This window comes from Diorhabda carinulata, chromosome 1 (assembly GCF_026250575.1).
Source record: "Diorhabda carinulata isolate Delta chromosome 1, icDioCari1.1, whole genome shotgun sequence".
NCBI classification, from domain to species: Eukaryota; Metazoa; Arthropoda; class Insecta; order Coleoptera; family Chrysomelidae; genus Diorhabda; species Diorhabda carinulata.
The window spans coordinates 18,274,768-18,563,125 of NC_079460.1; the positions used below are offsets into that span (position 1 = coordinate 18,274,768).

The 288,358-nt window shown below is 32.0% G+C and overlaps 10 protein-coding genes and 1 long non-coding RNA gene across 16 annotated transcripts in view; 6 read left to right on the plus strand and 5 right to left on the minus strand.

The window, feature by feature from the left end:
• Nucleotides 1-1,437: 1,437 nt before the first annotated feature.
• Nucleotides 1,438-22,718, minus strand: LOC130893489 (glutaminase kidney isoform, mitochondrial). 2 transcript variants are annotated; one of them, XM_057799680.1, is made up of 13 exons: nucleotides 22,495-22,718; nucleotides 22,394-22,434; nucleotides 19,138-19,179; nucleotides 18,990-19,077; nucleotides 18,801-18,937; nucleotides 10,034-10,163; nucleotides 6,365-6,608; nucleotides 6,185-6,306; nucleotides 5,774-5,932; nucleotides 5,537-5,713; nucleotides 3,309-3,440; nucleotides 3,095-3,249; nucleotides 1,438-2,065 (listed from the first exon to the last, which is right to left on the minus strand). In XM_057799680.1, exons 1-13 carry the CDS (start codon nucleotides 22,609-22,611, stop codon nucleotides 1,762-1,764), a joined length of 1,848 nt encoding a protein of 615 aa, XP_057655663.1. In that variant the 5' UTR covers nucleotides 22,612-22,718; the 3' UTR covers nucleotides 1,438-1,761. The 2 variants fall into 2 exon arrangements, with proteins under 2 accessions (XP_057655663.1, XP_057655674.1); XM_057799691.1 differs by lacking the exons at nucleotides 19,138-19,179; nucleotides 22,394-22,434; nucleotides 22,495-22,718 and having other exon boundaries at nucleotides 1,444-2,065; nucleotides 18,994-19,065.
• Nucleotides 22,719-30,954: 8,236 nt separating this feature from the next.
• Nucleotides 30,955-136,586, minus strand: LOC130891586 (lysine-specific demethylase 6A). 2 transcript variants are annotated; one of them, XM_057796449.1, is made up of 15 exons: nucleotides 136,445-136,586; nucleotides 136,202-136,392; nucleotides 135,508-135,574; nucleotides 134,078-134,234; nucleotides 130,362-130,473; nucleotides 47,879-48,054; nucleotides 45,788-46,466; nucleotides 41,476-42,158; nucleotides 40,275-40,506; nucleotides 39,662-40,097; nucleotides 39,383-39,525; nucleotides 39,153-39,315; nucleotides 38,423-38,889; nucleotides 38,129-38,255; nucleotides 30,955-36,748 (listed from the first exon to the last, which is right to left on the minus strand). In XM_057796449.1, exons 2-15 carry the CDS (start codon nucleotides 136,285-136,287, stop codon nucleotides 36,542-36,544), a joined length of 3,735 nt encoding a protein of 1,244 aa, XP_057652432.1. In that variant the 5' UTR covers nucleotides 136,288-136,392; nucleotides 136,445-136,586; the 3' UTR covers nucleotides 30,955-36,541. The 2 variants fall into 2 exon arrangements, with proteins under 2 accessions (XP_057652432.1, XP_057652511.1); XM_057796528.1 differs by lacking the exons at nucleotides 130,362-130,473; nucleotides 134,078-134,234; nucleotides 135,508-135,574; nucleotides 136,202-136,392; nucleotides 136,445-136,586 and adding an exon at nucleotides 111,795-112,039.
• Nucleotides 116,270-118,688, plus strand: LOC130891713 (uncharacterized). Its single transcript, XM_057796652.1, has 5 exons — nucleotides 116,270-116,798; nucleotides 117,151-117,354; nucleotides 117,443-117,751; nucleotides 117,841-118,134; nucleotides 118,354-118,688. The coding sequence occupies exons 1-5, from the start codon at nucleotides 116,516-116,518 to the stop codon at nucleotides 118,521-118,523; spliced, it is 1,260 nt and encodes a 419-aa protein (XP_057652635.1). The 5' UTR covers nucleotides 116,270-116,515; the 3' UTR covers nucleotides 118,524-118,688.
• A 2,020-nt stretch (nucleotides 136,587-138,606) lies between the features above and the next one.
• On the minus strand, nucleotides 138,607-165,234 carry LOC130902057 (ceramide kinase). The gene is made up of 6 exons (XM_057813866.1): nucleotides 164,930-165,234; nucleotides 164,652-164,870; nucleotides 151,781-152,116; nucleotides 142,392-142,622; nucleotides 141,820-142,285; nucleotides 138,607-139,313 (listed from the first exon to the last, which is right to left on the minus strand). Exons 1-6 carry the CDS (start codon nucleotides 165,045-165,047, stop codon nucleotides 139,232-139,234), a joined length of 1,452 nt encoding a protein of 483 aa, XP_057669849.1. The 5' UTR covers nucleotides 165,048-165,234; the 3' UTR covers nucleotides 138,607-139,231.
• LOC130902075 (mitochondrial import inner membrane translocase subunit Tim10 B) lies at nucleotides 157,242-166,307 on the plus strand. Of its 2 annotated transcripts, XM_057813888.1 has the most exons (3): nucleotides 157,242-157,416; nucleotides 165,666-165,803; nucleotides 165,859-166,307. In XM_057813888.1, exons 2-3 carry the CDS (start codon nucleotides 165,720-165,722, stop codon nucleotides 166,096-166,098), a joined length of 324 nt encoding a protein of 107 aa, XP_057669871.1. In that variant the 5' UTR covers nucleotides 157,242-157,416; nucleotides 165,666-165,719; the 3' UTR covers nucleotides 166,099-166,307. The 2 variants fall into 2 exon arrangements, 1 of the variants encoding a protein (XP_057669871.1); XR_009060358.1 differs by lacking the exon at nucleotides 157,242-157,416 and having other exon boundaries at nucleotides 165,688-165,808; nucleotides 165,859-166,141.
• Nucleotides 166,308-169,118: 2,811 nt separating this feature from the next.
• LOC130902067 (protein phosphatase methylesterase 1) lies at nucleotides 169,119-181,542 on the minus strand. The gene is made up of 7 exons (XM_057813877.1): nucleotides 181,156-181,542; nucleotides 180,921-181,101; nucleotides 180,020-180,129; nucleotides 179,569-179,808; nucleotides 177,343-177,408; nucleotides 175,571-175,986; nucleotides 169,119-171,628 (listed from the first exon to the last, which is right to left on the minus strand). The coding sequence occupies exons 1-7, from the start codon at nucleotides 181,203-181,205 to the stop codon at nucleotides 171,474-171,476; spliced, it is 1,218 nt and encodes a 405-aa protein (XP_057669860.1). The 5' UTR covers nucleotides 181,206-181,542; the 3' UTR covers nucleotides 169,119-171,473.
• Nucleotides 181,411-192,076, plus strand: LOC130902049 (protein DENND6A). The gene is made up of 8 exons (XM_057813853.1): nucleotides 181,411-182,261; nucleotides 183,194-183,466; nucleotides 183,937-184,122; nucleotides 184,263-184,489; nucleotides 184,600-184,784; nucleotides 184,835-185,106; nucleotides 186,601-186,822; nucleotides 188,389-192,076. The coding sequence occupies exons 1-8, from the start codon at nucleotides 182,142-182,144 to the stop codon at nucleotides 188,584-188,586; spliced, it is 1,683 nt and encodes a 560-aa protein (XP_057669836.1). The 5' UTR covers nucleotides 181,411-182,141; the 3' UTR covers nucleotides 188,587-192,076.
• Nucleotides 192,077-200,255: 8,179 nt separating this feature from the next.
• LOC130901615 (hrp65 protein-like) lies at nucleotides 200,256-262,057 on the minus strand. 2 transcript variants are annotated; one of them, XM_057813113.1, is made up of 5 exons: nucleotides 261,741-262,052; nucleotides 259,910-260,524; nucleotides 259,113-259,803; nucleotides 256,848-256,870; nucleotides 200,256-200,716 (listed from the first exon to the last, which is right to left on the minus strand). In XM_057813113.1, the coding sequence occupies exons 1-5, from the start codon at nucleotides 261,936-261,938 to the stop codon at nucleotides 200,609-200,611; spliced, it is 1,635 nt and encodes a 544-aa protein (XP_057669096.1). In that variant the 5' UTR covers nucleotides 261,939-262,052; the 3' UTR covers nucleotides 200,256-200,608. The 2 variants fall into 2 exon arrangements, with proteins under 2 accessions (XP_057669096.1, XP_057669087.1); XM_057813104.1 differs by lacking the exon at nucleotides 200,256-200,716 and adding an exon at nucleotides 239,920-240,423 and having other exon boundaries at nucleotides 261,741-262,057.
• LOC130901625 (uncharacterized) lies at nucleotides 228,910-246,489 on the plus strand. The gene is made up of 2 exons (XR_009060300.1): nucleotides 228,910-228,970; nucleotides 243,696-246,489. It is a non-coding gene; the product is annotated as an uncharacterized LOC130901625 (long non-coding RNA).
• Nucleotides 262,058-262,197: 140 nt separating the features above from the next.
• On the plus strand, nucleotides 262,198-272,819 carry LOC130903743 (calcium uptake protein 3, mitochondrial). Of its 2 annotated transcripts, XM_057815996.1 has the most exons (9): nucleotides 262,316-262,701; nucleotides 262,750-262,885; nucleotides 262,990-263,100; nucleotides 263,339-263,386; nucleotides 265,026-265,108; nucleotides 265,202-265,246; nucleotides 268,567-269,050; nucleotides 271,741-271,898; nucleotides 272,671-272,819. In XM_057815996.1, the coding sequence occupies exons 1-9, from the start codon at nucleotides 262,504-262,506 to the stop codon at nucleotides 272,740-272,742; spliced, it is 1,335 nt and encodes a 444-aa protein (XP_057671979.1). In that variant the 5' UTR covers nucleotides 262,316-262,503; the 3' UTR covers nucleotides 272,743-272,819. The 2 variants fall into 2 exon arrangements, with proteins under 2 accessions (XP_057671988.1, XP_057671979.1); XM_057816005.1 differs by lacking the exon at nucleotides 265,202-265,246 and having other exon boundaries at nucleotides 262,198-262,701.
• Nucleotides 272,820-279,627: 6,808 nt separating this feature from the next.
• The window catches only part of LOC130896997 (PRL-1 phosphatase), a 64,150-nt gene continuing 55,419 nt past the window's right edge, over nucleotides 279,628-288,358 (plus strand). The window contains exon 1 of the mRNA XM_057805469.1: nucleotides 279,628-279,994. The gene's annotated coding sequence lies outside the window, so the exon portion shown is untranslated. The remainder of the gene's footprint in view (nucleotides 279,995-288,358) is intronic.

A 288,358-nucleotide genomic window follows, 5' to 3' on the forward strand; every position in this document is an offset into this window, starting at 1 on the left:
AAATTTCTACTCGAGTGAAAACAGTCTTCATTTCTACAAGGAGATCATATGGGGTGCAATCCACGACAATGATGTTCACTACCACGATCTTTACCGTTCCACTTAGTCCAGACCGTTATAATCGTAAACACAAATTGAATCGATTGCAAGGCGTTTTGAGTGTTGAGATAAATATTAACGAATGGCAAAACAGAAAAAATAAAGCAAAACCTTTAAGAAGTTATGTTACAATTTGTAAGTCATTGAATTTTTTAGTAGAGTGGTTAACTAATTTACATTAAAGTAAAATCAAAATATCTTCTGCGGCGATAGTAAAATATTTGGTAGTGCGTCACAACATTATATCAAAGCTCACTTCGACCCACCTCATGACAAGGGTCGTCGTAAACGTTAGTTTGTTAGATGTGGTCCATTGATGTAATTCTTTTTTTCTACAAAATGAGAATAATCACAACAAATTTAGTTCTATACAACCTAAAATCGGCGAGTGCGTTATACAATGTCACATGTGCTCCAATTTATTTATTTTGTGTTTTTCATATGTATTATAATTCAATGAAGTTGATTATTTAATTTTTCAATTCCGAAGATCACAACGCCGAGCTGGCGGCCTCATAGTGAGATAACTGAGCGCCTGTGAAATGTACCATCCCCAACTACCATTGTAAGATCTGTATATAAGATCGTGATCCAAACACATTAAATCCTATTCAATTGGAAAAATCCTTACTTACCTCTGATCTAAAACCTAAAAGAAATATCTGAATTCTAATTATGATTCAGCACACGCCAACTAGAATGAGATAAGCCCGCGCATTTATAATTGTATTGAACCAGTCTTTCAAGCGAATGATTAAATAAAGATCTTAAATTGAATTATGAATAATTTTTCATATAATTAATATTTGTTAATGGGAGATAACGATATAATTAAATAATTAGAGAAAAGACTCAAACTCACTGTCGTCCAAATCGTTTTCTAAATTCATAATACTTGGTTGAATTTCTTAATAAGGATCTGTTTGTACTTTTCGTTGTAAATTTTCATCCTCTATTTCAATAATATGATCATGATGCTTAGAAATAATAGGAACTCAAATTTGGCTAATTTTGTAGCATCCTCCAATTTTTAAGTAACATTTAATTGCCTTCTTCGTAGTTGGCCTGTGGTGTGTACAGTACAATCTTGATAAAAGAGAAGCAGAACGATTATCTAATAAATGAGAAACCATCGAGAGACATAGCACTCAAATTAGTTCCCAGACTATCACTGGATAATGAATCGTTCATTAACAATTTAATTGAATAAAACGGATAGGAATGAGGATTGAGAAAATTATGAGGATAATCTGTTTACACAATAATAGAATTTTATACTCCATCAGGTGTGACAACTAATAACCAGTTGCTTTCATAATTTGAATAAAAAAACAAAAATTACATGAAACAGTCATTTTATTACATTTCAAACATCTATTTTAAACTTCTGAGTTGACATCTAAATTACTTGTAGTTAAAATATTTCTTTTCTCTAATAATTTTTTCTCGGCAAAAATGTTTTTTGCATAATTTTCAGTACCATATTTTCATCAACAAACACGTGGAACTTTATGAAATAAATCTGAAAATTACATTACAACATTTAGAGAAAAATACTAGTGTCAATTATTGAACTCGAAATTATTTTATTGACATTTAAATCCACTGCCTTAGTCTTCGGAGTTTATTGCCTTTGCACAACCAGGATTATTAATAAACCTTCTAGACCTTCCCATCTTTGCTCAAAAATTCAGGTAAAGGTTCTTCCTCATCATTATTTTGGCTAGATTTTTTGTTATATCCTTCTTTATCCCACGTCTGCAGCATATCTATAACGGTCGTATGACCAAATGCAAGTGCTTCTTCTAATGGTGTTCTACCCCATCTGTCTTTAATATCATAAGGAACGTTACAGTACTTAATAAGAAATTCAACACAGTGTAAATGGCCTTCAGCTGCAGCCAAGTGAAGAGCCGTTCTACCATCATAATCTGATAATGTCATGTCCATACCGGATAACTTGTGCCTAAAAATAAACAATTGCTATTATATACGGTGTTTCAACGAGAAGTACTCACTCTAAATCATAGCGAAGGTGATAACTTTCTAAAAACGATAGGCTTGATTTCGAGAGGGAAAAATTTTACCAATACTTATAAATGTTACTTCGCCCTTCTACCGTACACAGTCACGCCCTTAAAAAATTTCAAATGCAGGAGAGGCAACTGATATCTTTGAATTCTCTCCAATTTTTTCAAAATTTATCAATGAGTTTATCGGATTTACTGATTTATTAACATACAATGGTATAATCTATTTGCAATAACTTAGCGGACTTTTCTGAGCACATCTGAAGCCCGTAAAAAACGTAAGGTATGTTGTATAACTTCAAGTTCAAAATGAAGAAATCTAAATCTAATATCAGGTAATCTAATTTGCCATTTCAAAGGTCCTCTTCTACTAATCCATCGACAAGAAAACCGATTATTCAGAAACTGACGGACTGAAGAGTCATTTGAAAAACACGTATTGTGTAGCAGCTGGCATTATCTTGGAGCAGCTCTGTAAAAATAATATCAAACGTCGGTTGTGACAATCTTCGTAATAATCACATCTTATATGGATGTAATTTTTAGGACTTTAAAATTCGTACACTACTTCACAGTACACCTTAGCGCCTTTCCTCATGGTCTGGGTGTTATAAGAAACTAACACGTTGACTATTTCATTTCTGATTGGTAGCTGAGGTTCCTGTTATCTGTATTCCATGCAATCCATTCCCATAAATTCATTCCTTGACCAATAGTATTATTGAATATGCGCGAAGTGTAGCTTCAGCCAGACATATATTATTTTTAAATACGACTATTTCTATTTTCAGAACAGTATATACACCATTCTACCCAAGCAATGTGTATGTTCCACGTGCACGGAATTCTATTTAGTATTTTCATTTAAAAATTATTGAGGATGAGCTCTTTTTGTTGGGACACAGTGTGCTTTACAAAATTGAGATTTCGGCATTCACATGATATAAATGTCACTAACTAATTACCTTCGTAAACTTGGTAAATCTCCCGAAGCAGCAGAAAAAAGTAAATTGACTATATTCAGACCTTTAGTTTCAAATTTGTGCTTTCTTGGATCAGATTTGTCGGAAGCGTGCCTTAAATTGTCGTATCTATGAAAATTAAATTTCTTAACTAGTTCCTAAAATTGTTAAAATTAGACAAAACGACTTCAGAGAAATAAAGAAATATTCCAAATACCTCACAAAACTGAACACCTCTACAACTATTTCCTAAAGCGTCCAATGGTGGTGAATATAAACACATCCCCATAACATTAGGTACTACCACCAACATAGCTCCACTTACTCCAGATTTAGCTGGCAACCCAACCTAAAACATTCGTTGCATAACAAAACAAAAGTATTTATTACACTAGTTCACAGTACATCTGTTTCCGAAGAAATTTTAGTCGCTGACATATGATATGCTATTTTCAAAAATATAATTAGAAGATTTTTATCATCTCTAGTTTCTGAGTCTACACTATGTAGATATAAAGCAGAAAAAAACATGATTTCTTAAAAACTCTGTTTGAATGCTCTTCTCTGATGTGTAAACTTTGGAAAATTACGTATCAGAGACCAACAGTAGTCAAATTTTATATTCGTATTCCAGAGAACGTGGTAGCAGTCTGCCATGACGTGTAACTCCTATTGTATAAACTCTTCCTGCTCTTTACTCATATTTCCTAACTTTTCCAGAAACTTGTCCAGGTAACTATAGCGGGAGTGGAGATTTATGTTCATATTGCACCACATATTTTTTAATTGTAGCAGAAGACCTTCCAGAAGTTTTATATAATTTTCAAAATTCTGTATCACAGCAACGTAAGCCTCTAGTTTTAACTCAGTCATAGAATTTCTATATTGAGTATCTTTCATAAGTTGTCTAATTTGGGAGCCATAAACAATACTGGCTCTAATCTTTTCCCCACAGTGAGTTGATTAAAAAAAAAAACATTTCGTCACAAGCTACTATTGAATTCTGGACTATATGTGACTGTCCAGGCTCCATATTTTCTCTCAAAGGCCAGTGAATTTTTCAATTGAGAAACTTAAATGATAGGTTTTAGAAAGAAATCACTAAAAAATTAAAGTAAGTAAATTTTCAAAACGTATTATGAAAAACTAAAATTCAAGTTCGAAATGATTTGAATAAAGATTTTAATTATTAATTTACAGCATAATTTTTCTTCGCCTCGGTGAAAAATGATGACATTAATTTAGAAAAAAATCCTAAATTGATGGAAAATTTTTTAACTAAATACACAAGTGACTCTAATGAAAAGAAATACTTCTCAGACTCAGTTGGCGTCGGTCATTTGACCGTGTTGTTTGAAACTGATCTTGGCTACAGAGCTATTTGTTTGAATCAACTTCTTCAGAGTCGGGTGGTGTCCACTACGAGTCGGCTCGATTTACCTTCTTCATAAATTGAAGTACTTTGATTCAGGTACGAACAATTGCGTTGTTTAGCGAGATTTTAAAGCGTCCGGGGGTCTACGCGGAGTATGCCGTCTGCCGCAAGACGATTAACTGGACTCTTATATTTATAGCCCGCAATTATTTAAGAATTTGCTTTTTTTCCTATTGGACACAGATTACCATAGCATTTGAATGGTACAGAACAAAAGGGTTAAACTCGTGTCGAGTTCATCTTCGAATTGCCCCTCTTTACAATCAAATTGATCCCCTTTGGGAAACAAGGGTTCAAACCGTTTACGTTCACGCTACAAAAATAACAGTCATCGAGATGATTTTGTGGTTTTCGTAGTTCGTGTTTCAAATTTAAAGGCACTTACCACTTATCCATAATCTTAAATATTCCACACACGCTTCACTAACTCAATTGGGAACCCAAGACTTCTCATTTTTATCCCAAAGTATTTCAAAATACTCAATAAGTATTTTTCACCAACGCTAATAAAAGTTTTCTACAATCTTTAAAATATATTCTTCGCGTATAAAGCAAAAATTATCTGATTTGTTCAAACGTCTATGACGCAAAAATTTAGATACTAATCTTGACACAGTATAATAAGTTACATTTTGTAAACAAGTGTAATTATAAAAGATAATATATAATAGGCCAATCCAGAATCACTTAATACTTTTTCAATAAAAATTAAATATAAAATATTGATAACGGCAATTTTTTGGTTTGGTTTTTTTTATTTTCATCAATACTAAATATGAGTAATCAATCACTGTAAATATGATAGAATTCAAAACTTCGGATTCCAGTAGTGTTAGTGTGAGTTACTATGAGCAGTCGATAAACATCAAAGTTAGAAAAATCTTAGTTTAGGCGTAATATTTTTCTCACAATTATAAAAATATGTAATAAGTGATGGATCTTTCGATGAACTTAAAACTTCGATATTTCTTCTGTAGACTCATTGTCTAACTTTTACACTACACACATACCTTGAACGCAAATTGTCCTGAATAGTCATACATTCCACAACTATGCATCAAGGATAAAACATCTCTCACACTTTCTGGTTTTAAAACTTTCTCTTCGGATAGAGGACAAATACCACCATTAGCCAATGTTGCTGCCATTACCGCTACTAGATCACAATTAACTTCTAAGGAACAACACTAAAATTAATTATAATCTTTTTATAATCAAATAAATTTTTTCATTTTCATAATGCTAACCTGAAAATAGAAATCCATGCATTCCCTAAACTTGCTACTTTCTGGGAAACATTTATGTTCTCTCATATAAAAACCTAAAGCGTAGTTTCGATCAGCACACTCACGTTCAGAAAGGAAAACTGCGTTGTTGAATCCAAGATCCTCTCTTCCAGCCAATTTCTACAATAATTCAAATTCAAACAAATATTCAAACGTATTCACCAAAATAAACCGGTCCAAAAATTAACCTGATTATAATGTTCTAATAACCAGTGACTTAGTTCACTGGTCCCATCCATAATATTAACACCTTGTTTATTTATATTTCAATTACAAAACCTTATAGAATTCAATTATCTAAAGTAAACAATAAATTCTATTTGCGGTACTATTATTTTGGCGAAAATCATATTTTTGTGGCTACACAATTACCTCAAAAAAGTTCATAGTAAAATCAAACTTCTCCGCAGAACTCATTTCGGGACAGTACATTGTCTTTAATAAGGAACAAATAATAATAGCTCCGGCATTAATCATTGGATTATGTGGTTTTTCTATAATAAATAAATGAATAAATAAATATTATTGAAGCCTCCTAAAATAAAAACTCACTATTATGATCGAGGATGAGTTCATTGAAATTTCTACCACTAGGTTCTTGACCAACATATTGATGAACAACATCTGCTCCAAGTAAATCTAAAGCTATACCATACGACAAAGGTTTGCTGCATGATTGAATTGTAAAGGGTATGTTGACATCCCCTATTGAGTATCTTTGTCCATCTATAGTCACAATACTGACGCCCCAATAATTCGGATTCATTCTTTTTAACTGTGGAATGTATGATGCTACCTAAAACCAAACCTTTCCTTCAAAATATATCAAGTAAATATTTTCGCATTTTCATCTCATTTAACAACAAAATAGAGAATTTACTACGATTATTCCTAATATTGCAACATCTGATATATGAATTAATATAATCTGTATTAACATCGATTCAACGATTTCTGATTTTTTAAAATTAAATAAATGTTTCGTGGTCTAAAATGCAGTTCTACTTTTATATTTTTATATTATTAATTACTTCTTTATTTTTCAATATTGAGATGTCTGTCATGTAACAATAGCACTACAATTATAAGAAATCTCTTTTCAGTTATATTATTTTCTGATGTTTCAGATTTTTTTTTTTTTGATATATGATAACTAATTATAGTATATTTACTAAAATAATTTGATAGCTGATATTTGTTTATCTCTCTTTTAACTATGTAATTAATTTTTTCTTGATAATTTTTTCTCTTAATCCAGTGTTTGCTATTTCAATACATTTTTTGATAGTTAGAGGTCTATCAGTGAAGCTAATAACTATTCATCTTTTTTGCGAGATGAAAGTCATCCCTAAGTTTCAAGATCTTAAGTACCAGCTTGGTTTTGTATATCATTTTGTTTTTATGTTATTTTTGGTTTTATAAAGAGACAAGAACCAAAACATAATTCATTTATATCAGAATGTAGACCTTTCCTCACCCTATGTACAAGAATTTTCTCAGCAGGGACATAATACATTATTAAAATAATTAGTAATTAAAAATCTGAAACATAAAAAATTACAGTAGTAATCTTATATATGAAGTTTCTAGTATTAATTGTGAAGCTGTTTATATAGGACAGACATATCAATATTTGGAAACTAGATTAAAAACTCATGAATATAAAAATGGGAATCTTAAAAATTGTTCTGTGAAATAAAATTTTTGTTACAAATAATTTTTTTATAATTGAAAAATGATTGAAAATAATTGATAAATATTATATAAATTTGACAAAATATGAAAAAAAATATTTGTAACAAAAGTTTTATTTCATATTCTATCAAATTTATATATATATATCAATTATTTTTAATCATTTTTCAATCTTTCGATAATGCTTCTATTCATAAGAAATGAAAAACGATTTTCTGCAATACAAAAAATAATTTTTCAATCTTGGGGGAAGCAGTCATGGGAGAATTTTTTAATTTAGTGAATTTTTTTATACTATACCAAGCTTTCCTAGCATTTTCAAGGCAGTAATAAATACCAAAACAAACTGGTTCATGAAATAATTTTTGTTAAAAACTTACTTGTATATTACGATTTTAAGATGAAATAAATATCACGAATTTTCACAGGAACATACATAATTTAAATTTCCTTGTGAACTACATTATCTGAAATTTGGAATTTTTTTCCTTTTGAGGAATTTAATAAAAACTGATCTTACTAGTTCCCGTCCTTTCTATTTTTTATAAATTATTGAACATTTCAATTGAAACAATATTAGAAATATCAATTCAATCTATTTTTCTACGTCCTTAGACTTAAAAAATCCGACGAAATATTTATCAGTTTTTATTCTGTAATAGTCATATTAAAAGTACAACTGTGAGCATTATTAATTTGAAGTGAAGAAGAAGTTACATTACTATTGGTACTTGAATTGGCAACATTTAACGAGTTCAAAGAAATAACATCGTCTATAGTTGTATTAGTACTTGGATTGGAGTGTTGGTAGGATGTTGAACATTTACAATGTGACTTGAAGTCGAACTAGTTGTTCCCGTTAAAATTTTCACTGCGGAATCCATTTTGTTTTTTTATTGAATCGTCTACGTATCCCTCCGCAACTATGTTGGATTTCCACCAACCTTGCTTTTTTATGATTAGGTAAATTCAAATATGTTGCGATAAGCAAGGGAATTTTTGAAAATTGGGTTTTGCATTTTCCATTTCTATACTGCAAAAAGAAATGATCTGTTTTGACATTTTTGGGTTGTTGGTTTTTAAATTTTTTAGAAATGTTTATCAAGTTTAATCTGTTGTCAGATATTTCACCAATAACATTAAATCGACGTTGAACATGAGTTTTTGTATCAAGTACGGTGATAATTAAAACATTTCCTGTATTATTGATATCGTTACACTTCATTTTATATAATTCTTCCCTCCACAAAACTCCTGCGATTCCCAATATTAAAGCAACCTGAAAGATGTTACAAATAATATCTATATAAGTACATCTATAGCCAACTGATTTATTTTTCCAATATGCAATAAGTTTCGAGTATTTACTAATGTCTACGTCGTTATTTACCATTAGGGTGCCTTTCAGTTTTGAATAAGTCGATCAAAGTGTTGAAGACTTCCACATTTTGGATTTAGTTTCCAAGTAAGCTAGTAACACTTTTTCTTTAAAGCCGTTTGTGCCTTTTTTTGTTCGCCACTCCATTAAAGAATTATATTCCTTTAAATACTGTTCCCTGGATTTCTCAGGGAGAAGATTCATAGTCGCAGCAGTTGCCGATTCAACAACATCTTCTGGTGTGCAGTCTAAGCTTTCTTCACTATCACTCTCCATCACTAATATTAATACTACACTCCTTTTAATTAGACACAAAATGATTTTTCTTGAACGAAAAAATAAATAAAAGTGTGACAGTTTATCGGAGAAACGATTCGTCATCAGAAAAAAAAACATTCACAACCCACTATTTTGATAAAACAATTTTATAATTGCGTTAAAAAATGACGTGTTAAGGTACTTTTTTGCACGCTTTTTGACCGATTCAGAAATAACATTCTTTATGAATGCAAATGAATGAAAGAAAACGTGAATATTATAACGGACGTAGAAAAAATATTTTATGATCCTCAAATATTTCAATACACGAATAATAGTTGTAGGTTTCTGTACTTATTATGAAAATATTTAAACACTTGGCAACATCGAATACTTGTGACCTATCAAGGAATATCTTACATAAAACTAAAGTAAATACAAATTCGAAATATTTTAGTTTTTTCAAAAAAAACGTGAATTAAAAAAACTAATGAGCTATTAGTTATTGAAATTAATAACTAAATTAACTGATAGCGACTTAGTTGGGCCAACAAAGGCATTAACAACTGAATAAAAGTTTTATTTACTTTAGATAAGAGTTTGTGTGAGTAGAAACGATGTTAATGAATATACCTACATAAGGTTAAAGTAAAAATAGAGCTGCTATTCTAAAATAATACCAATGTCATAGATCAGTGAACACGTAGTGTTTTTAACAATGAATTAGTGAAAACTAAACAGTTTAGTTAAGATTTTTATGAGATCATGAGCTTTTTGATTAGCAAAATGTATAAAGAATATTATGAATATAGTTTTTTGACTACATGAAAATTCATAATCAACGATTTATTGTTTAAATAACAAAAAAGCTGTTTTGAAAATATACTTACTGTTCCATTTGTATTTTCCTTACATTTCCAATAAATTAACTCAATATCTTTGCTAAATTCTTGAAATTCTGGTATTATAAATTGATGTCTAAACGCATATGACAAAAGTCCTATACTTGGTTGCACTATACTAAAATAAGAAACAACATTCAGTTCCAAAAAAATATTCCAATGAAGTATGTATGAATGATAGACAAAGATAATATAAATAACAATTTTACCAATGCCATTAATTAAGCTTCATTCTCAAATTTGATATGTAGATATTAGATGTGCCAAAAGAAAGTTTTCATTGTTTTGCAATAAATCACAACGTTAATCCTCACGTTAATTTTGGTTGAGTAAACCGTCGTTATTATGCATGAACTCATTGAGGAAGGTTTTCTGTTTTCTGTTCTCAGTCATAATTTGTCATCAAGAATAAAGCAAGTCATATACAAATAGTTTAACGCGACAATAATATTGTCGACAATGTTATTGTTACCAAAATTAATATACGTCATACATAAAATTGACTTTCACAGAATAGCGTTAAATCCATTTGGAAACAATAACAAATGCCGGCGATATCTCCAAAGATTTTAGAATTAACTATTTATTTATCAATTAATTTCGTTAACTAATAAATTATTGTATGAACGTTAAATATATAATGATATTCTAAGCGACATTAGAAGTGTTACACCCAGAAGAAAGAATTTTTCGATCTTGATTTTTTACTGACGTGGAAGACTTACATCAAAAATGGAATGATAACATTTGCAAAAAATTGTATTAATATTCATATGTTTAGGGACACTTGAGCTGAATACACTTCTGTACACTTTTAGGCATCGATAAATGGAGATGTCGTTAAAACCAATTTTATTGTGGATGAACTGCACCGAAAAAGCAAATCACTTTTTTGACAAAAAAGTTCAAAGATATGAGGGAAAACTCGAAAAAAAATTGTAGGGACTAAAATTGTCAGTAAAATCGTTCCGAATCACTTTAAACGCATTTCTAATAGAAACCGACAAATTTGCAATACACAATCAACATTTCTTGCAGCGCTGAATATTGAAGAATTTTTAAAAATGGAAAAACTCAATCTTTCTAATTTATTTCAAATCATTTCTACATAGTTTAGTGAATAATCTCTAAGATGTAACTAAGTTAATAAAGGACAAGTAAATATAAGGTCATGGTTCTTTTCTAAACATTTTTAAAAAAATTTAGATAAGAAAATTAATTCCGGTTAAAAAACATGTTGAAAAACTACAAATGTTTGTTAGACTCTGTAGATTTGATTTGAAAAAATTTCAAAAACTTACATTTTTCGATTTTTTGTAAATTTCTTATAGTGCCGGACAGCTAAGCAATATAGTTATACAGTTTATTGCAAATATCTCTGTTGTTATTACCAATATGTCAATATGTCTCTAATATACATAATTATACGGGGGCTGTTTTCTTTTCAATCTCCGTTCGCTCCGAGCAGACGCTACGCGGGTAGAAAAAGAGCGCATTAAGGCATCAGTTCATTGATGCTCCCGCCAAAATGAAATTGCGGAGTGTGATTAGTTTTCTACAGGCTGAAGGCCATAGCACTGCAGATATCCATCGGAGAATGAGTCGTGTATATGGTGAAAACTTCATGAGTAATGTTGTTGTGCGTGAATGGTGTCGAAAGTTTAAAGATGGACGTAATGATGAAGGGGTCAAGAACGAAAATCTGTCGTTTCACATGACCTGGTTCAACGAGTTGACAAAATGGTTAAAGAAAACCGCAGATTCACCATTACTGCTTTGTTTACAGAAGTTGCAAGGTCTGTTTTGTACTCTACTAGAATTCATTGGCGGAAACTTTCTTTGAAGAGGGTATCAAAAAGCTTGTCCACAGATATGACAACTGTCTCAATCTCTTCGGTGATTATGTCGAAAAGTAACCGTAAGTGTACCAATCTTTTGGTAATAATATTATTGTTTTATATAAACTTGTCTTTTATTTATAGCCTATCGGAGCTTGAAAAAAAACGGCCCTCGTATATTGTGAACTCTCTCTTCTTATTATTTTTCTTTTAATAAGACCCTGTTCTGTTGATTTCCAAATATTTACCCTCTTCCTAAGCTTTCATATCATTTTTTAGTGGTTTGCCTAGTAGTCTACATGTTATTGGTTTTTGCCTTTGCCCATTTGTTTTCTTGGCATTTTTTCGACATAATCTCTCCAACCTCTTGTGAACTCCATTGTTAAGTAATAAAATCATCCGGAACAACAAACTCCATTCAGAAACACACAAAATTACAAAATACCAAATCAAGGAGAAATACCATGGGCAATTTTCTTTTTAACAAATTACTTTAAAACCAATGCCACAATAAACGTTTTTTATTGAAGAATTATCTACAAGTTAACGACCAGGTATCATTGTTTTGTTAAATCACTGTCATTAAAAAAAAATTCATTAGATATATCGAAATCAAAATATATTAATGCATGGTTGATTAAACGCGGTTATATTGTATGGAAAGTTTATAATATTTTATTGGGGTGATGAATTATGTGTGATGTAATCGATTATGTAATATACAGTATACATACAAAAGATTGGAACAAAAAATATATAAATATATACAGCATGTACAAGCCTAATGGAATAAAATGATTTCGGTTACTGTACTAATTCATTAAAAAAATCCGTCATAATTAATTATGAATTGACATTCTTGAACGTGAAAATATGATTCCTAGCTAGAGAGATAATAAAATAAAAAAATATCATTACAAAAATTCTCTATATACTCAGATGTTTAATTGATATTTATAAAAAATACTTCGGAGTTTAAAAACGTTAGTTTAAATTCTGAAAAATGTTAACATTAACGTAAATGCATTAAATAACAGTTTTACAAATGATTTATATAGATATATATAGATAGATATTTATTTGAGATAAAGCCGAACATAACAAGATGTAACTCGCCAATTTCATGAAAAAATTGCTGATTCACCGCCTTTATCCCAAAGAATGTTTAGTGAAATAGACAAGCAGTTTTGCGAGTTTGGTCATAAGAGGTGGATAAAAAAGCAGCTACCAATGCGTTGAGTAAAGAAATTAAATTAGATGTGACGTGGAGTTTGTGGAAAGTTAGCCATACATCGATAGCAAACATATTAAAAGAAAACAAAGTGCATTCCTAGTGGCAGTTTTCCACTTTAAGCTCATGCTAATTGAATAATAAACCAGTCAAATTGCACCAATTGTTTTTCTTTTTGGTTCCGATATAAAAACCTGGCGACCAATTTACCTCTAGGGCACAGAGATCACCTATATTTAGATGGATCACGACAATGTTATTTGTTCTAACCAAATTAAAATCGATTAGAGGTCTGAGCTTGAACTAGTACTACGACATCCTTCATAAAATACTGGCAAAATTAAATTTTATTCATGGCGCGTAATTTGAATTATGTACCAGTATGAAGTAGTTCATACTGGTACCTGAGAACTAATTGAGAATTTTCAAGTTCATGTTTTTGCTTATAATATTTCTCAATATGGCAAGTTATTAGTTGTAATCTTGTAAGGAGAAAAAGATTTCAATTATTGCACTTATTTCGTTACCCAAGTAAAATGTAGACAAAAAGCTTTTGGATGTAATCTGATAATCCTTGAATTATAATAATAATCTAAATATAACACGTGTGTGTATTAATTAATAAGGAAAAAAAACTAGATATATATGTTTTTAAACAAAATATTGCATACAAAAATAGCTAATTAAAGTATTACATCTTAAGTAATTATACAAAATTTTAATGAAATTCATCACTTGAACTTCATAATACATCCCTAGTTAATTTGGTATTGTTTGTAGCCAGCAGCTATCTATTAAATCATTATCCTTATGAGGATTTGGGAACAAATGCATCACATTAATAGATTCTCAATGTTATACATAAAATATATTGAAAGTCATTCGGGAAAATTAACCACAGCTAAAGCTTGGTTTATGTAGCCATAATTAAAAATTACCATTAAACTAACAAATTTTTTGTTCATGTAGTGAATTAAGGATAATTATAAATTACTGGTAAACTAATAGAAATTTTAAAAATTAGAACACCACGGCGGAAATCAGCGCAATAACACGAATAATACTTCCTTAACCAAAGAACAACGATGTTGTAAACAGTACCACCAATACAGACTGACTTGACCTATTCTGTGCTCACAACCTCAAAAAATTAAGAAGTTAAAAGTTGGTGAATTCTTAGTTCTGCATTACTCACAGCGTCTTTCAACAAGTAATTTAATTTGTTATTTAATGGTACTTTTTAATTTTGGCTGCATAAACCAAGCTTTTAATTCCTTTATTATGTGAGTTATGTTATGAGCACAGAATACGTCAGGTCAGTATGTATTGCTGGTATTATTATGTTTACAATATCCTTGTTCTTTGGCTATCAAAATAAAATTCGCCGAAAAGCAATGTTTGAAAATCAGCATTGTCCTTTAGAGGATGGAATACTGATAAACAGTGCCAGGAGTTTTCTAAATTTGTATGATAGAAAGGACCCATTATTGATTAGCAAATTCAAGACTGAGATCGTCTTAATCTTGGTCTTGCAGCCTCATATGTGGTCTTGGTCTTGCATTTGCTCATCAATAATGGGTCCTTTCTATCATACAAAAGTGGAGAACTCCTGGCACTGCGGATCCATCTATGGTTCTGAACTTGAAGTAAAAAAATGGTTCAACCTTGGGCGATCTCTGTGAAACGTCTATAAAATATGTGGTTTGTGCTCTAGGGATCAAATGAGCCCTTAAATTCCTGCGACAAATTCACATGTTGGATTACTTTTTATATTGTATTTTTTATATTATATATCTTAGCGACAAGTTTACCACCTTCGTTTGAAACACCAAATTTTGTGTTCCTTTCATGTGTAAACTGTAACTGATATACTTCTACAATTTCTAAAGATGGATTTGATGTTATTAGGCAATAATCATTACTAAAATACATAAATAAATATGAATGAGATGTTTCAAAGATATTCAAAAAGTGGAAAATAATTTACTAGCATCTGACGATGATACTATTTATATTATTATATCAAACTGATTTAAATTGGAATTTTAAGATAGGAGAGGAATCTTAGAACACGTAGAGTTTACGATAAAAAAAAGTAATAAATTTCAAAAAATATTTATTGGTTGAGAGATAAACTTGCTCTAATACCGGTTCAATGCTAACAATTGCGAAACAACTGCAAATTTCATTTTATATAATTATGAAACTAATGACGAAATGATAAATTCTAGATAGGTAAACAATGGATATTTTACGTGAAAGAAAGGAAATAAAAACGAAAAGAGGTCTTGGGTATGACTATTTCAACCAAAATTCTAAATAAAGTAAAACGTATATTACATTAAAATGCACATACAATAAAGTGAAGTATAAAATCATACTCTACTTGTTATAAAAATAGGCAATTGTGGTCCTGAATCAAATAGCACTGACAGAATAAAAATAATATGAGATATAAGAAGTGATGTGAGCTCGCAAACATAATCTGACATCTATGTATAGGTACTTTCCAGATTTATTCAGTACTTTACATCAAAGGTATTTAAAAATTTAATATGTTAATATTTACATTTTTATGTTAGACATTATCGATACCCTTCACAAATCAGAGGTTGAACCAATATATTTCTATTGAACTAACTCTCTTATATCTTTCGCCATAATTTGCCATATTTACAAATTCATGGGGAAGTAACATTGGAGTGAACGTTTGTAGTTATCACGCGATCATTGGCGCCAGACATAGAAGTTATAATAATTCAGGGGAAAACAAGGAAACTTCATCACGCACAAAGGGTCGTTTAAACGTCTGCTAATACATTTTTATCATGGAAAACTAAACATAAATTGTGTGGTATATCAACAAATTCCATTTCCATATATTTTTGCTTCAAAATTTTATACGAATAACATTCAATTATTATAATTTACATACTAATTTTATGAATTATTAAGCGATGGCAGTTACAAATATAAAAAACTTGTGATGACAATGACATTCACCAAGAGTTAATCCGGTATTGGTTAATATCGACTATGAAGAATTTTTGCATCAATAAATGTTGTTTATACATTTTTATACAAGCAGACCAATACCTATGAAAAATCCAATCCACCTCCAGATCCATAACTGCGAGCGAATCTAGAAGATTGTTCTCCTCAGGCATAAATGTATATTCAATGCGGTCCATATGTATGCAATAAATCCAATTTTATCGTTATTATGTACTATATGAAAAAACCTGAAGAGGTCGATCTTTATTCTTGAATTAACAATTTACAGTATGAAAATATTGTCCCCTCTGAATTATAAGCACACCTTCGAAAATTTTAAATAGGATAAGGAGACGTTTGACACCTTGTTTGAAAGGAATTTTAGTTCTATATTCAGCAATATAAAGTTTCTTAAATTTGGTGCAATCATAACTGAGATAATTAATTTTTAAGATGTAAAATTTTCATAATGTCTCTATCACAAATCTTTACGTAGATTGATGATAATAATATCGCATAATATTTAGAATCTATTTTCCAATGTACATGTACATGTATATTTAATTGAAAATTAAAGGAAGGAAGATAATGTTTTCATACTGTAAATTGTCAATTTGAGAATAAAAATCGACCTCTTTCAGATTTTTTTCACGTAGTACATAATAACTCTAAAATTGAGTTTATTCCATACATATGGATTGTATAATAACATTAGTAATCTGGAAATAACTAAATGCCCGTTACCAATAGCTCTAAATAATTTGTATAGTTTTAAAATAATCCATTTTTTATATCAGATTACTCAAACATAATTCCAATTTGACGCCAGCTAGTTGGTATGGATCTGAACGACATGTGTTTTCAGCAAGATGGCACCAACTACCACACTGTGTACGAATCAATCGATTTATCGGAGCAATTATTCTCAGACCAAGTTTTTTGGAGTTTTTTATATCTCATGTGAATAAACCAACGCGACATAGGTGAGACAATGACAAAGATTTATCAAAATTTCTCAAATTTCAAGGAAGGAGCAAATTTCCTCAAAGTTCAGAGCTAATATTTCATCACATCAATAATCGCATAATATGTACTTTGGAGTGTAATAAAAATATCGTCACTTGTTCAGAAAAAGTATATCCATTATTTTGAATAATATCGAAAATTCTATCCATTCAAATAGTTAACATCTCCCAATAAAAGATCGAGTGAAAAAAGGTTGTTGGGAGGTTGTTAGACCCTTTAAATTGGTGGGGCTCTATAAATACTGTCATAAAATTGTTGTATAAACAACATATATAAACAAAAAAATATAAATCATATTCACGCATGAATTTATTGCACATTTTTATTACATAATACACCGTAAATCAAATTTTTTAACACTAAATTTTCTTACTGCAGTGAAAATGCATTAAAAAATTATTAACATAATAATTCATTTTATATTGGTTGAATATAACTCAAAAGAGTTAACGTATTTTAATACACAAGATTCCAATTGCCCGGGCAATCCTACATTAAAATGATAAAATAAACAACTAAATAATGAGTTTTAAATATCCAAACAATAAGAAATTTATATCCAAGACTTCATATTAACTCAACGTCGTAATAGAATTATTTATAGATAACTTTAAAAAATTTGATCAGCAATAATAAATATCAATTGCCTACAATCAAACTGTAGATGGCCGTTTTATAATCAGACTCGTAAAGGTCACTGAATATTGAAAAAATCTATTATTTTACTCAATAATAAATTATCTGAATTCTAAGGCTTATTACTAATGAATAGTGCACTACTTATTAGAAAAACTTCTATTTTTATTACGTGAAAACTATTGACAAACAGACGTGACACTCTAACCCATCAGCTATTTATTTTTTAATTCATTCTATGTAATTAAATTTTTCCAATATTATAATAATAAAATTTAACTGCGATTTTGTTAATTTAGACTGATAGTTTTTACTTCTTGTTCATTTATTTTTATTCCACATTTTTGCGAGGCTATTTTTGTCCTTAAAACCAAATCTTTATTTCACAAATATATCTTGTGTATCATCAGCGAATGTTATTACAAACATATTTTACGATTGATTTGACATCTATATAGTTTGAGAAACATAACCGCGCACCTCTCTTGTTTAATCTTCCGATTCATCTTTGTTCTTTCATATTTCATGATTATTTAACTGGTTTACTTCTTTTTATATGTAAAAAATCGATTCGCTATTTTCTACTGTGAAATTAAAAAAACTGTTTCAAACGTTTTCTCATTATATATCACTTCGCAGGTTCAAGGTCTCGCTTCTGAATTCCCATTAATTTTTTGTATCACAAGAAATTATGCACAGCTTTGTATCAAATTGTGCGATTTAAGCGAAAAAACCGTGAATTACAAATTAAAAATCGATTGTACGCAATGTGGAATTCTGATAAATCATACACTGCCATTTTCCACAGAAAAAGTTGATATTATTTATGATAAGCAGCATCCGCTAATAGATTTTTAAACAATTTCTTGTCAAGCATAATATTAATTATTTTTGAATTATATATATATATATATATATATATATATATACATATATATATATATATATATATATATATATATATATATATATATATATATATATGACACGCATGTATCGCCATTATAAATATTAAAATAAAAACACTCACTTCTTAAATTGTTCTAAAGTTAGTTTTTGAGTATCGACATCATTTCCATCAGACTTCGATTTAGATAACTTTTTTAAATTCTCCATCATATCTTGTAGTCTAGGATCTGTTTTTCTAAGACCAGTTGCTTTGACTGCCTAAAAAGTCAAGATTGAAATTTTTGTGAAATATTAAAGACATTCAATATACCGACAAGAATTTCCCTATATGCAGCAGGCCCGTATCTTGGTTTTTAAACATTTCGAATAAAGCTACATCCGTTTCATAATCTTGTCCGCTGTAAAATGTTTATTAGGTAAAATGAAAGAAAAATTGGTATTAAACCATATTTACTTACTAGCACAAGTAACTCGTGTCATGGATAAACGAGAATTGCCTTCTGCAAAATAATTAAATACATTAACTAATTAAACGATTAACATAGAAGAAAACCAAAGATTCATTGAGTATATATTTTTCTTCAATTTTTTACTTTTACTTCTCAAATAAAAATGAAATATTTTACTGCCTGTAAGATCACACTATTAGCAATTAAAAATGTCTCGAATTAGCGTTTGTTGGTGACTTATATTTTAACAAATCAAATATCAGCTTTGACTGTTAGCATATTCAGTTCCGAACTACAGATCAGATTCGTCCTCAAAAGGACCATCTTTTTCTGCATTATTCTGTACACACCTACAGCCTGAGGATATGCTGCCAAATGTAAACGCACGTAGCAGAACATTAGCCTGATGAACAGTTAACAGAGGTACATAAAGACCCAATAGTTCTGTCAAAACATCACCAAAAGAAGATTTCCAGTGACTGACTGACTGACCCCAATATCCAATCAGATGGACTAGGTCAGTGAGGAATACGCCAGGCACCCAAGGCTGAAGAAACAGCTGGATCACGACCATCAGTGAATACAAAAAGAAAAGAGAAATAAAAGGGACCATCTATTAGAGATTCCGCTAATAGAGATATAACAAGTGAATCCACTCTTTAAGGTCGTTTTTAGTTGTAATAAGTCAGCTAAGAATTCTAGAGACTGCATAAATACCCTAACAAAAAGAAGAGAATAGACTGACACACTTATTAAATTCATTAATAATTAATAGAACGAACAGCAAAGAAGACTGACGACCACGTCAGATTGCAGGTAGCTCTTCCCGGAGTGCATATTTCTTTGAGAGGTGCATTATGGAAGGAACTTGGTTGGTGATTGCAAGTTGTTGTACTGATGACTTTTCTCATTTCAATTATGAGCCATTGGAGAGTTTAACAAAGAATAATCGATAGACGTCATGTTCTTCAAAAAATTAATTCAATATTGGTCACGGTAATAACTAAGAAAATAGTTATTTTTTCCTTCGGAGAACAGTCAGATCTTTATTATGTTTTGATATTATTAGAAGGCATTTAGAACAGATGGTTTTCAAAACTTTCATATAATAAGACGTTCTACATGACATTGATCGATATTAATACAATGGATTACTTCAATTAATTAGCAGGACACACCTTCTAAGTTGAGAACTAATATAGTTTGAAGAGGGTATAATTTTATTTAAACGTGGATATTTTTACCTTGCGAAAAAACGTATTAGAGTATACGATTTACTAATTATAATTAACGTACTTTATTAAAATAAATGGTAAATTCTGAGAATATTTTAAATAAAAAAGATCAAGAATCGAAAAGAAGAAGTGCAGGTAACGTTTCAGCAGGATCGCGTTTCCCAGAAAAACCATTAAAATGGATAAGTATTAAATGTTTATTATATTAATATTTTGAAATAAACTTTGTTTTTATAGTAATAAGCTAACACATTATTAACCATGTTCTGTAAAGTAAGAAGAACGTAATTTCAATTGAAGCATTCACATACGTGTTTGTTCATTTGTTTATTGTCTCTTTTTTCGTTTTTCTTGCAATTTGTGATCAAATTGAATCAACGAATTTGCGAAAATTTCTGCTTCAATCTTAGAAAAACTATCGAGATTATTACTGGTGATACATCATGGATTTACGGCTTTGATCTGAAAAAACAGCGAGTCAAAATCCGTTACGACAATGTTTACTGTTTTCTTTAATTATGAAGGTGTTGTGTTGAAATTAAAATTTAAAATTTCACCTCCGGAAACAAATGATCGAATGTTACATATGGTCAGTTCTCTTATATGGTGTCGAAGCATGGACTTTGAAAATATCTACCATTAATCGCTTATAGGCTTTTGAAATGTGGTTATATAGATGCATGCTCTAGATACCGTGGACAGCTATGCAAACAAACGATGCAGTCCTTAACAGTTGGTGTTAATGGAATTGGTGGATAACATTAAATGCAGGAAAATAGCTTATTTGTGCGTGGTAGCCGGTTTAGTATCCTCCAATTCATTATGATGGGTAAAGTTGAAGGTCGTAGAGGAATTGGAAGGAAACAAGCTTCTTGGTTGAAGAATATTAGAGAAAGGACTGAGATAAGAGACGTAGGACAGTTATTTAGACTAGCTCAAGATAGAGAGTTTTGCCATGCTGATCACCAATGTCAAGGGGACTTGATACGGCACGCTAAGAAGAATATGCACCATGAATTACGTAACGCAGTCAAAACAGAACGGTGATTAACTGCTTCACTAAAAAAATGTGTTAGCACATTCATCGAACATAGGACAGCAATATTTAACAATGTAGAAGACCGACCCTACAGCATCGGCAGTCTCTATACAATCCCTGCGAAATTTCGCTTTTTAATTGATTAAAAATTGCGATCCGATGACGTCAATTCGTTGAAAAAAATATTTTACAAGTTCCAAAAATAACCTCCAGGACTACTTCAGGAAGATGCAACGCAGCTGAGAACATATTATTTAATCAAATAGGGACTCCTTTGAAGGTTGTCACTCAAGGGATAATAAATAACACCAATGCGGAGATATGAAAGTAGGCTCGATGATTTTGGAACAAACCTCCTGTATGCCCTTATTATTCAAATGACATAACAATCGATGCACTTCTATTTCTTTATATCTCAATTCATGTACGCGATCAATTTTGTTTTAAAAATGAATTTGCGAAAAATATCAAAAATTATCGACATAACAAAAAATGGGGTCAATTATATTATAAAGCGCTAGAGCCTACAGAATACATTAATTTAAGTAATAGTCATAATACTATTGGGACCCTATTTTTCAAAATAATATATTAATGGTCGTATTAGTAAGCCATTAAAGATCGTGGAACTAAGAAGACTAAAACATTTCAAACTTAAACTGAAATTCAAAATTTTAATGTGTGACACGAAGAATTATTTAATGTTCTTTACATACTGAAATGAAAAGAATTGTACCAAATTAATAGCTGCGAGAACAAAACAATAATATACGCCAAGCAGATTTTTTGTTTCAAAATATATCGAGAGAAATAATAAAATAGTAATCAGCAACGGAACTTAAAAACTAAAAATAATACAGTTTTACATCATAAGATTGAATTTAGAAGAAGTAAAATATTAGGTATACACTTGTATTTAAACAACGTTAACTGGTTAATTAAAAAATTCGGTGTTCTATATTAATATACTAAATATTAACTAGAAAAATACCTTTGTCTCCCTATTATACACTTGGTTTGATCAATATCATTCTGAAAAAAAGAACCGGAAGATGAATATACCATCGGAAAATAAAAAAAACTTATACTCACTTTTTTTCTGTGTGTATAAAATCCTGATATTTTCATTGTATGAATTGATACCCATTGTTCGAATTGAGTTCTCATCTGACACCTATTTAAACGATTCAAAAGCCGATTGGAAAGCATGATTTTTTTCAGTTATTCGTATGAGTAATTTGGCGGTCGATATTACGGAACAGCGTTTCGCAACGCGACGTCGCAACCTTTACAGTGATCTGGAGTTCCTACCGTCTAAATCAGATTTAGAATTGGAATAACCATGCGTGCGCTCAGCGTCAACGTTGCCGTAGTTTCTTATTTTATTCTATATTCTACAAACCCAAATTGTTTACAATAATTAATTTTTAAGTTTAAATCGGTGAGAAATATTTTCATTAAAACCCAATGATAGTTCTAATACTTAATATGTACAAACAAGGCGATTATAATGAATTAATAAATATGTTTTTATTCTTGTAAGTTAAACTTTTTAGAATTTCATTCAGATACCGATATCTCTATAAACTAACAAATCGTCTTATGTTTACTTTAGAAATTTTCGGAACCTATTATTGGGTTAGCCCAGTGGTCGGCAAAGTGCAGCTCTAAAGACGCATGTGGCTCTATGACCCTTAAGGGCGACTCTGACACAATTATCTACATAAGAAGCAATGATTTTTCTATTCAAAAAATCTTGGTGAGCACAAAATTGCATCTAATTTTGATAAATTCAAATTCTTCTATAAATCGAGAATATGTGTAATTTTTTCTTAAAGTTAAAAGATAAGTAGGAAAAGGAAATTTAATTTTTTCGATGTAGTAAGATGAAGTAATAACATTCGAGAAGAAATAATCCATTTTTCTCAGAATTTTTAGAGGAAAAAAATTTTCACTTTCCAATCCTGCTGCAGCATCCCCAAAAAAATCATTCCCCTATTGATAAACATCATTTTAAACAATAATAATTTTGAATATGAGGTAAGCATTTCTCAGCAGGTTTCAGGAATTTGAAAACAGCAGAGCAACTGTAGTATTTGTCAAAAATCCTCTAAATGCTACAGTAACCAAGTTGAAATTTTCTCCTTTTGAAATTAACCTTGGTAGTTTTGAAATACAATTAGTGGATTTTAAAATAAGACATAGCACTTTAAATACGAACGACTTTTTTTGAATTGGAAATATTGTAAGAGGAAAAAATGTAATCTTAGTTCAAAACACAAGTGGTTTGCTTTAAATAACCTGGAGAAGGAAGACATGATCATTCTCAACGCTTGGAATAGTATTCCTGACTCTGACGATCAGCTGAAAAAGCTCGCGTTTGCCGTTCTTTTCCTTTTAGGTTCGATATACTCGTATATATGCGAAAAATATTTTTTAAACATGAAAATTATCAAGAGTAAACTCAGAAGTCGTCTTATTGATGAGAACTTCGAATCATGCCATTAAAAATAACAACAATCAAACCTGACTTACTCAAACTTTCTACGGAGATACAAGCACATTGTTCTCATTAATATATATTTATTAAGTATGAAATTCAGTCTTATTCAGTGTGATAAAGTTAACTTAATAAGTAGATTTGGCTCCGTTTTTTTTTAAGTTGTTGTAATGCTCATATTTTGCTTTTTGGCTAATAAATTTTCCGACCACTGGCTGAGCCTATTGGGAAGCTAACCCGAATCATGTTCACACACAACCAAATTTAAGTATTTTAAGATCATTTTCCGAAATGTTTAGAACAATTTAGAATATTCTAGGCCCTTTGGAATCTGTCGGGATTAATGTAAACTCAGTTTATCGTTTTTTAGATCGTTCTAGAACATTTTAGAACAGTCTAATATCATTAATAACTGTTTTAAACTATTTAAATCAAGTTTGTAGCTCTCAAGATCTTTTTTCGAAATTTTCATGGCCTTTTAGAATAGTCTAAACCCCTTTGAATCTTTTTTGACCAATTTGAGGTCGATTTAGTGTTTCTTAGATCGTTCTAGAACATTTCAGAACAGTCTAACATCATTTATAACTGTTTTAAACTATTTAAATCAAGTTTGTAACTCTCAAGATCTTCTTTCGAAATTTTCATGGCCTTTGAATGTTTTTTGACCAATTTAAGGTCGATTTAGTGTTTCTTAGATCGTTCTAGAACATTTTAGAACAGTCTATACCATTAGGAATGGAAACCGTTTGGAATCTTCCGGGGTTATTTTAAACTTAGTTTTTTGTTTCCTAGATTATTCTAGAACATTTTAGAACAATTTAAAAGCGAGAATTATTTCAAGTGTATAAATTATAAGATGTTTAGATCGTTCCGGAAGAAGAATCCAGAACATCTTTGACCATTTTTCGTATCTAGACTCTCATATGTTTTACACCCTTGTAGCAATTATATAAAATCGACTATTTACGAGGGTAATACGTAAAATAATACGATATAATGTTTTTTTGAAGTTTAAAAATTATTAGTTTCCCTTATATGGTTCTCTATGATTAGTTTTTCTAAGCAGCATAATTGATAGATACTGATGCTTGTGGTTTTTATTTCAACTGAAAAATAGCTTATTGCTATTAATCTTAGGATTAGAATGCGAGTGATTTATTCAAAAACTATTATTAAGCTTCTGAAATCTATTACAAAACTGAATAAATATTATGGAAAAATTAACGCACGAAAAAAGTAATAGAAATCAAAAGTTTCTGTAGTTTGAAAGCGACGTTCGGAAGCTGTGATCAAAATCTCGTTCTGAGTTAGGATCCGCAGTCAGTTGATAGGTGATCTTTCTAATCCGAGGTCATGATTTTCAAAAAGCCCTTTGATGAATTGTTTTCCGATAGAAATACTACTCATAATCATTCTAACTATCGAAACACAGCTTGGATTTTGCTAAAATTGACATCTCATCTATTGTATCTTATATAATGTAAAGTTTGAGACAGTGGATTTGGATTTGGATTTATTATTTTTCCGAAAACCAAAGTCAAAATGATTAGGCACGTCTATGACTACATTAAAACTTTTTTAGGAAAAACGGGACGTTGATCCAAAAAGATCCGCCACCCTTACACATACGATGTGGTAATTCGGCTTCGGTTACCCTCGTTCGGATTCGTGCCCCAAAGAACACGCGCCTTTTCACTGCAGATCATGTTGATTATAACAGCAGATATAGCACTAGCTAAACGGTTATTATTAGTATATTGCATACCACGCTGATCACGTACCTACGATTTCACACGATTTACATCTTTATTTTCTCTAGTATCTCTTAAAACCAATGCCCAAAGAACTCTCCATTAAAATGAAAGCATGACATTAATTAATTTTAGCAGGAAAAAGTTGCAGAAACAAAAAAATTATTAAAGTTATTTACAGAATGAATGAAACAAATATTTTAGGTCTTAATACGTCAATTCAAGCTGACAAAGTTGACAAAACTGGGCGTTGTCACCATACTTCTCCGCATGCAAAATATTTATATATATTATTTAGAGGCCAATGTTCCAAACAATGAACGCCATCCATCAATCATCGTGAGAAAAATAGCATTCATAGCTTGATAAAAACTAACTTTCTTACACTCGCGTATTATTTCACTAGGCTAGCGCTTCATTCACCAATTCTTGTCTCCTTGTATAAAGTAATGTTCTTATTTATTTAAACAGTTTTCAAACAGTAGGGTGAATTTATGCACACGGTGAATCATACCTACATAATTTTATTATAAACTTACACTAAATACACTAAACTATTCACTAGCACTTATTACGAAATAATTTACTAATATTTAACACACTAATTCATTTTAAGACACTATCCCGATTTGTTCACTATGACATCAATTTATTTACTGACTCTCCGGCTATTAGAGACTCGTTTATACACACTCACTTTCCAGAATTTGCGATTTCCTGGAAATCTCTAGTTTCCCGTAGGCAACATAATTTAAACAGCTTAGAAAAGCAATACAAAGAAATTGCCGTCGTATAATCGATCCAATGATCATAGCATCGATTAATATAATAGAAAAAGATCGGCTTCATGGTCTATCCCAGAGGGCGAGTTCCTAACAATACTATAAACAGATATGTATTAAAAACTAACACAGATATACCGAAATTGTGAATATTCAATGATAACTTATATAGGAATTGATGATGAACGCGTTCGTATGAAATATTCAGTACTTCGGATATCCGTTTTAGCCCAATTCGACGGTCTGATAAAATCATGTCATGAACTGCATCGATATTTTCGGGGACTGACACAGAAACTGGCCTTCCCGATCGGTAATCATCTTCAATGTAAAATTTACCTTTTTTGAAGCTTGCAGTCCAATTTTTCACGGTCGCATACGAAGGACATTGATCACCAAGGGTATTAAGCATATCTTCCTAAATTTGCTTACCCCTAATCCTTTTAAATACAGGTACTTGATGATGGCTCGATACTCCAATTTTTCGATTTTCACAATTTCGGAAGACATCTTTTTGCTTTTAATTTATGGCGTAACTCTGGTTTACTTTTTTGATGTTAAACTTTACACTGACACTTCTAATAAGTTATTGATCGTTGCTATGGTAACGCAATATTTTGTTTATGCATGGAACTGGTCTAGGCTAACTAGATATCAATACATCCTCGTGAGTTTTCAAATTGAATGTCACATTTCCAGCCGCTTCTTCAATGTTCTGTGATTTCACATTTCGTCCATGTCGGTAGCAGTCAAATCATCAGCAATTGAAGACACTCCAGAATGTCACATGACTCTATCTTTTCGAACCCATCTTAATCTATTTTCTTCGTAATGTTAAAAAGGTTGAATTTGCAGATTTTTCGTCACATGCAGTCGTTTTTTCTATTTTATGTTTACGATGCATTTTGCTATGTCAAATCTCTTCCAGCAATCCATAACATTCAATCAGAATTTCTTTCTATACTATTCAATGTGATTTTGTTTTGTTTTATTCTATTTTAATTTATTTCTGATTTTTTTAAAGTTATTATAAATTTATAAATTATAAAATAATTTTTATATACCACGCCTGAGGTAAACGGATATTGCTGACCACCATATGTAACATATAGATTGTATCAGATAACTATCAAAACTATTAAGCAAAACGATTACAACAATCGCATCGCGAGAGCTAAGAATTCCTGGAAAGAAACTTGATCTGTTATCAGTGATTTGAGAAAAAAACGCGTTCAACAAACACTTTTGACCTCGACCCAGACGAACTTAACTTATTTCTTGAACGTAAGTAAGAATATTAGCTCTAAAATATCCCCATGTCGTGACGCTCTTTCTTTTCTCATTCCTTCTAAAAGAATAACACCTGTAAATAGATCTGAGCTAGAGCAAACTCAGCATTCAAAACAAGACTTCCCATCAATGGGTTATTTTTTAAATTTTCCAGAAGTGATGGTTACGTTTTATGTTATCTAATCAACGAATCCTTTGAAAAGAAGCTTTTCCCTAGCTGTCTAAAGACAGCTTTAATTTTTCCCCGGCACAAAGGTGCCGAGAAAAATAACACTATTAACTATCGTCCTATTGCATTATTACAATCCTATCGAAGATAATTGAATGACTAATTTTCCTTTTCCTTTTAAAACATAAAATCTTAATAGTTCAACAGTTGAGTTTCATACCTAATAAATGCACTAATGACGCTGTTTTCTATTCTCCTGAAATATATACTTATATAACAAACTAGAGTATTATAGCATTCGAGGTGTTCCCTTTAAACGGTTTGTATCTTACCTTGAATGTCGAAAACAATTGGTACAAGCTAATGGTAAAGTTTCAAGTAAATTGCCAGTTGGCAGTGGTGTACCTCAGGGTTCAGTTTTGAGCCCAGTTCTGTTATTGGTATTCATTAATGATGTCACAGACTTATTGATTAATGGTAGATTCACTTTATTGGCGGATGGAACCAGTGTAACCTGGAGTGGTCCAGATATAGAAGCTTAATATCCTACCATGGGCAAAGATCTCATTACTGCTAAGTCCTGGTCTGATGGGAACGGTCTCTGTTGAAACACTGAGAAAACTTTAGTTTCATCCTATAAAGGAACTTTACCAGCTCTAAAACTCAACAGTGACTTAATACGATCCTCAAATTCGATCAAGTTTCTTGGTCTACAAATAGACGGTGAACTCAATGGTTTGTACATGTAAAAAACTTAGAAAAAAAATTATCCATTGCTTGTTTTCTCATTAAATCTGTGTCTTCGATGGTTTGGCTTTCTGGGGGTCTTGTGGTTTGCAACTCTTCGATTCTATTTTCAATTTACAAAAAAGAACTATTCGTTATATTTATGGTTTGAGTAATAGAACGCATTGCGTATTCTATTTTAAAAAACACAAAATTTTAATTCTCCCCGCTCTCATTTTGGAATCCGGCAAACACTTTCATAATTCAATGAGAGACCTACCCATACCTACTCTATTAGAAGAAAAAATTTGGATATTTACTTAAATATACCCACTTCTGATCTGGTAAAAAATTACATCATCTTCAGTGCCAAAAAATTATTCAATTAGCTACGTTCGGAATTAAAAATGGCAAATACATTTAATAAGTTCCGAAGATTGACAAAGGTATTTCTGAAAGACACTATTATTCTATGCAGAATTCTACAATTTACCGTCGACTCAAAATACTGGCATAATACAATTTAGTGTTAAGTAAGATATTATACGTATTATAATTACTATTATTAAGCCAAATTGTTATTTTATATTATCTAATATAAAATTGTAAAATTTTCTAATGACAATAAAGCTTATATCTCTCTCTAACAAGCATTCTGGTCCGTAAAAATTTTATTTATCGCTTCTTCCTACTTCCATTACTTTAATTTTTATTATTAGAACATTGCGGCAGTGTATCTTTTGCTGCCGTAAATCTAGGGGCAGACTTTTCGCATTTAGAAATAAATCTCTTGTTTGGAATTCTCTTCCAAAACAGTGAAGTTTCGCCTGTATTAAATACTTGCTGAAATTTGTATTCTCTATCAGCTAGTAGTAGACATATTTTTATTACACTAGCGCCACGATTGGTAAGTGGCAGAACAAAATTTGTATTGTCGAAATTTACATGCAAGTTGACCTTCTTATTCGGCATATTTTTTGGTCTTGAACGTGTTTGTCGTGAGTGCTTAGTGGAATACACCAAATATAACATAACCCAATAAAACGACAGATAACGGGATCCTAATCACTTTACGATCTTCATCTGATCAGCCCAAATATAGTTTCGGAAAAATCCTATTAGGATTAATAATTTTATTATAGTTGGTTTATGACCGTTGCTTTAAACAATTAAACGAGTTCTATATTACCTACTTTAATTTTTTGCCCCAAATTTTCTTGCGTGGAATTTAATCTAAACAATAATAAAAGTTATTTCAGCTGTCAAGTGTCAATTTTTCCAACGTTAAAAATTTTTCAAAACTGCTTTTTTAATTAAAAACATGATTATACAATTCACTAAGACATGTCTTTTTTAAATGAATCAACTTGCAACCCTTATTGTATATGATTACATTCTTATCCAAGACACACTATATACAGGAAATTCAAACGAAATTATTATAAATTGAAGCATTCTATTTTTATAGGAAAATTTGTCTTCACATACATTAAATTTAATCAGTTGGAAAGAAAGTTGCGTTATTCAATACTTTGTTTTCAACACATTATATTTTTATATATGAATAATTAGGTCACTTACCTGTTCTTAGCAATTTAAAGTCTGCATAATTCGTCAAGACGTGGTCAACTAATATGGTAGCCAATTACACTAGCACACTAATTAATATCCGAATATTAGTTTTTCTAGTCGTACTTCACTTGTATGTTATATTTAAGCAATATTTTTGGAAGAGATTGGAGGATCATCTCATAATTAAGTGCCATTTTTATGTAGTATTGAGAACTAAAATTGCCGTTATACAATATGTTACCAGATCTGTTTAGACTTTATAGCATCAGTGTGAATATGGCATTAATTTGATGATTAATAAGCATACTTTTTAATTTTTACTAATCATTTTTTTTTATTCTAAGACCTCTCCATTTATGTCGTAGTAGTTATAAGTAGGTATAAGTTTTTTTAAATTTAGATATAATTCATTTGAATTATTTATTTTTACAGAAATATTTATTTAATATTTCCGCAACATTTGTAGAAAAACTTAAATATTAAGAATGGGAAAGAGATATCTAAAATCTTCTAAGTAACTGCTTAGAAATAAAATGCATTGAACTCGAGTATGTTGACAGTATAATGAAACGAACTTTTAGATGGTAAATACTAGGCAACAAAGAATCAAGGAGAAGAGAGAATAGACAAAAATTACTAAAAAATAATTCTTACCTTATGCATTCCTTATCCGTTCCAAAAGTAGAATATCACCAATACTAAACAAAATATTTCCAAAGTGTTTCAGGTAAGGTTTGTTTTTGATCAAAAACTTTCTGCATATACATTCAGAAACACTCTGTATTTCGTCATAAATGAGATCTACTACAAAAATTCATTTAAAAATATCACAAAGTAACAAAAAACAAATCAACACCAAACATCTAGGTATTATTTTTTTAAAAATGTATTAAAAGAGAAAAGACAAAATATTTTTGTATTTTATTTTATACAAATTTTAAGGAGCAGTTTTATTGCTTTTAAACTTAGAATACAACATTCTTTTATAGACAAATCGGCGAATCACTTTTAATAGAAAAAATATTTTAAAAATTTGGGTTGTCAGATCATTAACTAAGTTGTTAATATACTTTGAGCTGAGTAAATATACTTTTCAGTCCAAATAGAATATATTTCAACAAATAAAGCAGGAATTCTAAAAAGCTTTCAAATTTGTAATTAAACAAATTTTGGAGTATGATTACTTGAGATTAAAAATAAATTGAAAGTGAAGAATCAAAAAATAACAGGAAAACAGCAAAACAAGCACTGATTTGACTCATAACGTGTGACAAATTGAATCTATTATTAACAGTCTAGTAAACATATAGATTCAAAAAAGTCTCTTATTAGCCGAAAAAATCACTTTTAGATGACAGTAGTGTTATAGTATTGAAGTACATCCAAAACACAACAATACAGTAATTTGTGTGGTATATAGTCAAATACAGGTTAACAGAAACTATATTCAATATAAACAAATAAATAAAGGCATGTGTTCTTCATTAAATAGGCATTTTCTCCAGTAATCATTTCAAAAAAAAACTCAATCTTGCCGTTTTATCTGAGAATTCTAATTAAAAAAATCACACAATCTGACAACTTGAATTTTTATAAAATAAAACAAATTTCAACATACATAATCATTATCGTCGATTTGTTTAACAACCTAACTCCAAATGATCTTTTTCGAAAATTGTTATTGAATAGTTGCTCAGGTGCAAAGTAATGAAGAAGTATTTGATGTGAAAAACAATATTCGAATAGAGAATGAAATAACAGGGATTATAATAAAAAGTTCTGAGCAAAATTTTTCTTGGGTACTTGAATTGCATGTTTATAACCCACTTCAATAACTGAGTAACAACTAAAGGTTATACTTATTTTCGATGGCTCTGGTTGAGTACCAACAATTAATAGTTTATCTGGGTAGATTGGTATTAGTACAAATGTAGTGTTGGAAACAATTAGCTATATTTTTGGAGTATTTCTTTAAAGAGAGTTTCATAGAAGTTTTAACCCTCTCTCTTATTTTGTTTCCTTAATTTGTAATCCATTACATTTCTGTTTTTGAAAATCTCGACTTGCTTCATCATATCATTCTTCTAATTCTAATCAATTTGGAAATTTCGTTTTTCTTCAGATATGTTCAATTTTATTAATTTCCTCATCAAGGAAATATATCAATTCATTTCACAATTTCAGTGTCAGTGTCTCCTTTGCCAATGCTTTATCAGTTGTTGATCTCTCTGTTTTCTTATTATCCACTCACATTGTATTTTTATATATAGCGTTAAAAATTTATGTAAATGAGATAACATTTAGACCAAATATAGGATATTTGGTAATAAATATTAAAATTAGATAGTTATCGAAATGATTGGTGAACCCAGTTTTGTTTAGAAACAGATCATTGTCTTTTAAATGTAGCAAAATATTTAATTTCCAATCAAAAACACCAAGGTTTGGAATACATAGATTAATGTTTGCTTAGTTCAATAATAAAATTTCGTTTCAGGACGGATCTTACATTGGGAATATTAAATTTTTTGTTATTACCGAGGCAGCATATTTTTCGAATTAGTACTTACTTTCCATATTCACATTTTTTACATTGTTATGATAGTAGTTTTACTTATGAACACCAAATATAGTTAAACGAAATAAAAAAATACTTTGCACCTGAAGCAACACTTAATTTTAGTCCGTGTTAACGACTATAGGAGATGAAAAGACAATTTATGCAATCTGTTAAAACAAAATTATAAATGAGATATCAATCTTTCTAATGCAATGAATGTTTTAAAAAGTAAAAGTAAAAAGATATATATTACTTGATATTAGATATAAATGTATGAAGTTTGTCATAGTAATAAGAAAATTCATAAAATAGGATGTATACATATACAACATACCCGTGCACTTAATAAATATTGTTCAGATATTTATGAAGGTAAATCTTTTTTTGCATTTGGATAATAGTCCGTCACATTAAGTGGTTGAATATTTTATGGATAAAATATTATTTTTAAATTCACGTTTGAGGTAATCTTACAAGGTTATTGTCAATTTTATGTTCATAGTTTGATATTAAATGACAATGAATATAAAAATGTAAAGGACATGTAGATATCTTGATTTTTTGCTACCCGATGCAATTAATTTGATTGTAGAGAGAAATTACAAGCTGTGGTGATTCAACCAAAATAGGTTCCCACAAGAAAATGCAGACAGCATAACATCCCCCAACTAGCTAGGACATCAGACCTTTTTCTAACAAGCGAATAATGAGGGCTATATGGGTTATTCTATTTCCCCTTTAACTTGATCTTTGTACTTATGATTACAATTATCGAATATTATGCAGTGTTTAAAGAACTTATAAGAATACCTTAAACTATAAAAGCAGTGCTAAAAAGAAGAAAAAAGAAGTTTATAGAAGAAATTTATAAAACGTCAAAATTTAGTGTTAACAAGTTATATAACTAGACTTCTGTTAAAATCCTTGATTTATGGAATAAATAATGGAAACCCCAGTGTGTTACAATATGAAGTATAAATCTACATTTAATAAAAATTATCCCATTACTAATAATACTATATACAGCTAATTTGTTTTATTTTTTGTTTTATATATAAATAGTTAATCAGAAGATAAAAATCAAATAGGAATCAAACCGTCTATTTTTTGCAAAAATGAATAGTTTGTTCACATATTTAATCTGAATAATAAAAACTAAACTATGATAATTTTCAATCAGAAATATTTTTCAATTTATCACATTCATATGTGATCCTAAGTCAAAATATTGGGATGTATCTTAGCGCTCTTGGAAATCTGTTGCAGATTTGCATAAATATATCTTTTTATCCTCAATATACAAAGATAAACGAAAGTATCGCCAAAACATATTACATCAAAAAGACAGTCTTACATAATGACCTCAATTCAGTCACAATCGGTATTTTCCTACTTATAAATATGAACGGTTCGTTAAATTATCATGCAATAAATAATATTTTCCATTACGGAAAGTGAATCGTATCACACAACTGATAGAACATGATCATTTATTTCAATTTAAATACTAGAAAATGAAAAAAATAAATAACATGAAAACTTATCTTGTATAGTGTTTTTAGGTAATGTCAATTTATCTTGTACATTTTCAATTTCATCTTAATTAATTTGTTGAAATTTTGATGAATTTTATATTCCTTTTCTATTGAACTTCAATACCTCCACTATATATTGAAGCATGATGAACTGGGTATTTTTTTTTCGTTGATAAAAAGTCTTCCCTCTAGTATGACTTGTATTCCAAAGATTCGACATGTTTCTCTTTACTTGTCCTGCACTCTCCACACATAATTTAATTTAGATTAATTCAAAACTAATTTAAAATATGATGGAGTTAGTAAGTGTTAACTTTTGAAATGATCGATTCAATTTCCTTTTGTGGATATATATAATCTCGAAGATAAGCAAAGAAGGTAAGGAATAAAGATTGCTAAAATTTCTTAGACAAATTACAAAACATTTTCAACTAGCAATGAATCAGATATCATCACTAAAACTTCGTATACAAAGTGAGTCAACAATAGAAAAGATACCTTTTAATTATGAAATAGTTAAGGCTACACAAAAATACTGTTATATGTACAGGGTCACACATGTTTCAGGAAACTACATATTATTAAATTGATTTTCGCGATACTGCGTATGTTTTACCTTATTTAGATAAGTAGTTAGTTCCTCATTAAAATCGTTTAAAAATTTTAAGTTATAGAATTAGATTTTTCACTAGTATTGAAATTACTGAACTATTTGTACTTTAATTTTACCCGATTACTTATAGTAGACTTACCCAAATCCTAATAGTAAAAATACGGCATAGATTTTCTCGACTTTTATAACTATTTTACTTTTAATTTTTTGATATATAAAACTCTGCTACAGACAACTCTAATGAACGATGATTCAGGATGTTGTACAGGATTCAGATAGAATTAAATCAAATATTTCTATCAAAATATTTTAAACTGATATATTTTCTGAGAATATTCATTACTGATGAGCATGTGCAAAAATTAAGAGATTCAACTAAAAACAAGAAAAGGAATCAATTGGAGAAATTAAAGCAGTTCAAGTTAATGGCGAGAGAAATTCAAGATACTTTTTTATGCAGAGCTAAAATTGGCACAGGTCGTACTGGTTTCCAGTAATGTAAACACAACAAATGAGTGTGTAAAAATTATAATCATTAAAATATTGTTTGACAAATCTGCTGTTATTCGCTTTGTTTTTGAACACAAATGGAATACAATCACTGTACCATAAGATTTATTTTAATTAATAAAAAATTCTCCAGGTGGTCAGAATGGGTCGTCTTGATTGATTGTAAAATGCTATTTTGCTGTATGTTTTCAATACTTCCACATTGGTTTTGTTTCATATATAATTTTCATTTTAGTGTGGTTGTAGAGAGAAAGTTTAATGATTACAATAATCAAAGAATTTGTAAAATTTTCCCTAAGATCAGTCTACCTAAATCCTGTATATTCACTGTGTGACTACTATTCATAAAATTACGAAGGGCTAAAGTACACTATAAGGCACCTTTTGTGGTTGAGCCGCTTTAGCAAATCGTCTTGTAGAGCTGTTTTAGACTTTAAAATTCTAATGCAAGAACTAAAAATAAAGGGAGACACGTGAAGCGAAACCTGGTTTCAATTGAAAAATATTCGTAATATGGATATAAAATCTGATTATGCCTAAAATAACCATATATCTAGCAAGTAGCAAAAATAATTCATAAAGACCTTATATGGAACTGTAACTTTAATAGTTAATTTTAAAGTAATCAACACATTCTCAAAATTGGAAATCATATGGATCAATCGTGATGTGAAAAAAAAACACAAAATTTAAAATTAATTTTATCTAATTAAAATAATACCATTATATGGGTTTTCTAGATCGGTTAAATGCTTTTAAACTGGATTTCGCTTCGAAGATATTTTTATCAAGATTATAAAGCGATAAAATTTGTTTAAGTTTATAAGGTATTTGTTTGACCCACTTTGTATCTCAATAAAACACTTCCACTTTTTCCTAACATTTCCAACACGGACTATTATAGCATCTTATTCCAACTACATTGTCAACATCTGTGCTAATCCATAGACTATCAATCTTACATGACAAACTTATGTACATTAAAAATATGCAAAATAGTTTATTATAAATTATCACGCTTGGTTTCTTTACAAGTCATACGCTATATAACAAGCAAATATTAATATTAGAGTTGTACATCAGTTACATGTGGCAGTGATAGCTGACCTCAGCGGTCATCTAAAAAATTTACTAAGTTATTCTATACTGATCGTGAGCAGTATTCGTATTTGAATGTATAACGAAACTATTATAAACATCACACAGTTCTTGTAACTTATATTCTTCCAGGCAAACGAATCCTTCTAAATTTGGAGATTGCTTGCGCGCACAATCCATACAGTGGACTACATGCCTTTTCTCCTGCTCTCGTATGAAAAGAACATTAAATACCTCCACCTGAAATTTTTAAATATATTTATGTGAATAAGTTGTGTATATCAACAAAATGAAAATTTCTTGGACCTTTTGATATGTTTATGTTCCTAAATGTTCTTGATTTTAGGTCTCTTCTATTTCAAAATAAGTTTTTTTAATAATTTTTGAAAGAGATATTTTGATATTTGATATTTTGAAAAAAAGTTGAAACGTCAATTTTTATCTGTCTTTAAAAAATTATTTTAAACAGAAGAAACAAGAACATTTAGAAACATGAAATGAAAATTTATTCTACCAAATATTAATGATCTCAATAACTTCACTAAAATCTACTAGTGTAAGTTTTAATTCAACTTTACCATAGTGTAATGTGAAAGTTTCATTGAGGAGTTCTGCTTTTCCTGATCATATTTAAAGTTAAAGTACCATAAGATGAGATAACTTATTTTTAAAATGATTTGTCTGTTCAATTCAATTAATTATAATAATAATATTAATAATAATAATAATAATAATAATAATAATAATAATAATAATAAATCGTCTTTATTGGTCTAATACGTATACACAATACAATTTACAAAGTATAGAATATACAGACATCAAGCAACAGGAGTGACGAGATTTAATATATATGTTATTCTTTTACTTAACCACTTCCAGCTGCTTGTCTATGCAGAAGAACTTTATACATTCTCAACTATAAACTATTAAATAATTACAAAAACCCTAAAAAAGATAAACTTACTTACATATTTGCTTATTAAACAAAATTGCTCTGTACTTAGATATAAAAGAATTTATGCCACATAATTTAAGGTCCTTGTGGAGAGTATTATAACCTTTAACAGCTAAACACGTGAAACTTCTTTAAAAAACCGCATATTTATGCTAAGGCATAGTCAACAGATTTTTATGCCTCACATGTACATTATCTATTTTTGCTCGGAAAACTAGTTTTTCTCTCAAATAAACAGGTGTCGAATGTTTAACACTTAGGAAAACATATAAAATGAAGGTTCACAACATTTGACATTTTTAACCAATTTAATTCATTAATTTTGACCGAAATATGGTTATAATTTCTTCACTTAAAAATAAATCTACAACACAGGTTTTGTACATATTGCACACGATTTTGTTAAAAGTTTTGATTCTCCCCTCCTCGCTCTTTTTTTGAAAAAGATAATAAAGTTGACCGCAAATACAGTTAAACATATAATTTTTCATTTAACTTATCACAATATTCTAATGAAATTCATACTGGTAGATTTGAATTCAGTTGGTTGGATATTTTACACTAATATTCATTTGTTCTGTAAAATATTTTTCCATGCAACAATTCTATAGATTGAAGGTGGTTTTGAATAGAGTATTGAAAAATAATGAAATAAAATTTACCTCACATTGACCACAATAATGAGATGCTTCATTTTTTCCTCTCCCATGAAATTTGATTTCCACGCCTTTATGTTTTACAAATTCTAATATCCTACAACACTTGACGAGCGTCCTTAGAATACAATTTCTAAAAAAAAAATAAAATTGCAACATTAAGGGAGCTGAATAAATATCAATAGTAGATGACCAATTCATTTTGACTAAACCTAGATAGTTTCAATTTATATTTTACTAGAAAAAAATCTTACTATTATACTACATACATTATTATTGTTGAAAGGAAAAAACACTTACTTTATAAGTTCGAACAGCTTTCTGTCAGAAACCTTTATATTTCTGGCTAGGTTCCAAGAAAGATGCAACATAGGCACAATGGATTTGAAACTCTGTAGTTTGTTCCATTCGTACCTCTCTATTGCAAGTTGGTACTGTCTTGCAGTCAATGGTCCCACATTCCAGGCTATATTATTACACCAGCCTACAGCTTGCACCCAATGAACACAACCAGCATTTACCCAAACCAAATCTCCTGGTCGCTGAAGAAATCGATACACTGGTATATTTGCATGGTATAAATCTTCTAGTATAGGCCACCATGAACCATGTAGGTAATTTATTTGGTTTTTCTCACAAAGAGCAAATACCGAGCCCCAATACGCATCAGGAACTGCAAACCATTCACAATCACCTGGTCCTATATTAATGTTTATTGAACAGAAGTTATTATTTTCTTGATGGCCAGGAGTTCGACTACCAGGTACCTAGTTGGTTCAAATTATCATTATTTTTGAAGACAAGTGAATAAATGTCAGATACAAAATTATCTATTTATCATTAAGAATTGTCTATGACAAACATTTTTGAAATTATTAATTATTGGAATGTTGTCAACATATTTCTTATCAATTATCCCATTATGAAATACAAAAAAAACAATATATGAAGCACTGATTAGTACTAAGGATGCATGAAAATCATTCTTGACATTTCACTTTACAGGAACAACTTATTAATCATCAATTACCTTCATGTATAGTTGCACTGTATTCATCCCTAGAATAACATGTCCAACGTGTGAGAGCATGTTTGCAGCTGACACAACTCTCGCAAAAGCTGGTAGTTTCATAAGTTCTTGTAACTGTGGTCTCCATTTTCGCTCATCTGATAAATCTACATTTGTACCAAACCTGAAATCAGACAAAATTAGCATACAATTGTTAACAATGTAAATTGATTTGAAGATGAAACACTTACTTCAGCGTTTTCTGTTCTTTGCAGTTCTTCAAAGCTGGACACGGAGGTGTATTAGGAAGCACTTTTCTTCTTTTTGTTCCACAAGGGGTTGAATCCTTCGAATCGGAGTCGGACAAACCACTCGCTGCTTTTTCACGCTCTTCCTGAAAATAAAATGTAAATGAACATGTGAATTAAAAGGGAAGAAAAAAATTTATTGTTGCAGAAGTACAGAATAAAAGCAATCAATAATTTTACAATTGCATCGATAAAAGATTTTATATTGAAATAATTATTTACCCTTAAACTTTCTTTGAAGCTAGAAGCCTGGTACTGTGCGTATCTTGCAATAGTTGTATGTGATCTATGAGATATACATGCCCAAACTTTTCGTCCGGTTTGTGGATCCCAATTTTCATCAGACGGTTGCTGTATTTGTGTTCTTACTTCCACACTGTGATCAGGATTGGCTTCAACTAAAGTTTTTGTAGAAAATAAACCTAAATCCAACTTTAAAGCAGACGCCAAGCCTCTTATCACAGCTATCGGATGTTTCAGACAAAACTCTTGTAATTGAGGACTGAAAGCATGCTTTTTATTTTCAAGATATACTGATGGAGTAGGCGGTAGTAGCTGTTGATGGTTTAGTTTGATAGAAGGTGGATCCGGCGGAGAAGGTGGCGGAGCTGTATCTGAGATTATTGAGTGATTAATATTACCATTAATTACTTCGCCCCTGAAATAGAAAGAATAAATTTGTATTATTTTCATAAAAGTATTTAATTACAAAACAAAAAAAACATAGCAAGTGATGATACTTTTAATTTTTGTTTTATAATATCCTATTTTTAATAAGATGTATAAAAATTAAGAGTATTGAATTATAAATTGAAAAATTTACTGTTTCACTTACTTGCATAGCTTTACTATCGTTTGGGCGTCCATATCAATGTGATAATCAATGTCAGACTTTTTCTCTAAGGAATGAAGTGAATCAAACTCCCAAGGTGGTTCTGACTTTACATTTGATGTACTGTCACGAATAGGTGATTTAATTTTTCTTTTCACTTCGTGAAGTGTTTCCTGTTTCGGTACAATATTTGAAGGTGAGAAGGGTCCTGATGATAACATGTTTGAAACATTACCTAAAAATATAAATTATATTCATATTAAAAACACAATAAAATGAAATATATTTGTATGTTATAATTATAGCTCTATTAACGAGCAATGATCTGAGACATCTGTATAATATTAATTATTGGAAAATTACATTAGAAATACGAGGTGCCTCCAATTCTCTGTATTAATTTCTAGGGCTAATAGTGCCTCCAAAAATAAGGGTACTTCTTTATATACATTTTTTATAAAATCATGGAAAGATACCTTTTAGAGAAATTAATTGAAAATTTCATTCTTACAAATATCAACCCATCGATGTTGATTATGGAGTTCATATTTTGGGGGTGGCTTACAAACATAAGGATGATTAATTCCATGTCACTAACTACCCCATCCCATATGAATACAGAGTAGTACAGAGCAGTAATATGGACGGTAAGTAGAGATTGTTACTTGAAGTTTTGCTAAAATTATTTCAAAAATTGTTTAATTAAGACTTTTTCACAGAAACCATGATCTTGTAATAATTTAATAGATATCACAGTCTATAATTTATTTAAACTCAAAAGCATACATGTATTTTCGAAGCTCTTATTTACCCTACAAAAGTACCCTATGTTTATATAAAATGAAGTAATAAGTGGCATGAAATTACTCTTACATATTTTAAAAACTTCGGTATTCTGTAATCAAAATTGTTCGGCAGTTATTTAAAAAATTAAAGTACCCAATTCACCCAGTGTTAATATATAATTTTAGAATAAAGTGTATAAAGCAATACCCTCACTTTTTAACGTTTTATCTACTCTAGAAATTAATGTACTTAATTGAGGACTACCTTATATACCTGATCTATTTGGAATTTTCATTTGGAAACCTTCATTTTACTATAAACCGCAGATTTATCTTACTGTAATTAAAGAATACTGAATGTGTAACAAAACTTTTGTATTTTACTGAGTATATTTTCTCTAATAAAAATTAGAACTTACCACTAATATTAGATCCACTAGATGAATCTTTAACATCTATATCGTCTGATCCAAACTGCTTTAGTAGATTCTCAGCCAAAGTTGTGGCCAGATCCTTTTGCGCAAGCAAATCCTTTAGATCGTCTTCTAAATTTTGATCAATATCAGTAGAATGAGGTTCAGTAGATGACAAATAGTCTCTTGGTTCGACTATAGGACTAGGTTGAACTATTTTATCATTCTTGGCAGTGTTCGTTGGTGACCCCTCTTGATCGAAATTCTGGTTATTATTATAACTAGGAGGTGTGGTTCTAACAAGGTTGCGGTGACTATGATCCTGGTTTTGCTGCATTAATCTATATTGGTGTTGTAGCTGTTGCATTAAAGCCTGTTGGCTGGGATTCAGATTGTTTACATTTTGTTGGAAGTGATTTAACAATTGCATTTGTTGGGGAGTCAAACTATATGCAGGTTGAGTCATCGCTGGTTTTTGATCTGGTTCTGTTTTAAACCTTTTATTGTTTGAGCCATTTGGGGAAGGATATGGTGGAGGGGGTCCTTGAGGTGTTGTAGCTGGATAATTTTTCTGAAAACTTTGAGATGTGGTGTTGCGAGTAGGTTGAGACGAATTTTGCTGTCTAGAAGACATTTCCGCCGATATCGGAAGATTCCAAGCCTCTTCAATCGAAAGCAATTGCCTCCTTCTGTAAAAAACAATAAAATATATAAAGCCGTTAACCTAGTCTCTTTAGATTGTCTTAAAACACATTGCATACTGTTGAATTGTTATCAAATAGTCAAGTAATCATTCATTAATGTCCAAACTGATTTTTCTAAGTTAATGATAATTAATAAATAAATTCAGAGCTGTGTAAAGTAACAGTATATTGATGTACAAGATCCAGGTTAAACTGTTCACGGATGTGATATACCAAACACTTAAATGAATCTATTATTTTGATTAGTAACTGAAATAAATTATACCTAGATGTTACTGAAATATCCAGTATTTTTATTATATATATATATATATAATTATTTTTATCTAAAACCTATAACTTAACATCGATTTAATAAGTAAAATATTTTTATAAGGATCGACACTTACATTGAAATATAATTTGTAACACAAATAAAATACACAAAATCTGTTACAATACAAAATACTCATTGTATGTTATCATGGTTCAAAAGTACTCACAATTAGTGATCCAAGCGTAAAAACTTATCAGTTATTGATAGTTATTAGTAAAGGTGTTTAAGCCATCTTATACTGTAAATAAAAACATGCACATTCTTTCAACAGAAACAGTGGCGTAGCGTTTATTAACTACCTGTATATAGCGGCCTTAACATGACAATCTTAAAACAACATCATGATCTGAATGATCAGGAAGTAATCCGGACATGTTCACTGTCATTCATACTATCCGGTTAATGCGATTAGCTGACAAGTTACTTTTGGTGTTTTTTTGAAAATTATTCATTCCCCTTATATGGTTATCTATACTCAATCTTCATGAGCAGTATAACTGACACAAGCTTGCAGTTTTTGTACTTTTGAGCTTTTCACCATAAAAATATTAATTGGCATTCAAATTTACTGCAAAATCGAAGTGTGTAAATCGCTAATAACTACCTAAAATTTATTTTAAAACTGAATAAAATTCAATAAACACAGAAAAATGAAATATACATGAACATAAAATATCATAGAAAAATCAACGGAGAAATTGAAGTAATGGAATCAAAAGTTTTGGTAGGTTGAGGAGTTGGGATCCACAATCAGCTGATACGTGGTCTATCTGACCTAGGATCATTGATTTCGAAAATCTTTAATATGTTAAAACCATTATATAATCAAGGATCTATTTTAAGCTTTTCTCTATGCTGATCTTAATAAATACGAATTCGATAAAAAGAAATCTATTATCTTTGGCTAATTTAAATGACAGTATGTTTCACCAATAAATCGTGGGTCAATCCGAATTCTATTTAGTTTTAAATTCATGAACTATCCCGGATTTTAGTTTTCTGTTGGAACGTATTTTCGATTGATTTAAAATTTGTCTATTTAAAAGCCTCACAAAACACAAATCATAGAGACAGTGGAAATCATGAATGTGATAATAAATACTAAAAATCATAAAAGCAGAAGTTTAAATCACAGAACATTAACAAATATCGTTCTAATTCTACTGAATTTGGCAACTTCAACAATAAGGACAATTCTTAAGAATAAATAAAAAATACTATCATCGGCAACTGCAACTACGTCAAACTCTGCAACTAGAATGACCCGTTCTAGAAATAATATTATAGAGTAAATAGAAAAACGACTGTCCATATGGTTTGACGACGAAATTGAACGCAATATACAATTAAGCCAATCTATCATAATGAAAAATGCTCGAAGAATTTTTAATGACATTTAGGCTGAGGCAAGTTAAATAAGTGAAAGTTTCGTTGCTAGTCGAGGATGGTTTAATAGACTTCGAAGAAATAATCTTTACAACATAAAGATTACAGAAGAAGCAGCAAGTGGTGATACCAAAGCGGCGGCTGAATTCCTAGCAACATTAAAAATATTAATTGAACAAGGAACCTATACTCAAGAATTGGTTTCTAATGTTGATGAAACAGGCCTGTTTTAGAAAAGAATGCCAAAACGAACATTTCTATTCCGTGAAGAGAAACGAGAATTAGGGACCTAACTATTTAGGAAATATGCCAGGACAAACTATCTATAATCATTATCTATTGTGTACCAAATTAATTATAGTTGTTATTAGTTTAAGATAAATTGTTTAGTAAATTAAGATATCAACTTTTCTTCTGTAACAGAAGCCAATACTTTGATTATTATATTTAATACAGTTGTAACGATTAGACCTAAGTAATATATTCATCTCTCATTTGAAGTATTTGGGATTTTAATAAAAAGGTTTTCACATCTTCGCGTGTTTAAAATTCGAGCATCAGGATTTAAAGCTGCGAAAGATCGCTTAACACTTCATGAATGCTGTAATAAACTGTTCTTGAAATGATATAATAGAAAGATCTTTGGGAGGAGTATGGAAGAACATTTAGACAGTTTAACTAAGAGCGAAGACATTGGAACAATCTGTCGATATGGATAAAATAGTGGAATTAGCTAGTCAAACCGGTTTAGATGAGGTAAGTGTGGAAGACGTCGAAAAAATAGTTCAAGAAACGGCAACTTCTAACAGAATGCAAAAGAAAAACGCAAACTACATTAGATGCCTTCTTGACAAAAAGGCAGAAAATTGGAAACACAGATTAGACTGAATAACCTGACTGACTGATAGAATTTCTTTTGTTTTTTATAAGTATATTCGTTTATATTGTTTTTTTTGTGAGAAATAAATGTTTGGTATCATTTTTATTAAAAATGGTAAGTCTTAAATTTGATACATAACCAATTTTCTATCAATCTTCCCCTAACCCCATTATTTACATGTTTTGCTCTGTATCACATTACCCTCTACTTTGATGGAACATATCTTCCGTATTAAGTGGGGTTTTACTGTATTTATAGAGACTTTTAAAGACTGTATTGCATCTTAGTGATTTATTCAAAATTACCGGTTTTTTATAATTAAAAAGTCAAGGTAACTTCGTCTTCTAAATAATTTTATATTCTAAGAAGATCCTAGTACTAGTCTATCTTTCATAAAATCAATTTGGCTATAAAAGCAGAGTATAAAAGTTGATAGTAATGAGAAAAACATCAAAATTTCAAGTGAAAAGCTTTATGACACTAGATTTTTTTCATTAAACCAGTAAAACCTCTCACGTGTCCGCGAAGATCGTTATGACTGAGGCAGTTCAATTTATATACTTGGGATTGGCCTGGAAAACTTTTATCAAGGCTTAAAAATGAGCAGCCGTTGATAAAATTAGTAGATAAAAGCTCATGCCTCCCGCAAATAAAAAAGAATAATGTTGAACTGCTTTGATACCAAATACTAAAACTCTAGAGTGCTATTATCTATCATCATTGTCGCATAGCTCATAATGGAGCAAAGAGCACCATTCGGTGTTTCAGCAGTTGTGGATAAAATGATGAAGTCGCCATCCTCAAACGTCGTAAGTGCCAAGTCAAGACAAATATAAAGTATATGAAGAAACTAAAGAAAAACTGACCACATAGATTTATCTATGGTTTTTCTAATTCATACTTATTCATTTATTTGTTACTTTTGGTGAATCTGTATGTTTGATTATATATCATTAAAAATGAGTCAAAATATTCAGTTTAAATTTGACACTTAACACAGCTCTGACTTAATAGTAGATTGATTATACTTACTGTGATGTGACGCTTGGCATTGGGGCATTTGAAAGGTGGGTCTGGAGGAAATTGATACGTTGTGTCAAATGTGGGTTCATCCCCAGATTTGGAAAGTTAATTTTAGGCAGTTTAGCCGTACTAACCGACCCTTCGTTTGTTTGTTTATTTGACAATCCTCTACTAGAATTCAAATAGCAAGCATAAGCATCCCTAGCTTGCAGAGAATTTTCATATAAAATTCCTAAATTAGCCCAAGCTGCAGAATGGCACTTATCTAGTTGTACAGCACATATGTAAGCCTGTAACGCATCCATGGGCTGATTTTGCTGTTGATATAAGACACCTATGCTACACCAGGTGTCCGCATTTCCTTCGGATTTTTCTACAGAGTTTCTGTAAGCAATGAAGGCATCGTGAACTTTACCAATACTGGCATAACATCGCCCGAGTAAGTAAAGAGTCTGACCAGAAAACTGATCAGCTTCATTGGCTCTTTGTAAGTAGTGTATTGCTAGAGGTATTCGGTGGCTTTTATCTCCTAATGATTCCTGGCAGTGATATAACCAACCCAACTGACGAAATATGTCGGCTCTTAAAGACTGTGATAAATTCTTCTCTTTAAGTAAACCGTCGTATCTGTCTTTCGCTATTTTCACCTTTCCTTGAACTTCGAACAAATGAGCAATGTGAAATTTTACTGAAACAAAAAATTCACAATTAATATTTGAATAAATAATTTTTTCAAATTATGATTTTTAGTAGGATATGTTGTGTTTTTAATTGTACATCAAAATAATCTTTTAGGATTTCTGCGGTTTTGTTTAGATCACTCTCCACATGTTTTTGTTTCCCATATTTGTTTTCACTTTCCCGTATGTTGAGATAGATTTAGAAATGGTTTTATAGACTGTCACTTTGACCCTTCTACCACTTATGTTGTAGGGTATTAATGGTTACGTTTAAGCAAATTCCCTCAATAATTTCTATGCTGATCTAAATTCTTTGCTTCTTTCCAGTGTATTCCTGGTTCATTCAATATTCAAACTTATACTTTGATTTTCTGGATCTGTCTCTCTTTTTGTTTTTTTTTTTATCAATTTTCGCTTTCCAAATTTTACAGGTCGTTCTGACTCGTTATATGTGTCCCTATCATTGTAATTGTCTTTCCCCTATATAATCAAATGTAGGTTGTACGTTTAGGTCTATTATTATTAATCATGTGACTAACTTATCCATCAATGTAATCTCCTTCAAGAGCAATAAATCATTCCAACGTTTTTCTAACTTCTAGATGCCGTGCCTGTTGAGGGATTTATCTTTTGCCTCAAAATAGGCTTCAGTTTAAGCAATTAGCAATAAGCAAGAAGCAATTCGAAGTGTAATTCGTTCAATTTAACATCATTGCCATCTACTTGTGAATCGGTAGATTGTCTTAGTGAAACAGTGATTTTTTCTTCGACATATGAGGCCGTTTTTCTTTGATTTTTGCATTAAAACGTTAAAACGACGATGTAGTAATCGCTATCCATGCGTATCCAAAAAAACTTAAGTAATAACCTAATATTGTGCCTTTGGACGCTTCGGACGTGGTTCACCGAATGAAGTCCTTTCAGTTGATGATCGTTTTGATTCTGGAGTGAAGTGATGGATCCATGTTTCATCCATTGTCACATATCGATGCAAAAAGTCTGATGCATTACTTATGAACATGGTCAAACACTGCGGCACCCACTTTCTAATGGTCAAATGTTCTGCCTTCTGATATCTTTACAGCCTCAACTATCTCAAGCAATTTCAATTTACGATTAGGTATAACCAATTTGCGGACTTTTTTTATGTTTTCTGGAGTAACCACCTCAAGTGGACGACCAGAACGTTCATCATCATCAGACAAAGTTTAAAGCTTCCTTTTTATAAAATCTTGACAACTATAAAAGTTTTTCTTCATTTTCATACACTGAAATAAATGCAAATTTTTTCGATGTGTCGATAAATAATCAGACGCCGGACCTGACCAAATATTTATTGTTCGATTGTCGTAGAATATCTGTAGAAGTCAGGGACCCAAATCAAATTCCTGACTAGTTTCAAAAATAACTTAGAACTTACTTGTATTCTTTGTTGCTGTAGACGGACTGTTATCCACTAAGGCTAACTGTAAATGTTTGTGTGCTGAGTCATATTCTTGAGTAACTTTGAACATCAAACCCAGTCTAACATTGACTTCATTAGCTCGTTGAAATCCAGGTGAAACATAAAGTAGCTGCTGGAATGCTTTCACAGCCCTGTAACAAATATTTGTAGTTAGAATTGAGTAATAAATTTTGCTTAGAAGAAAACAAAATATAAATATGTTTTAATTACGAGGTCTGATGAAAAATACCGTGATAGAGTAAGAAGATAAAATAAAATTATAATTAATTCCCTTCAAAATATGGGAAGACAGGAAGACTTCTAGCGGCCAAAAGTGCACGGAACTTTATTATGATGATGTTCATTTTTCAGCTCTTTTTCTTTACACATCGTTTTGCAAACGTATTTTACAGAGATCCCATTAGAACAAACTCTCTTCGTACTATAACCACAAAATTGGAGAAAACTATGATGTTAGTTTTTATGACGTTGCTTTTTTGGACGAAACGAGTCACTTTGTATTAAGAATTTTTGTCTTAGGTTAAAAGACATAGATTTTAGATATTCGTGAGTTCTTTTGGCACTTTTTCCAACTCAAAACTTAATATTGGGATGCATTGTTCCACGTCTCACAAGCTTGATCTCACTGAAGCGGCTATAATAGCAGATTGACGGAACGGCTTCAATCTTTCCTTAGCTTTGTTCAACATATATGAGGTTATGGAGCGTAAGTGATTGTTTCTATTAAAGTTCAGTCACTGTATTTCTTGATTTCACCTCGTACAACTAGGTATAGGTCATAAATGTCTGTAAAACCTGTTAGTATGAATTTGGTTAAATTGTAATAATTCGTTACGTATTTTTCATATATCATTTTATATAATTACAACATTTTTTATAAATACAGTTCATAAATAAATACTTTGTATATCAAGTTCAGTAAAATAAATATGTGATTAAATTACGAGGTGTGGCTATTAAATAACGAGACTGGTGATATAAAAGATTTTATTTTGATATTTTGTACTTATGTTTATTTATTATCACTTTCAATATATACCCGTTTTCTCGTTAAGATCAGTGGCGGTTCAAAATTTGTTTGAATAAAATTATTATTTCAAATAACCCAAAGATAAAAAATCATATTAAATAAATCTGGTGATTTGGAAGGCTACGTAAAGCACCATGTCAAAAATTTTATTATTAAAACCATACGAGGTGTGGCTATTCGATAACGGAAAAATGAGATTTTTTACATTTATCTATCATCACCTTCAACATATATCCCTCTTCTATCCCTACATCGCTCCACGTGAACCTTCCATTTTTAGAAACATTGCTTTTTCAGTCAGTTCCTTCAGAACGCGCGCCACTTTTTCTTTCACAACTTCAACAGAATCAAATCTTATTTTATTAATGCAGATTTGAACTCAGAAAAGAGGAAGAAGTGGCATGGTTTAAGATCCGGCGAAAAAGGTGGGTAGTCTAACATTAGGTTGTTGTACTTGGCTAGAAACCTTTTGACGGACAGTGCGGAATGAAGCACCATTTTGCACATGGTCATATCAAATTAAATTACCAAAGTTTTCGATATTTTCATCTGTTTTTGACGTGGAAGGGCGATCCGAACGTGAATCATCTACGCTAGGTTATCTTCAGACATGGTAGACATCGCATCCGAAAGAGTAGGTTTCAGGCTAAACAACTGATAGGCGCAAACCTTTGGCGCATGCATATTTTTTATTTCTTTAACAGCGTTAGTCTTGTTACTTAATAGCTACACCTCATATATCTCATTTACACTATATATGTATTAATCCTTAAATTGTTCAATAAAATTGTCTGAAAAGTTACCGGCTGAACAAAGGAACAAGACATTTGTGATCTGCCTTTCTCTTCATAATAGACGTTTACGCATGCGGTTACGTCTTCATTTGATGAATATTTGGTAAATGTGGTGGGTGGTTAACCAAATCGAAGTGCTATTCGTAAATTTCAGCTATGGCGCGAGAAGATGGAAGATGTTCTGATGGAAAAGCACTTTTTTCTCCAAATGCGGTCGGTTTTTTGCAAAACGCAAAAAATTCGACTAATTCTGCTTAAGCAGCGTCAAAAAGCTTGGATAATGTTTATTCGAATAGCTTCTTTTATCTCTCTAACTCCAATTCCACGATCGTTCAGTGCCATTAAGTGAACTTTTTCGTTGTTTTTGGCAGTCCCGAAAGCTCGTCGACAATATACGGCCACGTTTTAATTTAGCTGCCTAAAATTATACGGCTATAAATGATGATGCAGAGTTTCCGTACGCAGTGACTAAATCCTTTCTCATTTGTGTAGGAGTATTTCCTTATGTATGAAAGAAATGTTCCATGTCAGCTAAACATTCAAACTTTCCGATTGTCATACAGAAACTAATCGTCCAAAATAGTTGAAATTTTAGCGAGAATCCCTCAACACATGCGCAAATATTAGAGATTAATAAGTGCTAATATTTTCAGGTTGGGGCGGGAAGTTTTCAAACAACCTTCGTATGTATAGCCTAATTTGTGTTTCGGTTGCATACAACATCAAAACATTCATGACATGCGAAATTCAAATCACTTCTTTGTAAGTGAATAATAATGTGAAATTAAAAGGAGTTTTTCACGTGTATAAGGTAAAAAACAAATTTCTAAATTTATTATTCGTTAGTACATAATTTCAAACTTCAAAATGAAATACAGTCTAGGTTTAAGACCTTTGTTGGTTTTTGAGATCGGGTAGTAAATATTGGTGGAAATCGACATCTCAGACACCCTCTTAATTGTATAAAACATGTGTCGAAGCAGATGGGTTGAAATACAAACAGCTGTTGTAAAGCAGCTGCATACAGGTAGTTTCTACCATCCTCCCAATAAAAGATTTCCGACTGTTGAATAATCGATACATTATAATTTTATATGTACTATTATACAAGTACTTCACCATGTTACGCATAAGTATAATAAAAAAAATAAAGAAAACGAAATACAGAGCGGAATTTTAAAATATTAATATATTTTTGAAATACGTGAAATGAATATTTTGTCTTTTATATGTACTATGAGAGATAGCGAGGCACTAAAGTTCGAGACTACAAGATTTTTTCTTATTCCGGCAGAATTTATTCTTGGATTTTTATTCATTTGATTAGATACTTTTCGCATGAAAAACTTTGAACAGTTTCTATAGCATTTCTATTTTATCAATAACGTCATATTTAAAATTGAGATAAATTGAAGTTATTGATTTGTATAAACAGCCAATTGAAAATCAGCAACTATTGCGGAAAATTATATAGCGGAAAGCGTCAACAATGAAAAGGAAATTGCAAATAAAATTTCATATAATATAACGAAACCAGAAAACTCCTGCAGTACTTCAAAATTAGAAGAAAACTTGGTTAGAGGTATTTCCTATGTTCGTAGTTGGAACTTGATAAGTATAGGGTAATTTTTAAGTAAATAAGATAAAGGTTTTATATTTTTACTTGATTTAGAGGTGGCGGCAACGATACACAGAATTAATAATTCCAAACCTGAAAAAGTCCGTCTGATGGTACCATAAAATGGGTTTGCATCTTAAGCCGGTGCTACACGTCCAACGTTTGCGTCAACATTCTCACAAGTTTTAAAGGAAAACCTTCACTAATATTAGATGGACATCGTTACCGAATTGGACGTAAAACTGAAGAGTTTATTTATTAGAGGTGTGTTCAGGAAAAAAGAAGCACGTGTAAAGTTTCTCTGAAAACAACTGCAGTCTTATACGATATATTACAAGCAATGCCTCATCAGTTTATTCCAGATATAGCTGACCTAACCTAACCTTCACTCCGGCAGATCAAATTTTCTTGTGCGCTCGTCGAACGATCTTTCGGATTTGACACAGGTAGTGTGCGCTAGATGCACGTGTTTTATAACTGTGCCTGTACGCTCGATGCACGTGTGCTTCTCGCATCCCACCCTTCTATCTGCTACCTTCTTAATGCCTACTCTGTTCCTTCAAGTTCACTGCGATTTTCAGGACTCTTTTATATTTTCTGGTGTCCTCTTTTGGACATCTAGATCTATGTCGCATTATCTTTATCGGAAAATTCCTGTTAGATATGACAAGTTAATGAAACTTTTTACTATAATAATAATCAATAAGAAAATTTGTAGATATTGCTTCATGTATATGTATATTGCTTCTTTTCAAATATATCATCAGTCAATAAATTATTCCAACAATTAGTTGGTTTTTGTAAATTCGAGACATCATTGTGACTCCTGGAAAGTGCGGTAAAAATGAGTTCCCTTTGGTTTTCTTATCATTTGATTTATGTTCTTAATCTCCTTTTCGTTTTCAACTTCACAATGACAATCTTCACTGTCTTCTCCAAAATACTCGTGTTCCACTGTTCAAGATTGTCCGGTTTCGACAAATCAAATTTCCGTTCCATTTTAGGGGAAATCCCGAAGCATGTAAAAGACACTACCATGTTCTGACCCAAAATACTTCGTGCAAAAAAACAACCTTGATTTTGGTTTGACGAATTTGCCTTGATGTCCTACGGATTTTAATTGCTCTCCACGAAATTACTGAAAGAATTGAATAGTGGGATCCAATTAGTTCAAGTATAATATTTTTATTTCTACATTGAATGGAGGTGGAAACGAAAATATAAGAGATGTGCCAATTGCGACCGATCGACCATTTTAGATTGTGCAAGATGTGGAATACCTCTATCTGCGCGAAAGATCTTTATTCCTATTCCATACACCCCCAGGTGTAATGTTCTGGAGCTCCGTAGAGAGAATGTGGATAGAGGTTTCGTCCTCTACGTAACAAAATCCACACGTTGTATCCTCTGCAGAATCTACTGTCTTTAGGCGGAAATACCCCAACATGTCTAAGGTTTATACATTCTTATACATTCAATAGAACTTCTTTAGTTATAGCTTCCCAAGTATCTTTGCCTGTTCGAGGGTACAAATCCGAAACAAGATGCTTAATAGGTTGATTTTACAATTATTTCTATAGAATACAATCAATATTATATGCATTGAAGTAATAGTTGGGTTTCGGATTTAATGTATGTTTCCAAGTTACCCCCGTAATACTAATATTCAATACTAATATAACCACTCACATGTTGAATAAATTGTTGTTTTGATCTTATCTACTTTAAACGAAATAATAATCGATGCATATTAAAAGTAGTTAGTACGTAATAAAATTTTGTGCAACAAGTAGATACATGTTCTACTTCGATGCTTTTGTAGAGTAAAAGGGTTGTTTTGTAAGAAAAAAAATATCAATATTCTGGGAATTCAACATACAAGGAGAAAAAAGAGATGCTGAAATGTAAAATATCAAATAAGGAGACCAAAATGACTGTACCGATACTACTAAAGAAGAAGAATTGGTACTAGCGGAAATAAAGATAATAAGAGCACTTTTAGGACTAATCAAGATGGATGAAAATAAATACAGACAACGTATGAATTATCGAAAAAAGGAGGAACTTGGAGAGGAAGATATAATTAGAAGAATGAAAAACAAAATGGGATGTCTAGGACATGCGGAGAGATAGCGAAGATACAGGAGCTTGCTACAATGGAATCCAGAAAATAGAAGAAGGGGAAGGCCCTCAATAAAATGAAGAATTGAATTAGTTCGTACATATTTATTATTTGATTGAATATATCTTTTAGAAGCATTGCATTTTCTCTGTATGTATGGCTTTCAACCATAAAACGAATTTGATTTAATTTAATTTTGTAAGTAATCAATTTTTCATTACTATTAATTTTATTAACAGTTTTGTTGTAGGTATCTATGACATTTAGAAATAGAAATATTTGTTTTTGATTTAATTCTAATTGAGAAATAGATTTTTCGTAAGTTTCTAGATCTCCAATGATTTATTCAAAAATTGAACCCACCGATTAATTCTCGTTTAAACGAGATTTGTCTGAAAAGTTTCCGAATTAACAAATAAACAAGACATTTTTTCCATAATCTATTTGATAAAAATATCTCTTCTGTAAGTAAAACTTTAAGGTTAGGAAATAGGACAAAGTCGCCGGAGGCTAGATCTGGTAAATAAGAAGTGTTGTTCGTGAATTATAGCAATTGTGTGCATTGTTCCGATGGGAAAGTACTCTCTTTTTTGGAGATAGTCGATCAACACAATTCTTCACGGTGGCCGTCACTTGTACGACCGGAGCCTTTTAGAAGCAGATTCGCCCTTTGCAATCCACTGTCGTGACTGTTTTCTCGTCTCGGGAGTGTAGTAGTTGTTCCAGATTTCATTTACAATTATAAAATATGAATCGACTCAAGAAATCCGACTTATTTTTCTCAAACCGCGATAATAAAGCCTGGAAAGGGTTCATTCTAATACGTTTTTGATCCAACGAGGAATCCCAACGCGTAAACAGTTCACGTTCTTCGTCCGTCTTGTTGAAACCGTCACATTTTTATTTAGCTACCAAATATTTTACAGTCGTAAATGATACAGAGTTTCCATACGCAGTGTCTAACTCCTCTTTCATATGCGTGGGTTAGGTTTCAAAAACGAACAGCTCAATACTCAATTTTTTCCATTTTCAAAAAAATATTGACAACGAATGTAAAATAGAAACTGAGCGTCCAAAACTTTAATTGATAATCTCGCGATAAGTGGTGACATCTTGGGTTGGGGTCGAAAACTTTTCAGACAATCCTCGTAGATGATATGATGTTGAGGTATATTTTTCAGTTTATTGGTAATGTTGTCGGAATCATATTTTCCTTTTCGATATTTTGGACCACCTGGTGTATCTAAATTGCGTGTAATGAGGAGTTTTTTCACATTTCGCCATCCCGCATCTGTAAGCAACTGAAAGCGTGGTCATGATTAATGAGCGTAAGGTGTAGACTGATCAACATAATGTAAACAGACGTTCAATATCGTGTTTTTTTAAATATATTTAATGCAACGAGCTCTAATTTACAATACTTTACCATTTCGTTAGTCTTTTAACTTTAACTGTAAATTTCAACATTAATCATGAAAAAAATACTGACATTACGCCATTTATAGGTTGGAGAAAAAATTGAATCATTAAAACTGAATATTGTTGATAATATCTTAAAATTCCAGTGGTTTCCATTTTGTTCATTTATTTATTTTTGTTTCTGAATGAGATTTTTGAAATGATCTGCCGTAGAGTCGAGGTGCTAATTCACCTTTTGAAGCATTGGGTTCCTGATTATCTTGTACATAATTCATCCAAAGTTTATATATTAAATAGTTGGCATGATATTGATAAAAATAATCAATAATCAACACTGAAATATTTCAAATGAATGTAAACCAAATTCTTACACAACGAACTAGTATTATAAGTTTTATTTAATTTATAGTATATTTGCCAATCAATTTTTTTGTTTTGCGAACCCATACGCCCACTTGAATAAAACAATCGTCGTATACGATAAATATGACAAGAATAAAAAATTATTAAGTATTAATATTGAAATGTAGAGCTCGTTAACAACAGTAGATTATAGTTTACGTAGAACTTGTCTTCATAAATATTTCTCGTCAATTAACATGTTTCTAGAAGCTTTTTTCGAAATTCCAGTTACTTTAAATTACGATTTCATTGTCTTTCTATACAATTATAGGAAATGATAGTTAACAGGAAACTTTTGGGGTTTTCTAATAGAGTCAGAACCAGAATATATCAGATAAATATTGAAGTATAAAGACTATAAATCTTTCCTTTGATTCAGTAATAGAGTTTGACTAGGAAATGTTGGGTACCGGGCGGTCAGAAACCGTTGCCTTCTAATGGGCTTGTCGTGCCGAACTTAAAACTCCCAAAGGTCGATGTCCTTTGAAAAGCTAATCAAGCATCTTGGCTTGAGCCTTTTAACGTCAGTAGGCAAACTTTAAATGCTCAAATGTTTTAACTTCGCACGTGTGAGTGCTAGGCACTCACCGATGACGTGGTCTCCAGTATCTTCATACTACAGCAGTATTCTGTATCGTCTTTGATACCTATAGTATAGAAACAGCATTAAAAGATACCTTTTTAAGTGGAGCAGTTGATTGATAAGAGAGGCAGAAAGCCCATCAATGTGTGTCTTAGCTTGCTTCATTCCAGGTGTATCCAACAATCGCGGCATAGTTCGTTTTGCGAAAGATGTAATAACTACACCAAGAATAGTTCACTGGGGATTTGTCGAATCGCTAGCTAGCGAGAGAATCAACCTCGTTGTTTCCCTTATTGCCTAAGCGACTGGGCATCCAAACGAAATTGACTTTGCAGCCATCCCTCTTTAGTACTATTTTGCACTCTAGCACAAACCTACAACACACCGTTTAAGCTGTTATGGCTTTTATAGAAGATCAAGAAGGATGTTCCTGACTTAAGAATTAGTGGTGATGAAGTAGGTAGCTTAGAGCATAAAATTGAGTAGAGATAATTGTCTGTAATTATCTAGTGTTTGTATTTTCTGCATTGTTGGTCGTTTAATTTGCGTAAAATAAATAATTTACTCTTTACATGTGTCAAGATAATTCTGCGGTACTAAATTATTCCGAATAAATACATGTTAGAATACTTTCACCATTTCTCTAAAAGTACGATTATAATTTCTACCCATATGTGAGACGAAAATGTTTAAACGGGCCAATGACTAAACTCTTCTTGCGACTTTTCTTTTTGGTATGGAAAATAGTGGATATATTCAAGTCATTATATAAACTAATCAAGAAAAGTTGGAAGATACTCGTACATAATCATGAAATTTGACTCCTATAACTACGAAAATTAAAATGACAGTAATCGAATTATGGAAACAAATTTCTGATGGAAAATGATTAGATTTTGTTGCGCCCATTGATAAAATATTTCGGGAAATAAGATTGAAAAAATTCATTTGAATTGTTTTGAAACAATGTTTCTATCTATCTATCTATTATTGGAGTCATTTGTATCAAGATTTAGACCAAAAAATATTTTTTAAGCCTTTTTTATTCACATCCCTAATGAGATTCGAGGGCAGGGGGGAATATTTGAAACATCGGTAGAGGGATATTTTTTGTACCTCTAACTAGACTTTGTACATAAATCTGGCAAGACAATAAATCAATTGGACGATTTCCATAAGCGTTCTTAATAGGTTCCAAGTTAAAATTTGTTATTTATAAAAATAATTAAAATATTTTTTCATTTTTGCCCACTGATTACCGTCATAATTTAGATTTCAATTTCTTGGCAATAGTGAAGACTCTCAACTCGTCATGATACAGGATGAAGCTAAATTTCCGACACAGCAAAATATTTATATTCACGGAAATATTCCAGTATTACTTGAATTCATCCTAATCTGGTTTTGCAAGTTTTATTACTAAGCGGCGTTTATGAATAAATTATATATAAGGCGTTGGGAGATTACAGATTAGGTAATGGAGGTGTGAAATAAAATCAAGTAAAATTATATTCAATTTTTAATTCGTTTCAAAAGGTTCAACACACCTACAGATCTAGTAGAATGGTAAAATAATCCAAGGGATTGTTGTCCATGTGGTTAAATGTATTAGCACTTTTAGATTAATTAATTTATGGTAAAGAGACAAAGTAACTCAACATTAACCACTATATATATATATATATATATATATATATATATATATATATATATATATATATATATATATATATATACCGTTTCTTTCTTAACATAATTTTGCATGCAGGTCAGGTAATCAACGGTTAATTATTTATATTACTTTGGTTCGTATAAAATTATTGTTAATAGTCGGCTTCTACGGTAGATTTATGGTTCATGAACGTATTTCCACCAACTGCGATAAAAGTTCGACTTTGAAGTAGGTATCAACGTAATTTACGGAACGAAAATTGTGAGTACTGAAGTCGAAGATAAATTTCTCTATTTCAATTAAATATTGTTTTTATATAATGAATTTCCTCTATTTGATAGCTTGGAAATTAATGTATTACTAATTTCATTTTAATTATTAGTTATTAGCCTTGAGGATACCCGATATTTTAAAAATAATGAGAAGAAAACGAAAGAGAATATGAAATTGAAAATTAAAAGTCATTTTGATTGTTGATAAGAACCAACTTTTAAACTACCAGTGTAAATTTTAATAGAACATTTAATGTTTGGCTGGATTCCTACTCTTTACTAGAATCGAAATCAAGATAATATAGATAAAAAACAGTATTGAACTAAATCTAATCAGCTAAAGATATCTAAATTTATCATAAAATGGGGTTATTTTCTCGTTAAGATCTTCAAGTTTTAAATTTATGGATAAAATTATTATTCCAATAAGCCAAACTTAATAAATCAAATAGAAACAAATCTGGTAATTTGTAAAGCCACTTAATACCCGCCACGTCAAATATCTTATTATTGAAACAATATAATACTGGTGATTGATTGTACATTTATTTATTATCAATATATACTCCTCCCCTATCTCTACATCGCTCCTTGCAAACCTTCTATTTTTAGAAACAGTACAGGAAGTTCTTTTCTGTCAGTTCCTTCAGGGAATTCTTTCACAGCTTCAACAGAGTCAAATTTTGTTCATTTTAATGCAGATTTGATCTTAGGAAAAAAGTAGACGTCGCACCGTTCAAGATCCGGCAAAACAGGTAGGTAGTCAAACACTGGGATGTTGTACTAGGCTAGAAACCTTTTTACGAACAGTGCGGAATGAAGCACCATTTTGCACATGGTCATATCAAATTAAATTACCGAAGTTTTCGATATTTTACTCGAAAGAGTAGGTTTCAGGCTAAACAACTGATAGGCGCAAACCTTTGGCGCATGCATATTTTTTGTTTCGTTAACAGCGTTAGTCTTGTTACTTAATAGCTACACCTCTTATATCTCATTTACACATATGTATTAATCCCTAAATTGTTCAATAAAATTGTCTGAAAAGTTACCGGTTGAACAAAGAAGCAAGAAATTTTCAATCCTTAATTGCCGTCTTACTCTACAAAATAGACATTTACGCATGCGATTATGTCCTCATTTGATAAAAATCTAGTAAATGCGGTGGGTGGTCAACCAAATCGAAGTGCGATTCGTAAATTTCAGCTGTGGCGTTTACCAAGTATAAGAAGATGCGCTCTCCAAAATATTAAAACTATACCAGGTGTGCTATTAAATAACGAAACTGGTAATTTAAAATATTTCATTTTGATATTTTGTATATTTATTTATAACCACCTTCAATATATACCCCTGCTCTATCCCTACATCGTTTCATGCAAAGATTCCATTGATCAAAACAGTGTACGAAGTAGTTTTCTGTCGGTTCCTTCGGGACGCGCGCCTTTGTTTCTTTCACAGCTTTAACAGACTTAAATCTTGTTCCTTTTAATGCAAATTTGGATATAGGAAAGAGAAAGAAGTCTCACGGTGCAAGATCCGGCGAAAAAGGTGGGTGGTCTAATTAACACTGGGATGTTGTACTTGACTAGAAACCTCTTGAGTGTTAGTGCGGAATGAGGCACCAGTTTTGCACACACTTTTCGCATGTTAACATTTTCATATAATATTTGCTGCACACTTTTTCAGTCAATGCCAATTACCGACTTTTTCGATATGCATTCGAGAGAGGAGGCTTCCGGCTAAACAGATGACAGTTGACAACAATTGGCGGACGCGGACTTTTTCTGTAGCAGCGCTAGTCTTGTTACTTAATATACTGTAGCCGTTAATATAAACCATTGCCTGAAAATTTGGAGTTTGTTTTCGTTCCGGTCTTCAATGATGGTATATTTTGATTTGAAGAATTAGCTGTAGCAAATCAAATCCAGTTTAATTCCTAGTTATGTGGCCAAAATATTCCAATTTTTCTTTTTTTCTATGTTATGCTATATTCTTGAGTCTTTGTAGTATTTGGAAATGGGTAACTCTCACTAAATTGGCTCATTAATTTACATTTGTTTCCATTATATTTATATAAGTAATTTACTTGGTTATAATCTAGCACGTATTTGAAATAAAATATTTAATAAGGAAAATGATTATTTAAGCTGCATACCTAATGAGATACGAAAAAACAGATTTTTCCAAACAATTTTGATTCATTAATAAAGGTAATTTGTTAATTCTTGTATTTAAAAGCAACAACTTCCTCATCCTTATGTTTCTTAAGTAAATGACCATTTTTTAATTACTCCATGTAATTACATACTTATTACCCAATATTTTAGTTTCGTTAGGATATTTCTGAACAGTAATTCTATTTCTACTATGAACATAATCAGGTTGTATGCTGTTATTTTTGATATGTAATGATGATTTATTTTTGTTGCGATGAAAGAAAAATGAAAAATCCTCTTCACTATTTGCGAAATTTAAATAACGTATTACCATGTACATTTTGAATTAGCAGTCAATGTTAAGAGGAACACTGATAAAAAGAATGGGAGACTGATTTAGATAAATCTCTTTCGATTTGAATCAGTTTATGACACGACTACTACACGTATAGGTCTACTATAGATGACCACAACAATCAATAGTTTCTTTTCGTATTTCACATAAATACACATGATTCTGAAAATCGCAATCCATATAGTTTATATCAGTTTTATTGAATCGGTCCCATAAAAAGTCATTAACAAAATAAATAATCTTTTAATGATTGATCGAAACATCGTAATAGTCGGTGCAGTAAATAGTTGTGATATGTGAAAATTTCGTTTTCAGTTCACTATTTATCAAAATATTTATAAACAATATTCCACTATCTTTCAGTAAACGTCCATAACTAGACCGGATATAAGCCGTGCCAAGATAATATATTATGAACTGTAAATCGTGTCAAAAACAAGTCTTACTTATTTCTTATCAACAATAATTTAGAATATTAGGAATAAATTTTCGAGAAAACAATATTAAACAAACTGTTCTCAACCTTCATATTGCAGAGATATGTCATATTTAACATATTTCATTATGTTTTTATCACTACAAAGTGTATGTATACGAGAGTAACACTATATATTTTGGAAACTAGAGGTCTTTTTTTTCCAAGAACCACCTCCTAGCCTAGAGGTTCTTGATACGAGTGGAGAAATGCTATTACTCCCGATTATTCAGTTGCCCACTATGTTTACTACAAAAAAATGCGATTCAAATGACTGCGTCAGCTACTTTACGCTCGTACCAATATTATAATGTCTTGCGTTTATATCACCTAACTAGAAAACTAATATAAAACGGGGAAAGTCAAAACTCCACGACAGAACGATGCACCTTCCTAGATTTAATTATGTACTTATCAGATCCCATGCATAATTTACTTTATTTTTATCATCGTGATGAAGAATTTTTGATTCTACATATTTGTTTCCATTTGGTGTATTTCCATAAGAGTGATGCGCCATGCTAGAAAATTGCACGCATTGTTACTATGCATCAGTAAACAAAAAAGTGAGCGAGCGCGAGAGTATGATTTATTAATTAATTTAATTAGAACCCAACAAGAAGCAAAGCGACAGCAAGGTAAGAGGAGCGCACCACCAGCATCAATGTACTTTTGTAACTGAAGTTTAGAAAACTTAAAAGCTTGAAGTCATCTTTTGGAATACTCTCCAAAACTCCAAAGCACGCTTCATTTATATTATTCTCCATCGTGAAACGTCGAGCACATAAATTTTTCTTTGGGTTATATAGTAATCAGAAATCACTTATGGCCGAATCAAGTGAATAGAGTGACTGTCTAACAACTGTTACATTATTTTTACGTAAAAATATCAATTGTTTGTGCGTAATTATCATGATGCTACATAAACACTGCAGGTAAAGATTTTGTAGTGGACCAACAATAACTGTACGTTGCTCTTCAATTTCAATTGCTTTCACTAATCTTGTACTAAGAAAGAAAACTACGTCCATAACTTTTTTGACAGACCTGACAAACTGCCCTCCTGGCGGATAGGATTATAATTGGACGGTATATATTTTCATCGCCTAACTAATTTAGAAATAATACGATGTCCAAGACTCGAAATCGTTAGGCGTATGATGCACCCAATTGGTAACAATTTTGTTCTTATGAAGATGATCATGTGAAATTGCGGATCCCGTACCAAGAGTTGCTTGAATTGCTTGATAGGTGCCAGTTGAATCTTCTTCGATCATACGTCTCACTTTCTCGATATTCCCAGAAGTAACTAAAGAACAAAGCCCAAATAATTCGTGAAATTTTGAACCAATTTCTTTATTTTGATCTTTATTAAAATATTTGCCCAAAATTAGTTCAACATATTTTGATAAAGACCGGAACGTCAAGACGATTATCTATTGAAAAAGCAATTACAACAAACCTGAAATTGAGACGATTTACCAACAATAAATAAATATACACGAGGTTTGTCCAAAAGTGTAGAGCCTATCTCCACATTACAAGATATCACTAAAGACGTTAAGTATTGGAAAAATTGCACGACGTATAAAACAATCACAGCTCTAGAACATTAACACAATGCGCCAACGTATTCATCGAACCTTAAGTATCAATATTCAACAGAGCACCTAGTTTTAAAGCTTCGCCGCCAACCTCTCTACGCGACTTTTGGTTCTTTCTCAAAAATTATCATGAAAATCATGCAAAGAATGCGATGGGAACGTGTTATTTTTTATGATAGGGACTACTTTGAAGGATGTCATCTACAGTAGACTTCATACTTCCGGGTATAAATATTAAAGTTGTTAGTTATCCTACAGGGCGAATGAGATTTCTTATTGAAATTTTTGTCGGGATAACATATCAAGAACAAAATATAAATCTAATAGATTTGATTTATTTAACTTGCAATCCAACATAATTAAAATCTTAGTCATTCTGGCGATTTCCATTTAATTTATGTAACGTTAACAACAATTTTATATGTACGAGTATGTTTAAGAACTTACGTAACAGAAAATGAACGGGAAACAACGATTGTTTCCAGCTAAAGCATTTATTAAATAGTTTTCTTTGTTCAAACATAAAATTTAAATTATAGCTAAGAATACAATGTTTTTCAACAGTAATTCAACTACATTGAAAATTAAATTTACTTCAACCAATACTAATACTATTTATTTCCATCATACAAGAAAATTGTTATTGTGAAAATATTGAAAATTCTTGAATATTGATTTCAAATACAAAACCGTTAAACTTTTGAAAGAAGTAAGATGGAATTGAATAATGTAGTCTATTATCTCAGTAAATAGCAGACACAGCAGGTCACATGAAAAAAAAGTCAATACATACATACATAATAAAATTTTATGCAAAATTAACCAGTCCAAAGATAATTTTTTGATTATTCAAAAAATGAAGAGTGTAAACAGAGAGAGATTTGTTGGTAGAATAAGAAGGATTTTTCTAAGGAGGGGGTTTGTTAGAGTAGGTTTCGTTGGGTTGTGTTTGCCTAACTATTTTTAAAGGGAGATTTTGGCTAGAAGAAAACGAAAATGAAGCATGTAAACAAAAACGGCTCTTCTCGGTTTGGGTTCTTTTTATTTTTTAGGGGTTTTATTTATTTATTTTTTTTTATATACGGGTACATATATACAGGCGGATACAGCTGCGGCTGCGTTATTCCCTATCGTCGGCCATTTGGCTGAAGAACCGATTCACCATGTTGCAAAAAAGGCAAAAAACACTGACGATAGTGTGTAAATTGAAAAAATTTATTTGTTATTACAAACCTTTTTTAATTATATTCTTAAACCATGTATTGTTCATAAATATTCGGTTTCAAGAAGGTAGTAAATGATTAAAATCAATGTGACTCGTTTTGTTTTTTTTTGCTTTATTTACGTTATCAGTTGCAAATGTATATAAACATAGAAATTTTCATTTCTTCTGTATACTGCGATTAGTGTCACTTAGTGCAGATGCTGAAATACACGCCTTCAGAATTACGAGGATGGTCCCAGAAGTACCTGGCCCAACAAAAAAAAACACAACGTAATCTGCTTTCAGCTCCATACACTTTATTAAGCGATGTTCAATAAGTTCGATGCCGTTTTTATAATAAGAATCGTCAAGTTCCTCAAAATAGCCATTAACTGCCGACATCACCTCTTCATTGATGGAAAATATCTGTCCACCGAGCCATTTTCCAAGTTTAGGAACAGAAAATAATCCAAGGGGGCTAGATCTGCCGAATAGGTTGCATGAGGTAGCAATTCAATCTTTAATTCATTAATTTTGGCCATTGCAATAACGGATGTGTGTGCAGGTGCATTGTCTTGATGAAACAACACTTTTTTCTTAGCCAAATGCTGCTTCAAACGTTGCTATAAGCTCGCATAATGATCGGCGTTGATAGTTTTTCCTTTTTCAAGATATTCAATGAAAATTATCCCACGCGCATCCCCATCCCCATTTTTACAAGTTAAGTTTGAACCTCATAAGTCACTTACAGATATCAATTTTTTCGCGCTTTATACATGGCGTTTACTAAAAAACTTCGGTTTAAATGTTACTGGCGGTTAGAGGATAGTGTAAACTTCAGTTTAATATGAAACGGAGGATCCGAACTTAATTTCTTCAAATTGTTCACATATTTATGATATAAGGGTTTTTGGGAGAATGATGGAAGATTTGCACTTTGTCTATATTTGATGAACTCGACGACGATGATGAAGAAATTATCAATATTGTCGATGCGCCGAGAAAACAAAAAGTTATCCTTTCTAAAGCAATTTGAATTGTCCCACTTATTATTTTAAATTTGTTTTGTTTCTATCGAAAATATTTCGATTCTGCTTAACTGCCATCTGTAAAACAGAGCAATCTTGTTTATTATTGGCTTAAATTAGAATTTAAACCATAGTTTAATCTCCAGTTTTACCTAGGTTGTAAAATTGGCCCTTAGAAGCTGAACGCAATCCTGGGTGACCTATAAAAACAACGGATAGGTTATCTCGGCCGTAAAAAATAATGCTGCCATAATTGCACACCTTTTAGGGCGAGGAAACCAGACATCGGTAAGAAAAATAAGGATAGTAGATTGGAATTCTCAAAAAATATCAGTACAAAACGATTGGAAGGAAGTGCTATTTTAGGACCAAACCTAAATTAGATACGTTCTAAAACCAAAAGGTACCAGATACAATTCACGCTATCAAACACCAACTGTAAAACACGGTGGTGGTAACATTATGCTTTCAGACGCATTTTATAGGAAAGTCATGGCCAAACCTATCATGCTGCCTTGTGCTTGTGAAAACACGGATGTATTTTTTAACAGAATAATGATCCCAAATATCGTTCAAAGCTTCTTCGACAGCCAGAGTCAACATCCAGATCTTAATCCGATAGAACATTTATGGTAAGAGTTAAAACTAAGAATATGAATTGAGAACTTTTATTAGTGAAGCTCTAGAAAGAAGGCCGAAGTGCATTTCTCGAAAAATAATCTCAAAACTCATTGACGTACTGAGGTGATTCCTGCGAAAGTTATGTAAGTAGCCATACCTCTATTAATGCGTGTTGTTTTTTTATCGATTTATATAATTTTTCTATACATAAAGTATGTGATTTGTGTTTGACCAGATATTTATGAACAATAGAAAATATTTATTTTTGTTGTAAATATTTATATATAGCAACATATAATATACATGTTCAGTTACATAGTTTAATCAAATAATAAAAATAATTTATAATTATACATATACTTTTCTCCATTTACCTTCGTCATTTGTTAGCTAATCAAAAAATTAATAATTGGTCCATTAATTTTGCACGTAACCGGTATGTTGCTGTACGCCCCTTGATGAATTGAGCCGCGTAATGTTTTTTAGATCTTTTATTAAGAGGTGGATCAATCACCATTTTCTTTTTATTCTAATATATCGCTAAATATGCTCCACGCATTCCTGTGTTTGGTCTTATTTTTCTATCGTTCAATTCCCATTCTATTCAGATTTTTTACTACTTTTAACTTTGATCTAGGCCTTTCCTTGCTTCTTCCACTTCCATATCTTACTCTACCATTGAGAGAAATGCTTTATTGTTTTCTTTTCTACTATTTCTTCCCCTTTGAGCTCATCTGTTGTTTCATAATTCACACTCATTCATATTTATTTCTATCGATCTTGATTGGGTGAAAAACGAAATGAAAAATAATTTGCATACAGTGTACAACCAATTCCTACCAGCTGTTCATTATATCAAGCTCGCATTCACGAATCGAATTTTGTTAAAGCATTATTTTTATTGCACCTACGGGAGGAAATAGCCGTTCCATAATCGATCAGAGAAATAGCTTGTAGATTAAAACCTACTAAAAATTTCACCCTTTAGTTAGGGTGTAACAATCGGGGACGCACCCTCATTTTCCCACATCTGATCTACACACCATTCATTCGCATACGGTTCACTCTTAAATTGTTCTCTCGATCTCGGTCTAAAGTAACATTTAAGTAAATGTATAGAGTAAAATATAAATAGTTTTTTTTCAACTTCAAAGGTTTAGGTACGGACCCTAAATAAATATTAAGGTCGATGGCCAAAAAAGGATTAAATTTGATGGTCGGAGAAAATAGGGGCATTATTGAGAAATAATCGAACATCATCAACAAACAATTTCTTATCATATTTAAATATTATGAATCGAGGAAGACTTTAAACTCTAGTTTTTTTAAAGAGAGGTATTTCTCTATTTAATATTAGATAATCGATTTTTTAACTTCCAAATCCAATTGCAGTGCTTCACACTTTTCACCAGGAGTCTCAGATGATTTCTATATTCTTCTTTATCCTTTAATGTGAATTCCTTTAATAAACTTTTGGAAGCAAACAAAAAGCACTTCCACCAATAAAATCATTCCACAATAAATAAAAACATTTGACCTAAATGACAGACTTTTTGATGAGCCAATTTTTAGGATATTGGCCATTTCGGCGCGACGTGACTGTTACTTTTCCTAATCGGCAATCAACAAACCCTCAGAAGGTACAGGTCAGTAGGGCGCTTCTTCAATATCAGCGAGACATACGAATTACGGTGAAAAAAGTACATCTATCTGCCTCATCAAAAATTTTGTCAATTTTGCCCATTACGTTGAGAACATCGTTGCTGTCGGCATCATGGTTGGTTATGTTGAGTGCGCGTAATTATAATATTTATAAATCAAAGTTAATTATTCATTTTTTTGCTTTCATTTTTGAATACCTTAATTTTTAGAAAAAAATTTAGAAGAAATATTAGTTGGATCTTGCTTCTTATCAGTTTTTGTTCGGCATAGACCGAGAGTACTTAAATTAATATTAATTATGGAAGAGCATGTAAACAGAAATTTAAATCTAGCCAGCGAGCAAGTTGTTAAAATAATTGCTCTTATTGAAGATGGGTGCAGTCAGAGTAACGATGCCTATACTGGAAATTAACCAGTCAGCTGTGTCCCGGGTAGTTGCGAAATATCGAGAGAACGAAGAATATGATAGAAGACTAGTGCAGGGTCGACGGTCGGTAACCACACCTGCAGAAAACAGATTTTTAAAATTGCAAGCTCTACGAAGTCATGTTACGGCAATACAATTCCAGTTAGCTAAAACTCGAAATATAAGAGTAACTTCACAAACCGTGAGAAATATTTTAAGAAATGCTGGAATTAAAGCTGCTCTTCAATTAACCTGGCAACATCATGCCGCTAAGTTAAGATTCGCACGATAATATGCAATCTGGATTGTTCAAGATTGGGGTAATGTACTTTTCACGGACCAGTCCAGATTTTGTTTATATACTGGAGAGAGGAATTTCCCCATTTCGGAGGAGATTCATGTTGTGGGGTGGAATATCTTCAAGGGCTTACTCAGAATTGGTAGTATGAGATAGATGATCATTAATAGTTCAAAGGTACATTACCGAGATTTTGGAGTCACATGTTGTTCCTTCTGCCCCTTTCCGCACGCAATAACTTTGTGTTAATTTTTGGCATATGACCTATGTTTCTAGAAGAGTACACCAGTACCTTCAAGAGGTAAATATTGTAGTTTTAGACTGGTCTGCACGCAACCCGGATTTAAAATCCCATTGAGCATAGATACAGATAGATGAGATCTACAGATTTGATATCAGTTAATCTTCAACAATTTCAAGAGTTATTAATGATTGAGAAGGAACATTTTTACCAAAATTACTTGGATGAAATGATCACAAGTATGCTAGGGCGTTGTCGTGATGTGATTAGAGCTCGAGGATACAAAAAACCTTACTAAATTTAATGTATTTAGTTTTAAAAGAATTATTTTGTATTGTTTTTTCCGAGTTCCTTTGACTAATATGTATATTATACACTACTTTTATATTACTTTCTGTCTGTTATTGATTTAAATACAGAAAACAGTTGAGTCTATCAGTAAACATTCATATAAATAATAATAGTTATTATATCTTATCGCAATTATCAGAAATCATAGTGACAGATTGCAACTACTAGGATGGTCCCAGAAATATCTGGCCTTACCTAGAGATGGCGGCAGTTGCTTGAAAAATACCACTATATTAGAAAGTAAAACATCTATATAGCTCATGTTCCAAGTTTGGAGATGCCATGTTATTCAATATTTTTTTGGCAGCCATGAATAGTGAACGTTTTCAGTGAATTTGTAAACATGGAAATTGGTTATCCAAAACATGTTAAGAAAATCCACAAAGCGGTACTGGATGATCTTCGACTGAAAGTGCACGAGCTAGCAGACGTAGTAGGCACTTCAAAAAGTGTGGTAAATTGCATATTAACTAAAAATTTCCATCGAGCCGAATTTTTGCGCCGTTTCATAACCATGGACGAAACGTGGGTCCCTCACTTCATACCCGAAACAAAAGAGCAATCAAAACAACAAATGGCGTCGGTTTTTGGGGAGGCGCGTGGGATAATTTTCATTGATTATCAAGAAAAAGGGAAAAATACCAACGGCGAGTATTTTGCGAACTTATTGCAACTTTTGAGCCAAAAAATTAAGCAAAAACGGATGCATCTGGCTAAGAAGAGAGTGAATAGTACAGAGTGGCGTAATAGAACGTGCATATTGCATCTTCTTTTTCGCGAGGTAAACGGTGCGTGGGCGGGGGGAGCAGCCTAGCGTAGTTGGATAGTTGCACTCGTGTTTTTTTAGTTTTAGTAGCCATGAGTCACTTCGGCGGAAAGTGTCGCGCTTTTTGTGTTCGTACGTTTTACGAGAACGGTCGTTCATACGTCTTGACAAGGTGGTTTATCGTTCAGAATATGTATTAAGACACATTAATGAAGCTCCGATTAAAATATGGGTTAAGCGTTCCACGTTTAAACCACCAGCAAAAGGTCGTCCAAGAACGTCTAGGACCACAGATAATATTTATAGGGAGAAGGAGTCAGTACGAGAAAATCCGCATGTGTCTACTTGGAACCGATCGGTGGCTTTAAACTTGTCGCGACGAAGTTTACAGCGTATTTTGAAGTTGGATCTCAAACTGCATCCTTATAAGCTCCATTCAATACATGAGAAGATACCGGCTTTAGAGCAATGCTTAGTCGATTTTCCGGTTTTGACAACATCCTTTTTTCAGATGCGGCTCATTTTCATCGTAAACCGACAAAATTGTCGTTATTGGACCGAAAAAATCCAAAAATCAAACTTCAAAAACCACTGCGTAGTTCGAAACTAACTGTATGGACAGCAATCTCAAGCAAAGAAATTATTGGTCCTTTTTTCTTTGAAGATTCACGAGGACGAAACATCACCGTTAACAACGACCCCTGTGTTGCGATGATAGAAGGATATTTCACTCCAGAGCTTGCGAGATCAAGAATAGCGAATACGAGAACTTAGTTCCAACAAGACGGAGCGACCTGTCACACATCAAGAGAGAGATGTTTTCTGCAAGAGTAATTTTCATCCCTTAGCTCCCAAGTATCCCTGACTTAACGCCTGATTTTTTTGTGGGGACACTTCAAACATAAAGTCTATACGAAAAATCTATAGAACATCAGTCAGCTAAAGGAAAATAACTTTCAGGAAATGGCAGCAATCACCCCAGATTTATTGACAAGAGTTTTCACAAATCTGCGTTCGCATTTAGAGGATTGCCGTCATTTAGATGATTTTTAAAAAATAAACATCATTCAATTACCTAATCATATATTTTATTTCAACAATGCCTTATGTATTTATTTTCTTAGCCTATACTTAATAAATGCACGTTCTATTGCACCACCCTGTATTTGGAAAAGTATAAACCATATTTTTGATCGGATCACACGGTCATATGAATTATTTAATCATCAAAGACGTGGTTCTCAAAATAAAAGAATCTGTCCATATACTCTTGTGTAAATAATCGTAAAACATTTACGATTGCTAATTATCACCGTTTATTAATCTTATTTTTGTTGTGTGTTTTCTCAAATATTGACGGTCGTATATGTTTATGGTAATTTTTTTATTGTACCTTGTATCATTTCCAACCACCCATATGTTCGTTAGAACCACGCGTTTCAATGACGTAACTATAATTTTACCACACGTAAGTACATCATATAGCATCTGTTGTATATATTTTCAACAGATCTAAATAAACTTTCCGTTTTAAAATGAGATTATCTGATACGAAATATCCGACATAAATATCTATAACCTCTTCCGATTATTTGTATGGATCTTTTTGTTATAGAGGAAGTATGCCATATTTTAAATGGTCCATGTCAATACTCCTATTATTCAAACAAAGATAACAATTCAATTGTTGATTTGATATTCTATTATGATTAAAAATGCACTTCTTGGACAGGGTGATTGAACTTTTAGGCAGAAATAGATTATATTTAACCAAATGTCTGTTCCATGCATAATGATTAAAAAAACTAAAATTAGGGCTTCCGTTTTTTTAACTAAAATCACGTCAGATGTCGAATGAAAACGAGAGGAGGTGTGAAATACCTACAAATAAACAAGATTTATAGCAGTTTACATCATACAGGGTACGAAATTGAAGCAAGGTACCACCTTCAGGTGAGATATTTTTTAATGAGTTGTTGGTAACGAATTGAAATATATTTACGAGGGTGGTTTTTTGTAAAAAAATATTTTCTCTTTCAACTCAACTCAATCTTTAATTCTACATACTTAAACTACAGAGTTTCCATTCCATCAATAAATATTACATCTTTGAAATCTCAAAACACTACTTATTCGAATAACTCCAAATATTTTTCAAAATTATGAACGGTTCGGGTAAATAATGGTTGTGGACTTTCATAAGAAAAATATACTTTATTTGATAAAAATAAAAGTCTACAACCATTATTTACATGGATGGTCTCAAAAGTATCTGGCCCATCAAAGAAAAAACAGCAATTTTGGAAAAAAATATTTATTTTTCCAAGTTTCGGAACAGAAAATAATCCGAGGGGTCTGAATTTGGCCATTGTAATAACGGATGTGTGAGATGGTGTAATGTTTTGATGAAACAACACTTTCTTTTTAACCAGATGCGGCCATTTTGTCTTTATTTCTTCCCTCGAACGCTGCAATAACTTCGCCTAATACTCGCCGTTGATAGTTTTTTCTTTTTCAACATAGTCAATAAAAATTATCCCAAGCGCATCCCAAAAAACTGACGTCATTACCTTGTCTGCAGATAGAACTGTCTTTACTTTCTTTGGAGCCGGTCCTTCCATTTCAGTCCATTGTTTTGATTGAGGTTCTTTTGTTTCGCATGTGAAATGATGGACCCATGTTTCATCCATGGTTATGAAACGACGCTTTATTTCTGTGAAACATTACCACAACTAGATGGAAACGTCTTCACGACGCTGTTTTAGTTCCATTGTGAGCAAACGCGTTACCAATCTTGTGCACAGCTTTCTCGTGTCCAAATTTTTAGTTAATATACAATTTACCAGACTTTTTGAAGTGCTTGCTATGTCTGTTAGCTCGTGCACTTTCAGTCGAAGATCATCTAATACCGCTTTGAAGATTTTCTATACATTTCTGGCGGCGACACCTCATTTGGTCGACAACTGCGATGCTTGCCTTAGCAGGACGTACGGCCTCGTTTAAACTTGGCTACCCAATATTTTACTGTTGATAACGAAGGAACAGTCTCACCCAGAGTAGAATCTAGTTCAGCTTTTATATTGGTTAGTTTAACGCCTTCCAAATAAAAGTATTGTATCACATAACGATGACCATGTTTACAAATCCACTGATAACGTACACTATTGGTGGCTGCGGAACAAATACTAAACAACGTGGCGTCATCAATTTATATAGATTATGTAATTTCCAATATAGTGGTTTTTTGAGCAACTACAGCTATTTCTAGGTCAGAACAGATACTTCGGCCCATTATTTTGACTGTATTTTTTTGGTATATGAACTGAAAAAATCATTTCGATTTCTTTTGAATTTTTATTGCAAGCCAGCTTTTGATCAGCATCACTAAGCACAAGTGCACAGATTTTATTAACCATTTCATGGGTAGTTACAAGTTACAGTCAATAACGGTACCAGGACGTTCAGCAACATCCATTTTAATATGGCTACTTTTAAAAACAGGAAACCACTCACAAATCATTCCATGAGAAGGAAACACTCGGTTTCTTTAATTGTTTTTCTATGTAAAAAATGTATAAATAATTTTTTCTTTGTATAAGTGTTAAAATTAAACTTTTAGATTAACAGACAATATCATAAACATGGCGGAAACTATGAATCACCGTAATGGGAGTGTTGTCATCATCTGCTCTAGTAAAAATAAGCCTAAAATTGGTAGTATACGTCTGTTGTTTCCACTGGCCAATGTACTGCTACTGGAGGATTGTTGAGTTTATTATAAAGGTGTGTACATACCAATCCGGCGGCGAATTAACATCTGCATCTGTTTGGTGTGCCAGTCAATGTATGATTAGATCCTACCAGACCTATCACATATTGATGGTCTCAATAAAATTAATAATGAATTTAGTGACATTTGCTCTGCTGAGCTCTGCGAAATCACAATAAGATGGATAATCGACAGCTGTGGTTGATAAAATTTGGGCGATAGAGTCGAAAGGACGGTGTTTTTAATACAATAAAGAAATTTCGACGGCTTTTAATAAATTTCCATTTTCTAGAACATTCATTTTTTTCATAGTTAGTTTACAGTGAGCATTATCATCGATAAATTAAATACAAGTCAGTTCTTAATCTTAAAAGTTTTTTCTGTAAATTGGTATTTCATACTTTGTAATGTCTTCTTCAACTGGTTCTAAAATCATTATTTTTTCCTTAGTTCGTCATTTGTCAATGAATGAGCGTCTTGGTTATAACACAGGTCTTACATTTACATAACACCATCTAAGGGAAATGATAATATTATTATATATATTACACTTTATATCGCTGCAGGTGGGCCAATGTAACAACTTTTCATCCAGAATAAATTTTCAATTTCCGTTTGAAAATTTTTTGTCGTTTACACATTTCTCAAGATATCTCAGGGCAAAAAAAATATCGATATACGGTTTTTGTTTTTTTAAAGTTATTTTAGTTTACTTTTGAAATACCCACTTGAGATTTTAAGCTCCTTAAGAGAAATCACAATATATAAAATATATGAATCAACGCCCTCTAGCATTCACGTTGCTAATTAAATTTCTTCTAATTTATATATTTTATATAGCTGGACATAAGCTCTTTCAAACAACATCCAGTTAACAAAAATCGGCTAAGCAGAACCTGACTTACAGACATTTTTCATAAGAGGGTTCCAACTCTCCCTCACCTTCTATTTGAAGATAGATTAAAATTTTTTAAATGAAAAATGCGAAAAATTCATTAAAGAATTCTGTTACCGTAAATAAACATTTGCTTTTTTAATTTTATATTCGCCTTTTAGTGATGGACCTAAAATTCAAGATAATTTCCAAAACCTGGTGAAAAGTTCAAATTCTCGAGTGTTCAGGAATGCTGCAAAACTTGATAATTATGGAAAAGGGATGTTGGATCTGTGTTAGGATGCAATAGAATATATCAACAACGTCGACTTTTTTCATTTTTGGTCACTTGATTGTACGCAATTAGACATCAAGCATCAGACTTTGTTCATGCAGTGTCTAAAACTATTTATTTATGTTTTGGATATAATCTAGTATTTTTTATGAAAAAAGAAAGCACAAGCGGTTTAACCCGCTTACACTCGAGTGATTCGAGTGGTGACTGCCATATGGAGATGCCTGTGGATTGATTTTGAACTTCTGTAGGTGGTGGTATTCGGGAAAGACGTGCTTTGGTAGCTGATTCCATAGGCTTGCACTTCCGATAAATTGACGTTCTGGGCGTTAGGTGTTCATCAGCCACATCTGCCTGTCTAGAAGGTCTTGTAGATACTGTTCTAGGTGGGATTACATTTAGCTCGGTGCCGTGGTGGTATCAGTAAAACAGGTCAACTCTGGATCGCTCTTCTGTATTGAGTTGAACATGGAAGCCAAGCTCAAAATTTGCGAGCGATATTCCAAACATGAACGAATTTGGGCCTGGAAGTGGATTAGAAGCTGTGACGGGGTATCTAGTTTTTTGGTTTTGATGAGGGCTCCAAGTTTTGTGAAGCTGCCTTGCGGGTGATAGCAATGATAGTTTATAACATTTATTTAAAAAAACATCTATTATAATAAATTATTGTCATTTTAATACATTTAAATCAACTAAATAATTTTTTAATAATAAAAACTTTACGTATATATTGTCTACGTTTTGATGTTATTGGGCCCATGTGCGCCGTACCAAATATCAGCGAATGCTTCTCGATCGCATATAGGCGAAATTTTTTTCCCGAATGAGGTGCTAAAATAACCTCGAAAATCTTTAATTCTCAATAAAAAATTTTCTGATGGTGATTAATATAAGCAACCGACATTTTTTTCAATCCAAATTCCATATATGAGGTGTTAAGATTGTGGAGTTCGTCCCAAGACTCTTCATTATTTTATTATTCGTTTTTGTTTTATTTCACTATCATTACTTTTTAATTCACATTTTACATTTTTACTCGTGCATGTTCTTCATTTTTATCTAATCTAAATCGAAGTTCATTTGTGGGCGTCATCTTCATCTATATTTAAAAATGTCATTGTTCCAGCTTTCGATTGATTCTGAAGAACTTTGTAGACTTTTTTATAAAATCTTTAATGTCTTTTTGTTTCTATTCAAAACGTATTGTGTTTAAATTAGATGGTGTTCATACTATTATCTAATATTAATGAAACTGAGTAACATCAACGTTTATTACCAAGCTTAAACCGCTCCTCTATATTCTACAACAGCTTTAATTTCAACTATTGTATCCATTGAATTGTACAAAAGTCTGTTGACTAAATAAATTCAATTAATATAACGACATTTGTACACGGTTGATTACCTGTGCGAGTGTCAAAGGGAGTCGAACTTATGTATAGATTCAACTAGACCTAACGTCTACGCCACCAGGGGGAAATGAAAATGTCCTCAATTTCATGTATAATGAATTTCAAGCTATGAGAAATGTTATCCATAATGGCACATACAATTCGTTTAAAACAAGAAAGAATGTAACGAATAACTTTCCCCATTACTATTCAAAATCGAGCATGTTTAGACTATAAATTATTTTTGTCGTGAAAAAGATCAGGTTTCATTTACATAACGACAAAATGAATACCTTCAATTCCCTTGAATTATTCAAAAACATCCTGTGCACGTGTTATTCTAAAATTCGAACATTCCATGAGATTGTGTTATTTTTAATAATTATTCGAGTAGAATACCCTTTGAAGTTACTCAATTTCAACAATTAGCATTAATTAAAATTATATACGAAAGTACTATTTAATTTAACGTTTTTGAAATGAACTTTTCGTTCCGATAAATTTGTTTATGTCCGATAACATCGGTGTGAAATGGCAACGGTCTTCTGGTCACGCATTCCAGTGTCGTACACCCTTAACGATAAAAAATTTTAGAAACCGAAAGTTTTTTCTCTCATCATTGTTTTCACAAAAACCAGAATTATTCCATAATGGAGTATCAATTGATTTTTACATAGTACCCGTTTTTCAGTTATTTTCCTTTGTGCAATGGTATGCTTTCATCAAACATACATAGATGCAATTGGCACGCGAATAACATTGTATGCATCAGGTTTCTACCGAAAGTATCGAAACTACATCATTCAGCTAGTCCCATCATTCCCAGCGGTGTATCCACTTCCTGAGCAGAGGCGTATAGGGCAGCCCAAAATATGATGATTGAGGGCAATTCACCTCTATATCAAGTTGCATCCCTAAGAAACTTTTGGCCTAATTTTGAGACCCCAGAGATCAAACTTAGTATAGAGGTAAGGTACCCCCAATCTTCATATTTCGGGCTCCCTTATAAGCCTCTCATCTGTGTTGGTTCTTCTACTGAAATTATGGTTAAAGTACAATGAATATGATTAAAAGTATAACGAAATTTAAAATTAAATACATTAATTAGTTGAGGATTGTGGAGTTTTGAAATTTATTTTCTTTAACAAAATCATCAAATTCATCAGTTTCAAAAATCAATATTCAAATTGACATGTGAAGTCTAATTAATACTGGTTACTTTTCAAATTCTTGTGATTATTTATTACTCAAATTATGAATAACATTGAATTTTTATAAGCTGAATTAGGTTAGGTCGTTAAGTTGAATATTTATTATTTATATACACAATGACGGTCAAAATTTTTGCCCACAATATAGTTTGCGTGATAAACAACAATCCGATAGATTTTGATATTTATATTTCAAAGAACATACTCGTATGTATAAAACTAAAACTAAATATTTAAAAATTTATGTACCGAAACAGAGATGTATATATTGGTATCAGTCTGGTAAGTACTAAACCTTGTAGTTATTTTAAATAAAATTATGACCAATATAGAATTACTTCTTCGAAATATAAATATGGGAAATTATGTCCCACAAAGTTCATTGCTCTTCAAAGAACGCGCTAGTACTATATTGGTAAAACATTGGGCTTTTATTTCAGACAATCTCTCTGACTCATACAAATCAGGTAATTATGAAAGGTTCAAATATTTATCGACTATAAAAGCGACCGATTCATCAAATAGTTCAATGGTTTATGTGGTGATTGACAGATATCATCACCTGACTCAATAAACGGTATTTTTATCCGTTTTAAGCCCAGTCCGCACTGCGATTTTTCACCGCGCGAATTTTATTCTCGCGATTTATATTCCGTCATCGAAGTGGCTTCTAATACGCACTGCGAATAAAATTTCCCGACTGAGACGGACGTCTAAAATGGACAACAGAAAAATTTTGATTTACCTGATACTACGGCGACGACGTATCAAAAGATGTCATGAACATTGGATTCATTCATTTACGGCCTTGAGACCCATAAAAGGATTCTTTTACATAAAATATCAAGAGCTACGAAAATATAGTAAAAAGTTTTTCAGATATTACAGAATGAGTAACCACATCATTCGATAATTTATTACGACTCGTACATATCAAGATACAAATTAGAGAAAAGCAAGAAATCCTTTCCATAACTATAAGGTGAGATTTTGATATCGTATTTGCTAAAGCTGTTTCTAAAAGTTAATCATCAACGCATCTTCAAGAAATGTGAACAACACTTAGCGATTGACAGTTTGGATTCCGTAGTGGATTTGGGACACGAGAAGCATTGACCAGTCTCATTATACTACAACAAAAATGCAAAAGGACCTCTTCTTATGTTTTATTGATTACGAACAGATTTTCGACAAAGTAAGACACGATAAGTTGATGGACTGCCTTTACAGGAAGGGTCTAGATGAGAATGACCTCAAAATCATACGGACGCTTTATGCTAACCAAACTGCGGTAGTAAGGACATCAAAAGAGGCCTGCGACAGGGATGCGTGTTGTCTCTCTTCAATATATATTCAGAAGAAGTTGCCAAAATCAATGGAAAAATTCTTAATAATATAAGATACGCTGATGGCACGGTTTTAATTACAGACAGTGAACAGGATCTCCAATCGAAATCGAGAAGAGCTATGAGTTATACTGACTTACGTTTGAAATAAGGATCATACTACCTATTTGTTTCATCTTAATTCCAAGAATCTCTTTCCGACGAATTTCACTCAAAATATGAAATTGCCGAGAATTGGTTGCAGAAGTTCATCTTCTGATTCTGATTTATAAGAAGTAGCTCTACTCATACTTTTCACCTACAGCTAATTGGATGTTGTAAGCAACTTAACTAGGTGAAAATATAATTGCACACCCGATATATTATATTTATACAAATATTATTGAATACGGAAATACTTTAGGTGTAACGTGAAAAAATATTTTAACAAGTGATACGCCTATGATAACGAATGCTTCATCATTTTATTACTCTATTATTCATAAAAATTTACTATGAATATTTGGAAGTGGGGTTCTGTCTATTCTTGGTCATAAAAAATCTAAAAACTAATATTTTTTGGCGTAATCAAGATAAAAATGTGACCTAAGTTTGTAAACCACTTTTTTGGCCATTAAATAATCTAAAAACTAGAAATTTACAAATTTGTCCCTAAAACTGAGCTTAGAACTTTTTTTGGTGAGTACATACAAAAACGAACGATTTAAAAAAAACTTAACCTAACCTTATTTGGAAGCCCACCTTATTTTTGATCATAAAAAATCGAAAAATTAATATTTTTTAGGTTGAATTAGGTTTTTTGGCAATATGTTCGTTTTTGTACGTACTCCGAAAGTTTTCGGAGACATTCGGAGAATTTATGAATTTTGAATGTTGTATTGGCCAAAAAGGTATTGAAATTTTGGTTTGCAAACTTAGATCTCATTCTTATTTTTAAGGCCCTGAAAATATGAACAAAATTTGAAAAACTTTTAATTATATAAATTTTTCGATTTTCAATTACCAAACATATACCGGAACTTCTAATAAAGATAGAGAAGGTTAAATGACAATTGACTAGAATTTTCTGGACACACTGTATATTAAATATTTCACATGTTGTTAAATTATCTTGTAATAAACTCACGTATATTTTTTAAAACATATGTTTTTTATTATGTTATGCACATTTGAGAAAAGTCAAGATCAAACGAGGCCAAGTAATAATGAAATTGGTTATTCAATCAAATAGCGGAAATACACCTGTACAATATCATTGCCAAAAATAGTTGTTATAATCGTGTCGAATTCCCAAAACAATGATTCACTTGCCAAACTATGAATGAGTAACCGCATGAAGTTCATTCACTTTCATATTTACTGAGAATTCTGGTTTACACTAAGAAAAAATCAGCGCCACTAGGAATGTCACAGACTTGTCCAGTAGCGGATCAACAGAAATTTCATCAAATCCGTAATTTATAATGTTTTTATAAAGTAAAACATTCATTGATCTTTATTGTGAAACTATTTTCAAAAAATGATAGAGAAAGCAGATTGAGAAAGTGAGAAGAAGTTTGAGATATTAAATCCAATATTTAACAAATCATTTTTGGTTTTCTTTTTTATTCATCACATTTTATTCGAGTCACTACGTTTGGTACAAGTTTTGAGTAACTTCTCGTTAATATTTTGGCTTAAAAGTTTGCATGCTACTTCACTTCTCATTCTCTTTCTACTTGTTTCCTCAGTCGTGAAGATAATTACTTCTTTGGAATATCATCATTTCCTTTTTTATCGTCTCCTTCCATATTTCTTGATCTTCAGCCTGGAGTAATGATACGTGAAGGGGTTAATCTGTGACTTTCATTAGACAATAGCTAATCAGCATCTACTTCTAGCCACGTGTCCAAAATATTGCAACAATTTCTTCATAGTTATGATAGTCTGGTGGTCATATTTAACTCGTCCAATATAGTCTGATTAGTTCTTTTCGCAGTCTAAGGATCTCTACACAATCACCTGTAGCACCAAATTACAAATGAATAAATGTATTTCCACTCCTTAGCTCTAAATGTCCACGATTCTGTACCGTATGAAAAGATTGGGAAGACCAATGTTCAGACCAGAGTCATTTTGGAGTTTTTGGTTATGTATGAGCTTTCTCATATTCTAATCGTTCTCAGAATAGCATTCTCGGTTGAGGCTACTATTCTTTCAACTTCTTCTTCGCATCCACCCATATTGCTCATTATTGACCCCAGATATACAAAGCTGTTTATCCTTTCGAGATTCTGAAGCAGATGGGTCCCGTTTACTACGTTAGGCTTTTCCACTGTCATTAGTTTTGTTTTTATTCTGTTTATTGTTAAACCAAATTTTTAACTTTCATACTGTATTCTGCTTAGGAGAATTTCAATTTGCTTCTCCGTTGCACCAAAAACAAACACTATCCATGAAATAGCTAAAATTTAAGCGCCATCAAGTTTCGTATTGTTTCTATTATTATCACTTTCTGATGTCTTATGTACCAACCTTGTCCGCTACGACCGTCAACCTGTTCTTATTTTTTACTATTGAGTGTACTTTTAAATATTTATACAGTGTGATTTTCAAAACAGTTTTTTTCACTATTCATTTCTTATCACTATCAAGTTTAATCATTCAATGAAAACTAAACTCGCACATAATGTTCGAAAAATATGTTTATTGTATAATTTCAATGAATACTGACAAGCAGACCTTCCCAATGAATTTTTGTGTTGATAATGCTTCGAAACGTCTGACGTTACAAGTTGATTCTCATATTTTGAAACAATTCCATTAGAAAAATTGAAATACTTTACAATGTATTATCTACTTTAAATACGAGCCTCCTGAGCTCTTCTTGACACGTTAAGCTCCAGCTCCAGTTCATTGTATAATTTCAATAAGTAGTAACAAGCAAACGTTCAACATGAATTTTTATGTTGATTTTTCTTCGAAACGTCTGACGTCGCAAGTTGATTCTTATAATTTGAAGCAGTTCCATTTAAAAAAATTGTTGCATTAAAATGTATTATCTATTTTGTAAATTCCTTCCTGTTTAATCCTCCTGAGCTCTTCTTGTCAGGTTGAGCTCCAGCTCTCATATAATTTTTACAGTGATTTGCCTAGTGTACTCCTTGTGTTTGGTTTGTTGCCCAATCTGTTCTTTGACATTTTTTCGACATGATCACTCCAACCTCGTTCATGTTCTCTAAACTATCTCATTACATCCTGAATTCCTAGTTTTTCTCTAATTGATAGATTCTCATCTTGTTTTACGTACTCCTCATATTGATTTTCCATATTATTTCTCTCAAATAACCACTAACCCTGGATGCTTTTATCGTTTGAGGTAGTGTTTTCTCTATTAAATCCCTCGCCCTTCACATTGCTACTTTACATCTAAACAGATCTTTGACAATGATCATTTGACTCAATTGAGTCTTCTTAGTTGAAATGCTCTTATGTATCTATCCTTGTTTCCTTCCTGTATAGAAGTCGTTGTAGATCATCTTCATTCTCTTCTACTAGTACTCCATCATCCGCATAATGATCATATGATTGTGTCCATGATAATATTGAGTAGTATATCCCTGTTGTAATCTGTATTTTTTTGACAGTCCCGTTCTGGTTTTAATCCTTATTATACTTTCGGCGTTCAGTTTTTCATTAACATATATTCCTTCTCTAATATTCTTAATATCTCCCTCAATTGTACTTTATCACAGGCTTTCGTGGAGTGAACATATAAACAAGGCCTTTTTGAACTAATTTCGACTTTTCTATGACAAATATTGTGTCTGTTGGTCTTCATCGTTGTAATATTGCTTCCAAGTTCAATCGTTATGATTTTAGTGAAAATTTTCAACAACGAGCTTTGTGTATCACTTTTATTTATGAAACACCCAGTATACATTTGCTAAAGTTACATGAATAAAACTATTGTTATAAATATGAATCATATTTTTTATTAAAAAAAAATGGAAATATAATAGTAAAAATTAAAATAATTCCACTCGCTAGCTTAAAAAATATATTTTTAATAAATGTTCCGCCCCTGTATTATAGTAACCTCTAGTAAGAACGTAATTCGCTATTGCGGAAGGTCATATTGCGTATTCATGAATTCGTTTTATTTTCGTTAAGACAGACCAAGACCCTCAACAGTAGTTTGAACGAATCATCCAAAAACTATGAACCCTCTTCATCTCTTGATTCTTGGCCGCTTTTCAACCTTGATAGCCGCTGTCATTGACCGGTGTTTGCTAGGTACCTGTACGATGCACGGGTTGCACGTAGAAATGTCCAAACAAGTCATCGATGTTGCCAAACTTCTCGCCAACTGTTTTGATTTGATTTAACGGTCTTTGTGCTTTGTCTACATTCGGAGAGGTTGATACCCTACTACCGAAATATAAGAGTTTACAACCCAGCCCTTACAGTTTATTGTTAATCAATAATTTATTTGGAATTTAAATTTAAATTTTTCAAATATTGAATCTTTGTCAATATTAGTGGTATATACCAGGTGGAAAGTTTTATTAATGAGGTAATGGGTTCTTATATAGTCATAGAATGTTAAAGTAATAGCGATGACGAAACGTTTGTAGGAGTTTCGAGAATTAGAAACTTAAGATATATTTTATATGCGTATATTTTATGTGGAAAAACCTTTCTCAATAGAATAAGAATTTATATTTTTTAAATTTATTGACAAATACAAATAACAATATAGTCAAATTCTAGATAGTTCATAATATTATTCGAGTTTATTCAACTGTTTATTCCATACTTGAATATAATGAGTTTTTTTTTATTATTTTATGGTTACATAGTGCTGTTTTTTGCGGTTTTTTAACTTTCTAAATATTGTGATGTTTGTCCTATGTTGCTGTTGTTTTTATAGTTTCTTGTAATTATAATTTTATGTTTTCACAACTAAAAACAAAGAAGTTTAGTGCATACGTCACGAAATTCATACAACTAGTGGTATTTATAAATTATTGATTTTTCAAAAAACATTCCCGAAAGGATAGACATGCCCCTATAAAATTTGATAGCCCAAGTCAAAAAAATTGACAAAAAACTTATCGTGAATAAGGGACATTTAGATTACTATTAGGTGCATTTATAGTTTTCGAATTCAAAAAAAGGTCTGCCATGTTTATAAAACTTGACGGTTTCTATTTATATAAAAAGAATTTTGTGCCTTTTGATTCACTTAAGAATTGCTGGCTTATTAAGTGCAACAGATTCTTCTCTAAAAGTATTCCATAATCAACATTTAACCATAAAATTTTTTATTTTATTCCTCGATAATTTGGTCAAGTTAAGTTAGGTTGTTCTGCCAGTTTTTGGTACCTCTCCAAACCTACTCTCATTTAATGGTATCAGCTATAATTCATTTAAACAGAATTTAAGTGTTCATTAAGTGCAAGAGATACCTGTCAAGAAGAATTTTATATTCAACTTTTAGCCTCAAAAATTCCTTAAATGCCTTTTGTTTCGATGACATTACTAACAGCGGGGGATCTTGATAAAACGCGAGCTTGTTCCAATATCAATCGTATTTAAAATCGATTCCATTTTTATTACGTTCCTTAACTCATAATTTGGTTAAGTTAGGTTAGGTTGATTTTTCATCTTTTGATATTTTGACTTAATGGTCTCAGCAATAATCCATTTAAATAAGATTGAGTACGAGAGATTCCTGTCAAGAAGAACTTCATATTTAACTTTTAGCCTTCCAAAATTCCTTTAATGCCTTTTGTTTCGATGAGCTTTCTATAAATGGTGGATCTTAATGAGACGGGTGCTTGTTCCAATATTGAATCAATTTGAAGATTGACCTTGAAACATCTGACCAGTCTCATTACGATCCACCACTTGTAGAAAGTTGAACGATGCAAAAGGAATCAAAGGCATTTTTGAAGGTTAAAAGTTGAATATAAAATTCTTTTTAATAGAAATCTCTTGCACTTAATGAGCACTTAAATCCTGTTTAAATGGATTATCGCTGAGAGCATTGAAAGAGAGTAGGTTCGGTGAAATATCAAAAGCTGGCAGGCCAACCTAACCTAACTTGACTCCAATTATGAGTTGAAGAGCGAAATAAAAATGGAATCGATTTTAAATACGATTGATATTGGAACAAGCACTCGTTTCATAAAGATCCACCACTTCAAGTGAGATCATGAAAAAAAAGTCATTCAAACAAAAGGCACAAAATTATTTTTATTTAAATAGGGATCGCCAAGTTTTAAAAACCTGGCAGGCCTTTTTTTAAATTTTTTAAACCTAATATTTTATTTGCGCACCTGAAAAGCTCCTTTTTTCAATTTGGACCAACCAATTGTCAGACAAATGTATGAAGAAGAAATACATTTCTAACATATATATTTTATCATACTAGTGATGGTGAAAATATATTTCTAAAATAGTGATCTTATTTATCAGAACGATGTCATAGAATTATTTATTTATTTTGATAGATAGAAATGTACTGAATAATTTCAGTAAAAACACAAGGTTAGGTTGGGACTGTGATGATATTATTTTTCGGCTTTAGTTTTCATGACAGACAAAATATCAGATGAAGATACATTTTTCTTCGTCATTTTCATTGTTACTGTTTTCTCTATTGATAAAATTTATTATTGAATTGAGTCATAGAGGTCGATGCACATATACTTGCTAGTTTAGTAAAAATGGTTATTGTTTTGGCGCTACCAGCACCAAATAATATTTAACAATAAGTTAAGTTGCCAAAATGTTATTACCGCAGTTGTTATGAATACCTTTAGAACTGGTTATTGGAATAATCGTAAAATAATTTTAAATAGCATATCTTATAATGAAAGAGGTTATCAATTGTAAATTACACTTAAAAATACGGAAGTATAAACTTTCCGGCACAATATTATAAGGAAACAGTATATTTCGAAAAATAAAAATTTGTAGATACCACAATGACGATAATATAATGAAAAAATGGAAGGTGGAAAACATCGAAAATGAAAATTGAATAATAAGAGTCTCATTTATTAGTTCCTGGTTAGAAATTGGAAAATTATTGTTCTATTTTATCCACGAGAGAGAAATAGAACCTAAAAAGTTTCATAAATGTACCTGAGGTAATACAAGTTTTCGATCTTTTATTGATCCTTTATAAACAAGATGTAAAGAGAGAGAGAGAGAGAGAGATTCGTTGGTTAAAATTTGGTAGAATAAGGAGGATTTTTCTAAGGAAAGGGGTTTGTTTGAGTAGGCCCTGATATAGAAATAGCTCCTCTGCAGGGCTGGGGTTGTGGTGATTTCGTTGGGTTGTATTTGCATAACTATTTCTAACGGAAGATTTTGGCGCTTCTCAGTTTGTTTTTATTTTTATTTTGGAGGTTTTTTTTAGTTTTTTGAGATTTTGTGTTTTTTATTTGTTTATTTTAAATTCATTTTGGGGCGAGCGAAAATAGATGCGGCTGCATTATTCCCCATCGTCGGCCATTTGGCTGGAGGTCTGGTTCACCAGGTTGCAGGGAAACCGCAGAAAAACCTGCAACACTGACGATAGCATGAGGTATACAGAATAATAGAAACAGGTTTGGACATGCCATAAGTCCTATGCTGTTAAATAACACTTTAATTTCTTCAAATGCGGTGGCTTTTTTGCAATTTCTACCTTTACCTTATCAAGCAATGATGCGTAATACTTTCCTGTTATTGTTTTACCTTTTAGAAAACAGTCGATTAGCACAATCCCATCACTATCCCGAAAAACAGTCCCAACTTTTCCTGCCAACGAAGTCTTTGCCTTTTTGAGAGCAAGTTCGTCCTTTGCCATCCATTGTCTTGACAGTTTTTCCGTTCCAGGAGTGGTGGTCTGCAATTATGAATCCATGAAAAAATCTGACCCATTTTGTGTGAATAGGACCTGGGAAAAATTCATCCGGATTCAATTTCGGTCTAAAGTGAGCGAACGCGGCACTCAACACTCGAATAATTTACGCGTGCATAATTCTTCAGCCGTAAAGGGCAAATGCGTTCTTTTGTTATGCCGATAGCCTTTTCTATCTCTCTAACTTTAATCTGACAGTCGTCCAATACTATAGGATCAATTTTTTTAATAGTATCGCTGGTTGTCGCTGTTTTTGGCCCGTAGTCAAATTAATAGGGCCACGTTTGAAACTAGTAGCTAAAAATTTTACGGTCATTAATGTTGGTTAAGAGTTTCCATACTCCATTTTCATTACCTTTCAAAAACAAATATATATGATGACGGCTCGATATTCAATGCTTTCCATATTTGGAAAAATCTTCACTACTCACGCGATTGTCAAATAGAAACTACGCGTACAAAAGTGACTTTTCAGACAACCTTCGTAAATTTAAAGGAAAAATGTAGTTGATGAAGAAGGAGTAAAATCAACTTCCAATTTCTAATAAAACTCTTTTTTGTGACATCCTATATATTGCAAGTGATTAATCTAGGTTTGTGGTCATCGTGGAGTTGTTGTTTGATGGTTCTGTGTCTGCTAATTGAGGTGGCCTAAATTTCAAGACGGACAACATAAAAAATGAAATATCTGGTGTTTTACCCGTTACCCGTTCACCCTAATATAACCACTCAAAGTTGACGTTGAGATCAATTGTGATCATGGAAATGGCACAAGAAGAAGAAAATGTGATACGTATCTACTCATTCCAATCATTGTTAGGTTTTTATCGTTTAAAAACTAATTTAAAAAGTTTGCATTATATGCAGGCAATATTACAATCTAGAAATACGTCCATTCCATTTTAATTATGATATCCCTACAACCCTTTCAAGGAAAAACAAAGTCATACATTCCACGTGAAGGGGGTTAATTGTGGGTTACAGTAAGAAGCTAATATATATCTTTAAACATACATAAAGTTTTTATTATGAGTGACCCAGAGCAACAGATTTTGATTGGGGTTTTAAATACAAATATTGTGACTAAGAAACTAAAAGTTCTTTAAAGCCACAACTGAACAAAGAGAAGGTAAGTCGTTGCCTGTTAAACATTTAAACATATATATAGGTAGAAGATCTGTTTAATATGTTCGAAACGTTGTGAACAAAAATTAATTTATTTCGAATCTTACTGAACCATTAAAATGCCGCGGTTTTAGCTTGAAACAGGTCTGTGTGTGAGGTGAAATTATTATATGTACATAAAAAGTATTAATATATAATAAATAATAATAACTGTTGATCTTGGAACGTGTTCATGTATTATAATTTCATGTACGATTTAAATAAACAATTAACGTTTCTGATAGTGTCAGCATAATGATCGTATTTTGATATTAGATGCGTGCTGACATTATATTTCCAAAAATAATAATTTACAGAAAGACAATTGTTTATTGTTAATTTGTACCACGTGCCATATAAATAATAAACGTGACACTGTAAGAATATATATTAAAAAACAAAAATTATAGATCAGATCGAACTAATACGGGGTATACCCCTATTAAATAAACTGATAGTTAAAAGGAAGTGTGCAGTCGTGAAACCTTCTGCTATGAACCAAATATGTATTTAAAAGAATCCAGTAAAATGTTTGTACTGCTTCTATTAATAAAAATAGAATATTTTAATGTCAATTTTAGTTAACACTATAAAGACTAATACTTAGTATATACCTTTAATACTGTTTTATATATATATAAAATATATATATTCCTCCCAATCCTTTTAGACAAAGCAAATTTTCCTTGTTTTCATTTTGGGTTTGGATAAAAACGGGTTTCACATAGAGATTGTGACTATTTACGAAAAAAATTGCTCTGATGCCTGTCAATCCTGTTTATACAAAAGGATTGTAAGGAATATTTGACAGAGTGGGTGAATTGGAATTTGGAAAACAGTGGTATATATAAAATTAGCGGAAAATATTAATGTAAAATTGTTAAAAAATGTATCCAATAAATTGTTGGATGCATTTGAAAGCATTGAAATTGTTAGATGTAAGAGTAGTTTAAATAGTCCACTCTATAGTTTAGTAGTCAAGATTCCCGCCAAGGAGGTTTTCTCGCTGGAATAAATTTTCGCGAGAGAAGGTTTAGAGAAGGGAAAATTTAGTATAAAATAGGTAAGTCAGGTCATTAGGTTTTAAATTACCTCTAGTCTCTGAAGACGATAACAAAACGACGTAATCGAAACGCGCGTAAGACAGTGTAAGAGTGTTGGTGTAAACAATGTATTCAGTATACAGGGTGTCCCACGACGAGTTAAAACTATCTGTATATGGAAAAATACTATAGTGAAATCATTAAAATATCTACGTTTGGATTATCGGATACGATCTTTTTTTAACTAAAATATTTTTCAAAGATGGCCAACTTCCATTCTACCGACTGCAACTTTGTTGTTTTAAATGAAACACGCTGTATATTAATATATTTTTGAAATCTACGTAAAATTTTAGAATACTTTTTTCGAAAAATGCATACTTTTTGTGTTATTAAAATTTTTATAAAAAATTTGACCTTTGCAGACCCTTATAAATTTTTTTTACAAGGATACCCTTAAAGATATGAAAATGGTTTCTGTTCGGTTGCTTTTAGCAAGGTCAGACGATAGTTAAATCGTCAAATATCTCGAAACGACTGAAAGTTGGAATAGGATTAGTGAATACAATTTGATTTGATTTTTTTTACAGACCTTGACAAGATAAAGAAAAAATATTTCTTAATGCTTATATCAACGGGTCAAAATAAAATTCAGACCACACCTGCATCTTTAAAAAGTTACAGTAAACATTTGATATAAGAAATTTGATATTTATGAAGTTGAACTTTTTATACACACCCTGTATAAAATGAGAAATGTGCTTTTCTTTCTTGACTACGAGCTACAACGAGACATACAGAAGTAGTCATTGCATGAGAAGCTTTCATTCTTTAAATAAAATTAATCAAGAAATCTAATAATGAATCCGAGGGTGATTAAAATATAAATCGGAATTTTGTTATGCAAAATTTTATTATCAGGTTACAGAGCTAAATTTTTTTACAGTCTCCGTCACACTTTTGACACCTCTAGAAATTTCGGATTCCTTTTTCGTGAAAATCTCTCGGCTTGTCACGTAACTATTCGCGCATCAAGGATTTTACCGCTGCATGCTTTCGAATCGCAGTCCGCCAAGTGTCTCCTTCAATGGTCCAAATAAAAAATCGCAAGGCGATAAATCGGGATTATAAAGAATATGTTTACCAACACAATTCGTTCAATAATATCGCACTACGGATTGGAATATCGCGTCGTTTTGATGTTTAGACAGGTTGCACCGTTCCCCGCAATTACTCCTCTCGTGTTCCAAAACATAGTGCACAACACCTTTCCGCTGACAGTGTGTTTGCATACGAGTTGCGTCCGGGGTGAAATTTTAATCCGGTTTGTCCCGAAGACCTTCCCAGAAATGTGGTACTAAATACTTCTCTAAATTAATTATACTCCCCAGGATTATCGATATATAAATATAGAATTCTAATTAACCACTTTTTTACCAATAGCTTAAGTATGTCATATTGGGATAACCACCATGAATGGGGATAAATTTAAAGTAGAATGGTCATAAACATAACCTAACCTAATCGGATTCAAATTTAGTGGTAGGTGTAATTCTTAATAATGTATATTTAACCTGTAGATAAGAGCATGGTCAACCCGAACTCAACTAGTATAGGCCTTTAAGATTCGGTTGACCACGGGACGCAACTAGTGAGCAGCGGACAGTGTAACCTTCACTTTAACTTTCGTTTTTCCTCCTCCACTCCATAGACGCGCGTACACCCTCTAGAATATAGTGGTCTCGTCTGTGATGAATATTCAGTGCAAACTTCCCAGCATGTGAATTTCTGCTCCAAATACTAAAGTCTTGCCAGCCATGTGGCTGAAATTTTGTGTTAACCGAGCTTATATGAATTATTTGCTTAATACTACCTATTTCTCTCAAAATGAGACAGACATACAGAGCTGACGTTCTAATCGGTAACATTTGTTCGGGGGCGCCGCTCATGTGACATATTTGCCATCACTTCACGGCCTTTTCGGAAAGCGATTCATAATGATGCTTTACGCAACAGACATTGATACATCCTCCTCCTCCTCCTCCTCCATGTTCTCCAAGCTTCTTAGCAGACCAATCTAATATCCGGTGCAGCCAATTTGACGACACTAAATTTTCAAGCGTTTATTCTAAAGTTCCAGTTTATATTGGAACCACCCTCGTAAAATAAAAGCTTAAGCTCTGAAAAAGTACAAAAGCTAGTGGATAATCTGAACGTTACCAAATTTACTCAGACATTCCAAATTTATGAAGGAAATGTACAAACTTGCACGAGTTCAAATTTATGTTGACAGAAAGTTCGAATAGTATAAATAGTTATACTACTACTTTGCTTTTAAATGAAATAGGGAGTAGCATACATTTTTTGAGTCAGATATAAAGCAGAGAAGATTCAGAATGATACTCACTCGATGCACTAGATTGATAAATATATTTTCACCATACACAGATATAATGGACTTCTTTAATAAGGAATGTTAAATGAAACTGAATGTTTCTAGCCGAAAAAATAATGAGTTGTAAGCTGATTGGATTTTCCAAACAATTATCATTTTTCCAGAATAACTACGTAAAAAAGTGCAGAATCATCACTTGCACCGTTTGGCATTGTTTAATAACAGATGTATTATTAAACAATGGTAATTCCAAACAACACAAATATCAAGGTCGCTTTATACATCATTCCGAGCGACTATTTGCAAAAAATGTAGGTTAAAACTAGGCCATAATCAGAGGCGTAGTGAAAATCGTTTAGAAGAATTGTTATGTATTCTGTAACATTCTCCTTTTCGATTTTTTTGCATTAATAAATATTTAGCATTTAAATATACTGCATCGTATCTAAGACTGCAGTGTTGGATCCATTACTTCTAAAATGCAAAGTTATTTAGGAAAAATACTAGAGATTGTTATTAGAAATAAATCTAAAGATTACAAAAATTCAATCTTTTTTTGTTACACGAAAACTTATACCAAATTTTGAATGGGTAATTTTATACTTTCGCGGTCCCCTCGTTTTTTAGCTCTAGAAAATCTAAAAATCATCCGATTTCGATGAGTTTCTTTCAAATCTTCGTTTTTACGGCGGACTTACGAAAAAAAAAATGAAAACTTATTTTGGTTTCATGGTTTTAAATGTCATGAAAATGCACTCATTCACTTTGAAAAATTGAAAATTTTCACCATTAAAAAAATGGTATCTTACTAAGGTTGACTGTTAATGAGAATTGGGAGTGGGGCGAGAGGCGGGGGGTGGGGAGTTTGAGAAGCAGACCAAATGTGAACATCGTGCAGACTTTTTAGCACACACCCCCTAACCTAACGTAACCAATAGTTTTCATATTTTTATTCCCATAATTTTTTTTGTAAATCTGCCGTGAAAACGAAGACTTAAAAAAAAATTCATCGAAATCGGTTGATTTTCTAGAGCCAAAATACGAGGGCTCTATGGACTATGGCCATCAAACAATAATATATCGATGGAAAAAAATTGACACATCAGATGTCTTTGTGACATCAAGACAAATATTTTGTTATAAAAAGTACAGAAATCACTAACACGTTCCTTTGAAGTCTCCAACAGTAGTCTGCTAGCATTTCTGGAGTTTTTTTCCCTTGATAACGCTTTTCTATTAAGGAAATGTCCTAATAAAATATTTCGTCTCTCATAGCACCCAAATTCTCGGGGAAGTAATTCAGAGAGTGCAGGATATGTATTTTTCAAGACATATTATATCCCAAAGCTTTGTATGAAATTATAGGCTCATTGATTAGTAGTCTTAGTAGTTTTCCGCTTCATGATTTCCTAAGAAATTTTGGACAACATTCACAAAACATTTCCAAATCATTCAACTCTACTTCAAACTTTGTATCCTTCATCAGTTTCCCGTGTTTATGGACCAATAAATATTCTCACTTCAACTTTTGCCTCGATGAGTTTGGGAAATTTCTTTTACAAAAATTTTCATCAGGCTGAGCTTTATATGCGACAATGGTAAAAGTATGTCGTCAAGGTTCACTAAAGGATCATTTTTAGCATTCTTATGTCCTGGAGTGAGTGATCCACGCTATACTTTCTTTGTCTAGTGACTTTTTCTGTCTCAGCAATATTTTGTATAACCAAGATGTAGCAAAAGCAAATGAGCAATGACTTTAAAATCTCCATAAATTTTCCAAATATGTTCACTGTATTTAATTTTTTCAAGAAGAAACTTCATGTTTTCGTCTCTTCTATATCAGAACCATGGGCAACCGGCACTGAAGGACATTTGTTTCCGTTGCTTAGCAACACTGCTCTTAAGCTAGTTTTTGAGGAATCAATAAACAATCGCCAGTGACTTGGATAATATTCAAAATTCAATAAATTCATCACTACAAGAATTTTATTACAATAGACTAAATCATTTAGAATAGTAGGGTTTCATTTCATCGTCACGATGTCGGAAATAAGAAATTTTCGTACCAGGCGAAAGTAAATTCCAATCTTTTAATCTAGACCCCAAAAGTTCAGCTTGTTTTCAAGAATCACATACTAAATCGTTTAAGTCACTTTGTAGCAATATATGCCATTCTTTTGAAGTTGACGGGTCATAACTTGGGTCACTTTCTTGAGATACCTTATCGGCTTGACTAAGAACAAATTCCGGACTAGAAAGAGAATCCTGACTTTCTTCTTGATTGGCACAGGCAGTTCGGCACTATGTAAGATTGGTCTTTTGGCTGATGACAAGTTGGGGTACTGGACAGTGTGTTTGGAATTGGTTGCGACGCCTTTTGTTAGAATCAAACAAAAATAACAATCGCTTACATGATTTTTTGGTTCTAACCAAATCATCGGTATACCAAAAGGCAAATGTCTAGATTCTTGTTAAGTCCAACCTAATAGGAGTCTCACACACGTTACTCAACATTTATGTGGAGCCCAGGATTTATCTTGGTGGCGCACAGAAAAACGAAAATAGTCTGAATAGCAATTTTCAATTAATGGCGTAAATTTTAGACGCTGAAATGTAAAAGTTAATTCTCCACACACATTACAAAAACTGTCCGGGTTATTAGAACATGTTATAGGAATATTTAGAATGTAACAAACGTAACTTAGTTAAATTCAATCGTTATACAGTAGCCTAAATTAAGTTATTCAAACAAAAACACGTGAAAGAGGTTAGAAATGTCACAAAAAACTGGTTGTGACTGAAACAAAATAAGAATTTTTTTTAATAAGGGTACATCAAAACAAATACAAATCATCACAAAGTTCGTGTAACAAAAACAGTGTTTACTAGTGTTATTGAATGTCTATGACCACTTGTACCAAGCCAGCACTCATTTGATCATTATCTTCTAGATTATCTTAAATACCCTTAATTTTCCAAAATTAATTTCTTGTTAGTGTTGTTGTAGTTTTTTGAATCAGAAGTATTCGCTGGAATAATCTTAACAACTTTATTTTGAAAGATAATACATGCTTGCATCTGGATCACCAATTCTCTACATAATCAGTCTTCCAAAGACATGCAATATTGTGACCTTCAAATCTAATATTGGCTACGAATCTCGTGTGGATACTTGTACGTAATTCATTTACAAATATTTGCCGTGCGTCTCTGAATGAAGTTAATCACTTCAACATCATCACGAACAAATAAATATTACGTAATATCATATATTACGGTATGTTCGGTGATGCCAAAGCAAACCTCTCCAAAAATAGCAACTTTCATTAACAGTTATAAATCTTGTTCAAAATAAAACCTCATTAATAATTCAAGTATGTATTATTGATAAAAAAGTCCACACTGATAAAAATTTATCATTAAAACTGAATTGTTTTTTTCATTGAGAGTAAAGATAAATAAATGAATTTTGATTTGCTTCCATCTATTATACAGGGTGTTTAAAAAAAAGGCGATCCCGTCTATAGGATAGATAGAAAACAAAAAAATATGTTATGTTATTAGAATTTTTTATAATTAATACATTTATCATTACTTCATACCAGCATCGGTTATTACTCATAATTTTCAAATCAAAATATTCCATAAACGCTACAGAGTATCGAATTTTATCAAGTGTAAAATTAAATTAAATTTTAGTTCACTTGAAATTTTGCTTAATAAATCTAATATTGAAAAAGTTATGTTCAATACTACTTGGTACGAACCTTGTAGCTAGCGCCCTCTATGAGAGTCAGACATAAAAACAAGTTCAACAAGTAGCAGCTTCCAAATCATATTCGTATAAAATTTCAATACAATATTGCCAGTAGTTGCGGCAAAATCGTAAAAAATTAAAATTTTTACTGAGCAAACCCCAAGTATTTTTCAGTTTTCTATCTATCCTAGAGACGGGATCATCTTTTTTAAAACACTCTGTATATTATGACTTAATTGACGTTTTCAATTCTATCAATTGTAGAAGACGGTTATGCGAGGAATAATCAATATTTCAGAAATACACACGACACTCGTACAAAATTAAGAAATGAAAAATAATGTTTACTCCCCGTATAAAATTCGGTGAACATCTAACAAACCGTCAGTCCGCGTGGACTAATCATCTCCACTGTTTACCAATGAAAACATCGAATCGTAAACATAAATGCATTTCTATTGGTCGAAGCTGTCGGTAGGGGTATGTTCTTTGAAATATTCATATTCATATTCATATTCATATTCAGTATATTTCATATACTGTCTACTAAATATTTAATTTTCGATCAATTCAACTTGAAAGTAAATACTTTGTTGTTGTCTGATCAACAGATGTCACATCTCGTTAATCGACATTATCACTTTCATATTTCATTGCTGCGTTGTGATCTTGTCAATCAATATTTTCAGCTTTGTCAAGGAGAAATACTGGAATTCAATTCCTCTCCTAAACAAACATACTAAGTTACGATATGGAGTTTAGAGCTATAGAAATTTTAGTAGGCCCTTAGTAGACATTTTTTGTCAAGAATGCATGTATTTCTGTGGATTTAGCCATTTTCAGAAGGAAGCGAGTCGATATAAGATAAATGAACTACGTAACGGAAGGTCTTCAACTACAAGAGCCGATGGAAATGTCACACCACCGTTTATCAGATTTTAACTAGTGAATTGGCGATGAGCAGTTTTCTCAACCTCCCTAACTGACCTAACGTGAGTCTTCCTGACTTGTTGCTTTTCCCTTGATTCAAAAATCATCTGAGACATTATAAAACAGTCAAACGGTTATAAGCGAATTGTTGTTTGTGGTTTTATAATTAAATATTTTACATGATAATAATTTCAGAACTGCAAATAATTCAGTGGCACAACTTTCCGATGATACTTCAAAACGCCTTCGTTTGTTTTATTATTCTATAGTAATTAAATGTCAGACCCAAAACACACTTTCATAAAAAAAATGTTACTTCAAGTCCGGAACCGCACCATGTACAAAATCGCTAACCAAACATTATCCAATGTATATTTATATAACCGAAAAAATGCTTTATTTACTTTTTTCACATTTCTCAGTATACAATCATGACTGTTGAAAGAAACCATTTTTACGAGTGCAAAAATACGGCGTGACTCACATTGATAGTAAAAGTAAGAATGTGTGTATAGTACGCTACAGCGTGCAAAAATTTGTAGGAGTAAATTCCATTCAACGAAACTTCTTTATAATAGCTCATATGTTGATGAATTCAGACAATAAAATAGGGGCTTACAGCAATAGGAAAAACTAAAATTGAAGATAATATAAATAAAACCATATAATGATAAACAAAATCGAAATGAAATATATACCAGGGTATTTTGATGGAAGACGAACTTTCATTGAGAAAGTTACTACTCCATTCCTCAACAAAATCTCTATCTAACTCTACACACTCCAGCGCCTGTCTCTGCCATCACCTCTTCATTTGCATAACTTTGTAAACACAAAGTAATCGGAGGAAACCAGATCACGTTAAAACGGTGGATGGGACGGAAATAATCACTCGGATAACGTTCGAGCTTTCGATCAGCATTAAACAATCACAGCAAAATCACAGTAAATGATGGTCTCGCATCCGTGTCCGTATGGCTTTTTGTAAGGGAAGGGAACGAGCATCTTCAGGATAAAATTCACGGAAATTTTCCTTGGTTTCTTCAATGAAACACCAATAAAGTGGAGAAAAAGGAACAAGTTTTTCACGCCAAATTTTACACGTTTGTTAAGATTTAATTTTTTAATTAATTTTAATTGAAAATATGGAAAAGGATTTCATTAATTTTCTACTTTTTCTAATTGTGAAACATGAGGATGACAAGAGTTAATGGTTTTTAACATTTCTAATTTATATGTAATATTACATGAACGCATATAATAATAGCAAAGAATAAAAAATGTAGTGAAAGCAATGTTGAAAAAATTGATAAAAAAAAAACGTGAAAGTGGGTGTAAAAATTAATGATCAGACGACGAAGTATATGAAATTTATCAAGAAGAGACAAAGTAGAAATTGTGAAAATGTGAGTTTGAAATGGTGAAAAAAATCAAGTAGATGTCTAGGTATAATAATGAAAGAAGTGGAAGATTAGAAATACGAGGATATATTGAAAAATTCTTAGCCTACTATAAGACCAAATAAAATTTCAATGTCAACATATTTTATTACTCAACATATTCTCCTCTTAATTGGATACATTTATTACAGCGAACCTGCAACGTCCCTAGACCTTTCGAAAAAATGTTCCTTCTTGCTCTGCAAACCAGACCTCCACAGCTTTTATTACCTCCTCGTCGGAAGAAAATTTACGATGTTTTAAACTTTTTTTCAGTTGAGGAACGAGATGATAGCTGGACGAAACCATATCTGGTGAATAAGGGGGTGTTCTAGTAATTCAAACTATAAATCACGAATTTTTTGCATGGTAACATGAGATTTGTGTGCAGGGGCGTTATCCTGCAAAAACAAGACACATTTGGAAAGCTTTCCGCGTCATTTCTCTTTAATTTTTTCCCGTAGAGTGGTGAGTAATGTCGAATAGTAATCTCCAGTTATTTTTGTACCCTTATCAAAAAAATCAATCATGATTACTCCTTGGTAATCCCAAAAAACTGAAGCAAGAACTTCCTTGGTCTTGGAGAACTATCTATTGTTGCTTTGTTTCTGGATCGTAGAAAGTCCCAAGTCTCATCCATAGTACTAATTCGGTTTAAGAAGTTCACATCGTTTTCAAATATGATGAACTCATTCGTATGAAATATTCAGTGCTTCAGATATCCGTTTTAGCCCAATTCGACGGTCTGATAAAATCATGTCGTGAACTGCATCGATATTTTCGGGGACTGACACAGAAACTGGCCTTCCCGATCGGTCATCATCTTCAATGGAAAATTTACCTCTTTTAAAGCTTGCAGTCCAATTTTTCACGGTCGCATACGAAGGGCATTGATCACCAAGGGTATTAAGCATATCTTCGTAAATCTGCTTACCTCTTAACCCTTTTAAATACAGGTACATGATGATGGCTCGATACTCCAATTTTTCGATTTTCACAATTTCGGTGGACACATTTTTTCTTTTAATTTATTGCGTAACTCTGATTTACTTTTTTGACGTCAAACTTTACACTGACACTTCTAATAAGTAAGTAAGTAAGCTATAGTAACGCAATATTTTGTTTATGCATGGAACTGGTCTAGTTTAAATAGATATCAATAAATCCGCGTAAGTAGCGAACAGAGCACTTGGTGCAAAGAGAAATGCTGAACAGTATAGAACTAAAAATGAAAACAAACCTCGAAATATATTAAAAAAAGGTCCATCATGACTTATCCTGTTGAGGCAATGAGTATGACAAATAAGTTATGCTGAGAATAGAAAGAAAAACTATGTGTACTATTAAGAGATGACGTAAAACAGAAAAAGAACAAAATAACAAAATAAGTTTGGTGCTGGAGGGAAAGAATGTGATAAACATAATAAAAAAAAGCAAGAGTAATATAGCTGGGACATATATGAAAAGGTCGACTGGAAGCGTTGAGAGAAATGATGATAGATAGGGTGTAAAGTGATAAAGGAAGACTGGATGTTTTGAAAGTGGATTTGGAAAGAATGGAGGTGAGGAACTAGAAACACAAAACTGTGAGTAGGAGAGAGCCACTAAATAAGCTAAAGGTGTATTAAAAAGCGCAGAAAAAGTATATCAGTTGATTTTGCGTAAGTTGATAACCTACTTTTAGATTGGAAGCGTCGCTTTCACTATTTCACTATTTTTTACAGATATAGACTTTTATTTAATTGAATAAGTTCAAATCATTAAACAAAAATGTACCATTAACTAGTTGCTGGTGTTATTCACGACAGTTGTTACGATAAAATTGAAATAAAGTTGTAATGGTATAAAAAAATTGTATTGGTCTGATACGATGCATCGATCAAATCAACCATAAAGAGAGATATCAGTTTTAAATCCAAAATAAATCAAAATTATAGCTCTACGGCAACTTATTTTATAGATACTGTCTATAGTATCGTTAAATGAAAAAGTCGTCCCAAACATTGCAAAGTAATAAAATTACTTTATAATTTACAATCTGTATAAAAACAGATTTAGTATATGACCAATTGTGTCTTTTCTTTTGTTGAAAGCTTTAGTGGACCTACAATTTTTTTTGGTATACATCTTTTGTGCATAAACTTGAGGAATGGAGGTCAATATTCTTAGAAGCCTATTGTTGATCCGAATTTTATTATCTTCAAGGTCGGAACCCGAATCCTCGTTCAATTATAATGCCACCATAAAATTGCCAGCCAAACAGGGCTGCATTTAGTATGCAACCTCCAATATTGTCTTATAAAAACATAAGTAACATTAAGATAATACTGGAAAGAATTTTTAAATAAATTTTTGTAACAATTGAAAAGCAAGTTAATGGGGAATTACAGAAAAGTTAATGAATAAGTTCGTCCATAATAAGACGTTTTATACATTTACTGACAGTCGATATTAATGAAAAAAATTCAATCCTATATAAAATATTGAAGAGTATCTACAAGATATAAGAACTTCAAAACAGTTATGAAGCAGTCAATGTTTCCATTTATTTTTTTCTGAATCTGCGGTTAGAACAGAAATAGTGTTGTACTAAAGACGGTACTGAAAGACGGTAGTTCGCAGGTATCTAATGCTTTATGGGCTTCAAGCCCCAATTTAAATCTAGAGGTAATTATTTTCTCTCAGGTAAGTTCTGATGACCTTACATCGAAAATTTCTGGTTTTTGTGTGGATATATGTTGGTTCTGACAAATATTTAAAAACGTTTGTTCAGAAAAGTGCATCTGCACAAACTCAAATAAAGCATAGAGGGATGTTTTTTAACAAGATTTTCAAATTCAGGTACTGTAGGTACCTAAATACAGTAAAACGTACTAACCTCTATTAAATTTAGGTTTTAGAAGTTTGAGTATATTTATTTAATCTTATCAAATTTTGTAAATTTATCTTATACCCCAAAATAAATGTATATAAATATGTTAATCTACCTTCCTTAAACCCAACAGTGTTGGCAGAAATATTTTATCACGTCACAATTTTTTCAACCTACCTAACTGATCGTCAGTGTTGCAGGTTTTCTGCGGTTTTCCTGCAACATGGTGAACCGGTTCCGCAGCCAAAAGGCCAACGATAGGGAATAATGCAGCTGTACCCGCCCGCTTCCTTTTAAAAAAAATTCCGAATAATAAAAACAACCAAACCGAGAAGAACCGTTTTTACTTGCAATCTCCTTTTCCGTTTCCTTCTAGCCAAAAATCCTAAATCTTAGCTTTTCCTCCTCCAGACAAGTTAGCAAACACAACTGCACGCAACTACCACAACCCCAGCTCTGCAGAGGAGCAATTCCTATATAAGGGCCCACTCCAACAAACCCTCCTCCTATAAAAATTTTCCTCATCGTACCAAATTCTATCCAACGAATCTCTCGTTCGCTTTAAACGAAAATTATCTTGTTTCGGATTGATTGAAAGTGTCAAGTAGAAAGTGTAAATGACGTAGGTCAATGGACAAATTGGGATTTTAGCTAATATCCCAGGATAATAGGCAGTTGGCAGATGACGCGCAACGCATGCCTATTTTCCCGGAGTATTAGCTAAATGCCGGACAATAGATTATTCGTAGAAAAATGACAAAGCGTTTGTCTATTCTCCTGGGACTTATATAGACAATAGAGACAATAGAATATCTATTGAAAAAGACCAAGCATTTATCTGCTGTCCTATACTTCTAGCGAAAGAGCCAATATCGAAGCCAAATTCAATGTTTATTTTTATTTTTGAGTTCACTCTCTCTCCCTCTCCCTCCCCCTCTCTCTCTCTCTCTCTCTCTCTCTCTCTCTCTCTCTCTCTCTCATTGTCTCCAGATTCATCAGTCGTGCTGTCGCTTCTGTCGAACATACAGTGTCTTGTCCAGTTTTGTATATTATTAGTCAGTTTAATCGATACGTGAACTTGAAAAGTCATTTGCAAAAACTCTTTAGAATGGAAAAGATCATTGTTGATCGTGAAAATTTTGAAAAGGAGCTGAAAGAATTGTTTAATAGTCAGAAAGGTAATCGCGGTATATGGGAAAAAGAATAGTTAGACAAAGTAAAGCAAATTTTACACGCTGGTCCTCCAGAAAGAGAAGCTGGACCCAAAGCTTACAATACTTACTAACATTATGTGAATAGCTATGAACTATTGCAAATAGAAAATGAATGTCACGTAATCGTAAAAAGAAAAAACCAAAAAGATGCTGTTATTTACTGTGTAGCTGTAAAAGATTATTATGAGAAAATTTTAGAAGCTCATACTCAGACTGGTCATGGAAAACGAGATAAGATGGCGTACCATTTAAAAACTAAATATAGAATATTGATTGATGCACTTAAAATTTTTCCTGGTTATTGTGAAATTTGTAATAGAAAGAAGTCAACATTATAGAAAGATGTAGTGGTTCAGCCGATTTTGTCGGCGCAATTATTAACACACGGCATGGTGTTTATCAGGTCGGGACGAAAGATGGAATAATCAATGGTTAGTTTTCTTGGAGCGATATAAGGAAAGCAGGTGCTTGTTTATTGGATATAAGCGATGTCGACAAAGAAAAATTAATATCATTACGACAAACATCTTCTATGCAGTCAGTCTCGGGAGGACAACAATGTGGAACAAACCGGTGTTCTTATTTTAAAAATAAAATAAAATGTAAATCACAATGTCACCAAGCCTCCACGTGTTCCAATAAATGGAAATAAATGGAAAGTTTATATTTTCAAAAAAGAGAAGACACATTGTAGATTGCTTTGGAGAGAACCTAGTAATCATGAAAATGAACATCAAACACGAGCTGTTGGTAGATCCAATAGCATCACTCTACGTCCTTTACACATCCCTCAGGGGTTCATGGAAAATTTTGTTAAGACCCTTGACAAAAACAGTGATGCTTTCCGGTATTTAATAAAAATCTTTCCAAAAATTACAGAGGAAAAACTAAAAGAGGCTCACAAATCCGCAAATTTATGAAAGATTCTCACTTTGGAAGCCTTTTATCTGTTAATGAGAAATCTGCTTGAAAATCACTCAAAATGATAGTGGGAATTTTATAGGGAAATGAAAAAAGTGAAAATGATAAAGAATTTTCATAAGGTGGGAATAAAATATAAAAATATAGATTCATTCTCTGTACTCGCATCTGAGTTTTTTCCCTCAAAACTTGTAAGTATGAGTGACGAACAAGGGAAACGTTTTTACCAGAATTTAAAGGTTTTCGAAGAACTACATCAAGGATTTTGGAATGAAAATATGTTGGGGGATTATTATAAGAGAAACTAATCCAAATAAGTCAATAAAAGAGGTTATCGAAGATTTTTTGGGAAATAAAAATAGTAAAAACTAAGATTTTTGAAGACCAAATGAAAGTAGGTATAGGGTTTACTGGTCTAGAAACTGACCCAAAAACCACAAAAATTATTTTGTTATTCATTTGTTTATATTCAATTCAACTTTAGCTTTGCTTTAACAATAAAAGTGTTAGTATTGGAGCAATGAAGCAATGGAAATATACGGCCCACATATTCATTTGAAATCATAGGGGCTGTTCTAGCTATAAAGTGAATGTAATTTGATTTGAAACCAGCCTACATACATCCCTTGAAAATAATCGTGACGTACTTTTCAATATTTTTTTAATTTTCCATGGAGGCCGTAATATACAAGGTTGTACGTTTTCACATCGGTACCTTGAGCATGCAAATTACAATATAAAATAAAATTAATGAACATTTTGTAGGGAAACAATATTATTTACGACAGTTAACATTTATTCGCTATTAAATAACATTGAAAGTAAGATGAAATATAAAGATACTCGCTAGTGAAGAATAAATAGTGTATAAATACACCGATCGACGTAACCTCAATTTTTTTCTTATTTCTTGAACCTTTATAGCAATTGCAAGACTTGGCAATGATGTTTATCGACATAACACACTGGTGACGTGCACCGTTTTTTATAGTGCATGACCTATATTATATAATTGACCCACAACAGTAAGAGGGAGATGCACGCACTGGTCGCGTTAATTATAGTATATTTTATTATTGTTTTGAATGCAACAGTAAAACCAACCAACAAATGTCGAGATTATTAATAGAAAAATCCATAGTATTCTGTAATTCTTACGGAAAAGTATGTTAAAGATATACAACATCTACTAATGGTATGTTTTTGATAATTAAATTATTATTATTCAAACAAAACAATGTATGGTACTAGCAAATAAAAGATACCCTCTCTGAACGCCCCAGCATTATCGTCTAAGGGGTATTGTATGAAACCTAGATATGCCAGACGCGCAATAATTATGTCAAATTCGGTCAAATGTGAAGATTTTCTTTTTTCATGATTTCACATTCATCTTTTCACTTTATTCCGTTGTTTGTTTGTGAGTGAAAATTTGAGGTACTTCATCAACTTAAAACATTCACTTAAAATGGATATATTTCTTGTTCCTAATATTTTATAAAGGGTGTATCTTGAATAATATCGGTTTCCAATATTTATTAAATATGAAAAAATAGATTCTTAATATTCAAAGGATAACCAATTGTATTCTATGTTTTTAACTAAACGTTCGGCACTTGGATTGTTCTTAGATATAACAAATTATCGCACTGCATTTGAGCATTTGGATTCGAAGTTTTTCTCACGTAAGAATTACGTCATAGATCTGAATAAATAGTAATCTGTCGGTGCAAGATCGGAACTAAATGATAAATGTGGTAGAAGTTCGATACAACGATGCTCATAATTTCACGTAACTTTCGCAGTATACAGTTTAGCATTGTCTTGTAAGAAAACCCGCTTTCAGTTCTTCATATTCACGGCAGATACACAACAAGACTTTCCGCGACGGATTCTGGTAATTGTCTTTTGTCTAACCACTTATTTTCTATGTTCAGGTTGTTTAGATAAATCCATTATTCATCGCAAATAACAATGTGTCTAATAAAACGATCATCAGGACACGAAGCTGTTTCAACACCTCTATTTGACGTTTTTTGCACTTTTGATGCTCAACATTTTACATTTGACACTAAACACACAACCGGTCAAACGTTTTTGCCCACATCAAATAAAAACAATACAATCGATTTTGATATAAAATTGAAAGAACATATATAGATAAGAAAATAGTAATGATAAAACTGAAGTCTGTAATTTTTACATATTTAAATTTTTTATTCATGAATGTAACCTCATTTTGCATATCGTCGTCTTTTTGGTTCCACTCGTTTTTCAGGATATTTCAAAGATGTGAAATGGAAGGAGGACACTACCTTATAACTTCCAACTCATTCGGGTTGAGGTCGGGGGATTGTGACGGACAAATAATTACTTTCAGTACATTCCTTCCTATTTAATTCTTTTAAATACTCTTAATTTCATTTTGACGTCTTCAAAGAGGTTTCTTTACTGCCACCCTTGCAAAAAGACCAGCTTCTTTTAATCTCCTTTTCACTGTAGAAGTACTCAAAGGCGATTCATCGATTTGAGCTGCTATCTCAGGGCTCGTGAGTCGTCGATCACGTTTACTGATCAATACAATTCGTTTATCATTATAGGTTTTCCAAGGCCACCTTGAATTTGCGAGAAAGAAAAAAAATTATATACGAACTTCCGTTACGTACAAGTTTTAACTTGTCGCACTCACCGATGAAATATGCACTTGTATAAAGAAAACAAATAACAGACATTATTATTTTTGATTTATGAGATACCGATTCGACTTCGCTTGACAATATGAAAGAGGAATTTATTAAAGTGTATTATTTTGAAATATAATGAATGGATTATTGGGTGGGCAAAAACTTTTGACCGGTAGCGTGTATCAAATATTCAAGATTCATTTTATTTTGATACCTTGCTTTTTTACTAACCACGAAAACGAAAAGAAGCAGAATGATAAGTTTGATATAGATTGGGATATGTAACTGCATACTAACCACCTAATATTTTAGTGCGGAAAGGGGTTTACTTCCTCGAACAAAAATTCTGTTTAATAATATAGATTCATTCCCTATCATAATCCGGTCAATCTAGACATTCGAAGTTACATAAATTCCCATCAAGCTGAAAATTGTTTAAAATACAATTGAACGTAGAATTTGAATGTTCCCCATCATTTCCGTGTATGGAAAAAATTTTATTCAAGGTCAAAGGTAAAAAAAAAAATAGTTTTTCGCGATTATCAGCAAAACGATAAGTTTTATCATAAAAATACCTCAGACGATCATTTTCAGTTTGCTGAATAAAAAATCTCCCGAATTTATGCCTCACGTTTGAATTAGCATAATACCCCAGCGAGCGTCACTGATATCTCTCTGATCTGCCATTAGAAAAATGAAAATTAGAAAGTTTTTGGGAAATTCCAAGGATAATGAAACGATAGAAAAATGACAGCCTGATGGGGGCTACTATCACTTAATCAAGAAGTTTAGCAAGCGACTATTCGTAGAAGAAACTTCAAAGAAAAAGATAAATTATAAACATTCAAATGGCATATGAAATTTGGTATTTTGTTTTAAGTATCTTTCAGGAATCTATAAACGAAGAAAAAGTTTTCATAAATATTCTTTTATTATCACAAATACATTTTAATATATTTCAATATTTTTCTAATGCTGTAACTTAACTAACCTACACCAAATCAACTACGCATCATTGCGTTTAAAGAATTTGAAACAACAGTAATACACTTGTGACAAGACCCATTCTTTTTCTATGGAAACTTACTGTTTTGTAGGAGGATTTGAAAATAGCCGACCAAAGATTTTATCGTAGATAAGATGTGTTTCGAAATACTCATACAAACTTAGCGTTTACTTTTACTTATCAGGCAAATGTAGGCCACGGGCAGATAATAAATTTTGAGGAAATAATACCCCTCATTAAGGAGAAGTAAATAAAAAGTCGTAAGAGAATAATACTGACGTTATAGTAAGTATTTAATTATGTATTTACAGATTATTGAGTATTTAATATTTCAAAATAAAGGCCAGGTACCAACCGATTTCCCGTGGAATTTTGATAATCAAAGTCTATTTTCTTGAACATTGGTATAAAGGTAGTATTTTTTACAACCTTTACAACCTCAAAATCTATCCTGTGTCGAAAGGTGCTTTTGTCCTGTGTTTGGGAATATGAACAGATTTACGAATAATATATTTAAACTTCATTTTACCCGAAACATGCATAAAATCTGAGATTTTACACCCCCCAAAATATAAAAATCCCGGTTCGGCACAGGGAAGATTTCGTAGAAGAGCTTGAACTCAAAGTTCATGAAAATCGGGATTATAATAAGTGTTTTTAAAAGACCTTTCAATATTAGTGCCCTCAGAGGATCGCCTTTGAAGTGAGTCCGATTAATCATAAACTTGTTTCAACAGATCTACGAATAATTCATTTAAACTGTATTTCACTCAAATACATGCTAAAATCGAAGATTTCTGTCTTTTATATTTTTATCTATTTCATTACTCCACTTCTGTATTCTATTTAATATGTGTTTTTTATTTGAAATAAAATAAACGAGTTATCAGGGAGGGGTAAGACTTAATCTTCTTACCATATAAATTGGATTAAGTAATACAATACGTATTATTTTATTCTTCGTTAATTTTCAAAATTTCTCAATCATCTTTTCTTTATAAGTTTTCCGCGTGATTTTTACTCGCTCTGTCTTTTGGAAATAGTTAATCTTATGTGGCACCCAACGAGTTACTTGCTAGGAAAACTCAAAAATTAGCTGGAAAACCCAGAAATTAGGTAAAAACTCAAAAATTTGCCAGAAATCCCAAAAATTAAGTGAAAATATCCAAAAATCAGGAAGAAAATCCCATAAATTACGTAGAAAACCCAGAAATTAGCTAGAAAACTCCTGAAATTGGACTAAAAACTCAGAATAGATAAAACCCACAAATTTGCCAGAATACCTAAAAATTAGTTAGAAAAACCCAGAAATTAGCAAGAAATATCCACAAACTAAGTAGAAAAATCCAGGTTCTGTTACAAGACAATGTTAAACCACATATTGCGAAAATTACGTGGAATCGAATAATTTGGCGATTTCGAACCACCACATCCAGCATTTAGTCTGCACCTTGCACCTCCAGATTAATATTTATTCAAACCCGAGGCGAAATTGTTGCGTGGAAAAAATTTTAATCCCAAGGAGATATTGAAATGCATCGTGACTATTTTTTGCATCTAAGCTCGAAGAATGGTTTTATAAAGGCCTCAAAGAGCCTGCTGAACGTTTAGTTAAAACCAAATAATGCGATGGGTTGTACTTAGAATATTAGTATTTATGATTATTTACATATAAACAACGTGAACATTGGAAACTGACATTATTCATGAGACTCTATACAAACCGTATATATGTAAACAGACGTTTATCGCAATGTACATAAATATTGACGTAACTAAAAATATAGTAACCTAAATACAACTAATTTAAGCGAATTAACACAATATGTGAAGTGCACCCACCACTCGGTTGCACTAGAGATCCAAAAATAAAATCAAGGTAATTACATAGGTTTTACTATTATAACTCGTGCACTTTTTGTATTAGTAATGCATTTATACAGAGTGGAATCATAATACCTAATATATGTCAAGGATATATCGGTCATAACGTTATTTGGAATTTTAGGATAATGAAATTGCAATTTTTTTTTATTTTCTTGAAATAGAATTAAAGGTAATGCATTTTAAAATTAGACACGTTTTTATTTCTATATTAAGCCTGGTTTAAAAATAATTAGAGTAGGATTGGAAAGTGAATTCAGAAGTAACCAGTAACACTGGTGTCGTCGTTCAATTCAACTGCCCCAATAAATTCGGTTGTTTATTAAGGCAACAACAGATCACCTCCATAAATACCGATATTGAAAACATTCTAGAGTGGAATCAAAGCAATTTGATTGAGTTTAGTGCAGCAAAGACCCATGCTGCTGTATTTATAAAGAAAGCTGGCACTGCAGCTCAAGAGTTGATTCTATCTAGATATAAAATATCACCGCAAATTTGCTGGTTGGGTGTCAAAGTTGGGAGCAATATGTCCTAGCATAATCACGTAGCCGAATTAGCTGAAGCTGCTTCACAAAATCTTGGAGCCCTATTTAAGACCAAAAAGCTATATACTCTACAACAATCCTCTAGAAGGCCCAGATTCGTCCATCTTTGGAGTATTGCTCGTACATTTGGAGCTCGACTCCCAAGCATACCCTGAGGATACTCAATTCAATACTGAAGAAAGCAGAATTGACCAGAAACTTAGCCTAGAGCAAAGAAAAAAAGGTCGCTGACCTGACTCAGTTCTACCGATACTACCACGGCAGATGCTCCCCCGAGTTATCTAAAATAATACAATATAGAGCAGTATTTGCAAGTTCTAATCGAAAGGCAAACATAGATCATGAACACAGAGTTCGCCTGCAAACGCCCAGTTCTTCAATTTATCGGGAATTATTTCTTTGGAGAAGTGCAAGCCTATGGAATCAGCTACCAAGGCATATCTTTCCCGTACGTTACAACTACAGAAATTCAGAATCGTCCATAGGCATCACTACACGGCAGGCACCACTCGAACTAGTCGACTGTAATAGGGTTTTTCCTCTTGTGTTTGCTTTTTGTATAGTCATGTGGTCGAAATATCTAAGGCAGCTTGACAGAAACTCTCAAAGATCTCAACAGAGAACAATTTAACTTATAGGTGACCAGAAACTTGGACAGCTTAGAGCATAGAAGAAAGGTTGCTGACCTGACTCAGTTTTACCAAACTGTCAGCCATGATTCCACCTAGAACAGTATTTTTAAGATCTAGTCTACTAGCACACAGGTCACGACCATCAAGTTTCCTGGCAGACGCCCAAAACGTCAATTCACGACTCCTTCTTATGGAGAAGTGCAAGCTCCAAGGCACGTCTTTCTCGAACACTATAACCTAACAAAAGTTCAAGACCAATTTCCACAGGCATCTCCACACAGTAGACACCACTCGAGCAAAAACAAAATTGTTTTTCCGAAGTGCTTTTTCATTTCAATAATAAGAAGATAATTAATAAAATTTGAAGCTTTTATCGCTCCGAGGCACATTGGTCAGTATAGTAAAATACGATAAAAGCAGATTATACTTTTTAAATACTGACAATGTTATTTTCACGACATTCGCGTACAAACATTCAGGTACGACTAACTAGAGCCCAAAAATAATTAAAATTAGCATTGCATAAGGGAAAGTGCACCTGACAGATCAAGTCATAAAAATCATGTTTCATCAAAATCAATGAATCTGTCAAAACTTGATAAATGCGGGATGATCATCTTTTTGTTTTTGTGCAAACAAACATAAAAGGTCGTAAAATTTAATTTTATTGCCAATTTTTAACGCATAAAGTCGGTGATCTTTTGTTTTGTGTCAACACAGGAAAAAATTGGAAGTATGTTTAATTTTGTGTAAAAATTATCTACGTGCCAGGGTACTTGATGTTCGTGACCTGTGTGCTAGTAGACTAGATCTTGAAAATACTACTCTAGGAGGGATTATGGCTGACAGTTAGTTAAAACAGAGTCAGATCGGCGACCTTTCTTCTATGCTCTAAGCTGTCCAAGTTTCTGGTCAACTATAAGTTAAATTGTTCTCTGCTGTGGTCCTTAAAGGGGCACCAAGTTTCTGTAAAGCTGCTTTAGGTATTTCGACCACATGACTATGCTAAGATGTAAAAAGCAAGTACAAGAGGAAAAACCTTATTACACTCGAGTAGTTCCTGCCGTGTAGAGTTGCCTGTGGACATTGATTTTGAACTTCTGTAGGTTGTAGTGTCCGGGAAAGACATGCCTTGGTAGCTGATTCCACAGGCTTGCACTTCTCTAAAGAAATAATTCCCTATAAATTCTGTGTTCATGAGCCATGTCTGCCTTTCAATTAGATCATGCAATTACTGTTCTAGGTTGTATTATGAAAAAAAAAATCAATATGAAGATATCGTGAAGCACTTATTAACGGCAGAACAATTTTATCAGTTTGTTGTTCATAAATATTTTATCTTAATCACGTAGGTGATTTATTGAGATAATTCAAATACAATCCATAATAAAGTTTCGAATCTCGTTTGTAAGTTTTATTTCTGATTAACTGAGAGGGTTAAGCAATCAATCTTAATTTCCATATATTTTTCAAAATTATGTACGGTTCAGGTAAATAATAGTTATGGACTTTCATTAGAAAAATATACTTTTTTTGATGAAAATAAAGTTCACAACAATTATTTACCAGAAGTACCTGGCCAAAGGAATTTCCTTTCAGCTCCATATAATTTTTCCAGCGATATTCAATAAGTTTTATTATAAGAATCGACAAGTTCCTCGAAAATACCGACATCACCTCTTCATTTTTGGAAAATATTTGACCACCGAGCTATTTTTTTAGTTCTGGGAGCAGAAAATTAGCCGAGGGGGCTAAATCTGGTGAATAGAGTGTATAGCAATTCAAACTTTATCATCAATTTTGACTGTTGCAATGACAGATGTATGAGCTGGTGCATTGAAACAGTACCTTTTTCTTAGTCAAATATGGCCGTTTTTGCTTGATTTCTTCCCTCAAACTTTGCAATAAGTTCGCACAATACTTGCCGTTGATAGTTTTTCCTTTTTACAAGATAGTCAATGACAATTATCCCGCGCGCATCCCAAAAAACCGACGCCATGACCTTGCCTACAGATGAATTGATCTTTGCCTTCTTTGAAGCCGGTTCTCCCTTTGTTTTGATTGTTTTTTTTTGCTTCGGGTGTGGAGAGATAGACCCACGTATCATAATTTTTGTGAAACATTGCCAAACACAATATGGAAACATTTTCACGACGCGGCACCCATTTTGCACACAGCATTCTACATTTTTATTTAATATGCAAACAAATTTCTACATTTTTGAGAAAATATTAAAAATTTTTATAATAATATATATAATATAATAACTAACTGTATTTAATTTTACTTGTGTGCACATTCTAATGCATGTTTTTGAATTTATATGTATTTTAGAACATAGCACCTTCAACATTATTTGTGTCCTGCAGATAAGCATGGCCCCCACAAAAAGAAAAATCAATCAAATTTACGATTTTTCCGCAAAAAAGCTCAAACACTAAAATTTGATTCAAGATCATTCTCGTTATATTCATTTATAATGTTTGTTAAATGATAAAAGAAGCAACTTGGATACACAATAGATTATTTAATTAAAAAATTCAGTGATAAGAAAGTTCATTTTATTTTGAAAATTATTTGGAGGGAGTGCCTCCAGACCTCTAATTCGTCCACAACAATTTTTCCTGATGAAGATATATTTATTGTTAATAATATGAATAATATCGTGACAATTTAACTAAATTTTTAATAGTGCCATAAGAAAATTCTTATTATTAATAATGAAGTATTTGCATGATAAGCAACTATCTACAACTTTGATATTCACCATTCAAATATTAATTTACAATATCGACAACAGATAAAATTTGGGTATTTTAGAAAAAAATGTTTGCTAGATACAAAACTAGTTAATTACGAGGAGCGAACAGAAGGTGTGAACTACTTAATGATATTTATAATAGCAGAAAAAAAATTAATTATTCTAAATAAAAACTTTAGATAACAATAAAATGTAGTAGGATAATAGAATACTTATCAGTTTGGGAGTAGAATATTTAGCTTCCTTATTTGAAACATTGTTGAACAATAAAAAATAATTATGGGCTATAAAAGATATCAAAGTAAGATATTATTATTGTTTTAATTGAATAAAAATGTATTGTGATGAGTAGAGGTATTTATGTAAGGACTATCAACATTCCTAGATACAATGCATTTTTAAAGCGCGTAGGTATAACGGCACACTGAAACGCTTGTTAGTTTATAAAGCATCAATTCAAGTAAGATGCATTAAATTTTTATAGAGGACGAAATGTTGATAAATACGTAAATAGAATATTATCTGTATCAATTACTCAATATAAACATGAAGCTTCGATCAAATGACGTCACTGACGTCATAATATATAGCGGAAGAGACTGAGGATGACGTGAGATATGTCACAGTGACTATGGCGAATGTTTTCCACAACAAAACATCCGGTTAGATTTCGTAGAAAAACGATAAGTAAATATAAATAACACCCTGTGCAAAGTGTTGAAATAGTACGAGGGTATAAACATAAGATAGACTTACCAAAGATATGATTGTTTTCATCAAAATAAAATTCCTCAGTTATGTGGTGTGAAAATCTTTTAATGATTATTACTAGTTTTTGAGTGAATAATAGGCAGTGAAATTGTCTTTTATAACGACACAAGTGCACTTTATGGTATTACAAGGGTATTGAAAAGTTATTTAAACAAATGTTTATAAGTAAACAAAAATATCCATTCTCCCTCCACACCCGACGAGACACACACAACACACCTCCTTCTGCCCGACCAACTGAAACGTTACCATCCTGCCTGCGCTGATAGTAACTAAGAAATTGCAGTGCAGTGATGGGTCGTTATTTCAGTAACGCGATTTTGGAACGGTATTTCCGTTGCGTTTCAATGCATTTCACTCGGGGTCACTATCATCAGAATCAATTTTATTACAAACGGAACTGAAGTTACTGAGGTGGTTATTATAATTACTCAATACTTATTTTATTGAATTAATCCATGAAATGCAACATGTTTTTTATACAGGTATTTATTTTTTATTAAAAAAAAATTAACAAAATTAACTTAAAATATTGGAAAGTAAAAACAATAATAGAATAATATTAAACGTAAGGAAAGTATGAATAATTTGGAGATACATAATTATAAATCAACAAATACTTTACAATTTCACACAATTGTAAAGTAAAAATTAACTTCAGATAAATACGCACATCTCCAAAAGTCTTGGCCCCCCTTTTAAACTTCTAAGTTTGCCTATGTATAGAGTTTATTGCTTCTTTTAAAATTTTCTGGCAGCTTTCATAAAAATAGAAACAATATCGTAACAAAAAATTATTTTCAACCTAAATATTTAAATTTTTGTAAATCAGATTAAAAAATTTAACTTGACAGCGAGTTCATTTGAATTTTATTGAAAATATGATTTCTGAGTTTGATCGAACAAAAATAGTGGCATTAAATCAAGGAAGTTTATCTAATCACCGCATTGCCCTTCGTCTGAATATGTCACGGACTTCGGTGACGCGGATAATGGCCCTTTTCCAGGAAACTAGTAGCGTTGCGCGTGGACCGGTCACGGGTCTCCCCAGAGTTACATCAGAGAGGAAAGACCGTTACATAGCTAAATTCATCCGAAGAAACCGATTTATAACGATAAAAATCGTTCGAAGTCACTTTTTGCTAACATACCGAAGGGCAGTTTCGAGAAGTACCATCAGAAGGAGATTACATTTATCAAATATAAGGGCAAAAAAAGTGCCTAGTCTTTCACGACGACACATAGCTGCCAGTCTCCAATGGACTCAAGATCACAGGGATTGAGTTTTACAACAATGGCGTAACGTTCTTTTTTTCGACGAGTCCCGATTTGGTTTCCACAGTGATAGTCGGCGTAAAAGGGTCTGGAGAGGCCCGGGTAGACAGGTACGACTCAACTTTACCAGAAATGTTCTCTATCATGACGGATACGTGATGTTTTAGGGAGGGGGGGTATAATGTATGATCGCCGAACACCATTTATTGTCATTGAGCGAACAATATGGAGCAAATTTCATTTTTCAATATGATAATGCCAGACCACATCGCTCGGAAATGGTACAAAGCATCCAAGAGGAAGATGATATCCAAATAATTGGCCATAATTGGCCAGCAAATTCACCAGACCTAAATCCCATTGAACATGTGTGGAATTATATTGGCAGTGCAATATCCAATCGAGAAAACCCTTCAATACCTGACTGCTGCCGTTCAAGAATAGTGGGACAATATGGCTGACCATGTTATCGATAACTTGATACGCGGGATGCCGAGACGCGTTGGTCAATTGATTTTAAGAAGAGGCGGTCATACGAAGTATTAATTTGTTTATTTTTATTATACTATATTGTTTTTCTCAAAATAAAAATTTTCACACTTCAATATTTTGCACATTTTTCGTTACTTGGTTACATAAATTAAATTTTTTGCTTCACATGTTATATTACACTAAAGTATAAGATTGAGCACATTTTATAAATTTAAAAATATTTTTTTATTAAATAACCAGGGGAGGAAGACTTTTAGCGATGTTAGTATATATCTAGAGACAAAAATTAAAAGTCAGATATATCGTAAAAATTTTCGTAAGTATCATGTAATACTTATATTTGATTGAATTATTTTTTATACTAATTGAAAAACTGTTACCGGAAAAGACCCAATAATTTTGTTTTTCAAAATATTTCTGGAAAAATTTTGACGTAATAAAACATGTTGGTAACACTCTTTGTTCCAACTGTTTGTTACTGTGTTTGTGTACTGGTTGTTATTGTAACATTATATATATATATATATATATATATATATATATTATATATTTTCTATAAGTGGAAACTGTTCCGACTAAGGAAGACAGAATGGCAACGATTTCTCTATCCTCCGAGGTTCCAGCTCGGTTCTGCGCATTCTCAAGCATGCGCAGTATAGATAAAGTGTCTCGAACGAGAGAGAGAATGAATATTGTCGATACCGTAGCGTAGGGACGTTTTTTCCCATATCAACTATATATATACTCCATATAGGAGTATTACATATATGTATTGTAGTGTGATAAAGGGACTGTGTTCCAGAGTGTTTTTGAGACCAAGTACCAATTGAGATTCATACGTAAACATATAAAAGTATTTATTTTAATTAAAACGATTGATAGATCAAGAAAGTGAGGTTAGGAAGTTAAGATATGTATTTATACTATTACTTGTTACAATGAGAATTGATGAGGTTTGAGATGATAATACAAATCGTAGAAAAGGACAAAAACCAACAGGGTGAAAATAAAATAGTTGATAGCGTCAGCATTTTTCCAGTTTATAGAAAAACTCCATAAACCAATTACATAATTGTAACAAAGTTTCCATAGAAATTTGATTATAAAGAATTCCTTTTATAAGTTTAGAGGAATGTTCACTCACCTGGTTCAAACAGTATCGGGTCAAAAACATAAGTGTATCTGGGCCTATAAGGCAGAAGAATATTCAAAATCAATGGGACACAGTTTTTTTCGTGTCAATAACGAGATATTTGATGAATGGATAATTGAGTTCCAAAGTTTATTGAAGGATTATGATCCAAAATATTTGTTTAATGCCGACGAGACTGGCCTTTTTTTCAAGTGCTTACTTGATGAAACATTTATTTATAAAATTGAAAAAAGTCAAGGCGGTAAGCAGAGTAAAGAGCGATTAACAATATTACTGGCAACAAACACGACAGGCACTGAAAAACTCAAACTATTAGTTATAGGAAAGGCTAGAAAGCCTCGTTCTTTTTCTGGTTGTAAATCTCTACCACTGGACTATGATGCTAACAAGAAAACCTGGATTACAGCGGAAATATTCAAAGGATGGCGACGAGAAAATGATTAAGGAAAAACGAAAAATTTCACTTTTCATTGACAACTGTACAGCTCACAACCTACAGCTCCTAGATCAAGGAGTAATAAAAACCTTCAACTGAAACACTGAACTGATAATAAAGTCATCGACATAGTTAATCAGAATATGGATGACGATGATCATACTGATCCAGCAAGTTTTGAACCGCCAATAACAAATAAAGAAGCCAGAGCTGCAATCAAAACATTACGAACTTCCGTTGAAAGATGTGATGATATCGAGGATTATATCAAAATAATTGATAGAAAATCTGCAAATTGTTTAGATCAAAAGAAAATAAAAGATTTTTTTAGTGTATACTTTACTTCACTAATATGTAATTTGTTTTAATATGTAAAAAATATATGCATATTATAAAAATTGTTGAATTGTTATTTAAAATTGACTCCCGAAATCGAAAAATATACTTGGAAATCGAGCCTTTGTAAGTCAAAATTTCAGCAGTTGAATCATATGTATCTCGAAGTTCTTAAGTCGAAAACTCGTTAATTTTTTGCGTTTCCCTTGACATTCAAGTTATAGAGATTCCACTGTAATTGTAACAAAGTTCCAATAGAAATTTTTCTACAAAAAACTCCTTTTATAAGTTTAGTGATACTAGACTGCGTTTGCGATTCAAATTTCAATTACTAATCAAGGGAAAGAAATATATAGATAAATCAATATATTTGAAAGTGTAATCAGTTTTACTTTAGCTTAACGATTTGAGATCAAACTAATCCCGACTAGAATTTATGAGGGGGCATGCCTTATATAGCGTGTGGGCCTCATGTGGCAAATGGGGGGCATGCCGATTGAGGGATTTCCCCGCAACTTCCTCATGAGCACCTCACGGAAAAAATTATAAATATTGAAGTGAGGTATGCCGTATGAGTTTCCCATAAGGATATTATAGGGTAAACCTAACACATATATGGTATTTTAAAGAGATGGGCAATCCCCTCGTCTACCCCATGAGGGCTCGATTTGACAAATATCAAATATACTATTTTTGGTAAAATTAAACTTGTCACAATTGTTACTTTACTACTACTACTACTACTACTAATTGTTAATAGTACAATTGTTCATGAATTGTAATAATTGTTAATCGTTGTCTTATCGGATTTACCTTACGAAATTGCAATATTTTAGAACGTATTGCATAAAGTATATCGTTTATGTACATCGTATTGCGCATGCTCAGGTACACATAGTGTACATAGTACATATAGTTCAGTCGTTCGTGTATACTCTTAACCATATAATTATTGTAGGTTAATAAATAGTGATATAATTAAAATAGTTGATATATTCTCGAAAAATAATCACCATGAGTACTGATAATAGTACATCAAATGATGATGTATCAGAAGTGGTTGCAGATTATAAGTATAGACTAGTTGTTTTTGTTGGTAAGAAAAAAAAAAAAGATATTGACATAGTGCCATCGTCTTGGATTTTTTATGATGAAAAAACAGACACAATCAAGTGCAAATTTATGCCTCCACCATACGATGTAAAGCGATCGGATACGTTATCAAAAATGGTACAGAATTGTGAACAACCGATAAATGATTGGCCAGTTTATTCAGTAGACATCCGAGGAAGAGCTCGTAAGTTGTGAAATTATTCGATTGATTAATTTCATCTCGAATTTATATACTCTGAGAAAATAAGATAAATAGAACAAAGGTATGTTTCTTGTGTTGGATTCATTTTTCTAACAACCTAACCAAATATTTCTAGCTTAAAAAAACTTTTAATGTCAATGTCTAACATGATATTATGATTACTATATTATTTTTAGTGATAAAAAATAGTTTTCAATACTGTAATTATTATTTAAATGAAAAAAAAACTTTTTCGCAACAATTACAAAAAAACTCCTTTGTTCTAAAATTCTATTTTTTTCAGTTATCATTTTTTATTGATTTTTTTTATTAAGTACATTATTCTAATATTCAGGAACGTTTGAAGAAGCTAATGAATTGGCTATCCAATTGGAATATAAGCCATTTGCTTATTCTACACAAAATGAAGAGACAGCTAAAGTAAAGGCTGCTAATGATGTGCATTTTTTTAAAAATAGAAAAACATTCAGAGATGAATCTTTGAAGATGTTAAATGAAATCAACATCGATTTAGGTGAAAAAACACGTGTGAATAGAGGTAATTTATGATGAAAATATAGATTTTGTTACTTGGAAAACATATATTTGTAAGTACGAAAAGGTGATGATATATTTTAAATTTTTAGCTCAGCCATCATCGCAAAAGTTACCAACAGAAGAAGATAAACAAGATAGATATTATTCTTCCACAGACTCAGACGAAGAACATTGTTACGATGCATCTAGATCAAAAAAAAAGAAAATCATTACCAGAAAAAATATCAAAAGATCTCGCATATCTTCGTCCAGTACATCTGATTCGAATTTAAAAATTGATGAAAATAATCCACAAACACCTAATGTAATGGAAAAGCTAGATAAGAATTGTCAACCAGTATTATTATGCTCGTCAACAAACCAACATTCAATTGAAAAAATCGAAGGTGACCAATTTGGTAGGTATTGAAAGATGAATAGAAACCGCATTATTAATTATAATTATCAACATTTGGGAAACGAAGTATATTCTTTTCTTATGTTACAGAAAAGTTATATCGTATGATTGATGCCCGCTTTAAGACTTTTTCAAATGAAATATCGGAGAAATTCACTAAACTCAATAGTCAATATAATTCATTATCTTTACAAATTGGACAGTTAAGTGGAAAAATTATTGAGATTCAGCATCAATTAACAAAGAATAATATCAATAACACAGATATTGAAGTCGATAGTGATGATGAAAATGCTGAAATAAAACTTCCATGTAAAACAAAAATAGATTTTGATCAGTTCGATGAAAAACTTGAAAAAGATAAGAATTTTCACAAAAAAATTCGTAAGTATTCATGTTTAAAAAAAGTTTTTATTATAATATTAACGATTTGAATACTTACCGAATATTGAATTATACGTTTAGGTTCGGAAATTACTTGTCTTTTTAAAGTTATAAAAGGTTAGTGAAATTAATGTTCAAGTTTCACAAAATGAATACAAATAATTAATAAATATTGTATTTAATATTTATAATTGTCCTAAATTAATGTTTTCTTTTTAGCGACGCTCAGAAAAGTTTTTTCGAAACCAGGCGAAGATGTCCCAGACCAAAATATTCTTGATGCTATGGCTTCAGCTCTACATAATTGTAAAGACTGGGACGGTGGACGAACTGCTCGTTCCAAGAAACCTGCTGAAGCTAATAGTGAAATAGACAATGAGCATATTTAGACTAGTATTTCAGATTAGTATTCTTAATTGCGTAACTTTTTTATATAAAGTAAAATATACATTATGTAGTTTATCCCGTGCATTATATTGTATTCTGAAAGTTTGATTTAAAAAATAGTTCTTTATTACTTATTGTATTTTAAGATTGTAATGACTATGAATGTATTGTTTGTAATTGATATATCTATATATATTTTAAAATACATTATTTTTAATGTTGCCAATGAAATTCGGTTAATTTCCCTGAAAATTTTCAAATAGGGTAACAGTTAATTTTCCTTATGAGGTCCACATGCGGTATACATAATGATGCACGAATGAGGCAAGGCGTTATATACCCTTTGTGCGCCCTATGAGGCAGCATCATGAGGTCCCCACGAGGCAGTGTGGCTAGCCTCGTGAGGGCCCTAGCTGAACCCCTCCCAAAATTCTAGTCGGGATGTTTCGACATTTGGATCTTGTTTCTAGTGCGTTCTTTAAATTTTTCTATAAATTTCTTCCTCAGTAGGTATTTTCCATATAATTTTGACAAGACGTCGCTTTTCTTTTCCCAGCGCACTGTTACAATCTATTTTACTTATGTCCATTTCATTTACAGCTTTACCCACATAAATTATTGATTCAATCGATATCTACCATGTCGAAAGTTCTGCGTTAAAAAGTAAAGTGTCCAAAGGGAAGACGTTACTATAGAAGTTGAACTGAGCGCTTGTGTTTTTCCTTCGAAAATTTTTTAATATATCGCTAATTAGGCTTTAATGTAGAAACCATTGTATTATCAAAAAAACTAAATAATAATAAAACATTCCTCAAACGTATGCAACTCGAGTAAATAAGAAACAATTTGAGACTCTCATATTTGCGAAAAATATTAGGCCACAAAAAATTTTACATACATATGTCCCATTCCGGTGGTGTGACTGCTCGTACAGAGAAAAATGACAAAGTTCTAGTCTAGTATAACATGGAAGTTCAGATTAGACTAAAAGTCCCTTCCGTTTGTGGTTACTGAAAAATGCGACACAGGTAGAAATAGAGGTCCGGACATGGCACGGAAAAAAAGTGGTTTTCTATTCGGCTATTGCGAGTTATGATATAAAAAAATCATAAATCTTGCGCATACCTTAAACTAAACAATAACTTAAGGGTTTAGCACAGAATATTCAAATCATGCTGGAGTTCCCATGCAAGGGTTTATTGAGGGTACTATATTTTGACTGTTGAAAAAATACAGAGATAATTGGGTTACTTGATATACAGGTAAACTTTATTTTAATCAATAAAAAAATAGGAACGGAATTATTGCAAACCAATTTTGCAAAAAAATGCGAGTTGGGAAAACTAGTTTTACATACTAAGCAAACGACGCTACGATCGTCGATTTCTTTTAAATCGTCGAGATATTCATTTGTGACTTCACCGTTTACTGTCATGTTTCGTCATTACATTGAGGAAATCGATGAATTTTATTCCGTTATTTACAATTATTCTTAAGAAGTCGACCAAGTATGATTTGTCAAATGCCAAATTTACTTTATTGGCATTTGGAACAGTGGTGTATTAAATATAGATAAAATAGTGGAAGCGATTGCATCCGGATTCTTCAAAAAATAAAAATTTGTATATCAAAATGAGTGAGTTAGAAGGAAAAACAAAACTTCCGGTAACAGAATCAGTAAACGAGGAAAAAAGCGTAAAAGAAATATTTTCTAAAACTATAACAGCAGTGGTAAATGATGGTGAAGATGGAACTGAGGTCGACCAAGTAAGATTTGTTAAATGCCAAATTTACTTTATTGGCATTTAGAGCAGTGGATGAACTAAGTATAGATAAAATAGATGAAGATAGATGACAAAACTGACCATGTTGCTAAGCCAATTGAAACTATAGTGTTTCCTCAACTGCCGTGAAAAATGTGACTTTGAAAAATTTTATTTCTGAATAAATAACTACCAACAGATTGTCAACATTCTCTGCCAGAGAATTACAGAGGCATAAACCTACTGAGTACAACATTAAAACTAACAACAAAAATAATAACAGTATAATATGAACAACAAGGATTTAGAAAGGAAAGATCATGCACTGATGCAGTGTTTGTTGTAAAACAGATTGCAGAGAAGTCGATTGAATACAACAAACCAGCCTACATGTGTTTCATAGATCTGCAAAAAGCATTTGATCGGGTTCAATTGGAGGATGTTGTACATTTACTCTACGGCAGACAAGTACTCCATACCTTAATCAAAATCATAGAGAATCGATACAGTTCGATCAAAATTCAGGTGAAGATCGACGGAGAGCTCACCGAACGAATCCCTGTGGAAAGAGGAATACGACAGGGCGACTCACTGAGTCCACTCTTTTTCAACATAATTATGGATGAAATAATAAAGCAGAACGGATACAAAATGTGCTATGTGCTATGCTGACAATGCTGTGCTGGTTAGGGAAAAAGAAGACGACCTCCAAAGGCTGCTACATCTCTTTAATTGTACAGCAAAATCTCTAAATATGATTTCTGCCTCCAAAACAAAAAGCCTGACAACATCAAAAATACCTCTTAGATGCAAGCTGGTCGTAGACGACAAAATAACGCAGCAAGAATTGAAATTGAAATATCTGGGTATAGAACTACCCGGATATGGTGATATTGAGACAGATGTAAGCCAGCAAACAATAAAAGCAGCAACAGCAGCCGGATGTCTGAACGACACTATATGGAAAAACAAATACTTAAGTATTGAGCCCAAGTCAAGAACCTACAAAACTGTAATCAGACCCATAATGACGTACACAGCAGAAACTCGTCCTGATACAGCAAAAACAAAAAGGCTCCTGGAAACAAGCGTAATGAAAGTCCTTCGAAAAATTGATGGAAAAACGCTCCTAAACAGGGAACGTAGCGACGACATAAGGCAAAAATACAGAGTGAAAAATATTATCCAATGGGTACTGAGCAGAAAGCGCGAATGGGACGAATACATAAGTAGAATGAGCGAGGAAAGAATAGTAAGGATGGCACGAGACCACACACCACTGGGGAGAAGTATGGGAAGGCCACGAAAAAGATGGAGTGATAATCTTACCGTCAATTTAGGCAATAGGCATGCTGCGAGGAATGAACAGTCAGTCTGCCTAAAAAAGAGTACGAAGAAGAAGAAGAAGGAAGATTGTCAACAATAAAAAATATTAGTATATATGTTGAAAGGATTTCAGAATCTTTAGATATTCTACAGAAAAATTAACTGAGCAAGATGGATTGCCCATTCGAAAAAAAAGTTTCTTTAACGTATTTTGAAAAAAATATATAAAAAATTCAACGTTAAGCAGCTTATATTTCATGTTATGAGCCGAATTGTGCTCGACATACGCGTTTACTGTTTCTGAAGAGTCGAATATTTTAATAAATACATAATTGCTCATATTTTGATGGAAGCTTCCGATGAATAACATTTATTGTTTTCAAAGTCGCCAAGTACTTATTTCCATACAGGTCAGCAATGTTGGCTGAGTCTGCTAACGAAGTCTGAAGTTAATTTAATGGGAATCAAATAGTATGAAGAGTGGGAGTCTAATAGAAGATTTTTGGAGTAAATTATATACGTAAATTAATGCCATCAGAAAACTATGTTGTGAGCTGATGTCAATTAACTAATTGTTTTATCAATATTTATAAATTCATTCAAAAAAATTATGAATCTTCATAAGATGCTATAATATCAATGATAATAAAGTTAAAATTTTCTGTATTTTTCACAATTAATGAAGGAAAACTGGCACTTTATATTCCAAAATTAGAAAAACGTTCATTTAATAAACTGGAATCTCTAATAAATAAAAATACTACAATAATTTAATCTCATTGGATCATTTTCAAACAAAATAAATTTAAGTTCAAGGTCAAATGTATCCAAATGTATGGATTAAATTTGAACAGATTCCAGGTACGGATAGTTGCTCTAATCACTATTTAATTTTGAGTTGCACCACACCGTATGACAATTTTTCTTTTCAAAAATAGCTAATGGTGACGAAATTTATTCGAACAAATATGTAACTAAATACTGCTAATATTGATTGTGTGAATGCAAGTAATTTTTCCGATGTTCCTCGTAATTAATTTTATATTGATATCCAGAGTTTGCTGTATACTTTGAGCACTAAAAGTAGGAAAGGACAAGGTTTGACAAAACCAAAAAAGTCTCGAATAAAGTCCTTTTTTTAAATATCTCGGTTAAATATTGATTTAGTTTATTTAATTTTATTATCATTCAATTTCTCTTTAATTTTCCTTTCACTTCAATAAATCTCAACCATCAATCTCATTATTCGATTGTTTATCTCAGTCAACCGTTAATATTTTTTAAATGCATTTTTTTTTTCAATATACTTTTGTTTGTAAAATGCTAATTAGAAAAGAAATTTTTTTATTGGGATATGGATTAGATTTTTATAATACTAAGGCTTGAAAACAAAACATGGTCTCTTAAGGCCAATCTAAAATGTCTAATACTGTACATAAGTATTGCAAATTATTCTAATTGAATCTTCACTCCCAAAAGGTTAAGTGTTTCAAAAACAATTACAACTTTCGTTACTTCTTTTTTCAAAATTATACCTATTTAACTGGGTGCTTTGGAATAGCATTCCAATCTCTCGAGAAATGATTCATTAGGTAAATATAAGGAAAAAAGTTGGTATAACAAAACTTCCAAAAACGTTTCGAACTGTCATACAAATTTGTTTGGTTTATACGTATTTTCAGCTAAAAATTGAAAAAAATACGTCTCAGATCTGTAACTGTAATAGTTTTTACGTTAACTGACGTGAAATATAAAAAACTCAACTCCAAAATACACTTTTATAGGTTTGGAGTAGAATAACTTCGTTAAATGCTTTAAACTTTCAAATAAAATGATGTCTACAACTTTTTTACTTCAAACGTAAAAAGTGTATTTTGGAGTTGAGTTTTTTGTATTTTACATCAGTTAACGTAAAAACTATCACAGTTACAGACCTATTTTATTCAATTTTTAGGTCAAAATACTTAGTTTGGAGGAAAGGGTTTGATTTGAAGTAAATAAAACAACAAAACTTTACTTACATGAAATTTAATGTCTATATATTCATCGGATAAATCACGAAATAGGTAATTATAAAGTTATTAACTTCAAAAGAAATGGTTAAATTAATTTCGTTCCTCTGCGCTAAATCTAAAACCATCAAAGAAGAAATCTTCGGCTTCTTTCTTTTACTTCTACTTCATCTGCATGAATTTCTGTTCGATAGTGAATGTTCATGAGAGCCAAACCATTAAGTCTGTTGTCACTTGTAGTGTTTCGTAAATAGTTTTGCAGTATCCTTAGGCCGAAAGACCTTTCTGTGGTAGCAGTGGATACAGGAATGGTAGCCAAGATTTGTGGTAATGTGTAAATATTAGGATAGAGGTTTTTATCGCACATATCTAGGTATTTTCCATACTTCAAGTTCTGCTTTAACCTCTGATATATTTCTTTCAGAAAGCAGTAACGAGTACATGGAAATCGCTTCACCAATTTCCGAGCTGGCAGTAAAATTTGAAGGTAACACACCAGATAAACCTTTCAACCAATTGTTGAATTGTATGATCAAGAAATGGAATGAACAAATTAATTTTGTAATACGTGCATACATTCTATGCAGGAATGTTGCAGAAGTTGTAAGAGAGTTATTGATATCTTACAACTCGGCTGCAACTGCGTCAGCCTCTCGTCAAAAGATGGTGCTAGGCGCTGCTATATATATTCAAATTTAATAATTTAACTCTGTTCACTCCTCGTATTTTTACAGTATAATATTAGGTAGTATTTTGCTTATTTCGGGGGGAGGGGGGGGTTGAACCCCCAAAATCCTTGGCTACGCCCGTGAGACCAAACAAATTTGCGTGATAATTTCAGACCTGAGATATTCAATATGGCTTCCTATTCTTGGTGGATTAGCAATCCGGGCGAAATCTATCGCCCACTATAACTCGCTTACAAAGCGTTTTTGGAAGTTTTGTTATACCAACTATTTACCTATAGAATCATTTCCCGAGAGATTGGATTTCTATTCTGAAACACCCTCTATATAATTGTACTTAATTTCAAAATATACAAGTGCCCGAACGATTTTACTGTATATTTTGTCGTACATTTGCCAAGTTCTATGTTTGAAATCAAATAGCACGTGACTATTCTATGGTTTCTATCACGTATTTATCGTCTTTCATATAACTTCTTTCAAATACGGTAATATAAAAATTTAATGTTAATGATTGGCTTATTCAAATTTTTAACTGAATCATTTAATAGGTTGATGATAATACGTTGATTTGTAACATGCCAGAGGCTTTTCCATTTTATCTCATTACTTCAATAAAAACACCATCGCTAAGACATAAAACCACGTACTACAATATATGAATAATAGAATAAGTCATAATATAATTTGAATCGAAAGTGATTATAGATTTACTATCTTTTGGGTGCCAGTGTATGATCTTGGACGTCATTTTGCATAGTAATAATGTAGAATGTATTGTCTATAATTACAATTCCTGCTATTGAAAACCTAAAAAATCGGTCACAACGAAACGTTATACGTTAGGAACAGTTATTGCCAGCTCTACTGCAGTACAAGAGTTTTCAAATAGAGTGTTGGGTTCGGTATTATATACTGTGATAAGGTTGAAAATGGCTCAGCAATTCAGTTAGGGATCGGTTTTCATCGGGTTACCTCGGAACGTACAGCAACGGTGCCATGTTTTAACCATTAAATATCTATTGTACCTAATCTAATAATTACGAAACTTAAGCCCTAATTGTAAATGTAAAATATCTAATTATAATTATATACTTGTTCATACATGAGGACTAAAAACAACAAAGATTTTAGCGAACGTATAGTAGCAAATATGTGAAAAATTTTGAGAATTTGAATAAATCAATAGTGTCTAGAGCGTGTACCTCGACTGTTTAAAATTTTAAGGACCTAAATTTTAACAAGAAACAGGACCGGTTCGACCAGATTTATAATAATTTTTTTGGATTATGACATTAGTGCCAAATGTTTTTATCCGTTTTTCCAAAAAAAAAAACGATTTTATAAAAAAAGGAAAAGGTTGTATTTGTGTCATGTTGTGTTTAGTGTCAATGGAGGGTTGTTTGAAAAGATTTCGGCACTTATCAACATAAGTTGGGAAATTTATTTGCGCATGTGTTTAGGGATCCTCGTTAAAATTTCAATCAGTTTCTGTTCAACAATCGTATAAGTGAGTTATTGTGAAAATTTTTTATGGAAATAGAGAAAATTGAGTATGGAGCTGTCATTAATATTTGTTTTTGAAAGAATATACCTAACACAAATAAAAAGAGATTTAAGACAATGTTTACAAAGACTCTAACTCTAAACAATCAGCTTAACTGACGAACAGAAAAAACTGCAATAACAAGCGATATCTAAAAAGTTCACCAAATGGCACTGAATGACCGGCAGATTGAGGTTACAGACTATCCGCATATCCAAAGAATACATGTGACACATACTTATCGAAGAATTATCCATACGTAATTATATGCACGTTGGGTGCTGGGTTTGCTCACTTTAGATCAAACGCACATTCGAATGGTCATTTATCAGGCCTTAACGACGCAGTTTAATATTCATTCATAACTGTGTAAGAAATCGGGAACCACCAATACACTCCTGAAAGAAAAAACGGAGGATTGCAAAAGGCCAACCTGCTCCTAAAAATGTAAGTTTCATTGGCCGGAAAATTAATGGCGACTATTTATTGGGAGGGATAGTCATGGGATTGTGTCCATCGACTACCTTCAAAAACATAAAATAGTATCAGTAGACCATTACGTATCATTGCTTGATAATGAAATGGAGATATTTAGAGGAAAGGTGGGCTGAAGGATATCTTTATTACAGAATTAACCCTATTAGTTGAATTGTTTAGAATCTAAACTTTAGATAATACATTTTTGTTGTGCTATTTTGATTAAGTTCTGAATTGTGCCGGAACGTAAAACCGTTTCTGTTATTTTTTTAATCGTTTATTTTGTTATTCGTTAACTGGTTTAAATTCCATTTTGTGTACTTTATTTGGCCTAATATTCCTAGGTAGCTCACTAAAAGGTTTATAAATGCTAGGATGGCTCACTAACTCAAAAGTTCGGCAACCACTGATTTAAAATATAATTAAAAAGTTCATCTTACGACTTGATTTCACTTTTCAAACAAACTGTATAACATATTATATTCGGTTATATAATGAATTTTGCTGAATCATGGTATCATCGTATATTTCCATAAACGGAAGGGTTACGAGTCCAGACCTGAATATCTAGAACACCTGTTCATAAACATCGTGACTAAGTTATTATGACGTCGTCATGACGTTCCATTTCTTGGTAAAGGCATGTCCGGACTATTCGTGTTCGTGTCTAACGTATTTGGCGATTTTTCTTGTCCCTCCTATAATTTTCCATTTTAATTGCCTTTTATTTTCTCGTTTTGAATAAATGAGGAATATACAGTTTGAATTTATGATTAAATTTATTAAGAATTTTTTAAGTACAACACGCACCCGAAAATGTATAGGGTGTCTCAAAACGATCCAACTATTTCAAGACTGAGTGAGAAGCAAAAAGGGGAAGGGGTGGCGCGGGGGTCGTTTACTAGCGCGTTCTTTAAATTTTTAGTTGCAATCATGCCGTACAAGGGAAAACAACGCTCGTTTTGCTTGTGCGCGTATTTCGAGAACAATCGATCACTTATTTGAGTTCGACGGTTGTATCGGTTACATTATCGACTGCGCAACATTGCGGAAGCTCCAAGTAGTGCAACAATTTTAGCTTGGATTCAGAGATTCAATACTATGGAAACACTATTGGCGAAATTCATTACGGCGGCCCAATGACAGGAAGAACTCCTGGAAACATTCAGTCAGTAGCAGATTCTGTAAACCGACAGCCTCGACTCAGCTCCAGAAAGCGTCTCAACTGGGATTATCAAGAGAGACAATTCACCGCTTAATGCGATCTGATTTACACTTAAAGGCCTATAATATTCAGATTGTGCAAGTTCTACATGAAAATGATTACGTTGTAAGATTGATTTTTGTGAATGCAATTTTGGAGAGATTTAACAATTTCAACATGTTCTTCAGAGATGAGGCATATTTTCATTTGGACGAATAAGTAAATCGTCAAAATTATCGTTTTGGGAGAGAAAAGAATTCACATACCTAATATAAACGCCCTTTGCATAGCCCTAAAGTCACCGTGTGGGTTCTACTTTTTAAAGATAACAGAGGACATGCAGTTACTATAACTTCTGCACGCTATGTCGACATTATACGCAATTTTTTCGAGCCTCAACTGCAACAATGTGAGCAGTATAATCGGCTGACATGGTTCTAACAGTATGGGGCCACATCGCACACCACTAACAACTCTTTAGCTGCATTGCACCAGTTACCCGATAAGGTGATTTCACGAAGAGGTGATATTGCCACCTCGCCCTTACTTTACCACAAAATTTGACAGATTGAAGAAACAATAGCGAAGAAAAGATCAGGATCGACCACTTCTACAAAAAGTTTGAGGAGTGCCGTCAACGTGATGATCGTCATTTAAACAATAGATACATATGAAAATAAGTATAATGAAATTTTTTTCCTTAAGTAGTTGACTTGAAGAAGCTTATTAAGAGTTTAACTCGAAATATTGATGCCGTTTAAAAAATGGTATTCAGAAATGGAATCAAAAAGTATATTTGCTTCGAACTAATATGCCCATATAAAATACGAGTGTAGCTTGTTAAGAAATCGCGTTACCAGAAAATTTAAAAATTACAATAACGTTCTAAAGTAAACAGTAGAATGAAGAGGGGCTGGATAAAGTATTGATATTGCATTGATTTGTTGGTCTAACATGAAAATATATTCTAAAAAAACTAAAAAAACACGCTTCTAAAAAAAATCAAACCAAAAAGTTAAAAACAATTACCCAAATAAGCTTAAAACAATAATCAATAGAAAATTCTAGATTATTTGGTAAATTGTTTTTAGCTCTTTAGTTTGATGTTCTTTAACAGCGTGTTTCTTATGGCCCCTCCACACTCTCGCGAGAATCAAAGTTGTCACGTCAGTTCTCCGCTCGATAATGATGGACGCTGAAGTGACTGCGGCAAGTGTATTGTTATGAGCATTTGCATATTATAATCATGCGTATAATAAAGAGAAAAGAATGATTAAAAAGAAGTGACGAAAAATCATTCAAATCGGCGACTCGCTCGTTACTGAGAAACATGCGAGTATGAAGTCAATAAACCTTCCCGCCTGTTTTCACGTTTTCGCGCTGTTCTCCATCTTTGCCGGAGAACTGCGCGAGAACTTGAGAAAAATACGCGAATCGGTTCCACATTCGCATTTCTCACACGTTTCTTGCGTTCTCGCAAGATTCTCGCGAGAGTGTTGAGGGGCCTTTAGTTTTTTTAACCCATATTTATTTAATTCATACCATCCTCGTATAATGGCTTCGCTGCTTATAAACCTACATTTCGTCGGAACTTTTATCGAGCTGGACCTTGAAAGCTCAAATAATCAAAAAACTTTGAGATGTGGCTCTATAGATGCATCTTGAAGATACACTGGACTGACAGAATCACCAACGACAAAGTACTAAGACGCATTGGTCGCAAAAGAAAGCTCTTGAAAATCTCCCGAACCACCCGAAGGCTGGGAGGTTTAGGTACTTTTGACATGGTTCAGAAATTATTATTTCACTTTGAGACTGATTAAGTTAGAAGACTAATTCTTTGCAATAATTTGAGCCAAATATATTTGCTACTGATGTAGGAAATAAAATTTTATGTATGAAAACGACAAATTCATTACAATTTGTGTGAAAAAGTCTCCAATACTCTCCTACGTCCCCTAATACAAAATCCTCACAAACAAAAATTTATTAAAATCGCGCAAGACATTTCAGAGATAATACATAAAACTCATTTTGTATTGTAACCGTATTGACGAAATAAGGTCATCCTTGTATCCAAACTAATTGTCTTCGATGAATACTTACAGACGGGAAAGTGAACGGAAGTAAATGGTTTCATAGGAAATCGAAACTGAATCAGATTTCCTTTTGCAAAAGCGAAGTTATCATTCAGGAGTGGCAGGCACTAGTACAGTTAATCTATTCAACTAAAACTTTCATTCTCCATGGGATTTTAACCATACATAACAGGGCATTCGTAAAATTTACGATGGCAAATAATGATATTTCCTTTGTTTCCGGATATCGCAATGGGGCGAGACATAGGCAAACTTAAAAGTTTACAAGGAAGGCCAAGACTTTTGGAGATGTGTGTATTTACTTTGATATAAATATTTTGCTTGTTACTATTTGCTTCGTGAAAAAAATAATAACTCCCACGACCACAAAATACAATTGAAGCAAAGTCAAAATGTTCATAAAACTTTTCGCTGTAATGTTACAACGAAAATAATGGCCTTGTCTTCCCACCAACCTAGTGAGTTGCCTACCATCTTTCCTCAGTTAACTGAACACTATACTCACTAGCCGGCAGAGCCATCTGGCATAAAAGCGATAGCCCTCATTTGAAGGACTCGCTTTAGAAAAATTATGCAACACACTATACACATTCACTAAAATATTCTAATAAATATATTTTAATGGTCTAACTCAAATTTCAGAACATGTAAATGAATGTGTGGAATAGTACACTCATGAAAAGTCATAAATTGTTCAAATTTTGAAAATATATTTGATCAGACTTACCACTGGAAGGCATTGAAGTGGAAGTACACCAATCCAATTCCATATAAGAAAGTGGTGTCCTGCCAATGGTTTTCTGCTTGAGTTTTGTAAAACATTTGATAAGCTGAAAGAGCTAAAACAAATTTACCAAATCAAATCTATATCTTGAATAATGCGCAAAATTTTATAGCCATATCAGCAAAAGGTATCTTCAAGGAGTTATGCTATCACCTTGAGAAGTGCGACAAATAGGCCGATTTCCCGTGGAATTTTGATAATCGATTTACCCTGTGCCGAAGGGTGCTTTTGCCCTGGAGGTGAAAGCCACCACTTATTAGAGATGAAAATTTATTTCATCAAAATAATCTTGTAAATCGATAGACTGACTAATTCTAAGCAACTTTGACTCTAGAAAGTTTTTTTTTAAAGTTGGTACTTTTAGAGTTATTAACAATTGAAACTGCTCAATTTTCATTGAGAAAACGCATATTTTTTACAGTTTTTCATGAATACCTTGAAAAGTTTTTATTTTTCCAGCAAAATCATTGAGAATGTAGCTAATAAAAAAACAAAGAAATTCGTTTTTAAGGACCTCTGTAAATTCAATAACTGAGTTTTGCTCGTTGAAGGATGGCTATTTTTGGGGAACCTCGATATTGAAAGCCTTTAACCTCAACTTAAAATTGATGAAATATTTAGAAAAAACTCAAAAGATCTTTTTTCTAAGAACATAGAAAAACCTTTAGAATGAGCAATGTCAAAAGTCTTTTGCATAAAGGTTGACTGATTTATAAAAAAATATTTTTTGTTCTTTTTTGAAAAAATGTAATAATTATAACCTCACCATTACCACCCTAATAGAAATGAATCGTAATCCACTTGCAATTGTAAAAGATTTACGAATAATACATTTAAACTTGATTTTACCCAAAACATGTATAAAACTGAGCTTTCAATTTTTTTTTCAATGAGGGATAGTTTACATCTCCCAAAATATATAAATCCCGATTTAGCACAGGGAAGATTTCGTAGAAGAGGGTAAGTAGAGCTAAATTCAACTTTTCATGAAAATCGAGATTATAATCAGTGTTTTTTACGATAAGGGGGAGTTTTCACCCCTAAAAAATGGAAACTAACCTTAGGCACAGAGTAGATTTTGATTAAGGCGGTAAGTAAATCCAAATTTTCCTCAAAATCTACTTTGATTAACAAAATTCCACAGTTTTAACGTTTTTTACCGATGGTTTTTGGCCAAAAAAAAAAATCTCTTTTTGGAGGATCTATTTATTTTAGAAGCGGAGTCTTGAAGAAAATATATTTCTAGTTATATAGGTGCAGAAAGCTGGAGAGCCAAAATAACTCTCCAATCAATCTGATCTAACGCATAGAAGTTCAACTATCATTGTCTACTAAAGGTAGACGTCCACATTTCGGCATCGTATTTAGGGAGAGTCTAACAGGGGCTGAGGCCCCAGGCCCCGAGCTCGTAGGGGCCCCGCAAAATTACTAATTTGATCATTTATTTTAGAAGCAATATTGGATCTACAGCAAAATTTGCATTTTTTTCCAAAAATTGTTTGTAATTTTGAATTAAATGAATGAATTAGTGTAATTTAATCCACACACTAATTTTTTACTCTAAATAATAATACATTCTATATTCCATGCATTCAAAATGTAAATAATGAATTGGAAGTGCGAGCAAAATCTCTAGTAGAAATATATTCAAATAATCCACAACTTGAATTATTTTGTGAATTACAGCAATTCATTCCTATTATCAAACTTCAACCCGAATCGATTAATAATACAAATAATTCATTAATATAATTGAAAATGCTTAAATGGATCGTTCAATCTGATATGATCGAAACTTTTCCAAATGTATACGAGTTGTTACAGATTGTGAAGAATAGGGTCCTTGCATACTTTTTTTATACCTTAACTACATTTAGTATATCGTTCTTAATCACTATTTTTTAATTTTTTTAAACGGTATATTAGTTCATAAGAAAATAAACAAATTTAAATACCTAAATGACGCGCCAAAACGCATTTGTTGTCACATGACTGAGTGTGACGTAGAAAGTAAGTAAACAGCACTGAAAGATAATGCAAATGTTTTAACTTCGAAAGCTTTAATCAAAACATAACCTTGAAAGCTATCATCTTAATGACTTCAATTTAATAAAGTTCAAGCAAACAAATGTGATGATGACGTTACTATAAGAAAGTCTAATTAGTAGTACTTACGTATCTGCTACTATATCTTTACTCCACTTATTTCAGCCTAAGTTAATAATTGATTATTAGCAAAGAACGTAGCAACCATGAATGCATCAACCTTGAATAGATTGTCAGATCTTGCTTCGATAAATCCTATTTCGGCCATCACTTTAATTAGAATAGTCTTCGAAACCCTTACAAAAACACAAATCGTATTAAACAACCAATTACCTCCACTCACAACAACAGAAGGCGACTAAGTTCCAGTATTTACTTACTTTATACGTCACAACCAATAGAAACATGTTTTCTGTCACGTGTTATTATTCAAATTATCATAAATTTATATTTGCGATTTAAAATATTTTAAGTTATAATACAATTCAACCTAAATCATAAATAAGAATTGATATATAAATTTTTAAATATGTTAAATAACCAAATTACCGACCACTGCAAGTACCCTATTATAATTTCAAAACTACCTTGATAAGTATCGAGCATTCTAGGTACTACATTTATTATTCTAATATTCAAATTTTCTTTAGAATAATAACACAAGATAGTGTTAACCCTGAAGTAGTTATGCCAGGTCTATTTGATCCACTCCGACTAATTCCATTTTTTGTGTTATCATGTGTCGGGAATAAAATTTCATATTTGAAAAATAGTACTGGAAAAATATTTTGTTTGGTAAGTATTTCTTTTTTATCACTCCCAGGATTATCTTGAAGTAAAACTCATTTTATTTTAATTAAAAAATTGTTTTTTTTTCTATTACCAATAACTTTTTATATTTCAGAAATTTTTGCAACGAATGAACTGTTAGAACAAGCACTTACCTGAAGTGAACGGGGCGGCAAAACAAAGCCAAAATACTCTTGAATTGCTGAATGTTACATATTGATGGAATTATGCTCAACATCATTGTTAAAATAATGAGTAAATATATTAGATAAGTACAGTCGACCTAGAGATTCAAAGTTAACAAACCAAGCAGAAATAAAAGTTCTATTTTACTATACCTGGCAGGTATTCACAAAGACTAAAGACCTACTGAAAATTTTGCCACAACTAAATCAAGAAAGAAGTTTATGGAATAAGATTTGAATTAATTTTTACTTATAATTCATATTTAATTTGAAACTAATATATGACATTTAAGAGTTCGAGCTGATTTTGATTTCGTTAAGTGGGCCCCGAATCGATTTTATCACCAGGCCCCACTAATTCTTAAGCCGACGCTGATCCCATCAATATATTGTACAAAAATAATTCGTTTGATGCAATGCAGAAATATGGATGCCTACCTCAATGAGTATAGCGACTATAATCTGATATTTAAGAAAAATTCAACAATCCTTTATTTTAAATGTAAAAAATAAAAGCAATATACTACCCCCTTATCATTAAAAAAAATTGAGATTCGACACATTGAGATAAATCTACTATCCAAATTACACTAGAAAAAATGCAAGACAACTTATTACATTTAACAACAATAAACAAACCTTTTCTATAATCCTCAAGTAACAAATGAAAGTGTCCTAATTTAACCCATGTCTTAGGATCAATACTTATATTTTTAGTATTATTACTAGAATCATTTTCATTTGCTTTTTGTTGCCTTCTAGCTTGCACAACCATTAATTGTAAATACTTGACAGCCTAAAATTAGTGGAGTAAAAATGTACAACTTATCTCAAAAATCAAGAATTATATACAACACTCATTAGTAATTATGTAGACACTACAGGAATTTGTTCAAAATCATCTGTGTTAGTTCTAAGAACTCTCTATTTAATGTTTGTTAATTCCATACAAACTAGATACAAGATATTGTCAATATAATTCCAGACTTGATACAAATGTACTCAGGTTATTGTTTGGCGACAAAGTAATTTCGGTTTTGTAGAATAAAATAAAACAGATTTTCCATTTTGCTTAATGACCTTGTGCCATCTTTCTTTCAGCTTCATGAACCCGTGCTCATAAAATTTCTAGTCCTTATCAGCAAAAAACTGAACCAGGTGCGATTTAAGATCATTGTCATTTGTGAAAGTTTGACTATTCAAAGAATTCTTCAGACTTCGAAATAAATGGTAATCAGATGGTGCCGGATCAGGGCTCTATGGGGAATGTGGCATCACTTGTTTTTTATGTTTGGGTATCATATTTTGATAATAAATAGATATAGATAAGACTTGATCCTGTTACGAGTTAACAGATGATTCAAATTTATAAAACTAAACAGGATTTATACCCACATTTATTAAAGCAAGTATTATTGTATTAAAAAATTTTCCATTGAACATAACTGTTTATATTAGTTTTAAGTTAGTTTTTAAGGTGAACAAGCATGGCTAAGAGATTCCTGTTATGCATGTCTCACATCTCCAGACTGACAAACAGGAAATTCGTTTTCCTCTCTTGGATTACTTTGTAATGTAATGTTACTCTGGTAAATAAATGAATAAATATATAAAAAGTATAACTACTTCTGATGCTTTTTAAAAAATGAAGGATTTCTAGTTTGTATATTCGCAGTTGCTGCTGTATTTTGTTTACCTTGACAATTGAAATGATTGTTTAGCTTTTTAATTGGTTATAGTTAAGATTTTACTGCCATAATTAGCGTACTACTTAATATCAGCCCAGAATTATATTATAGACGATACTAGTCTGAAAGTTGAAGAAACATCCTGTATCTTGTTTACAAAGTATATATTTTTAATAAATGAAATATCCCGAATAAACATTGATGATAAACATAAATGATACTGTATAAAATGAAGCATGCAACAAAATATAGTATTCTTTAGATTTATTGTAATATATAAATGAATAAGAAAACAAAAAAAATTAATTTTGTTTAAACGAAGTAGTTAAGCTTGGGTACATAGTGTCTCATATTTTAATTACATATGATATAGATACATACCTTTTGGACTAATGCCTTTTTGGATGCATTTTCTGGCTGATTCAACAACAAAAATCCATACTGACGGCTAAAGATATAATAATTCATAAATCTCATCAATTATTTGTGATGTGATCTTCAATTTGTCATATATTTATGAATAGCTACATAAGTACTCATGCAATCATAATTAAACAAAAAGAACATAAATAGCTTACTGGTGCAAAATAATACTTATATACAGGACCTTTCTTAATGACCTGATATTGGACTATTAGACTCATAAATTACAGATAAAATTAGGAACTTTTCATAATTATTGAGAAAAATAAATAAATTTAAAATTAAATAATTTTTGAAAATTATATTATGATATGACTTATAAATTAAATACAAAAACCGAAAGGGCAAAAATATATGGAGTATTTCATGTTATGAAATTACATAAAATGAAGACCCTTAATAGAAAATTTTTATTGTATCTTCTATAATTTTTGAGAAATGTCTAAAAGCTGGTCTTCGTTAAATCTTTTGTACTATTTACTAGATATGTTAGACAATATTTTTTTGCGAAACCTCCATTGAGTAAAGCCAATGTCACCAAAATGTTTATCTTGTTGGTTATGTTTATATCTTATCACTTCTGTTAATTTCTAATGGTTCCTTAAAGGTTTATTTGTCTTCTGTTGCTAGAATAAAGTCGCAAAAGCCTTACCTATCCAATTCAGATAAAATATGTAGGTCTTGTGCAGTCATGGTAATATCATCAGGATCCTCAGTGCCACTGGTCGTTTTACTCATTTTTTTTATTCACAGTATGTACACAATATTTTACTAATAACTATATATATTTATATACATATATATATGTAATATATAATGTTCTTAAAACGATTATTAAATTATCTAAAACAAAATATTATTATTACGCTCTTGACGTCTCTTTTTATTTACTTACCAGTTTAACCTAATTTACTAAATAAATGAATTCAAAAAGACATATAGCACTATAAAATAAATACTCTGATATAATTATATATTTTTTTAAATTATAAATATAATAAATTTGCTCGAATTTTAGCAAATTATATAAACATAGACAATGATAATACGGAAAACAATTGTATAAATCATGGCAAAACATAAATCTTCTTCTTTGAAATTAGAAAGACCTGAGTTGATTTAGTTATTCGGCCTTTTTGATAAGATTTTTTAGATTTCAAAAACAGATAGGTTAGGATTTATGAATGTTTATACAAAATGATACGCTTATAAATGATTGTAAATTCACCCCTTTTACAAAAATTGCTTATAACGAAGATATTTCTTGCACTGTGCTGTTTCTAAAATTAGAATCTAATATTACAGTCACTTGAATATAAAACTTCTTCTTTTTAAAAAGTCCTCATCTGATATGGCTATTCGGCCATAATATAATTTTCCTTACTGGATAGCCATTAGGAGTTTGGCAATTACCATGCAGTGAGAATATCAAACTCATCTCCAATTTATTAAGCACCACAAACATTATTTGTACGATTGAAGAAAGAACATAATTTTTTATTTTCTCTTCAGCATAATTGAAATATTTACAATATAAGTGAATCTGCAATCACTTATTTGAGTCTCAATCGAATAATTTATAAATTGTAACCTATCTGAAGAAACAAAATATAAAGCTCCGAATAGACTTTGCAGCTGAGGCCTTTCTAATTTCAAGAAGAAGAAATTTCATTAAATTCAAATTCTGTATAAAATACGTACAATTAAATTTTGTAATTAGAAATAGAATTTAATAGACTATGAATTGTAAATATAATTTTACAGAGCCAGATCGAACTCGCTAATTTTAATAACTCACTGTTAACGTTTTAGATGGATAATTCGTAAGTTGTTTTTATTGTATATAGTTGAGTACACTATAGTCAAGCAGTGAAGTTGAGCGAAAATAAAAATCCGATATTACTTTATGATATATGGGGTATAAGCATTGCACGATTGTAACTTTCTCTATTAGCACAATCTGTTTTTCAGAATTTAGGATCGCTACTAAAATAAATAATTATTTTAAACACCAATCTGAAATGATGAAACATAATGGTTTTCTTGACTGGTAGCGCAACTACGGTATAAATAAAAGTGAACGAGGATAGGCTACAAAGACTCATCTAACTGAATATAAACACAAAAAAAAGATAGTGGTAAAACATTAGATTATGGACTGTCTGTTCAGGAAGACTACCTAATCTACCTCACCAACAGAGTCGGAGTGTACTTATGCCTTATCTCATGAACTATTTGCCATAACAATATGAACATCCCATTCGACAGTCCATAATCTTGAGTTTAGTCAAGGTAAACATCAAGAATGTTATTCATTGGTAAATAGAAGGTGAGTTATAATCCATTTCACCATCTATGAAGGAACAGGGAACAGCTAGGATAAATAAGCCCAAATCCATTCCTTTATGGAAAAGGATTATTATTTGGGGTTTGCACAAAAAACCAGGAGCTGAAGAAACAACTCATCAAAGTCTAGTCCACTGTAGGCAGACTAGTGAAGAATATCAACGCTTTAAACAAATAACAGGAGTCAAACGGCTAGGATAAACAAGCCCAGATCCATTCATCTATGCAGAAGTAAAATTATTATTTGTAGCCTGCACAAAGAACCAGGAGCTGAAGAAACAACTCATATAAGTCTAGTCCACCATAGCCAGACTAGAGAAGAGTATCAATGGTTTAACCAAAAAGTAGGAATCAAAAAGGAGGCTAGATAATTCCAACAAGAAAACAGAGTGTTCCAGGGGGTAGTAATTAGTCAATTAGAAAAAAAGGCAGAAGCTTCAGAAACAAGCTAGAGGTGTCAAAGTGGAATACTTACACCATGAATGAGTAAGGAGTTAAAATATAATTAAAGACTAATACGAGTAATTAGTTATCTCAAAGAACTAATCGGTCAAGGTATAAATTGACACTCTTGATTGATTGAATTATGCATGCCCAATCCTATTGTAAGTAACAGTTATCGAAGATAAAGGATGACATACCTTCTTAATAACTATACTCTTGAAAGGACACAATTTAATTATACTTTCAATAAATAAAACACAAAAAGGCTTGAAAAAAATAATTTATTTTCACTATTCCACAAACATAAATAAAGGAATGAATAATAAATGTTACAAAACATAGACAGCTAAAAAGTGTGTATACTTGGAGTATGAAATAAATTGTTGATATCCTAAATAGAACAATTTTTTTATTTCCATGTGTGCTCTCTTTGAACATACTTTTCTTATTGTACATCCTATATATCTTTACCATTTCTATATAGTAATTGTTTTTGATATATTTTTTTAAATAAAATAATTTGAAGTTATATTGAATGCATTTATTTCTGGATGGTGTCGTAGCCAATCAACATTTCTATGTAAGATTGATGAATTTGTTTTGGAAATATACAAGTTTAAAATAATTCAAATCCTAGGTGGACAGGGGTTTATTGAGAAATTTGTACTCTAAAGAAGGAATTATAATAATTTATTAATTATACCCTACTAAAATTAAAATTTCAGAGAATTAAAATATATGGATTCAATTTAGGAAATAAACAATTCATTACAGTATATTAAATAAATACATATATGTCATAATATACCAATGTAAAAAATAATACTATTTGGAGGAATAGGTGAATAAAATACTTGAGTCAATACTTTGTTGTTACAATAAAAAAATATCCTTAAAATCCACAGCAACTGGGATCAGCTGTAGAATTCTTTGGCCTTCCTCTGCTGAATATAGTGAGCAATTGACATCTTACTCTAAAAAAATACAAAGTTAGACCCTCAATAGAATAGTTTTTCAGTGTAGTAATCGACAAAGTATGTCCTCGTCCACGATCCCTTGCGATGCCCCCAGACTTCATCACATAGGACAAATTAAAACGCATTTCTTTAGGGCATCGCGAAAAGTCCATAACTGAGGAACAATTGCAATACATTTAATAATCGCCCTGTCATTTATTTATGACTATTCATATCGCTTATATATTATATATAGATCTTGGAATCTAAAAAATACCTCCCCGCTGATCCGACTTGTACAATCTCTACATTAATCCATATTACGCCTCTGTATTTGTTTATTTGCAATTTATATATTGAAATGAACAATTTAAGAAAAAATGAATGTGTTTTCCTTGTTGATAGTACGATTGTGGGCGCCCAATGACCGTTAAGTACGTAGACCTTCTGATAGGACCGACCGACATACCCCACTTGAATTATCTAAGGCCGATGTCGTTTGTAAAGCCGATCAGGCACTTTGACGTAATCTATGAGGCTTGCCCAATTACAGATGATGTGGTCTGCACTTCCTTCCTCCTCCATGCAAGAGTGACATTCCTGATCGTCCAGTTGCTTGGTAAGAGAAACAGAAGGCCCACCAATGTATGCCATAGCTTTTCTCCATGGCTTTTCTAATGCCAGGTATTTATCCATATCTGCAGAACCTGCATTACAAGAAGACTGTTGAAAGACGTAATAGCAATTCTTTTGGCTGTACTAAGAATGAATTCTGGGCCCATTGGATAATAAAGTGTTTTTACAAATAGTTTTTTCAAATATTAGGTTTGTTACAACCTGCTAGTCGGGATCTTATTTAGAACCAAGTATCGAAAAGACCGTCCCTAAAACGGTTCACAAACGATACCTAAGTCTGTTGGAACGCAAATAAGAATCGTTCGTATAACGGTAACTGTCTGGTTCAACACATAATCTCTATCGCGCAGAATCGTCACCGTACCAAGGAAGGTTTTTTGATGGGTTGAAACGAACCTATTACTTCAGTTTTCAACTAGTCCTGCCTAACAATCTTGTGAATTTTTTTCATATTTATTTGAAAAATGGATTATAATTGGTTTTCGTGCATGAGTATCAAAACACATCGACATGAAAACTATTTGGGCACGTAGGATGTTATGGAGGTGCCCCAAGTTTTTTCTGGGAAGATAAATTTGAAATGGATAAGATCAATCTCTACATTCATATAATTTAGTATATGATAAATTTATAACAAATTTCAATATAGTTTTAGGTTGACGAATTGAATGTCTTCAAGTTTTACTTTTGAAACTTGAAATATTAAATAGGTTCAAACGTACATCTTATTGAAATATGTATTTTTGGGGTTCAAGAGTCACATGGGTCGCATTTTTTGCCCCTGTGAAGCGAGCGCCATCTAGCACTCAGATACGACAGCTGGGCATCGGCCATATTGTTGATGCGTTTTTCGTAAACAAACCAGGGTGATCATAGCACCATAACTTTGTCTTTCAATTCTTCTAAAGAATTACTGAAATATGGTGAACTGTGCTGTAGTAGACTGTATTGATAGGGCAGATAAATACTTTGCCAGACTAAAAAAGTAAAAAACTGGAAATATCGAAGTGTCAAAGATGATCTAAAACCCTGAATTTATTAGTTTGATACCTAAATATCTGAAAAAAATCCTCCTAGTGCCTTAAGACGTAAATTTCAACTGGGAAATTGAAATCCAGTGGAGAAAAAGAAACACTGTTTAGTAGTGTCTTATTTCATCGAATGGAAAGATGAAGGGACACACATAAAATGTGTCAATTTCTGACTATATTCCCTCAAAAAAGCCATACTTCATGAAACAATAATCACTAGCAATGCTCCGGTATGTTCTCTCTCCTCGAAACGCATCAACAACATGGCCGACGCCTTGTTGTCATAACTGTTCAATAGATGGTGCTCGCGTCGCCCTGTCGGGGCCTTGTGCACCCCAACGATTACAATCGGAAATGAATAGATTAATTTAAGATTAACAATAGTTTGAAATATATCAACACAAACAGAAGTATTTTTTACTGATTATGCCAGACCTGATATAATTTTTTCTATAATTCATCCTACAGGTATTATGTTACTCAGTTATGAAAAAAACTTTCCATTACACATTTACAGATTCAATTAAATAAAATGTGCTGGTCTCATTTTTCAATACAATTATTTCCAGGATTATACAATTCTCCTACTTCATTTTGTAGAGAGTCATTTCTGTATGTCATCAACAGACATGTAACAGCAAAAGGAAGCATGGCAATAGTATTTTAAATAGTATTTGAGCAATTATTAAATTTGGAACAATATTATTAACCTCACAAGTACATATGTTAGTGATTTTAGAAAGCATAATCTATGTACACAAATAAAAATTTCTCCTGAATTCCAAATCTTTAGTAAATATTTATATTATATTATAATAACTTGTATTGTTTCTAAAGCATTTACGGGTATAACTTACTTTGCACGTATATTAATCTGATGTTGTACTTCCCCATCACAGTTCCATTTGCTACCCCCTTCAATGGCTCTAAAACAAAATTCTCGAGCGCAATATGTTTCGACGAAGGGTAAATCTTCGATGCAAGCCTCATTTTTGGATAATCTTATCAATAATTTTAAATTGTTTATTATTGAAGTATGTTTGACTAATACCAAATGTACCATCCCATCACCTAAATGACTAAAAGGAGCTATACCCTTCGGACTTCGACTACAAGCACAGCTTATGTTAGCACTAGTTACCATAAAGAATTTTCCAGAGAGGGTTCTCCATTTACAGCCTAATCTATCAGTTTGTATATTTTTACTTGCTTTGCATATATCACAATTTTCGTGGCAAGGAATTTCCTGAACTACACCATCATTCTCAGAATATATGGCTAGTTCGCCATTGTAGCCTCTATTACTTACTAGTTTCTTAAAACCTGCAACAAAATTTGACCAAAACTTACTATTATTTATTCAACTATAAATAAAAATAATTTTAAGAACATACTTTTAGTTTTTCATTTTAAATAATAAAGTTCCAACCTGAGTAATCATATCTACGAGGCCCCATCCATCGATATTGGTCGCTATGGTAGGCCACATCACCGAGGTAACCATAACTTAACGTACTAGCATATAAACTAAGTAAACTATGTTCATCATATACTGATACTAGATCTAATCCTAGAGTGTCTCCAAATATAATTTGTAATACAGCAGTAGTTGTGTCATCAGTACCATGTATACAGTATGCTATAGTGTCTGTACTACCTCCTTGAACAAATATTAACATTATAAATTTTTGGAAATCTAAATTAATGTTAATAGTTTGAAACTACAAAAGAATCTCTACATTAATATTATAAATAGATAAATATTTAAGCACATATTATAACAAACCAAATGTAAACATAAATGGTAACAGGAACATACAAAGATGACATCAGCTATTATAAAATAGTTATCGTGGTTCATATAATGCATGTATCGCCCTGTACATTTGTTATTCGAAAATAAATTTACATTATTCTTAAATTTTATGTAACCTTGAATGTTTGCAAACTTGTTTATGATATTCCAAGAAGGCAAACAACTCAATTTTATAATATATTTTAATATTTATATGACTTTAATTAAAATTTTTGGTGTTTCATTTTTCATGCAAACAATAATTTTTCCAAATATTGATCGATTGGTATCGTATGATAATGAATCAAAAACTTCTCAAAATATGGTTAATTCTTATTTAAAAATTCAAAAAATGAATTTAGCACATTTTATGATAAGATATTATTTTTTAATATATTATCACTATAGTACTTATATCAAACATTTTAAAACAAGAATACTTTAACCTTGGCTTACAAGTTTTCTATATACCTGGTAAATTACATAAGATCTTATTCGCTTAAACTTTAATGGAATTTTTTTTTGAAAACCTTAAAGAAAACCCTATAGAGATCGTACCTAACAAACGTTTCGCTTTTTAACTTTTGTATTTGAGAGAGAAAGAGAGAAATGCTTTATTGTAAAAAAAATGTTACAATTTGTAGACAAAATATTGTAAAAACTAAAAAACAAACACAAAAATAACTAAGTAAAGATACAAATAAAATAAAAATCCAATATACAGAAGAAATCCACAGTGAGTAACAAAATTATAGGTAATAGTAATAGGTAATAATTAGTATATAGTAAAATTAAACCAGTATGCAGCATGATTTGAATTAAATATTATTATTATAATAGAAGTCGTTTACAGAGTAAATATGCCATCAAATTATTGCGGAATGCGGGAAAACATGATATCGATTTTATTTCAATTGGCAAGTGATTGTGCATTTTTTGCATTGTAAAATATTGAGCCCTTAACTAATTCTTAACGTGGAGTAGGTAGGTAAAGGTCGTGCTCCGCGTTCCTAAGTGGATAGCCGTGAACCGACCTTTCTGAAATTGGAGAAGCGTGCTCACGTATTTTGAATATTCGCTAAAATTGAGTCGCACCACACGTTCCCCAGAAGGGAAGTGCATATCGGAGATGCGACTCAATAAGGGCATAATAAACTGTTAAGGAGGTGGATAAGTTCAGTACTTTGGAGACTGATCTCAGCGGAAAACAGGAGGAACTTAATTTTTTAGATTTCAAGGAATTGTCCCAAGCTCTTTATAGATTCAAAGAAGTCAATGGAGGTGTTATTTAATTAAAAAGGCAGCAATGTATTTTTATATGATAAAACTTACTTAGAGACGTTGAAACAGAGAACATTAGAATCGCATCATGATTTAAAGGTGACTAGATCTGGTCCTATAAAGTACCGTGAGATCAGGGTTGCTCCAAGAGAAACTAGTGTCGTCTGCAAATAGACATATTTTACCAGTGATGTCTAGATACTCAGTCTTGGGGCACTTCACATTCTATTGGCTTGCAGGAAGACATCGTTGTATCAACCCTTACAAGCTGGTAACCCTTACAGTTGGTAAGGTATGAGATAAACCATGCGAGAGGTGTTCCCCTGAACCCGTTGTACTGCAATTTGGTAATTAAAATATTATAATTAACACAATCAAAAGCCTTAGGAAAATCACAAAAAGTTGTCGCAGTGGAGTGATGGCTGTTTAGACTATAGTCGAAATTATTTAGGAGGGAGAAAATAGCATCATTCGTGCATTTGTTACTTAAAAACCCAAACTGATGGGTATTAAATATTCGATATTTGAACAGAAATGATAAAAGCCTCCTTTTGACAAATTTTTCTATGATCTTAGATAACGTGGGAAGGAGTGCAATTGGGCGATAATTCGATGCTTGATTTTTATCTCCTCCTTTATGCAGACCTATAATTTTAGCCGTCTTGAGGTAATTGGGAAAAGTGCCATTTTGAAATGAAACGTTAATTGAAGAGATATAGGGGGTTTAATGTGCAATCGGGCAGCCTCGAAAACATTTTTGATGTAAGTCCATCAGTTCCAGATGAGTATTTATTTTTGATGTCATTAGTACTATGGTATAAAGGGTATAAAGAAGAATCTGTGTAAGTTAGCATCATCAGGGAGATATGAAAGCGGATCATGAGAAGTAGTTATAGAATTTGATAAATTTTTGGCTACGCTAAGTAGAGATTATGCTCGATGCACTTATTAATACCTATAACCTTGTTATATGTTATTTGATTTAGTTAGAAATGATTTTAGAGAGGACCTGTCAAAAAATCTTCAAAAATTTTAGTTTTAGGTTATGTGATTTTTACACGTGTTCACATTTGCAATATTTACTGCATGCTCTTTGTACAAGTTCAATTTTCTACAAGTATTTTTCTGATAAAGAAAAAAAAATAATCACTACCTTTAAATGGAAGGTTGCGATATTCGATGTTAGAAAATTCAGAAAGATAAACTTATATTTGAAAATCTAATTATACATTCTCATTTATTTTAGTGTAATAAAACTGACAAATTATCTTATAATGGATTACATTTGGAATTTCCTTAAATTTTGGGAACTCCCACATTGGTGATTAAAAATAACTTTTCATTATTACACGTTCACAAAAAGTACAAGGTCAGTTAAAAACAAAACAATTGTCTTCAAGGTTTTTTTAAAAAATATTCTATTAACTTTGTTGTTGTACATCCTATAATGGTATGTGTTTCACTCCAATTTTAATCAATATTAAATTTCCAAATCTAGAGCAACAGAGAAAGATATTTAAACCCGCAGTACAATTAATGACATCAAAAATAAATACTCATCTGAAACTGATGATCATAGAAAGATTGATCAAAAAGAGGCTTTTATCATTTCTATTCAAATATAAAATACTTGCAAGCCAATAGAATGTGGGATGCCCCAAGGCTCAGTACTAGGCTCTATTTTGTTTCTTCTGTTTAGACTGCTTAGACATCAGTGGTAAAATATGTCTATTTGCAGACAACACTAGTGTCTCTTAGAGCAACCCTGATCTCTATGCACTTCATAGAACCATATCTAGTGATCTAATCACCCTTAAATCATGGTGCGAAGTTTTATCAAAATAACACCCCCATTGAATTCTTTGAATCTTTGAAATGCTTACGACTTGTTATGGAGAATTCCTTGAAATGGGAGTTTCATATTGCCGCTTTATCTAAAAAATTAAGTTTCTCCTGCTTTGCGCTGAGATCAGTCTCCATAAAACTGAACTTATCCACCTCCTTAACAGTCTATTATGCCCTTATTGAGTCGCATCTCCGATATGCACTTCCCTTCTGGGGAACGTGTGGTGCGACTCAATTTGAGCGAATCCTCAAAATACAGAAGAGAGCTGTTAGATATTTACTCGGACTGAACAGCAGGGTCACTGCAGGGACTTCTTTAAAAGATTAAAAACTCTGACTCTTCCTTCCTCATTCATCTTTGCATTCTGGAAAGTGCCTTCTATTCTGTAAACGACTTCTATTCTAATAATAATATTTACTTCCGAGCATGCTTCATACTGGTTTAATTTTTACTATGGACTTATATATATACTAATTATTATCTATTACTGTTACGTATAATTTTGTTACTTATTGTGGTTTTCTTCTGTATATTGTCATTCTATTTTATTTGTATGTTTGTTTTTTAGTTTGTAAAAACTTTTTTCTACAAATTGTAACAATTTTTTGCAAAGTTCATATCAATCATCTACTCCTATGAAGTCTGGGAGGCCAGAACGAGATAGATAAAGATTATTTTGAAGAATTGATAATAAGTCATAAAATAAAAATAAAAGTGGATATTTCCTTATTGGACTAGGAATGGTCGTCTGCCATATCGCAGGAACGGATTATATTACAGCTTAAAAATTATCACAAAAGTAGCTCCGAGAAATTGAAAATTATTTTTAGTTTTTCAGGTCCATCACTAGAGGGTGTAATTGAAAATATAAAACTGAAAAAGCAAATTTTTTAAAACATTTACTCCATTAAGTGACATTTTATGTATGATAATCGAATTTTTCAAGAAATTTTGTGCGTTTTTCATTTCACAAGGTTCAGACTCTCTCTCTCAGAGAGAGATAAATGGTTTTTAGGTAGGATAAAAGAAATTTTTTATGGGAGGAAGCTTTGTTTGAGTTGGCCCTGATATAGGAGTTGTTCCTCTACAGGGCTACTTGTTACGAAAAAAGTCCGATACTGCATAACCGATTTTTATAAACTTGATGCTTTATGAAAGAAATTTTGTCTAGAAATACAAAATATATATAAATACTTGGCAATTTAATTAGAAGCGTGAATGCTAGAGGGCGTTATTTCATATATTTTGAATTCAATCGATAAATTTAACTAGAAGCATGGAAGTTTAAGTTGGTCTTTTATAAGTAAACTAAATTAACATTAAAATAGTGAAAATCGCATGTCGATATTGGCCTAACCGCAGTAATTAGATCTGTTAGTAGCTCCCTAGGTGTTCAAAATGTCGTCCATTATTTTCTATACATGAAATCAGTGGCTGACGGGTGGATAGGACTTTCAATCATATCATCTCTTGTGCGACTATCGGTGTGAACGAGATATTTTATTCCTCCCCACAAATAAAAACCTGAGCAAGTAGGGTCAGGAGATTTGGGTGGCTAAATAAATAAACATCCACGTTCTATCACGGTATGCTTAACCAAAACAATATATATGGAATACCATCATATTGTAAGAACATGTCACGAAGAATGACTATGGGTATATCTTTTAAAATAAGTGCGTCTTAATTAACTGCTGCCAATATTTTTGAAATAAAATAAATTAAAGAAAAATGGCATAAGAAGGTTTTATCCATTAACCCAATACATGATTTTTGTATACACTAATAATAATATTAAAAAATGATTTGGGAGTTTTAAACAACGAATATATATAAAAGAAATGTACGAATGAATTGACTTCATCATTCATCATTCATAGTAGAATTTTCACTTACACAATTTGTTTTTATAATTATAAATAATAATTCGATTTTAATTATTATCCATGTTTCCGTTTATTTGTTTCTTGATTACTGTTGCCACTGAAATAAAACGTTCAGTTTCGCTTTGAATGCCACTTAAAAGAGATTTTATTCCACCTTGACACAAATACCCTATACCATTACATTTACATCTTCAAACCGGATATTAACAATTAATTCAAATATAGAGAATAATTTTCAGGAGATTACCTCTTAAATTTTAGTTGATATTTAGAACAGATGTTCTCAAATTTTTTTCCTTCGTAAATCATTTTCAAAATACTACTGGCTTCGATGAATGCACATTTCAACCGTATTCCCAAAATTCTTCAAAAAACGTGAAGATCTAACGATGTAAATTTACCTCAATTGCTGTCGAGTCGTTTGGATTAATGGATTCTTTCTTGTGTTTTTTTGTTTAATTAATACAATTATCATTACTTAATACCAGTATTGGTTATTACTTCATAATTTTCGAATCAAAATATTCAGAAGCCGGTACATAATATCGAGTTTTATCAAGAGTACCTTTTTGGTGTAAAATTGAATGATGTTTAAGATTACTTGAAATTTTTCTTAATAAATCTAATATTGAAAAAGTTATGTTCAATACTACTTAGTACGAATCGCCCTCTATGAGAGTCAGACATAAAAACAAATTCATTGAATGTATCAGCTTCCAAAACATATTCGTATACAATTTCAATACAATGTTGCCTTTCTGTCTATAGTTCTTCAATTGCAGAAGACAGTTGTGCGAGGAACAATCAACATTTCATAGATATGTACGGCGCTCATGCCAAATTAAGAAATGAATAAGAATGTTTACTTTTCGTATAAAATGCGGTATACATCTAACAAACCGTCAGTCCACATGGACTCATCATCTCCACTATTTACCAATGAAAAATTCGAATCGTAAAATGCATTTCTATTGGTCGAAGCTGTCGGTAGGCGTATGAACACTATCTTTGAAATATTCCTGATCAACAGTCTGCGATAAGCACTGTCGTGGCTTGGTGAGATTTATTTAATTCATAAATTATTTTAAATAAATAGAAATATGGCGTTCTTTAGACCATGGGCAAATGAAGACAATGAAATTGCAATGTAGTGAGAATAAAGGCAGGTATGTAGTTAATAATAAAAATTTAGATATACAAATACTGCAAGTTATTTTAAATATATTCGAATGTTTAAAAAAGGAACATATTCAATAATCTGATATTGAAATCATAATAATAATTGCTGAATTAACTAGAGTAAATAAATTTTCCATTTATCGAGTAGTCACGAAAGGGGTTGCTGTGGATCATTAACAGAACCGAAAAACATGTAAAGAAAAACTGAAATCAGTTGACAAAGCTACTCAAGATTTTATACGTAGGACTATTTATAGTTTATATAAGGAGATAAGGGTTACGACATTAGAAGTAATATAGAAAAAGGTAACATTTTATCCAATTATACCAGTTTAGAAACATTGCATCAAATTTTGTCAGCATGTGGTTTTAAACACAAAAAACTGAATAAACGGATGGCAATAATCGAATCGTCAAGGATAGTTCGAAGATTATTTGCGTCAAATAAAAGACTACCGAAGTTATAATACACGAATGGGCTCAGTTCACGTCTGGTACCCTGTTTAAACCAAGCACCCTACAGGCAGATACATTTTACTCGTCTATTCACGTTTTATAATTTATTATACAATTGTAGCAAGTTAACGAGGTATAATAATGATTTTTTTCTAAGTTCCAAGTAGGACCACTGGGAAGTGCATCTGTTTAAATAATATATACATATTTTTAAAAATAATAAATTTATAAAATGAGGTATCTACGTAGATCAAACAAAATTGTCGGCAAGTTTTTATAATCTGCAATTGATATTGGAAGAACTATATGTATTACTGGCGTTTTAAAAAAATTATATGCTCATTTACCAAAACGTGAATAACATTTACTATTTTAATAAATATGAGTGATGTAATAATCATATCAGTAACATATCCATTCAGTGAAAGTAGACAATAAATTTTGTTATTCAATATACACGTTTTTATCTGTCTGTCGCAGAAAATCTGTCCACATACAAGGCTACACTCTAGCTATTTATCGCTTTAATGATTAATTTTTATTTGAATTTTTAAAACGAAATATTTTATAATCGGGTAAATCTGATCATGAGCTGAATTTCCAAAAATAATGATCACGTTTACTGTCGTTCGGAAACTGATCGAAATAGTCGGAGTTATTTTGGAATCTATTATCTTGGTTCAGGTAAATCGTCCATCAGCTGATTTAGGTTCCTAGCACAGAACGAGGTTGTGATCACAGTTTCCGAACGTCGCGTTCAATTTTCGATAGAAATTCCAAATATTTTTTCAAGCGTTAATTTTTCCACTTATACAATACCAATAAGCTATTTTTATCTTGAAATGCGGAAAAATATGAAAACCTATCAATTATGCTGCTTATGAGACAACCATATAAGGGGAATTCATAATTTTGAAAGTTGAAAAGAACATTAACAAACGAAACAACTTTTCAGTTAATTCCATTTACCTATTGGTCTATCAGGATTGGAAGAATCCTATCCATCGAACAGTTTCTGAACACTGTTGTGTTCAAATTTATCAAACATAAATGAGAGCTTTTTGAGGTTGCGAATTGATAACTCAGTGGCAGGTGACAAAATTAAAAATTTAGGCTGGCCACGTTTTATGAAGGAAATTTCGCACTTCTCTAAGTAGCAACTCTTAAAGGAAACCCTTTCACGATAACCTAACCTTACCTAACCAACAGATAACTTCGTAAACCACATTAGTCTTACGAAGATGACATTCGAACATACAAAAACGAAGGTAAAGGCAAATCAAAGAATATCAAAATGTTTCCAAAACCAACACAGGACTATAACAGGAAGATCCTTTATCCATTACGCTGTTCAATATGGTATTAGAAAATGCATAGTAGGTGAAATCGGTTTGAACAGAGCTTAAGGAATCCTGCAGAGCCTTCATAGACATGGCAGAGGCAGTGCATCTACGAGTCATCGAAATTAAATCGATGTTCATGATAATGACAACACCACAAAGGAAAAGAGCAATGAGAAGTTTCTCAATACAACTGAACGAAGAAACGGCAATGAGCTTAGAAAAAGTTAAAAGTTATGTTATCTTGAGGTGATTATCAAGGACGACGGTGCCGAGGGAGGAAATCTGGAAGCGAGGATTACGTGGGGAAGTAAACAGTTAAGGACGCGGAATGCGATAATAAGGTCCCAAGACATCTCCAGAGAGGCGAAGCTACATCTATATAAAACAATAATAAGACCAACAGTGAGCTACGGAGCCGAAACGTGGATTCTTAATAAAGCAGAGGAAAAGAAGTTAAAAGAAGTTAGATAGGAAAGAAAAATATTTAAAAGGATACTAGGCGGTAAAAAGGAGAAAGATTCATGGCTGAGGAGATCAAATAATGAAATAAGGAATCTATTTGGAGAAACAGAACTAAGCAAATAATGCCAGATTTTAGAGGAACAAAAAAATGATGAACAAGGAGAAACAAGGAAAAAAAGACCAAGGAAAAGATCGTACCCAGAGGTGATGGAAGACCTAAAAGAGAGAAGAATTCAGGATTGGAAAACTAAAGCAAGAAATAGGGGAAAAATGAAAGTAAATCACTTCCTGCTGGCGCATATTTTTTAATTTCTTATTTCTGAGACCTATTGATATGTTTATGCTTCTGAATGTTCTGGATTTTAAGTCTCTCCTTAAAATTTGTGTTAATAATTTTTGAAAGATAAAAATTGACCTACCCCGGATCATAGTTTCCGAATAATCCTTCTATTGGATAAAATAGTTTTCGTAACGAAATAAATAATTTCATTTTATATATTCAACTAATTATGATTTTGACATGGGATAGACATAAAAAACATTCAATTTAAAATAATTAGAATAATTTACCTGGAATGATACCTATGGGGATTTTCGGTTTAGGTAAAATCTGGTTAATGTCATCTGGAATGATTCCCTTAATCTTGCACTCTCTCAACACCAAACCATTGAATAACTCCGACACGGTTCCATCTCCACCCACGCATACCACCGAATCAAAAATATCTAAATTATGGTTGATGACAAAATCCTTGATTTGATTTTTTCTTTGAGAAACATTCACCGTCACGTCTATACCGGCTATTTGAAATAAATTTTTGGCATATTTTTCGTATATTTGCATAGCATTTCTTTTGCCTCCAAATGGATTCACAAACAAAAGGAGACGTTTTGGCCTTTTGAAACCTGAAACAAAATAAAGAAAAACGTTTTCTCACAAGATCCAAAAAAAAAGCCTGTATCTTTTAATATATTGAGAGTGAAGCAAATAGTCAAAAAATAACCCAAAAATCACTTTTTTAGGAATCTCAAAAACATAAACAAGAAAAATTTTTACAGATAATATTAATTTCGCCATTTTCTTCCTTTTTTATATATTATGAATAATTTCAAAGGTATTTTTTGGGGTAGTTTATTTCCTACCTCCCAAACGAAAATCATTATTTTTAACAATAAATCCTTAAAATTTGTACTAAAATAAATTTATATACAAAATTGCATGGTTGCTTTTTGGAAGGTAATCTTTATATATAGATGACACCTAACTTCCATAAACCTAACATTAAAATGAGAGAAAAAAAATTATTTACAATTTGGTTTAAAAAGCAAATTTGACATATTAAAAATATGATATATTATGCGAAAAGTATAGTTTATTAAAAAAATGGCTTATCGGACTTTAGTACATCAACAACAATTAAGGGTACTTTCCACTTAACGGCCACGATTGTAACACGCATTGCATCGTTCAACATAAAGCACGTAGACGTTATTATTATTTGCTTTTTGGCTATTCTTTCATATTTCTGCTTTCATAATTTCTGAAAATCACCTTCCTTTTTGTTGTCTCTACATCTCTTCATGCAAATCTTCCATTGTTCGGAACAGTCTTTTTTTCTCAGTTTCTTCAGGATGCGCGCCGCTGTTTCTGTCACAACTCCAACAGGCTCAACTCTTGTTTCTTTTAATGCAGATTTGGTCTTAGGAAAGAGGTAGAGTCGCCCAATGCAAGATCTGGCGAATAAGGAGGAGTGGGCCTAACGATGGGATGTTGTACTTGACTAAAAATCTCTTGACAATCGCATATCAAAATTTTCATATAAAATTTGCCGCACATATTCTTTACTAATACCAATTACCGATTTTCTCAATATTTTTTACGTGACCGACCCGAACGTAAATCAACACTAAAACACGTGGTCGTGACAAACATTCATTGCCATACACTTGTTTCAATAAATTAGTTTCAGTTGCAGTTTTACCAATAGAAGAGATTAGTTAATACCAAAATTGACATTCGAACTGTCTGAACTCAGACCAGACACTCAAAGAAAAGGATTGTGATGGGATACTGTTAACATAAACAAACATTCCATTTGCAGATTCATCACAACTTAATAATATTTAATAAGAAATACAAAAATAAAACAAACCTAAAACTTCTTTAGGTGTTGTCAATTTGGTATTGACAACTTTGACGTGCTGCCATCGCCTCGAGTTGGTATGGAAAATATCAAGAGGAGCGTCAAAAATTACGTTACCCAAAATCGCCTCACTCAAAATTTTATATAAAAGATCGTTAACCGTTTTCGTTCGGTGTTGACAATATAGTATTTATGCGTACTATATATACAGTATGTAGTACGCCAACCCGAAATATAGTACAATACCCTATATATTATATTACAGTTGGCAACCCTAACAGTAGGGTAAAAAAAAATCCAAGTGAAAGTTTAAATAAAACGAAATGTGTTTATAACATGTACATTTTAACAAGCCCAAAATTATAGAATGACTTCATTTATTTTAAAATTGTTTTATACATAATTCCTCGTTCTATAAAAAATAAATTCTTCATAAAATTTTATTATATACTTACTGAACAATGCGATGTTTATTTTCAAAATATTAACAAAATTAAATTTCTTTTTAACTGTTCTAAAGTCATAATATATCCATAATTGTTATAATATAGAATTAATACAAAAAATAAACCGACCCATAATGCGGCTCAAAAATTGAACCCATATTATATTTACGTATACATTTTAGAGGTCACTTGGACAAATCCACTGAATATAAGGCTGTGCGTTTCCAATGTCGATTAAAATGTTATTCACTTGTAATTCAAAACATGTCACGTACACGATTATCATTTTTCTAGTAATACTTACATTAATATAAATGACAATTACCGGTAATTGGGAAAACAGAGCTAGAGACATTTTGTTCTCTTATAAACCGCACAAACAGACAAGATTAATATTTCAAAAATAATATTTTTAGTAAAATAAACTGCGAATATATCAGTATCAATGTCTCCCATCAATAAATTACTTGGTATAATAGCCAAATTTCGGTTTGCTCCAAGAGCAATACAATCAGTTCAACGTTTTTTAAAACTCGATTGGAAATCAACGCAGTATGGACATGAAGCATGAAGCAAGCGCACACCTCGGTTGATTTTTCCTCGCGATTTCTCGATAATTTTTTGACGCAACTGCCTGTGTGTGAGTCAAAGTAATATGCCGCGCTCACGGTGTATCTGATTCCTTAGAGTCAATCTAAAAGAGACCCCCACAATCCCAAAAGGAGAGCACGGGCTCTCCTTTCTGAGGCCATTCCATGGAATCTCTTTTGGATGTCGGATCATAGTAAAAAACCATAGTTTCATAATTCGTTTCAATTAGTCGGATTATACTTTCTTAGTCCTCGCACTAATTTTTGTCATATTTAAATGCGCTTATGTACGATCCATAGAACACTTGTTTTAGAAATGCTGATCTGTGCTGCAGTTTGTTTTGTTTTTAGGTGCCGGTTACTTAGAACAATTTCTTCCGCTAATATCGGAAGGAGAAGGCACCTTCACAGAACCTTCCACACGTGGGTCATCTTCTAATGACTCTCGTCCCAAGCGAAACAACGAAGACCAATGATAAGACACAACCCATGTAGAAGCCTCCAGACTTAAATGACGACTGTCTACAACGTTCATCTTGTTTTGGCGGCCGTGGAAGATGGATCTTTCATTTGATTTTCACGCCAGGTGCGAATTACGCTCTGTGATTCGTTTTTTATGTGCAAAAAAGGATCCTCCGGTGGACATTCTCAAATGTGTGAGATGTGTAAGGAAAATTGTATGATTGTGCAGTATGAGGGCAAATGGTGCAGAGAATTAAAAGACGGATATACATATTTGGACGGAATATTGTCTTACGCCCCCCTTACAATCCAGATTTGGTCCTCATTGAATACCAACTCTCTTCTAAATTAAACAAACAATTTTCACATCCAACGAAGATGGTACACCACATGCATAAATGCATTGATCTAAATGGCGATGGTGTCGACAAATAGAGGGTAGTCCAAGCTTTCCAAACATGTATTATTCGATGCCAATAAACATTTTTTTTATTGTGAATATTCGTTGGGAACCTTATTTTATAGACAAGCCTCCTAGATTTCATTTCCTATCTTTTTATAAGTTTAAGTGAATCACCCAGTACACAGTGAAATATATTTGTATCATGTAGATATTTACCTCAAACTTGAACTGTTTCGAAAACAGTATTATGCATAATATCCCGTGTTTCCCAGCATTCAGGAATTACTATTTACAATGGAATTACATTGCGTCATGTTCTTATTTACACACACTACTAATTTAGTTATCATTCCGATTATTTGTGCAAATTGATAAAGAAGATAAAACGATAAATATTATATTTTTATAGAGTAATTCAACAAATTCTGAAAAATAGTCGTTCACATCAATTTTGAACCGTCAGAAGATAAGAGGAAGTGATAATTTCTAAAATGTGCCAAATTTCAAATATATATACGAGGTATGATAAAAAGTAAGGTGAATGATTAAAAAAAAACAAATTAATTAATCTCCTAACACTTCCTTGGCTGAGAATGCACTTGACTACATGGCCGGAAGCATTTCAGGTAGGATTCCGCTTGCTCTTCTGAAGTATATCACCTTTCAAGCTCCGTGATTTCAGTACCTCATGTGTAGATTTTAATTATACCATTTAAAAGATCAGAATTGATCATAAAATATCAGTTGGTTTAACTAATTGCTCGGTAATAAAAAAATTTCTGTTAAGGGTTAAAGTTTTTGAAGGTCTTTTAGAAATCTGATGAATCCTTCCTTCTGTATTTTTTTGAAAACATTTCATTTCGCTCGTTCTTTATATATCGAATCAAAATTTGTCGTCTCGATCAAATTAATAAGTTTTATTATATATGGCAAAGATGAAACGGCAAACTATTATTGTCAGCCAAAATTCTTCGTGCCCTAATCAATAATGATGTTAGTTTTTCTGTCATTATTGTATATTGTTCACTTTGAAATATTTGTTGAATATGAGTTTGAATAAAAAAGCTAGAACAGTATTTTTCTATTTTTATCGTGAAATATTTCAGGACTCTTATTTTCATCTGTGTGTTGAAAAATAGATGTAAATGATACAAATGATTATCTTTGAAAGTTTCTTGACTTTTTTATACAACTTGATTAAAATTTTATCGTGCTGTGATGAATTTAGTGTCAAAAAAGATAAATATTTTTTCCGTGTTCATCACATGGAAAAAATAAAATTGTCTAAATATTTTCTATATTTTACCCGATCTTCATTAAAAAGTATGTAGTATTTATCTCGTCCATGTGATTTAATAAACAATACCTATATTGTTTTAGTTTAGTTCAAACCCTTTACACACAGCAAAAATATGGAAAATAATACAAAGGGACAACGAAAGGAATGGATTACTTGCTTGCAATGTATGCGCTTCAGATGATATAGTCTAGTCACTTTGAACGGACAAAGACGATCGGTGGACAAGGAAAATATTGCCTTCAGAAAGTAGGAAAGTCGCAGACTACCGCTTAGCTGGGTGCTGAAAATCCATAGTGTTGATGAGAGAGATTGATGATGATTTGTTGATGTCAGTTCAGTAATAGTAGTGTTACGAAAGAGCTCGCGAAATGAGTCCTTAGGCCGGCCCTGTCCAGCTACAATGGAATTTTAAAATTCGGCAAATTCGCGGCGCCTTTCACCTGCTTTTTTATAAATGGCCGACGCGCCTTTGATGAACTTTTTATTCTAAAAGGAAGTTTATTACAGTATTTCTTTTAAATAATTTCTAGGAAAGCCTATTTCTTGTGTTTCTTTTTGTTCTAGAACTTTGTAGAATTCTATTTGTGGTATATAAATAAGTTTTTGTAGCGCAGTTAGTTCAGTTTTTATTAAATAGTTGAAGTGAATAAAAGGAATTAGTAAAATTATATTATAAATAACGTAAAGTGTGTATATAAATTAAGAACGTAAGTGTTAGTTTTTATTAATTCACCCCACGAATAAAAAGAGTGTAAATAAATAACGAAAATCGTTACAGTAGTTTGAAGAAATAAGATTACTTTGATAAGAATAAACATACTTTTATAAGGATTATCATAAAGGAAATGGAATGCAACGTAGGTTAGTACAATTCCTTAGTTTTATTCTAACTATGTCTCAAGAAAATGTTGGAATTTTAATACAAATTTAATAAAGTTATTAATATAAAAAAACCATCCTAATATACATTGAATTACTTTCACAAAATTTCAACTAAATATCATGCTTAATGATCTATATATAAATACCCGAAGCATTAATCAAAATATGTTTTCCGATTCATAAAAAATGTTGAGAATTTCTGATGCTGACACGATTATTTACGCATCAACTTTTTTTATATTACGAGAATGATATCAGAAGTACCTGGTCCAAAAAAAAAAACACAAAACTTTTGGAAAAAAATATATTTATTTTTCAACGTAATCTTCTTTTAGCTTCATACACTTTTCCCAGCAATGTTCAATAAGTTCGATACCGTTTTTATAATAAGAATCGTCAAGCTCCTCGAAATAGTCATTAACTGCCGACACCACCTCTTCATTGTTGGAAATTTTTTTACCACCGAGCCATTTTTCCCAAGTCTGGAAACAGAAAATAATCCGAGGGGACTAAATCTGGCGAATAGGGTACATAAAGTTGCAACTCAAAGTTTAATTCATTAATTTTGGTCATTGCAATAACGGATGTGCGGCAGTTTTTGCTTGATTTCTTCGCTCAAACGTTGTAACAAGTTCGCAAAATACTCGCCGTTGCCAGTTTTTACTTTTTCAAGATAGTCAATAGAAATTATCCCACGTGTATCCCAAAAAACCAATGCCATAACCTTGCTTGCATATGGAACGGTCTTTGCCTTCTTTTTTGTAATTTTGATTCAGGTGTGAAGTAATGGACCCATGTTTCATCCATGGTTATAAAACGGCGCAAAATTCGGTTTTATTTCAGTGAAAAATTGCCAAACACGATCATCCAGTAACGCTTTGTGGACTTTCTTCAACATTTCTGGAGACATCACCTCATTTGTTAGACCACTGCGATGCTTGTCTTCGCAGGTCGTGCGGCCTCGTTTAAACTCCGCTACCCAATATTTCGATAACGGAGGAACAGTCTGACCCAGAGTAGAATCTAGTCCAGCTTTTCTATTGGTTGGGCTAAGGCCTTCCGAATAAAAGTATTGTATCACATAACGATTACCAAGTTTTTCCATGTATACACGTTCACTATTGATGGCTGCCAAACAAATACTAAACAATGTGGGGTCATGAAACTTCAAACATATACTGTATACATTGTGTACTTTCTAATATAGTAATATGTTTGAAGCAACTACCGCCATCTCTAGGTCACGCCAGGTACTTCTGGGACCATCCTCGTACATGAGGCAAGTTTTCGACGACTTCACGACCTTCACTGAATGCTTCGTGCAACTCAAATACCTGCGTTCTAGATAAAGTAGACTACCTAAAACACCTCTGCAATTTTTTCAACGATTTCGTTGCCGTAAGCCTATTGGAAATACACAATTTCAATCATAATGAACTAACAGCTGACAAACACACACTAATTGACATACACCGCTCAAACACGGATATCAAAAAGGATTGTACCAAAAAAAAATTTTACTGATTTGATTCATGCACTATTTCGGGGAAAATTTGTTCAGATCAAGTATTACCAATATCTAAATGATAAATCGATAATTAAAAAGTTTTCCATACGGTGCAGACTTTGAAACTCATTTTAGAGGCTACTAAAGGACCTTGGAAATTAATACCTGATTCTAAGATATATACACGAATAAAGGAAACGTAAAATTATTTTATATGGGTACACATATTGACCTTTCACTTGAAGTGTCATCAACTCGATTCAAGGCAAAAATATTGATATTGTATATATTTATATAATTTAAATAAAGTTGTACCTGTCTCGTAACTTACATACGATTTCTATGACATAGTTAATTTTTCCAAAAATATATTTATTTAACACAAGAACCAATTAACGGGTGGGAAAAATGGGGGGAAAAGGTGAAATTTAACATTGAACAGTGTAAGTAAAAAGTTATATATTCAGATGAGGGGCCATCCATAAAGTACGTCACACGAATTTTAGAATTTTAGTCCTTGTCACAGGTTGTCACATTTTTAACCCCCCCCCCTTCCTGATGTGACGTCACACATTTTTTAAATTTATGTATGTATTTAAAAATAATCGAGAGAAAACAGCTATTTTCATTTTTTACTTATTCTTATTAAATAATAATCTAATAAAATCAATATAAAGTCCAACATAAAATAAAATTTTTCAAATTTTTAATTCACATCCAAACTTTGCGTTTTAGTATTTTAAATTTTAACATGCCCCTTGTCACACGATGTCACACTTCGGTGATACCCTCCCTCCCCATTAACGTGTGACGTACTTTATGGTTGGCCCCTGAGATGTTAGTAATATAGTGTAGATAAGAATACGGAAAAAAAAGCCCAACAGTTGTCAATAATCTCATAATAACTCTGTCATAATAACGAAATTCCCTTCCCATTCATAAAGTGCATTGTCAAAATTAAATCAGATTATAATTCCAACTATTCGGCAATACCAAATTGTATAAAAATGTGGATTAAAAATCAATAACAACATTAAACCAGTGCGTAGTATGCTCCGAATTAAATAGCTTTATAAAAATAAAAGTCGTTTATAAAATAGAAGGCACTTTCCAGTAAATATCCCTTCAAATTATTACGATTGCGAGAAAAGATGTTATAGACTTGATTTCAATTTGCAAATGACTGTGCATTTTTTTCGAATTTTTCAACTGATTCTTCTGAACGTGAAGTGGGTAGATACAGGTCGTGCTCCGCGTTCCTTGGTGGATAACTGTGCAATGATCTTTCCAAATTGAAGGAGCGTGTTTACTACCAATTAGGCAAACAAATTCAAAGATGAATAAGGAACAAAAAAACTTACTCAAAAAAAATCTATTTCCATTTCGTCATAGATTTTGATTCAGGGTGATGTTACTAGCCCTGATATATTAATATAATAATTAAAGCAGCACGCATTCTTTGCTAAATCGCTTGTGAAAGGATGAGTTTTTGCTTATCTAATTAGGGCTCACATTGGCAGATAGATTGGAGGTCTTTAAGAGGGTGGCAGAACGTCCCTAACATGTCGCAGAAGCAATGTACTTTTTATCATTAATTTTTTAGTATTTTATTATGTCAACTACTCCAAGTTTTGAATGCAATTGGCAAAATAAAATAGCGGGTCTAAATAACTGGTAGAACCACTTGAACATCTCATATGTGTCACTTTATTTTGTGACCTCTATCGCATAATAAAATTTACGTTATGAATGATTTAAATGTGTATAATAATTTCGTTCATTTATTTAGTATGTTTGTGGTAAACACAGACATTCATTTACCTTTGGAATTGATAATTCTATACTCACTTGGAAATATAACTTGTTTGTTGCAAAAAAACCTTTACAAATATGAGAAGCACGAAAAAAATTACTGTCTTACTGCTTTTGTTAGGAAATTGAATTTTTTTAAATAAGTTTATTGACATTTTTTCTTATCTCATAACAATCATATTTTTTAAACTACGCTAAACGCAAAATATACGACTCAGAGACTTTTTGTATGATTATTTTTTTATGTATTTCAATTAGTTTTGAAGATAAAGTGAACAGAAAAACAAATAATACTCAGTATCGATTGTGATTTAAAATTATGATACATACAGGTTATGTCTGGAATATAATGCGTTAAGGCCTGGATTTAAAAAGTTATTGATTAGAATAATACAATTTATCAATATTACTCGACCTAAGACCCTCTTGCATCAATACACTTTGCCATGGAGATTCCTAGAAGGCTTCATTCGGGATGTTATTCAGCGACTAGTTTTGAAAACCAAATTGATGAGATGGAATGATGTTCTTTCCATCTACCATATGTTTTACCGTAAAATTTCGAAATAACAAGTTTATCAGGCTTAGGTATCATTAGACTTCTACTCTATGCTGCTTTCCATAGCTTAGATACATATCTCAATCTGAATGACTTATTAATAAGGATGGTTAACTTGACTATAGCTTCGTGTGGAAGCTATTATGAGATTTCTCCGGTGATAGGGTTTTTTTAGGGTTTAAGTTTGTTATAATTACCGGAGAAACTAATTTTTGGAGAAATGGGTCTGATAACTGAATCCTTCTGTGTTCTGGTTTATTCTAGTCTTGTGTTTCGTCACCTTCGTTGTTCTGGAAGGTTTTTTTTCTAAAATTTCGGCGAATCTATTATGTTTTTGCTTATTATCTGGACCCCAACTTCCATCTCTTTTTTATAAGGTGGGTTTGTAGAATTGTGCCTTTTCAATCGTTTAGTTGCTTTCCAGAGTGAATAATACTGTTATCATAAGTTTATTCCCTGAGGTATTCAGCAATTTTTTTGGCCGAAGGACATCGTCCAATTAACCATTAACTGCAGTGTTGAAGGTATCATCTGTTGTCATTACCACATTGGATGGATAAATGCTATATTTTTCACACCCAGGGGTCCTTCAGGGTGATTAACTCAAAGGCAAAGTAGACCAAAGTGCAGGTAGAGACAGGTATCTTTGGTTGAGTAACAGAGGAGACGAGACTAACTAGATTATAGTTTTAACTTACAACCTCTAATGAATCTTAATAGAATGTTGAAGACATTCGCTTTATTAAGTTGAATGGAGATAAAACATCGATTTTTATTAGGTTCTCATATATTTCTTCTCTATCCTGCATAGAACTATTACATAAAAAAACATGTGTTCCAAGTCGGTTACAACTATGGTGTGCTGAATAGCATGCATGTCCAAACTTCAGTCTACTTATAGTGACTATGCTACTTCAAGGTAAATCATACTTCCTATGCCAGTATTGACTGGGAATTTCTGGATATAAATATGTATATCTTTTTGTTATTGACTGGTAATCCGTTTTTAAAGGCTTCTTTTACTAGATTGTTTACATGTTCGTTATGACTGACTTTAATCTACAAAAATTTTATATTATATTCTTTTATGCGTAGCTTATTAGCTTTCAGTTTAATTTCTAGAATAGTTTGATTTTCAAAAGTGTCACTTATATCCAAAGGTAGATTAATGCTTGTAAGAACTGATAAGGAGTCTGATATTATGATAAGATGTTTATAGCCATGTCGTACAATAAATTCGAGAGCTGTGATAATTCCCATTGCTTCTGTAGAGAAAATAGAGGTCGAACAATTAAGTTTAAATTGCATTTGTAACCTCCTTCTACTCGAAGTGATTCTACTGGTGTAGACTGCTATGTACAATTTGGCGTTACGGTACCATAGGTATTCAGCAATCAAATAATTTTTAATACTCTGGGTTTCACGTTTAGTTGTTGTCTTACTTTGTTTGAAGTTGTTTTATCAGCCGAGGCTATGGTTAGCTGCCATTTTCATTTAATTTTCCTTGTCTCTGTTATAACGTCCCTGATTTCTTCTGGGTAATTATTTCCTTTGGTTTTGTATTTAACCCCAGGGGTATTCTCCCAAGCTGCTTGCTGAATATTTTTTGCAAGACGTTCTACTTCAGCATCGAGTGGGACTGAGAGATCAATTGCCTGCTCAACACTGATTTTAACTCTTTTTGCACTACACTAAGTTTATTCACTGAGGTAATCAGCAATCGAATAATTTATAATACTCTGGATTTCACGTTTAGTTGTGTTGCATTGTTTAAAATTGTTTTATCAGCCGAGGCTATGGTTTGCTGCCATTTTCTTTTAATTTCCCTTTTTTCTGTTATAACATCCCTGATTTCTTCTGGGTAGTTATTTCCTTTGGTTTTGTATTTAACCCCAGGGGTATTCTCCCAAGCTGCTTGCTGAATATTTGTTGCAAGACGTTCTACTTCAGCATCTAGTGGAACTGAGAGATCAATTGCCTCCTAAAGATTGATTTTAAAACTCTTTTTGTATTACACTTTCACTTATTGTGAGAATATATCTGACACAACTTTGTTAAAATATTGCCTAGTTTATGGTGACCATAATGACCATAATTTTATGCCATTATTAACACATTAGTATTTTATCACTATATATTATAGCAACTTGCTACAATTTACATACCATTCATTTAAAAATTAATAAAATACAAAGGAAAATAAAAAGTAATATTTTTGATAATCTTAAATTACTATGACAATAAATTTTAACACTATTTTTGTGAGACAGGGTGATAAAGTGTGAAATTATGAATGTAAATTTTACTTTAACAAATATGATTAACAAGTATTAACTATTAAAAAACTGCTGTTAACCCCCAAAAAAACTGTTTTTTATTGAGAATCCATTGATTTATGGCGTATTCATGAATATTAAAGAGAATACAAAAAATCTTTAGTGTTCATGGCAATTTTCATCTCATTGAGAATTCATGTTTTTTGGTCTAATTTGATAGGACGACTTTTAAAACCAGTCAAGATCATGGATACTCAGTTTCTTTTATTTTTTTGGCAACCTAATAATCTTGAATCTTCTATTTCTGATATGAGTTTACCCTGTTCCAAAAATAACAGTGTTCTAATTTCACGGTCATTTACTATGGTCTTTTCAATGCTTATTTAAAAACATGTTGCACTGACTTTTTTTTAGGTTAGAAACTACACAAGCAAAATTTTATTATATTATCATGCACATTTTAACAATATCTTCAAGGTTGTGAATATTAAGCTCATTTTTACATAATTTTTTTTAAATATCTCGGATTTTTATAATGGTTCTCAATAAGAAAATAATTATAGATATAGTACAATTGAGTGACTGAAATATTTGAACAATTCTCCACAATCATTAATTTAATTTCTACTGCCTTTTATTCTTCAATACTAATTCATATAGTAAACAAAATTAATAAGATTATTCAATCTGTGATGATGATTTCCTGAATTGGTAAATGGAATTTTAATTGAATATAAGTAAACACATTATACATATCCTGAACTTCCAAGTCAGACATAAAATAACGATTTGATTAAGGCCAATTGTTTTACATACATTCCAAAATGCTTCATTTCAAAGCCTATGGGTAAATTTTGTCACAAATCCTTCATATCCACAGTTTACATTCAACTTTCAAAAATTGTAACTCTTCTTTACTATTTTGAATTAATTCATGTTGTAAACTCTTTTAGTTATTATTTGAAAACCCAAAAAAATTAATTTGACAAATTAAAACAATAATCCATCAACTAAGTAAATGTTAATGAAATAAAAGAGATTTATTTAAAAATATACTTACTTTTTAAATGGTTTTGTAAGGTCTTCACCCAAGAAGTGACTAAATTGACATCTGAATTTTTAAGATTTATTCTTTTATACACCCATTTAGGACCTCTTTCTCTTTCTGCATAATGAATAACAAAGGAATTAGGATCAATCTGTCTGGGTTCACTAGGATGACATCTCATATAATTCTGTTGCACAGATATAATATTTTCAATTGGCACAGATGTTTTGTCTATAAATGTATAATGTCAACATTTTAATTTAATTCTTAACTTCCATTTAGGTACTTACCATACGGTGGTTTTTCATTATCCCAAACCAGGTTTCCTTGATGTAAAATAATCCGTATTTTTTTCTTTCCATTATGAAAGGTGCTCAAAAGTACTGACTTTTGTAACTCACTATCCATTATTCCATTTCTGATTATCGTTTTATAGAAGTCTTTGTAATAAATTAAATTTAAATTTGGGCATGTTCAAAATTTTCGTAAAGAGCAAATTAAAAACATGATAAATACGAGTACACATCAATTCAAACAACAAACATTACTGTTGTGTTTTGGTTTTACTTGACAATCGTGAGTTACTTTCATAAGTGGAAGGGATAAATGTATAAAAAATGTCTATGCAACCAATTTATCGATATTTTAGTATTATTAAACCCTTTTTACTTTAAATAAACGAAATACTGAATTATTACATTTGACTTGTTTTATTTTATTTTTAAAACGCTTATTTGTATCATATGCTGCTTTATAATGTTATGTATCAGTAAATCAAATTATTAAGAACTTATAAGCATTATTAATTGGCAGAATTATTCTTGCGTAGACAATTTTCCTATATATAAAAAATAATGAAAATGGCAAATACTAAAGACGAAATAGAAAAATCATAATAATTCACAATAATACTGGTTTGTTTGCGTCGTCAGTCGAAAATTCAAAATTGGTTGATTTAAAAAACGAAATTACTTTTTATTTATCTATGGTACATGCAATTTCTTACAAGTTCTGTGGTCGTTTTAGTATGTATATGTTAAAAATGAAGAAGAAATTAAGTTATAAGGTTATCAGAATATTATGTCTAATATTCTGATACTTGTCAAAATAAAACTTTCATTTTCAAAAAATTTGCTATTATTAAAATGGAAGAAGCAGCTTTACGTAATGTATATTAAATATATGTGGTTATTGCTAAAGCTTAATGTACTTTTTTTAGTTCAAAGATTTTCTTCTACTATACAATAAAATGACAGAAATGTGTTTTAAAAGATGTGTTGATAATGTAAATAGTAGGACATTGGATGGACAAGAAGCGGAATGTATTGAAGATTGCTCTTCAAAATTTATTAAATATAATAACAGACTAATGCAAAACTTTGTACATGTTCAAACAGAATTGGTAAATAAACGAGTTGCAGAGGTTGAGAAACAGCAGTTGAATTTAGAGGCATCTTAGATTTATGTGTATCTATGATTTAGAATTATTTTTAAAGGTACTAGTTGAGATAGATAATGAAAATTGAAGAAACTGACTCCAAACCCACCAATTTCCTTCAATTGATATATCACAATCATCAATAAATTCATTGTTTTATATTTAGTGCCATAATGTGAAAGCATTTTTTAAAATTTAAATAGTAAAATAATTAAAATACTGTTCTAGTTTTTTATTGTTTTAATAACACCTATGTTTTAGGTTCATAAACAGTGGAGGTTAATAAATTATTTCTATTTATTATTTTTGTAATTATCTTTATTAAAGATAGGATTTATGTCAAATAAAAATATATTGTGTGATAAAATACTAGTTTATGAATTGTTCAGAGACATTAATAGTTTAAATATTATTTGTAAACTGACATAAAACTATAACCTGCTTATAACTTCCAAACAGCTGAAGGTAGAAAAGTGCAATTTTTTCTAAAATATTTTATGAAGAACATTGTACTATACTGGTTATATAGGTATAAGGGTTCAAACTTTGTGTTTTAAATAACCTCATATCATAAAGAATAATTCTAATATAAAATGTTACCAATATAAGTAGAGCTACCTCTGAGTGACTTGATCATTTTCTCAGTAATATTGTCCAACTTCCACATTTTCTCCTCTTCTTTAATCATATTATTAACTGTCTTTTCCGATTTTTCAGGCTTCACAAAGAATTATTTTTTCTTGAAACTTTATTCCTTTAGCAGTACGCTAATACCAGCTCAATCTGGTTTAATTGACATTGTGGAGATCTAATTACCATCATTCCACGATTTTCTGCAAATTTATATTTTTTGGAACATAGAGAATACGATTTTTGAATTTAGCCAATTCTTAAAATCCTTTTTAGTAGACAATTAAAATATTTTTTCAAGTTGTACCTCAAGTATTATCCTATGAAATAACATTTGTATAAATATAATCAATATCTATTACTAAGTCCACTGGATCATCAACACTTACATAAATGTTTTTCCGTAAGTTTTTAAAAAAATTGAATATTAATGTTTTTTCATCAACTGATGAAGGACCAATTTTTCTGCGTTTACGCGGACCTTCCAAAATTTCCATAATAACAATAGATTGCACAATACACAACCTCCTTACTATATGGAAAAACCTAAAATCGTATTTTCGGTGAAATTCCTCAGGAACAGATTCTTGGACTAAGTTGAAATTTTTGGAACCGTTGGTGATATTCATACTGAACACACTATTTACACGAACACTCACAAAAGTAAACTAAAACCAAATAAGTTAACATATCTGTTTTATACTGTAGTTCATCATTTCCCAGCGTGCCGATCCCCCAGACCTTTGAGTACTTTGAGAACTTACTGAGACTTAATAATTTGGGAGCTGATGTAAATGAAGAATATTTACAGTTAACAAAAATATGTATGGAACAAAACTATTTCTAGTACAACAAAAGTTCTTCAAAGAGATTGGAAGGAATATTTAACGGAATGGGTTTTACAATTAGCTGTAATTATGACGGGAGATATATTAGGCAGACTAAGATATCCGTTATTGTCCTGTTACAAAATTTATCCAATAATAAATTGTTGGATGCATATAAAAGCATTGAAATTGGTAAATGTAAGAAAAGCTTAAATAAGGACCAATTAGTTACAGCCCACTCTATAGTTTAGTAATCAAGGAATAAATGTGATGATTCCCTCCAAGGAGGTTTTCCCGTTGGAATTAATTTTCTCGGAAGGTTTATTGTTGGGCAAATTCAGTATAAAACAGGTAAATCAAGTTATTAGGTTTTAGTTCACCTTCAATCTCTGAAGACGATAACTTGGTTATAGAAACACGCGTCAGACATTGTAATTATGTGTGTTGGTGTAGTGGTAGTGTAAACAGTGTATTCAGTAAGAGATTCTTGGAATAAAACAAAATTTCTAAATTTTATTGGCAAATCGGTATTTATAGATCTTATGACAAGGCTGTGTAATCTTTAATACACCGGGTTTTGGGCTAGTCCAAACCTTTTTCTAGTGTCCTATACAGGTTACAGAAGACCGATAAAAGCTCGAAAACTCGTATCACCTTAGAAACATTTAGATTATTATGTAATAGTATTTAAAATAACCATACTAAGTTTTGGATTAGTAAGTAGGTACGTTTTATTACTCTCTAGTGCATAAAAATAAGAATTTTAAAAATTGCAGATTGCAACATTTGATTCGGCTTGTTACGTTTTTCTTCACACATTTTGAATATTCTTTTATTGACATATTGAGGCACAGTAATAAGTCACTTCTTATTTATTGATTCTAACATTCGAGTTTTTGAACAAATTCAAGTTATCTTCATGGCTTTCCTTTTGTTTTATATGATAGTTTTCATATAAATTCCTATTTTCTGGTTATTTGGGTAAAAGAACGAATAGAACTGATTCCTCTTTGGATATATTTCCAAAAATATAAATAAATTTTTTAAATGTTAGAGCATACGTTCCTTTTATTCAAATCTGCTCCTTCTTCAGTAATTTCATCTGTGTTCCCGTTTCCATCCTCATTTTATTTGTTTCCCACAGTTCTACAGATGCCAGGTTGGAGTTTCAACCACACCCAAAGAACTCAACCGGTACTCAACAAACAAGCTAATTCAACTCAACTGGGAATTTAGTTGAGGGCTCCAACCATCCTGGATTTCCATAGATAAGTCCCAGTCTTATATATATAGAAGTTTTTTTATTCGTTGTGCTCTTTTTTCAATAAATTTATTTGTTGCTGAAACTTTTTTTATTGTTTTAGCAATAAATATTAATTTGGATAATCGTGTCTGGGGATAGATCGTCTTTTTTTATTCATTTTTAACGTCGTTCGTTAAAAAGCTGGTGGCGTCCAATTTAATATTAACTGTTTACCCCATTTGAGTACCAATTATTTAAATTCTTTAATTGAGGCCAAATACCACTTCCTAAGGAAGAGTCTCCTGTCGAGGAATTAAGGTTGTTTTGCAAAACGAAACTAATATTTTTCATTCAATTTATTGAAGAATACATTAACAAACAATTATTGTACCATACGTTGTTTGACCAGCAACAACATTAATACTCTCGAAATAAAAGAATAAATAATATAAAAGTGTCATTGTCCTTTAAGTACCTCCTTAGATAAGCGCAAATACAAAAAAGTAAACTTTCAGTAACAGTAATAAATTGTACAAGTATTGTAGTGTACACAGTTTCAAATGTACAAGTTATAATGTAAACTACTGAACAAACTGTTAACTAACACTCACAATTACACTGTCTGCTGAACATTTCTGCAACATTTTCTTTCAAAACTGATAGTTCTGGTATGTTTGTAGTAAACAGTCTGTTCAGTATGAATTCAGTTACAACTTAATAATTTAAGTTAGTTTGAATTTTTTGCAAACTCTTACTAGATTGAAAATATTTGTTTTTGCAAACTTCAATCAATTAAGTATTTCAATTTTATTAATTGAACTTTTCAAATTAAAACTAACTTTGAAAGTATTTCAGCACATTATTCATTCATAACAGAAAAGATTTTAAATTGAAGAAAATGGTTATTTGAAGCACTAATACTACTAACAAACGAGTATAGCACAAAGTAGCAAAAACTAGTAACTGTAAATTAATTTCCTATACTGTTGTTTTCGAAATTTAGACTGTTTCTATTATCTACGAGGGCAGTTTTTTTTTAACATCCGATAAGCTATAAATAAAAGATAAGTTCATATAAAACAATAATTTTATTACTAAAAGATTAGTACAATTACAAAGAGATTGAGACATTTGTCATCTATGTGGACAAGCTTTTCAATACCCTCTTTAAAGAAAGTTGCCACCAATGAATTCAAGTAGTTCTTGACGTTGGTTTGAAAGCGCTTCCCACTAAGCCATGTCTTCATTTCAGGATTTAACCATTTTGTCAACTCGTTGAACCAGATTTACGTCCTTGGCCCCCTTCATCATGCACGTCATAAAACTTTCGACACCATTCACGCACAACACCATCACTCATGAAATTTTTCTTATACACACGATTCATTCTCTGATTGATTTCTGCAGCACTATAGCCTTCAGCCGGTAGAAAATGAAATACACTTCGCAATTCACACTTGGCGGGAGCATCAATTATGGCCGACATGTTTACGTGGATGTAGCACAACGCCGACTGACACTTGAATGTCAGTAATGGCGGAATGTGTAGTGCGAGAGCTTCGCAGTCGCCTACAACAAATGCCCACGTAGCGATCGGAGGTTGAAAAAAAGCGGCCCTCGTATAACAGGAGCCATCAATCTATATACCGTAAGTATCTGGCAATGTGACATCTTAATCACAATTTTCCAAACTGATGAAAACTTAAACTTTAAACACTTCTAATTTAAAAAAATCTCAATTAATAGATTTCATTAAGCTATTATAGGCCCTCGTGACTTATATATCTACATATGACCATGATATTCGTAGGCAATTGAACAATCATAATTTTAGGCCTAAATCCCGAGTACACAACGCTCGAAATAAGTTGAGAATAAAAGAGTCTCGATCTCCCCCCATGTCACGACTAGATTAAATGGCCCAGCACCATAAAGTGCCCACGCCAACGCGGTTAACTATAAATTACTTAAATATTTCAGGAATTATCAATGATTATATGTATTATGGTAAATGAATTTGAAATTTAAATTGTAACATTACCGAAATACTCAACAATATTTTCAAAAATCGAGGGCTTCCTATGTTTCGACATCAACTGCACAAGGAATATTGAATTTTTCTTCAAGATATTATTCGTACAAATACAAAAATGACAATTTGAAAACAGTTTGACTCCAGCTACAAAAAAAAATGATACCAGTAGATATACCTTGTTCAGAAATGCCACAGGGTAATAAATTATTTAAAAATTAGATCAAAGCTATTCAGAACAAGGTATTTCTCTATAATGGAAAACTAAATGAAGATAAATTAGTTATCATAGCAGTAAAAGAGCCTTAAATTGATTTTAATTAATTAATAGATTTATTATAAACTATAAACAAGGTATTAAATTTTTTCCCAAAACATTGGTGCAGCTGTGGGTGAGATACATCTTCAACTTGACAATATAAACAAAATGCCACTAGTTTACATTTGCCACTTTATGAATAACTAATAATTTAAATTACATTTTAGTACCAAAATAAAGTTGTTAGATATTTGTATATTTTTTTGTCTCCATATTAAATGAGGTTTTAATTTACTTACAAAAATTACTATGGAACAATTACATCTATATATATATATATATATATATATATATATATATATATATATATATATATGTATATATATATATCTATTTAATGTAAAATTAACACGCTGGTAAGCTCGCATGAACAAAGGTTGACTTTGAAATAGCTATCCTCTGCTTCACCAAATAACCACTTACTATTTCAGCTACATGATGGGGTTGATCCTCATGAATAGCATGGCCAGATTTTGCCAAAACTTGTAACTGGAATTTTCCTAAAAATTATTACATATAGACGTACCATAGAAATATGATATTTTGAAATAAGATTTAGTACAAAGACTGGCTGGTTCATATGCAACCGGGGCCATGGAATCATGCCCAACAGATGCACTAGGAGTGATTCTAGATCTATCACCTCTCCACATAGTACTGGATAGTGTTGCAGATAAAACATTGCTTAGAATGTTCAGAGATGGAATCATCAAAGAAAACTCATTACTAAATAATACTATAATAATACTAAATAATGTCCAACCTTGGGATATGCATCGAAAAAGTTAAGCTTTGGGAAAAACTTTACCTCAATAATAAACTGTAAAAGCAAGTGGAATCAAAACACCAAACAAGAAATAAACAGAAATACCATTAAATGGTATACAAACGGATCTAAAGCAGCAGACAAAAGTGGAATAGGAGTGTACGCGCCCAGAATCAGCACTCTTAAAGCCTTGGCTTTTGTGGTATCAGCTACAGGGGCTGGGACATGAGACACTTCTATGAAACTAAAACCAGAATAGATCTGTCGAATGTATCAACCTAAGTAAGAACAATCTACGAATACTAACAGGGGTTCTATTGGGGCACTGTCGCCTCAACGGATACCTGAAGACGCTAGACTTAGCAGATAATGAGGTGTGAAGATTTTAACGCTCAGAAGACAAAACCTTTATCCATATTCTCTCGAAAAGTGAAACACTAAGCAACTCCAAAGCTCTACACCTGGGAGAGCTTGAAATAGAAGACGGAGATCTCTAGTAATTACAGACATCCCACATTCTAGACTTTTTAAGAGGAATGGGATTGATGGATCAGCTGTAAACACTGGGTTCTGCAGTATCGCAGCAAGAAAAACGGACACAATAGATCCAAACTTACATACATAAATAAGATTTCAGGGATATATACCATCAATTATTATTATATTTAGAAAAATTTCAATCCAAAGAAATTTTTAAAATTTATAGAGCAGCTAGTATTTACACATCTATTCACATAAATTTCTCCATAACTTTTCAATAAATTCGTTTAGCAGAAAATGATTGCAATGAAACGAACAAACATAAATCAAATGCAACATTAAGGGGGGGTGAGGTTTTAATTTTTTTTTCTAAACGAATAGGTTGAGAATATTTTGTACAAACTTCAAGTCAATCCGAGTAAAAATAACGGATAAATTTTTTGTAGAAGGAAGGTTTTCATACTGAATAAACTGTTTACACCAACACTCACAATTACACTTTCTGACGCGCGTTTCGATAACCAAGTTATCGTCTTCAGATATTCAAGATAAACTGGTGATTCTGAATAAAAGATTCAATATTATTTAGAGATTCTAAAGACGATAACTTGGATATCGAAACGCGCATTTCACCGTGTAATTGTGAGTGTAGAAGTACAGAACAATGTGTTCAGTATAAATATCATCAACGGTTCCAGAAATTCTAACTTAGTTTAAAAAGTGGCTGTCAATCCAAAGTGATTATAGAGCACTCGAACTATTATAACGTTCTTATTATTTCGAATTTCGCTATGAAATTTCAGATGTTTTTTGAAAGTTAAAGGATTCGAAAAATATTTAAAAAATCAATCGTGAGTGTTGGCATAGTTTTGATGTAAACAATGTCTTCAGTATGAATATCGCCAACGGTAATCAAGAAGAAAAAACTTTTCGAGCAATAAAAAGACAAGTCATGGGTACTCCAATATTGTACAGAAAATGATTAATGTACTAAACTCCGACGTATCCAGGACAAAATCCGAGAAGATTGTCTGATAACATCAATGGTTTCCTTGAATTAACACAGTTGTGACATACTGAGAAATTGAAATATCAAAACTGATATGTCTATAGATCATTTGATCGATCGTAAAAATATTGGATACCGCACTATTTAACTAACTTGTGCTTCGCAATGCTGAAAAAGCTTCTTAAAAGTGCAGCAAAAAGGCTTTGTATAATATCTGCACAGAAGACATATAAAGGACTTATGCATTTGACCCAAACTGTCATCCACTACGAGGATGGTCCCAAAAGAGCCTGGCCCGACAAAGAAAACAGAAAATTTTGGAAAAAAAATATATTCATTTTTCAACATAAACTCTTTCTAGCTCCATACATTGGGTGTTCAATAAGTTCGATACCCTTATTATAATAAGAATCACCAAGCTCCTGAAAATAGTCATTAACTGCTGAAATCACCTTTTCATTGTTGTAAAATATCTGACCACCAAGCCTTTATTCAAGTCTGGAAGCAGAAAATAATCCAAGGGGGTGAATCTGATGAATGGGCTGCATGAGGTAGCAATTTAATATTTAATTCATTAATTTTGGCCATTACAATAATGGACCTGTGAGCTGGTGCATTGTCTTGACGAAACAACACTTTCTCCTTAGCCAAATGCCGCCTTTTTGCGTTAAACGTTATCAAGGTGTGTTGGAATTGGCCCTAATATAGAAGTTGCTCTTCTACAAGGTCGTGGAGGTTCCGTAGCCTTGTGCTTGGCCTTCTGGCTGAAAGGAGGAAAAGCGAACGACAATTGACCAGAAGAAGACGAAAAGGGGAAGCTTGTGTAAGCTCCTCTCGGTTTAGGGATATTTTGTATTTTTTTTGTTTTCCTATTTGTTTTTTTTTTAATTTTTTGTTTTTCTTTGATTAAAGTAGGGGGCGGGCGGTCTTGATACTTGATTTTTATACCATCCCGGTAGTTGCTCGTCACCCCTAGTAGAAAGCAACTACAATTTCCTTCGTTTTCCCGAATCCCTCTTCTTTTTCTATATATTTCTGGCATTGATGAGTCTACGTAAGTATAAGAATTCATGTTTTTTATTGGTGGTTTATTTTGAATTTTCACATACAAAAAACTTTGAATCGATTTTCCCAAAAACTTCATTTTTGAAGATCGTGAACATTAGAACTCAAAATCTACTGAACCGATTCTTTTGAAAATTTGAACATCACTTCTTCACATAAATCAATAGGTAATAAGGAAGAGTTTGTTTTTCTTTTTTTTTTAATTTTTTATAACAAATTAACCGCGATATTTGAAGCTAAAATCGCGTTTCTCACTTCCAAGTGCTGCAAAAAAAAAATAAAAAAAACTCTTCCTGATTACCTTCAAAAAAATTATATAGATAACCTTCTTTTCACTTTTAAATCCTCTCCTTCCTTAATATACAGGGTGCGCCAGAGAAACTTACTTATTTGAAAGGTCAATAAAAACAAAAGTACTTCAGATATTGTTTTAATAATTTTTTTATTTGAGAATACAATGTCCCAAGTTTTTTTTTCATTCAGTGCTGCAATTGACATCTGTTAAATGGCGACCTCCATTGTGTATACACTGATTTAGGCGATTTTGGAAGTTCGTCTCCACTATTCGCAGCATATCAATGGGTATGTTGGCAATGGCATCACGAATGTTGTTCTCCAAGTGAGCAATGACCCGTGGTCGATCGTCATAAGCCAGGGATTTAAAATAGCCCCGTAATAAAAATCCGGAGTTCTGGTGGTCCTTTGATGTCCAGGTCTGGGTTTAGCGACACTTCCGTACTCCTGAAATGAGGTAACCCACGACAGAATTGAATTACAGCCAGGAACAAGTCTGTGAGGAGGAATTTCAAAACGAGTGCGGAATGCACGTTTTGTTTCAACAATTGAGCGATTATTAGAAAAGTAACTCTCAACGGCGAATGCCCGTTGCTCTCTCGATCAGAGCATGATTGCAACTGACTAGAGGGGGGACTTCCCCCTCCGGATGCGCTTCCTCCCACTCCTCTACTCCCCCAACTCACTGCTCGGGAGTTTTTCCAAATAAGTAAGTTTCTCTGGCGCATCCGGTATAATAGAGTATACAGAAATTAATTAATTCAAAAAATAAGTTATTCTACAACAAATGAGAAATTTATGGAAAATAATATTCAATACAAAGCTTACCTTGCATCTGACCAACTGTTAAAGCTGTATCTAATCCGTGTATATTTGCCAATAACAAAAGTTTAGGTATACGTAAATCCAAAAATTTCTGCGATAAACCTTTAAACCAACCTGCCCAGAACTTCTCTGTTTTACTGAGATCAATCCTCCAAGTATACTGAGGCCCTCCCGATTCGACTTTAGCGACATTTGAATTTTTGAATAAATCAATTTTCTGATTTTTCGAAAGAGGTGGTTTACCGCAATCAACACAATTATCTGATTCTTGTGTGTGCACAGCTTCATCTTCCTCATTTTCAATAACTTCGGGAAGTTCTAAAGGGGAGTGAATGGTTCCCTTCATCAAATCGGATGATAATAATACTGACTCATCAATGTTATCACAATCATCTGCAGCTAATTTGCCAGTTTTGATGCTAAAATTTAATTGATTATTCATCAAAATGTATGTGTGTATCATAAGTTAATCACTTTAAAAACACTTATTTGTATCCTTTATATCCAGGCTGCTCAACCCCAGGCCCACGGGCCACACTGTGGCCGAAGGAATTTTAAGTGGCCCGCGACGCACATTATGGATCCAGTAGTACGCTGCATAAATTACATACGTGCAAAAACTCTTAACAGACGTCAATTCAGGCTATTATTTGAAGAACAAATCAGAAAATATGGAGAGTTACAACTGTATTGTGCTGTGCAATGGCTTTCAAGGGGCAGCATGTTGAAATATTTCTTCAACTTGCGACAACAGGTGTCGCAATTTTTAGAGCAGAAAGGGGTTTTACCATTCGAAGAATACATCCTGATTGAGAGATCTTGCATTTCTTGTAGACATTACGAATTACCTCAATAGTTTGAATCTCAAATTACAGGGTAAAGAGTGTTCACTTCCGACTATGTTTAATTTGATAAGCAGATTCAAAGCAAAATTGAATCTCTTTTCAATTGGCTCTCTTACCCACACTTAAACATTTGAAAGAGCTGCTTAATATTGTTTCTGTTAATTACTCTAAATACCAATCTAAAATTAAATGCTTATCACAGTCATTTGAGAGGAGATTTCAAGATTTCGAGAGTAAAAAACAAAATGTATAAATTTTTATAAATCCTTTCGTAATAAGTTTGGCTAAATAGTTACTTATCCTGCCAATAATCAATTGAACTGCTAAATCATGATACGTTGAAAAACCTTTTTGTTAACAAATTTTCTTCGAAAGTACAAAATTCTTCGTAAGATTTTGCAGATTTCTGGAAATTGGTAACAAATGGAGAATTTCCAGTAATAAATGATCTGGCGTTACAGTTTTTAAGTAGTTTTGGATCAACATGTGTATGCAAAAAGGTTTTTTCAGGCCTTAATTAGGTAAAAAATAAATACAGCACATCCTTAACTGAGCAACATATTTGTAACTTGTTGCTGTCAACGTCGGATTTGTAGCCAAACATAAGTAAATTATTAAAAGACAAACAACGGCGGAAATAACATTGATTGTATAAACAAATTACCCTAGATTTAGGTTTTGTTTCTTTATTAAGATTTTGGAATAATATACAATTTGTTCCTAATAAACAATAATTCAATTTTATTTTCTTAATTAAGTTTTTATTTCGATTGTCATGAGAGTAACTGAAACATGAAATATAAGTGGCCCGTCGTTAACTACTGAATCCACCGTTTGGCCCGATTTTTCGAAAGGTTGAGCAGCCTTGCTTTTTGTTATACATTCACCAATAATTGATCAAAGAAAATAAATTCAATTAGATCTACATACCTTACTATTTGCCCTGGCATTGAAACTCTAGCTGCTTCTAAATTATGAGTTTGGCCTCCTTTATAACTAGAAATTTGATAGAAAAATTATTCTGAGTAGCTCTAAAAATAATTTCACTCCAAGAATATATTATACAGAGTGAGTTTTATGTATACAACGCCTCAATTATCTTGGAAGTTTATTGAAAGTCACAATGGATCTTTTATCTGGAAAAGAACTAATTCGATATTTTAATGATTTGGGATATGGTGATAGGCGTAGAAGTCAACAAGAAACGTGTTATATCTTTAATAATTTATATCCTAACCGAAATCCCATTTAAAGATTTGTCTTCAGTTGATGGATTTGGATAAATATTTTACTGCACCAGTTTCGTAAAACTTTTTACTAACTTACTGACACTAGACATGTTGCGAGATTTGTATCAGTACATGAATTATTAAAGAATATTCAAATTAAACGAGTTTAGTCAATCGCAGCCATCTAAATGTATAATATTCATTGTAGCTTTGGTGGAGATACTGTAAATGTAGCTAAAGCTCTTAAATTATGGCATAGAGAATATTAAATGAAAAATAATCAGTATTTCTAAAAACACAAAATATATAACGTGATCCATTTGAAATAACAAAGTTCATTATTTTTCCGGAAAAAGGAAAGATCTGACAACAATGTAAATACCACCATAATACCCGCCGTATCACAACATCCTTGCGCACAAATTGATGCGTTCCATAATAAAACTCACTCTGTATATTAAAAAGTAAATTTCTTCAAAGTAATAAAACAAATAATACATAATAACAGCACTAGATGGTATACATATAAATAACAATTTTCATATTTAAACCTCAATATTATGAAATCAAACTGTCGTCGAGCAAGTTCCTACAAACACAGTTTATCTTTTTCATAATTCATAATGGATAGCAATTTTTAAACAATCTAAAACTCTATTTTTATTACCGTAAAATAACCTTTTCCTCGAATATAACCCCTTCCCCCATTCTAGTATCTCAAATATACCACCACAGACATAAGGTATTGCAGGCGCGCGGGTAATGTAACTTTCACTGTTTCATCCAGATAAATAAAAGGTTTGAAGGGGCCCTGACCTTCGACCAAGGTCAGCGCTGTCCACTTCGTTTCGCTCGTATCACATGATTGATTTCGAAGCTTACTCGAAGTCTGTTTTACACATGGATTTTGCTCAGTTTGAAAGATGTCAGAGAGAGAGAGAGAGAGAAATGTTTTATCCTCAAAAAATTTTTACAATTTGTAGCTTGTAAAAACTAAAAAACAAACATAAAAATTACTAAATAAAGATACAAATAGAATAAAATTTCAATATAGACAAGAAAGCCACAATGAATAACAAAATTATAGGTAATAGTAATAGGTAATGATTGATAAAAAATTTTGAAGCTTTTATATCTCAATAAAACAATAGTTTGAAAATGTTTTATACAAAGCACCCGGCATTTTTAAAACATTCCCTCCTCAGTCATTTTATTCTTATATATTAAGAATTGATTTTTAGTTTGATAAACGTTTGTGCGCGCCCGCTCCGCTTTGAAGACGCCCGCAATTTGTTAGTATGATAAGGCCCTTATATCCTCAAATTCAAAGCATGACATCTTGTCAAAGTGTAACACGGCATCCTATTATAATTATTATAAAGATATGAATTCATTATTTCTGATATTCTAAGTTCAAACTTTTTGTATGCTACTGTCATTTTTTTAATCATTAAAACTTAAAATCTGTCATAAATTTAGATGGAATGTAATATGGACTTATTAAAAAAAACAGTAATTAGATATAGGTTAATTTAATACCACAAATTTTGTTGCCAAATACACAATACCAGTTTATTACAGTTAAAAGTGGATAAGAGTCTTCCTTCACCATGATGAAAAGTAGCTTTGTTACACAGAAAACATAAATGTACAAAATTCAAAAGTTATTTCTTGAAAAACAAATACAATCTGTATCCAAGACTTAAATAGGGAACTTTTTTGATACATTTTCACCACCAAAAGTTATAAACAGTATAACTTACTTCTTAAATCAATTCTTGACTTACACCACTAGGGTTCAATCAGGCTCAGAATAACATTACATAATCTACCTCAATGAAGAAAAAATACATCAGAACGTATATATAATACATCTGTTCCAAATTAACTATTGTAGCTGAATGATTGACAAAAAACTTAAACTTACCACCACTGGATAGCATGAGGAAGACTTTTGAAATGAGAGGGTCTCCCTCTAAGGATACTTTGCATTGAGGACAATGCATCTAAAGCAGTGCCTTCAACTACGTCAATTACACAAAGCCCTACTACACAATCAATATGATGTGCTGCTTCTACTGCCACAGCACCTCCCATACTGTGTCCAAGTAACACAATTGGAGAAGGGTTTGTTTCAGTTAGTTTTGATGCAATTTCAACCACATCTCTATAAAATATTGATTTATTAGTAGAATTTATTTCTATATATATATATATATATGTATATATATATATATATATATAAATATAATATATATATATATATATATATATATATATATATATATATATATATATAAATATAATATATATATATATGTATATATATATATATATATATATATATATATATTAAACTTATTTAACATAATACTTACTGAGACAACATTTCTAATGATAAATCAGCATCGTTAGTTGTAGATGTATTTCCATGACCTCTTAAATCTATTGCTATTACTCTACAATTAATCAATTTTGATACTTCTTCCTTAAATAACATCAAAGTAAAATTTAGTAACATGCCTAACTTAAAAATCTGAACATCGAGAATAAAGCAGACCTTCCAATTTTTTTGGCTTTTGGTATGCATAATCCATTCAACCACACATATCATTTATACAGGCCCTATGAAAACTAATCTGTAGGAAATGTTGAGGAAGACCAACGAGATGAAATTACTTAGGTACATGTCATAGGGGTTTTTGATTACACATAATAATAGGTAAAGGTCAAGACATAGGTACCCAAGATAAATAATTATAACATCACTACTAATCTTCATTTTCTTGTTCACACTAATTGCACTACCTAATCAAAATGTGTGATTTGGTTTGTTTAAAAAATTTCCACAAAACAGTTCTATGTTGTAGAAACCTTTCAATTAAAAACAAGTAAATTTGAAAACCTGTTTATTGAATTTTTTATACAGGTAGCATATTCTTTAGAATATGTTTTATTCTGTGTTGAAATTAATTAATTTTCATTCGTTTTCCCCCATTTCTGCTCCATTTTGTTTTCATAAATAAGTTTAATCTGTATTAATTATGCATCCTATTGATATTCAGTTTTAACAGAATTATCTTAAACTGACAAGGATTATTATTTAATATGTCAATATTTTATATGAAAATATATCTATTCCGTTCAGATGTTTTTATCAGATTCATGTACTCCTGGAGCTCTATATATTAATAGAAAACATGGAAACCAGTGCTACAATTCTCAATTATGCAGTTAAAATTACTATCATTTAACTTCTTTTTGAAAGATAAGACTTACTGCGAATAGTGCCCAAGTTAAGCCAGAATATCCACCACCATGAAGGCATAATAAAATTGGCCCCTCAAATCCTTTTGTATATATATGAAATTTTCCACTTGTTATTTCCACTGTTTCTTCTTTTTCAAAATACTCCGTCCATTTAATTGGAGTATAATTTTTCACTGGTGTCAGGGTCTTGCTGTTAAAAATAGATTATGAAATATGAGAAATAAAATAAATTTTATATTTTTACCCAGGGCGCTTTCCTTGGAGTTTCAAAATCGATTTTCTAAGTTCAGACATATTGCAACTAATTATATGATCAACGACTGTATAAAATTTCACAATTTATATGTTAATGTACCTCTGTAGCAGCCTATATTTGTTTGGATTCAGATTGTCACACTTGTGATATGGTGTATGATGATTGGTAGAAACTCTTTAAACAATTATAACCATAGATAGAGGAAACACTTACGATTCATCTATACTATACTGACAACATAATATCTGAGTTTGACGTTTAATTGTAGTTTATTTAGTAGACGATTGCTAAATATTTGTATATCAATTTGTTTTGAAAATTTTATTCATTTCCTTTTAATTTGCGTAAAGATAATATGCGTTTTTCAAAATTCTGTTGACATTTTTTTAGGTTGATACTTCTGTAAAGTATACAGTGCCGTCTTCAAAAATTAAATAGCGTCAAATTTGATTCTTCTAAAAGTTTATTTATATTTATTGGTCCATTATACTTAATACATGATTCATGTAATATTCAGTAGCTAGGTTTATTCTCATTTTTTCGAGGATGTTCAGATAATATTTTACGTTTTACATTCTGTTTGAAGCTGTGTGTGTAATAGTATGAATATACAATACTATAAAAATGAAAGTGTTTGTACTTATTTTTTAATATCTTGTGCTTATAGATTAGTGTCTATTGGAATAGATTTTTGAAAAACCGAACTTTTTTATTTAATTAGTTTATTCTCCAGACTCCACTTTTTTATATAAATTGTTAATCGATCCGGATCTGCATTGTGAATTGTAACAGCAAAGTGAAGTTTGTCAAAAATGGCAAAGTAATGTGAATTGATTTCAAGAAGATTTCCATATGTAAAGGTTATCTATAGAAGAAGTATTTGAAAGATGAATGTCTGTTGATATATATAAACATTTTAGTTTAATTGAAAGGTTAAAATGTCAAAATAAGAATGTTTGTATAATTTATTAATTATGACAGATGGAGATAAATTATTTGAAAATAAAATTGGAGATGCTTGGGATAATTTTCACAATTGGTTATATTGCATATGTGTTGTAACATTTGATCTGGAACTAGGACAAGCTCTCGAGGTAAGCGTTTCAATTTGAAGCATTTTGTATTAAAGACCCACTTACTAGTTCTAAAATGAAATACTTTTTTATTAGAAATTTCTCTATGACAACCCAGTTACAATATCAATGGTTCAGAAATAATATTGCTTCTTTACTTCATCTGTTAGTCAGTGAAAATCGTGACTTTTTATTTGGGAAACAAATATAATTCATTGAGCTAGAATCTATACAGTACTTCATAAATAGGAATCACTCACTTAAGATTTATTCATAAAAAAAAATGTTTTAAAAACCAAGCTAAAGGTATTAATTATGAATTAACGACATGATATTGGGGAATTATCAAATTAATAGGAGGCAGGTTATAGATATTTCTGTCCAGATGCAAATGCCCTCTGCTTGATTTGCGACTCTGAGATTCTAGCTGAGCTCATGGCAAGATCATAAGGTTTTTGATCTAATGGATTCATTAATAGTAGGCAACTTGATACAAATCTGTTCTGGGATATTGTATTGTGACAGTCCCATGAGAATAATTGCTATGTACCACTTGCAATTTATAAAAGATACACAGAGATTTCATTATTTCATAGAAAGTAGAGTTGTAGTCTTTATGGGAAGGTTAATTTTTCTGCTGATTAGAAGATATTTTTAATAGATTCTTTGTAATTTTCTTTTTAGTTATTTGTGTCTGTACATTTAAATTTGCATTTCTATTATAAATAAATGTATGTTTTAAACATATATTGAATGTTATATATGATACTAGATAATTTTTTCAACAAAATAACTAATTAATTAAGATTTATCCAGCAATATTCATAACAGCTTTGAAATATAATATATAGAATGGGAATTCTCAAATCTAGTATCTATGATTGTGGCATTTAAAATATTCTTTAACTAAATCATGGATCAATATGGTTGTCAATATTTTTATTTATTTTCAGAGTATCTATCCCAAACATATTAACCTTACAAAACAAGAAATCTCAAATGTATGCTATTTGGCATTTCCCGATTCCAATTCTGGGTGTATGGGAGATACTAATTTTATTATAAGACTTCAGAATAATCAAGGTTCAAAAAACCTTAGTAATGAGCACCACAACTACAATTCCAAGTGCCCTACTGCGTTGCAGGTAGATGCCTCCTTCTATTGGGGATATGTATATTTTCGACAAGTCAAGGATATTACTTTGCCAAGGGGATATTTTCAAAAAGTGAGTAATATAATGGTATTTTTGAACTTTAAAAAGAGTTGTCATGTATATAATTGTTTTGAAGGTATATTTTTGATTAAGTACTACCTTATATGCTGAATATTTTCATGTATACATTGGAAACATAAATAGTCAATTGTAGATTTCCAAAAGAGGAAATAAATAAGTTGAATTACTACATTATACATTTATTTACCTTAAGTACTAATTAATGAACTACTATTGAGTAAATTCTTCATCAGCATTAATATTTTTAAAATATAGTATTGGATGACTAGAAGCTAAGAACCAGAAACTGCTTCAAATTTCGTAATTTGATAAATAATAAAATTCTTATTCAGTTTGAACCTATTTTATTTATTATCCAAACTCTAATTTGTTGTAGATAAAAGCATAGTTCTCAGTATAATATAGAAGCATTTTACCAGCTGTGTAAATTGAGTGTATGTTTAATTTTATCTTTGTTGCAGAGTGTTGTAATTCTTTCTTTTTTTCCATTCAACAACCTATTCAGTAAAATTTGTAGCTACATTGCTCCTGAATATTTTGAAAATGGAGATATTACTCTAGAAGCTGTATGTTATAATATTGAAAGATGGCCGCCTCCACGACCTGGCTCTACATTGAATTTACCATTGCTTGGCTCTGTTTTCCAGGTGAAAATATGTTTGAATCTAAATAATCTTGACTCTCTTTTAAGTAATTGTTTTAAGAAACATTTATTGATGTTTTTGACCTATTAGTATGCAAATTTAATGGATTTTAATGAATTTGTTTAATAATCGTGATCTTTTAGACATATATTCCTTTGTCCACATCAGCAAATTCCACATTGCCTTTACTCAGTGAACCTGGTGATAATCAAATACAAACTAATGTTGAAGATTTGAATTTATTCGAGATTCTTCAGCCAGTTTTATCACATATCCATCTATTGTGGGAATTGGTTATTGTTTCTGAACCCATAGTGGTAATGGCATCATCTCCAACTCATTGTTCTTCAATGGTATTGGCATTAACAAGGTAAGACCAAGTTAATTGAAACAAATATTTGTTGATATTTCAAATTAGAGTATAATTGTTCATATTAATATCATAAAAATTTAATACTTATGAATATTGAATAATTTTAGACTCATCAGTCCCTTACAATACTGTGGTGACTACCGCCCATATTTTACGATACATGACAGTGAATTTAAACAATTTACAAATAAAAGTCAGGGACCACCCCCTGTTATTCTTGGAGTTACTAATCCGTTTTTTGGAAAAACGTTACATCATTGGCCACATACAATAAGACTTAGTGACGATTTGGGTATGTTGAGATTTTTTCCTAATTGTCAATTACTAATTTGATATTTTCAGGACAAGCTCAGAAATACAAACTTAAGAAAACAGCTCCAACAAAAATGATTGATACTAGTCCTGGTGTGTTCACAGCTTACAAACCTTTATTACAAAAAGATAAAAACTTCATCAAAAAATTATTAAGTGGAATTAGCTCAAAACGGCCATTTGAGGTGCAATCTGCTCTGTTGAGGAGACATTTATTAGAACTAACTCAGAGTTTTATGATTCCTTTGGAGAGGTATATTGCTAGTCTCATGCCACTCCAGAAGAGTATTCATGCATTTAAAGTAAGTTGTTTTCCTCCTTATGTATTCAGTTTACTGGAATATATATTTTCACTAATAAATTTTTCAAACTCTTAGTTGCGACAACTTATATTTTTATTTTTTTATCTTAAAAAATATTGGAAATGGTTTTTTTTCTTTCAACCACTATTGTAGGGGATATAATTTGAAATGTAAATTTTTTTAAAGAAGAGGCTTACTTTAATAATGTATTTCCTCTTTTGTCGTCAATTAGAGCTTAACAGTATCTAGATATCATAGAGTGAAAATGATTCCCATTCACTCTTTCACCTCCACTATTTTTGGTTTTTGTTTTACAGTACTGAATTTCTCTCTGTCTCTCTCTTAAGTCTTCCATCATCTCTGTGTACCATTTTTCCCTTGGTCTTCCTTTTTTTTATTCCTCTTTGTTCTATGTCCATAATTTTTTTGTTGCTCTAAAATTTGGCACTCTGTATGGGACCCAGCCACTATATTTTTTTGGATCTCAATATTTTGCTTAGTTCTGCTTCTCCAAATAGATTCCTTATTTCATTACTTGTTCTTCTCAGCCATAATTATCCCTCCTTTTTACTTCCTAGTATCCTTCTGAGTATTTTTCTTTCCTATCTATCTAACTTCTCTTCCTTTGTTTTATTAATAATCCACGTTTCGCTGGTTTTAGTGTCCTTGTTCTGTTCAAACCGATTTTACCTACTATCTATTCTAATACTATATTGAACAGCGTAGTGGGTAACTGATAACGGATAATGCTCCTGTAAATTGTGTGGTGGATCTACTAATTCTTGTAACCCATTAAATAAAGGTCAGTGCTCTTAGCTAGCCATACTGTTACTTGGATTTCAATTGCTTGAAAGTAATTTTGGACAATTCTTGCGATAGGCAGTCAAGCACAATTTTCTCATGCCAAGGGAATTTAAGGATCTAATATTTCAAAATGTACCTAAGTATTGAATATTTCAAAGAACCAATTAAGAATTAAATGAACCCAAGAGATGAATACTTTCCCAATAATGTACCTGTGAGCATTAAAACCTCTTTAAGATGCTATTCCATACCATTATTCATCCGCCATCACATGCGTACCATGGTTGTATGTAGTATTGTGTAAACCTCAGAATAGACCAGATAGTCTTCCAAGTCGTCTATTCAATGTATCATTGCTTATTTCTTATTGATAACACTATAGGAAATATTAGCTAAGTGAAGTAGATGTTACCTTGCCTTAGAGTCACAGAAATTGATTCTGATTTCTGGTAGTATTAATGAGATATATACAAGAAAAAGGAGCTGATAAATTAATATTATGCTCGAAGTGAAGTTGAATATGTATTAAAAAAATAATAAAACTTTTATACTAATGAATGAAAAATAGAAAAGGAAACAGTGCAGAGAGGCTTGGTATATTATTGAAGCAACTAATTGGTGAACTATACAAAAAAAATGTACAGCATTTTGAGATAATTCTTGAAATAATTTCTATTTTATCAATCGCAGGCACCGCCATCACCTTTACCTTTCAACCCAGACTCATTTTTTGCAACTTTGGAAACCGCTGGACCTCAGTTAACTTTAAATAATACAGGAATTAAAGGAGATTGGGTGGCATTATACAAGAAATTCTTCAGATCTCCGAATTTCACAGCCTGGTTCAATGCTAGGTACAGTGATTTAACTTTGAAATTACAAGCTCTCCAGACTGAGGCCTTGTCAAATGCTGTAAGTATAAATCAAGAGATTATAATAAACAATTATTTCTGGTCTGAAGAAAATAAGCTGAAATCATATGGTTTGCAAAAAATATCATTCAGCATAATTTTCATCATTTTGTATTGAGTGCAAGATAAATTAAACATTTTAATAGACAAATATATAAGAAATACTTTGGCGGTGAAAAATAGTTGAATCTATGTGAAAAAGAAAAGTAAAAAAGTCGATGAAAAACTTTAGAAAGTTTACCTTTACCTAACGCGCGTCAGATAGTGAGTATTGGTGGTGTAAACAGTAAGTTCAGTATGAATATCATCAAAGGCTCCAGAAATTCCAACTTGAAAAAATTAGCTAACAGTGGAACATAACTTATTTTGCTACATAAAACTTATATTTATTAAAATTCTTTCATGAATAACATACTGTGGTAGTAAAATGCTTATGTGTGTTGTTGCTGTTGGTGATCAAATATGAAGATGGACATAGAAAGACTTATATTATGTTGTGAAATATGTCAATTATATAAAAGTTTCATGAATCCAAATACTATATTGTCGTAGTGACCAGAATTACCTCACATTTTTTTAGAGTGTATATTAATTTTTGAAGGATACATTAGAGATATCGGATCAATATTTATGTATCCTTTTTAATTTTTTTTGTATAGTGCAAAGGCAGAGCAAACCTTCACAACCAAAGCAACTTTACTATTAGCAATGATAGATATTAACTTACTAAACATGTTTCTCAAAAATTAGTATTGTAATGTTTTTCTTATTTATTTATACGATTCCTATTCGCGGAATTAATCAATAAACACTGTCTCTTACGTTCTTAATTTATTTAAATATTATACACTACACTTAACTAACTAACTAATAATTCACTTATCACTGTCACTTAACTAACTTGTATAATTTATTTAAATTCTCCGAGTACTTTGCTAATTTGTTCTGTTCACTACGACTATTTATTATAAACTGAACTAAACTTCTTTTATGTGAATAAAGAATTCTCCAAACTTCTAGAACATAAAGAATCAAAACATATAAATAAATAGACCTTCCTAGAAATTATTGAAAAGAAGCAATGTAAATAAATCGATTGCTCTAAAAAAACTTGAGTTCAAACGAATTCCACAATGTATAAAAAATATACGCCTTCGTCAAAATTGAAAATTCCATTGTAACCAAGCAGGACTTAAGTATCCATTTCACGAACTTGTTCATAATAGTATAATACTCTTCTAAGATATCACATAAATTAATATAAATCTTAAGAGGTCCATTTATATATTTAACTACTATTGAGTAAGAATTATTTTAAAGTTGCAAATTATTTATATACGGCTTTGCCCAATTGTGCCAACTCTTGTTAATCAAAGCTTTTAGTTTAGTAAGTGTGCTTTTTAAATATAAATTCCCATGAATTTTGCAAAATTTCCCGTGTGTTGTTTTCAATATTTAAGTGATTCTTGTAAAATGTGGGCTTTCATTATAAGATCAACTTTAATAATGAATATTGACCAGTATAACATACCCTGATGTTAAATATTGATTTTTATAAAATTTTTAGGATTTGAAGTTGTGGGCTCAAGGTCGACCGGAAGTAGAAATAGTAGACATGGTCCTGAGAATCCAAAATAATATTAAAAAATGTGATCAACATGTAATACCTGTGAGTTTAGCCATCAAAGAAAAACTCAATCATCGTTTAAATGAGATTGTATCAGGACTTCCCGACGACTTGAAAAATATTCTACATATTTCATGATATATGCTGAAAAAATCGAAACAAATTTATTTGTACTATTGTAGCAAATTTTATACGTTATACAAGGTTGTGACGTAATTGTTTCATGTTATGTCTTGATTGCAATAATTTCTTAGTTACCTACAATCTTTCAAATATTTATACAGATAAAAATATATTTTTGTTACACTTGAAAGTACAGTTAGATATTTAATTTTATGAATAAATATACAAGAAAAGTCATCAGCAAAAACCTGTGTAGCGAATATGCAGGAAAATATTAGAATATTAGAATGAGGGTATGAAAGTTTATGTACTTATGAAATGTACAGTATTTCAAACCAATCTGATAACTATTTTTTTTATAAACTTTGAACTATCTAGAATTGTTAGCGCCCCCACGAATATAATTTACAATTTTTACAATGATATGATAAAACTTGAGGAACAACTTGTTTAACTATTGTTTGAAATCCCGAACGAATACCCATCAAGGAGCACCGTCTGTGCAGATACCAACTAGCTTTGACCAATCAATTCCGTTTTCTTCAATAAAACGTTTCAAAGTTAAAAATACATCTTCGCCGCGAATAATGATCAAAGTATTCCCATTTTATATTATCGTCTTTTATGCAACGTGTAAATAGCAACAATTGCGAGCACGAAGCTACATCAGTCGAATCGTTTAATTGCGGCGTTAACATAAGACTTTTTTTAATATCAGAAATTACAGTTTGTCACTACTCATCTCTGCAATACGACTTGGAACTGTTGTATTGAAGTGTGAAATCTGCTTTATCTTGGCCATATGTTGTTCGCCAATTACAAGAGATACTGCATCATATAAGCAGATAGTGAGATCCTCTCCTATGGTATGAGATTTTTTGTTCACAGCAAAGCGATAAGAAATAACACTAAACTTATTTCATGTTATCACATCAAAATCCACAATAACAAAGAAATACTTATCAAAAAACTAAATTACAATATTAATGTTTATTTTTTAAGAGGCCTCCTTGCATAAAACAATAAAACAAATGAAATCACTTCACTAATTCAACGATACAATTCAAATGCGCACGTTGTCTGGCTGATAGCGGGCGGCAAGGAAAGGAGGTGCTCACTCGCACGAGCGGCGATGGCAGCGCGTAGTTGGCGCTCAGACTTGTCATTCTAAAATTCGACGTTTGTGACAACAACCGACTCATTGTTACCCTTCCGAAATACAAGTTTTACCACCGCGGTGGTAATTACCCCCCGGTTAGGAATCAATGGTCTAGACCCTATAAGATATCGGTTAGAGTATTCCAACGGAAACCATTGTATTAGTAAAGATATTTTCAAATATTTTGGAACCGAATAATGTTAGTTTTTCATATAGTTTCAGTTTTATTCCTTAAAAATTATATATTTAAAATATGTTTTTTCTTTCTGTATTTCTAAATCAAAAGTATATATAGCATAATATTAACAGATTTAAGTTAATGCTTTCAATCCACAAGTTCAAATCTAAGTGGTTTTATGGCTTCATGGCAATACCAAAGATCTACTGAAAACACTGTTTAGTACCGCTCCAATTACACTGTACTATGCGTGTTTCGATAATTTCGATTATCGTTTTCAGATAATCGAGGTAGATTGTTTAGGAAGTCGTTTTGATCTTATAGCCACACTGCTCCTATACCTAGAATATATTCTATATCTCGTTGTTCTGCTTCCAGTAGACTCGTCCAAAAGGAGTCTATTCTCCTGAGGTTTGTGTGTCTAACTTGTTAGCCATCATCTTAAGGTGATGTTTGACGTGGTAGTGAACTGTCAGAAGACCGACAATCAGTTTCATGTCATTTCTGCTCATTACGAGAAGTTTTTCAGACTTCTTAGTTGATATGAATCTTTTAGATTGTCTTGGTCCTGGAGTGTTTCTCCAGTGAGACTCCATCTGATTCTTCAGCCATCCGTACAGTTAATTATTGATGTGGTGTTTTATGAGATCTTGGTAAAGCTCTAGTCCTAGGTATGGAGTTGTTGCCTCTTTTTTGGCAAGGTCGACTGCTTCCTCATTACCTAGTATGTTCTGGTGCCTTGGTAGCCACATTAGGGTTACTTTGTTTCTGTTAAGTAGTGCTTTTAGATTTAGTTTACACTTCCACACTAGTTTGGGCGTGCATTCAGTATGTTTCAGGACCAGGAGAGAATGCGAATGTGCTTTTTAGAGATGTTTCTATCCATTCATTCCTGAGCACATTTGTCTATTGTTAGCAATTCTACCTGAAAAATGGTGAGTGGTTCTCCTAGTGGTAGGGGGAGCTTGCATTTTGGTCCACAAATGCTCAATCTAACTCCTTGCGCTAGCTTCGAACCGTCTGTGTATCAGAGATATACATTTAGAACGTTCGGAAGTTTTTTATTGACCCATGATTGTCTGCAATTAATTACCGCTAAATGTCTTCACTATAAGGTGAAGGGGAGGCAGGTTTAGTAGTGCATCTAAGACTGTTGTGGGACAGGTTGACAATGTCCCTGTAATACCCAGACAGATCATACTTTGAATCTTGTTCAGATTTTTCTGAGTTATTTGTTTAGTTTTTGACCACCAAGCAAGCGGCGCGTATTTGGTGAAGTGTTTCATGACTGTTGGTATATTTAATATACTATCTTAGACTTTAGTCCCCATGTCTTGCCAACAAGCTTGCGTCAAGTCCATTTAGCCGCAGTGACTTTTAACTCTTATTTATTTTAATTCATCAGGTATCAATTTAGTCCCATTAAAGATAGATGCGCTTATATTTGCGCACCAAATTAAACAGTAATTGGTTTTTGGAAACTGTGTCGTTGTTATCCACACACATCTCATTCAGTATAATTATTGGTGAAGTGATATAAAATAGTGTGTTCATCAGGGTGTTTCCAAAAATTTCAACTCAATTGCAAATCTTTTTATACTTCTTGTATATTGTTGAAAAGTTGTTTTATTGTATTCGAGAGACTATTACTTTGAACGATGTTCTATTCTGTTGAGTCTTCTTCTATCTTAGTTTCAAAACGATTGAGTCCATCATTCAGAGCAATATTTTTATTGATAACTTGTGTATATGAAAAGTGTCCATTCCTTTGGTGCTGATGAACAATTGAATCAGACGAAGTATATTTCGCTAAATTTTTTTCAAATTGATGAAACTTTTTGATAAATACTATTTTTCAGTACCGTCCATTCATTACTTGTTTGGAGATATTAAGATGAAATTGATTCTGTATGTTTCAATGGAATAATTCAGATGTGCTCATTCAATGAATTATTTTTAGATTTATTACATTTGAAAGAAAATACTTTGAACTAAAATCCGGCTTGCCAAGATATTTTTTTACACTGAAAGTTAATTTTCAATGTAATACTAAATTTGGTTTCAGAAATGAATGAACTATTATGTTACAGTTTTATTCCTGTCGATTGAACAATTTTTTATAAGTGTTTAAGCATGTATATAAATTAAATAGTTTATTTTGTAATAAATATCTCTTTTATTTCACCCTCTACTAATAACACCTTTTCATAGGAAGCAAGTAGAAAGATTTGCAAATTGTTTAATAATAAATTTAATGCTTTTATGTGATCTTTTTTGGAATATGAAATCCCACAGTTTTGTGTGGGGAGGAAGAGAGGTCATGACTGATAGATGACAATTTGCTAGTCATATGTAGATCCACAACTCTTAATTTTACTATTATATATTATAATTACTATAAAATTATATTACTATATATTATAACTGTACATTATTTGTGCACTTGGGTGAAATAAATATCGCTTTGATTTAACCTAGATATTACTACTGTCCTTTTGAAAGACATGCAAAAATTACGAAGTGGGCGACATCTGTTTATTTTCTTTCATACTTCAATAGAGTTGAGCAACAACAACGTCAGAATATGAACTAATTTTATTGTTTTATAAACAATATAAAGTGTTATTTGAAATTTTAGTCTGAAATATACCTATTTAAAGTGGTTTTCTGAGATAATAACCTCACATCACACTAAAAACGTGGTAAAAGGTGTAGTGTTACAAATTTACATGTTAAAATCCTATTCTACTAGCCAATAAAACTCTTTTTGAAACTTATGTATAGAGTTGGGGTCTCGTATACACTGCGAACCAAAGGATCTATTTTGTCCCCTTTTTTTGTTGTGATACCGGGGAACGCAGTGTTTACAGCTGATCTGTTAATCCCACTCCTTTTTTGGTGTAGATATTCAAATCTCTTCCTCCCGTATTTACATGAACAAATGCATTTCGAATCTTCAACTACATCATTCAGATTAATTGTTATCTCATGAGGCTGTGAGGTTAGGCCTGACGTCTGGAGACACAAACTTTTAATAGTTTTTGAATTCTAGGCCACATAATACTATAGGAATGAGGTATGTGCCGCTTTGAAAACCGCTCCATCTATATTCTATGATGTTAAAAGGGTTACTTCAATTTTCGTCATTTTTAGACCGATTCTTGTACACAAATTTTTGTTCTAATCATAGTAACACGTTTAGGAACTAACGGCAATTATGAAAATAAAGAAAATCCTCCCGAAATCACTTAAAACTTAAACAGCATCAAACACCATTACAAATTGTATTGCTGTTCACCGCTATAGAAGCCAAATTCAGCGCCATCTACTGACAGGTGATTTTCGCCGATTACGATTCACCAGTTGTCTACGCTTATGTTTGTTTACAACTTCATGCACAGCTTATTTTGTGATTTTTTTTATTCAAAATTGATATTTTTAATTGGAGGTAAGTTTTTTGTTATTTTAAATAAGCTTAAAATGTGCAAGTGGTAAATACGGCTTTTTTTAATTATCATTTTAGGCATATTTTTGTAATGTTCTTTTAAAAAAACTAATAATAATCACGTCTTTAATTTTTTTTAGGAGACCATTGAGGTTACAAGAGTTAATTGAATAATTGGAGAGAGATGACATTCCAATAGCTCCTGATGGCATTATTTTGTGTCCTCCAAAAAACGCAAATGATGACTTCGACTCCGGAGACTACAATCACTTACCAGGCAGTCAGCTCCGAAACGATGTTGAGGTAATATTTGAGAGGCAAGTATTTCAACGAAGAGGATGATTCACCCCTAGAAGTTTTACAACAGCAGCAGCCGTTTCAAGTATAAACATCGTCGGAGCTTGCCCTACAAAAACTCTTACCCATGAATTGGTTAAAAGCTGACCTCCATCAGCACTCAAAAAAACTATATTGGAAACCAAAAAATCGGACTTGGACAAAAACGTAGTCCATTGCAGCTTTTCAGCCTCTTTTTTGATGGCGATGTCATCACAAAATTTACAAGACTTGCGGCAGGCACCTCACAAAACAATATATACAAAATAAATCTATTCGTTGGGGTTACAAACTGTGGGTGGGAACTTTACGTCTAGGTCACATTTTATGGTTTACACCCTATCAGTGATAACGAAAAATGGGTAAAATAAAAAATGTTCCATTAATTTGTGGGTTAAGCTAGCAGTGTGGATTTAGGGTTAATAAAAATAATAAGATAGGATGAAAAACATTTAATAGTTGGAAAATATCACAGTTTATCACATAATGTTGATGAATAAATAAAAACAATTTCAGTCTTAAAAATCACAGGTTAAGATAACTCGAGTTGACATACCAGAACATACAACAAATAATAAGCATACAAAAATGTGTTCAATTCAAAGCAATAATCGAACCGAATATTCCCTTGAATAAATTTATTGATTTTAGATTTCCTTTTGAAGTCATTTTTAGACAAGACCTTAGCTAGCCTACTTTTTACGTCAGTCTTTTGAGTTTTTGAGCCTCAATTTTTCTACTCCCCGATCTCAAAACAATGATTCTATATCATGTCAGTCTCAATCTGCCAACTCTGATGTTAAAAGTTTTCCAAGATCAGAGATTGGGCATATATATATCCAATCTAGTTGTCAAAGTGAACACTTTATTCTTTATAATGCATACAAAATTACATAATTCATGAACAATCAATGATTTTGGAAAATTATTATCTATATATGAAGGGTTATGAATACAAATGAACCATGTCCACTTTAGCTACTGTTGAACTAAAGAAGTTTAAAGTTAAAGTTGGAAAATTTAAATAAAATTGTTATATTATGTTAAAGAAATTCAACGACTAACTTAGCAATAACATATGTTTTATTGACGAAGTTTAGTGTTAAAACCCCTAAAAGTCCAGAATACTGGACTTCGTTCGAATGAAATCTCAAGAATTTTTGAAAGAAAATAAACCAACTTTATTTCTACATCTGCTTGAATGTAGGTATGTAGATATTGGAGTATTATGTACACCGCCACCCAAAGGATTTATCCTGCTGCGATACTTGGGAACCCCGTGTTTACAGCTAATACATTAATCCAACTCCTCTTAGAAAATCCAGAATGTGGAATGGCTGTGGCTGCCAAAGATCTTCGTCTTCTATTTCATACGATTCCAGGTGTGGTGCTTTAGAGTTCCTTAGTGTTCTAAAGAATGTGGATAGAGGATTCGTCCTCTGTGCAACAAAACATGCACGCCGCATTATCTGCTAGGTCTAGCGTCTTCAGGTGTTTGTTGAAGCGACAGTGCCCCGATAGATCTGCTGTTAGTATTGGTAGATTGTTCTTACTTAGGTTGATACATCAGCAGATCTTCTACGGTTATAGTTTCCCCGAAGTCTTTGCCTGTCTCAGCCCTTGTAGGTTGTCCCAATAATTGGTTTCGCTCCTATTTACCTTCTTTTAGTACATATTTTTTATCCTGCAAGACTTCTGCGACATCTTTTTCCAGTTCTGCACGCCAACCAATATCAAATACAATGAGTTGCAAACCTAACGTAAAATTGTATTCGTCTGAAGATCAATCTTCTCCTGATTCAGATGAAATATCCATCGCAGAATACAACTAGTCAACAAAGATAATGTGTATTAAACTGCCGAAATTTTTAAGTAAAAAGTTTAAAGCACTTCAATAGAGAACTGTAAACAGTAAATAAAAGCTGCTTCCTATTTACATTCAAGTGAACTGAGACACTCAGTTTTATGAGTATCTTATACTCAGATAATGACGTAACTGCTCAGTGAATAAAACAAACGAGTAATTTGAGTTATTATTCTCAATAACCACTTAAAATTCACCATTATCATTATTAATTATTATTCACCATTATCTAATCATTATTCACTTTGACAATTTATTCACCATTAACTTGTACACAATTTTTGAATATGCAATTGAGACTGTAACACTTCAAACAAGTGCCTCTGCTGCACGCTTCCAGATAAGCATTTATGTGTTTATCGTAAACAACAGTATGAGGTCTGGCTATTAAATAACGAAACTGGTTACGAAAAAGGGTTCTATTATACAAATTATTCTACATTCGAATGCTCCCCTTCAATATACTCCTCTCCCCTCGCCACACACCTTTCCATACGTTTTTTCCACTGATCGAAGCAGTGCTGGAAATCTTCTTTGGTGAGTGCCTTTAGAAGCTCTGCTGTTTTTTGTTTTACCGCTTCCATCGGGTCCCTTTCAAAACAGATTTTATCTTCGGAAACAAAAGAAAGTCGCACAATCTGCCAAATCTGGTGAGTACGGCGAGTGTTCGGACCACTGGAGCTCTCTCGGCCCTCACTAAAGCGCTTACATCACTCAAAAACACGCGCACGAGGTAGAGAATTGTCCCCATAGACTTCTTGCAACAATTTATAGCACTTAGTCGGATTTTTTTTCAATTTAACGAGGAATTTGAGATTGATACGTTGCTCCTGTTTTTCGTCACACATGGTTTTGGCACGAGAAAAACACGTTCGTTTCAAACCGCTACTGTACAAACTCTATAATAGTGACGAAAACGTGTTTTGGGATGTGCATAGACAAGATATCTAGATACCCAACGCACTAATCGTTTTTTACCCCACCCGTCTAGGGCGCCCTCTGGGCGCGCGGAGTCTCATCATTTAATAGCCAGACCTCGTATATTGGCTCCATTCAAGAATAGTTCACCAATAGGATTGATCAATCCCATAAGACGTACATACGCCAATTCTTGAGCCAAGGTCAAGTGATGCTTACGTCACCTGCAGACCTCGACGGCTTGTTTACCATTTACGCTGTGCGGTATTGCTTGTGTTTTTGTTAATTCGAAAAGGTCGTACAAGTGATTGAAGAGTTGGAAATTCGTTTTTTACTTAGTTCTACGTTTTAAAAACTATTATTTGTGTGTATTATATATGTGGAGAATAGTGAACAAAGACAATATTATTGTTTAAGGCAAAATAATCTTGTGAGACTTTCAAGGGTAGGTAAAAATGTTTTGTTATATTAAAGCTGGATTTAAATAGCAAAATAAAAATTAAAATCCAAGTCAGTTACTGGCTGAAAGAAAACCAGCTGAGCAGAAATGACAATTTAATTGGCTTATTTAAATTTCTATTCTTTATACACCACAATAAAAAATTAAAAAAATGGGCGAATCATAACAGCGTTTTTGGTCGGTTGGTTTGCATTTGTCCAGCAACTAATCTAGATTTTTATTTTACTTTTTTTTGCTAAATGAAACTTTGTTTGTTTGATTTTAGTGCATGTAGTATATGTCCAAAAATCAAAATGCCTGGTACACGTTGTGCTGTGTATGGTTGTGGTAATACCTATAAAACAAGGCAGCAAGAACATGAATATTTTATATTTCATCGGTTTCCCAAAGCTAAAGATCTTGTTTCCCAAACTATGAGAAAAGAATGGATATTACGATGCAAACGGGAAGATAAATTTAACCCTGATACTAGCTACATCTGCTCAGTTCATTTCACAGAAAAGGATTATGAAAGAGACTTACAGAATGAATTATTAGGTTGGTGAATTATTTAATTGTTTAGTGTAATAGTTTATAGCTTTCAAAGTCTATACTGTCCCAAAATGATTTTGGTAATGAAATTTAGTAACTCAATTTGTTCATAAATATATATAATATGTATATGTATTTTAGGTTTACCACTACGAAAAATATTGAAAAAAACCGCTGTTCCTACTTTGGGATTGTATTCAAAAAAATCAACAAGTGAAGCTAGTAGTTCAAGCATCAGTTCCAGAGAAGAAAGACTGGCCAAACGAAATGCAAAGGAGGAAGTGAACAAACTTTTAAAAGTAGCCACGTTAACAGCTCCTATTAATACTTTTTCTGATGATACCGAAGACCATAATCCTAAATCTTTTGGAAGTATTCAGTTTGAAGAGCATGTACCAGAGCCTTCCACTTCATCAACCCCCAACTTTGTCCCAGAAAACTATGATTATAAGGCTTTGTACAATGAGTCTGTAGAGAAATATGAAAAGTTAGAAAGACAGTATGCTCTTTTAAAATCCAGAAGTAATATAAAAAGCACAAATATCAAAAAACTTAATGAACAATTGAAATATTTCAAAAATAAATGCTATAAATCTAGTCCCAAGGTAACATCTCTGTTTCAGAGAAATGAAGCTGCGTCTGCTATACTTAGAACTGTTCTTACTCAAAACCAAATTGATTTATTGTTAAAAAAAAAGAAAAGAGTCAACTGGACAAGAGAAGAAATTGCAACAGCCTTTACGCTAAGATACTACAGCAAGAAGTCATATTTATTTTTAAGAAATAAGTTGCATTACTCGTTACCTGGTCTTTCATCATTAAGAAGGTGGGCTTCCCAACTAAACCTTAATCAGGGTATTTTGAAAGATGTTTTATTTCTGCTGAAACTAGCCGGAGAGTCATTTTCTGATTTTGAAAGGACAGTAGTTTTACAGTACGATGAAGTGAAGGTCAAGAAAACTGAAGAATATAATATTGCTCAAGATGAAGTGCTAGGACCACATAATTATATGCAAGTAGTCATGGCTAGAGGGCTCTTTTCAAACTGGAAACAACCAATTTATATAGGTTTCGATCAAAAAATGACCAAATCTCTTTTAATGGATATTATAACTGAACTGCATAAAATAAATTTCAATGTAGTGGCATGTGTGAGCGATTGTGGTGCAAGTAATGTGGGATTATGGAAACAGTTAAATATCGATATTAATCAGACATCTTTTAAGCATCCTGTTAGTGGTAAGAATGTGTATATGTTTGCCGATGCACCTCACCTGCTAAAACTATTACGCAACTGGCTACTTGACAAAGGTTTTATGCTTGAAGATAATTTATTCGTGAATAAAAGTCCACTTGAAGCTCTGGTAACGCTTACTGATAATGAAGTAAATCCCTGCTGGAAAATTAACAAAAAACATCTTGATGTGGAAAAAACTCTCAGACAAAATGTAAAACTAGCTGCTGAATTGCTCTCCAATAGTGTTTCCACTGGACTTTTGCGATACAAGCCTGGACAAGACAAAAATATGTCAGAAAATCTAGGGCATTTTATTGCTGACATAAATGCATGGTTTGATATTTTCAATAGCTATGTTCCGAGGGCAAATATACCTACAAAACATGCTTATGGCATAGATTTAGAAAACCAAAAACAACACCTCAACAAAATTTATCAAATTGTAAAATCAATGAGAGTAATTGGAAAAAATTGTTTGATGACATTCCAAAAAGGTATGTTAATATCAATATCTTCATTACAGCTACTTTATGAGGACATGAAAGAAAGTATGGATGTAAAGTACATATGCACCCATAAATTAAATCAGGACAGTTTAGAAAACTTCTTTTTCCAAATGAGAAGTAGAGGAGGGCCAGATGAGCATCCGTCACCTTTATCTGCGATTTACAGGATTCGCATGATTTTATTAGGAAAAAATCCTGGTACCTTAGGGTCAGGTGTCAACACTGATGAAAAAGTACTGGAAGAGTACATCGCCCCAAATGTTTTGAAAACTGCGAATGTTGCCAGTGAAGCTGAGCAGTCCTTTGATATTAACGAAACGCAAGGCAGTTCTTCTTTTTCATCAGTTTCATCTGATTTATCCTCATGCTCAGATTATCATCAAAATTCACAGGAAACGACTAATGATGCTCTAGAATATATTGCTGGTTATCTTGCTAAAAAATACAAAAATATTTTTCCAAGTCTGGGTGATTTTACATACGAAACGACACAAGAACACTCGTATGTACTTAGTATTCCTTCTTGGATTCAACAACTGTCGTACGGTGGTCTCACTAAGCCATCAGAAGAATTTTTAAAAAAAGTTAAAACTTGGAACACTTATTTTGAAAGCCATCATGGAGAATCGTTCAGAAAAGGGCCAGGTGTTGTTTTTAATTTAGCAAAGAAAATCTTTAAAAAAGAACTATCCATTTAAAATAACTAAGGCTTTTTGTAAATTAAGGACTATAATCACAATAAATTTTAGAAATCTAAAAGCTAAATTTGAAAGCACGAATTTGAAGAGAAAGTCTGTAAAAGGGGATGAAGATGACGGCAGAAAAACTGGAAAAAAAATGTTCAAAATTACTCATTGACAGATTTCTACCTATCTCTTTATTTTATATATATCTGATATTTTATTATTTTTCTTAAATTTAATAATTTAGATTATTATTAGAAATATTTTTCATAAACCAGTTTAAATCATTTCATTTGTTTTTACTTTTTAATTTTTAGTTTAAAGTTTGTTAATGGCTTCTGTTTTACTAATTATAAAATACAGATCATTTTAAAAAATAATTCATTTTCTTTAATTTCTTTTCTTCATTGTATACCTATTATAAATGGAACTTAAAATTAACTGAATAATTGGAAATTGGATTTTAAATTAATATTAATTCATAATAATGAATAAAACTTAAAAAAATAACTGTATTTTTGTTAAAATTGGCCTTTAAACTCATCAAATAGTCTAGCTCAACAAAGAGTTAAGACCGGTCGAGGTCTGCAGGTGACGTCACGTATGGCGATTTTTCGCACGCACATGGCAGACACATTCAGTTTATTGAGCAATCCTATTGGTGAACTATTCTTGGGCTCCATTAACATATGTTTGTGTCAATTGAGGAGTGCGTGACGGTCAGGTACATTCCATCCATCGATGCGGAAAACTTGAATTTAGAACATCGAATATTTTTAAACTGATCAACTTTAAATAGCTCATACCAGTAACCGGATCGAAATCATCCTGTAACAAACAATTGAATTAGTTGTTGTCATTGTAAAAAACATGAAATGAAATTGTTTGGTTAAATAATCTAAAAATTTTCACTTTCACCTGGCAATTGTGCAAGTTCATATAAAATTTACAATTTTGAATCATAAAAATAGTTAACTTAACGAACTTCATTTTGTTACGAATAAAATCAACAAATGTGTTTTAAATTATTTTACCAAACTGGTTGGGAATATGTGCCTTACATATATTTAAAAAAAATTCTAGTTAGAAATATTTTGATATTTGTAATATAAAAAACTCATTGCCTTCTCTACAAAAGTAATTTCATTAGGAACATTTTTTATGAAAAATATTTAGAATTGTGGAGAATGTACAGGTTTTTTTATTAAAAGGAAGCGTTTTTAATGTTTTTTAACACATATAATATTTAATAATATGAAGTATAAAGTTGAATCATTTTTATCAATAGACATTTTTTTAAAGATTAAAATAATTCAGAATCAGTATATATTGGTTCAAAATAAAAAATTCATTCGAGTTTTATTGGTGTATGATATTGATTATTTATTATAATAAAAATATGTTAATTTATTTTTACATATTTATATATTGTATCTGTTACCTGAAAGTACACAAAACAATTAATACTATCCAATTTGTTGGAAAACCTCAATTTCATAATATACAGAAATATTGTGCTAGAATGGATTGAAACATTTTACCAACAATTTATTCACGTTAAGCTTTTACACGAAATAATTTATTTTGAAATCTGAAATAATAAGCCTTGATTTCTTTCTGCACTTTACTCTGAACAGCATTGAAATTTGTAAGCTCAATCTGAAATAATGTTCTCTTAGCTCCAAGAATTTTGTTCAGAAATACTATTCAAGAGATTGCTAAAATAAAGTTTCTACTTCGTAGATAATACCTGTTTCTATAACAAACATCAACCTAGTAATTCAGACACATCAAAAGCGTACTATAATAATTAGCAAATATTATTTACAAATACCTGAAAGCCAGAAATTATTGGTGCAGTTGTATACCCAGGAAATTTAACGCTTAGACAATATTTGTATCTTATTCTCCCCAATCATTGGTTAGAAGCAATAATTAGAGTCACAAACTCTAATTACTGAAGTTCATATCTCGCCATTACCATACTGATGTCTTTTCACCTTTTCAGGTGTAAAACTTATTGGAATTGAGTCATTACGTGGACTTTTTCCACAGCGGTTTCCATTCTTTCCTGTCATTTTATTCCTCTCTATCCCCTCAATTTTTCCCTCTGCCATCTATATTTCTTCTGCCTAGGTCTCTCTTTTTGTTTTTGTAAGTTTGTGCTTCATATCTACTATTCTTCCCCAATTCTTTCCTTGATTTGTGAACTAATTTAAAAATTCTACAATCAGTTTATATGGATCCCTTGCCACGTTAAAATTCTAGGAAATGAAACAGTAGATATTTGAGCTAAACTGCAGGTTCAGTTATACTACAAGTAAATCAGAAAATGGAATGAGCATTAATCTATGGAAACGTTGAAGTAACATTTTAACAACAAGTTATTTTGTCCTTGTGAAACAACATTGCAGAAGAGAAGCAGTCGCTATGACTGATCTTTGGATTGGTCACGAAGTTTGTGGGATCTCATTCCAAAAATTTAAAGTGAGAATTTCGACGATTTTTTAATTAATTTATGACGTAAAACGAATCGGACTATTTGACCTTCAAACGAAACAGTTACGAAAAATTCCATTACAAACTGTTGATTTAAATGATGGCTAAATTGTTTACGATTCAAAACATTATAAAATATATATCTTTCAAATTTTAAGTTCAGTTCTTTACTCTTTTTACTACATCTCTCTTCGTTTCTTTCCTCTCCACTCTTCTCAAATTTGATGTTACTTCTCCAATCTATTTATTTTTCGGCCTGCTACATCTTCTAATTCCCTCTATCTCCATTTGTGTTTTCTTGGTAATTCTTTATCGCCAGTATTTTTCGGAGTATTTCCCTCTCCCACACTTAATAATGATATGTTTCTATGTACAAAATTTGCATCACAAATTTGCAATTAAGTCCTTTTATTAATTATTGTTTTATAGTATAAGGTTGAAACTCAATTAGGTGTCAGACATGCAGTTTATTATTAATTCTAATGAAATCTCATGGCTTTTCGACATAAACATAGCTTATCGGTATAGAAATTTTTGTATGTGTTCGTGAAAAGCTGGAAACTGCTCAATAATAATAATTAAAACTGAAGTTAAATATATGAACAGAGAAAAACTGTAAATTTATAAATTAACACACTAAACTGATCGAAATTGATCACTTATCACCTGATACGTAATCTCTCTGATCCCGTTAACCTTTTTATATGGCGATTCAGTAATGCCTCCAAATGTCATCTAAAGACTGAATTTGAAATTTGGAGAAAAAAAAACATTTTAGAGCGAAAACATTGCATATTTGGTGTAGTAAGGACTGAACCCCGCCTGTGTATGGAAACATTGAAGGCGTTAATGGTATCTATTGGGATGTTGTTCCATTTTTATTGAACCACGAGTGTGAATTCCTGGAGGGCGATAGTAGGATTAACTCTGTTTGAGATTGGTGGTCCTACCAAATTCCTCATGTATTCAATTTATGTCTGGCGAATTTGCTCTGACTATTCTGTATCTCCAGCATTGTCATCCATGCCATGAAAATGAAATTGGCTCTAATAGGATAAATATTGGGTTCAATAATGTTTGGAACATCTATCTCTTGTCATAGTGTTTGGAAGTTGTCTACAATCATCATGCATCATGTTTCTTCCCAAAATTACTGTTCCTCTTTGGTATTGAATCACTTCTCTGGCCAAAAATAATCTTTATAGTTGCCCTGACCCTCACAAAACTTTGTGTAATTGACTAGCACTAATCAAACGAAGTCTGGTTAAGATCCGAATAAAAGGACATTCCACTATACAGCTAAAAACCAGTCTGTACCCACTATAGACTAAAATATATATGTCTGGGAAGTAACCTGGGTATTCTTAATGGTCTTCGCCGTATTGTGGTAGTGTAAATGAACCATACGTTCTTAAAGAGTTCAGACAGTTGAGGATGTTATGGTTCGACTTCGACGTACATAACCTGCTGCATATCGATCTTCTATTGCCTTAAGTTACCCTAGAACGCGCAGTTCCACGTTTCTATTCCATGCTGTTAGTTTCCAAATACGAACGCAGTATTCGGATAACTGACGCGAAGGGAGTCTCTATTGTAACCGCAACTCGATTCTTCGGCAGAGCATAATCATGCAAAGCCTCTATTCTTACCTCATTGAACACTGAAATTCTATTGCCAGACATCGATTTGAACTACTTTAAAAAATTGTATCTACATTGTTTTTGTTAATATTTTTAATTGCGGTGAAATATATGATTCAATGTACAAAAAGGAGCCGTGATTAGTTCGTAAATGATTTGTTTGTTTGTCATTGTACAAAGTTATATTAAGTTAAGCTTCTTGGAAAACTAGCTGGATTATTATTGGTAATGATCGAGACAATCTTCACAGTGGAAACGTTCTAAGCCGCAAAGGCCAAAAAACAACGTCGGAGCAAACGGAAAACAGTGTTGAGTGTTTTCTGAGATTATACAGGAAAGAGATTACTTGATCACATAAATTAAATATTGAAATGGTGACGCAGTCATGAGTAAACGGCCACTGTTGTATAGGCTGCTTCATCACGATAAAGGGTCAGGTCAGTACAGCAATATTTAAAAAAACACTAAGGGTGCATTCCACTAAGCACTCACGATAACCACGATTTTTCCCGTTCCACTTAGCCCAGAGCGTTATAATCGTAATCGTCGAATAGCTTAAGAAGCGTTTTGAGCGTTGAGATTAATATTAACGAATGGCAAAACAGAAAAAACAAAGCAGAAGCTTTAAGAGGTTATGTTGTAATTTATTTTGTAATTAATTTATTGAATTTTTTAGTAGTGTGCTTAACTGATTTACATTGAAGTAAAATCAAAATATCTTCTGAGGCGATAGTTAAATGCTCACTTCGACCCACCTCTTGACAAAGGAGGCGATAACTAGAGGAATATATTCCACCATCTGGGCATCGGAATAAATAATAAATTATAGTATAACATAACTTTAAATTAGGTTTTGCTGTTTTTGATTTTTTGAATACTTTTCACTTTTCTCAAACTATTCTAAATCTGAATCTTTTCTGTCCTAATTTTAAGATGCCGGTATTGTGTTTTGAATGCGACAAATTTTTTTCAACCCAGTTTAACTTGAATAAACATTTAAGAAACATTCATAATAAATCATCCAAGTGGATTGAATATGGAAGTGAAACAAAATATATGTGTGTGGAGTGCAGGCTTTTTTTTAAATTTATGGAGACTTGAGAAGTCATCTGGAGCACAAACACAATTTTAAAAATAATATAGTACATTTACAGTTTTCAAGTTTTGATGGTGAGTATAAAATAATAATTTTTATTAGATTTAGGAAGACACATGTTTCCTGAATAAATTCAGTGTTAATGAAGGGATTTACTTATTTTTTTTTAAGAATTCAACCAATGGCTTTCTGAAGAACAACAATGTAGTATATCCGAAATTCTGGGCAAAAAGTTCGAAGCAATAATGAACATGTTTATTTTGAATGCAAACGCTCCTACAAGAAACAAAATTTCAAAATCATTTCAAAATCGGAAATGGAACCTAAAGTCACAGGGATCTTGCAAGTTAAATAAATCATGTGTTAGCCAAATTGTCGTCAAAAGAAACCTTGAGTCAGACCATTGTGATATTACATATTATAAATCACATTATTTACATGGATCAGATGAAATACAGCATTTATAAATAAATAAAAAGTGATAAGCAGATGATTGCTTCCAAACTAATTTTAGGGGTTCCATCTAAAAGGTGAAAACAAAATAATTCTCTCTTGTATCAACTAAACAAAAAAAACCAAAAGAAAACTGCATATTCGAAAGCTTCTAAGGAGGACTTTAAAATATTAGAACAATCTGTTAACTCAGATCTAGCCAAGTCACAAGTCAAACACTGCAGAAAATGATCAGCATTATTGTTAATTTTCACTTTGATGTAGGTATAGAAGCATTTTGTTTATACCTATACCTATATTTATATTAAAATTTTTCTTTCAAATAAACTGACTTGAAATCTCCACATATACATTTATTTGTCCTAATATACCTATAACGGAAAGCATAACGCACAATTTAGGATCTTATAAGTAGCCCTTCGTATAAATTCATTACAAAAGTTGACCGATGGCTTCCACCGACCCTCGTAGCAAGAAAATGCATACGCAGATGATGGAATATATTCCTCTAGAATGTCCAAAAGAGTAATTCATGCGCCGTGAACGCTTAGTGGAATGCACCATGAGTCTTAACGACGTAACTCGACGTGACTTTTGGTTTTTTCCCACTTCAAATGACAGGATGAAAAATAGTCGATTGATACCTCTGCACTGCAAATACTGCTTCGGGAGCGTATTATATCACTAACTGGAAAATTAAAATTATTACCAATGCAGAGATATAAACGTAGATTCGATATTTCTGGAATAAACTTCGTATATAGTGTTTTACGTATTTTGACGAGAGTATTAAGTTTCTCCGCGACTATCGTGGCTAGCTGAAAAATATTTGTCATTCTCCCACTCATTAACAATTTCAAATTATTTACATTCTAGAAATTTGTTTTATCCAAATTTAATTTATTTTTTCTAATAAGTTTTCGTTTTATATTATTATAAAACATTTTTATTCTGGTAAATAAATGGTTGGTCTATGAATGGAATTATGTAATATTCTAAGGATTGCCTGCGTACATTTATTTCATCTATGGTTTTTATGAGACTATTACAATGTCTTATCTGAAGTAGCAAAAAAAACAAATGACTAGTGGATATACTAATAGAATTTGATGAATAAGTTGTTTATATTTTGTTAAGCACGTATTCAAAAAGTCGTTTAGTAAACAATAGTCATAAATCATAATACTGGCAGTTGTTTGTAATCATAATAATTTACTATATTTTAGAAGATATGGAGGCCAGTACGTGATATAGTAATTAAAATAATTTTTGCATTAACTAAAATGCATAAACAATTATAATTTATTAAATTAGAATATTTAAAAATACGAGAGCTATTAAAAATTATCTACATAACAATGGATCTAAAGACTTACGATTCTTGATTTTAATCAGTTTACATCTACCTTTTAATGACCTTAATCCATTACAAAAATTTTCTTCTTGGCATCTATATTGTTTTTTATACGGTTATCTGTAATAATAAAATAAATTTTGTGATGGGTGGCAGCTGCATAACGACAAATGTAGAACCTGACCTCTATATCAAGTTGAGCCATACTCCTAAAGGTGATAAACCTATTATATAACACAACTTTGAATTTAAAATTTTGTAAAGACGTACGTGCACTCAGTTCTCTTGTATGGAGCAGAAATATGGACATTAAAAGTGAACACCATGAACAGACTCGAGGCTTTTGAAATGTGGACTTAACATATAACTAACGATGAAGTGCTTAGACGTATGGGAAAGGAAAGAGAGTTACTTACAACAATAAGAGTATGATATACTGAAATTAATAATAGAAGGAAAACGTGGACCTGGTCGCAGACAACATTCATGGTAAAAAAACATACGCGATTGGACTGGTATGAGCACCACTCAGGACCGAAATTGTCGTCAACCTTTATCAAATGCTGATGGCACCTGAAGAAGATGGGTAAACACAAATTAAAAATAATAAAAGGTGAAGAATACGTCGAAGTTCGTCAGGTTTATATACCCTTGAATCTCAAATAAAAACAATACAAGTAGCGATGTTTTTGCCCAAGTAATGTTTGCGTATATAATAAAAAAGGAGACTTAATTTAAAGTATCTTCTTCTTCTTCCCCTTTCAATAGGACAAGGTAATCCTGTACGTTAGGCCCTCGTCTTGGATCCTCCTGAGAAGCTGAACTCCAGCTCTCGTACCACCTCTTTGGTGGTCTTCGTGTATTCGGAGTTTTAGCCCACTTTGCCTATCTGTCTCCTGGCATTCCTTCTACGTGATCCCTTCAGAATCTTTTTCGTGCTCTGGCCCATCTCACCATATCCTGTACGTCCAATTCTTCTCTTACGTCATCACTCCTTATTCGGGCCCAGAGGGTGACTCCCTTGATGGTTCGCAGTATTTTCATCTCTGTGGTTCCCATTATTCTCTTTGTTGTTGATCTCGGCTCTAGTTTCTGAGCCATATGTGAGAATAGGTCTTAAACTTTTATAGATTTTGGTCTTTCTCTGTGAGCATTAAAAGGGTTTTTCTCATGAAAATTTTTGTCCTTTTAGTTGTTACATATATCTAACTGATACAAGGTGGTTATTTTTTCCTTGAAAACAACATTAGGACTAATTTTACAAGCAAAGTTAAACTACAGATATCATGGTTTAAAGATGGCGTTTACTGACAAACTTTGGTTTAAACGTTACCGACGGTCTGGGGATAGTTTAAACTTCAGTTCAACATGAAACGGAGGATTCGAGCCCAACTTTTACATATTATTAATATTTTTACATTTTTATTATAAAGGGTAAAATGATTGAAGATTCGAACTTTATATTTGATGAACTCAACGATGATGATGAAGAAATTATAAACATTGTCAACGCGTCGAGAAAACAAAAAGTTATTTGTTCTTGTGCGAATATTTAAATTGTTTCATTTATTTTTTAAATTTGTTGCGCTTTTTTCGAAAACATTTCCTTGTATTTTTTTACAAGGTTAACCAAAGGTACAACAAATATCGGAAAAATTTTGGTTATACTTTTGACATCTGGCAGAAAATTCATTGTGACGTGAGGGAGAGATTCGTTGGTTAAATTTGGTAGGATGAGGAGAATTTTTCTAAGGAGGAGGTCCTGATATAGGAGTTGCTTCTCTGCAGGGTTCTGTGACCTGTAAAATAGAGCAATCTTGTTTATTATTGGTTTAAACTAGAATTCAAATCGTAGTTTAATCTCAAGTTTTACTCTAGATTGGCCATTAGGCAAGTTCCTAAAGATGAGTTCCTCTATAATTCCAAAATTTTATGGATTTCATCCATAGAAATTGTGTCAGATAGAGGCACAGTTAGTAACGAAAGAATAAGATAGGAAACACCAGGAAAAAATAAAATCAAAAAAGGGTTAATCAAAGCTAAAAGAAAGAAAGGTCCAGCAAGAGATGTTACTCTTTTGAATTCCAGAGAAAAAAGGCCTAAGAGGAGTAGTTGGAAAACAAACAGTGAAACAAAAAAGCAAAAATTCGAAAGAATTTCGACAGGACTTTCAAATGAAAAACCACTTTCTTATTCTAAACCTGATGCAGAATCAGTTTTTCAAAGTAATATAGAGTCTAAGCAGCTTGATAGCTACTTAGAGAATAATGTAATATGTCAAAATAGCGAAATTAGAGAAAAAATGAAAGAAGAAACAAGAAATAAGTTGAAATATCGTAGAAAATGTCAAAGTGAAACTAAAATTTTTTATCGTCACCTAAAGTATAGTACTAAATTCTAAAATTCTAAAACCAGACTTTTTCATAAAGCATTTTTTCTACAAAGAAGGGCATATAAGAAAATGAATGCACAAATTCCAAAAGTTAAACAAAACGTTACAGATTTTTTAAACTAATATACGAATTCCAGGATTCCAATATTGGTACTATTTCATAGTTAGTATTATTTAACAGAGTTATAAAAACATTTTGGAAATAAACAAAAGATATTCTATGGAAAATGAGAAGTTTTTTTATTCATGAATTGTCTGTTAAGATTGTCTGTTTTTATCATAATTTTAAGTCACTTAAAAACTAGATTCTGGGGACCACAATATTAGTAAAATCTAGTAACATGTATGACACCATAATTGACAAAAAAAAATTATTCTAATAATTTATTGCTACCAAATTTTAGAATTTCATGAGAAGTTGAAAAGAATTTAATAGCAATAAAACCAATTATTTCGAGAAGATGAGATACGAAAAAATGATACTTCTGAAAGAATCTTCGGAAAAGGGTCGAAATATTTCAAAAATTTCCATTTATTTTCAAGATTAGCCGAAATTAATGAAGCGAAAAGTTTTTCAATAAACAGTCGGATGAGATATAAAGAACAATACTTTTATGTTTACAATGGATTTGTCTCAATCCGGGTAGTAAAGGAAGAATTTTATTCATTCCTGTAAATAAAAATTTCTTAATTAAGATATAGACAATAACAATTTTAATTTAGTATGAGAAAAAATTCAAAGAAAAAGTAAAAAAATAAATAATAATAATAAATAAAAAATTTATACTATTTGAATTAGAGAAATGTAGACACGCATTGTTTAATAAATAATTCGTTTATGTACAATTTTCTTTGTTAAATTTGGTTTTTGGCTAGTCAGACCAGATGCTAGAGTTCATATTACTACCACCTTCTCTCGAAACCGCAGTCTAGCGATGGTTGATCCCAGTGCAAAATCGCTTAGACAATGAAGTTTTCTAATTGGTATTAATCATCTAGCATTTGAAATAGTTAATGGTGGCTCTTAGAAAAAAAGCATATGATCTCAGTTTGGCAGAAAAATGTGTAAAATATGTATATTATTTAGAGAAGGTACCAATTTAAACATTAAAAAATAAACTTAATATACAATTTTGTACGTTTTAGAATGATAAAGTAATTAATAATGATGACCAGACAAAAACTTGTAACATATGAAGAAATAATACGAGGCATATTTTTTAAGCAAGTACCGTTTTGCGATTCCGCCGCCGCAACCCCAAGGTCGGCGTTCCGCACATGCGCGCTGGCTACCTACATCTCTTGTCTACGCACTGACGCCTTTACAGTCTGATTCTTCATTGTGTACGTTGTTTACTGAGTGTTTGAGATGCCTCCGACAATCGTGAGTCCCCCCAATTGTGAAGTTGTGAAGAATGTTATACGATTTTTTAGTGCTAAAGGCGTAAAACCGATCGATATTCATCGTGGGATCTGTGAAGTTTACGGACAAAACATTATGAGTGATGATAACCCAAAAAAGTGCAGTTTAAGCAAACAATTTCTGCCAGGAAAATTATGTGCACAGTTTTTTGGGACAGAAAAGGAGTATGGCTAGTGGAGTTTCGGACTCGTAATGAGACAATCAATGCAGCGTCTTATTGTGAGATATCGAACAATCTGCGTCGTGCAATCCAGAACAAAAGACGTGGCAAGTTGAGTAAGGGTATCGTTTTGCTGCATGACAATGCACGTCCACATGTAGCTAATCGGACCAAAGATCTCATCAAACCTTTTCAATGGGAAACTCTAGATCATTCTCCCTACAGCCCTGATCTGGCGCCCAGCGACTACCATTTTTTCTTGCACTTGAAGAAACACCTGGACGGTCAGCGTCTCCAAGACGATAAAGAAGTCAAAACAGTTGTGATACAGTGGTTAATAAGAATTTTATGAAGAGGGTTTTCAAAAACTGGTGCCACGTTATGACAAGTGCCTCAATATTCACGGAAATTATGTAGAAAATTAGATTAAGGTACAGGCTTTCATGTAAAAATAAAATTATTGCGATATCTTTGCACTTCTCTTTTTAATTCCAAAGCGGTACTTACTTAAAAAATATGCCTCGTATCTCTTTTATAAAGAGAAAATAAAAATATTGATTGTAAAGACAAATTATAATGGAGTTCTTTAGCTACAATCTACAATCTAATCTACAATTTAGACGTATATGTAAGGAATTTGGGGCTGGGTAATTGATGAATTGAAAAAATACTTGAGTAATGTGAACCTGCTCTGCATTTATCAATCCAGTCCAATTGACAAGAATTATCCTTCCAACTCCAGAGTTCCACTTGAATGGTGTGAACGGCCAATATGTTCAACAGTGAACATGCATTTTTTAGATAATTCCTAACTAGAAACTAAACTTTTCATTTGTTTCTTTGTATTTTTTTCAATGTCGTTTGTCATAATTTGGTCCACTTTATTCGGCATTATTTCTTGTAGTGTAATAGCAGATTTTGTGATCTTTCCTCATCTGAACATGGGCTCTGGTGGTTAATTTGGTGTTAAGTCGGACTCTAAGATCTTCGAGCGATTTCACAGGATACATGACTAAGTTTTTTGTTTTTATAATCAAATTCTTCATACTCTTTTGGCCTTTTGAAATCATCCGGCTAGATTTATCGCACAACTTTTTTTTGTATTACTCACATAATAATGAGAAATATGTTGAGAAGAGCTGAGAAAATTAGTTAGCCAAAACCAGTTCGACGCAGAGACAAAATATTGCATTACCATAGCAACAAACAATTAGAAGTGTCAGTGTAAAGTTTGACGTCAAAAAAGTAAACCAGAGCTACGCAATGAATTAAAAGAAAACATATGTCCACCGAAATTGTGAAAATCGAAAAATTGGATTATCGAGCCATCATCAAGTACCTGTATTTAAATGGGTTAAGAGGTAAGCAGATACGCTTAATACCCTTGGTGATCAATTTCCTTCGTATGCGACCGTGAAAAATTGGACTGCAAGCTTCAAAAGAGGTAAATTTTCCATTGAAGATGATTACCGATCGGTAAGAACAGTTTCTGTGTCAGTCCCCGAAAATATCGATGCAGTTCATGACATGATTTTATCACACTGTCGAATTGGGCTAAAACGGATATCTGAAGCAGTGAATATTTCATACGAACGCGTTCATCATATAGTTCACGTCAATTTGGACATGAGAAAAATTGATGCAAAATGGGTCCCCAAATGTTTGAATGTTGACCAAAAGCGTGCAAGGATAGAAGCATCGCGATCGATCCGTGCTCGATTTGAAAACAATGTAGACTTCTTAAACCGAATTGTTACCATTGATGAGATTTGGGTACATTTCTACGGTCCAGAAATAAAGCAACAATCGATGGAATGGCGACACTCTCGTTCTCCAAGACCTAAGAAGTTTCGTGTCCAAAAATCTACTGGAAAAGTTTATGCTTCAGTTTTTTGGGATTGCCATGGAGTAACCATGATTGATTTTTTGGATAAGGGTAGAACAATAACTGGAGATTACTATTCGACCCCTCTACGGGAAAAAATTAAAGAGAAAATACGCGGAAAGTTATCCAAAGGTGTTTTGTTATTGCAGGACAACGCCCCTGCACACAAATCTCATGTTGCCATGCAAAACATTCGTGATTTAGGGATTGAATTACTAGAACACCCTCCTTATTCACCAGATTTGGCTCCGTCCGACTGTCATTTCTTTCATCAACTGAAAAAAAGTTTAAAAGGCCGTGAATTTTCTTCCAACGAGGAGGTAACAAAAGCTGTGAAGGTCTGGATCGCAGAGCAAGAAGAAACATTTTTTTGAAAGGTCTAGAGACGTTGCAGGTCCGCTGTAATAAGTGTATCCAATTAAGAAGAGAATATGTTAAGTAAGAAAATATTTTAACATTGAAATTTTAGTTGGTTCTATAGTAGGCTATAATTTTTTCAATATATAATATCCTCGTATATCAAGAAGTTTACTTCAAAAAATATAAATTAAAGATATTGGTAATTCCCTATTGTTTGCATTATTGTTGGTTCCAACTACCAAATTTTCAATTTCAATACTAAAATAATAAAATACAAAAGTTCAGTGGCGTAGCTAGGTATGGGCGAAGTGAGCCCTCGTGAAGTCCGATGCCATAATTGTATAAAAGCAAGAAAATGGATGAATCTGAATCTGAAATAGATAATACAAAGCGGTTAGTTTTTCGTTCACTCAAATTTGCGTGTGTGACTCGAGTGAGTGTTTTAGAATCTTATTCAAATAACAAACTTTGGAAGTACTGTAATTAAGGCAGTACTTAAAGATTGAGAGAGCAAATATATAGAATTTGATGAGCTTTACGGGTCTAATCTAGCTAACTTGTTTAGAAATGCCTACTAGAGAATTCAATACAATAACAATTGCCTGTTTCAGAAATTCTCTCGATCGAATCAGATTTAGATGCAAAAATCAATTACTTTTATAAAACAACACTCAAGTTAACACGATACAACATTTTTTTCAAATCTAATTGCATTTCATTTTATAATTACTCAAAGTGTGGCATCGGGGCGCAGAAAAATAAAAAAAAATGAAAAACAAACTCTTACCCTACCAGTCAAATAAAAACCTTACTTTGAAATCTTCTGAAATTTCCAAATTAATAGTTAATAGAAACTGAGTACCTTCATACTGCTGGAAAAAAATTAATACTTTCCGTTTTGAAAATTGAACATAATTTATGCAATGTAAATAGATTAAAGTATGTAGAGGATGCGCAAAATGTCCGAGATTTGAGAATACAGACATGAGCTAAAGCTACGCTGGATCATGGCATCACACCTGAGACCTTGGTCGAAGTAATGATTAGCTCTGGAGACATATGGAATGCAACAACCTTCACTACAAAAGTCCTCCAGGACTTCAGGCGCAAATAATGAAGTACAGTGATGCAGATAAACGTAAGAAATTGGTACGTGTCTAATCGACAACGACGAAGAGGAAGAGCAAGAACACCTTGTCATCCTAAACCTTACAATCAACAAACATCGATTGGGGGACGCAGAGAGCAGATGCTTCTTTCGCGAAGTAATGCCTGACGGCGGTTTCCACCTATGGCGTCCACAGAGACATATGCCGAGGAGATTGCAAATGTGTTTTATCAGATATATTGACGAAGATACCATAAAAGATAATGTTTTGTAAGACTACCGACAAGAAGGTCGGTCGCGAAAAACGAGAAAAAGGTGGGAAGCACTGTATGTCTCAAATGTTTGATAAGATAGATTTATTCGGTAGATCTTGGAGACGAAATAAAAATAGATCTCGTTGATGCAACTTCGCTCCCGTTTGTACTGAAGCGCTATGTCACTGTACAATATTATTTTTAATGTTCGGACGCCTTTCATGACTTCTTTTTGAATTACATAACGGATAACGCATAGAACGGAAATATATAAGTGAAACAAAAACAATTTTCAATATTCTAAAATTGTTCATTATGCATACATGCCTCAGACATATAAGTCTTTATTTTCCTTCTGTAAGCGTCTTCATCAGATTGAATTTCTCTTAAAACTTTTCTTAGCATATACCTTTTCAGTTTTTGTTGACTTTTTTCTCACCACCAAACATTGGGAGCAAAATAAACTTCTTAAATGTGTCATTTTAGATATAAGGTGTCCAAAAAGAGTATCGGGTAATTGTTTTCGCGTCACATTCGAAACGGAGCGGGGAGGGGTTCGTGGCGTCCGCTCATTTTGCGTACGAGCGTATTGTCGTACACGCCACGCGCCAAGTGACGATAGCATTAGGAAATGGATCAGGATGTTCGAGAATACAGGTGCGACAGTTAAAATTCAAAAGTCGCCCTTGTTCAGTTCGCGATGGAGAAACAATTGAAGATGTTGAGCCGTCGGTTCGTCTAAATCCATCTTTATCCATCCGAAAGCGATGTCAAGCGTTAAACATCAAAAAATCGTTTTAATTGCATTTAAAATTCAATTAGTTCAAGAATTGAAGGATACGGACTATGCTAATCGACTGAATTTTGCGAACGAAGTGATGCAGCGATTTAACAACTTTGAAAACATATGTTCAGCGACGAAGCAAATTTTCACCTGAATAGTCATGTTAATAAGCAGAATTGTCGGTACTGGGCAGTGGAGAATCCGAGACGAAAGCATGAACGACCCCTGCACAGGCCAAAGGTCGTTGTTTGGGCCGCTATGTCTGCTAAAGGAATTATTGGTCCTTATTTTCATGAAGATCAACGAGGCCGAGCAATCAATGTGAATAGTGACCGTTACTGCGATATGTTACGAATTTTTTTGGTCCCAGAGTTGCAGGAGTTTGCAGGTTTCAACTCAAAAACGTGGTTCCAGCAAGATAGGGCCACTTGCCATACCTCGAATGACTCGATGGAAGTTTTGAATAAATTATTCCCTAATAAAGTCATTTCGCGAAGGGGTAACATCAACTGGCTTCCCAAAAGCCCCGACCTTAGCCCGCTTGACTATTTTGTATGGGGATACCTTAAAAGTAAGGTTTATCAAAATAATCCAACGAATCGAACCCAATTGAAGGAAAACATAAGGTCAGAAATGGCAGCAATATCAAGAGGTTTGTGTCGACGTGTTATCGTCAATCTTGTAATCTGCTTGTAAAATTCTTCGTTTGCATTAGTGCATGGGACGAAGATATTGACTAAATTTTTCTCGGATTCTTCAGGTGTTCTTCCACACAAGAATATTCATTAGTATACAGTATAGAACAGTACATATTACAGCCCCATAGATTCTTTAGATGGACATGGCTTTGCTTATTTAGATATTTTTTCCAGCAGATAATAAAAAGAAGTCGTTATTCTATGTCTGCTGTAAAACTTAAAGGGGTGAGGCAACAGAAACATAAACGGCAAATAATATGTTCTAATCGCTAGAACATTCGGTCAACAGCGGTGTGTTTACGATTTGCGGTTTTTTCATCATCCAATGAATCTTTGTTCGATCCCAAGAATTGCCTGGTTCTGTAAAGAATGCAGGACCGTCTGAAGCTCAACACAAGGTTTAACCATTTCGATTTGACAAACTTATTTATAAACTTGTTGCCAAATAGACAAATGGATAGGTATATAACAAAAACAATATGTAAGTCTTAAGATATATTATGAAAATAGATTATGTAATCAAAAACCTTCACCATACTACGATAAGTTGTGAAACCAAATCAGCACATCAGACTGATCACTTCTCAGAATAACTTTGTTTACTAATGAGAGGCACAGTTCTAAAAATGAATATACATGCAAAAAATGTATAAGACTACATTCAACCATTATCATAGTTCTTCTAATATCGATGTTTACTCGCTGTATAAAATTCGTTAAACATCTAACAAACCATTAGTCCACGTGGACTCATCATCTCCACTGTTCACCAATGAAAGCATCGAATCGTAAACATAAATGCATTTCTATTGGCCAAAGATGTATGTACACAACTTCTTCGAAATATTCCTGCCAGACAGCATGCGAGAAGCAGTGGCGTCACTTGGTAAGATTCATTTAATTCATAAATTTTTTAAATAATTAGAAATTGCACAATATAGTGAGAATAAAGACAGGTGTGAATTTAATAATAAAGATTTAAATATACAAACACAAGAAGTTATTTTAAATATATTCGAATGTTTAAAAAAGGAACATATTCAGCAATCTGATAATGCAAACATAATAAAAATTACTGAATTAACTAGAGTAAACAGATTTTCCATTTATTGCGTCAAGTTTTGTCAGCATGTGGTTTTGAATACAAAAAAATTGAATATAAACGAATGGCAATAACCGAATCATCAATGATCGTTCGATGGCGACAAGATTATTTGTGTCAGATAAAAGACTAGCGAAGTTTAGCGATAGCGATAATTTATCTATGAAACATGGTTTGACAGCCACAATGTAGTAAATTTTGGTTGGGTCGACAATACTAAAAATTGTTGATTGAATGGGCCATGTTTTGAAAGGTAAAAGCTGTGCAGCTGATTATCATGAAGATTTGACAGCAGGATTATTTGAAAAGTGGTTTAATGAACAGTATTTCAGCTCAGTAATCGTTATGGACAACGCATCCTACTACTCGCGTTAACCTCGTAAGATACCAAATAGTAGTTGTAATAAAGCCCAAATTTTAGCATTTATGCCTGAAAAAAATATTCCTATTCCTGTCAGCGATCACTAAAGGCCCAACAAACAAGGAATTGCTTACTGTTATCAAAGGTCTAAAGTTAGAGGAAATTTATTATATTGACCAGCTGTGCAAAGAGCAGGGTCATACACTTTTCTCAGACTAACTACTTACTATTGCATATTTAACCCTATAGAGTTAATATGGACAAACGTAAAATCAGAATTACGAAAATGTAATCAGTCTTCAGAACTGAGTAAAGAAGATGAGTATGTGTTATCACCCTATTTTCACGATTCTGACTACCATTATTATTTATAAAGATACTTCGGAGTTGAAATGTTTTTTTTTCTTTTGCTTTTTTTACAAATAATTTATTTTCCTTTATGGTTTTTGCTTTGAAATTTCGTTTTCCAGAAAAAAACGAATGGGGTACAAAAAGGGCTCAGTTCACGTCTGGTACCCTGTTTAAACCAAACGCCCTTACAGGCAGATACATTTTACTCGTCTACTTACGTTTTATAATTCAATATTCAGTTGTAGCAAGTTCCAATTAAGTGCATCTGTCTAAATTAATATATACATATTTTTAAAAGTATTTATAAAAATAATAAATTTATAAAATGAGGTATCTATGCCTCTATCAAACAAAATTGTCGGCAAGGGTTTCATATAAGTTTTTATAATCTGCAATTGATATTGGAAGAACTATAACAATACTGAAAAAATAATCAATTTCGTCATCAAGAAAGCGAGGACTTCTTATAAGCGTTAACTTGTTGATCGAGAACTTTTTAGATGAAACCAATACTTCGTAAATAATGCCGATTTATCAACAATGAATTTTTTAATGATTCATTATGGTTGTGGAATATTTTGAAGCGTTGAATATGGTACTACCTTAGTCAACTCGTTGTTTTGATTCGATTTGAACATCGTTGGTACATGTTAGCATCAGGCAAAAATTGCATTGATGAAGATTTCGGACTTAAATTTGAGCCTGTGATGTCTTTGGACACCAGCACGTTTTCGTTCGAGCACATGCTCATTTACACGCATTTCCCACAGCCGAATATCATAATAGTTCCGCATATTATCAGTAAGTATAACAGAATGTGTAATTTTTTTCTATCAGAGGTTTATACATAGTTATTGAATTCTCTTAAACATCTAAGAAAAATATTTTGAGCCTGACCTGGGCGCCGAGACTATCCGGTAGTTATTGAATGATTGACAAATGTGGGATCTCGGTACATTTGTGGGTATTGTCCGTTTTTGTAGATGTCATGCTATATAGGATTATATCATTACAGTTACTATACAATCATTCACATTTTTTGCATCATTCAAATATAAAAAAAAGGGAATAACCTAAAAGATGTGAGATTGAAGGTAAATATCTAAAGAAGATAATGAAATATTAAATATTTTGACTTGTTATAGGTAGTTCAAAATCAGTTGAAATTGATGAATTTGCCAGACGCACCTGATTATTTTGCATATATACGAGGGTTGTTTAAAAATTTCTGACCTAACAAAGAATAGAAATTTTTCCAAAACCATTTTTATTTCTCATCATATTCAGTCTTCTTTAAGTCAATACATTTAATCTCTTCAACCTTTCCAAACAGTAGTTCTTTTCTTTAAAATACGCGTTTACTTATCATCGTACGATCAATCAATTTGAAGTACAATTCGAGAATTTAAGCTATTAGAGAAGGTGCGTTCTCTTATAGTAAAGCGGTCGTTTTTTGCAATTTTTCCTTTTACCTTATCAAGCAATGATGTGTGGTACTCTCCTGTTATGGTTTTAACTTTTTAAAGATATTCTCTGAATACAATTCCATGACTCATGAAACGGTTACAATTACTTTACCGGTCGATGAGGCCGTCTTTTCTTTTTTCGAAGCAATTAGTGCGTTTCAGTCCTCTCACTTGATGGATTTTCCGTTTTAGGAGTATAGTGACGGATCCAGATTCCATCTATGAATCGACGCAAGCACTCGTCGTCAGTAAAGCTGATATGGCCATGTTTGCACTAAACTGTCCAAAATTTGACGTTTTGTAAATAGTCTCTGTACACTATTTAATTTGCGTAGGCGTATTGCCTTTAAAAACAAATATTTAATAACAGCTCGATACTAAATTTGTTCGTTCTCAGAAAAATCTTTATAACGACTCGCTTATACGATTGTTCAAAAAAAACTAAGAGACCTCTATGGCAAAATTTTAGTGATAGTCACTCAACACATGGTCAAATACTATTCTTAATTTATATTGATAAGTGATGACATATTTAATTTTAAACTTTTCAGAAAACCCTAATTATTAATTCCCTAGTATTAATTAGTAATTATTAATATCTCTGTTTATTTAGAAGAAATACTGAGTTAGATAATTATGTCCACAAGATAGGCAGAAGATAGCCAAAATTCCGTTACATAATAATACTTTGGCAGTGTGCATCTAGGGAGTCGTCAATATAGTCATTATCCTGATCATCATGGTATCATAATGAAAAAAAAAATATTTAAAACATTCTCATAATTATGTATATTACTTCAAAAACACATTATGTCAACGTAAATGTTATTATTATTGAAAAGATCGTTACCTGTAAAAGCGGCAAGCGGCAGATCTTTGCCGCTTCTAATGTTGCCGCAGAAGATCTGGAGCACAGCAAAAAAGTAACCCTAAATGTATAATAGATACTATCAATGGCGTAGTGCTAAAATTAACTGTTGCAGAACGGGCATGACGAATGAAGGATTATATACAATAGCACTGGACGACAAAAAAAATTTTTTTGTAGTAACACAAAAATGAATAGCATATTGTGATAAAATGGATCTATACAAATACGAAAATATGAAAAAAATAATTATAACACGTAAGGTTTTTACGTTACATTTATAATAAATTAATTAAAATAATTTCACATTTTTTAAATCGTATATATTGACAATATTTGTAGTTTACATCTAATAAATATGCCTCATATCTATTAAAAACAAAAACTTAAAAAAAAATCATTTTAAATATCAATTAGCTCCACTTTTTCCTTTTATGAGTGGTTGAACTTTCTCTTTTTAAATACCAACAGTAATCACCCTTCATGGCCGAATCCCATCGTCCTTGATACCAAATTTTCATTGTTCTAATATCTTGGTGGAACTTTTCATCACTGACAGCTCCCAAATTTTCGGGAACATGGAAATGGAGGAAATTAATTTTTAATGACATTCGAGCACCAATGGATTTGTAGGCGTCTAATTTATCAACTAGTTGTTGGTAGTTTGGATCCATATTGTTGCCCAAAAATTCCCTCACTACACTAGCAAACGCCTCTAAGTTCCTGTATGGTGAGCTGTTTTGCAAAATTGTCATCGTCCAGCAATTTTCTTATTTGTGGCACAATAAAAATACCTTCCTTCAATTTGGCATCACTCAACTGGAGAAAGACTTCTCTAAAATATTTGAATCCATCACCCTTTTTATCCATAGACTTTACAAGTTTTTCATCAGTCCAAGTTTAATGTGTAGAAGGGACAGGAGGATATTTTTGGGATCTACAAGGAGTATAAACTCAACATTTTGAGATCCCTCTTTTGCTTGCCATTTTTTTTTACATAGTGTTGATTTACTGCCCGACTGTCCCAAAGCCAAAGAAAACAGCAACGTTTCGTAAACCCTCCCAGAAGTCCCATTAAAATTCCAATCATCTTCAGGTCCCCACATATCTGCCGCTTATACTTGTTTTAGTTAATTTTGTCTAGAAGCAAGTGAATATTTTCATAAGTTTCTTTCATCTTCACAGAATGAGCAACTGATATAGACGGTTTTAAATTGCCATTGTGTAATAACACTGTTTTTAAACTGTATTTAGAAGAGTCAATAAATAGACGCCACTCACTGGGATTATGCTCAATATCAAGTTCCTTCATTAGTCTATCAATATCCGTACACGCACACAACGAATTTTCCAATTCCAATTACAGTATAATGGAAAATCAACTTTTAGAATATAAATATGTCACATTATTCACGATCGTTCAGATAATACTAGTTTTTTTTATAATATAATCTATCAATAGATTTGGTGACAGTTTAAAAATATTGATTCACCGATTTCTTGATTTACATCAGAATAAACAAAATCAATTGCCTAGTGATGAAGGATTATCGAACCCGCGTTCCGCTTGTTTATATCCGTTGGCCCTTGCCAATGTTTACCGTCCTCATCTTAATTTTTATGTACTCTAAACTGACAAGTCTCAAGTTTCAACTTGCTACTTTGATCCATTTTATTATAGTAGAACTTGAATGACCACTCACTCAAGTTATTTTGAAGAATGAGTTTCGCGCTGTTGGAAAATTTTTGACTAAAAATTCATTAACACCAGCACAGATCAAAAGTAGATTGGAAACTGTGTCCACCATTTTCAACAATTAAAAATTGGTTCAAGTGGTTTCGCTCTGTGTATGAGAAACATTAGAAGATGATTTTCATGTAATAGTGGGCGACTAGAATTTTCAGCGCAGTGCAAAAGCGGCGTTGAGTAGAATGTCGTGAGCGATTTTAGGGATTTGCCGCAAGTACCAAGAAACAGTACTCCGATCAATTGTAAAGGGTGATGAAACTATGATCCGACATCCAGAAGAGATTCCATAGAGTGGCATTGGAAAAATGATCGCTACAATATTTTGGGACTGTAAGAGTATCCTTTTTGTTGATTTTGGGAACATTCATGAACCACGCAGCTCGTCCAGGAAGGGAAAGGATAAGTACAAATACTACGCTGAACCATGTGAATGGGGTAGGGAGAAGGTGAGAGCAAAGCTACGTAGTTTTTTTCAGATGAATTTTTTTAAAGAAAATGATTTGATTTGGCTTACAATAAATGATAATTTTTCAGGAAGAATCATGAATACAAATAATAAACTGTTAGTAAATTAATTTATTTGAAAGTTAAATACATTTATTAATAGTTAGACAATATTCATCAATAGCTAACAAATATTTATTGAAAGTTAGATATATAGATAGAAATAGATTTTATTTTATGGATGATTTATCACTTATTACTAAATATGTATCAAGTTGACGATTCATAGAAAATATCAAATTTTCATGAATTTTTCTATCAATATTTGTATTAATTTTAAAATGTCGTTTACTTTTATTCTTCTTTTTTATCGTACGTTAGAACTTAGTCCTGTGTTTGCATCAATCTGCAGCTGGGATGATGAAGACCAGCCTTCATACCATCTTGTAGGTGGTCGGGAGGTATTCGGTTTTTTTTCCTCTGCAATATTTGCCCACCTGTCATCTGACAGGTCTCTCCACACATATCTCCCTTATTTCATCATTTCTCTTGAGGTTAAATTGGTTTGTCCCGCTATTGATCTCATCGTTCGGATTACTTTTATATACTAACGAAATAAAAGTTATTTATTTAAAGTAGAATATTTTCTTAATAAATATGTAACAGACAACGTAAAATATTGTGAAGCATAACCACGTAGCATCGAGGAGGGAGGGAGGGGCATCAAAAGAGCTATAATATAACCACGTGGTTTATGGTCGCCTTCTTCAAGGAATCGTGAACGCGGCATATTATTCTGACTTACTAACGGTGCTGTGATAAAAAATATCGGAAAACGGCGCGGCAAAATCAGCTGAGTTGTGCGCTTGCTTCATGACAATGCTCCAGTCCACACTGCTCCAAGCCTACTGTACACGAATGTGGCTCCAAAGAGTATGAACACCCACCATATAGCCCTGATTTGGCCCCGTTCCACTAGTTTTTGTTTGCAAACCTGAAGGTGATTTACTAACATTTTGATTCTAATGATTATATTTTTATAGTGGCGTAGAATCAGAACTTCTAAAAAGTGTGGGTATAAAGGGAGTAGATGTAATAATCAAAGATTCGATACAACGCCACACCAGATACTTGTCCCTCTTTCTTGCTGCGATACTGGAGAACCCTGTGTTTACAGCTGTTCCATTAATACCACTCCTTTTGAAAAGTCTAGAATGTGGGATGGCTTTAATTGCTAGATATCTTGGTCTTCTATTTCATACGATTCCAGGTGTGGTGCTTTAGAGTTCCTTAGTGTTCTAAAGAATGTGGATAGAGGATTCGTCCTCTGTGCAACAAAACATGCACGCCGCATTATCTGCTAGGTCTAGCGTCTTCAGGTGTTTGTTGAAGCGACAGTGCCCCGATAGATCTCCTGTTAGTATTCGTAGATTGTTCTTACTTAGGTTGATACATTCAGTACATCTTCTCTGCTTATAGTTTCCAGGAAGAGTCTTTGCCTGTCTCAGCTCTTGTAGGTTGTCCCAATAATTGGTTTGGCTCCTATCTACCTTATTTTCCAATGCTTTTTCCATTGTTCTGTATCAGCTATTTGTAGGGTAATTTTATTTTTCTGGCCTAGCTCGTTTAATTTTTCTAGGCAATTAAGCCACATTAAGGCTTCACTCTTCGACAGTTATAAGTGGCATCACTGCTTAGATTTTCAGTAATGTTACGAAGGAAATGTGTGAAAAATTTTTTGTTTTCCCACTATTATCCATCAGGAGGCTGTCTGAGGAAAAAGATAATGAAAGCTTTGTTAATGTGAATTTATTGAGAGCAGGCAATAAAGACTGTTAACACACGATTGTTTATTGCTTTCTGGACGATTTGAAAGCGGAGAGCGGTGACATTTCATTGTACTGTCAAATGCGCTGGAAATTGCTTGCAACAGATTTTTCTAAGAATGGAATTCTTCATAAATGAATTAATATAAAAAGAACTTGAAGGAATATAGTTTTTGAAGTTTTCCATTTTTTAATAGATTCAAGATCACAACTAAATGATTTGAGCCTGAAACTACACGGGAAGAACAAAATATTTATCAAAGGTTTTCGTAAAAAACTTGATATAATGCAAATTGCATCATGTGAAATGAAACGGCACATTTCCCATCAATTTTGTATTTGAAATAATAAACAAGTGACATTCATTTTAGTCAATTCTATGAATAATTAACATCTGGATTCAGTTCTAGGATTTTGACGCTCTAAAAACAACTGTTCAAAACTCCATGGATACTGAAGGGAGCGTTCTTCAAATGGAAATTTGTGATTTTCAAGTAGATCAATTCCACCAGACTAAAAAGTGTCATGTTCCTGAAAATTTCTGAAAACTGATTTGCTCTTAAGAAAATTAAATCGAATTGAGAGTGCTTTACTTGTATCAGGAAAGCAGTGCCGATAATCACATACAATTTTTCGACTGTAAAAAAGTGATGCCTTCGACTTTCACAAACCTATACCAACTATACATGACAAATGATACCGTAAAACGTAAATAAAGTTGGCTCGATCGGACTGCGGTTTTCGATACCAACACCATCTACTGCAAAAATCAGAAAACACTTTTCAAATAACCTATTATTTTATTTACAACGACAAACTTTTATTACGCTGTAGGTGTCCAATTAATTTAACCTTTTAAACCATTTTGGGACCACTTGGATTTAAAAAAAATTACAATATGGAATTTGAATTAGGTTAAAATTTCTGAATCCTGCAAGAGAGTATTATTCATGGATAAAATGAGGACAGAGGAAGGTTGTTTTGAAGGGTAGATAGAAGGGTTCCGAATGATAGAAAAAAAAGGGTTTTGAATGACAGCTACTTGTTTGTGATAACATAACTGGTATTTGCAAAAAAACTAAATGTAGCATTCTAAAACGTGTAGTTTGAAATTTATCCATTCCTTCCACCCAAATATTGATCAGGATTTCTCCAGTTCTATTTGTGTTTTTGAAGTTTTGATAATTTTGCTGGCAACTTAGTCTCTAATTTCATATTGCTGAACCCGTATTTTTCTTGGAAATGAGTTTACCCAATGTTATAGCCATAAACCCAACGTTTAACTCCAGTAACAATGAAACCCGGATCTATATGAATACATTGTTCAAGATCACCATCTCACTAAATCGGCAATTGTGGTACCTTGACAAGCCAGAACGGGTTCCAACTTCTCACTGCGGATGAGACATATGAGGATTGTCTGAAAAGCTTCTAAACTAACAAAGAGAAAAAATATTTTTTCCCATAATCACTTTTATTATAGTTTACACACATGGTTCAGCGATGCTCCAGCCTTTTCAATCCTTGCAGTCTTTGTCCTCAAAATAGGTGAATGTATGCAATAACGTTCTCGTCTGGAAGAAATAGCCTTCGTGCGTATGAAATGTTGATGTTAGGAAGCAAGAAAAAGTCGCTGGGAGCTAGACTGAGTAAGTACGGTGGATAATCAACCAATCAGAAGTGAAATTCGTGAACCATGTTCATTAAATCTCGCTTTGGGTCTAAAGTGAGCAAATAAGGCATCCAACACATGCAAATTCTTTAGTATGTGATAAATGCATCCATTTGGTATATCAGTTTCATGATATTTTCATTAAGAACTTCACATATTTTGGTTCGAAAGTTATTTAATTGATGACGTACCAGGACGTCACTTTTACTTTTCTCCCTAGGGTGGAAAAGTCCTTTTTTCTCTAAGAAGGAAAGGTACGACTTTGCTCCCTATAACGAGGCCAGGAAACGTATATTTTGGATAGAGGTAGGCAAAAAAAACATAAATTCAATGTTTACTATGAATCATATTTTACTATTTACCCTGTATAACATAAATAGAAAATATACGTTCCGAGTTGGTGCATTGGCGTCGGCAACAGAGTGCGTGAGGGAGGTATTTGATGCGCACGCGCATGAATTTTTCCCGTAGTCACGAGATCCGTGATCAACTCTTCTATGCAATTTAGCCGACCACACAACCTTTAACAAAGCCTTAAGTGACAATATCAGTGGTTTAAAACACTTCATCCATGTACGTCTAGCAGGTCTAAAAATTCTAAGGTGTAATGTGAAAACCAGAAACCCTGAAGTTTTTACAGAATAGCTGTATTCATACCATTTCATATGAATTCATCCAAGAACTGAAATCTCCTTTTTTTGAACACCAATGCATTTTGGATTTTTTTCAATTCCTAATGTCAACGAATGTTGAATTGACATTATCTGAAGAGATGTCGATTGCAGTGAGGATACTGCATTAGATGAATTTTCTGTATGGTGAATGTACGTTAATCAACAGGACTAATGAAGCTCTATCGGCAGTCCACAATTTACTCAAATATTTGCCACACTGCCAGTTACGACTGCTATAAGTGAAAGGTGATTTTCGACGTTAAGAAGAATAAAATCTTACCTCAGAACCACAAGTAAGACACGTTTAAATTGTTAGCTTGTTACCACCAACTGATATACTGAGTGGACATAAATTGGACTTTGTTTTGTAACAGGTGACAGTTGGTTTTAACTTTAAAAATGTACCAATTATTATGTAATGAAAATAAACACTTATAGTGAAACAAACAGTATTATTTTGAAACCATTATTACTTTCTTAGTAACGCTGAGTGTAGGGAAAAGCCCCATAATCTCTGGTAAGACCCCTCCGCCCATTTCAAAATCTGGGCTACGCTACTGAGGCACACCAGGATATTATGAAAAAGTAGATATTAAAAATACCTTTAAGTATAAACATTCATTAAAGATATTGATAGTAAACTTATCGATAGCAATAGAATGTAAATATAAAAACAATAATTGAATGCTAATTTCATTACGTAGTTTTTGATTGTGGTTAATTATTTCTTTGAAATCCAGATCGTATTTATGTGTTGGTTTGAAATATATCTCCGATAGGTATTGAGTACACATTAAAGAAAATGATAATTATTCAAAAACATATAAAGAGGAAAACTTCATCTCCCAAAAGAAATGGTAAATCGCTTGATGTAATTCAAACAACCCTTCCCAACAAAACTATGTCACTGATAACATAGTTTCCGTAGAATGATGTAATAAGCCATTTCCAAAGATGAAGTTGCAAGGTTCCATGGGAAACTCCACGTAAATTTCCATCGTTACATCTTCACAAGGTTAACTGACGGTAATATTTTGAAAGTGGTCTACGATGAAAAATAGTTTAGGTCTGCTTGGCTTATGCTTCGAAAAGGTTCCCAGACCATGAATCATACCTTATTGAAGGTTTTGAACAAAAAGATCGACTGTTTAGGACTTTCTTGTAGTATTCGGATTAGAACTTGTAGCATTGGTTGATAAGTGGATATCGCCATCACGTTTACTTTGTCTTTTATGAACACATTCGATTAGAAAATAGGAGTTTTAAAACTTAAGGTAAAACTGGAGAGAAAGTTCAAACTATGGACTGAATTCTACTTTGAACCAAGAATAAGAAAAGCTGCTATATTTTGCAGGTCAACTCACGATTTGCCAGTTGTCATCCTCTCGGAAATATAACCCAACTTTTCGGAAGGAAAAGAATCCCTTTGTATTTGTTTTAAATTTTGATAGTTTAAGAAAGGTTTATAAACAAAAAATATCATGCTACCTCTCTAACAATAAGGGTAGCGCTTTTGAACATGAGCTGCTATACTGGGTCTGTTCCGAAAGTTGTAGGACTCTTTTTTTAAATATTCAATCATGAAAATCGAATTTTTTGGAATAGCACCGTTCCGCAACTATGAACTGGAAAAAACGAGTTTTCCAGTTTTTCGCCTCCTCGAACGCCTGGACCGGAATACTGTGGACGCTGGAAGTTTATGCTTCCCTTTAAGCGTTGATTTTATTCTCGGGAATAGAAAGAAGTCTGTAGCGGCCAAGAAAATCCTGGCAGATCGCTTTCCGGTTGACCTTTTGCTCCTCTGACAACACTCGAGGCATCAACTTCGCGCACACTTTCCTCATGGCTAAGTATTTTGTCACGATCTCAAAAAGTTTGGTTTGAGGAATGATAAATTCATTGGAATTCATTATTCTGGATACTTATCCTACCATTACTGTTCAATAAATTTTTCATTCGCGACACATTTTCGTTGGTTTTGCTGGACGAAGAGCGTCCAGAGCGGTCAACGTCTTCCACTCATTCTCTATCTTCTCGAAATAGTTTTTGTCACTCAAAAATACCCGATCTAGCCATGACATCACCACCTTAGGCCCCCTCAATCATATCGTGAGTCTCTTTTATCGGGCTTCATACAAAATTTGATCACGTATCTCCACTCCAGTTACAGCCCCATGAATCTCCGTGACGAGGCGTTTCAACAGGGGTTCACAGTAAAAACGATCTGCCCTCTTTAGCGACCAGCAGCTGACTGCCGATTTTTTCCTGCATTCTCAATATCCCTTCACTCACATCGTGAGCCTTCAAAACACCTTTCGTCCGTTCAGAAGGATACTACTTTCAGAACATATCCTGTTGTTAAGCAGACAATGTTGTCAATATCTTCTTCATTATCGCCGAGTTAATCGAATATGAAGTGTATATCTTCATTGTTTTAGCAAAATCAAGAGCATTTACTCAAGGTAATATCTTAACCTTTCACTATAGTTGTGGGTTCAATGGCCCAAGTTGAATTTTCGAAGTCCAGTATACGCCGCGCCGAACAACATACTCGTTCCCGCTTCTCAGTACCTTCATCCAGTACGCCTGTGCGCACGCCGTAAGACGGACCCGTTTCGCTCTCCACTGCAAAGGTACCCATCAACTTTTACGCGGGTCCGTTCGACCCAGGACTATAGATAGACTTATGTATAGACTATTGGATATGAGTGCATTGAACACTTACATCATTCAACAGTCATGAAAGAAAACCTAAAATGACACGTATGATGTTCTTGAAAGGCATTGCTCAGTCTTTATGTGAACCTTATATGAAATTGCGATGCTACAATCAAATACTGCCCACACAACTGCGAATAAGCATTGCAGCAACTCTAAAAATTGAGTTGACAGAAGCGGGACATTTTGGAGAGACCATAAATTAGATAGAAAGAAAAGAAAGCATGCTCATTCTGTTTGCCTGGCAAAAGAGCTAAGACTGTGCACTTATACACTAAGTGCACGCAGCCCATATGCATGACTTGCGTGTAATTCATGCAAGTAATTGAGTAGGTCTCAGATTTTCCAAAAAAAAAAGTTTGAATATTTTTTTTGTTTGTTTTATGAAAAAAGATACTTTATTTAGTAAAGAGAAAAATAGACAAAATGTGGAACTAATTTTTTTTGGTTTTTATTTAGATTTTTGTAAGCCAACTTATTCTGATGGTAAGAAAACACGACTGATTTTGTAAGTGCAATTTTTATTTAAAATAACCCTTAAAATATGTATCATTTGATCTTGTGGCCATTTTAAAATACATGGGTCCATTGAGCCCACTAATATAGAAACGTAAGAATTTTTCACCACTATAGTTAAGGGTTAAAATCGTGAACAAATCGAAAAAGCTAGTTTAGAATAGTCAGTTTCACATTATACTAAAGTTCAAAGTACCCTTAAACCGACTGAGTTAGTCTGTAACTGGATATATGTAGTTTTAACTGACGTTTAAGATTTACATTTCACTTTCACCACAAATAGTTTGATAGAATGTTACATAGATAACTTGAATTGAACACAATTTTTTTCACTGGACAAAAGCTCATACAAGCAAAGATTGAAACGTATCAAGATGATGGCACACGCACCAATGATCGTCAACGTACAGGACTTACTTCAAGAAAACAGCGAAATGAAATTATGATAGTACATATGATATAGGAGAATTTTTAACAGGGGTGCGCATTTGCTCTAGAAACAACAACGAACCGATCATACAGAACGCGGTCTGGAGCTGTTTAGGTAAAATAAAAAGGTTTGTTTACTTCGATATGTGATCTTTGGATGAAATCTACAATCACCTGTATCAAAACAGTAGTCATTTGAGTGAACCCGACTAAATCTGTCCGAAATTACAATGCGCTGGCAAGGTTATGGCATCTATACTTGGAGGCGCATAAATATTGATCATCAAGTATTTGAAAGATTGAAAATGCAGAAGATACCGACATATCATGTCCTAAGTCGCTAAGATGGTCGAATTCAATTAATTGCTTCACCACATTGTCCATATATGGCCCTCAGAGACTACTGGTTGTTTTTTTAGACCTGAAAAAAAATCTTCAAGGGCAGAAATTTGAATGAAATGAGAAAATCATCGCTGAAACATGCGAAGTTCAACGAAAAATCATTCTATAAGAAAACTAGTAGCTGTAGAGAAGTTTAAAATTTGTACTGCTGGATACCTAAAAAATAAACTTATTAAAACTTAATCAAAATGTCGTCTGTATATATCATCATACAAATGACATATTTGGGATGATATTTGGAATTTATGTCCTTCAATTCACTGTCGTATCACATAAATTTTTATTGCGTTTACATTTTCCATCAAATATTCTCGTATTATCACTAATATTGCAAGTCCAGTTGCATGATGTACAATTTGTCATTTCATGAAATGGACGAAAATCAAAATTCTACCACATGCTGATTGAATTCAAAGAAGAGCAAACTTCTGCTATATTTTTAACTACATCAAGTTGACAATGAATCAATAACATGTTTTCAAAATCGCCATTGTTAAATAGGAAGTTACTTCGGTATGCAACCAGTAACTAAGCGATTGCTTTAGAAATATGGTTTTAGGTAGTGTTCATAACCTTCCTCCAAATATACCCTGTGCCAAAGTTTGCTAACGGCGAAGGCAAGCGCTTTTAGAAAATGAACATTTTTATAGCCAATATTATCACGGAATTGATAGATTAAGTAATTTTAAGCAACTAAAAAATTATATGTTTTCCAACTTTTTTCACGAATAAATCAAGTTCAACTTAACAAGAGATCCATTTTTTAATAACCTCTGTAGACCCAATAATCACCGAATTATTGTCCGTTGAAGGATGGTTATTTTTCAAAAACACCTTTGAGCTTGAATAACTCAAAATGGATGGATTTTTTTGAAAGAACTCAAGATATCTAAACTTAAATTAAATAAAAAGCCTTTTAAAGTGATCACTGGAAAACGTCTGAAGTGCATTAAAATTGTTTATCAAAAAAAATATGCCAATCACATCTTCGTCATTACCGCCTTAATTGCAGTTAATCATACACCACGGACAATTAACTTTATCTAATGACTTTTCTCATTTTAGAAAAAATAAATTGGAAATTTCATTTTTATCAGTTTAAAAAAATGGTTTTTTAACAAATAAAAAATATTTAAGGCAAAAGAAATGTTTCCAAAATTAATTATAGTTTTTCTTACTAAACATTGTAATTTTTCTATTTTTGTATCATCAAAATTGTAGAAGATATGGCAGTTCAATGTTGGCATTCACTTATTACTTCAAGCAATGTGAATCCCCTCGTTACAAAATAAGAGTTTTTAGTACAATATTGAAGCCATTGAAATTTTCTACTGAATATTTTGTTATAAAAGGTTTTGATTTAAAAAAATGAAGGAAATACTTTCAAAAAACTAACTGCATTATGTAAATAGCGACAAAGTAAAGGAAAGACTACAAAAGGAATCAGTTAACAGTGATGTTAATTTTTTTAATTTATTTTTTGTTAAATTATATTCAGTGTAACTAAATTTTCGTAATTTTTCCTCATTGTAGTCTGCTTATAAACGATGTTTTTTATAATAGATTAAATTTTTAAAAAACAAGAAATTTCATACTACGAATAAATTTGCAATTCAAAACGGATTAACATTTGTATTATTGCTAATAGTAAAAAAATCTTTGGCATTTTTTAAATGAATTCATACTCTCAAGATTTATAAGGATTAAAGCCATAAAAAATGAAAATCATACTTATGCATAGGGTAAATAGAGCTTATATCCAAATTCCAATTGTTACAGAAAATTTCATGGTGTCACAGTTTTGTAGCGCTGGTAACTGGACTATAAAAATTATGATGTTTCTGCTTAAAAATACTTTTTTGGGGGTTGAAGCATCTTGGCAGACAATAATTCCGTTCAAATAACTTGAATATATACGAATACGACGCAATTTCAACCATTTCAAGATATAATAATTTTTTTAAGCATATTTTGAAATTTGCTGCTCTCAAGGGATGATTTAAAGGGGTAAATCTGTCGTATTAATTATAAAATTGTTCGATGATTTTTTGATTTTTTATAATAATGTGTACTTTTCACCCTTAAAAAATGAAAATCATACTTATGTATAGGGTAAATAGAGCTTCTATCCAAATTGGAATCGGTATTGTTACAGAAAATTCTATGGTGTCACAGTTTTTTAACACAATTTCAAACATTTCAAGATATAATGAAGTTTTTTTGAAATTTTCTGTACTCAAAAGGGTTGTATTTGTCGTATTAATCATATTCTTCTTCGAGGGTGTCAAGAGATCAACAAATAATACATTTCAACTTTAGTTTGACGAAATCATGCTAAAATTATAACACTTTTTAATTTTTCGTGATAAGAGGTAATTTTCGCCCCACTCACTGTTTGTTAATAATCATAATTAGACACAAAACGATTTTTGCTTCATCATTTGTGGGGTATAAGTTTGCATCAAAGATACGTCTACTTGGCATAATGATATAAAAATTCGCTTGGATTACGCTCGAAAATATACAAATATATGCTGAATTTTTTCTGTCAGCGAGGTTTTAATCGGTATTAAACAATTTTGATAGCCGCTACGTAAAAAATAATATTCGTTAGTAATAAAATTATTTTTTCTCCAATATTTACCCAAAAAACTATAACAGTTCTCTTTATATCGTTATTAAAAATAATCTATCAGATTTATGTAAAATTTTGACAGAAGATATAAAACTAACAATATCGTATATGTAATACTCCTATTTGGACAGTTGGTATAGGAAAAAAACGTCCCTACGTTACGGTGCCGACAATATTTATTTTCTCTCTCTTTCGAGACACTTTATCTAAACTGCGCATGCTTCATGCGCGCAAAAGTTGCGCGGAACTAATTGAAGCGCTCGGAGGAGAGAGAGAACGATACACTGTTTGTTTCACTTAGTCAGAACACCTTTCACTTATAGCAACTGTCTATATAGAAGTATTACATATATGAACAATATAATTACCTCAGTTATTACTCTTGAGCGATTTTATGGGTACAAAAATTATCATAAGAAAGCTGAGCTTGTCTTTAATTGAAAAACAAATGTAGTGACGTTATAATAAACAAAAAATTGAGTCAAAGACTTCCTTAGTACACCAGAACCATAAAGCAATTCGCTCCTTTTTACCTCCAAATATCAACAAAAAATTGTAGCTCGCGGAAACTTAGTCTAGCCAAAATAGGGAGTTATTATTAGCTCCCCAAAACTTGTTTTAATAAATTCTTGAGTTTGTTTATCCTTATGATGCTGAAATATGCATTAGAATCTGAGCCAAGCTCCCTCATTAATGTGAGTATTGGAAAGAACTAGTACTTTCCGAGAAAAGCCATATAGAAGCGGATGAACCATATTTAACCGGTCATACCACCCTCCACAATAGGAGTCAATCAGGATAAGTGAGTTTAGGTTTGGTTACTTTAGGTAAATGCAATTTCGATGCGGACAAAATTTTTTCCTTCCTCCTCTTCATCTTCTTCAATGTAACCTTAAACTCGGTGGCCAAAATAACCATTTTCCGATTGAGAACCAGTCTAAAGCACTGGAATTCGTTTTGCTCGGTTTCGAATTTCTCTAGCATTACCCCACCCCCAAAACACCTCATAATAAAGTTCCATCTAAATCAGATGTTTGTACTAATCCGAAGTCGCTTCCATATTTAACCGAATCTGTAATTGATATCCTTCTTATTAGGACAGGTTAATACCATAATCATATGATTAACAATAAAGCGTTTATCTCTATGATTTTCAATTGCATATACTAATTTTCATTATCTACATATCCTACATAATTTTACCCAGCAAAAAAAAACAAACTATACTTAATAGAAATTTGTATTACTTCTACAACAAAAATATGTAAAAAATACCATACTTACTCAAATGATTTATACCGGATGGTTTGATCAGTTATTGTTAGAAAATAAACCAAAAGTTGAATTGTAAACCAGATTTAGTTAACGCCCGGCAATTAGAAGCTAAAGTTATCATTTCCGTATATCCCAACTAATATACTGTATGAGAAACTATAAAAATATAATAAAGACACCCGATGGGTACTGAAAATTGTTTGAAGTATGTTCAAGGAATCACCAAAGATTTTTAAATAATAAAAAATGGGAATATAAAAATTCAAAGGCATAAAAGATGTAATAAAATTAAAAACAAAATGTTTAAAATTATGAGACAAAAAGCATAATACATAATGAGAAATTGACAGACTCAAACTTTGAATTTTTTTGATATGATAGCGATGTTCTACATCGACGAAAAAAATCGATGAGTACCACGTTCTTCAAAGGAAATGTACTTCAATTTGTTGAACGCACCTAGTATATTCCGAAAGAGAGGTTGTACGTCGCTCTGAAAAGATGCAAAAACGTCGAAACCAGTCAACGTTTACAAGCCTCTTCTTGCAATTGAAGCTATTAGGGATGTTGTACATCGATGAAAAAATCGATGAGCACCACGTTCTTCAAAGATGTAATTCAATATTCGTCGAGGGATTACCCAGGAATTTAATTGTTTTCTCCTTCGGGGTACGGCAACCCACATTTTCGATTTACTCAAATTCGAAATAATCTTAGAGGTGAATATTACAAATTTCATATTTTCATATGTTGAACACATCTCGTATATTCCGAAAAAACGGTTGTTGCGCTGCACTGAAGAGACAGAAAAACGTCGAAACTAGTCAACGGTTACATGCCTCTTCTTGCAATTGCGAGCCATAAGGGATGTTGTACTTTGAGGAAAAGGTTGATGAACATAACGTTCTTCATATGAGATGTAGTTCAATATTCGCCGAGGTAGTTGCCAGAAAAGTAATTGTTTTCCGCATTTTCAAATTACCCAAATTCGAAATAATCTTAGAAGTGATAAGTAGAAATGTCATATATTGGACGCACTTCATCATCTAAAGATACTTTCTATAATTTGGTTGAAATTATGAAATCCCATTTGAAAAACGAAACGTCTATCAACACCTCCTATGGCTAGCAATGGAAATATGTGTAAGTAACCACGTAGGAAACACTTTCTCTCTATATCCAATTGCGACTACCATTTAGGTAAATCTATTATTACTGAAACTTATTAATTTGGAGAATCGTGGAATGAGGGATAGTTTTTGGTAAATTCAATTATTTCAAAGGAGTTTTCAGTTTTTTTTTTACTTTAATTACGTTTCGCTTAGAAGATGGTGGTGTCTAATTTAACAACTATAATAACTGTTATGTATATACTTCAACTCAAGCCGAGTACCACTCCCCGTGAAAGAGTCTCTATCCAGGAGGACATTACAGTGTCATCGTTAGTTTTTTTTAATGAATTGGACCACAGACGATACCAGTCCACCTATCTGACGTTCCTTACCAACTTTCTTTTGGAAGTTAGAACCCGATGTATACGAAGCGATGTTGGATGTAGTCGGTAGGGGTGTCATATAAGCTTCGATCCAAAGGATCTATTTCGTAGCTGTGACATTGGAGATGGTCAGTGTTTATAAATGATCTATTGATCCTAATCAAAAAGTTCAAGATTTGGGATAGTTCTAGCTGTTCTTCATTATATGTTTTACGCCACCCAAGTGTAATACCAGAAGTTCCGTAGGGAGAATGTGGATAGAGGTTTCGTCCTTTACTTAGAGGAGATTGTTAGTTGCATTATCTATTAAATTTAGTGTCTTCAGGTGTCCATTAAGGCAATAATGCCTCGACAAGACTCTCATATAATATTTTAAATGGCGATATATGGTATCTTTGGAAGGTTCAATAAATAATCGAAGAGTGTTGGCACTTGGTTAGGTTCTACTGCTTCCTTCAAGCGCCAAACCTTCACTATTAGAACGATTAAACCAACACTGTGCCTTTGTTTATCAACTGTGCCTGCTCCATACTATTTATTATAAAAACGGACTGCGGCATCAATAAACAAAGAGAATGATTGAATGGAAGTGAGGCAATTGTACTCTTCATAGAATTCGAGACTAGCCATAACAAGTTACAACATGTTTAAATTGAGGCATAGAAAATATATTACTTGAGATAAGTTTATATTTAAAACTGGCATCTAATGTACTGATATAGAAATATAAATAAATATTTAAATTTATATGATTCACTCCTTATATGGAATTTATGTTATTGTGATAGGGTGAATTATTATCTATTGGCATAAAATTTCAGCATTTCTGATTTTATATATTAAAGTTGAGATTTTCAGATTTTTTCGAGGCTGATGTGCATGTATAGAAAGTGTCTAACAGATACAAGAAATAACTAGCCAGACTACAAAAATAAATTCCACAGTACGATGAGCAAAAAATAAATATTTTGATGAAAGAAATCTGCCAAAAAAAGTAAAATTAACATACAACGGTGGAGAATGTAGATGCCTATTTGATAATGTTTAGAAAATAATAGAAACCAGAAAATAATTATAAATGAATTAGAAATAGCATATGAAACCGACTATACAATAAGTCCCCGGATATGTCAAACGACTTTGAGAGATAAAAAATTCTAATTTCCAATTTTTTCATTTTGTTAGGTTTAGCTCTGCTTGACAAAAGATTAATTTTTAGCATAATTTGTGCTTTGAAAATTCTATTTTACTGTAAAGTGTCTTCTATGTGGCAATTAAGGAAAGACGTTGTTTAGAATCAACATCTAGGGCGTGATACACTGATTTTTAATACAAATTTTTACATATTTTAGGATTGTCGTTCATTTAATTTAATCATCTGGTTTATTCACATCATTGAATTGGTTTTGATTTGACAATGTACATTTTACAACGTAATTTATAGTATTTTCCCTGTGTATACTTCAAATTTGGATTTTATTTTATTTTTGTATTGGTTCCACAGTTATTTTCAAGCTGTTTTCTACAAATTGTGAATGACTTTTTTACAATAACACATTCTTCTTCTCTATATCAACTTTCGAAATCACTTGTCAACTATAGTTCTTAATTTTTATTGTAAGTCGTGTGACTAACACACAGATGACGCTGGCTTTGTCAAATCCATATGACGTTTATGAAGTACCAACTTCCAAAAGACTATGAGTAAAACTTCATGACATTTCGATTAGTCAAAGTGACAGAACAATTTCATGTGTTAATTTATCATTGCTTCTTGATGAAGAAAAACTGTACAAGCTCAGCAATAGCTTCAAAAGTGTTCTGTCGAAAAGAACCATTTGTTATTGATTTGCTGAAACGTGGTCGTAGAGACACCGATGATGGTGAACGTTCTGGTCGTTCGATTGAAGTGGTTACTTCAGAAAACATCAAAGAAGTCCACAAATTGTTTATATCTAATTGTTATGGATGCCAATTCTGATTTGTTAGAAGTAGCTCAACTTATACTGGTGAATTTTTATATTTAAACGACACTATGTTAAGATACCATCTTAACAACTAAAATAAAACATTTTAGAAAATATTTCACTTTCTCACCTTCACCTGTTTGGACGTTATAAGCAGGTTAATTAGGTGTACATCCAATATATTTATTATATTCTTACAAATGTTATTTCATACGAAAATACTAGAGGTACAACTTTTAAATGCCTAGTGAACGAATTGATACTTCTTTAGATTACGAAACCTTCATTACTTTTATACAATAAATGAACTAAGTTGAATATTTTCCTTTAAAATTTGAATACGACATTGAATATATTTTTTTTAAAAAATGAGTAAGTTTATTAAATTTTTATTAAACGAGGGCCGTTTTTTTTCAACCTCCGATAGGCTATAAATAAAAGACAAGTTCATATAAAACAATAATTTTATTACCAAAAGATTGGTACACTTAGAGGCGCTTGTGGACGTCCGTTTTTTTTGACCGGACAACGGACCGTCAATAAACGGCTATCCTTGTATACATATATTTTTTTACTGGATGGATATTACCTAAGACTGCCGTCTTACATGCGCTAGTTAATAGTTTTGAACTGGTAGTCAAATGTGTCGAATGAACAATAAGAAAAAAACTCGTATTGGACTACTATTTGTACAAGAAGAAACAAAAAGAAATAAAATGAAAATGTAAAAGGTCATTGTGGGTGCATCCTCTATTATTAGAAAGGGAAGAATATGGTGCATTTCATATTCTTTTTAGGCAGTTGGAAGAAGATGAAACAAATTTCACAATTACTTTCGGATGAAAAAAGAAACCTTTCAACTTTTATCAACAGCCATATATAATAAAATATCACAAAACAGGCAATACGTCCAGCAGTGTCACCGATACACTGGCGTTAATGACCGCACTTTCTCTTACACCAGAACGATGTCCGTCGCGCCGAGGGAAAGCGAAGGTGCATCCGGCGTATATTGTTCGCAGGACCGATGTCCGGGGCATGTACATAAATCCATTATAAATCATACACCACCGCGAATCCGGCAAAAAACACGATACGTACAAGCTCTAACCGTTCAGGCACAAGAGAGTACAAAACAGACCTTGAAACTTCTGAAAATTCCGTAGACAAAACAGTAATGATGAATCTGCGGTTTTCTTTAATCATCCTGTCAACTCGTTGAACTAGGTCATCTGAAACATCATTATGGCCATCTTTAAACTTTCGACACCATTCACGCATGAAGTTTTCCCCATACACACGACTCATTCTCCGATGGATTTCTGCAGCCCTATGGCCCCCAGCTTGTAGAAAACGAATCACACTTCGCAATTCACACTTGGCGGGAACATCATTAATGGTGGACATGTTTACGTGGCTGTAGCATAACGCCGACTGACGCCTGAATGTCAACAATGGCGGAGTGTGTAGTGCGAGAGCTTCGCAGTCGCCTACAGCGCATGCCCGCTTTCTTCTGCCCGCGTAGCGTCTGCACGGAGTGATCGGAGGTTGAAAAATACGACCCTCGTATATCTAGTTTTAAATCTCTGAATGAAAACGTGTAGTCATTAAACTACAAATCTCCCCGCTGTTTTGAGGACATTTTAGCTTCGCGACTGGAATCAAACACGCTTGAATCGTGCTCAAATAATTTCGAGAGCATCTTAACGACTCTATGTTCCCACAGAAACGCATTCACCAAAAAGTGACTCACTCTCCTGAATCACGCCTCGTGTGACCACACCATTAGTCTTTAACCAAGCAGGGCTGGACTCTCGAGAATTTTTAACCTTTCACAAGAATCAGTTCACCTATCCGGGGACATAGTTTACAAACTTGACAAAATGAATGAATTTGCGGTAGATGAAATGAAATTATTGACTACCGAATATACCGTCCGTAGTAGGTTACAGGATAATTATTAAACTAAAGATATTTTTAAAATTAAATTTGTATTTTACCTGTACTTGTAAAAAGAAATTGTCACAATTTATTAAATACATACAATATGTAAACTAATTTACTCAACATCCACGCAAATGATAACATTGATTAATGAAAAAACTTAAATTCCTATCTTAATTAATTAATTCAACATGATTTGAAACCGTTTTATCGCATATATGAAATTTTCTAACCTGATGATAATGCTGTAATAAATTTCAAAAATATGAAAGTACGTAGATTGAATTTATTAATCAAATGAAATATCACATTGTAACCAATGTTAGATATTTAGCTGGAGGACAATTTAGCAGATTAATTAACTTCTTAGAATCGGCGCCTTTTATTAGGAAAATCGTCACCACGTCGACTATCGTTGACCCAATGTCCGCTGCCTCGGTTATTATTTACACCTCCTTGATTCGTGCGTGAACTGTCACGTTCATAGCGATTGCCACCGTGGCGCTCATACGAGCTCATGAACGTTTTTGGATCCTGGTAATGTAATAATAGAATAGTTACCGTTAATTAAAAATAACAGAATACAATGTAAATTACAGATATAGTATAATATTCCATGTTATATTTTAAACATTATACGAGCCTTTTCACACTACGAAAATATCGCACTACAAGTCATACCAAAGCGGTTTGACTAATAAAATTTTTTTTATAATAAATTCATCAGAAATATCATAAGGATCGGTAGGTTTGTCCATGAACAAGACAATATAGAATTCACCTTTAAAATAACTCATATTTATATCCAATCGACTGGCTTTCAATTTTACACTAATGAACCAACGTACTCAGGTTCGCGCCATACCAGGATGGTCCCAGGAGTATCTAGCCTTACCTAGAGATGGCGGTAGTTGTTTGAAAAAAAACACTGTATTAGAAAGTACATAATCTATACAGCATATGTTTCAGGTTTGAAGACGCCAAGTTGTTTATTATTTGTTTGGCAGCCATCAATAGTGAATGTTTTCAGTAAATTTGTAAGCATGAAAAAAATTTGTCATCGTTATGTGATACAATACTTTTATTTGAAAGGACTCAGCCCAACTAATATAAAAGCTAAACTAGATTCTACTCTGAGTGAGACTGCTCCTTTGTTATCAACAGTAAAATATTGGGTTTAAACGAGGCGGTACGACCAGCATCGCAGTGGTCGACCAAATGAGCTGACGACTCTAGAAATCTTGAAAAAAATCCACAAAGCGGTACTGGATGATCGTCGACTGAAAGTGCGCAAGTTAGCAGACATTGTAGTCATTTCAAGTGCGGTACATCGCATATTAACTGAGAATTTGGACATGAGAAAGCTGAGCGCAAGATGGGCTAAAATTTTTACGCAGTTTTATAACCCTGTATGAGACGTGGATCCATCACTTCACACCCGGTACAAAAAAAATAAAAACAATGGACTGAAATGGGAGAACCGGCTCCAAAAAAGGCAAAGGTTGTTCTATCTGCAGGTAAGGTCATGGCGTCGAATAATTTTCATTGACTATCTTGAAAGAGGAAAAACTATCAACGGCGAGTATCATGCGAAGTTTGAGCAAAGAAATCCAGCAAAAACTGCCGTATTTGACTAAGAAAAAGGTGCTTTTCATCAAGGCAATGCACCAGCTCAAACATCCGTTATTGCAATAAGCAAAATTAATGAATTAAAGTTTGAATTGCTACCTCATGCCCCTATTAGTCTGATTTAGCTCCATCGGATTATTTCCTAAACCCAGACTTGAAATAATGGCTCCGTGGCTGAAGATTTTCCAACAAGGAAGAGCTCCTGTTAACAATTAATGGTTATTTAGAGGAGCTTGACGATTCTTACAATGAAGAGTATTGAACTTATTTATCATTGTTGGGAGCTAAAAGGAGATTACGTTGAAAAAGAAAATATATTTTTTTTTTCAAAATTTCTGTTTTTTTTTGTTTGGCCAGGTATTTCTGGGAACATCCTTGTATATACGGGGAGTACGACGGTGCCGAAAAGTTTTAAAACTCAAAAGTAAAAGATGAAGCAATGGACAAAATAAAATATATAATAAAAAAAGGAATTGCTAGTTATTATATTGTTTATTATTTTGTCCTGTAGATGATACGTCTGGTAAAGGCTTCATAAAATTTCTTTTGTTGACATTTTACCAAGAAAGGGTTACGATAAGACAAATATGCGTGGTAGGTATAATAGTCTACACAAACTTTGGATTTGAATCTACGAGATTCTTTGTTCCTTGTTACAATCATAGCCAAACCCTAAAACTGTTCTGATATCTAATTTATCTAATGTAACAAATTCAATTTTTGAAACTTTAACCGGATACTCGATGGTGTAATAAACTAGATGCAGTTACTCCTTTAAGGTATCAACTCGGGAAGGTTTACGATGCTTTGCTGGTCCAAAAACTTCAAAATTTTCAGTTCATTTGCATTCTCATATTGAGGTATAATATTTTGAGTAAAGTTAACTTTGTTAATAAAATTATTCAAAACCTGAACCTTTATGTTGCTCAGTGTTATAAGCTAAAGAAGTAACATCCAGCTCACACATAAAACCTAAATTCAAGAAACAAAGAGTTCTAAAGCTTTTTTATTATGAATGTGACAATAAACCAATCCACGACGAAACTTAAAAGTTGCTGTTCTAATGCTTTATATGTATGTAATCATAACATCAGTTGATAAAAGATTCCAATTACATTTTTCTTTCTCTAATAAATAACATTTAATAGGGAGTTCTAGAAGATAGATGTCAGATACGGAAAGCTTTGACAGGGTATCTAGTTGAAATTGAAAATCAAATTCCCGTCTTTCTCCCGGTTTTCACATTTTCCCGGTTGAAATTACGCGATTTTACTACACTTTTAGGAAACAGCAATTTTTAACAGTAACTTCGAGCAAACGCTCTTGACGACTATAGGCCTTATGCTCCGATCCGCACTATCTATGAGGCTACATGAGTAAACGTGAGCACGAGAGTGTGGACGGTGCGCTTGTCTCATCTCGACCCGCTACATGTCGATTTTTCGGGCGCGAGTCAAAGGACTTGTAGCTTTAATATAGAATTCATTAAGAGTGTAGATTGCTAGCACTCCTGTCGCCTCCGCTCGCCGAAACTTTGACGAGAGCTTCTAGAAGACGCGTTACGAGAGTATGGATCAAGCATTAAATTAAACCCTATAAAAGGTGTTAAGTTCACTGTAATGTCAGATAACGTCCTCCAATGCAAAAGTATTTGCTATTTACACAGTATTTGTTAAATTTTGGGTGGTGAGAAGCTGAGTAGTAAACTAGTAATAAAATTATCCTTTTAATATCGTATCTCATCATTCAAGTAGTGTTTTTTACAGAACGAACAGAAATAAGAATAAGAAATAACAATATTTTAGGTAATAACAAATTGAGTTGGTATTGTGCTTTCCCAGTCACATTACCAGAATGCACAGGTAACGCAGAATATAATTCCATTCAAAATAGAAAATTGAAGATTTTAACGAGTTGTTGACATCCCGTAAGATTCGAATCGACCTTTGTTACTACCGGGTTTAAAATTAACAATTGTTTTTTAAAGAAATGTTGAATTCATTCCTTATCCACATAAACTAAATGAATGATTTCTATTGAAATTATAACAACTTTCAATTATTTTTTGTCATTTTTTGTATGACAGATGTATAATTCACTAATTGTAAGATCCTAGAATAGAACACATCTATTTTCTAACAAGAAAAATTTCCTTTCAGATAAAATGTTGTTTTCAGTTTTTCAGGTACAGATGGGGTCTAATTATACGCTGGTCAAAAGTAAACACTACAATGTCCATAGTCTATCATGGTGGCGCTAATTACATGTTTTCAGTGTGTTTTGGCAATTGCGAGCCAGGAAATCCGTATAACTAAACATGTGAAAATTCTTCAGACATCTCGAGTAGATCTGAATGAATTCTGAATTAATTTTGTAGCAATATAATGATCTAAATATTTGTGGATTTGACGGTGAAGGTTAAACGAGTGTAAAGGTGCGAACAGAGCGAGTGGTTCGCGGTCGATGTCGACAGCACATAACAAAGGGATAACCTGCGATATTCGGTCTTAATTAATCTGCTATAGGCCTCTATAATGACTATTCACCTTTTATCAGATCGATGTAAACCTGGATGGTATCACTTCAAACATCCACCGCGACATTCTTCTTTTGTTTTCTTCCATTCACTCAAATGTGTCTGATGAAATCGATCGGGGCCGTTTTTTAGTTCATTGAAACGGTGGTGGTATTCTCCTAGAATGTTTCTTCTATTTATTGGGTGGAATGAAAACCTCTTGTTAGGTAAATTTCGTATCATCCACCATTTAGTTTCCGCTGACATTTCATCACTTGTATCAAACAACACTGCACGAAATACAGGATTTTTTATTTTGATTAACGCACAACACCTTTACCGAGACCCCCTTGTTCTGTTCGTACCCTAAGAAAGTTGAATTGTGTACTCTATTTTCCCTTTACCCACCAAAATGAACACCCAGTTTTACCAGGATATCCGCTAATTTACTTAGTTTATACAAATATGTGCATAAAGGTGAAATTTGGTGTTTTCTAAAATTAGAAGCCGATTTTTGGTAAAATTTTGATAATTTCTGGAACCAACAGAATATTCCGCTACAGTCCACAATGAAATATTAATAAAACTAGAATAAATTTTTTTTCACTATCCACTAAACATCATCCATTTCTTCATACCTACAGCTATTCTAAGTTTATCTTTCTTATCTACCCTATATAAAAGTTCACGTATGTATGTCATGTTAAATAGTTGTTAAACAAGATTTTTTACTTGTTTTTTATTCATTATTTTGAAATAATAATATTAAAAAAATTGTTGATGTATAAAATTCCGAATGTCTCCATTCAAAAACAGAAAACGAATACAAATATATATAATGTTAGTTTTTATTCACCCTATTATGGCAATGTTTATTATTTTCATAAAATCCATTAAAAAAAATTCCAATGTGCATGCATTTCAGGATAAGATTCTCCAGTATAAGGCAAGGAAAAGGAAAAGGTGTCAAAGTGAAAAAAGCATGCCTAAAGTTGATTTGCCGTTGTATGAACTGCTGTTTTATCTAGACCAAGGAAATTTAGTTCTATTTTAGGGAACAACACCAGATTATGGCTGAATAATTTGACAGACTTTCTGCTCTACGGCTCTAACGTATATCACAGAGTTAACTTGAAAAATGAGACAACTAGGTATGGGAGCTTGTTCGAATGAGGCCGAACTTCTGGTGGAGACAGCAAGAACCACAAGGACTATTCCACAAAGAATAGGACGACCTACCTAACCAAATCTGTTTGGTTTATTTCATATAAATATCTCTTTATAAGATAAAAAAACAAATTTGAGTAGCTTCTTAAATTTGAAAATAATTATGAGCAGAACATGAGGACCGGTCCCAAAAAATGAAAACGGAGCATTATATCAACGAGGAAGTTATACTGAATGACTGAAAAAAGAAACGCTTCGAATTTACGAATTTCTTCGGTCTACTCTCATCATAAGTCTTTTCTTGCGAATCTCATGAAAACGATTGATCTTCAAGTAAAACCATATAAGCTATATACAGTTTTTGTCGATCTTCTGAAGAAGAAAAAGACGAGATCGTTTTGGTTGTTTAGTGTTCGACAGATATCTAAGATCATACCATAGTTTGAAGATTTAATACCAAACATATATTTCCTTAAGGGTTCCTCTGTGTTACAGGTTTTCTGCGAACATGGTGAATCTGTTCATCAGCCAAATGGCCAACAAAAGGGAATAGTCGCAGTTTTAACCAATTGGTCAAAAAGCTGCTTGGTTCATTAAGCCATTTTTTTCCAAAATTAGATTCCACGGGCGATTATAGACACTAGTGCCCTACGAATCGAAGAAACCACAAATCACCACAATTCCTGCCCTACAAAGAAAAATATCCCACACGATTTGTGACTATTTCACCCTAAAAACACATCCCAACGAGTCTCTCTCCTTAAGGGCTACCGTTGTTCAATGTTTGAGAAATTGGACAGCTATCAATGTTAAGTTTGAAGATATAGCCCACCCAGAAGACCAAAAAGGCATTTGCATAACGGTTAAGTTTCTTAACATTCAGATCAACAAAGCCAGTGGGATTTTTTTTGATAAAATTGACTGAAATGACACACATAACCATGAAATAAAGCCGTTTTTTCTTATCTAAATTTTATGTATGCTCGTAGACGAGACAAAAAAGGTTTTGACAATATGTTTTCAATCACAAGTTTGTCCTTAGGAGAGGGACAATGCTATGGTTTTTTTGTTGATAATGTCGTAAATGCCCGTTCCCACGTGGCACTGCATACGTAATATATAAACGTGTAAGCAGTAAAGAACTAAGCATTCTGTCACGAATTTTCTGATGTCTTGATATGTTCAAAATGGTTAGCTGTAAATTGAGTTAATTATTTTGAAATTATGTTTTTGTAGTGTATTTATTATATTGCAGTAATATTTGATAAAATAATAAAAAATATCTGGCACTTTTTGTTATTTATATTCATCACATCGGAATAACTTGTCAGCGCGAAATCTATTTGTATGAAAAAGCTCTATAATGAAGTTCCATTATTTTATTTTCACTTATGCAGGATTTTGTACTTATATTATGAATCGCTTGGAAGCGGCATAGAAATTTATCAAAAATACAATTTTGTTTTATACAGTTTTGCACTTATCTTCCCCATTATCTTAGAAAGCTACTAAAACAATGTAAAATGAATCACTGAAGACATATTCAACTAATGTTGAGAAAATTCAATAACTGATGAGAAAATGTACCCACAATCAGTACCTAAACACGCCATTAAGTATTAGTGATATGTTAATAATTATTTATGTAGATGTTTTAACATTTTACTACTCCCTCATAGATAAATTGATATCAAATAATACAAACATTGAAACATTTGTAATGTGTTAATTCAATTATATAATTAATTATTAATTACGTGGGGGAATCAGGGGACAAAGAGGATTAAATCTCATCTGTCTGTTACTCACTTGGAGAAGGGAAGGTTTTGGTAAATACAGATCAATTTTTTTCGAACAAAAAATTGTGTAAAATGTGGAAAATGTTTCTTTACAAACTCTGACATAATTCTATACGCGAACAGTTTAACGGAATAGTGAATTTTTCAATAAAAAAGTTACTTTACTTAAAAAATCATTTTGTTAATATCCTCCAAGTTTCTAATGTCAAAATTTCACATTAATTTGACAAATAGAATATCGATTGACAATTAAAAAGTTTGTACAAGATTCTCTGCTTTTAAAATTTGAACAAGGAAGATACTGAATGTTTTGGTATCGTCATTTATTGTAACTACCCCAGAAATGGTCAATACATAAAAAAAGTACGCGAAAAAGTTAATGATTTGAACATTTTCAAACAAACAGGTGTAATTTCACATATGAAGAAGCTCTCTGTAAGGCAGGTACCACGATTGCTTAATGCTGATAAAAAGCTCGCTAGCTTCAAATGGAATGGAACAATATCCCAAAGGATAACATGAACAGGAGAGTATACAACTATAGACTATTTTACATTATGTGAGGTTAATATTTCGTCATTATTTCCCCGACTATTAGCTAAGTTCTTCCATCAGCCGTTAAGCATCCTCTCCTAAACACAGACCTTTTTTAATGTTTTCCTCATTATTATGTGGTTTGCATCCAGTGTCAGCCTGCTACTCTCTTAATAATATCAAGGTAGCGTTTTTGGGGTCTTCCTACTTTTACTGTTGCTTTGTCTTGTCTTCCACCATGCCCTACCCTTTTCGACTATGTTCTGTGGCTGCTGTACGTCGTTACGGATACTATATACTATCTCTAAGCGAGCTTCCTAGGAAGTCTCTCTCTATTACCACAGTGTTTTGGGACACTCGAAAAGTGTGACCTTTATTGATTACGATAACTGGTCAATATTATGCTGATTTGCTAACACGTTTTAATTATGAACTTAAGAAGAAACAAAATAATTTAGAATGCACCTACCCTTTCGTCCGCTATTAGCGAAACTGCGTTACGATTTATTGGCTAATCCTCTAAATTCATTTGATCTGGTTGGTACAAATCCAATTTTTTTTGCTTCCAATTTGGTGGTGTAGGGCAACTGATGAGCGAGACAAACGCGTATTTTGCGAAACTTGTTTGGATTGTTTGAACAAATTTGGAACTGGCTATTCTAAATGTATAAGTAAGAAAGTAAAAAGTCATTTTTCACAATAAAGTAACTTTTTCTTTGAAAAGTCATAATCCCTTTAAACCGCGCACATATTAAAATTTATCGATCCATGGAAAGTTATCAAGTAATGATGTTTTTAGCATGAGTAAATAATTTTTTTTGTTACCGTGTATGAGTCTCCAGGGGCTGAATTTTGTTCTTAGTAGTAAATAATCTGTGTTTTACCAATATTTATGAAAATAATTACGCAAATTGAAGTTTAGAAATAAATCCAGATTATTTATACTAAAAAACTGATTTTTTTAAAGATATCACTTGTAACTAGAGGAGGGAAGAGTGGGTATCAAAAAGAATCTCTCAATATTTCACCAGGGGGAAAGGAGTGTCAAAATAATAAATGAACGCCCCCTTAACCTAGAACTTATACATCAAATTGATTAAATAGTAAATTGACAGGGTTGCTACTTAAAGATTATAGATCAGTACCACTTAAAACTTTTGAAGAGCATTCGTTAAGGCCGCTTGGCATGATGCAATACAACGTGTAATGCAATGCAATATGCAAATTTTTCTTGATCAAAAGCATGCGCAGATGAAGTTCAGCTGATTGTTTCATACGAAACCTCGCACTTGCAACATTATCGATTTGATGCTTTTTTTATTGCGTGCAAGCTGAAATTCTAGATATCATTATTGCCAATTATTCACTGACCACTTTTTTCTTGACCATTTCACTTAGCTTTGTTATTTTCATTTTTAAACCTGTCACAAAATATTAAATAAAATTTGACGTTAGGAATTTGTTTTATTTACTTATGGAATTTTTGTTAGTGGTAAGAATGGCAATGTCAAACGACGTTCAATATTAATCTATTAAATATTTTGACTTTTGAAAAAATTGCGTGCAATTTATTGCAAGTTGTCATACACCATGTCAAACTGCCTTTACAAAAGATTTACAAAAACGATGGGGCTTTAATCTGAAGGACTCCATGCTCTTTCAAACCGTTATTATATGTAACCCAAAAGTTCCATAGATGCAGAATATAAATTTTGGATAATTCGATCACAGAGGCCACACTAAATATGTAGTGAAAATTAAATTTAACGACATTTTTGTTATAAAAAGCACCCCACATCGAATATAACAAATCTTCTCGATGTCAACTAAACATGTATTTCATCTGTCAGATGTTTCCTTTTGCAAAATTACAATGATTTTATTTGGCATTATGGGATCCAATTTACGTGCATTTGAGGTTATTATTTTCAGTTTTAAAAATTTTTCGTCATATTTAATCTGGTAATTCAACACACATTTATTTGTTTGTCAACATTTTTGACTATTTCGACAACAGTCATTGTGAAAACACATTAGGTCACTAACATAAAGATAATATTACCATTTTCCATCGATACTAAGAATGTTAATAACATTATTATATCAATGCAGAATATTTATTTTTAAGCATATAGTGTCAAGTAAAATAGAGTGCTTGGATCTATACTTATCTATATTTTGATTTATATTCTATACATTTTATTATATGAGAATGGTCCCAGAAGTACCTGGCCTGAATTAGAGCTGGCGCTAGTTGCTTGAAAAATACCACTATACGTTGTTTAGTATTTGTTTGGTAGTCATCAATAGTGAACGTTTTCATTGAATTTGTATACATGGAAAAAATGGGTCATCGTTATGTGATACAAAACTTATCTGAAGGGCCTTAGCCCAACAAATATAAAAGCTGAACTAGATTCTACTCTGAGTGAGACTGCTCCTTTGTTAGCAACAGTAAAATATTGGGTTTTAACGAGGCGGTACGATCTGCGAAGACAAGCATCGCAGTGGTCTAACAAATGAGGTGAAGACTCCAGAAATGTTGAAGAAAATCCACAAAGCGGTACTGAATGATCTTCGAATGGCAATTATCGCATATTAACTGAAAATTTGAACATAAGCTGAGCGCAAGATGGGTGCCGCCTTTGTTCACAATGGAACAAAAACAGCGTCGTGAAGATGTTTCCATCTAGTGTTTAGCAATGTTTCACAGAAATGAAGCCGAATTTTTGCGCAGTTTCATAGCCACAGATGGAACGTGGGTCTATCACTTCACACCCGAAACAAAAGAACAACCAAAACAATGGACTGAAAAGAGAGAACCGGCTCCAAAGAAGGTAAAGACCTTTCCATTGCATGTAAGGTCATGGCGTCGGTTTTATGAAATGCGCGTCGGATAATTTTCATTGACTATCTTGAAAAAGGAAAAATTATGAACGGCGAGTACTAAGCGAACTTATTGCAACGTTTGAGCGAAGAAATCAAGAAACAACGGCCGGTTTTTGGCTAAGAAGTGTTGTTTCATCAAGACAACACACCAGCTCACACATCCGTTATGGCAACGGTCAAAATTAATGTATTAAAGTTTGAATTGCTACCTCATGCACCCTATTTACTAGATTTAGCCCCCTCGGATTATTTCCTGTTCCCAGACTTGAAACAATGGCTCGGTGGTCAAACATTTTCCCACAATAAAGAAGTCCAGCCGGCAATTAATGGTTATTTAGAGGATCTTGACGATTCTTATAATGAAAAGAGTATCGAACTTATTGATCATTGTTGGGAGCTAAAAGGAGATTACGTTGAGAAATTAATATATTTTTTTCCAAAATTTTTGTGTCTTTTGTTGGGCCTGGTACTTCTGGGACCATCCTCATATGATAACGAATATCTAATATGAATACACGTGGAAATATTAATGACATAATAGCAGAAACTTAAAAACTTAATTGAATTCAAAATGAATAGTTTGTATTTCTACATTTGCATGTTAACAGCCGGTTCCATAATACATTTAAAGAAAGCCTCAAATTCAAAGTTACCATTAAATTAAGCTACTCGTTTCATAATTGCCATTTAGCCTAAAAGTTCTTTAAATTTGAACTTTATGGTAAAGTCTGAAATGTTTCACTTTAGCGCATTAAATTGTCCTTTAGTGACAAACGTCAAATGAAAACATGGGCTATGTTAGAATCAAAGCTCCCCCAGGCGTCTTCTTAATAAGTTTAAAAAATAGAAGACTTTTGGCATAATAAGGGAATGTAATATCGAAGGAAGTATCATTAATAAATCATTACAAGTAATAACAAATATTGACGTTTTAACTCTATTAGCAAGGGACCGGAAGAGTCTTGAGAGCACATTAGAAAAAATTGTGAGAGAGGAAAAAAAGAGGACAAAATATATGAAAATTTATAGAAAGAACGAAATTCACAAACAAGAAACAAAGATAAATGACCTCATTCTCGAAGTAGTCAACACCTCTAAGTACTTAGGAACAATGATAAGCTACAGAAATGACACAAATAATGAGACATGACAAAGAAGTCATGCGGGATATGTATAACAACAATATAGCTATATCGGAATTAGGCGACCTAAACAACATATGAGGAGATTACATACAAGAATTATTCTAGACCCAGATATAGAAATAAAATCTCGCATCGAGCAAGCAAGAAATGTCTTTCTAAAAATGAGGCAATTGTTTACATCTCGAGCACTCGACTTTAAAATCCGGTACCGGATGGTGAAATGCTATGTATACAGCACCTTATTATACGGAACGGAGACTCGGACCTTTAAGGTGAACTCACTAATGCGCTTGAAGAGTTTCGAAATGTGGATCTTTCGGAGGATGCTGAGAATTCCCTGGACCGCTCATATCAGTAACGCAAAGAATAGGCATCGACAGGGAACTTATAGAATTAATAAAAACTCGAAAAACCTCGTATCTGGGACACATATATAGAAATGACAAATACAAACTTTGGCAACTTCTGATCGAAGGGAAAATCGAAGGAAAACGAAGTCCTGGCAGACGACAGGCTTCGTGGCTGAAGAATATTGGCGAGTGGACCGGTTTAGACACTCAGACGCTGATAAGAAGAGCCAGAGACAGAAATGACTTTGCTGGGGTTATCGCAAACCTTCCTTATAAGAGGGCACCAAAGAAGAAGAAGAAGAAGAAGAAGAAGAAGAAGAAGAAGAAGTAGAAGAAGTACAAAATTATAATGCAGAGCAAGAGATTAAGCCGAGCAACGAAATTAAGAATCTACAAGACTGCGATAAAACCAGTAGGTACATACGCCGCTGAAACTATGAGATTAATATAGACAAAGATCAACTAAGGATATGTGAGAGAAGAAAAATTAAGAAAATTCATGGGGCAGTGACAGTTGGAAAAAATAGGTATAGATGACTGATGAACTATGAAATTAAGAATTTATTATTAAATGATGATATAGTAAATACAAATAAAGCAAAAAGATTATGATGCTACAGACACATTGAGAGAATGGAGAATAGATAAAGGATAGAGGATAAGAAAAATTGCAGAATGGAGACGGAACGAGAAAGGACTGCCAGGAAGACCAAAAAATAGAGAGAAGATTAGGTTGTACAAGATATGCAAAAATAAGGATTACGTGACTGGAACAGATACAGGAAGAAATGGAAAAGAATGTTTCAAAAATCGTGATAAAATTCAATTATCAAAACCCATTCATTCAAACTTGCAAATAAGTTTGAATGAATACAACCATATTCTTTATTTTCAGTTCTTTTTTCAGTTTTGGTAGTGAGGGTATATAAACAGTGTTCTTCATATGTTCTAAAGTATTAAATTTGATGGCCTGGGAGGCATAGGTAATAAAGCGAGAACAGGAGATGACGAAATTCATCGTTTAAGTAAAATACTTTGTTTGCAAGGGAAATCCGTACTGCCGCTAAAACACCTGCGAACATTTTACATGTTCTACAAACTTTTTCACTTTTCTCGGGAACTAAAATCGTAACAGATAACTGAAAAGTGTTACCATACCAGCTGGTTAGCACAAAACTTAATTATGCTTGGTTATTACAATATATTACATCACTCAATAAGTCGTGTGACTGACACTCAGATGGCGCTGACATTATCAAATTTATATGACGTTTATGAAATACCAAATTTCAAAAGACTATGTGTAAAATTTCATGACATTTCGATTGGTCAGGAAAAAGTGTTGTTGTTTTAAGTGAAGCTACTTTCGTTATTTTCAAAACACTTCCGTGTGTTAATTTATCATTGCTTCTTATTCGGACTCTGCTTCATCGAACAGACCATTTGTTATTAGTTTGCCGAATTTAAACATGGTCGTGAAGATACCGATGATGGGGAACGTTCTGGTCGTTCAATTGAGATGGTTACTTCAGAAAACATCAAAAAATTGGTAATTTCTAATCGTAAATTAAAATTGCGTGAGATATCTGAGTCCATGAATTTGATCATGAAAAAGCTTTTTTCAATGTGGGTGCCTCGATTACTCACAGTCGATCAAAAACAACAATGTGTTGATAATTCAGAGCAGCGTTTGGACATGTTTATACGTAATAAGTCATATTCTTTGCGTCGATATGTAATAATGGATGAAACATGGATCCATCACTTAACTCCGGAATCAAAACGATCATCATCTCAGTGGAGTTCATTCGATGAACCAAGTCTGAAGCGTCCAAAGGCACAACAGTCAACTAGGAAGGTTAAAGCTTCAGTATTTTGGGATATTGCTCACCGACTATCTCCAAAAAAAAGACAAAATCAATAGCGAATACTACATAGAGTTGTTCGATCGTTTGAATGCACAAATCAAGGCAAAAACGGCCTCATATGTCGAAGAATCAAGAAAATGCATCGATTCACAAATTGATGGCAATCATGGTTAAATTGAACGGATCACACTTCGAATTGATACCTCATCCTACATATAGTCCTGATCTGGCCTCTAGTAATTACTGGCTATTCGCTAATCTCAAAAAAATGCTCGTCAATGAGAAATTTAGCACAAATGAAAAAGCAGTTGCTCAATATGGAGACTATTTTGAGGCAAACGACAAATCCTTGTACAAGCACAACATCGATAAGTTAGAGAAGCGTTGGAATAATTGTATTGCTTTTGAAGGAGATTACATCGATGAATAAAATGGATTTTTGGCCAAAAATGTGTTTTTCTTGGTTAGTCACACGACTTATTGAGTGATGTGTCATCAATATTTGTAATTATGTATTGTTGAATAAATAATGATTAAATTTTCATAAATATGGTTTTAGCAAACATTCCAAATAAAACTAATATAACTTTAGTTAGAAGTAATTTAGCACTTATCCCGAAGAATCGAAACTACTACGTTTCTTTCAAATATAAAAAAATAATTATTTAGAATAATACATATTGTAGCAACCCTGATTTAGTACTTCCAAACTAAATATAAAAATGTCCTTCTATTCAGCAACTCAATAGATGATCATTTCATATTTACATGAAGTGAGAGAGAAGTGAAGATGAAGTTAATTCCTACTAAAAATATAGTCAATTAGTTAGTCTAAATACATCTAATTCCACGTGAGGGTTAGTACAGAAATATTCGAATACATAACAAAAAGAAAGATCATTGAACCACAAAGTTCAAAAATTAGCTAAAATTTCAGCATCAATGAAAACTACACACAAGCAATACGAAATTTCAAAGAATTTACTAAACAAAACAATTGGTACTATTTTTGAATAAATAGAAGAGCACGAAAATAGAAATATACATATATATATATAAAATTTTTTATAGCTACCACGAAAATATCGTTTAAGATAACGAAAAAAAATTCTTGTAAAATTTAAGCTCTTAATATCAATATTTAGAGGTGCTGCATCATGATTTTTGTTTTCCCATTTAAATTACAAGGGAATTTTTCTTTGACTTTTAATGTATTTCAACGAATTATTGTGTAGTAAAAAGAAATAGATATTTTTGTAGGAAATTAAACAGCCTACAAAAAACCGTCTGTTATAATTTTTCGCTAAGTCAACTTGGTTTAAAGTTATTCGCAGTTAAAGTTCAACCTAAAATAATATATGATGACTTTTACAACTTTTGATAGTTTTCTACAAAATTCCCAAAAACTTGAAACAACATAATTTTCGTGTTTTTTTTTCATTTTACTTCTCAAATTTATTGAGAAAAACTCATGTTATATAGCACGATTCGTATTAAAGCGTTGAAAACTGATTTGAATGTAACTAATTTCAAATAACAAATAATTAAATAATAGACATAATCCCATCAAAAATCTTCACAATACTTCCGAGTTGCTTGATAAAGACAGTGATGCCACATGAGAGTAACCGCCATGTTTAACCCAAACTACGTCACAAAATAAATTATTTTCATATTTTTTTTAGTTAAAAATACTATTGAGTCCCTGAAAAGTTTTTTATTTGGTATTTGAAGATATAAATTACGATTTTATGAGCGTTATTATAAGAAAAACAAATTCTAAATCAGCCTAGCTTGGGTTAAACATGGCGGCCTCTCTCATGTGGCATCACTGTCTTTATCAAGTCACTGTACTCGAATTTACAGTGACACATGAGAGTAGCCGCCATGTTTAACCCAAACTACGCCACAAAATAGATTATTTTCATATTTTTTTAGTTAAAAATACTATTGAGCCATAGAAAAGTTTTATTTGAGAATATAGATTACGATTTTATGAGCGTTTTTATAAGAAAAACAAATTATAAACCAGTCGAGTTAGGGTTAAATATGGCAGCCCCATGTGTCCACACTGTCTCTATCACTGGCTGTAGGTACAACTGGAAACAGAATTAAATATCAAAATGATGTGCCACTCAATACTCCTCTCATTCAAGACTAAGGATAACATCTAACACCTTTTTTACCCCATTGACAAATAAATTGACTTTTTTTAATTTCTCCAACTATTTACTGGAAATATTAAGGGTAGGATATATATACATGGTTATAGATTCAAGTTTAGTATTTTATATCACTCCTAAAAATTGGAATATCCATTTGAAACAGAGAAATACAAACGACTGTAGATATGCATGTATACTCATAACATTATTTTTTTTTGCTACAAACCTGGTGGGATTCGACACAATAAAAATTCGTTTGTGCAAAAATATTCATTCGATTCAAAACGAGGTGGTGCAAAACTTTTGAATCTTCATAATGCATTCTAATTATTGATAGAAATTTCATAAAAATGAACATAAATCCCAAATAATATGCTGGAAAGTAGTAGATGTAGAATATAAGTATAAAATGGTATTTTCTAGTATTTTCAGTTACATTTTACAAATATTTATTTAGTGCATATCTTATTATAAATATTTATTATCAAAAACCCTGCATCATGAATTTTTTAAAAAAAAAAATAGGATCAGTATTATACATATTATATTAGGTTATGCCATTTGTATTGTTTCTCTTGGTAGTAGATATTTTTGTGATCTTTTATTAGATAGATAATAATCGGATATCTAAAATTTCCAAAGAATAACAGAAACATAAAATTCCATGTTCTGATATAAAGATCGAATAAGTTTCCTCAACAAATACACAATATATTCATCATTAGCATCTTAATGGTGGATGAAAGCAAGATCAATATTGATCTTGAAGGTTCTTTTCGAGATAATCTCAACATCCTTAAGAAATAGATGTTTCTTTTAGCGAACTACACATTGGTAAATCAATTATTTAGTAATTACTTGCCAAAAATAAAAACAATAGCAATATTTAACACTTACCGTGATTCCATTATCATCTTGAACTGAAACAAAATAGAGTAAATTAGTAATTGAAACTTATTTCAGAACTTTCTTATTTACATCGCGAATTTTAGAATTACATTCATTGAAAAAAGATTTTTCTTTACAATTTATTTCAAGATTTTTAAGTATTGTGTACTCAACTATAGCATAAATTGGAAGCTACCACTAAAACTTATTATAAAATTTTCCTATTTACTGAGCGAATTTTAGAATTACATTCGATGAAAAAGATTTTCCATTAAAGCTTCAAGGTCTCAAAGTATTGTTTACTCAACTATAGCTACCAAGATACACAATATTAATGAAGATTGGGAACACATTAACTAAAAAATAATTTCACAGATACCTCTGCCACTCATAATACAAACATTTTATTCAAGTTTAAACTAGTTTTTTGTTTTGGGGCCATCAACAGATTATGTCACACGAATTTTAGTACTTTTGAACCCTTCCCCCCGTCCTTGTCACATTCTGAGAATCCACCTCCTGATGTGACACCACACATTTTTTAAATTTATGGGTATATTTAAAAATAAACGAGAGAAAACAGCAATTTTAATTTTTTTAGTTATCTTTTTAATGAATACTCCAATGAAATAAACATCAAAGAATTAAACTGAGAAAACTATGTCATACAGAAAAAGTTAATCATCAAGTAAAGAATAGGAATATATTGAGGTCACTGCGCCTGTACATGTGGTAGCACTTAAGCCCACCCCATTCAAAATTCTTGTGCATTTGAGTGCCTCACTCGCATCACAACGCCGCTCTAGAAGTTAAATGATCGAAATAATCTCATAGCGATAAATATCTATAGATATAGATGAAGTTCATAAATAAATTACATGTTTTAATATTTTGAATTTTAACATGTAACGTCACAAAACTTTTGACCCTAGTCACACATTGTCACATTTCGGCGATAACCTCCCCCCATTAATACGTGACGTAATAATGGATGACCCCTTACTTGTAATGTATTTTCTTTACCTTCAGTTTTACTCCACAGTTGTACCTATCAATATAGATAACCTATATACCCATTATTTCAGAACAATTTAATCTTGGAAGTCGTTGCCTTGGTCTAACCATTTCTAGTAGACTAGCATAGCACAACTTATTTTATAAGAAAATATTGCTAAGTACAGTAATTCCCCCTATAAAGTTGTGTATAAATTATCATGTTTAATTACGTGTCAGAATTTCCAATTCCTTTGAATGATTGAAAATTTTTTGAGCTTTAGATTTTATTAAACAACTATTTATGGTAATATGATTTTTACTGCAATCTTCTATCCAAATCAAACATTTTTTTGTTTATGGTATTAAGGAATCTTTTACACGTGACGATTTACAACGTCGGCAACAATCTATACATTACATCAATATCATTTTGTGAAATTGTTCATATTATTGACACATTTAGTTTCAGATCCTTTTCACTTGTCATGGCTTAAAATTAAATATTTTATTCAAAATACAGTTTTGACACCTTTTAATACACAAACTTTGTGAAATAATTTATTTAATTCTATAACACAATTTACACATGTGTGAAACTAATTATGAATTGTACAAATCATTATAAATTTCACAGTACAAGAATATAATGTTGGAAATCTCCACATCATATGGGGGATTGAATAGCGTAATATGAAAATGTGTTATAAAGGGGATTACTGTACTTACATGAGAACTTGCAAGGGATAAGGTTAAGCTAATTTTATTGTCTACATACTAGTATCTAATTTATCAGAAATCCAGTCAAAGCTCACATTTGGCAACTTAGCTTTTATAGTCCAAATACCAAGTTATAGAGATCTTAAGAATTAAATAGGCAAAAGATGTCTACAACATAGGCAGTAGCTGGCTAGAATTTTGGTTCTCAAACAAGAAATCCATAAAAATAATATATTTGTAGCATAAATTTTTCCCCAGAAGTATGGGGAAGCTCTACCAGCATTTACCCGACAGCTGGGATGCGCTGTTAGTAGTTAGTACGGGGGCCACACCCGTTTAATACCCAACCCACCTCAAATTGTCTTAAAACAACTAGCACCTAGAAAAGAAGTTGCCCATAACTTCAGGTGATGTAGTAGATGCCTAGAGAGTTTTTAATCTAAGATTATATCAAAATAAACCGAACAAAGAAATAGAATTTCAAACTAATTAAAAAATGCAAAGAACAACAAACCAACCTATTATAAAAATACATAATGACGAAATATTGAAATAACTTACTATTTTGGCTATATCCAGACGGTGCTTCATATACTTGCTCTTGTTGATTTAGTATAGAATCCAAATTGTGTGCTTGCATAAAAAGATTGTTTTCTTGCTGCCTTCTTCTTAGCTCTTCTTGTTGCGCCATTATTCTTGATTCCATATTTTCTTGCGATTTTCTCATCTGTTCTTCAGTCCTGAGTCTCTCTTCTTCCACTTGCCTCTGCTTCATTTCCCATTCCCTCTTTTGTCGGTCTTTATCCATTTCTCTAGCCCTCAATTGGTCTCTTAGCATTTCTGTTTCATGTTCATATCTAGCATACTCCATTTGTGCTATCAGTTTTTCTTTTTCTAGTTCTAATTCTTTTTTAAGAGCTTCTTCTTTTTGTGCATGTAGATCATACAACTGTTTCCATCTCATACCGTACTCATTTTCAAAAGATCCAGTAGCAGCAAACCTTGGACCTTGTTCTCTTTCTTTCATAAATTCGGGATGCTTTTTGTTAACATTTTTCTCTGGATATCCGTTAATGTCATCAACAATATCAAATAACTCGACTATGACAGGTCGAAGTGATCCAGTTATGAAGAAACAGCCATCTGTGCATTTTCTAATGGCATGAAGTGCAGATCCTTTGCGAGAAAAATCAATAACACCTTCTCCTGTGGGTTTTCCTCTCTCATCAACAGATACAATGGCTCTTTCGATCTGAAACATTAAAAGCAATTACTAATTACCAAACAAGTTGTCCAAAACAATTCAGTTTTAATTTTTGAAATGTAATAAGTAGTAATAACAAATGAAATTAATTTACCTCTCCAAAAATAGAGAAGGCATAGTGTAGCAATTCATTGGTAACGTGAGGAGTAAGATTTTTAACTTTAATTGAAGCCGAATTTGGAGCAAATCTTATCTTCAAATTACGAGATTTAACTACGGTGCCATCAAGTTCTCTTTTTGCTTTTTCTGCATTGCTATGGTAATCCAATTTAATGAAACCAAAGTTTTTCTCTTTATTAACAAAAACTTCAGCTGTTTCTCCATAGGGTTTAAACAGTTCTAATAATTCTTCTTCTGTTACTTCAGATCCAATGTTTCCTATGTACAATCTGTTTCTTCCATTAAATTTTTTTTCAGCCATTTCAATTGGAGGCAAATCAAAAGTGGGTCCTGAAATTTGGAGTACTCTATCCAAGAATTTATCTTCTGGCCCCCTCATTCCACCTCTTGGTCCTCTCATTCCACGCATACCACCATCACGGTCATTTCGGTCATGTCTGTCATGCCCACGGCCACCTTGATGACCTCCATCTTCTTGGTTTTCTCCTCCATCTTCATCATTTTTCATATTTCTTCCACCTCCAAAGCCACCACTATAATTACCACCACGACCACGCCTGTTCTCATAGTTTCTGCCTTCTCTCTGATTCTGAAACAAAAATAAAAATATTAATGCTTGTCTATAATAATTAAGTATTGTGAATAATCAGTTATGTATCTGTCTTTTACTAGATATTGCTAAAAGTAAAATATTTAAAAACTAATCTGGACCACTTGCATCAAATAGAATATAGCACAGACAATACAAAACCATATATAATGGTTTAACTGACATAACAAAACAAATACCTTCAATTATGAAAAAAAAAATGACAAAATGTATTATTTATCAACATTTAAATTTTAACTAACCTAAAGTTCATAATTCACAATTAGTAATAATTTGGAATAGTTTAGAATATTATTTTAAGCCTTCCGTTTACCAACAGCTGTGGTACTGAAATGATTTGGTTTGAAACTTATACATTAAGATTGCTGTTGCTATAAACAATTTTGTTGTATTTTTTATTCGCTAAGTTGTAATTAATTACTATGCCAACTTTACCATTTCAACAAATTTCATACATATAGTTTCTACAGGTACAAACAAAACCTTTTTAATACTGTGCATTCTTTTTCCAATATCATTTCAAGCTTCAAAGTTATAGACACACAGGTCTATAATAAGTGATTCATGATATTATACACATAAAATGATAATGCAGTTTGTGGCACAAGCAAGAACTTAAGATGGGCAGTCACTTATATTCCTTTATTAGCTAAGTAAAATAAATAGATAGACAATTATCCTTCTCACTTTCAGTTGTTATATATGTATTGGTGAAATATTAAACTAGTTAAGTTCGAGTATATGAACTTTTCAAACCCATTGAAATACCTACCTTTGTTAACACTAAGGAAGGATAATTTATTGCTGGATATACTTTTTTACTATCTTTATCAGTGAATTGAAAACAAATGATATAATTATACTGAGCTCTTTAAATACTTATTTTGGTTTTAAATATTAAAACGTGGAGCACGAGATCCAAATTATAAAGATTATAGGTACATATTCAAATAATAGCGTAAAAAATTTTGCTTGTTCTGACATATTTGTTGAAGATAAATAAAACAAGTATTAGAAATTAATATTTCTAATATGAAATTTCAATATACATTTAATTACTATCGACATTTGTATAGGGATAAAGAAAGTCCTTCATTAACTCGGCGTTAGGGCGTCATTGACCTGAATAGTTGTGTCATATCATGGCAAAATATAATATCCGTAATTGTCATTTATACAAAATAAAATTATTTACCTGACCAGAGCCGCCTCCGCCACCTCTGGGGCCACCAAATCTTCCTCCTCTACCAAATCTCTCACCAGATCCTCCACCGCCACCACGGCGTTCTTGTCGATTGAAATTGTTGGTATTTTCTGGTACTGCTAAAGTAGTATCATTTGTTGATGATTCAACTTTAATATTAGTTGTATCAGGTTTAGATTCGGGATCCATTATATTTAAGTATTAATAAATCTCAATTTCTTACAACTTTAAAAATTTTTTGTTCGACTGCTACTACTACAGCACCAACCAAACAACAGTAAAATGGCGAATCCGATAAGAAGTGATCTGTAGAAACGTCATCTTCTTATTATTCATTTGATTGGAGCATTCAAAACAAGCGCCAAATATAGTTTTTGTAAGATCCAATGAGAGGAGCATCATCTATTCGTGTGATATTAAGAAAAAATGCAGTTCAGCAGTAGATGTCACTGTTGTCAAAAGCGTTCGTAAGTGCTAATTAAAAATATGCACCATCGTAACGATTAACTATGGGTATAGAAAACAACTGGTCAATTATATGATACTGTGTAGTATATCAATGAAAAATGAATCATATTATGGTCTTGGGAACAGATAAAATTTTTATGACTGGAAATAAAACGAAGAAAATTGTTGTAAAACTGACGTCATTTTTGTGATAACATAACCTCAAGGATTCTATGGAAAATTTATTGAATCATAGAAGATACCTATTGTACCCATAATAAACAATCAATTGTATAAAAATATAATTATGGCAGTATCTCATGTATTTCGTAATTATTTATCTAAATTTAATATAACAACAACAAGATTCTTCAGTAGAATCAGCTCTAAAGGAATTCAGAAACAATGTCCATCTTTTCTTTATATATTAGGTGGATCTACCACATTAATTTTTGCTTACAAGATAAAGTCAAATCAGACAGTGTATGCGGCTCAACCTAAAAATGTAAGTAAGTACATCATTTAATACTCGTTTTTAAAAGTCATATTGCAGGAGGAAGATGTAAAGGCGGTGAAATTAACATCTAGAGAAAAACGCTTTATTAGATTTGCTTCTGTTGAGTATGATGGTCAGTTATATATGACACCCCAAGATTTTCTCGAATCAGTAGTTGAAGCTGAACCACGGCGTAAGTAAATTAAATAATAGTTCAAAACATACTTTACCATTCTCCAATAAATGAAAAACGCAATTTATACAATCTATTTATTCAAAAAATATATTTTTTGGCAGCTCGGTTGAAACGAAAAGTTTTAAATCAAAAAGAGCTGGAAAAAATTCGAGAAGCCACACCTTCCCTAAGTCAAGGGTCACCAAGATTGTTTAGAAGCCTAAGAGATAAAGGTATAGTATTTAAATTCAATGTGTACATATAGGACTGCGTAATCTTTTTATTTTTAATAGAAGATATGCATTTTCCACTGCAAATAAAATCAGCAGCTATTTATTTCTTTTTCAAATACATTCAGTCTTTATTGATATGATCTGATTGATTGAAAAATTTATGAAAAACTGTTGAAATTTAAAAAGTAGTATTGTCTCATTGTGTTGATATTAACAATTTAAACACGAATATTTTTAGGTATTATTTCATATACTGAGTACCTGTTTCTTCTGTCGATATTAACAAGTAAGTAACAATTCAATGAATTCCTATAAAAAAGTTATTATCATGACTTCAAACACATTAGATAATTTTAGGAAATATATGCATTAGCACTGCACAAATTACACTTTCCAAGTAAGCTCAGAATACATAAAATTTTGTTTTCTGGTCAATGAAAAATGATATACAAACTTGTATCCTTTGAAATGCAGTATCTTTAAATAATTGAAAATTTGATAATTTTAAAATTAAATAATACTCTCGATCCAATACTATACAAATATTCTGTATATATAAGCTCACGGTGTCAATAATATTCTTATACCTTTAGTTGAAAATTGGGACACAATATTTGGGAAAATAGTCTGTGTCTTTAATTTTGAAACTAAGCCTTTCCCCTCTATACTTTGCATCCATTATATTTGCTAAAAAATACCCAGGTCCAATATTGTGTTTGTAACGTTTTAATATGATAAAATTATTCCAAATTTCAACAGAAAATGACTATTTTGTATCTTTTTAAAGTTCTTGAAGTGCTAAAGATATAATTATGAGCTGTTTGTTTAAATTTAAGCATTCTTTGTAAATTGCAATATTATCCAAAATTTTGTCACTTCATGTCTCAAATTAATTTTATTTTCAGGTGCTAACGTTACTTTTGATTTTTATTATATTGTCAGGTATTTGTAGCATCAAGCAATCATAATCTTTAAGCCATCCATGAGTTTGATGGTGATTCCTGAAATATTTTTGTACTTCGACAACTTGATTCAAAATGCTGTTAGATTTGAAAAATTTGTAAAGTGTCCAAATGTGAGCACATTAGGATGATGTTTTTGTACTCATTGTCTGTATATACAGCAAAAATAGATTTCCCAAAATTTGATCTTCTATTTATTTTAATGCAATTTCTACACAATATTTTTTTAGACCAATGATTGGATCATTACTTACACTAGACCATGCGTCTTGAATTAAAGTGATAGTAGCTCCATCCATTTCATTTTTCATTTTCTGCTTTATTTTTCCAGATTCTTCATATAATAAGTCCTTCCTAACTGTTTGAGATTAAGCAAAGAATACTCTGGTGTCAATGAATCAATTATGTCAATAAATATGTAAATAAATATTTGCAGAATAGAAAAATGGTGCAATTTTCCTGTCAATAATGCTTTGCTCTTTTGAAGTTTTCTCTACAACATGAGACATGGAATTTTGAATCCTTCTTCTTATCTGATCTGAATTCACCTGAATTGACCAGTAGTAACATCAGCTTCAGCATCAGAAGAACCTTTATCAGTGGCAGATCTATTTAGATAGTAACACAGCTTGTATTTTGTACACCATTCTGCCTTTCTCTGGCCCTAGCACTTTTTTAACTTTTCTTGATACCACCTAATTACACACAATAATTACACATTGGTCTTGTGTTATTCTCCAAATTAACAACTAAAATTAAAGAATAAAATTTCAGTATTGGTTTTAACTCAAACCACTTGCTACTGTGAACATTCATTCTAGAATTGGCATTTGTTATTTTGTCAGCCTCAGTAACTGTCTGTGATTCGTACTCGTACCTAATATCTAATCCACTGTTTAAAATACACGAACACTCATTGTTTGAAGTGTATATTTTTGAAATATTTAATTATTTTCCTTGCAGAACCAGAATCTGGATTTAAAATTGCCTTTAATATGTTTGATACAGATGGTAATCAGAGAGTTGACAAAAATGAGTTTTTAGTGGTATGTACTCTTTTAAAATTTTTGTTCAGTTTGTTATTTCGAAAAATTCATGAATTGTGGCAAATTATTATAACTATTTAATTACGTGGGTAGGTAAGAAAACTATTGGCAGGCAAAAAATGTGAAGACAATGATACAGTAAGTTAATGCTGCAGCATACCAATATGATTGCTTAGTGGCATTTGTAATGCATTTTGTGCATATTTTGTTTTGCTCTTGTAATTAAGAGTGTAAAATATTGCAACATTATTATACATGTGTATAATCTTGATTGAACGATATTACATTCAATAATAATTGAATTGTGTGATTGTTTTTTGATATTAACAGCTGAATTTTTTACTCATTGGGTCCATTTCTACTCTGTTTTTGTCTCTTGTGGATCTGTTGTGACTACTTACTATATGTTGGAACATATACAATTATTTTAATCCACCTACTGGTTTATATCAGATCAAATGTAGTGGTATGATTATGACGGCATGCAGAATCCTATTCTCATTATCACTCTGTGGTCTTTGACTTTTTGAGGATTACTGGAAAGCCCTATTAGAGTATTTGCATGGTTTGAAAATAAAATAGTTTTGGATAGTTTATATACAACTCTTAGTAAATTTTTTTATAAATTCTTTGATCAATATTTATAAAGAAAAAGATTATTGAAAATTTGAAAATATTGTAGCTAGTTTAAATATTTCAGTAAGGCCGCCATATTACGTGACGTCATAGGTATAAAATAAACACTGAACATATGATCTTGCGAGATGTAATTATTTTTGTTTCCAAGATCATTTTAATGTTAGCAAGATACAAATTTAATTTATTTTAATATTTTATAGTAATTATGTTTATTCGCTTTATTCTTATTTATAAAAAAATATTTTAATTATATGTAAGTAATAAATGAAAGCTGTATTTTAATAGCACACGCTACGGTGCCGGAAACGATAACCTTGTGATCATCAAGCAGACAACTACTCAATTATTTTATTAAGGGACTTGTACCAGTTACAATTTAAAAAAAAAATTCTTACAATTTTCGAATCCTTTTACAGTCATAACGAATTTTCACCATAAAAAAAATATATCAGGTGTTTTAGTCGGGGTATGTTTACATCCTGGCGCAAACACGATTTATATACCATTTTTCAGATTAATAAAAGTATAATAATAACGCTGATTTCAGAATAACCAAGAGAACAATTGTATTTACTTTGTATCATATGTTTATTTTATACCTATGGCGTCAAGCAATATTACGGCCTTAATGAAATGTTTAAACTATCTACAACATTTTTGAATTTTCAATAATTTTCTCTATAAATATTGATCAAAGAATTTAATATATATATATATATATATATTTATATACAGTTGTATATAAACTATCCAAAACTGTTTTTTTCTCAAACCATGCAAGTAATCTATTGCAACTGTGAGTTTTTTGTAAGCTGATAACTTTTGAAAAAATATCTAATATCAAATTTCATTATTCAAATCATATAATATTTAGTATTTTTTCGCACTAATGATGTGTTAAATTGGAATTGTAGGTATTATACACATGTATTAAATTTGCTTGAATGATAACAAAATTTGGTGACTACTTCTATAGCCATTACAGATTTTCTTCAACTTTAAAAGTCACAGATACCTCCGAAACATTCGGCCCATTTCGGAGCAGAATTTAAATTCCGTCGAATCATCAAAACCGAACGTACGTCTTTTATAATCTAAGACATACGTAATCCAACCTCATAACATCGATTTATCATATATGTAATACTTCTATATGGACAGTTTCTATAAGTGAAAGTTGTTCTGACTGAGGAAAACAGAATGGCAACGATTTCTTTATCCTTCGAGGTTCCAGCTCGGTTCTGCGCATTCTCAACAGACACTTTATCTATACTGCGCATGCTTCATGCGTGCAAAAGATGCGTAGAACTAACCGAAGCGCTCGGAGGGGAGAGAGAACGATACACTTTTTGTTTCACTTAGTCGGAACAACTTCCACTTATATGCGATTTATGAGGTAGCCCAAACTAACCTATGTGATTTGTTAAAAACTCGGGAGGAATCACCTATTAAAAACAAAATATAAAAGTGTTGATTTCATATACCTACTAAAATAATAATTTTATAGTTATTTTGAAGTAGATTTCCATCATAAAAAATTCTTATTTTCGTGTGTGTAAAATGATGGCATGCAAGAATAGATTTTTTTGTAACTATAACCATTAACCATTTTTATTGTTCGTTTTCAGTATGATTTGCCTATAGGGGGTTTAGTATGAGGAGTTCAAGAAAAGGGAGAAGATATAGAACTTAAAAAAAACATTGAGGTATTTCATATATTTAAAGATCCGCAGTTTCGATTATAACTCGCAAGAAGAAACTGCAACAAACATGCTAGTAATATTTTTATCAAAATAAAATCAATGCTCTACTTTGATACCCGACAACATTTACATGAAATATGAAAGTAAAATACAATAGTATACTACACCATTTTTTAACACTTATCTAATTTAATTTTTATAGTCCTAATTTGAAATTATTGTAAATACATCTGATAAGACCTAAATCATACTACAAAATGATTTTATTGATATAAAATAGACAATCAAGGCCCCTTCATCCTAACCTAACCTTTAATAGTTCCGTGTCATATATGTAATACTCGTATATGGACAGTTGGTATGGGAAAAAACGTCCCTACGTTACGGTGTCGACAATATTAATTTTCTCTCTCGTTAGAGACACTTTATTTATACTGCGCATTCTCAAGCATGCGCAGAACCGAGCTACAGAAATCATTGCCATTTTGTCTTCCTTAGTCGGAATATCTTATAGAAGTATTACATATATGGACGTCCATGTGAAATTCACCACACTAAGGATATGTTGATATCGGGTTCTGTCAAATCTTTGTCCGAGATGTACCGAATGTTTTCGAGGTATCTGCTACTTTTAGTGTAACCTAATTTTCTTCATTTTTGCAATCACGAAAGAGATTTTAGAATTTTTATAAATATAAGTGTTCAGTTGGCATAATAATTTTAACAAAACTATTTATATTAAAATTAACTGAAATGGAATTTTTATGTGTGCTTCTAAAATGCTGCTTGAAAGTGTTTAATCATAATTTCACTTAAGTTAATTACTTTATAAGAATGGTCGGCCATAACAGACAATATGTCAAAATAAATAATTAACATCATGAGCTAAACTTTCTATTTCGTCACAAGAACTTCGTACTTAGTTTCTTTTTATATAAAAGCTCCGTTTTCTAATGCAATGAAAAAATCAAAATATGTATACATTTTACCATAAGCATTATTTAACATTTTCAGTGTTCTCTCACACCAAATTCTGGATTAATAAACAACAACGTTTCATATTAATATAACTTATAACCAAATTAAAATTATTGACTTATTGTTAATGTTGATTAGATGGAGAAAATCTTCAGCCATGCTTGGAAAGGTAGGAGGGGTATGACTAATGAAAATGAAGACGTGGCTACTATACAAGAACAGTATGTTGATGATGAGCAAGGACTTCAGAGAAAACATATCGTTGATACCACACTTATAGTTCACTTTTTCGGACCTAAGGGCAACAGCGACCTCAATTTTGAAAGTTTCAAGAAATTCATGTTACATTTACAAACGGAAGTACTTGAACTAGAATTCAATGAGTTTTCCAAGGGTCTTTCTACAATTTCTGAGGTAGATTTTGCAAAAATATTGTTGAGATATACATATTTAGACACCGACGAATATGATATGTATCTGGATAGACTACTAGATAGAATAAAAGACACAAAGGGGATTACGTTTGAAGAATTTCATGTATTTTGTCAGTTCTTGAATAATTTGGAAGATTTTACGATTGCTATGAGAATGTATACACTAGCAGACCATCCCATATCTAAAGGTAAATAAAATCTTCATTTAATTTTGTTATTAAAAAATAAGTCAAATTGCTGTAAATATTTCTTGATTTTCATCTCGAGACGTCTGAGAAACGTTTCCATTTACAGTAAATCTTTGGGGATACTTAGGCTGTTTTTATCGATTTGTGTACTAAAATATAACTTGCAATGACAAAGAATAGTAAACCAGACAAAGACCAAACCAATGTGTCATCTTACCGTCCAATAAGCCTTCTACCTACAATGTTCAAACTCAAACTTGAAAAATTACTCCTACATAGAATAACTGAAGACTTACCTCCACAGAATCGGATCCCCTGCCATCAATTTGGATTCCCACAAAAACATTCGACAGTGCAACAAGTCCACCGAGTCAATCAGAAAATAAATAAATCCCTGGAAAACAAAGAATACTATTCTGCTGTTCTTCTCGATATCGGACAGGCTTTTGGCAGAGTGTGACATCAAGGGCTGTTATAAAAAATTAAAAGAACTCTTCCCCCAAACTAGTACCTACTTCTGAAATCTTACTTAACCAACAGAATCTTCCAAACAAAAGTTAATGAGGAAAAGTCCAAAAATTATACTATAGCAGAAGGGGTGCCTCAGGGTAGCGTACTAGGCCCGCTATTTTACATACTGTATAGATCAGATATACCAGAGATGCTAGATATACAACAAACTTTTGCTGACGACACAGTCATCCTTTCTACTGATCAAGGACCACAAACATCAGCAAAAAATGTCCAGGCTCTTCTTGACCAATTACAAGAGTGGCTACAAAAATGGAGGATTAAAGTTAATGAGACTAAATCAATAAATGTAACATTCACGCTACGTCCGGATACATGTCTGCCAGTTAAGTTAAACAATACGGAAATACCACACGCTTTTGTCCACCTGGACAAAAAACTTAACTGGAAACAATACGTCCTAAAAAAAAGAAAACAAATTGATATAAAACCAAGAGAACTACAATGGTTGATAAGGAGAAAATCTAAAGTGTCATTTGAAAACAAAGTCCTTTCTACAAATCTGTCATCAAGCCTATATGGACATAAATGGAGTAGAGCTGTAGGGTTGCGCTTCCAAATCTAATACAAATATTATTCAGAGATCCCAATCTAAAATATTCCGTCAACTAGCAGATGTTCCATGGTATATAACAAATCACACAATTCACGTGGACCTGGGAGTGTCCACTGTACAAGAAGTTATCCAAAGACTGAAAAAAAGTTGGCCAATAGATCTAATATGAGGTATAAGAAGTTGCATCACTGGACGTAAGCCTCACCAAGACATTATAGATGTTAAATTTTCTAACACTCGCGAGATAATTAACCCATAGAATGTAAAAAATATTCTGATTGTTCATAAAAACTTGTTATAATAAAAAAAAACTTGCAACGTTCATTATACATCAATGTTCAACTAAAAGGGCAGATCAAAGCTACCTAACTGACTGGGGTGCCTTTGATGACGGGCTAGAAATTGCATAGATCTATCATAATCTATCTCAATACATAAGGTCAAAGATGAAAATCAGTCAATATATTTTTACACAATGTTTGTCGGGGTGACTTTGATCACTATACTTAGTGAATAAGACTTTTATATTATATTCAATATAGATCCAAACTGAAAGCAAACACTTGTTTTTCCAAAAACTTCTATTTAGAAAATTTGAAAAAAAAAATCAATTTAAAACGTCCTACATAATGTAATCGGTATTCCTTAACATGAAAAAAAAAATGAATTCAGGTCGATGGATGCCGCTTTCTCTCCTCAGTGTTGGTGAAGATGAAATTTTAAAGATGAAAGATGAGATTTTAAAACCACAGATACATTCTAAACAAGCCTAAATTTTTGTCTGTCTGAATTTTAAGAAAACATATTTTCTTTCTCTTAGCAATTCATCTTTCAATAATTCCGTTAAGGTTTCCTCAGTCCGATTATATTTCTTGCCGAACGTCCTCCCCGCTCTCTTCTGCATTATGTCATTTCACTAGATGACTCTTCTAAAGAACTTTGAATTGGGATACTTTTTCTTAGTTCTACTTGTAATATTTCTTTTGTGCCTGGGTCTCACAATTGATGGTCCAACTTCTCGTTGTGGTCGAAAGAGTTTAGTGTGTCGTTAACATATTATTTTTGAACAATTTTCGCAAAACTCTCTGGGCATTCCTTTCAGTTGCTCATTTAGTAAAACGTGTTGTATGGTGGTAGTATTTTTTGGGCCTCGTTTCTTGGATGGGATGAACTTCATTTTACCAATGCTGCTTTTAATAAAAAGTTCTAGGCATTTGTGAAAATACATGGACTTTTTTTGAACAATAATTTCGAGACTGTTAGTAATTGTTTTTTATTTTCAAATCTAGATCACATATTAAAAAAAGATGTGGAAACAGGGATGTCGTTGATCACTGACACTCCGAAACAAAAATTATAACTTACACATATGTGGTGTGATAAAAACATGTTTTTTCCGCATAAATCTGTTTCTGAAACATTGATTAGGAACATAGTTATTGTGTATATAAGATGAATTAATAGATACAAACTTGGTACTCACATTTCTACTAGTTCTGTTACATAAATTCCTACCAAGCTGAAAATCAATAAAATTGCTTAAAATATAATTTGAACTCATATTTTACTAGATTTCCATAATAATTTTGCATTTCTTTCTTAGACGAATTTCACAGAGCCGTTAAAATATGCACAGGAACTAACTTGACTCAACATATAGTTCACACAGTGTTTGCCATATTTGATGATGATGGTGATGGACTTCTGAGCTATAGAGAATTTATTGCCATAATGAAAGATAGATTGCATAGAGGGTTCAAAGTAAGTAAAAAAGGTGTAGTTTATAATATTATGGTCACCATTATTATGAAAGAACTAAAAAATTCATCTACATCAATATTGTAAAAGTTAGTGATTGATGAAGTTATAAAATGTTAGATCACTTGAAAAATTTTGATTGTCACTGGAATTCAGAATCTTATAAAAATACCGCAATAAACTTATTTGAGCTTATAGTAATTTAATCTTTTAGAGATTGGTACATTTCTTCTCATTTTCTAGCTCAATACCAATATTTTCATCATTAGTTTTTATAAAATCAACTTACTAAGAAAAAAATGTTGTGGGCTTCATTTGGATTCACATGTATTGTTGTACCAACTTTTTGTTTATTTCATAACGTATCTTCTAAGTATTAGTCAAGTCCTAGATCTTTTATTACTACTTCTGTTTATTTGATTCACACAGATGATATAATCTTCCTTGTCGTTATTTGATTTATTGTTTTGGGTAATTTTTATTATTGTTACACTTTTATACATATTTTGTATATCATACTTTAATCATAATTTTAGTCCCTGATGATGAATACATAAGTATTCGGAAGCTCATTGATTTTCAGTTGTGACGTCATAGGTTTAATAAAAACATTGAACAGTTGTCTACTTGATGATCACGAGGTTATCGTTGCCGGCAACGTAACGTGTGCTACTATTTCTTTCTCAAACCATGCAAGTACCCTTGTTGGGTCATATGACATGACATTTTTTATCGTAATAATCGTAGTGCTAATACTAATTGTTTATTTTTACAGTCTTATGCCAAGAATGAAGGTTGGGAAGCTTTCAAATCATGTATCAAACAAGAAATGAAATCGCCTGTCTAAAACTATTTGACAATTACCAAAAATTTTTGCAAATGTGAACTAACAATTTTTTTAATTATATAATGGATTTAAATCTCTGCAGTAACTTGCTGCTTTTTTTATTAACCGAGTAATATTTTTGAATATAGATTGCACAGAAGGCATTTGAAATTTATTTATTACTTTTGTGCAGTGAACTGGCTTTTGTATTGGTTGTTATTTTTAGGTTGTCATATAAAAAAAACCAAATTAATTGTGATATTTTGATTTTGTGCCATTATTTTAATAATAACTTTGTTTTGCTAGATTCTAAGTTATTAATACACGTCAGTACTTAATGATACATATTCAGTACCTTATTATTTTCAAATAAAAAGTGGAGACAGAAATATATATCATAATAAAAATTATTTGTAGTAACTCTATATAATATATATATATATATATATATATATATATATATATATATATATATATATATATATATATATATATATATATATATATATATATATATATATATATATATATATATATATTGAAATGAAAATAAGAATTTTATCTTGTGTAGAGGGAATTAATAAAAAAAATGTCACATTAAAAAAATAGATTTCAGTAAAAGTACAGGTGGTCAGTTAAGAATGAAATTTGTAGTAGAAAATTTTATTACCAAAGTGATCAAATAAAGACTAGAAAATAATTTCTCTCTTATAAGATTATCTACAGATTTTGATGTTTATGCTAATTCAAGTAAATCTTTATACATTTACTCCTGGTTGAATCTGTAAAATAACCATAGCTTTCCATTTGCAAATGATCTGAATCACTTCATATTAAGCTCACCTTTTCTTACTTTGAGATGGTGGTTTAAATAGAATGACAAACTGAGGCATGCATTCTGTTCATTGTATTCTAAGTACTAGTTAATATAAAAGTAAAATAAAATAAATTCGCAAATCTTAATCACGATGTTAACTACTAGGCACTAAACAAAAAACAACTAAATATACCTTCAAACTTTTTAATCATTAGTCAAATAACTGTACTGAGTTATTTCCGTAAAACAAAAGTTGTTGCTGCATCGGCAATGGGGGGGAGGGGGGTAAATATCTCAATTTTTGGGGTTCTCGAATCATGAGGGTTGAATTTTTTGTCCCTGTGACGCGAAATACAAGGTTAGAGGTGGCGAAATTGTGAGCTTCTAAACTCTTGTAATTCTTCATAGCTTCTTTGGTCGTAAAATCCGTGCGGTAAACTAGGTACTCCAGTCTGTTTAATTCGGTCAAGTGGGGCCACTGGTCCTTATCTTCTTACTGCAGCTTAAATCACAACCACACTCCTAAACTTTCTTCTGATAGCGCTCACGTTCAAGATGTGTCAATTCCTGACCATATCCCCTCAAAAAAGCCATACTCCATCAAACAAAAATCGCTAGCAATGCTCCGGTATGTCCTCTCTCCTCGAAACGTATTAACAACATGGACGACGCTATATTATCACTGCTCAATATATGGCGTTCGCGTGGGCCTCGTGCATCCCTAGTGATTTGAGTAAAATTAAATGGGATGTAGAATTGAATGAGCTACATTCCATTCTACTGGAAGCTTCTTTTTTTCAGAAGATTCCGAATTTTTTTTTAGTAACAACGGTTCTCGCACTGAATAAATTATTTAGTATTTCAGCAGCTTTATCCAACTAGCTGACACTTCGCGATTGCACTAAGTATTCAACCCTACGGTTTTTAGTTTTAAAAGATGAATTTTTACTTGAGGAAGACTTCGTCCAAATGATGAGGATGCATGCTTAGTTTAAATGCAATATCAGTGGCTGTAATCAATTTTCATTATTATTCAAAAACGGTCTATTATGTATTAGATTGCAGTCCACTTTTGAGAAAATTTGGCTGAGTAACTTTTCAGTTGAAAATACATCTGGGAAGCATCATTCACACACATTAAAGCAAAATTTTGCATAATAAATTACAGTAGAGAATTTCGGTCTTTGGAATTCCTCCATCCCAATTGTGGAGGGACGATTTTATATATAATTAAATAGCAAGGGGTGGTGGCATGATATGAAAAATTAGCCTCGATACAAGTGGATAAAAGTAGCTATGTAAATTTAAAAATTATCTTGTACTAAACGACTCACTGTACGGTGGTTATCATTATAAGTTCTTTTGGTCACATTACTATGACAAAAAGTTCCAGATAGATATATTATACTCTTATCTGGCCACCCGGTATAAGATAACAGGCTTCTGATATGTAAGCATGATTAAAATAATTACTATTTTACTAGTTAGGATTTATAGTTAGTTTTTGGCTTGTTATTAGTATTTTATACGTTATGTTCACAATTTGATTTATCGGATTGTTCAAAAGGTTGTGTTAAAGATTGTTATATTTTAAAATATGATTGATATATATTCTAGTCGAACATTCAATTGAGTATTTACTAAAAAAAATGGAAAAAGTTTTAGAACTTAATAATTTATAATGGAATTCGATCCTTGGTCTACAAAGTTACCATATTGTTACAATCTCCATATTTATATACATTTTTATTTATATCTTCATAAACTGTGATCGATATTATCTGAAATCTAGGATAATTATAGCAATTGACTCTACTACAAGTGAATCGTTGCTTTGAAAACTTAATTGTTAAACATTACTGATAACAGTTTCTTTGATTTATACAATGTAAAAATTATGATATTGTCTATCATGATATCGAATATTGTGAATGTTTACTAGTCAGTACTCGTTGCCAAAATAATTATGTTTCAAGTCTAAGGAAGTATTTTATGTTAATCTAGTCAGATCTGATAAACGCTGGCGATAATATTGTCATATTAATAAATTATATGAAGTATGTACATGCTTTTTAATTTATCTATACCAAACCTTACATACAGTAAACAAATTCTTGGTATCAAATTTGTATGGCCTGTCAATCACCTACTAGAAACGTAATCAAATCGAAATCTAGTCACCGTCTGGTAGTACCTCAAAGACAATTCTAAGCTGAAATGTTAAAAGACGAATTAGTGTTCAAGAAAAAAGTCATGGAAGCGTATTTAATAGGAGGGGCTAGTTCACGGAAGAAAATACCTAATGAGAAAGTTGTAAAAACTAGTATAAACAGGAAACAAACTTCAGAAAAACAATCTGCGTTCAAATCTACCGATATATCAAGAAGTAGAACCGTATATAGTTTTTCCGCCCATGTTAGATGGAAGTAACTTTCATATTCACTTCTTGTCTAGAGTTATTTCTGTTCTTTCAAGTATTTGGGTTTTAGTTTTCACTCTCCTATCAATTTTTTCTACTTTTTCCAGTCCTTTGCTACTTCACTTATTTGTTAGATTTTTTTTGTGATTTTTTTTATCAACATACAGCACATTTAAAATATACTCTTTAAGCAGAGTAATAAGTAAATTGTCTATAAGTCGCTAAAGAAAGTCAGGAACCATCCATTAACGGTACTGATAGTATTTATTATGGGGGATTTTCTGGCCTTATTCTTTTCAGTCAACACTTTGCTAGTGGCTGGTTTAATAGATTATTTATTAATTCATAGTTGTGGTCACTGGATCGAATTTTGTATCTTGTGGAATAGTTCTTTATCACATTTTTGATTAGTGGGATGTTTAGATCGTTATGAATGGTTTGATTAGATACGTACCAGGAGGTTCTACTCAACATACACAGTGTTTTGGATTGGAATGTTTCGAGTATTTGAAGGTTTACTACACCCCTATAGTTCTATTCCATACGACCAGATTGGTATGTATATAGTTTTGTAGATGAACAATTTATTCTCGAGTCTTAGTTGAGACCTTTTGTTGAGTAGCCAGTGCATGTTTTTTAGTTTCCATCTAAATGTAACCCTAAGTACTTGAGAACTGATTTTATTTGAATGGGAGTATTTTTGATGAACATTTGTAGAAAATCAAATTTTCTTGTTGTAAATGTTATTTGCTCTGATTTACTGGCATTGACGTTAATTTTACACTGATGAAGCCAGTTTTGTAACAAATTTACATGATTTTGTACTTTTTCTGCAGCTACAGTTGGGTCTACATTTGTTGCCATGATTCCCGTGTCGTCTGCGATGTTGCTATGAAGGTATCTTCTGTGCTTGGAACGTCTGCTGTGAGTTTCAGTACAGAAATGATACAGATCTAAAACAACGTTTTGATTATTCAGATCAGTGGTCATGTTTACACGTAATAAATCAGATTTTTGGCATCGATATGTGACAATGGATGAAACATGGATCCATAACCTCACTCTGGAATCAAAACAATCATCATCTGAGTGGACTGCAGTCGGTGAACCATGTCTGAAGCGTCCAACGTCACAACAGTCAGCTGCGATGGTTATGGCTTCAGTATTTTGGGATGCGCATGGAATATTGTTCATCGACTATCTCCAAAAGGGAGAGACAATCAATAGCGAATACTACATAGAGTTATTGGATCGTTGAATGCAAAAATCAAAGAAAAACAGCCTCATATGTCGAAAAAAACAAACCGAAACAACGCTCCGTATCACAAATCGATGGTTAAATTGAACGAATTACACTTCGAATTGCTTCCTCATTCATTGTATAGTCCATATCTGGCTCCCAGTGACCACTGGCTATTCGCTGATCTCAAACAAATGCTCGCCGGTAAAAAATTCAGGTCAAATGAAAAACCAATTGCTGAAACTGAAGCTTATTTCGAAGCAAAAGACAAATCCTTCTACAAGCACGGCATTGAGAAGTTAGAGAATCGTTTGAATGGTTGTATTGCTTCTTACATTACTGTATAAAATCGATTTTTCGCAAAAAATATGTTTTTCTTAGTTACACGACTTATTGGGTGATGTATTAGGTAAGCTAGTAGTTTTCCTGTTGCTATTTAGATAGAACCAAAATTCATAGGATAACTAGCTGGTGTTCTGTAGTTACAATGACTACGAATCTGGGAATTGTTTTGGAAGAAGCTTCTTCGATTTTATGGTTAATATATTCGCAAGCCCTCTCTACGTTGTTTTGAACTAATAATTGATCTAATTTGGTATAGAGCAAATGGCTGTAAAATTGCACTAAGTTAGCTTTTCGAAAGTTTTACCCTTGATTTATCGGTGCTGCAATGGCATATTTGCAATTTTCTTAGTTATTTCAATTCTACTGGTGTTATTTTCAGTGTCTCTTTGTTCATTACCTAGATTTCACTTCCACATATTAAGGTTATTAAGTTCATTCGTTTTTATATCTTCCCCTATTTTTTCCCGATTATTTTCTCATTTAGAGCATAGTATATTTAGTTGCTTTTTCAACTCTGTTCACTATCTTTATATTTATTTTGATATATTCTGTGAAAATAATTTTTTGGTATTCGAATATGCTCACTTTATCTATACTTTGCATTTTCATTATTACACAGGATGTCTAGGAGTCTTGAGAATCGAGAAAAAGACGGGAAGGAGGCGAGGAAAACCGGAGATTCGACAGGAATTTTCTAATAAACCGGGTATTTTTAGTAATTTTTAACGAGCTAACCAGGCATAGCAAGTTCGTGCTGGTATACCTTCCCACTGATTTCGTAAATCGCATCATCCAATCGACACAATATGTTGAACCTCCCTCGTAACTGCACTCTTACGGACTCACGTATCTATGGATGCTTAGCTAACGCGCTCTGACACGTCGCCTGACATTGACACCGGTTTTGAGATTCTCCTGAAGCTTTTAGGGCCTTGAAGCTCATAAATGTTCGAAGGACCATTAAAGTATGATATACATCATATATTATGGCCTTGAATGTTGTAAATATTCGAAGGGCCATCAAATTAAGAAATGCTCGTTTTTTATGTATTTAATTATAATTAACAGTGGTTAATTAGTACAAACAAAAGCCAATTCGAATTTCAACTGTCAATTGTCACTCAGCTGTATAATTGTAAGGCTGGTTGTCTAATGTATTAAATGGTCGTGGACAGCTCTCATACGGTTTTTTTACAAAATTAATTTTTAAAGTGAAACTTTAATTTGGTGCAAGGAACCGAATAATATGTTATATGTCTCCTATTAGTTTTAAGGTATTATAGGTTATTTTTACTAGAGACACTGTTAAATCTGCACAAACTATTTACATAAATATAATGTCCCTGCGAACGAGCTTTATAATAAACTGTTTTTGAAAGAAAAAAACTATTTTTCACTGTATTTCCTGAAATTAAGAAATTGTTAAGTCTTTTCTCTAATGTTACATCATTTGATTTATATTACCTTCCCATTCTCGAATCAACTTTGTCTAGTAACTTTTCAAATACATGAACAGTCATCCTATTATTTTTAAAAAATTCCTTTGTTTTCGGATCTTTATAATATTGGTAATTTTCAGAACTTTTTGAGTTCTTATTATCGGTCTTATTTCAAATTTCATGGTCCTTAAGACTGTTTTATTTGAAATTTTTAACTATTATACTCACACAAAAAATGACCAAAAATTACAATTATCCATTTTCATTTTAAAAAGAGAGTAATTAAAATTTTTCATTATATCGTATTAGTCCAGACATATTTGAATATTTCGAATATTTTTCACAAAATAATCTCTGACTACTGATCTATGTGTATATTCGGCATTTTTTCCTACTGTAACTAAATTTAGGCAACACATCATTCGGTAAATTGTATATGAGGTTTCCTATAGTTGGAGCGTTTTGAATAGAAGTTGACAACAATCCAAATTCTGAATAAATTAAAATATTCAGTATTTTAATCAATTTTATCATATTAATGTAATAAAATTTGTAATAATTATTTATTGAATTGATCACTACCCTGGTTGTTAGTTTTATCAAAGGACTACACAAGAAGAAGAATAGTAGGATATTATTACCGCTCATGCGCTGTGTATTAACAAATTTGCAAGGCGTTTTTTAGCGACAAATAAAAGAATCAGCAATCCTGCTCTACAAGTACATAGCAGTATAGGGGTAAAGAGGAGTTATAATAAATGAGATGTAAAGTATGACGTCTTATGGTAGTCGTCACACCTTTTAGGCGGGGGTGGGGCGCAGTAGAACTGACGTCAATCGACTTCATCCGAGAACCATCTTGGAGAAGTGTAGTGAACTATCACATAGTACTAAAGCGAAAAGCTTTGGTGAGGTGGTCGTGTTTAATTTGTGCTGGTGTATTTTTATCCACGTTCTTGTGGATCTAAAAAGTAATCCTGACAATTGCATTTTCAATGTGTATGGCTACAGAGGTAATGTAACTATTATTTTCTTATTACTTTTGACTTTTGATAACCTGAATAATTATTTCCAAAAAAATAATTTTTGGTGATTCTAGTGAACACATATTTCTTACTTTAGGGTGTGTTTTAAATGTATCTGACTTCACAACTCGTTGTATTGAATAAAATTGAAAATACTAATTCCACTAACATTTTTCCCACATGAAGGCCTTCAAATGACTTTTAAGGAGATGAGATTAATACTCAACATTATCAGTTAATTGTAATTAGCGAAAAAAAAATTACGTGCAGAATCAAATATCTAATGCAGTTTCATACTTATTAACGAAAATGTTGTTCTTTCGGTCACATTTTTTAAAACAGTAAATTCAGACTACTTATGAATCACAATTACATATGTGAAGGGATAATGAAGAAAGAAATTTTACTTTCCGTTACTAGTAAATTAAAGATCCTATTCGTTTCGTAGGAGTGGTAGGTGGGCTATAAATAAATTAATGACTGTAGACATTTAATGAAATGAACTGTATATACATTGTCTGACCCCGTTGGATAATAAAATTTGTTTGAAATTAATAAGTGGTCCAACATCACGCAAACAATAAATTTACTTATGTTATTTTGTGAAAGACGTGTAAAATATGCTCTAATAGCACCGGTAAATTCAATACAATAAATTCTAAAAAAATAGATGTAAGTTGTTAGATATACTTTAGTTTCATAGTGTATTATTTTTTCATCAGTTATGCAATTCATATAAACTCATACTTTGAGCACAGTTTTTGTATTGATATTAAGCATTAGGGGTATATCTGGAACCAATTAAAATTTATTTAAAATTGAAACTAACCTGATCTTCAAATTTATTCCTAGTTTATCAATTTACATACATCTTCAATTATTTATTTCAGTGGGTTTGTTTTGTCTGGGAACATTAAAAATACATTGGAAGAAAATATTGTTTACCAAGCATATATTTATATGTATATCACTTTGATTTTCACAGTTTAAATTAAATAAATTCTTTAGTTTTCATTAAGTCTGTTTTATGTCGAAATTAGTATACTTCAGGAATCAACCCAATGCAATATTCTACTGAAACTTAATTAATAGAGTAATTCTAAGATTAACCTCGTAGGGCAGTCTTAAAAGTAGTTGACAGTTCAATGTTAAAATATAATGTATTTCTGTAAATACAGGAACTTGCAGATTGACACTTTGAATTATTGTTGAAATGGCATGACCCTAAACAAGTTCTTTCTAGTTAATATTAATTGATATGGTCAAACTTGTGTTTGAGAGTTTGTGACTAGCAGATTTACTTTAAAGTATGAAACTTAGATAGACATTTTTTTGTTCTTTGCATTACACTAAGTAAAAATGCACAGTTTCTACAAACTTTTACTGACAGTGGCTTAAATAGGTAATAAATAGACTCATTCATGTAAAATTACATTTCCAGAGATATCAAGAAATGTTATAGAGAGAAATAGTAGATGCCTTTAAGGTCCATATTTTGAAATAATATCGAACTATAAAATGTTGCATAACTTTGTTAAAAATCAAACATATGAATTGTCAAATGAGATCCTCTGCATAAATAGAACCCTTGCTCTGTAACTTAAATTTTTGTTCAGTATTTTTAAAGTGTATTCGAATAGTGTTATTTTGTAAGATTAATTGTGAATCACATTAATATTATTCTATTATGTTTTCTCAATAAGTTGATATAAACGACAGGCATTGGGCGCTTGTATATTTTATGTCTCAGAAATAGCAGCAGCTCTTGTGCATTTTATAGTTTTATGCAATTAAGTAAGAATACTTCAGAAATGGTGGATATAATTTGAGTACTGGGTGAATGTTTATCATCAAATAATTCCAGAGAGGAAGGTATCCAGCAATTAAAAAATTAATGGACCTTTCCAATCGCAGGGATGAAAAAAATTGCAAAAGCAGCAATCACTAAAGAAAGTGAAATGAAAGTACAAGTGTGCGAAATATTTCACAACAGCAATATAAAATTACACAGTTTTCATAAATGTTGTGTATAGGGAATACTTACGAAAAATTAATTGATAATTGAATCCTATTTTTGTTGTAAATTTGTTTCAAATGAAAAACCCTGTTACTGTTACAACTTAAGCTTGGTTTATGCGGCCAAAATTAAATATTAAACTCACAAATTAAATTACTAGTTGAAAGACACTGAAATGGTACTTGTAGTTCGTGCAGAAAATTAACAGTGAATAGTTTGGCTGCAAGACCAAGATCGGCTTAGTCTTGGTCTTGCAGATTCATATGGGGTCTCAGTGTCGCATTTGCTAATAATAATGGGTCCTTTCTATTCTATTCTTTCCATTGCTGAACAATGAAGTTGTAAACAAAACTGTTGGGATTATGGATTAGGTAACGATGTATTTATAAAAAAACTAAATTCATTATCAATTGGAAGGTTATTTTATTTCTATTAGAGTTTCGGAGGTATGTCCTTACAACTAACTTCTGAAACTCGATATATTTTAGGTTTGTATTATTAATTTTATCTTCATACCTGGTTTTATGACGTATAGCTCGAAAACAACGTTAAAAATGTGTTTAACAGATGTTTTAAAATAGAAAAATTTACTTTCAAAATTATATTCAAGTTAATATTATGAAAGTATAATACCTTAAAAGAGAAGGATTTTTGCATTCAATATTTCCACAAATACAATACCACCCGACGTATTCTGTGCTCATAACCTCAAAAAATTGAGGAATTAAACTAAGAGTTGAAAGTTAGTAAACTTTCAGTTTAATTTTAATTTACTGTTAATTTTCTGCATTAACCACAAGTGCCATTTCAGAGCTTAAGTTGTCTTTGTCTTGCTGAAAGAGTCTTGCAGGTCTTGCATTTTATGATTGATCCTGAAGGCCACTTGACATGATACGAGATAACGTGCAATAAATTGCATGCAGTTTATTGCAAGGTCAATATATTGCATTTTATTTAATATTGGTGTGCGGTTTAAAAATTAAAATAAAGAAAATAGGTAAAGTAAACAAGAAAAACTGGTCTGTGCATCACTGATAATCAAAATATATATTATCAGCTGCTACCTTACTTTTGGAGTCTGATGGACCGAAAAGAGCACCCAGGCGATGGTGGACCAGGCCCCTGCTAGATAGAATAAGGGAAAACATGAGTTTAGCATAGATGGATGAAGAAACATTTGAAAAACTCCTAAGAAAAATAAAACATGAGATAACGAAGAAATCCTGGGCGAGAGACGTAGTATAAGCAGGTCAGAAACTCATTTCTCTTCAGGATTACATCGTACACGCAAAAAAATGACACCAAACCGATAATGTTGCAAGTATGAGAGAGAATAATTAGCTGAACTTCATCTGCGCATGCTGTTGAATAAGTAATATTGCGACTTGCATTGCATTGCACGTTGTCTTGCATCATGTCAAGCTACCCTAAAGAATATACAAAACCATCTCATAAAAGCAGTTTGAAATTTATCAAAAACTTCGAACGAGAATATATTATATGTACAAATCGAGACCCTACGGGCCTGTAAAATGGTAGTTATCTGATTGTTCTTAAAGGGAATAGTGGTTTTGAAATGAAATTAGAAGTATTTTGATTCATAGCCGAATCTCGATGAAATCTATGGTAAAATTAGTTTCTGACTTATTATTAAAAATAATAGGTATCTATTTGTAAAAAAATTGAGTTTGTTTCTTTCGTATTTTTTTCCCAAAATACATACACCACGAAACAAAAAGTATACCTTCTATTTACTATATATTGATAACTATTCAAATAATTTTTTATGACAGATAGGAAATTTCTTTATCGACATAACTATGTACATATTAAAAAAACGCAACTTACATTTATGAAATGTTTTTATTAACCAATAACATGTCGTAATTACATAAACTTGAAAAAAATGGATATGAAAAATAAAAATATATATTTGAACAGAAGACGTAAACAGATTATTTAGTTCCTTATATACAGATATTGGTAAACAAATAATAAAATTATTTCTTAACTACCCGCAATGAATCAACCGACAACCCTTCATTTTAAATGGGTGTACCACAAAATAAGTATGTAATATCACAGGTAATATTGTGACTGAAATAATTTGTTCAACAAACATCTTTTCGTTTAAATTAGCTATACTTATTCAAAATTCAAATTACTTTCATGACATTTTGAGGTGAAAATACACATTTTGTAAGAATAAATTTACAACATTATTGAATAAATGCAAGAATGCAAGAGTCTTGCAGGCCAGTCTTGATGTTGCAAAGTTTTCCACAACTCAGTCTTGGTCTTACAAGTCTTAAGCTGGTCTTGGTCTTGAATTTTTTGCAACACCAAGACCCATACATGGAATTTCTATTGGTTTACCAGTCTTGGTCTTGCATAAGTCTTGCAGAACTCAGTGTTGGTATTGCAAGTCTTTAGCTGGTCTTGTTCTTGAATTTTTTGCAAGGCCAAGACCAGTTTTGCTCATCACTAGGACCCATACAGGGAATTTCTATTGGTTTACTAGTAATTTATGACTATCTATATTTTACTGCATAAACCAAGAAAGTTTAGTTTAATGTTAATTTCAATTTAGTTTCAATTTTGGCTGCATAAACCAAGCTTTAGTATTTCAACATTGCTATGGCAAGTAATGACATTCAAATGAAGTATGAGGACAGCAAAAACAAAATAATAAGTTACCTACCCAAATTAAACTCATGTTTCATTTTTCAAATGATGATTTTAACGGTATTTAATTGTAAAGTGGGAAGATCTGATTGTTTAGATTACCTATCTAAACATTTTAAACAAGCAAACATCGAAAATCCACCTGGATATTTTACACATTGTTTCAAACATTCCAAGTGATGTGTCTAATCCATATGAGTTTTTTATTGAGTTATTTTTAACCAAATCACTCGTATTGACGCAATAATAGAAGTTTGTGTTTTAATGTTTGTATAATTGAGAATATATTACTACATACAGTACGTATAAGAAATGGGTTTCATGAAATATTAACTCATTAAGCTAATGTCAGATTACGTTTAAAAGTGGATTGGTGTGAATCTGAAATAATTGAGGGGGAATAGAAACATTTTTTTATCATTTAGGGTGGTTCACATTATACTAGTTATTTATATTGTTTACAAAATTCATTTCAATGATATACGAGACTATTTTTTTCTGTAGGAAGTTCAATATTTTTATGAAAAACAGTCATGTTGATTTCTATAATCTTTTTTTTCTCAATAATTGGAGATATTGGTAGATATCTGTTTGCAGATTGTTGTGAACAACAAGACAAAAAGATACATAGCGAAAACTATGATCAAAAATCAGCTAGATCAGCCGAAGTTCTAATAGTCATATAAATTATCTATGAAACATGGTTTGACAGTCACGATGTAGTAAATTTCGGTTGGGTCGACAATAGTAAAAACTTATCACAAAGATATGACAGCAGAATTATTTAAAAAGTGGTTTAATGAATAGTTTTTACCTAATATTCCACCACAAACAGTAATCGTTATGGACAATGCATCCTACCACTCGCGGCAACTCTTTAAAATACCAAATAGTAATAATAACAAGCTCACATTTTAGCATTTACGTCTGAAAAAAATATTCATATTTCTGTCAGCGATCGTAAAAAAGGCCCAACAAACATAGATTTGCTTACTGTTATTAAAGGTCCAAAGTTTTAGGAAATTTATTATATTGACCAGCTGTGCAAAGAGCAGGGTCATACACTTTTCTCAGACTAACTACTTACTATTGCATATTTAACCCTATAGAGTTAATATGGACAAACGTAAAATCAGAATTACGAAAATGTATTCAGTCTCCAGAACTGAGTAAAGAGGTTGTAGAACTCGTAAAGTAAGTTTCTAGCACCAGACTGCCAAGAGCTTTGGAAAAACTGTGTTGAACATGTTATTAAAGAAGAATATAACTTTGTGGCATCATCCTTTTTATAACCCTTCATAGTTCAATCAAATTGTGACTCTAGTTCAAACGATTCTGACCACCATGATTATTTATAAAGATACTTTGGAATTGAAATATTTTTTTGTCTTTTGTTTTATTTGAAAATAATTTATTTTACTTTGTGGTTTTTGCTTTGAAATATCGTTTTCCAGAAAAAAGAATGGAGAACAAATAGGGCTTAGTTCACGTCTGGTACCCTGTTTAAGCCAAACGCCCTTACAGACACGTACATTTTACTCGTCTATTTACTTTTTATGATTTAAAATTCAGTTGTAGCAAGTTAACGAGGTATACTAATGATTTTTTCCAAGTTCCAAGTAGGACTACACTTAAGTGCATCTGTCTAAATAAGATATACTTATTTTTAAAAGTATTCATAAAGATAATAAATTTATAAAGTTATAAAACAAAATTGTCGGCAAGGGTTTTTATATTAGTTTTTATAATCTGCAATTGATATTGGAAGAACTATAATAATTTTCAAAATGCCTACTTGTATACCGGAGCAGAAAGGATCTTCTCATATGGCTATGACAAGAATAATTTAATCAGTTTCCGAACATCGGTGAACATGATCTAATTACTTTCCGAACACTAAGATCATGATCGAGTTAACCCTATCAAAGGGCTCTACAAATTTTTCAAAAAAGTTAACGTTCTAGTTAATGTTCTAGTTTCATTGTATATTTTCATTTGAAAATGTAGTTTATTGAAAAATATTTTGTTTCCGTGGAATTGTTCATCATCCATTTTATTTTCAGATAATTTTTAAAAAAGCAACGCCGATGATGATTATAACTAATTAATTCAAGGTGACATTGATTTCTATGATAGCTTTCAAGTTTATTTATATAACTTGATATTTGGCAAAGTTCCAAATATCTTATTTATTTGAGATATGGGCTCCCTTCAAAAGTAGCACTTTATGTGTAATAATTTAATTATGGGTGTATATAATACAAGGGTTGTTTGAAAATCTTCCTACCTCGACCTGAAGATGTCGACACTTATATATACAATATAAGTTGGGAAATATATTTGCGCATGCATTGAGATATCCTCACTGAAATTCCAGCTATTTTGGACACTAGTTTCTGTTTGACAATCGTATAAGTGAGTCGTTGCGAAGATTTCTCTGAAAATGGAAAAAATTGAGTATTGGGATGTTATTAAATATTTGTATTCAAAGAAGGGGTTAGACACTATGTACGAAGATTCTCCACCATTAGCAACCATCGTAAAGTTTTGGGCTCGTATTTAGCTGTTTGGCAACGAGCACTCAAGACCACCAAAAAACTGCGTAAACCAGCTATATCATCAGATTGAGGTTATGAAGATAGAAGAAGAACACATTTGGTATATACTGACTGAAGAATTATGAATGCATTTACTCACTTTGGATTAAAATCGCATTCGAGCGAACGTTTCCCAGGCTTTATTGACGCGATTTAAATAAATTGAGTCAAAACAAAGCACCTTCTCACACTTCAGAGATCGTAATGGCCAACAATACACGAATTGCACTTCGAAATGGTTGACCATACCCTTATTACCCCAGCGACCTTTTCCTTTTTCCTAACCTCTAAGTTTCACATGCAGGAGAGATATTTCCATCAACCGAGGACGTTATGGCATACAAAAACGTCTATTTTTATGAGGAAGGGTTATAAAGGTTAGAGCATCGCTGTACTAATCGTATTGATTTAAAAAAAAAGCCTATGCTGAATAATAAAAACGAACCCTCTTCCTTAAAAATTTAGAGATTAAAGAGTTTCTTCGAAATTTGAAAAAACACGTCAAACCTTATTGGAGGACAAATATTTATTCAAAATTAATACTCATTGCAGTGTGCTACGCGAACTGATTATAAGATTTCCCACTTATCTTGCAGTTTCTTGACGTCAACTTCGTTTCGTCGTTGACGAAGAAATTCTGTGCATATGCTAGTTGAGGTTATGTGTTTATGCATCCTCTATTGCGTTAAGATACTGAAAATCTCGTACAGGCATGTGAATCTCTCATTGTTGACTTGCGTGATAATGCTCGTGTTTAGAGACCAGACGCGTTTCCTAATTTCTAGAGTTTGGTATGCAATCAGCAGTGGATCAATTGAACATTATTTATTTACGGATGGTAATCGTTACGTCACCGTCATCTCTTAGTGGTATATAAACGTTCTCTAATAATTTTTTGAATAAGAATATGTTGGAGATAGTGTGGTTTCATCAAGATAGTGCCAGAGGCCATACAACCAAAACTCCATGTTAGTTTTTGAGGAATGCTTACCAAACAATCGATCTCCCTCATGCTGCCTAATTTGGCTCTTGAGGTGTTAAATATCCAACCAG

Excerpts from the sequence above, each read along its gene's own strand:
- LOC130893489 (XM_057799680.1), bottom strand. The coding sequence starts at position 22,611 with ATGCTTTCCAATCGGCTTTTGAATCGTTTAAATAGGTGTCAGATGAGA. Across the intron at positions 19,078-19,137 it reads GACACGAGTTACTTGTGCTA|CGGACAAGATTATGAAACGG; the intron begins GTAAGTAAATAT and ends AACATTTTACAG. Across the intron at positions 6,609-10,033 it reads AGGAAAATACAAATGGAACA|GTAGCATCATACATTCCACA; the intron begins GTAAGTATATTT and ends GTTTGGTTTTAG.
- LOC130891713 (XM_057796652.1), top strand. The coding sequence starts at position 116,516 with ATGAGTACTGATAATAGTACATCAAATGATGATGTATCAGAAGTGGTT. Across the intron at positions 117,355-117,442 it reads AAAAACACGTGTGAATAGAG|CTCAGCCATCATCGCAAAAG; the intron begins GTAATTTATGAT and ends TTAAATTTTTAG. Across the intron at positions 118,135-118,353 it reads GAATTTTCACAAAAAAATTC|CGACGCTCAGAAAAGTTTTT; the intron begins GTAAGTATTCAT and ends TTTTCTTTTTAG.
- LOC130891586 (XM_057796449.1), bottom strand. The coding sequence starts at position 136,287 with ATGAGTAAAACGACCAGTGGCACTGAGGATCCTGATGATATTACCATG. Across the intron at positions 42,159-45,787 it reads ATGCCAAGCGTCACATCACA|AAGGAGGCAATTGCTTTCGA; the intron begins GTAAGTATAATC and ends TGTTTTTTACAG. Across the intron at positions 38,890-39,152 it reads CAGTGCAACTATACATGAAG|GTACCTGGTAGTCGAACTCC; the intron begins GTAATTGATGAT and ends TGAACCAACTAG.
- LOC130902057 (XM_057813866.1), bottom strand. The coding sequence starts at position 165,047 with ATGGATAGTGAGTTACAAAAGTCAGTACTTTTGAGCACCTTTCATAAT. Across the intron at positions 152,117-164,651 it reads CTTACAAAACCATTTAAAAA|GTTTCAAAAGGCCAAAACGT; the intron begins GTAAGTATATTT and ends ATTTTGTTTCAG. Across the intron at positions 139,314-141,819 it reads CAGATTAATATACGTGCAAA|AGTAAGATGTCAATTGCTCA; the intron begins GTAAGTTATACC and ends GTATTTTTTTAG.
- LOC130902075 (XM_057813888.1), top strand. The coding sequence starts at position 165,720 with ATGTCTAATATTCTGATACTTGTCAAAATAAAACTTTCATTTTCAAAA. Across the intron at positions 165,804-165,858 it reads AATGGAAGAAGCAGCTTTAC|TTCAAAGATTTTCTTCTACT; the intron begins GTAATGTATATT and ends TACTTTTTTTAG.
- LOC130902067 (XM_057813877.1), bottom strand. The coding sequence starts at position 181,205 with ATGTCTGAACTTAGAAAATCGATTTTGAAACTCCAAGGAAAGCGCCCT. Across the intron at positions 180,130-180,920 it reads TAACTTGGGCACTATTCGCA|GAAGAAGTATCAAAATTGAT; the intron begins GTAAGTCTTATC and ends ATGTTATTTAAG. Across the intron at positions 177,409-179,568 it reads CCTCATGCTATCCAGTGGTG|TTATAAAGGAGGCCAAACTC; the intron begins GTAAGTTTAAGT and ends TCAAATTTCTAG.
- LOC130902049 (XM_057813853.1), top strand. The coding sequence starts at position 182,142 with ATGACAGATGGAGATAAATTATTTGAAAATAAAATTGGAGATGCTTGG. Across the intron at positions 184,123-184,262 it reads TGCTTGGCTCTGTTTTCCAG|ACATATATTCCTTTGTCCAC; the intron begins GTGAAAATATGT and ends GTGATCTTTTAG. Across the intron at positions 186,823-188,388 it reads CTGAGGCCTTGTCAAATGCT|GATTTGAAGTTGTGGGCTCA; the intron begins GTAAGTATAAAT and ends TAAAATTTTTAG.
- LOC130901615 (XM_057813104.1), bottom strand. The coding sequence starts at position 261,938 with ATGGATCCCGAATCTAAACCTGATACAACTAATATTAAAGTTGAATCA. Across the intron at positions 259,804-259,909 it reads CCTTCTCTATTTTTGGAGAG|ATCGAAAGAGCCATTGTATC; the intron begins GTAAATTAATTT and ends TTAATGTTTCAG. Across the intron at positions 256,871-259,112 it reads GTCTGGATATAGCCAAAATA|TTCAAGATGATAATGGAATC; the intron begins GTAAGTTATTTC and ends ATTTTGTTTCAG.
- LOC130903743 (XM_057815996.1), top strand. The coding sequence starts at position 262,504 with ATGGCAGTATCTCATGTATTTCGTAATTATTTATCTAAATTTAATATA. Across the intron at positions 265,247-268,566 it reads AATGTGAAGACAATGATACA|ATGGAGAAAATCTTCAGCCA; the intron begins GTAAGTTAATGC and ends AATGTTGATTAG. Across the intron at positions 269,051-271,740 it reads AGACCATCCCATATCTAAAG|ACGAATTTCACAGAGCCGTT; the intron begins GTAAATAAAATC and ends TTTCTTTCTTAG.